At 48.4% G+C, this 221,004-nt stretch overlaps 8 protein-coding genes, 2 long non-coding RNA genes, 1 other non-coding gene and 1 pseudogene across 26 annotated transcripts; 7 read left to right on the forward strand and 5 right to left on the reverse strand.

Annotated features, from left to right (window-relative positions):
- Positions 1-3,635: 3,635 nt before the first annotated feature.
- Positions 3,636-14,597, reverse strand: PRRT4 (proline rich transmembrane protein 4). 2 transcript variants are annotated; one of them, XM_027573110.2, is made up of 6 exons: positions 14,292-14,597; positions 12,297-13,021; positions 12,106-12,210; positions 11,639-11,758; positions 8,072-8,203; positions 3,636-5,996 (listed from the first exon to the last, which is right to left on the reverse strand). In XM_027573110.2, the coding sequence occupies exons 2-6, from the start codon at positions 12,946-12,948 to the stop codon at positions 4,171-4,173; spliced, it is 2,835 nt and encodes a 944-aa protein (XP_027428911.2). In that variant the 5' UTR covers positions 12,949-13,021; positions 14,292-14,597; the 3' UTR covers positions 3,636-4,170. The 2 variants fall into 2 exon arrangements, with proteins under 2 accessions (XP_027428911.2, XP_027428912.2); XM_027573111.2 differs by lacking the exon at positions 8,072-8,203.
- A 15,535-nt stretch (positions 14,598-30,132) lies between these two features.
- On the reverse strand, positions 30,133-46,335 carry IMPDH1 (inosine monophosphate dehydrogenase 1). Of its 3 annotated transcripts, none has more exons than XM_027574684.2 (15): positions 46,087-46,335; positions 42,204-42,302; positions 40,014-40,062; positions 37,470-37,571; positions 37,276-37,350; positions 36,810-37,016; positions 36,589-36,676; positions 35,565-35,764; positions 34,853-34,943; positions 34,495-34,590; positions 33,034-33,177; positions 32,782-32,926; positions 32,342-32,485; positions 32,129-32,212; positions 30,133-30,888 (listed from the first exon to the last, which is right to left on the reverse strand). In XM_027574684.2, the coding sequence occupies exons 1-15, from the start codon at positions 46,260-46,262 to the stop codon at positions 30,867-30,869; spliced, it is 1,722 nt and encodes a 573-aa protein (XP_027430485.1). In that variant the 5' UTR covers positions 46,263-46,335; the 3' UTR covers positions 30,133-30,866. The 3 variants fall into 3 exon arrangements, with proteins under 3 accessions (XP_027430485.1, XP_027430484.1, XP_027430483.1); XM_027574683.2 differs by having other exon boundaries at positions 42,204-42,305; XM_027574682.1 differs by lacking the exon at positions 46,087-46,335 and having other exon boundaries at positions 35,589-35,764; positions 42,204-42,305.
- Positions 46,336-86,120: 39,785 nt separating this feature from the next.
- HILPDA (hypoxia inducible lipid droplet associated) lies at positions 86,121-87,855 on the forward strand. Its single transcript, XM_035723422.1, is given in 3 exon segments — positions 86,121-86,454; positions 86,935-87,152; positions 87,155-87,855. Coding segments are annotated over 3 exon segments (324 nt in total). The 5' UTR covers positions 86,121-86,386; the 3' UTR covers positions 87,193-87,855.
- Positions 87,856-94,154: 6,299 nt separating this feature from the next.
- On the reverse strand, positions 94,155-96,094 carry LOC113911496. Its single transcript, XR_003516492.1, has 3 exons — positions 96,019-96,094; positions 94,752-94,887; positions 94,155-94,210 (listed from the first exon to the last, which is right to left on the reverse strand). It is a non-coding gene; the product is annotated as an uncharacterized LOC113911496 (long non-coding RNA).
- Positions 96,095-96,970: 876 nt separating this feature from the next.
- Positions 96,971-106,996, forward strand: FAM71F2 (family with sequence similarity 71 member F2). 2 transcript variants are annotated; one of them, XM_027574168.2, is made up of 5 exons: positions 96,971-97,246; positions 100,528-100,712; positions 101,685-101,934; positions 104,127-104,245; positions 106,609-106,996. In XM_027574168.2, the coding sequence occupies exons 1-5, from the start codon at positions 97,094-97,096 to the stop codon at positions 106,802-106,804; spliced, it is 903 nt and encodes a 300-aa protein (XP_027429969.2). In that variant the 5' UTR covers positions 96,971-97,093; the 3' UTR covers positions 106,805-106,996. The 2 variants fall into 2 exon arrangements, with proteins under 2 accessions (XP_027429969.2, XP_027429970.2); XM_027574169.2 differs by having other exon boundaries at positions 104,157-104,245.
- Positions 106,997-108,864: 1,868 nt separating this feature from the next.
- On the forward strand, positions 108,865-114,540 carry LOC113911641. Of its 2 annotated transcripts, none has more exons than XR_003516562.1 (5): positions 108,865-109,084; positions 109,831-110,164; positions 112,298-112,382; positions 113,058-113,236; positions 113,760-114,540. It is a non-coding gene; the product is annotated as an uncharacterized LOC113911641 (long non-coding RNA). The 2 variants fall into 2 exon arrangements; XR_004819487.1 differs by having other exon boundaries at positions 113,058-113,166.
- A 7,731-nt stretch (positions 114,541-122,271) lies between these two features.
- Positions 122,272-135,046, forward strand: FAM71F1 (family with sequence similarity 71 member F1). Of its 5 annotated transcripts, none has more exons than XM_027574245.1 (7): positions 122,272-122,556; positions 124,179-124,363; positions 125,490-125,742; positions 127,907-128,028; positions 130,420-130,463; positions 133,434-133,603; positions 134,381-135,046. In XM_027574245.1, the coding sequence occupies exons 1-6, from the start codon at positions 122,308-122,310 to the stop codon at positions 133,601-133,603; spliced, it is 1,023 nt and encodes a 340-aa protein (XP_027430046.1). In that variant the 5' UTR covers positions 122,272-122,307; the 3' UTR covers positions 134,381-135,046. The 5 variants fall into 5 exon arrangements, with proteins under 5 accessions (XP_027430046.1, XP_027430047.1, XP_027430049.1 ...); XM_027574246.1 differs by having other exon boundaries at positions 130,426-130,463; XM_027574248.1 differs by lacking the exon at positions 134,381-135,046 and having other exon boundaries at positions 133,436-133,584.
- A 6,157-nt stretch (positions 135,047-141,203) lies between these two features.
- Positions 141,204-172,082, forward strand: CALU (calumenin). 2 transcript variants are annotated; one of them, XM_027573491.1, is made up of 7 exons: positions 141,204-141,305; positions 150,641-150,872; positions 155,757-155,950; positions 159,982-160,148; positions 161,220-161,280; positions 168,241-168,440; positions 169,678-172,082. In XM_027573491.1, the coding sequence occupies exons 2-7, from the start codon at positions 150,652-150,654 to the stop codon at positions 169,780-169,782; spliced, it is 948 nt and encodes a 315-aa protein (XP_027429292.1). In that variant the 5' UTR covers positions 141,204-141,305; positions 150,641-150,651; the 3' UTR covers positions 169,783-172,082. The 2 variants fall into 2 exon arrangements, with proteins under 2 accessions (XP_027429292.1, XP_027429293.1); XM_027573492.1 differs by lacking the exon at positions 155,757-155,950 and adding an exon at positions 156,024-156,217 and having other exon boundaries at positions 169,678-169,977.
- On the reverse strand, positions 165,603-167,723 carry LOC113911208 (annotated as a pseudogene).
- Positions 172,083-173,489: 1,407 nt separating the features above from the next.
- Positions 173,490-176,790, reverse strand: OPN1SW (opsin 1, short wave sensitive). The gene is made up of 5 exons (XM_027573935.1): positions 176,439-176,790; positions 175,989-176,157; positions 175,286-175,451; positions 174,625-174,864; positions 173,490-173,495 (listed from the first exon to the last, which is right to left on the reverse strand). Exons 1-5 carry the CDS (start codon positions 176,788-176,790, stop codon positions 173,490-173,492), a joined length of 933 nt encoding a protein of 310 aa, XP_027429736.1.
- A 6,324-nt stretch (positions 176,791-183,114) lies between these two features.
- TRNAP-AGG lies at positions 183,115-183,186 on the forward strand. The gene has a single exon. It is a non-coding gene; the product is annotated as a tRNA-Pro (tRNA).
- Positions 183,187-189,628: 6,442 nt separating this feature from the next.
- Positions 189,629-216,693, forward strand: CCDC136 (coiled-coil domain containing 136). 6 transcript variants are annotated; one of them, XM_027573931.1, is made up of 19 exons: positions 189,629-189,772; positions 190,572-190,679; positions 192,245-192,493; positions 192,569-192,643; positions 196,496-196,819; positions 199,799-199,910; positions 200,715-200,883; positions 201,160-201,300; positions 201,637-201,795; positions 202,074-202,244; positions 202,663-202,848; positions 204,494-204,688; positions 205,188-205,415; positions 206,860-207,357; positions 207,687-207,914; positions 208,983-209,264; positions 209,953-210,255; positions 212,139-212,245; positions 216,359-216,492. In XM_027573931.1, exons 1-18 carry the CDS (start codon positions 189,715-189,717, stop codon positions 212,238-212,240), a joined length of 3,588 nt encoding a protein of 1,195 aa, XP_027429732.1. In that variant the 5' UTR covers positions 189,629-189,714; the 3' UTR covers positions 212,241-212,245; positions 216,359-216,492. The 6 variants fall into 6 exon arrangements, with proteins under 6 accessions (XP_027429732.1, XP_027429735.1, XP_027429731.1 ...); XM_027573930.1 differs by lacking the exon at positions 212,139-212,245 and having other exon boundaries at positions 189,630-189,772; positions 216,359-216,693; XM_027573932.1 differs by lacking the exons at positions 205,188-205,415; positions 212,139-212,245 and having other exon boundaries at positions 189,630-189,772; positions 216,359-216,693.
- Positions 216,694-221,004: the final 4,311 nt, after the last annotated feature.

A 221,004-nucleotide genomic window follows, 5' to 3' on the forward strand; every position in this document is an offset into this window, starting at 1 on the left:
TCCGGGAACCTGGAAAGCAGAGACTATTTGCCATTCCACTGGGTTCAGGAACTGACCTGTGCGCAAGACTGCAGCACCCTGCAGGGGTTCCAGCTGAGAAAAGTTCCCAATGCACTTTTTAAATAATAACTTCTCAATGGTATAACCTGAAAATTCAAGGAGTACAAAAGGTACAGTGAAAAGTAAGTTTCCGTTTCTCTTCAAACCCCATTTGCTTTCAATACATTTTGGACAGATGGGATGACTGGTTGATAGTAATGGGGGGGAAAGGGAGAACACTTAACATCAGATTTATGAAGCCCAGCTCCACGTAAATAATGTATGCTCAAAAGAAAATGCCAGTTATTTTTACACACATAACTCAGGAGAGGAAGTACTGAAATACAAAACAGATTTTTGAGGCTATGGCCTTAATCCTATCCAGGATAAACAGAGACAAGTAGACAAAGGAAATGGGATGGGTCATTTGAATAAAGTCGGTTTGGGATTCCACATTCCTCCCTCCTTTTTTCTCCTCTCCTGCCCCCTCGCCACTTTAGAAATCAGAATTCTATCCCCAAAGACTTAACTGCAAGCTTCGGGGCCCTAGCTATAGGGAGGGCTTCCCAGTGCTGGTTGCAGTGTACACAGGGAAAAGAACCCTAAGAAGGCTGTTCCAACAACCCTTTGGGATGTCCCTCCAATGCTGTTTAAAATACTTCGCCCTCGAGCGCCTGGGTGGTTCAGTTGTTAAGCATCTGTCTTCGGCTCAGGTCATGATCCCAGGGTCCTGGGATCAAGTCCCCCATCGGGCTCTCTGCTCCGCGGGAAGCCTGCTTCTCCCTCTCCCACTCCCCCTGCTTGTGTTCCTGCTCTCACTATGTCTCTCTCTGTCAAATAAATAAATAAAATCTTTAAAAAAAATAAATAAAAATGAAATACTTCGCCCTCAGACCTTCCTTAAAGGACAAAACAAAACTGTGTGCCTGTGCCCATCAGAGGGCAGCAGCCACCCACACTGCGGAGTTCTGTGCCCCTAGGGGAGAACAATGCTGCTGACCCTTTCTACACTTCCGGAGTTTCAGACCTGCCCACCTCCCCCCCATCTCAGTCTCCCAGCCTCAACCTCAGCCCCGCCGGTCCTATCCATTCACATCAGGGAGACCACGTGGTGCTTCAGTCAGGAATATTTGCTCATCCATCTACCCAGGACACACGCAGCGTTCTTTATTAAATAGCAGGAGTTGTGGTGCCCCGCACCACATCAGCAACGTGGCTTCCAGGGGAAATAAACTGTTGGCTTCTCCCTCATCCATCACTGTGCCGGAGCCTGGGAAGGAAGAAAGAGAGGCCTGGGCTGTGCTCTCTCTCCCAGCCAGCCTCTCCCAGGTCCCATCCCTCTGGCTCCACTCCCCCTTGCAAGCCAGACCTTATTATACCACTCACTTCTTGTGCTGAGTCCTTCTCACAGCTGTAGTTAGTGCTATTGTAATTATTTATAGGATTCATTTTGTTTTTTAAGATTTTATTTTTAAGTAATCTCTACACCCAACGTGGGTCTCCAACTTACAACCTCAAGATCAAGAGTTGCATGCTCTACGGACTGAGCCAGCTAGGTGCCCTACGTGATTAGTTCTTTAATGTCTGCGTTCCCCCCAAAGACCTTCAACTTCATAAGTTCAGGGCTGGTGTCCACCTCGTTCAACTCTCTCTCCTCATCACCTAGCATATTGTAAGCATTCAATAAAATGTTTTAAAGAGATTGAATGAAGGAAGGAAGGAATGAGTTTGTCTCTCAGTCCCTGCAGTACTAAGAACTGGACCTGAAGGGTGTATGCATTAGGATCCACCTGGGCTCCTCTGGGAAACCTGCTTTGGGTAAGGGCCGAGGCATGGGACAAAAGGGAAAGGTTGTCTCACCAAAGTCTTGGCCTTTTCATAAAGTCAAAGGGCTGAGGTAATTCTTGCTAAGGAAAACCAAAGAAGTGTTGGAGCTGGTGAACACTGAGCTGTATTCCTCCTTCCCGTCCCCATCTCATCAGCCCCATTCACAGCTTCCAGACAGAAAAGGAGTTTGTGTATGTGTGTGCGTGTGAGGGACAGACAGACAGACAGACCGACAGACTGACTTGGGATATGCAGGGTTTGGACGGCTCTGTTGGAGCCTGTGTGCATGATGAACCTTGGTGGGGAGAGTGAAAGAGCCGGCTGGCAAGCATCAGGGCGGGGAAGAGGTGGCCAAGAGAAGTTGGGCGTGAGCAGAGGCAGATGGAAGGCTTGGTGGGGAAGAAAAAGAGCCATTTTTCCGAGCAGCCAGCAAGCACCCCTTCTATGATACAAAGCAGCTCCAATACTGGGTCCGCTACAGCCGCCACAACACCAGTGAGAAATGCCTATAATTAGGAGGCTGGCAGTTCCCTGGGCCTCAGCCCAGAGTGACGATGCAGCAAGAATTTCTGAGCCAAGTGGAGCCAGGTGATGGAGGAGACAGAGTCAAAAACCACTCTAGTTCCATTCCTCAGTGGTGCCTGTCTCATTGAGTTCCCTGCTATGACCCTCACTCGCCCCAAACATCACTGACTCTTCCTCCTTCTGAGGTCCAAGACCCTGGGCACTCCTCTCAGGCAAGACAGATCTTCCCGTGCAAGGAGAGCAGTGCTTTAATTCTTCCACTCGTGCATGGACCTGGTCTGGTGAGGACCCACCCCTCCTGGCCTCCCTGCCTGCTTTCCTCTTGACTCCCTGGCCTCCTCCCTTCTCCAATCCCCATGAGTTGATGGCCGACTTGGAAGAAAAGCCACTCCTATTTTCCTGTTTTTCCACTTCAAGCCTGGTATGTTGTGCCCCTGTCAGTTTCCCTGTGATGTAAAAGACATCTGCCAAAGCACTGCCAGATTTTGATTTTCAAACCTAATCCATGACGCTGTTTTAGTGCCACTCTGAACTTACTGCATTTTAGCCAAATGACAAATGCACACCCCAGAGCTCAGAGCCAAATGCTCCGGACAAGGGAGAGGTTCCAGGGTGCCTGGTGGCCTGGGTCTCTGCACTGTGAGTTTTGCTTTGGTGGGTAGGATGGGGCCAGGGTTTGGGGGGAAGATAGGCTTTCTCCAGGGAGGGTCTGCACCTGTGGGAGATGAGCGCAGGGAAAGAGGGGTTGTAAGGCCAACCTTGAAGAGGCCCTGTTGGTAGGTGGAGCAGTTGTATCCTCTGTGAATGCCTCTGGGAACACGGCAGGGAGTTTGCTGGGGATCCCAGCTCCAAGCGATCAAGCCCTTGACATGTGTATCAACATTTCCACGAAGGTCTTTACCACAGACTAGTCCCTAGCCAGCTGTCCACCACAGCCTGTGGCCGGGCTCCTAAGAATGCAGACGTTTCCACCAATGACTGCAGAGGTCCTGCCTCACTTCTCACTGCCAGTTTCATCTCTGACAAGGCACTTCCCAGAGAGTCAAAGGGTTTTCACGGGGTCACTCCCAGGGCCCTCACTCATCCCAGCCGTAGGACAAGGCTTCTTGCATGAAGGTGTGAAGGTCACCGGGGTGTGGGATGAAAGCCACCCCACCCAAACACTGCTTGTCTTCCAGTTCTGATAGAACCGCTGCTACTGTTGACTCATCTAAACTTTTCCAAGAAGGTCAGACCTTTCTCTGAAAATATTTTATTGATAAATTAACTCTGAAAGCGCTGACTTCCCACCCAACTGCTGTGGAGTCTCCTCAATGGGCCATGGACCCTTCTCTGGGTAAGGATCGTGTGGAGGACAGGGAGTCTCACTCACACAGGAATGGGATTCCTGGGCATGGCACAGGTGGGTGTGGGGACTGAAGCCAGTCTCCAGGTCCTCTGAGGACAGCCCCTCTCACTCAGCACCAGAGTAGGGAGTGGTGGTCGGGAGTGGAGCACCTTGGAGCTTTATTGCTGGTGAATGCCAAGGAAAGTGGGACCCCTGCCAGCCTAGAATTGCAGCTGAGGGAATCCGCGCCCAGGGCTCCAGAGGAGGTGGCACTAACCCCAATCAACAGAGCCTGGCTGCTGACCCACCCACCCAGGGACTCCTGGGTGGGGAAGGAAGCTGGGAGAGGTATCTGAGCCAGGCAGGACTGGGGAAGGGTTACAGTGTGCAGGTCTCGGGCAGAGCGGGCGCCAGGAGGGGGCATAGGCTGGGGCAGCCAGGGGGCCACCTCTTCACAGGTCTATAGTGTCGCTCCCCACACTCAGCTCGTCGATCTGTCGACAGGCGTCCAGGAATTGCTCCTGCAACAAAGCCTCCGCGGCCTGCAGCTCAGGAGTAGGCTCTGGGGAGTCGCGGGAGGGTGGGGACAGGGCCTGGTAGGAGCCTGAGCCCGGGAGGCTAGGGCTGCATCCTGAGGGCCGCGGGGGACTGAGGACGCAGACCAGCGGACAGCGTGGGGGCCTGTCAGGGCTGGAGCATAGCAGCATGGACGAGCTGTCCCGCGAAAGTCCGCACAGCGAACCGGAAGAGGCACTGCTGCCCGCCGGCCAGGCCCCGGGAGAGGGGAGCTCCTGGGGCACAGGGGAGCCAGAGGCCTTCTCAGACCTCCCATTGGGCCCAACCCCCGTCCTCGCCACCAAGGAGGTGGTGCGGTAGAGGCCAAGCCCAGGCAGGGCTTCCCCGAAGGAGGGGCCCTGGAAGAGGCCGGGCGTGAGCAGGGCCTCGCTGCAGAGGGCCTCCTCAATGCTGCGCCGCAGGTTGATTGGGGAGGGCGGGCGGAAGTCCACGGTGTAATCGCTGCAGGGAGAGGAGGCCGGAGAAGGGGCCGGGTTGGCCGCCGCGCCTTCGAAGCCCCGGCAGCCGCCTCCCTGGAGTAGGAGGTCGGGGCCTGGCCCTGCCAGGGCGCACAGCTGCAGCAGCTCCGCGTCGCCACGCGCGATGGCGCCACCCAGGGGCTCCTTGTCTGGGGGACCGGTGACCCAGCCCCCGGGCAGCAGTGGGGCCGCGTGGCCCGGGGACAAGCGGAAGAGCTTGGCCCAGCAGCGCGGCGGCACACGGGGGCTGCTGAGCGCGGGGTAGAGGCCCAGCAGCGCCAACGGGAGCGCGACGCCCACCTCGCCCAAGCGCAGGCCTAGCTGGAAGGCCCACCAGGGCCAGGGTCCCTCCAGGCCAGGCTGGCCGCCATAGCCCAAGGCGTGCAGCACCTCGTAGCCCTGCAGGGCTCCGCTCAGCAGCCCGAAGGTGCCCGCCACCGGGGCTGTGCGGGCCGCGCGCCGCCAAGATTCGCGCGGGGCGAAGGGGCTGCGCGCCTGCGGGAGAGGGGTGGCGCCCTTGAAACCAGACCCTCCCAGGGGCGCTCCGGGCCGCCGCCGCCGCCCCCCCCAGCAGGAGAGCGCCAGCAGGAGCCCGGAAAGGAGGGCGGCGAGGAAGGCGTGCAGCCCGCGGGAGGCGAGCCGCAGGGGCCGCAGTGAGCGGTGGGCGGCGCTCCCGACGGCAGCCGCGGCCGCCAGCCCCAGCCCCAGCAGCAGCAGCGCGGCCAGCCCGGCGGGACACCGCGGCGGGCGCGGCCGGGCCAGCAGCAGGCAGGCCAGGCCCAGGCCGGCGGCCAGGCAGGGCAGCGGCAGGTCCTGCAGCAGCAGCCAGGCGAGCGGGGGCAGCCGATCGCGGTGCCCATAGGCGTCGTAGAAGAGCGGGAAGGCCCGCGTGGTCCCGGCCGACAGCAGGAGCAGGTCCAGCAGCGCCAGGCAGGGGGCGCCGGGCGGGCAGCGCCAGGGCAAGAGGGCTAGGGCCAGCAGCGCCAGCAGGGCCACCAGGCCAAAGAGCGTGCCTACCCCGTATACGTGGGCCTCCCAGGCCAGCCCCCAGCGAGCTCTGGCCTCTGCCCAGTTGGCTTCCAGGGTCAGGAAGAAGAGGGGCAGCGGAGCCACAGGAGGCTGCCCTTCGGGTTCGGGCAATTCTCCCATACTGCAGGACCCTGACCCACACTCTGGCTCCACCGAAGGCTTCCCAAGGCTGGCAGGAGAGGAGTCATCTGGGCCGGAGGTGGGGGTAGTAGGGTCTGTGGGCAAAGAACATTTGTCTGAGGCAACTCACCGGGTCTCTCAGCCCCTTGCCTTCCCCTCCCCATCAAACTCAACAGTAGTTTCAGCTCTAATCCTTCTCCGCATCCCTAACCACCCCCCCTTAGCTCTCCGCGACTTGTTCATTTCCCTTCATCACTGTGCGATTCTACTGAAAAGGGTTTTCCTTTTTATATATATTTTATTTGTTTGTTTGTTTGTTTTGAGAGCGAGCACAAGCTGGGGGAGGGGTAGAGGAAGAGGGAGGAGCAGAATCCCTGCTGAGCAGGGGGCCCGATGCGGGACTCGATCCCAGGACCCTGCGACCATGACCTGAGCTGAAGGCAGACGCTTAACCTACTGAGACACCCAGGTGCCCTGAAAAGAGTTTTTCTTAAGAAGCCACAGAATTTTACAACTGGAAGGAACTGGAGAAGGCCCCTCTAGGTCAATCCTCCCACCAGAAAGAAAGCTTCATAAGAACAAAGATTTTTGTTGGCTCTGCTCACAGCTGAATCTCCATGCCCAAAATGGTGCCTGGCTCAGAGTTGGCACTGAGCAGATATTTGTTGAATAAATGAATCCTCTTATTTGTCCAATGAAGACACCCAGGCTCTACAGAGTGGCAAAGTGACTTGTCCAAGGTCACAAACTGGCAGAGCTGCCACTAGGATCCAGATCTGAGCACTGGTCTGAGCCCCTTCTCACAATTCCAGAGGTTTTTCATAATACTAGTTTGCTTATCTCTTATTCTGCACCCCTGACTCCCAACTCCCACCTTGGTGCTAGGAGAAGTTTCCTCTGCCCTTTTTCATCTGTTTCCCCCTTCCCCCATCTCTTCAGGTAAAGCCCCTACACACACATATGCATATATGCAGCGGGGGCGGGGGGGGGGGGGGGGCGAGGGGAGGTAAGACACTCCGGTTCCCAGCATCTGAGGAGAATACAATCTTTCCTATTCCCTGGCCTTCCTGTCTGCCACACCCCCAACCCTTAGCTTACCCATAGCCATGGTCCCCATCCTGACTCAGTCACAAAGCATTCGTCTAAGGCTCTTAATGTACATGCCCTTTGAGTTCTCACTCCCCTTTATAGAAGGTGACATTGAAATGGACTCCCCTGGGTCTCGACGCTACCCTTGAACCCCCAGGAAGGAACCACGGGGGAGAGCAGAGTGGGATAAATGCCATCTTAGTGAGTGAGCCCCTCAGGTGCTCTAGGATTTGCTAACTTAGGCCCCTGGCCCCATTCCGTGCTCCAATAACTTCCCCACATCCCTTGGGGAAAGGGAAGTCAAAGGGCACCTGGGGTGGGCTCAGTCGGTCAGTTGGGTGTCTGACTCTTGGTTTCGGCTTGGGTCATGCCCTTGGAGTCATGGGATTGAGCTCTGCACTCCGCAGAGAGTCTGCTGAGATTCTCTCTCCCTCTGCCTCTCCCCTGAGCAGGCTTGCTCCCTCTCTCTCTCAAATAAATAAATACATCTTTAAGCGGGGGAGGGGGGGTGTCAAATGAAAGAGGATGAGGAGTAAGATCCCTAATTTACTTTCCTGGAGCAAGAGAAGAGGGAAGTTAGAAGTTAGAAAGTTAGAAGTTAGAAAGAGATCCAAGGATTCTTCCCATGGCCAGGCAGCAAAGGAAGATGCTTCAGGCTGAACCTCTCCCTACTCCACCTAGCAAGCTCCGCAGAACAGCAGCTGCAAACAAGTATGGAGGGAGAAAGATGGTGGTGAAGGATGGAGACACCCTGGTGAGGATGGGGAGGTGAATAGGAGGCAGATGTAGAAAGAATGAGGAAGGGTCTCCTGACAGCCAGACTCCTGCCCCAACTGCCTGGCCATGCTCCCGCCTGGTCTCCGCTGTACATTACAGGAAGACCCCAGGGGCACCCCCACCCCCAGGGCCATGCCAGTTCCTGCTGGGAACAGGCAAAACAGCAATCCTCAGAACAAGGAAAAGGAGTGGGGGTGGGGGGCAGAAAGCAGCTCTGGAGAGAGAGGAGGGGAAGACAGAATCAGACAACTGGGGAGGGCAGAGAGGGAAGCAGCCAAAAAATTAAGTATACACAGCTCTCCACCTACGGCAAATGGCAACATGTGCCCTGGCTCCCGTTCCACCTTGTTCCTCAAGTCTGAACCAGGAAGAGTACCTACTGCAAAAGGCTGGTTTGAGGATAAATGGACGATGTGTTCAAAGCTCTTCAGAGTACCTGGTGCATAATAAGCATTCAAAATATGATTGTTGTTGGTATCATCATTATCAGCTAATGTTTATCACCGATCAGTCATCAGTTTGTGTTCATGCGAATGTAACTATTTCTGGCCTCAAACTAGTTCCTGATTTAACCAACAAAAGACTGTTGTCTGTCGGGGCACCTGGGTGGCTCAGGCTCAGGTCATGATCCTGGGGTTCTGGGATGGAGCCCCGCGTTGGGCTCTCTGCTAAGCCGGGAGCCTGCTTCTCCCTCGGCCTGCCGCTCCCCCTGCTTGTGCTTGCTCTCTCCCCTCGCCCCAATCAGATAAATAAATGAAATCTTTAAAAAAAATAGAAAATAAACAAAATCTTAGAAAAAAGACTGTTGTCTCTCAGCACATCCTAAACTTGCTTAGAAAGGCAACACATTGTTTCACTTTGTGAACCCTATTTAAAGAACACCATTTGGGGAGCCTGGGTGGCTCAGATGGTTGAGCGTCTGCCTTCGGCTCAGGTCATGATCCCAGGGTCCTGGGATCGAGTCCCGCGTCGGGCTCCCTGCTCCTTGGGAGCCTGCTTCTCCCTCTGCCTCTCTCTCTCTCTCTTTCTCTCTGTCTCTCATGAATAAATAAATAAAATCTTTAAAAAAAAAATAAAGAACACCATTTGGCTGGACTGACCACCCCTGAACACCTAATAAAGACACAGCCATGAGTTAAATGAGGTTCATTCAGCTGGGATGGCTTGTTGATGGGGGTGGGTATCAGTCTGATGTTAGCAGCATCCAATACTTGTACCCACCCCCTCTATCAACCTCATTCCTTTGTCCCCACAGATGCTCTTGCCCAACCCACTTCAGCAAAGTGGATGAGTTTGCTTGGCTTTTCCTCAGCTTGGGCGGGCTCTGCAGAAAGGCAATGGGACCGAGCCCAGGAGCGCCACGGCCTGAGCCAGACTGCCACCCCTCACGGCCTCCTCTTTGTTCACTGAGCAGACAAGCACAGCTCAGAGGTCTGCTCTACCTCGCCTTCTTCCAGCTCCACTTCTTACCCAAGGGGCACAAGAAACCCCATCTCTCACTTCTGTCCCCAAACACTATGGCAACTAGAGCAAATTTTTAACATTACTAAGAAGCCAGGAAAAAAAATTAAAACCAGAACATAGACAAAGTACAGGCCCAGCTCAGGTCTCAGAGGAGGTAGTTCTGAAGTAGGAGCATTGCTTTCTGGGGGCAGGTGGGCATGCCCTGTGTACCCAGGGCTGGGCCATGCTGTGGGTGCAGATAGGCAGAGAAGACCCAGCTTCTGCCTTGGAAGAATCCACTTGACCTCATCCCCTGTCTCCCCACTGGAGGCTTCCCCAGAAGGAGCCCTCAGTCTCTCCCAGAAGATAGTAAGTTCCTCTCCTGAGCAGCCCTCTCTTAAAAGGTGGTCCCACTCTGGCCCTGTGGCCCCTCTTGACCTCAGGGGCAAGAAAGGAGATTGGATGCCAATGTGAGTAATTGGTGAGGTCACAGCTGGCTGGGGAGGAGTCGGGGAGCTGGGCCTGCTAGATTTATGGAAAAGTCAGGCCTGATTATCTACCAGCTGCCCAGATCAAAGGGCTGGGAAATCACTCTCCCAGTAGAAGTTGTAGCCCATTCAGCTGCCTGGCTCCATTCCTCTCCCCCACCCCCACCTCTAGGATCATGGAAGATTGATCCTCTTTGTAAGGGTAACTGACATTCGAAATATTTAACAACTGTAAATGGCACAGATGGCAGCCAATCAGAACAGACGTCAGCCAGGGTGGTCAGGGAGTGGAGGGGAGGGCTCAGGGGGCTAAGGCCAGTGGGTACTTATCAACAGGGTTGAAAGTCTTTCAGTATGTTAATGACCTGCACAACTTCTCCCCATGTGTACTGGCTGAATCCTAGCTCTGCCCAGGGTGAAGGGAGTCTAATGCAAGAGAAGAGAAGCCCTAGAATCAAAGCTTAACCACACCTAGGTTAGAAAGATCCTAGAGGAGACACACAGAGACTCCCTTTGTCCCCTAACCTCCAGACAGTACTCCCTACACATGCTGCTGGCTGGAGCAAGGTCCCTGACCTTCTGGCCAAGAGGCCTCCAGCCCTCCTGGGTCTATCTGAGAGAAAGAGCCAGGAAGAGGCTGAGTTCCTGCAGCCATAAGTGAGGACGGGGGAGGGGGTGGGGCAGCGAGCTGGGCTTCCTCTGACACTGTCCAGACTCATTAAACCTGCCTGGCCAGCACTGTCACCAAGGCTGACAGACTGCCAGCCAGCATCCTTCCCTGGGGGCCACAGAGCCTGCCTCCCACCCCACAGCAGATCCTGCCACCGCTACACACTGGGCTGAATGGGGAGGGGTCAGCTGCCTCCCCAGGAGAGCGGCAACTGCTCGGGAGTGAGCTAGAGTCAAGTTCTGTGTTAAGTCTGGAACTGGAAGAAGCTGGGGGACCACTGCTGAGCTGGTTCCTACTTTGAAGTGGCCAAGACGATTTGCAGCAATAGTATAAAGGCTTTGCAGAACAAAGCCGGGCCTAGAGGTCCCTCTCCATGGCTCCCTGGGCCTCACCTACCAGAGCCTCTCCCTGAGTGTGCACTCCGCCCTGTGGGTTGTGTTGCCCATCACATCTTGAGGCCAACGGTGCGTGGTGTTAGGTAGGGTCTGGAAGTGAACTTGGGATGCAGTAGGGAAAGAACCAAGGTTAACAGCTACTCTTTAATAAACTTCTACTTCATGCATTATCTGGAAGCTTCAGGAGCTTGCATTATCTGGAAGCTTCAGAATAACAAGAGAGATATTATTATTAAATCCTAGATATATGAGAAAATTCAGGCTCAGGGAGGTTAAATAACTTGCCCAAGTTCACCCAGTCAGTTAGTAAGTGAACTGGGATTCCAAACCAAGCCTCAAGATTCCAGAGGCCCTGCTCTTTCCTCTGCACCACCAGCTTATCCATGTGTATATTCTGAAAGGCTTCCTTGAATAAGGGTGGCATCTGTCTGCTCAAAGTCTTCTCTTCAATGTCTTTCCAATGAGGGGCCCAGCTCTGCTCATAACTGACAACATGTCATATCAGATCAGACGGCAAAGGAGAGAGCCCCAAGGTTGGGGTGTGGGGTGGAGAGGCAGGCCGGGCAGACTGGCGTGAAAGGTGGAGTTGGTACCGAGGCTGTGGGAACCATGAAGGAGTTCCTGTATCCGTCTGCCTCTGATACATCTGTCTGGGATTACAGAACTCCCGGAGGACCATTACTTAACTCTGTGTGGGACTGCCCCCAGCAACACTTGTTCTCAGACCGTTAATATATATCTCCATGGTGATGATGAAGAGAATGGTGATTATGATTATGATGACAATGAAATAAAAGAGTCCCAGAATGCAGATGAGTGGCTAGCATGTAGTAAGTGCTAAATAAATGTCATGTTCAAGTGAACTGGACACTTACCTACTGATGCTGTTGCCATCGTGGCAGAGTTTAGGGAAGTGGCTGGGTCCAACGGGCCTGAGCTTGGGAGCTTTCTTTCCAGGGGGGATGGCGGCGGGGACAGAGTGGTGCCAAAGAACCCTGGAAAGGGAGCACATGGGGTTCAAGGGCCAACCTACCAGCCAGCCTTGGCCTCTGGGGCTTTGGAGAAAATCCCGTCCTTCCCTCAGAGCTTATGCTAAGGGAGCCAGTGTACCCCGACCAGAAATCGTAACCACACGTATGCTGGGAGCTAAGCTACCAGGACCAAACTAGACTCGGATGGCTAAGAGGGCATTTCCCCATGGGAGCAGTGTCCCGTGTCCCATGCCCTGGGAGAAGCAACACAGAGTCAAAAGAGAAAGGGGGGTGCTGATTAGGCCCACAGCACAGTGCTAGGCACGTAGAAGTGTTCCCTAAGTGTCTGTTGCAGTGAAATCAACACTCACCTGGAGAATCTGAAACTCTAGAGGCAGAGCTTGGGGATGGAGTTGGGCCTAGAGGGCTTGGGCCTGAGAAGTTCCGCAGTGGGGACAGAGTAGTGCCGAAGAAGCCTGCAAAAGAAGCCCAGGCTGAAGCTTCCTCCCACCTGCCAGGCTGCCCAAGCAGGGGCTCTCCTCCAGATGAGGTGGGTACTCACCAAAGGGTCCCAGGCGCCCCGCAATCTCTGCCAGACTGGCCCGCAGACTGGGCAGCAGGGGCAGCGTTCGATGCTCAAGCGTGGGGGCCGCGCCTGCTCTCAGTGCCATGTCAAACTTCAGCTCCAGCTCACTCTGGCGGAGCCTGGGCGCACTGGACGGAGGTGCCATGGCTGTCAGAGCAGTGTCCCAGGTCACAGTGCCCGTCCTGGGCTGATAGGGAGCAGTGGGCCAGTCAGTGGGCCCAGAGAGTGGGGATGTGGACTCTGGAGACAGGGAGGAGGCCGAGGGAGTAGAGCTGCCTTCAGCAGAGCCCCACTCTGGCGGGGAGGTCCCAAGGGAGCCCACCAGCAGTTCCCAAAGGGGATCAGTCCTCAGCCCACTGGCCACCTCTTCCTCGGGCTCCTGGCTCGGCCCAGGAGAGAGCGGCTGGGTCTCCGTGACAGAGATCCCCCAGGCGGCAGCCGGTCCCCGAAGGTGGAATTTGAAGTTCAGTCCCAGGTTGAGAGACAGCATAGAGGCCTCACTCTGAGGTGGTGGGGTCAAAGTGGTGAGAGGGACACCTGTGACGGAGGAGGCAGGCTGGGGGCCCACTGGTGCAGCAAGCAGGACCCAGCAGAACAGCCCCAGGCCCAGGCAGCCATGCCCTGCCATGGCCCCACCTGGCCTCCGGTGGCCTCAGTGGGCAGGAGGCTCAGTTCTTCAGCACCTTTTGAGCTTGAAGGTCCTGGAGAAAGGAGAGGTGCTATGAGCCCTGGCTGCCTGGGATCGGATGCCCCCTGAGAGAGGCTGCTGATCACCGAGAAGCAGGTGGTGGGGGCAGGATGCAAAGGGCTCTGCCCGGGAAGAGTTGCTAGCTCCTTCCTCCATTCAGGCTCCAGAACAGATCTCTCTCCTGCGGTTCCACCTTCTCTTCCAGCTAAAGCCCCTCTCCCTAAACCCCTGCCTCCCCTACCTGCTCAATCTGGGGACCGGGGTCTGAAGGCAACCAGCTGCCCCCATCCTCTCCCGATGGCTGAGGGGGTGGACTTGGATTCCCAGACTCAGATCTCTTCCCTCTCTCTTCTCTCTCTCCTCACCGTCCACTCTCAGATATTTATTGAGGCCTACTATGTGCCAAGCACCCTTCTGCTGACACAACTGTGAGCAAGCAAACCCTCACAGAGGAGTCTCAACCCGCTCCCACCCCCACCTCGGGCTCCAACCTAAGGTGTTGGCACTCTCTCTCGCTCAGACCCCAGGGAACACAAGGCCCTGGGAGGGGCAAAGCACAGGGCTGAGCTCTCTGGCCCAGGAGAAGGCAGCAAGGCTCCGGCCAGAGAAGCAGGGTGCCCTGGTCTGGCAGAAGCTGTCCCTTCAGCCTTTCCCCTCTTTCCCAGGGCTTGGCCCTGCTCCCTTCCCCTTAACCCTAGAAGTATTTGGGGGAGGGGCAGCTTGGCCATCTCCGCCTTCCTGGGGAAGGTGGCCAGGCAGGCAGGCCGGGCAAGGGGCTGCTGCGGTGGAGTCCTACCTCCGCCCCCCCCCAACACCCACTCCATGCATACACATCTGGGGGGGAAGGGGAGGGTAAGCCAGGGACACACGTGCACCTGGCACCCTTACATCACACACACAGCCACACCTAGCACCCGTGACACACTCACCCACTCACCCTTCACACACCCTGCACACACACGTGTACACACACACACACACACGATTCTGCCGAGCCCCACCTCTTACACGGGTTCAGACCCAAGCTCTGTGAGCTCCCAGCCTCCTCTCTCTCTCTCTCTCTCTCACACACACACACACACACGCACGCACGCCCCTCACAGACACGCACAGTATATACAGTCACACAGAGAGGCACACACACCCCTACACCACATTCACACACTCCGTACAGACACATCACACACCTTCGTCCCCCTACACACCCACCCACCCCTCGAAGGCTCGCTCGCTCTCTCGCTCTCGCTCTCGCTCTCCCTCTCCCCCTGCCCGGACCCGCCGACCTGCTCCTCCGGCTCCCTCCCGCAGGCGGGTCTCCTCTGCCAAGTCCCCCGAGAACCGGAGGTCGCGGCGGCCCAGGCGCCCAGCTGGACAACGCTCAGCCGAGGCTCGCCGGTTCTCTCGGTCGCGCCCGACGCCCCGTCGGCACGTCCCGGCGCCCGCGGCTACGCCGCCACGCCGCCCCCCGCCTGGCCCGCAGCGCTGTCCCCCCGCGGCTGGCCCGGTCCGGCTCGCCACCCCGCACTCCCTCCCCGCTGCGCCGCCTCCTGGCTGTGAGCCTCGCTCCCCACCAGAGCCGCCCGCGCCGGGCTCCGCGGCAGCCGCGCTCTGACCGCCCGCCCTCCCTCCCCGCCTGCCTCCCTCGCGCCCGCCCCTCCCTCCCTCTCCCCTGCCCCTCCCCCCCCGCGGCCCGCCCCCCACCCGGGCAGGCAGGCGGGCGCGCACCGCAGCGCCCCGCGCCGCCGCTTCTGTGCCCGTCGCCCCGACGCGCGCTCATTCACCCCGCGCTGCCAATCGGCCGCGGGTGCGGGCGTCTCGCTAGCAGCCCGGCGACGGCAGCCGCGCACTCCCCTGGCGGCCGGTCACACACACCCACACGCCCTCCTTCCCGGGTAAACACAGCCGTGGGCCGGAGCCCCGCGCGCGCACACGCCTGCACACGCGCGCGCGCGCGCGGCCACGGCAGCTTGCCCCGGGACGGCACCCCAGGCAAGAAGAACCACGGTGAGTAGAAGTGGAATATCTCATTAGTCCTCACCGCAAACCTCTGGGTGTCCCCATTTCACAGGTAGGTAAAGTAAGGCTCAGAAAAGTCCCGAATTTGCCCAAGATTACACAGCTTGGCAGGAACTTGTATCCAGTCTATCTGCTAACCTCTCCAGAACCTGGTGGCTTTCAACAGCTGTAGGCTACACGGGAGTGCCTGCAACACTTCACAGGTGAACTGCAGAATGCCCATCAGTGTGTAACTTTTATTTATTTATTTATTTATTTTATTTATTTATTTTTTGGCTAAAACTGATCTCTCAAAAATACTCAGAGTTTCAGAAATGTCTTCCAGGAAGAATGAATGGTGAGCCTAACCTGCATGTGAGAGGAGGATTATTACCTGTTTCCAGTAACAGAGGAGAGAACAGTGGAATCAAAGAGTGTGCAGCTTCAGGAATATAAGAGAGACCAGGCCAAGTCTAACCCAGGGTTAAAGATGACAAAGGAACAGGGTGGTCACTGTGGATACTTTATGGACCCTGTTAGGCTGTCCCAGTGACTGACTTAAGTAGTTCAGCTCGTTTGTGTTATCTTGAGTCTCTAAATCCCTTCAAGTGTTCCTCCAAAAATGCTAGTATTTAAAAGTATCAGGAGAACATAAAACAGGAGGCTCCCTGCACCACATAAAGCTGTCCCTCAAAATCCAGACATCCTGCTGTATGCCAAGCTTCACGCTAGATGCTTTAGGAATATCCTCACTTAGTCCTCATCACAAGCCACAGAGAGGAAAATTATTGTCACTATGTTATGGCCTTGGATGTGCCTCTGACCCCCATTCCATCTCCCCCTCTTGCTGCGCTGTAAGGTTGGGGCTGGGTGCTGTTGAAAGAGTTACTGAGGGCAGGTTGTCTCCGTCACAGAGAGCTCACAAAGGGAGCTCACAGAGACGTAGAAAGCTCACATAGAGAGATGCCCTGGGTAGGTGCTCAGTAAATATCAGATAAGTGAATAACAACAACAACAAAAAAGATTAATTCTGGGCTCCATATGGGCAATGGGATGTGTTTCAGAAAGGCATCTAGGACTCACCTTTTTTTTTTTTTTTATCACAGAATTCCTTCAACTGATGTAAGATAAAATCAGGGAACCACCTGAACCTCTCTCCAGGGAATGTCAACGATGAACTCTGGTATTTATTCTGGGTCCCTAAACAAAACGTTGCAAAGGGCATTCCCTGGATGCACCCTCTGGGATCACTGTAAGATCCTTCTTCTAGTAGGGAACTCCCCCAGATCCTTTAGGGGCTGCCTGAAGGCTGCATACTGGGATCCAGCCTCTGGTTTTCTCTCATATACTTAATAAAGATTATCCTGCTAGAGACATTTCCCTTGAATCCTCCTCACAGAAAGGCTCATTTCCTGCTAATCGTGTTCACTTAAAGACTTCTAAATGGAAAGACAGAAATAAACATACCCCACTACATTAAAACAGCAATCTTCCATGACCAAGTAGAGTTTTTCCCAGGAATTATATTTTTAAAAATATATTGAAAAGGGAAGTTAGGGTTCTGGGTTAAGATGGTGATTAAATGCATATATCTAATTTCACTCCCTCCCAAAACCCCACTAAAACTTCAGTAAAGAGATTTTTAAATCAAGAGATAAACCCTCAAGGATGGAGAGAACAGGAAAACAGACAACAGCCACAGAATTTTTGAAGCAGGATGGCAGACAGCCATGCGGTTACTGACTTATCAGCCCTGAGGAAAAAGACATCTCAGCTGGCAGTGGGGAAAGTGGAGAGCCAATTTGATTTACATTGCAATGTTCTCAGAAGACACAGGAACTGGAAAGCCAAGGTCCCTCTGGAACTGTGGAAGAGGTTGCTAAAATAAAGGCCAGGATGAAAAGCAGTTAGATCCCTAGATTTCTTCCCTAACTCCAAGCCAATGGGCTACAAGTCCCTCGCCCATCCCAGCCAGAGTCTGGAAGATTTTCCCCTGAGGAAGGTAAGATAGAAGGTATCTGGATTGGAGAGGCTCCAAACGCAGTTGTGAACAGAGATACCATACTGAAAATACTGGAAACAGGGGGATTAAGTGACCATGTCACATGGGACGCTGAATGCAGAGGCCCCTAGCCTTCTCTTACTATTGGGCTCCCAAAGAGCTGGGAGTAGGACCTTTGCCCTTTAGGCCGGAAACTGGAAGACTCTACTCTGGGGTATTTCACTAGCCCAAGAAGAAAGACCTAAAGATACTGACATACAGGTTTCCCTCAAAACAACCCAGCTAGATCACCCTACAGTGGCGAATCCAACCTGTGAGTTGACTCAGGGTTTTTGACTAGCCATCTCAGCCTCCACAACCTTAATCATGGCCAGAAGTTACCAGACATCCAGGAAATTTTCTTTTCTTTCTTTTTTTTTTTTTTTAAAGATTTTATTTGCTTATTTGTCAGAGAGAGAGAAAGAGAGCACAAGCAGGCAGAGGGGCAGAGGGAGAGGAAGAAACAGACTCCCCGCTGAGCAAGGAGCCTGACTCAGGACTCTGGGATCATGACCTGAGCTAAAGGCAGATGCTTAACTGACTGAGCCACCCAGGTGTCCCCATCCAGGAAATTTTCCAACGCAAAGAGAGACAAAACAAGCATCATGGAAAGTAACTTGCTGGAAACAGGTTATACAGAGAAAGCGGGAAGTATCAAAAAGCCCATTGTTAATATTAGAGAGAGAAGACGAGCTAGTGCATCCATGAAACAAGAACAAGATGCTATACAAAGGAACAACCAGAACATAGCAACAGCGAGAATGATGTCTTGACAAATAAAATCATGGCAGCAGAAACAAAACATCAGTAGAAAGATGGGAAGATTAAGCTGATTAAGCCCCCCTAGGAAGTAAAGCAAGCGTACCAAGAAAATATAGAAGACAAAAGATAAAAAAAGTTCGAGGACAGCTGCAGGAGTGTGACACCAAATTAACAGAAGCTCCAGTAAGGGGGAGAAAAAAAAACAGAAACAAACAAACAAATAAAAAAACAAAGGAAAATGGAAGGGATGAAATCCTCACTGAACTAATTTGAGGAAATTTTCCAGAACAGAAGGACATGAGTTGCCAGTTCATTAAAGATGTGTCCACCAAGACCCAGCACTGTGGATGAAAATAAACTCACACCAACGCAAATTAAAGAGGAGTTTCTAGAAACTTCCAAAACAAAGTAACATACAAAAGATTAGAAACCAGAAAGGCTTTGAATTTCTCAACAGCAATGATAGAAGTTCAAAGCAATGCTTTCAAAATGCTGAAGAAGGGGCACCTGGGTGGCTCAGTCGTTAAGCGTCTGCCTTCGGCTCAAGTCATGATCCCAGGGTCCTGGGATCGAGCCCCGCATGGAGCCCCGCATGGAGCCCCGCATGGAGCCCCGCATGGAGCCCCGCATGGAGCCCCGCATGGAGCCCCGCATGGAGTCCCGCATCGGGCTCCCTGCTCAGCGGGAAGCCTGCTTCTCCCTCTTCCACTCCCCCTGCTTGTGTTCCCTCTCTCGCTGTCAAATAAATGAATAAAATTAAAACAAATAAGTAAATAAATACAAACAAAATGCTGGAGAAAATTTACTTTCAACCTAGAATTTATATCCGTCCAAGCTATCAGTCAGGAAAAAGACAAGATACATGCATTTTCAGATGTATACAATTTGAAAATGTTAACCTCTCATGCACAGTTTCTGGAAAAGCTGCTAGAGAGAGTGTTCTAGCAAAACACAGGAGATCCTCCACAGGAGAGAGGCAAAGGAGTTCCCTTGGGAGACAGTGAAGGGGGATCTCAGGAGCTCAGCTGTGCACCCCATGTAGAGGGAATGCCAGTTCAGGTTGGAGCCATGTGATGAGCTCAGGAGACACACTGAGCAGCTGTCATCACCATGATCTTTGATGCTGGTGTGCCATCTTTGGAACCTCAGGTCAGAATTGTCTAGGTGAGCCTGCCCCAGTTCTTATGCGACTTGCCTTGCCTTGGCCGTGCACAATGAAGCTACTGTTCTCCCCTCCATGGCCCTCCGCTCGCTCAGGAAGTATTCCACTTTGCCTTGCTCCTGAGAGGAGACAGGAGGGAGCTCAGAAGCAGAGAGCACAGAGCTCCGAGGGCTGGTGGACACTCCAGCCTCACTGCAGTGAGCTCTGGGTTTCCCAGGACTCCCCTGTGACCTTGCCCACGGACATTTCCAGAAACATTTCTTGTAAATTCCCAGGGTAGCCAAAGCCACACCAAGAACCAGGGGGTCTGCTCAGCATCCATTCTCCAGGAAGCCTCTGCCCAGTACAAGACCATCCTTTCCTTTCCCAGTTAGATGATTCTTGCTCCTCAGCCTCATTTAGGAATCCACACAAATGTGGTGAAACCATACATAAAAGCTCTGTGGGGCAGTTCTCCCCCAGGAGGGTCAGAGCATCCTCCCAGCGTCCAGAAGGCCAGTGCCTGTGGGTGACTGCCCGCTCTCTGCAAGAGAGATGAAGAAAAATAGAAGGGAACGGGGAGGCAGAACAGTGAGGGGAAGGAGGCCTGGGAGTGGAGATGGGGACCAGGGAGCCCTAGCTTGCCCTGATCCCCATCCTTCTTACCTCCGGCAGCTAGCTCCTAGGGTGGGGGAGCTGGGGCAGGCTGGTAGAGGGTCCCTCCAGTGAGTCCCTGCGTTTCATCTCTTTGTGTCTTTAGCTCTTGGGGATTAGGGTGGATAGGGCAGGGGTCAGGAAGGTCTGCTGCACACATTATTTTGTAATTAAAAAAAAAAAAAAACCACCAAGGCTTTAATCTTTTGAGACAGAGACAGCTATTCCCAAGTGTCTGCTTGGTGGGTCTCTATCTCCCTGTTTCTGCAGCCCTTAGACTTAACTCAACCTTATTTTTTTCCAGCGTATCAGATTCCTCATTTGTAAAATGGGGATAATAGTCCTTCCTTCCTAGACTCACTGAGACCACTAAATCAGTTAGTATATATGACGTGCTTTGAACACAGAAATACGATAGAAGCGTTTACTCCCATGTTACTATGGTGTTATGGTTCCAGGAGTGATGAATAAAGCCGCTGCAGGGAATGGAGGACATGGAGAAGTTTGGGGGCAGTGGACAGAAGAGATTAGTGGGGGCTGGGGCAACAGGAGTGTGGTGCAGACAAGTGGGAGATGAGAGTGGCTGGCGGCGGCGGGGGGGGGGGGGGGGGGGGGGGGGGGGCGGAATTCCTACCAGGGGGCTGGGCTACAAGATCCCTGTTAGCCAGCAGGTAGAGGTAAAGAGGTTGTGGCTGGTTGGAGCTGTGAGGCCATCTGCAAGGTTGATCTGTTTAAGTTTTATAGGGCAGAGTAGGCCCCAGGGAAAAGTGTCCCGGTTCTCACAACCCTGTGAAAAACACACGCCCTGCTTAGGAGCCAGTGGTCCCCTACTCTGGACCACCCAGGCACAAAATGGGGGGGGTGGTGAGGGGACAGGTCCCTGGCTGGGGGCTGTGTGGCAAGCCCCTCCTCCCACACAAATGCGTTGGAGCGGACTCCGCTGGGCTTTGGTTCTTGACAGCCTGAAGGCTTCCCACAAGTGCCCCGGAGAACTCAGCTGTTTCCCCCAGCAAGGGAGTGGAGACCCCTAACCCTGAGCCGCTTCTGCCCATCACCCTCCCCGTCCCTCACAGGCTTGGAGGACAGAGGGGGGCAGCCGAGGGGCCTGCAGGGCTGATGGAGGACAACAGAGCTGCTACGTTGGCACCCCTGTGAAGCCTGGTCAGGGTGTCAGTGGAGGGGGCACCCCCCCTTCTGCCAGAGGAGAAGCCAGCAGCCCCAGCACCGGTCCCGTTCCCCTAGCTCTCCTTGGCGGGCTTCCCTCATCCCTGCCGCTGCCGCCGAAGGCTGAGGAGGAACCTTAGAGCAATCTTTGCTCCCCATGTCAGCCCTCCTCCCTGTTTCCCGAGACTCGATGCCTTGGTTATGTAAATGGCGGGATCGCCAAATGGCAAAGTTGATGCTGGGGACACTCAAATCTACCTCACCTCCCAGAGGGCCTGGGCTGGGCTGCAGGGAGAGAAGAGAAGGGCTTGGGCCCTTTCGCCTTCCCTCACCCGCCCCTCCTATCCTCTCTGCTGGGCAGTGAGTAGGAAGTTCGCTATTGGGGTGCAGGCCGTGGGTACACCGGCTGGTGTTCTGTATGTTTCTGCACTCTGTGCCCTGCTCCCACCACAGGCTTAGCCCCTGATCAGCTGCCTGGAGGAGGGAAACTGGAGGAACTCCTGGGTAAAAACCTTTCCAGGAGGAAGGGCGCCGATGAAGAGGGCAAGCCAGAAATTCCATTGCTTCCAGCTATTGGAGCAGATTGCTTAAAACACACTTCTCGTTCTACACGGTGAAAAATCGAACTCTAGCCCCAGTTTTGAAATCCTAACAATGTGTCTGAAGCAGTCTTCCTTGGGAACCAGGAGACCTGTGTTCTAGTCCTGTGTTGGGCAGAGCTGTGAAGAATGTTCCGCTCCCTTCTCTCAGGGCTGGGCCACTGCTGATAGGAGGGTGAAGTCATGTCTGCAAGGGCAATGACAGGAAAAGCTTGGAGGACAGGGCCACTGGGAGATTGAGGGCAGGCAGGCAGGGGCTTGGAAGGTGATAAGGGAACCCAGAGGGAAGGAAAGCCTGCTTCATCCTGGCCTCCTGGGGAAGACTGGGCTCCTCCCTGAAGGACCAGACTCTGCCAAGAGCAGGAAAGTGTCCTCACAGCCTGTGTGTGTGTGTGTAGGGGCCCCAGGCGCAGGGGTGGGGTGGAGGAGTGGGGTCGGTAACATGGGAGGGAGGGCAGGGAGGGGGACAATGATATATTATAAGAACTCAAGAATAGGGAATCATTGAATGGATGCAGAGGAGAAGAGGGTGAAGGTGGATCCTTAGAACCATATTGTTCAGTGTGCTCCACCAAGCCCCTCATCCCAGCACCTCCTCACGGCTTCCCTTGGACCCGGCCCCTGGTGCTGAGTGAGCCCTGGCATCAGGCTGGCTCAGAGAAGGAAGCGCAGGAAAGGGAGTTGGGAGCAGACCCTCAAGCAGGCTTTCTTGATCCTTGGAGATTGAGCCCTTTCTGAGAATCTGGTGGAAATTTTGCTCCCTCTGCCCAGAAAAATGGACAGACACACAACCTTGCACACACAGGAGCGGGGTCATAGATCCTCCAGAGCCCATCCCCGAACCCCAGTCCACAAATCTGATCTCTCCCTCCATCTCAACATTGCCCAGGTACCTTTTCCTCTGTGTCCCACACCAGGACCCCTGAGGGCTAAGACACAACCCCTGCCCCGGGGGAGCTTGCAGGCCAGATCAGGATGCTCATTTGCAGTCTGTGGAGGCAACCTTGGGATGGAGGCAAGCCCGCAGGCTCTGGAGCTGGCCTGGCTCTTGATCTGTACAGTGGGGATCCTTGCCCACCTCAGAGGAATGTGTGAGATAATACTGATGGTGTTTAGCATGGAGTAGAGTGAGGCTCATGGTAAATGTGCTGTAAATACCCCCTCAGTTATGGAGGCAGTAAGCATCCTAGCTGGGTCCTGGAAAGTTGAATAATGGCCCTCCGAACATGTCCACATCCTAATCTCCAGAATCTGAATACGTTACCTTACACGGCAAAGGGGACTTTGCAGGTGTGACTATGTCAAGGGTTTGAGGTGGGGAGATGATCCCCGTGGGCCCAATGTCATCATAAGAGTCCTCATAAGAAGGATACAGGAGGGGCGGAGTCAGAGCAGACATGAACATGGAAGCGGAGGTCAGAAGGACAAGGGGACTGGAAGACGCTGAACTGCCGGCTTTGAAGATGGAGGAAGTTGCCACCAGCCAAAGAATTCAGGCGGCCTCTAGAAACTGGACAAGACAAAGGATTGTCCTCTCCAGCCTCCAGAAGGAGCATAGACTGGAGGATCTATTTTGGATTTCCAGCCTCCAGAAATGTAAGTTAACAAATGTGTGTTGTTTTAAGCAGCTAAGTTTGCGGTGATTTGTTACAGCAGCATCAGTAAACTCATACATGACGCCTTGCCAGGAGAGGCCGGAGCCCACAGGGGCAAAGCTTTGATGCAGGAAGGAGTTTGGAGGGGAGGTTTTGCAGCTGGGCAGGGCAAGGAGTGGGCCTGTGATGAGAGAGGAGGGCGGGGCATGGAGTGCTCAGCCCGTGACCTCACCCTTGGCCAGCCACAGCTGCCCTGGCATCCGGACGCCTGTCAGCCCGGGCTTACATGCCTCACTGGGCCAGAAAGGGATCCCTGTGTAGCCAGGCCCCAGGCAAGGGTGGGGGTGTGGCAAAGAAGGCTGGTGCCAGGGGAGGGAGCCCAATCAGCCCTGGGGCTGTAGAGGCCACATGAGTGGAGGGAGGAGGCCAGCAGGGGCTGGAGAGGTGCTCTGTCACCCAGGGCCCCACGAGTTCAGTCCTGTTCTACTTCTCTCCCGAGGGGGCAGGAGAATTTGTTTCCTCTCTTCTTTTTTCTTCTTCGCCCCTGGGCTCTCCTGGGCTCCCCTGGGAGAGAGGGAGGGGTAGGGAGTTTGGGGTTTAGGGAGCAAATGGTTGGGTCACAATTGGCTCAGTGGTGGAGTAGCTGGGCAGCCTTGGGCAAATCACTTTGCCTCTCTGAGCCTGCCTTCTCCGCCGGAAATGATGATAGTAAGTCTCCAGTACATGGGGCCGTATTAAATGCCCTAATGCATGAAACACAGCGCCCAGCATAACACCAACTCTATCTTTGCGTCCTCTGCTTGCTGCACTCAGCGGTGTGCGTTAGGTGATGAGTCTGTGTTCTACGATTTCATTCATTCTATTCAACAGGTATTTCAGAGCAACGCTGTGTTCCATGAGGAAGGCGTTACGAAGGAAAACAGACCACATACATATAAACAGAGAGTATGTCTGCGATGTGTTATGGAAAACAAAACAGGAAAAGGAAGCGCTAGGGATGGAGGCAGGGGAGTGGTTTGCGGTTTTGTGCACGGGGTCAAGGAAGGTCTGTCTAACCAGATGCCGCAGCAGCCGACACCTGAAGGCAGTGAAGGAGTGGGTTGCATGGCTATCTGGGGGACCCAGAGGGAACAGGCCTGGTGGGGGAATTTGAGGACAGCAAGGAGGCCGGCGTGGCTAGAACACAACTGGCAAGGGGAAACAGATGGAAGACAAGGTCTGCCATAGCGGGGCTAGATGGTGAAGGGCCCTGTAGGCCACGGTAAAGACTGGATTTTACTTTTACCCTGGGGAAGCCGCTGGAGGGCTCTGAGCAGAGGCATGAAAAGAACCACCCTGGCTGTGATGTTGAGAAGACTCTGTAGGGAGGCAACCCTGGGGGCTCGGATAGCCCGAGCTCCTTGCAGGAACCGATGCAAACGATGACGGTAGCCCAGACCGCCTTTGCTGGGGGAGAGACTGGAAGAAGTGTCTAGACGGAGGACGTATTATGGAAGCTCGCCCACAGGATTTGCTGATGGATTTAACACGAATGTGAGAGAAAGAGGAGTGCAAGGTGGCTCCGTGATTTTTTGTTTTTGTTTTTTATCTCAGCAACCAGAAGAATGGAATTGCTATTTTTTGAGATGGGGTAGATTTAAGGAGGACCAGGTCTGGGACGATGGTGGGGACGGGTGATGGTTAATTTTATGTGCCAACTTGACTGGGCCACGGGGTGCCCGGAGAGTTAGCCAAACGTTATTCTGGGTGTGTCTGTGAGGGTGTTTCTGGGTGAGATTAACATTTGAATCTGTAGACTGAGTAAAGCAGATTTCCCTCCCTGGTGTGAGTGGGCCTCATCCAATCTATTGGAGGTCTGAATAGAACAGAAAGGCTGAGTAAGAGAGAATTTGCTCTCTCTGCCTGTCTTCGAGCTGGAACATTGGTCTTCTCCCGCTTTTGGACGTAGACTCCAGCTGGATTGTTCTCCTGGTTCTCAGGTATCAGTACACATTTATGGTTATGTTCAGGGTGAGAGCCTATTTAATATCCTGACGGACATGTGGAGCAAGCAGGTGAATGAGATCACAACGGAGTGAGAGTAGATCAGATCTTTGAACTGAATCGGAATCCTCCAAATCTATCCCTTGACCCAGTTGAAGCCGGCCTTCTCCACACAACTGCTGAAATGGAATCCATTCCTACACAGTCCTGGGCTCTCCAGCTTCGTCCTTCTTGGGCCGCTCGCCTGGCCTTGGTTTCCCTAGAAAGTTCACACCAGCTCCAGAATTCCTAAATCCCCTCCTCTCCACCTCTGTGCACGGTCAGGGGAACCGTGAGCGGAGGGGTGCCCCACGCAGGCCGGGCAAAGGTAGCCGTGCTGCAAAGGGCAGATTCATCTTCGGCTCTCTTCACCCGTGCCTAATGCTCCCAGTCCCCCAATGGGCTTCAGCCCCAGCCGCCTCCCGCCAGCTTCCCTTAGGGACTTGGACACCATGCCCACCAGGAGGTAGGGTGGAATGGAAGGGAGGAGGTCTGGGCAGGCCCTGCTTCCTAACTGAGCTCACCTCTTACCATCTGGTGACTTGGGAAGTCACTGTCTCTCCGGGCCTCGTTTTCCCCGTCTGTAATAAAGGAGTATGTGCTACTACAGCCTCATGGGATGGCTGAGGATAAGATGCACCTACCACAGTGACATAATAAATGGCTGCGGAAAGCAGGTCTTTTAGTCTCCTCTCCCCACCCCCAGCCAGCTTCTCTCCTTTCTGAGAGATTACTTTACTCCGTGCTCCCCCTGTCCTTCAGAAACCAAATTTTACTGTGGAGATGGGCAACCAGGGAATGGTTGCCAAGGGCAGGGCTTTCAGAAAGGCTGCCTGTTGCCTAGGAAACTGCCCCACTCCAGGGTCCCCGGGGTCTCACAGGTCGCTGGGTCCTGGCGCCACCTGCTGGATGCAGTGCCACATTGCTCCTAAAGCACCCAGACCCGGGATTCCTGCTTCCCCAAGCATGGAATGCGCTCGGCCCCTGCTCTTCTCCCCCCACCATCTCCACCATAAAAAGTCCTTTCCTCCTTTGTGTCCCTAGATATCTCCAGATACAAGAGCCATGGAAAGGAGCTAGAGGCTAGAGGCACCGTGGACCCCATGGGAGGGGTAGAAGCAACATCCTTCCCCACATAGAAGAACCGAGGGCAGAAGAGCAGGATTCCTGGTGGTGTCGGGTCCAAACAAAGTTCCTCCCCTTAATTTCCTGAAGCTCAGGACACGTTTCGTTCCCCACTAGCCCGTTCCACAGGGAAGGAGCAGTAGGGAGGAAGAAATGAGGGTTGGGGGTGGGAGAGTGACATGCTGGGTCATGATAAGGACCTCACACCACAGCCACCTTGGGCTCCCCTCTTCCTTCGCAGCTGCTCCACCCCTGGTGAGCCTAGTCCTGACCTCTCTTCTCTTGGCTTTTCCTGAGAACCTTCCCACCCACCTTGACAGCTTGTCACAGGAACCTCTGATTGCTTCAGATCATCCTGCTTCAGACCAACCCCAGGGGGCAGAAGAGAGAGAAGCAGAAAACCACGCTGAGAAACCAGGTCTCCCGAGTTGGTCTGCTACCTGAGGCAGCCCCTACCTGCCCTTGGCCACTCTGAGATGACCCTGCCCTGAAAAGTGAAGGGTCAAGTGGACCTGATGTGCAGGGTCAAGTGGACCTGATGTGCAGGGTCAAGTGGACCTGATGTGCAGGGTCAAAAGACAGGAAGCTGTTGAGATGCTTGGAGTGGAGGTGGGGGTGGGGTGCTCTTGTTTCCCTAATGAGGGTCACAAGTAGAGAAACTAAGGCACCCAGAGAGGGAAAAGCTGGTCTCTACCTGTCCCAGGCTAATACTGCACCCTCTCACCCACCTGCCTCCTCCCCGACTAGCTGGGCTGCGGAGTGCGGCTCACTTGGCAGCCAGACCCGGAGCTCTCGGCCCAGAGACTGCTGTTGCCAGTGGCCTTCAGAGCGGGTAGAGCAGGAGGTTGGGACCAAGGTCTCTTGGGTGCCTGACCCTGCCTATCTCCCCCCTGGAACTGAGCTGGAAGGAAGGTAAAGGAGGCTGTGAAGGTGACTCCCACACCCTGCAGGTGAAGGGCCCTGTCCTGGGGCCAACAGGTATGGGGAGCAGGGTTTTGGAGCTGGGGCCTGGTAGGTGCTGCCAGAGGCTGCGTGCTCTGACCCTGGCCCTACCTCTCAGCAGATGCCCTGCTCAGCTGGAGGTGGAGGGCAGCTGGGGGTGTGGTGAGGTGGACAGAATTGCCCCCCCAACCCCCTAACGAGGAGGGGCCCGTGTATAAAGTGGGCGGGGAGGCATGGACCCAGAGAAGTTGGGGTCAGAGTCTGGCTCTTATAAGCCAGGAGGAATCCTGAAGGAAAAGTGCAGTGTGAGGGTGGAGGGAGGAGCTACCTCTCCCCTCTCTCCCCATGGCTGGCCCCTCTTCCTCTCTAGACCCCACTCCCGGATGAGGAGATGGGCTGGAGGGGGAATTGAGGGTAGCGGAGTTGTACACAGCTGGGGTGCTGACCCCTCTCCGGGCTGGCTGCCCACCCACTTCCTGATTGGCACTAGAAGCACAGAAGCTGAAAGAGCCCTCAGAGGGCTAGTCTGGCCCCTCCCGAGCTACCGGGTCAAGCCATCTTGAGAGCCCCTGCTCTCAGCCTGCAGATGTGGGGCGGGGGGCACCAGAGTCAGGGGCCACCCACCACTCCTCCATCCGTGGGCCAGCCACGGCCCCACTGCTACCCCCCAGCTCTCCGGCTCCTTCCCCTGTACTGCAAGCCGTACCTCTGGGGTCCCCTGGGCCCCCACAGCTACTTCTACCCCTGCCCCGGCTAGCACAAGTACCTGCAGCTCCACCTGGCCCGTGGCTTCGTGGCTTCGAGGTGCTGGCCGTGGGGAGTGTGCCAAGCCACTTCCCGTGCCTGCACCGGAGCCCGGGGCCGGCCACCACGGTGCCGGTATCGCTGTGGGGGGACTGCGCCAGTGGCGGCTCCCACTGGTGGCGCCTGCCCTCTCCCTGCGCGGCAGCTAAGACCTGGCGCAGATGCTGCCCGGACCTGGGATGGTGCCTGCGAGGCCACGTCTTCCACAGCCTGGTGGCGGGCAGCCTGCACTGCACGGAGCTAGGTGAGGGTGCTAGGGTGAGGGCGAGGGGGCGCCTGGGCCACACGAACCAGGCTGGACACATTCTGCTGACTATGGGGTCTGTGATCTGCCTCTGTCCCAAATGTGGCTCTGGACTACCTCTAGTGTCCATCTGATGTGGCCTTCCTCCCTAGAGCAACTGTCCCTTTGTCCTACCTGGGCCTCCCCTACTGGGGCTGAATTGTACAACCTAGAGTGAGTGTATCGTCGGGGCCAGCCTGGCACGCGTTCATCTCCAGCCTCCGCTCCTTTGCAGAAGGGGAGGGCAAAGAGGATGCGCTAAGACCAGCGCGTTAGTTATGGGCGTCAAGTGCCCATAACCTTCCCCATGTTCTCTCATGTAATCCCCACAATGAGGCCAGGAGGTAGGTGCTGCGTCATCTGAACTCTTAAGGCACATGCTTTGGCGACTCTCAGAAATCATGGAACTTCATTCACAGATTTCCTCTTAAACAGTGATTCTCAAGCTTGGGTATGTGTCAGAATCCCCTGAGGCTGAGTGGTAACTCAAGAGGCCCAGATCCTATCCTACCTCAGTGAGCCTGGGCTTCTGGGTTTGTTTTTAGCTGTCCAGGGGGTCTGGATACGCACCAAAATTTAAGGACCATTGTGCTTGAATTTCCTCTAGAAGCGCCAAACTCAGGCTAACATACCTCAAGTAATGGGGAGGTCATTTTTACAAGGTAACCCATTCTCCTGGTCAGCTCTAATTGACCGGTTGGGTCTAGCTCAGAAGGAAAATTCTCCCTTTGAACCATTCACACCCTTGATGCCGAGTGACTCTATAGTTCTCTAAAAACCCTTAGATCTTTTCCATCTCTCAATTGCTAGTCAAGCCGATCCTTGCACGGTTTTGGTAAACCAACGTGCAGGACAAAGTATGAAACATGGCCTCATTTTGGTCCATCCTTTCTCAGCATTTACCATCCCTTGGTATCCATGTATCCTTCTCCCACTTTGCTGGGTCACCTTGGACTCTTAGGTGCTCACTGAGGCCACAGACTCCAGGGTGCCAGGCTTCCGGGGACTCTCACTGACCCAGGCACTTTGCAGCACCCCTGGAGCAATCACTGAACCAGCTCTGAAGCTACCCAACAGTCCTGCCCTCCAGCTCTTCCCTTCTCACCCCTGAAGATGCCACTGTGAAAGGCTGGCCCCAGACCAAGGGGCTCTTTCCAGAAGAGTCTGGGAGCGGGCAGGTACCAGCAGGCTCACTCAGAGTAGCCTGAGGCAGCCCCTCCCTGACAGTCAGGGGAACGTTTCCAGCTATTCATGACCCACAAACTAGGGTTTTGCTTCTATACCCTCTGCTCATTCCTGCCCCTGGAGCATTCAGGCCATCTTCTTCGCTTCCGCTCCTGAGTGGTGTCTGTACCTGGGTGGCACGCCTGCGTGCCCAATGCCCAACAGCCACAGAGGCAGAGGAAGGCAAGGTAAATGCCCCAGGACACCCGCCCCCAAGGCTATTCAGCAGCCCATGTGTCAGTGCCGTCCCCACCAGGAGGGGTTTGAGGCTGGGACATGGGGCTTGAGCTGCAGATGCACCGTGGGAGCTGAGCACCCCCTCTCCCTGGTACCCCCACACAGGTCTCCGCTGATGAGGCTGCAGGTCAGGGCCACAGCCATGCTCTACTCCCGCCTGTGTCCAGGCTGCACCGTTTGGTGTCACGAGGCTGCAGTGGGGACTTGCGGGCAGCTACTAGTGAGGCTCCCGACGCTCGTCTTCTACAGCCTCGGAGGCCCCTCTGCCACACCGTCTGCCAGCATGGGCTACTGGCCACGGGCAGCAGGAGCATATGCCGGTGGGGGCACAGGCCTGGGAGACCCCTCCCCCCGCCATATGGCCCACTCGTGCCAGTACCCCGCTAGAGTCCTACAATGCCCTCCTCACCTTCCTGGGGAGGCTGGGCCTGGTGCCCCACCCCCACCCCCAGCCCAGCTCTGATAGGGGCTCGGGGCTCCAGCTCACCACCAGGATAGGGGCCAACTGCCCAGTGGACACGGGGCAGAGACAGGATGGCAGAGGTATTGAGACCTCTTGATTTATTCAGATTATTTAATATACAATGACGCAACTGTGACCCCAAAGTGTGCAAAGTTAAAGCCTTCGACTGCAGCTGAGAGGAGAGGGCAGGAATGGTACACCTGGGGACGATGGTGAGTCAGGAATGATGGGCAGCCTCCTCCCCAGGGCCAGGGACGGGGGGAGTGGCCTGAGGAGCCGGGCCTGGGTAGCCTAGGGCCAGGGGAAGGGGGCAGAGACCTCCCTCTGGCCTAGGTCAGGAGCCCAGAAGTGCCACACGGCTGAGGGGGCAGCAGCCCAGGAAGGGGCCAGAGGCAGGGCCAGGAGAGCACCATTTCCGGGGTGGGGGTTGGGGAAGGAGGTGCCCTACGGAAGCCAGGAGGGGCCACCCGCCCCAGGGGTGGGCGCCAGGCCGGAGCAGGCTGCAGCGAGAGAGACCTGAGGCAGGCACGGGGCCTGAGAGCCCAGGCTGGCTAGGCTCAGAGGGACTGAAGGAGGGGGAGCCCGGGGGGACCCCCAGGGCAGCCGAGCCCTAGGAGCAGTCCTGACTCTGCAGGGGATGGCCAAGGTGTGCCGCAGACCCTCGGGGGCTCCCCTCCTCTCTCCCTGGAAAGGAGCTGGGGAATCCGTAGTGCAAATCTATGGACCACTCAGTTATGGAGGGAGGCGGTGCTCAAAGGGGCACCCTGGGGCGCACCCCCTCCACTGCCCCGGCTTCCACCACCATCCTCAGTACAGCCGCTTCTCGTAACTGTGGGGACAAGGCAAAGGGAAGCCAAGAGTGGGTGTCTGGACCCTGCTCCTTTCCCAGATCCCCTTGCCATTAGGCCTTGGGCTGCCAGGGCACCCCCACATGGGGGGCCGGGGGGGGGCGGGAAAGAGCAGGCCCTGTGCCTCTGTGTTCCCCAGGCCAAGGCTCCTGAAAGAACCATGCCAGGTCCAGAGACAGCCATGCTCCTTCTGGCCACAGCCACAGCTGAGTAGACTGTCCTCAATGCTGGGGATGGAGACTCAGCTAAAGAAGACAGTCCGTCCTCCTAGAGCAAGCTCAGACCAAGCTGCACCTCTGCCGCCCCGCCTCCACCCCACCCCTGCACACACAGTGGCCTAGGCCCCTTGTGGTCGTTGGGTCCAGTCCAAGACAGGGCAACCTCAGGCCTGTGGTCAGGGACATGTGTCTGCACCCCAGCGGGGGCTGTTTCCGCTGGCGGAGGGGCCCCGGTTGGCTGCCCCCAGCTCGGTGCCGGTCCTAGGGTCCGTGTGCCCTGATTACCCCCCAGTGCCGCCCCCGACCCGAGGGCCCCCGCCCCCAGCCCAGGTCCCACCCAGACTGCCCCTGCTCTACTCTACGCTTGGCCCGGGCAGCGCGGTTACTTACACGGCAGAAAGGTATAGCTATGGGAGGGTGGGGCAGAAAGAGACACAGGTTAGACGCCCGCCGACGCCCGGGGGCGGGCCCTCTCGACCGGGGCGGGGACGCATGCCTCTGCAACCACTAGCTGCCGACTAGCACTGCCCCCGCCCACGGCCGCCCCAGCGCCGGCCCTGGCGTCTGCCTCTCTGCCCTTCTCCCCGCCAGGGGGCTCGTGCCCCCGGCCTCCGCCTGCCTGCCTGATGCTGCCACCAGCACGAGCCCAGCGCCACCAGCCCCTGCCACCAGCCACCAAGCTTCTGAGCAAGCAAGGGACTGGGAGCCCAGGAGGGGCCAGCGGCCACATCTCCCATGCCCTGCTCGGGGAGATGCCCGAGGGGAGGGGAGGGGAGGGGCCTGCCTGCACGGGGCGGGGGCGGGGGGGGGCTGGGCTAAAGGACAGGGGTCAAGGGTGGGCTAGGCCCTGTAGGACAGGCTGATGGGGTCATCCTGCAGCAGCATCCATCCCTGGAGCAGATGGTCCACGGGTTCCCTGAAACCTCAGCTTGGCCTCTGAACCACGGCCCCACCTGCCCGACCCGGTGCCAGCCAGCTGGGGCGAGGAGGCCACCACACTTACGAGTGCAGGCCATGGACACCACCCTCGATCTGAGCCGACATGGTCCGCTTCTCAAACTTGAGCTCTCCTGAGTACATCATGGACCTGCAGGCAGGTAGGTGGAGCGCATCAGGGACACCAAGGACAGAGAAAGGAAGACAGGAAGCAGGCAGGAGCCAGGAGCCTCCCAGGCCCCTTCCCCCCGCCCCCCCTCCGCCCAGTCACAGCACTCACCGCAGGACAGACAAGCTACGGGCACCGATATCCTGGCAGCCATGTTGGATACCTGCTATGAGGTAGGGCACGAACTTCTGAATGGAGCCTTTGTCCTGGATGGAGCCCGAGACGCCCTGTGCGATCTTCACCTTATCCCCCTCACTGCATGGAGGGCAAAGAGACTGAGCCAAGCGGCCCACGGCTCAGGGGAGCCCACCCCACCTCCTGAGGGTACCAGCAGAGGGGATACCACCCAGCAGGCCCCCCAAAGCAGCCACTCCCTGGGTTCTGGGTCAGATGGCCCAGGTACAATCCCAGGTCCACTACTTGCACCCTGTGCCTCGGGTTCCAGAACAGTAATATGGAGATTGGGCACCACACGGGGAAGTCACGGGCAGCGTGGACGCTGGAGGGCTGCGGGCTCATCTGCATGGGGCTGGGGTTCCGAAGCAGGGCACCTGAAGTATCGTTTCTGGCTGCCGCTGCACTTCTCCATTGCATCCAAGGAGCCCATGCCCCGGTACTTCTTGAGCCTCACCCCATCCGAGAAGAAGTACTCGCCGGGAGCCTCCGTGGTGGCGGCGAGCAGGGAGCCCATCATCACTGTAGCGGTTGAGGGGTCAGTGCCTCTAGCCCCACAGACCTCCTACTGCCCTTGCCCAGCTCCCAGCCCCCCACCAGCCTGCCCAGTCCCCAGCAGACCCCCTCACCTGTCGAGGCTCCCAGGGCCAAGGCCTTGACCACGTGCCCCACGGTCTGGATGCCACCATCAGCGACGACTGGCACCCCAAAGCGCCGGGCGTACTCGGCCACCTTGTACACGGCGGTGCCCTGGGGCCGACCACACGCCATCACTGTGGGAGGGCACACCAGTCAGAGGTGCCAACGGCAACACAAGAACCAGGTAGAGGCCCCTTTCTCCATGCGCCCCCACCTCCGCTTGGGAGAAGGGACAAGGCTGGACGGTATTGCTGAGGCACAAGGTAGGTGGCAGCAAAGGACACTAGGGGCGACAGCACTCCAGGGACCCGGGCCACTCCACCCAGAACAGCACCATGCAGGATTCTGACGGCCTTCAGAGTATAGCGCCCCCACCCCCAGACCGGTGGGCTTGGGGCTGGGGGGGGTCCCCAAGCTCAACGTCTCTCAACCTCTCTCATTTGCAAAGCCTGTTCCCAGGGTGAGGTACTCACAGCCTCCTTTGGGATACTGGTGTGCATTCCTCTGAGTTTAACTGTCCAAGGTCTTTAAAGTATGAGGTTTTAAGTGGGAAGTCTAAGGAACTAGCACTTAGCTCGGGACGGAGGTGAAGCTGGGTAAAGTAGAGAAGAGGCCCTCTCGGGAAGTACCTGCGGTTGGTTTTGTCCCTATTGCATCCCAAGAGTTAGAACGGGGCCTGACGCACAATAGGCGCTCGATTAATATTTGTCGAGTCGCCGAGTGAAGGCCCACATTTACCATGGTGGTCAGCTAAGGCGAAGGCTTAGCAGAGGCTCTGAAGACCAAAAGGAGGAGACGTTTCGGGCAGACAAGACCAAACGGGTCACTCGGTGTTGTGGAGAAATGACCCTCACCCAAGGGGCCAGATACATCCCCTCAGGCCAGGCCAGGACCCACAAGTCAGACACCAGCCTCCAGGGAGCACCCTTCAAGCACACGGGGACACACATCAGGGTCTCACACTCCCCACTTCATGGTCAGGAGCGCGCCCCGTAAACGGGCTTTGTGACCGAGTGGACCCCCTCCCCCACTATCGCCGCACAGTGGTAAGGCTGTATGTCCTTACACATTCGGGGACATGCTATCTCCACGTCTTAAGTATCTGCCTTGTCACAAAGCTTATCCCAACCCTGAGTGGGCTTCCAAGGAGCCCCTCAGAGAAGTAGTCACACCAGCCTTGGGCTTCCAGATCAGGCCTTCTTGACCAGAATCCGAGAAGCAGGCTGGCACACTCCCAAAACTCCCAGTAACCTTATCTTACACCAGCCTCCCCCAAGTCACTGGGCCAGATAGACAGAGTCTGAGCCCAGGTCCCCCCCTGAGCCCCCCATCCTGGGAAGGGGCCTGGCACGGCACGCACTCGGCATGCATCTGTGGGACAAGAGTGGGGCCCCAGAGCCTGGGGAGGGCCAGCAGGACATTCCTGTTGGCATCGCTCTCCTGACACCTACCTTCCTGGGTGATACAGATGGAGCCACAGCCCATGCCCACACGCAGCCCGTCCACACCAGCATCAATCAGATTCTTCGCCTGAGCTGCTGTCACCACTGGGGGGTGGGGTGGGGTGGGGAGGAGGGTTTGGAGGAGCGGGGAAAGAGGAACGGTGTGAGTATGGGATACCCTTGCCTTACCCTGGGGCTGCCTGGAACCCCAGTCTGGCCCCCCCAACCCCCAGGGACCAAGCCCGTTCATTCAGCCCTCTGCCCCCATGCAGGGGCAATGCCATCACCTAGGGATGCTGAAGGACAGAGGAAAAGTTACGCAGTGAGAGAGCAAGGGCGGGGGGCTGACGGGGGACCCTGCACTCACCATTCCCCCCAATCACCTGGAGGTGGGGGTATTTCTGCTTAATGTAGTGCACCATGGCGATCTGATACACGGAGTTCCCTTGGGAGGAGTCCTGTGAGAAGGGGGACAGGAAAGCTCAAGCTTCGATGGCTAACAGTCCTCACGGGGGGAGGGGAATCATAGCGGACAAACTCCTGAAACTGTATGAAAAATGTTGAGAGAGCTCTTTTTTTTCCCCCCTGGGAAAACACTTGACAGCTCTCAGCAGACTGAGTCTTGAAGGTTGAGCACCACTAGTTTATGGTCTCAGAGCAGACAAAGCCCCGTCATACCCACTGTATGGACCGGTCCTCACCGCAAGGAGGTGTTGCCTGGGGCCATAGCCTGTTCCCACCAACTCACTACCAGATGAAATTACTGAATTTTGTCCACCCTGGTTTCTTCATCTGACAGGTGGGTGTGGTATTGAACCTCAGGGAGCTGTGGTGAGGATCAAATGAGTTCATCCACATAAAGGTCTTAGTGCAGGACCTGGCAAGCAGGGGGTTCTCAAAGAATGTGAGCTCTAAGTATTAGGGTGCGGAGGGCCCTCCAAGGGGCCCCCAGTTTGCTCTGAGCTGTCAGAGTACCAGTGACCCTCCTAATTCCGATTTCAGGCTGCATTAGAGGCAAACCCCGGTCTCGGTAAGTTTCGGCTCTCCTGAAGCACTGTGCCCGGGGGCAGTGCCCATACCAGCACTATGACATCGGCGCCTGCCTGGGTGAGCAGGTCCAGGCGGTATTTGTCATCCTCACGGCTGCCCACAGCCGCCCCACACAGCAGCTGCTTGTGGGAATCCTTGGAGGCCAGAGGATAATCCCTGTTCTTCTTCAGGTCAGTGCGGGCAATGATGGCCACCAGCTCATCACAATCGTTGACAATGGGCAGCTTCCCTGATGAGGAGTGCAGAGGTTAGGTGAAGGAGCAGGCGTCTTGGGGCTGGAGTGGGAGTCGGGGATGGTAAGGAAGGAACAGACCAGGCCAGAGATTCTACTGAAGTACCCAGACCAGCCACTAGGTGACAGCACCCACCCAGGAAATGCTCCTAGGGATCTGGCCCCCTTCCCAAGGAACAGGAAGCAAAGAAAACTCCTAGCCAAGTGGGTTCCGGAGCCCTTCCTGCCCTGCGGCCCAACCAGGCTGGGTGGGTGGCCCCCGAGCACTGGCAGCCTTTCACCTGCTAGGCCACAGGCCACAGTGGTTGAAAACTCCTAGCCAAGGCACAAATGTAAGGCTGTCTTGCAGAGAGGAACACATACCCTCTCCAATACCATCCCCAGAAAACAATCCAGTATGAGCCAGGAAGGCATTGTCCAGTGTCTCCCATAGGGACCTAATGAATATTGTGTCAGCAGCCCCAATGTCAAATAAACTTAACTGCAGGATTTCTCAGGGCCTTTAATAAGCTGACATACAATCTTTTAAAGGGATATGGGAGATAGAAAGCAGCACCTTTCAGACTTTTTTTGTGATGAGCATTTCACAGGACGAGCTTTATGCGGAGACACAGTGTGAAGATGCTGAATAAGGGACAGGTTTTCCTAAGCCAGGAAAAGGATCTCAGGATTCATGCTCCAACCCGGGATTCTTCAAACCTTCCCTAAGGCCCAGCCAGTCTGGTTGTTGGGACCATCTACAATGCTCCGAAGGAACAGCGGGCCTGGGGTACTGGGAGCCAGACTGGGGGGCATTGAGCTTTCTGCCCACTCCCAGGTACCTTTCTTGCTGCGCTGCAGGATCTCATTTGCCTCTTTCAACGTTACGCCCGCTGGAGCCACCACCAGCTCATTCCGCAGAGTCATCACCTGTGGAGTCAGGAACATTTGCCTGCAGGTTGGCAGGTGAGAGAGAAGGGAGCCAGGCCTCCCTCTGGTCCCTGGTCACAGGCACCAGCCTGAGGCCCCAGGATGTGTGGTCCTCCCTCTGCCCTGCACATACCTCGCTAAGGAGGGTGGTGTGGTCCTTCTCGGCAAGAAAGTCAATGTCTCGGGAGGTTACGATGCCCACCAGCTTGCTGCCCATGGTGCCTGTCTCCGTGATGGGGATGCCGGAAAAGCCATGCCGAATCTTGGCCTCCAACACATCGCCCACGGTATGCGAGGGGCTTAGCACCACGGGGTCTGTGATGAAGCCCTGTTCAAATTTCTGTGGGTGGAGACGGGGAAGGAAAAGACTGGAAGAAGGCCGGAGATGGTGTGCAGTCAGCCATGCCACAGAGGAGGCAGGGCTCTCAATGGGGAGAGGGGCCGGTGGGCAAATGAGGGCTGGGCCCTGTGTCCCCAGTGTGGAGAATGGCGGACAAGACCCCACAGGAGTCAGCCAGGGGATGCACCAGCCTGCAGGGATGGCAAAGGAGGGGGCGGCCAGGTCGCATCTTGTTTCTGGGGACAGGCCTGGTACTTGCCTTGACCTTCCGCACCTCATTGGCCTGGAACTCCGGGGTGCAGTTGTGGTGAATGAAACCAATACCGCCCATCAGCTGGGGTGGAAGGGAAACAGGATCAGTGCCAGGGGCCAACCCTCTTGCTCTGCGAACCCCACTTCTGAATCCAGCCCCCCACTTTCAGCCCCCCACCCTCACCCCAGTGCCTGACTCACAGCCATGGCAATGGCCATGTCGGCTTCCGTCACAGTGTCCATTGGGGAGGAGATCAGCGGCGTCTTCAGGGTGATCTTCCGCGTCAGGGCTGAAGTCAGGTCCTGAGAAGAGAGGCATGGTGTATGTGAAGAGTTTTACCGTTCACTCAACAAACATTTACTGAGCTCCTATGGGTTCCCGGCACCAGGACAGGCCTGCAGATACAGCAGTGGACAAGGCAGGTAAGGGCCCTGGAGGTTACACTCTACTTGGAAAGAAAGATGACAAACACAAAAAACGTGTAAGAGATTATTTCAGTCAGGATAAAGGCTCCAAAGAAAGACAACAAATCCAAGCAACCACAGGAAGAAGGACATGGTGGTCAGGGAAAGCCTCTCTCTTGGGGCGTGACAAGTGAGAACCAATCAAGTCAGTCTGAGGGACTGTTGCTGCAGGCAGAGGGAGCTGTGTGTGTGAACCTGGCCTCTGTTCCCAGTCTTCCTGAGGTGTATTTAAGACAGAAAAAGGCTAGCACAGTGGAAGAGGGGGGGCAGGCAGAGGCTAAGGGGCAAGAGGCACGCAGGGGGGTGGGTGGGCAGTGAGGATGTGTAGCCTTGAAGGCCACGGAGAGGAACTTGGATTCGATGCTAGGAGGAGAAGCCACTGGAGGGTCTCAGGCAGAGGACAGACATGCTCTGCTTTATGTTTTATAGACTTTTTTTTTTTAAGATTTTATTTATTTGACAGAGAGAGAGACAGCGAGAGAGGGAACACAAGCAGGGGGAGTGGGAGAGGGAGAAGCAGGCTTCCCGCCGAGCAGGGAGCCCGATGCAGGGCTCGATCCCAGGACCCTGGGATCATGACCTGAGCCGAAGGCAGACGCTTAACGACTGAGCCACCCAGGCGCCTCTGCTTTATGTTTTAAAGAGGTCGCTCAGGCTCTGATGTAGAGAATGGACTCTACGTGACAAGGCCTGAGGCAGGGACGCCACCAAGGAGGCTGCTGGACAGGGCCAGGCAGGAGAGGCTGTGACTAGGAGGAGAAGGCACAGGAAGGAGTCTATCAGACCTCCAGGAAAGTAGGGAACCAAGGGTCTGCCACTCAGGGGAGAGGTCAGGGCTGCACATACACATTGGGGAGGAATCTGCCTCTGAGATTCAGGCCAACAGCTTGTGGATCCTAGCCTCCAAAGCACTCACAGACTTTGGTATAGAATTTTTGGAGATTCGTAGGCCCCTGAAGTCCATCTCACAGACCCTGGTTCAGAACCATGGCCCTGCAGTCTAGAGAACTCCACCTTCTCCTCTCCCATCATACCACAGGAGAGGAGCCACACAGCCTTCCTGACCTAGGCCACAGGACAGGGAGACCCTTGATAGCCGGGAGAGCACTTTTCCATCCCCTTCTTCCTCACACCCTGCCCAGGGTCTAGCACAAAGCCAGAGGGCCTGGTAAACTTTGTTAAGCTGAACAGCTGAACCAAGACATCCTGCTTGCCATCATAAGGTACAGATCCAGAATAGCCCAAATTTTCCCCTAAAAATCTGTCCTCATCAGCACTGCCTACACAGGCTGGACGGGAGTCTCCCCGATACAAGAGTGATCCAGGCACACTGGGGCCTTTGGTCTTTCTTGAGGTTCAGACCTGAATAAACATCAGTAACAGCAACAAAGGAAACTATTTCTTTAATGTGCATGAATTCATCATAAAATAATCTAACTTGGGGCGCCTGGGTGGCTCAGTGGGTTAAGCGGCTGCCTTCGGCTCAGGTCATGATCCCAGGGTCCTGGGATCGAGTCCCGCATCGGGCTCCCTGCTCAGCGGGGAGCCTGCTTCTCCCTCTCCCTCTGCCTGCCGCTCCCCCTGCTTGTGCTCTTCTCTCGCCGTCTCTCTGACAAATAAGTAAAATCTTAAAGAGAAAAAAAAAGAAGAATCTAACTTTTCCATGAAATGACTTATACTCGTCAGCACTTACCCCTTGGCTTCTATGCGCTTGTCTTATCTTAATTGTGTAAAGAACATTGTTCATTCACTTGGCTCATTGCTGAGCCCCTCCAATAAAGCGAGGCACCGTGTTTCCTTGTATTTGTCCAAAATCTAATTCTTTCAAATCCTCTTGCCAATTCCTGTGCATTACGGATCCACAAGCAAGTGTGTCCACCTCATCCAAAGTCTCCAGAATTGCACTGGCTCCTGTCATCTCCTTGTTCAGCATTTCAGACAAAATCTAACCCTTCCCGTCTGTGGTAAGAGGGCTGCCATCCCCATGCCCATCCCCATGCCCATCCCCTCCCAGGGCCTTTTTGAACCTCGCTGCAGGCTCTGTCGGTGACAGCCCTCCCATCCTGTGCCAGGCCCACTGCTCAGCATACCCCCGAATCCCCACAGCTGCCTTTGCCCCATTAGACATGACCCACTGCACTGTGCCAGTTTCTCTGGCAGCAATAAAGGCTACATGCCCAAGAAAAGTCTCTCCCACACCCTGCCCTTGAGCAAGAAGCCAGCCTCTTCTACCACATACCTGGTCCCTCTCCCCCCCAGGTCAGCAGAAGAGGTACTCACCACCTCATCAGCTATGAAGTCTATGAATCCTGGGAGAATCAGGAAGTCGCTGTGAAGACAGAAAAGTGAGTGTTACTGGGTGGGGAGGGGTTCCCAAAAGGGGCAGGGCCTGCCATGCCTAGGGGAGGCAGCATGGGGGTGGGAAGAGGGGCAGAGACTGGAGCCCTCTGATCCTGGCTGTTCCCTGGTCAGGGCTGAAGCACCCCCTCAAGCCCCCCACTAGCATCTTGCTGACTCCAGCCCAGAGACCTAGAGCCAAAGCCAGCGGAAGGTCTGTGGACCTGGGGCGCCACCAAGGCGGTTGGCCCCAAATGTCCATTGCCTTCAGGGCTCAGAGTTATGGAGGGACATAGAAGTTCCTGTAATGACACACAGAGCCATACAGTGCCTGCCCTTGAACACTTCTCCATCTTGATAGGGGGAGACAGTCAGCAAACACGGAATGAACCCAAAAACCATTTAGTAGTGCAGCATGGCATGAACACCACAAAGCACAGGACAAGCTGCACAGCCCAGGGCCGGGGCTGCTGAGTCACACGGGGTTCAGAACAGCATGGAGGGACCCCAGGGGGCTGAGCATGGGGCATGTTCAGACAGAGCAGGCACTCCACTCCAGCTGGACTGGGACAACCCACAGACATGGCCTGGGATGGGAAAGGGGAGGAAGGGGGCTTCACAGCTCTTAGGACCAGGACACCAGGGCCCTGGTCAAAGCGTGGCACCTCCCAACACTGGGGGCTGCCCACACTAGGGTGGGCCACGGTCACAGCAATCTCCAGAAGTCGAGTGTAGGCCTGCAGGGGTATGGCAGAGTAGAGTGCCATAGCCCGGGGGCCCCATGGGCTCGATCTGCCTGAAGTCACAGGGCCTTGACAGACACACCCAAAAGCAAATGCTCCATACTTCAGGAACACTCCCAACCGGACTAAGCAAAGCAGCAGGCACCCCAGTGCAGGAAGGAAAAGCTCCAGGGTGGATCGGAGGGGTGGGGTCTTTAACCTGCCCCAGACCTAGAGAAACTCCTAGGAATTTCCCTAGTGGGTTTTCCTAGAAGACGCCAGTGAACAATATATCAAAGAGATACTTTCTCCCCCTTCATCAAAGACCCCCAAACAAATAAAGAACCCTAACTGCCTCGGCCCCCTTGGCAGCCCTCTGTACAGTGAAGAGGCCTGTGTAGCTCACCAAGAGGCAGGAGGAGAAACGCTAGAGTCTGGGCCCCTGGACATTCTCCCAGCATTATCCACATCCCTCACCTGGCCCACACACCCCAGCTACGGCCAGGCAAGCGTGCCACTCAGGAATGACTGGGAATCCTGGTGGCTAGGGAAACTGCCTGCCAAGGAGGAATGCTTACAGGCGAGGGCAGGGACTGGCAGGAGACAGGGCAGGGGTGCTTCTGATTTACCAGCATCCCCACTCCTCCCAGTCCCAGGTTTTGATGCTCTTTCCTGGCATGGACACAGTCCTGCAGCCAGGAGGTGAGCTAGTGCCAGGCCTGCAGCCCGCAGGACAACTGGCCCAGGGCCCGTGGAAAAGCAAACTAAGCCAGAGGCAAACAGAGAGGTCTCATCCTCCTCCAAAATCCCATGTGGGGTGGGCTTGGGGTGGCAGTCACAGAACACCCATGCCCAGGGGAGCACTAGTGCTAACCTGCAGGCAGGCAGGGCACAAGTGGAAGGAAGGCTGGACAGGTCGGTGGGAAAAAGGAGCCATCCTGACTGCCCAGCTGGGCCTCTCCTGGAGGCAACACCCAAGCAGCTGCCTTAGCTGGGCTCCAGGGTCCCTTCTGCCCTCATGTGAACTGGGAGCGAGAGGGTGTTCTGGACCAAGGTCTGGAAAAAGTCTCTCCGTAACTCCCACATCTTCAGTTCCCACACGCCCCAAGGCCCCTCCATGGGGCCAAGATGCCCACGAGAGGAGGAAGGGGGCAGGCCGAACCCGGATCCGACCACAAACGGGGCATGGCACCGAGGGCCCGCGATGTCGCTGTGCCACGTCCGTCTGTTCTCAGCGCGGGCCTCCTTCCTTCCTTCGCCCAACCCCCCACCCCCACCCCAAGTCACTCGAATCGGGGCCGGAGAACGCGGGCGTCCGAGGGGGGAACGGTGCACGTGCAGGGCCGGGGCCGGGGGATCGCGGCGCGCGGGTGGGTGCACTGAGGTGGGGCCGAGGCCCCCGGGCGCTTACTTGTAGGTGAGGCCGTCGGCGTTGGCGAAGAGCTGCTGCGCGGTGAGCCCATCCTCGGGCACGTAGCCGGTGCCGCCGCTGATCAGGTAGTCCGCCATGCTGCTGGGAGACACCGCGACCCGACATAAACACCCGCGCGGGCCGCCCCGCTGCTGTGGCTGCTGTCGCCGCGGCTGTGCTGACGCCGCGCGGCGGCCACGCTGCCGCCGCGGGCCAGGCGGGCCGGGGGCGGGGGCTGCGGCAGCGGCGAGGCGGGCCCGGGGCACCGCCCTCTCCTCCCGCCCGCCCCCCCCCCCCCCCGGGAGGCTACCGCCTCCGCCCCGCGCCGCACAAAGGCCCCGCGGAGCCGGGCCCCGCCGCCGCCTGCAGTGGCACAGCGGCCCCGTGTACCAGGCGGGGGAGGGAGTGTGGATCCAGTGGGGGGAGGGGACTGAACCAGGCCGGGACACGCCCCCTCCACCCGTTGTCATCCCGCCTCCTAGCCCCCCGCCCCCCCCCCCCGCTCCCCGCAGCTCGCCCCCAGGTTCACTTCCAACCTGGGTGGCCCCAGTCTGGGCTCCCCCAGCCATCCGGGCCCCGTCTCCCCTTGCCCTATTCCACACCCCGGGGATACCTCTAACACGGTTTGCCTTTACCCAAGACCAAGGGCCAGACTCTGACGGGGACTTGGAGCCCTGAGGAACTGGTGTGGGCTCACAGCTCCCCAACATACTGGAGTTTGTGGTTTGTACCCGCCCAGCGGCGAGGCTCCCATCTCCCCCGGCATCGTGCCTAGGGGGCAGGCACTCTCAACAATGACATTCCCTGACCTTTGGGAGGCCCTGAAGCCCTCTGCAGTTTACAAGGCATTTTTCAGAAGTGATCACATTTACTCTTCAGTCCATTAGCTGCCAACTATTAGGTAGGCCCACTTTACAGATGCAAAACCTTCAGTTCAGAAAGCGAGGGAGGATGGTACTGCCTTGGCTTCCTGAGCCAGTGCTTCGGTCCCACATCCTTGTCCCCAGCTCAGAAAGCGATGTATAATCATGGGGGTTTTAACCCCAGAGAGGAAAGGTTTGTGGACCCAGATTTCTACATGGGGGCACTAAGATTTGGTAGCAAATTGATTCACATGAGGAGAGGCGGGGTGGCAGGGGACAGACCCTTCCCTCTGTGTGACCAGAACTGCTAATGCTACTCTCTGACCAAAAGCTAGAGAGCGGATCCCCCCACCCCCAAACTCCTCCCTTCTCCTCCTGTGGTCCCCACAACTCACTTCTTGGTAAGGGGGGAGAAGGGCAGGGCAAGGGCACAGTCTTCCTGGTAAGGTGGCTGGCTGGCTGGCTGTGGTGCTCCGTCCTCCCCCCACCCCCCACCCCCCCAGCCCTGGGAGGCTGCATTTGTTTACCTCTCAGCAGTTTGGTAGCAGCCAGGCCCAGGGGAGGCTCCCTGGGATGCCCAGCCTCCCCCAGTGACACCCCAGGACCCTGCCAGGAAAATACAGACTGTTCCATCTGTGTGCAGAGGGGAGGGGGACCTTCCCACAGAGCTAGGGTGATGAGGCCCGTAAAGAGTGCTGGAGGAGACTCCGACGTCCAGTGCCCTCTTTCCTCTGACTGTGAGAGATGGGAACATCACAGACCGCCATATGGGGGAGTGAGGGTATCCCGAGGGGCACAGCACTGGGACCTCTCACTGGCCGCCTGGAGGCAGAGCCATGAGACCATCCAGAGAATGGAGCCTGGTCACCCAGAGCTGCTCTGGGGGCACCTTCGTAGCAGCAGGATGAGACGGGAATGGCACTGCAGGCAAAGAACACAGGCTGCTCCTGTGGTCCCTCCAGATCTCCAAGGGACCTGCCCCGGGGCACTATCCCCTACAGAATGGGTCAGAAACGGGTAGGGTACTATTCAGGGTTCCACCAGAGCTGCGGCACAGGACAGCAGCTGGATTCTGCCATCTCAAATGAAATTAATGTGACATCTGCCCCAGCCTAGAACTTGGACCCAGGGGAGGAGGCTGCCAGGCTGAGTTATGGGGAGGGTCACTTTCCCAGGGATGACAGAACTTATGGCCCTACGCCCCTCCTCCCGCTGCCCCGCGCCACCTCCAGCTCTGACCTGTCAGGGCTCCTCATTACTCTAAGCTTCTGGGCTCAGCCCTGGGGTAGGCTGTCCTTTTCCAGAGACTGTTAATCCATCCCCGCGGCTCTCCTCCTCCCTCTTCCTGATCTTCCCCCAGCTGCTTCCTCCATGGGGAGGAGACACCGAGGCAACCAGTGAGCCTCCTCAGCATGAGGAAGGGCTGCTGGTCCCCTGAGGCTCCCCGCCTAGCAGCTGTGAAGGCCATAGGGCAGAGGTGCAGGCCTAAGCACCTTCTTCAAAGTAGTGGGGGAATAGTGCCCAGGCGGGCAGCCAGACGTCTCTGTCTGGTCTGGGGCCATTTGAAGGGACAAGATTTCAAAACACTTCTGAGGGGAGGGTGGGGACGGGGAGAAGAGGTAACAAAAACATTGGCATTGTTGAGCTGGAACAAGGAACACGGCTTGCTTGCCCAAGTTCAAGCCAGAGAACAATAACACTAGCCTCAAACCCAGGACCCAGGATTTCTCATGCAACTCTGTCTTCCCACAGCTCGAAGCCAGTGATAGCTGATGGAGGTCTAGCCAGCAGGCTTGGAGTCTCATTACGCCACCTGGCTGGGGCTCAGGTTTGACACAGGTTCTTCGAAGACTGGGGTGGGGATGGCTCCTTTGTGCAGAAGTACAATCTGGAGAAGGAATAGCTCCTTCGTGGCCCCAGCCTGAGCTCTGAAATGATACTTGTGCAATACCTGTGTAACCAAGGCACTGCCTCCATCAAGCCCCCAAGGACCCCAGCCTGCTCCCTCACCTCATCTGTCCTCTCCCTATTGCCCTGGACCCTGGGCCCCAGGAGCTAGATTTCTAGGTCGGGAGGAAGGACAGGGCTTTCCCAACCTGAGTAATTCTAGAAAGGCAGCCTGCCAGGGCGGGGGGGGGGGGGGGGGCAGGCTTCACCCAGCAGCCCCTTAAGCCTTTAAAAGTTCTTACATAAGCCACCAGCCCCTGTGCAGAGCTGCAGGGCTAATTCCCCCAGACCACCCCCCCAAACCCAGCTTCCAGGTCACCTCCCCAAGCTGCTGAGCACCAACAGATGGAGCAGAGAAAGAAGCCCAAAGCCTCTGGACCGGAAGGACAGCGGGATTGCATTTCAAGCTGTGATACAATCCAGAGATTAGCCACTGTCTCCTTTTCAGCCAGTACCCCTGGGGCCCAGCTCAACACCCCCACTCTTCCTCCAGTGACTCTCACAGACCCCAGCAGGCTAAGGGCAGGAGGGCGTCCTGAATCTTAGGAGAAACCCTGAGGTGACCTCCACTGGCAGCCTCATCGGACCTCAGTGAATGGTGAGGCGGGGGCAGCGTCCTCACCCGGCTCTGAGGAAGCATCCATCTGGACACCTACACCTGCCAGTAAGACTCTGGAGATAGTTCTAGGCGGAAACAGCTAAAGGAGGAGTAAACAAAGTTGGACAGGGACTCCAACAGGCACTGTTTCCACCCCAGCAGTTGGAGCCACTTGGACAGGTATCGTCGGGTGTGTAACCGAAGTCTGATACAGGGCTAAGATTTTAGGAAGCGTTTTTCTGACCCGCTCCCATATGCGGCGCAGCACCTAACCCTTTGCACAGCGCCTGCTTGCATCCCCCAACCAAAGCCAGGTGCGTGGCGTCTGCGCCCTGTTTCAGGAAGTTAGGGGCTGAGGCGGTTAGAGGGCAAGGGTGCCGGGCCCTGCCCTTCCCCACCCCCGCAGCGCCGCCGGGTTCCCGGAGCCGCCGCGCCCGCCCCGGATGCGCCCCGCGCGCTCTGCCCTGGGCGTCACCTCTCGGGCTCATAGCCCGCCTGCAGCAGACGGGCGCTGTACCGCTGCGCCGCCGTCTCGTGTCCGGGGTGTTGCCGGGCTCCGGGCTCCGGAACAGCGGCGGCTCCGCCTCCCCTCAGCGGCGGCGGTGGCGGGAGCGGCCCCGACCCCGCTAGTGGAGCTAGCGGCCCCTCCATGCGGAGGCCGCTGCTCAGGGCGGGCGGGAGCCTCTCCGCCTGGAGGCTCCCCGGGCCCCGGCAGGGGAGTGAGCGCAGCCCAATCGGGGGCCGGGGAAGGGGCGGGGCCTGAGGGGGCGGGGCATCTAGGGGGAGGGAGGCTCGGCCCAGGCAGTGCGCTCCGCCCAGCCCGGGAAGCGGGTGTTCGGACTCAGCCCTGTGTCTCCCGCCCCGGGTCAGTGAGGGGATAGCAGGAGGATGGAGGCGGAACTGCAGAGGAACCCCCCGCCCCATCCCCCTCCCCTCCGTCTAGACCTTCCAGTTTCTCCTGGCTCCTTCTGAGGAAAACCAGAAGAGGGAGGGAGCCGAGCGTCTCCGAACACCGATGGAATGGTCCTTTGGAGCGCCTCCTACGGGCCAGCCGCAGGCCTACCTCAACCAGGACAAGATAGGCCCGGGAGAAAATCCATCTCCCTTTGCCTACTGCCCCCGTTTTACCTATTCAATAGACTCCCTTAGACTGTAGGAAAATCGGTCTCCTCAGCTTTTAACTGCCACCTGAGGAAGGAACAGATAAGGCTGCAGGCTCCTTAAGGAAAAGGGCCTTGTCTGCCCTCTTTTGGGGTACCCCATAACCAGGTAGTGGGGCTGAGCACACAGGCACTCAAACTTGTTCATTTACTGGCTAGAAGGCATAACTTTTCCGCTTTCACCACTGTTATTATTCTTGTCAACAATGATCGAGCGATTGCCTCTCAAAGATGGCAAAGAAAAGAGTCCTTGCCTTCAGGCAATTTCTTTGAGGAGACCGAGTAGATAGGAAATAAACACTTGACAATTCTTATACTGTATAGTTTTTAAAAATCTGACAATCCGAGGGAGCAAATGGTAAACACTGAATGACTAGGGGAGTTAAGATGTGTTTCAAGAAGGCAGAGTTATAGATCAGACTCTTCAGCAACCATTTCACAAAGGAAATTGAATGTATGCAGTGGTAGGATCTTGCATTTTATCCTGTCTGCTATCTTTTCCTATACATGTACACACCCACTCCCCAGATTTAGGATTAAAACACAGTGTCTCTGACTCTTGGCTACACATGAAATCTTGTTACCATGAATGCCATTATAGACAATATTTTTGCTATTGACTGAATGTTTGTGTCCCCTCAAAAATCATATATTGAAACCTAATCCTCATTGTGATGGTATCCAGAGGTGGGACCTTTGGGAGGTGATTAGGTCATGGGATTAGTGCCCTTATAAAAGAGACCCCAATGAGCGCCCCAACCCCTCCTGCCACAAAAGGACACAGCATCTCTGAACCAGGACAAAAAGTTCTCACCAGACATCAGATCTGCCAGTGCCTTGATCTTGGACTTCTCGGCCTCCAGACTGTGAGAAATAAACTGTTGTTGTTGTTGTTGTTTTAAAGATTTTATTTATTTATTTGTCAGAGAGAGAGAGCACAAGCAGGGGGAGAGACAGGCAGGGGGAGAAGCAGGCTTCCCGCTGAGCAAGGAGCCTGATGCGAAGCGATATGATACAATACGGAGACTCCATCCCAGGTCCCTGGGATCATGACCTGAGCTGAAGGCAGATGTCTAACCAGACATCCCTAAACTGTTGTTTAAGCCACCCAGTCTATGGTATTTTTGTTATAGCAGCCCAAAGGGACTAAAACAATTTTGTATAACAAGATTATTTCCATGGCCCTGCAGATCTCTCAGAGAGACAAGGGTAGACTGATCTAAACTGTATGCAATGATACAGTCGTTTTTCTGGTCCCTAATCATGAACTAATCATACTTTTCACAGAAAGAGCCAACACACATTTATGACTGTAGAAAGGAGCAGTAATATATCAAAGAGGACTAGAACTGGCTATTCGTGAGCCTAAGTCCAGATATGGACTTCTTACTTCTTATATAATCACTCAAGTCATAAACTCCCTCTGAGCCTCAATTTCCTCATCTTTCAAATGGGGTTAATAGTATCTATCTTTTGACATTGATTTGCTATTAGTGAGAAAACACATATAAAGTTCCAGGCTTGCGGTAGGTTCTTTTTCTTTTTTAAGATTTTATTTATTTATTTGAGAGAGAGCGTGCACGCGTGTGGGCACGTGGGCGCATGAGCAGGGGGAAGGGCAGAGGCAGAGGGAGAGAGGGAAAGGGAGAAGCAGACTCCCCACTGAGCAGGGAGCCCAGTGTGAGCTTTGATCCCAGGACCCTGAGATCATGACCTGAGTGAGCCATAGTCCGACTCAACCAACTGAGCTACTCAGGCGCCCTTGTGGTGGGTTCTTAATAAACAGAAGCAATGGTTATTGTAAAGTAAGCAAAGCTGTAGCTCAGTTCCACACTTCTGACTCACAGCTAAGTGCAACATATTACAATTTCTATTGCATGAAACTTCAACAAATGTTTATTGGGCACTTCCCGTGTGCCAATTACATGGTCATCATCTCTGCAGTTGTGGCCCTTACAGGACACTGGGGCAGACAGACAGACAGACAGGCAGGGAGAGTACAGTGTGAGAGGGGCTCTGACGGGCAGGAGACCCTTCTCCACAGCCAGACTCCTGGGCAGCACACAGAACATAGCAAGTTGTTTGGAGGACGAGTCAGGTTCCATTTCAAAGGCCACTGGAAGCAGGCAGTATGATAAATAAATGACACATGTATGCAGAAGTAGTGGCCCTGAGCAGTGATTGAGACCTGGCGCTGGCTACAGAGTGGTTCTGTCTTTTCTCCAGAGCTTGCTGGAGAATCTTACAAATGAGATTTGCTGGCAAACTATTCATTAAAACAATCACATTTTGATGGGATAACCCGAGGGCCTCAGCATTTCATGTGAAGGGATTTTACCTGCAGTGATGTCTAGGCCAGTGGTTCTCACTGGGATGTTTGGCAATGTATTGGGACATTTTTGATAGTTATGACAAAGGGAGAAGAGGTTGTATTACTGTCATCTAGTGGGTAGAGGCCAGAGTGCCATTAAGCGTCCTCAAGTGCACAGGACAGCCCTTCACAACAAAGAGTTAGTCCCAAGGTCAATAGGGCCGATGTTGAGAAACGCTGGTCTAGAGGAACTATTTGAAGAAGCCGTAGCTAAAGCAAAACTACATAATCTTCCTAAGCCAGCAGGATGATGGACTGTTTCAGTTTATACATGAAAGAGCTCCGTATCCTCGACGGATCTGTTTCCTCGTCTGAGAAATGAGAGTATTGGATCAGATCTTGTGGAAAGCCCTTTCCAGCTTGAAACAAAGTATATGAGTCAAACACACATATAGGATTAGGACACAATCAACAGGGAGCCACAAGATTGAGGGGTGGTGGTCAGTCCAGGTGCTCGTCAGTCTGTACTCCCTCATCTCCCAGACTTCCTAAAGTTAGGTGCATAGTCCATTCGTAAAAAATGTATGGAGTATTGCTATCAACAAAAAAAAAAGTGTGGGGTGCTACTATGGGCAAGGCGTCGTGCTTAGGTGTCAGAGGGGTACACAGAGTAATTAGATACAGCTCTCGCCCTTGAATTAGGGAAGACCAACATTGAATATATATGCATCAGACACTAGGATAGGCCTATACATTTTCTCAGCAATCCTGCTTCCAATTATTTATGTCTATTTCTCAGGCAAGGAAACTGAGGCTCGGGAAGGTGAAGCAGTTTGTCCACAGGCAGAAAGTGATGATTGGTGGAGCCCCGTAAGACCCAGAGCTTGTTTCCTCCAACACTGGAGCGTTTATATATTGTCCTAGTAACTTTCCTCTGCTCTCCTCTCCCACAGAACTGGACACCATCAGCAGAGAAGCTAATACTAGGTAGGGCTCCTTGCGGTGAACTTCAAAGGATGGTTCCGATTCTTTTGTGATTCAGATTTTGACCTGAGGAAGTTTTACTTGAAATAAGCAGAGTTTAGGGCGCTTGGGCGGCTCAGTCGGTTAAGCGGTTAAGCGGTTAAGCGTCTGCCTTCGGCTCAGGTCATGATCCCAGGGTCCTGGGCTTGAGCCCCGCAGCAGGCTCGGCGGGGAGCCTTCTTCTCCCTCTGCTCCTCCTCCTGCTCATGCTCTCTCTCAAAAATAAAACAAAATAAAATCTTAAAAAAAAAAAGAAGTAGAGTTTAGCTTGGAAATATTTTTGTTATGGGTCCCACTTGTAAAATTTTTGTAGTAGATATCACGAAGTTCCTTGCTAACAGTTGTTCCTCAAGATCTGATTGCGGGAAGAGAGGGGACTAACTTTTTAGGGGCAAACATGAATGTCTCTACCCCATAAAAGTGTACTTAGGCCTAAAGGAAACTGTGATAATTACTTTTACTTACACTTCTTGCATTTGAAACAACATGTTTGATTTGTTCAACAGATAACTATGGACCACATGACAGGTAACAGTGCGTCAGGCACACTAGGGCATACAAAGGAAGCTAGCTGGGAAAAATGAAATATTAAAAGCTAAATAACAATATAAGGTAGGGCGCCTGGGTGGCTCAGTTGGTGAAGCGACTGCCTTCGGCTCAGGTCATGATCCTGGAGTCCCGGGATCGAGTCCCGCATCGGGCTCCCTGCTCGGCGGGGAGTCTGCTTCTCCCTCTGACCCTCCCCCCATCTCATGTGCTTTCTCTCTCTTTCATTCTCTCTCTCTCAAATAAATAAATAAAATCTTAAAAAAAAACAATATAAGGTAATGGTTCTCAACTGGGGGGTGATTTCGCCCCCCAGGGTTCATTTGGCGATGTCTGGAGGCATTTTTGGTTGTCACATCTGGAGGGGTGTGGCTGGTGATGCTGCTGAATGTCCTAAAATGAACAGGGTAATCCTCCCAACAAATAATTATCCAGCGCAAAACGTCCACAGCGCTGAGGTTGAGAATCCCCGATATAAGGCAATTACATGCTCGTTGGCAATGCCAACTACGAGTGTTATAGAAGATGAAAGCTAGAGACCCAACACTATCAGCTGGAGTAATCAGAGAGGATTTCGCTGAGGGAAAAGGACAAGCCTGGGTTTTTAAAGAAGTTATGATTTAGGAAAAGAGGGTCACTGGAGGGGACATCCCAAGGAGGGAACAAGGCATGGGCAAAATTGCTGAGGCAGAGTGAGCTCGGAGGCTGCCGGGACAGTGAGCAGGCCAGCCTGGAGGGAGCATTTTCTCTACTCCACACTCTGAGGATTGGGTCAGGCAGGTGGTGGGAAGTCCGCGCAACACAGGAGGAAAGTAAAGCACAGGAAGCTTAAGAGAGGCTCCTGTGATGTCCCCTGAGCTGGGGGGAGGAGCCAGTCCTCCTGTCCCTGGGCCCTGGGCTTTGCCCCCCGTAGTGTAGCTCACCTGAGCCAGGGCCCCACCTGGTACTGATGTGTCTTCTACCAGGAGCCAAATGGAATTTTGGGGGACATCACCCAAACCAAAGCTTCCTTCTGTCCTGAATCCCGCTGGTCTTCTGGAACATCACTGCCTCTTTATTTGAAAGGACACCCTATAGAAACCTAAACACACACACTCACACATTTATCAGATCAGAGAAGGAGGCTGGTGGAAATAGAATCACGGTCTACAGAGCACAAAACACCCAATTAATTACTAGTCAGTCCACAGACTAACCGAGGGAAGAGAAGCCAGCTGATCGATAGAAAAGGAGCAGCTTCTGGCCGTCTGTGGCGTGGTCCCCAGGCCACCGTGAAGGAGCCAGGAGGCATGGGGCAGTGGGAGGAGGAGGAGGCTGCTAGGCTCTCAGGGTGGTCAGAGCAGGTGAACCTGGGCGGGGGGGGGGGGGGGGGGGGGGGGAGTCTCACCTGGTAGAGGGAGAGGCAGAACCAGGAGTTTCCCACTTGGGCCATCAGAGGAGACATAGGGCAAAGGTGCCATGAGGGCAGAAGCTGTCCTTACTGGCCGGTGCCTCTCTCTTCTCCAGTTTCCAGTTAGGGGAGAAGGGACTGGAGGCAAAACATGGAGGAGCAGGGTCAGAACAGGGTGGAGAGGTGCTTTAGGTTGGAGGACAGGAGGGGGAGCCTGGGATTTGGGGAAAGGTCCCAAGTGGATTGCCAGGGCTGCCCACAGGCTCGTCAGGGGCAAGGAGTCATTCACCTGTGCCCCAGGCACTGAGGACCTGAGCTAGGTCAGGTGAGAAGGAGCAGCTCAGGCAGATCGGCATTTGGAGGTGCTGCAGGAGGTGGAGCCCCAAACCTGGGTCTCACTCTCCCCCTGCCAGCCAGCCAGCCTTATCCAAGCAATGGGAGTTGATGGGAGGAAGCAGGACCCAGGGGCCAGCCTCATAACTCTCCTCCCTCAGCCTTCCTTGTCCCAGCCCTGGCCTCCAGGGCTTACGTGCTGCGCACATCACCCAGATAGTGCATGCTTTTGCCTCTCCAGTGAGGATGAGGCTGGCGTCAGGCAGGGTTGGTGCAGGGGTGAGGGTGGAGAGGGGTGGTGGCTGGAAGTCACCAGTCCAGGAAAGATCGAGGCCAAGACCACAGCAACCCCTTGGGCCCCTCAACGTCCTCCACCCTGATGCCCACTGGGACGCCCTTCCCTTCGACCTCAAGGTCACAGGTGGCACAAGAGCCTGTCTTTGAGGACAGTCTGCCCACCCTCTCTCCTTTTTATTTCCAAGCATTTCTCAGCCTAGCTTCACAAGAAAAATGTAAGCAATGTGCAAAGCACACTTTTCTCTTGCCTGGGAGGCCCTGACATTATCACAGCCACAACAAACCCCGGCCTTCACCCCAGCCCACTCCTGCCTCTGGCCCAAGGCTGGAAAGCAGGGGGATGCCAGGCGATGGTGGTGCCAATGTGGGCCCAGGGTGCCAGGGCTGGCCCCCACCCTGGTCACCGCACTGGCCAGCCCGGGGAGTGGCTACTGTGGGTGCTTTCATTTCCCGGGGTGCCGGGAAAGCAGGAAGGGGAAGGTGTCCCCATCCAGGTCAGAAGGGCAATTGAGCCCTAAGTTCTGAAAGAGCCCTCCCCTCCTCCCTGTCTGCCTCAACCCCTGCTTCCTCCTGCCTCCTGCCAGGGCACAGTGGGCAGGCAGGGGGGAGGGCAGGGGGGAGAGTGGTAAATGGGGGCCTCTGCCTTGGGGGCGAAGGTCTGGCTATTAGCGGGAAAGAAGGACAGTCCCAGGAGGGGTGGTCCCGGGCCCACCTCATCCCCTCAAATCTCCCTCCCCATCACAACCATTGCCTCCCCCGTGTCTGATCTGTCCAAGGGCACATCTGGGAGTGCTACCTCTCCACCCTGCTCCCAGGCCTTGAGACCCTGTGGGTTCCCACGCTGTATTCCCCCCTGCTGCATCATTCACTCCCCTGCAACACTCAGAGGGGATGTAGGAGAGGAATGACCGGTTCTCCTAGTTCCACCCCCTCCCGCAATGACTCCAGCTTAGACCACAGCTCAGTCCTCAGGGTGGATGTGAGGGCTGCCCAGGGTTTCCTGCTGGAGACTTGGACCTCTTGGCGGATCCCCAGGGCCCCGTGCTGGCCTCCAGCCCCACCTGGTTACCTCCAGGCGGGCCCTGTATCCACAGCACCGCCTTCTCCTCCCTTGGGTGCATCAGCCCAGAGGCCCTGGGGAGGGCGACGGCACTAAATTACCAGAAAGGGCCATCACAGGGGTTAGACTGGGGAGGCAGCACCTCTACTCCCTTGAAGGCACAGAGGTGGGCCCGATGACCCCAGGCCAGGGTCGGATCTCACTGGAATACGATGCCCCCTTTTCTCTCCTTGTCACCCTTCATTATAGGTCCTACACAGTCTCCACTCTCCCCCACCAGAGCTGTGGAACCCTTGCCAAAATCCTACCCACACTCCAGACAGGCCTAGGAATGTGTGTGTGTGCATGAGAGACAGACAGACAGGGAGACGGAGATACAGAGAGAGACACACAAAGGCAGAGACACAGAGAGAGAGAGAGAGAGAAAAGAGAGGCCGCCCTAGGGTTCCTTCTGTCTATACACACTGAAGAAAGGAAAAGGGGCATCTTACCTGCCTGTAGTCCCTGAAATGCTGGTAGACGCTGCCCTGTTTAACTTCTAGCCGTAGAAACCAAGAACCCTCTTGAGACTGAGAGCAGATTTAGGAAGCAGCTTGGAAAGCTGACATCAACACCAACCTGCACCAGAGTGGGTTTCTGTGGCCCCTGGGAACCTGAGGCTCCCGGGGGAGGGGCTCCAGAGTGGGGCATCCCTGAGCAGCCCACTGAGTGCCCCGGTAGCTCTACCACCGTCTCCCTGAGCGCTGGCTTTGGGGGGGGGCAGGTGCAGGCCTGGCACCCGGCCCCGACCTTGGGGCCGTGTGCTCCTAACAGTGTGAGTAGGTGGGAGCTTCTGCAGCCCCTCTGGACCAGGGCCCCAGTGCCCACGTCTGTGTTGGCTCCTGGTCAAGCATGAAGCCTCTGCTTCCTGCTGGTTCATCGCTCCTTCTTCTGAAGCTTGACTGTCATTGCCATGGAATACACGAGATGCTAGGTGAGGTCATAAATGAGCTAAGTTCCTTGAAGGTGCTTTGAGAAATGTCGAGAACCATACGGACACAAATTCTTGTTCTCAAGGGTTTCCTCAAACAGTGCTGTAGAGCTCTTCGCCAGATGGGACGGGGGGGGCGGGCAGTCTGAGAGTTCATCCAATCGAGCTCTTTTCATTTCGCAAATGGGAAAGATGAGGCTCAGTGAAGTGAACTGGTTTACCCAGAGCCACACAGAGTGGTTACGCAAGAACGGGAATCCTGGAAGGCAGTGGTCATGAGCATCCAGGGGGAACACTGCTGTGTTCTTTGCAGACGTGAAACCCATTTCACACAACAACTTGTCAACCAGGAATATTAATTTTATAGATGAGGAACCTGGCTGAGAAAAGTTTTGCAAAATTCACTTTTCCAAATTGAGATACAATTTGCAGAGCATAAAACTCCACCATTTAAAAATGTACAATTCCAAAAAAAAAAAAAATACAATTCAATGTTTTTTAGTGTATCCACAAGGTTCTACACCTATCAGCAGTTTCTAATTCTAGAACATTTTTCTCACCCCAGGAGAAAGCCCCCACTCATTTGCAGTCACTGCCCATTCTTCCCTCACCCCAGCCCCTGGCAACAACCAAATCACTTTCTGTCTCTATAAATTTGCCTATTCTAAACTTTTCATATAAATAGAATCAGACAATACGTGGCCTTTTATGTCTAGCTTTCCACTCACTTTAAAAATGTTCATTTACATAAGGTAAAATTCACTGTTTTTGATATGCCGTTCTGAGTTCCGGCCATGATTAGAGTCATGGAACCTCCGACACAATCGAGATAGGGAACAATTCCCCCTTGTAGCCAACTGTCCTCCTCCCCACCGCCACCCCTGGTCCCCTGCAGCCCCTAATCTGTTTTCTGTCCCTATCATTCTGCCCTTTCCAGAATATCCTGTAGATGGACTCACACAGTATGTAGCTCTCCGAGTCTGGCTTCGTACACGTAGCATGATGCGTTTGAGATCCACCCGCATTCTTGCCCATGGCCCATGTCAGTACTTCCTTCGTTTCCATTGCTCAGTAGCATTCCATCATGTGGCCAGGTCACGGGCTGTTCACCCACTCACAACCGAACCACATTTGGCAGCTATGAGTAAAGCCTCGATAAAGATTCAGGCACAGGCTTTTGTGTAAACATAGGGCTTCATTTCTCTTGGGTACACAGGAATGGGATCGATGGGACATAAAGTGTGTATGTGATCTTATAAGAAACTGTTAAATCCCTATCCAAAGTACCCATCCCATTTTGCATCCTCGGTCCTAATTGCTTGGCATCCTTGCCAGCATCTGGTAAGGTCAGGGGTGTTGTTTGTTTTTTTGCCCTTTTAATATATATGTAAGAAAAGCGTTTTTAAATTTGCTTCAAATCACACATATAGTGAGCGGCAGAGCTGATATTTCACAGTAATCTACATGTGACCAAACTCCATCCCCTTTCTTCTACACACACTGCTCCCTAAACAATTCATTTACCCCACCTTGACCCGGAGTGCAGCGTTGGGGAGCTGGCGCCCACCCTCTACCAGCCAGAGCAATTCGGGTTATGTTGCAGTAAGAACAGCAACAACAAAACCCAACTTCCAGGGACTTCAAATAACAAGGCTTTCTTTCTCACTTATTCTGCACGTCCACTGGGTCAGAGGGGGCCTCTCCTGCACGTTCTGCTCACTCCAGACTCGGGCTGACCGCGCAGCCTCTCCCTTGCCACTTACTCTCGCAGCAGGGAGGAGAGCAATGAAGGGCTTACAGAGGCATTTAAGTACTAGAGCCCGGAAGCGATACTATCACTGCACTTCCATCTCCTTGACCCTAACCAGTTTATGGCCACAGCTGTCCGCGGGGACGGGGACCAGGCAGTGCGATCCTACCACGGGCCAGAAAGCAGAGAGGGGGAAAAATTTGGCGAATGGCTTTAATGTCTACCGTATATTTTAGAGACAATTGTTGATTATTTAGAAGGTGCAGGATAACACTAAGTGAAAGGGGTTCTTATAAGACGTTGCATTATTCTATTTTTTTAAAGATTTTATTTGTTTGCCAGAGAGAGACACAGCGAGAGAGGGAACACAAGCAGGGGGAGTGGGAGAGGGAGAAGCAGGCTTCCCGTGGAGCAGGGGAGCGGGGAGCCCAATGCGGGGCTCGATGCGGGGCTCGACGCAGGGCTCGACGCCAGGACCCTGGGATCATGAGCTGAGCCAAAGGCAGACACTTAACGGCTGAGCCACCCGGGCGCCCCGACATTGCATTATTCTAAAGAGTAGTCCCCTCCAGGATTTTCAACACCTTCTTCACAGTTGCCTCAGAAAGCCTTGGCTGGGTGCAGAGGCCCCATGACTACAGAGACAGGCCCCCTAGCTGCCCTTCGTCCCGGATTCAGGAAGAGCCTGCATGGCTTACGAACATAGTTCCCATTAAGGTCCAACAATGGCCTGAAAACTCAACCCTTCTGCCCCTTACTTCGTTCCTCAGATTCATATTGCTATTCTAGCCATGCCCTAATTTCCTTTGATTCGTGACTGTGGGCAAGGCCCTTTCTTCTGTGTGTGTATGTGTGGGGGTGTGCCAGGCACCCTCTGAGCCTCAAGGTCTTAAAGCTATAAGGCGGCTCCTGCTGGATAGACCAGGGAGATGTAGGGAAAGACACCTCCTCCAGACAGTCCTGCCTGAGACCTTGGACTCGATGTGGGAGAGTCTCCAAGCCAGAGCCTCATGGACTAGAACAGCTGGGTAGTGTAGTGAATTGCCGTGAGCTTGGCCGACAGAAGGCCTCCCTCAATTTCCCCCATATCAGCTGTGGGATTGTGGGCAGAAACTCTCTGAGTTGTTTCTTCATCTGGGAAATGAGGATGATCATAACCTCTGTTATGCTATGAGGAGTAGCAGTTTGCAAAGGCAGTGCCTGGCACATAGTAGTTGCTTAATAAATAGTAGCTATTATTATCATGACGCTTAGGGTTAAATGGAAGCCCTGTGCATCTTCATACAAATCTGCAGAGAGTGAGTTCTGGGGTTTGATTTTCCCTTGACCTCGGGCTTCAGAGTGAAAGGATGAAGGTATTATTGTTCATTGGTTAAAACTAGTCCTTTGTCTCCTAAAGAAATAACTCTTTCCTTGTTATTGTTTCCATCATATGGGCACACCTCCTCAGCATGGCTGAAATATATGCCTAGTACAAAAAGGGTGCAATTATCGAAAGTCCAAATGGCGATTAAAGAGAAATCTAGAGAAACTTTTTGCTAAGATCTACGGCCAAAGAGCCTTAAGCAAGGAACAATTAGCTTTCATTTCTTTTGGTTTTTACATTTTGTTCTCGTTTTAATTCTTGAGTTTGTAATTACTTTACATATTATTGTACAATGGATAATACAGATAAATAACATCTAGAAGTTTAAACTTTTTAAACTTTTATTCACTTAAACTTTTTCAAAACAAATTGGTTTGGATGGTTAGTCTCAAACCTGTGTCTGGGGTTGGGACAAGGGTGCCCCCTTCTGGTATCTTCCAGTACTGCAGGGCCTCCAAAAACAGGCTAGGCTATTGGCCTTCCACAGCTGAGAAGGGGCCCTGGTGAACCCCACCATCTGTTTGCATCTTCTCAGCTGTGGGTCTGTGGGCGCACACGCCGGCGGAGAGCAGTGGCCCTCAAGTGTTCTGGGGTTTTGTTACTCGTTGGGATCACATCTTCTAGTCCCCAATAGTGTCTTCCCTCTGTAGAGTGCCATACAGTTAAAGAGCAGTTTCAAACACGTTACCTCATGATAACTCTGTGATTTAAGGCTGAACACGGTTATTATCCTCATTTTACATGGAAGAATAGAGGTCAAGAGACAGCAAGTGATTTGCCCAAGACCACACAGCCCCTAAATGGAAAAAAAGTTCTAAAACCCAGGCCTTCAAATATCTAGGTTTGTGTTCTCTCTGCCTGATTATAATAACAATATCACTTTTGTTTTTTAAATAGCCTATTCCCTATGTGCTAAGTCAGTGAATCTCAGCCCTGGCCGCACATTAAAATCTCTTGGGGGTACTTTAAAAAAGTAACTACTATGCCTGAGCCCCCCTCCCACCCCCACTCAATCACATCAGAATCTGTGGTAGGGTTCCAGGCATCCCCAATTTTTATTAACTTGCCCATGTAATTCAAATGTAGAGCGTCAAGGGCTTTACACACACCTCATGCAAACCTCATCACAAACCCATCCGGCTAGGTGTTATTAGTATCAACGTTGCTGGTGAAGAAAACAAGGCACAGAAAAATAAATTACCCGACTGATCCTGAATAGTCTCTAATACAATTCACAGACTGTGTGCCCAGGAGCTCCAAGTTAGCACAGGGAGGTTCCACAGGATATTTGAAAAAAAAAATGTTTTTAGGATTTTTTATTTATTTATTTGACACAGAGACCACAAGAGAGGGAACACAAGCAGGGGGAGTGGGAGAGGGAGAAGCAGACTTCCCGCGGAAAAGGGAGCCCGATGCGGGGCTCGACCCCAGGACCCTGGGATCATGACCTGAGCCGGAGGCAGACGCTTAATGACTGAGCCACCCAGGCGCCCCAGGATATTTGAAAATTTTCAGGAACAGGGGCGCCTGGGTGGCTCAATCGGTTGGGCGTCTGCCTTCGGCTCAGGTTTTGGTCCCTGGTCGGCGGGGAGTCTGCTTCTCCCCCTCCCTCTGCCCCTCCCCCCCTCGTGCTGTCCCCCCCCTAAAATGAATAAATAAAATTTTTTAAAAAGAAGAAGATTTTCAGGACCGGTTAATACTCGACACCTGTCAACATCCCATGTGAACTACTAGCTCAAGGCAGTTCACTGTTTCTACAGTAGGTGGCACTACATTCCTTTCAGTGACCTATTTTGGCAAAGCTGAACATTTCTACCTGAAGTCTATGCAACAGGAATTGAGTGTAGTCGTGTTCAATCTGATTCCAAAGTTAGAGAAGTAATGCAACATCCAAAAGTCACAGTATCCCATTAGTAACTGTGGTAATCTAAGAATTAATTAAGATATTTTTTCTTGGGGGATGCCTGGGTGGCTCGGTCAGTTAAGTAAGGGTCTGCCTTCAGCTCAGGTCCTGAGATCGAGTTCCGCATCGGGCTCCTTCCTCAACGGGGAGCCTGCTTCTCCCTCTGCCTGCCAGTCCCCCCGCTTGTGTTCTCTCTCTTTAGAAATAAATAAATACAATCTTTAAAAAATAAAATATTTTTCTTTTAACTTATGTGTATTTTTTTTCAAATGTCTATGTTGTTAGGATATAAATATTTACAAGTTGTTTGGACCCGACTACTTATTAAAGGGAAATTTAGGGATTTCCCTTATAAAGGGGAGGGGGAAGGCACTGATGCATTGAGGTCTCCAAGGTCACACAGTAAAAGTGCAGAGGTAGGATTTGAATCTGGTCAGTCTGACCCCAGGGCCTTGAAGGCTTAACCTTTCTTCTTAACCGGACTCAATCAGTGCTTTATTTCTATGCCCTGTCCTAGATGCCAAACCATTGAGTTAGGAGTCAACCTGGAAATGATAGAGCAGACATAAACTGAACATTACTATCAAGACCACAAATTGTTTCTGTGTCCTTTGGCACACTACAAAACATCCATGAGTCTCAGTTTCCTCATCTGTAAAATGGGGATAGAAAATCGACACTACAGAGATACAGGATTAAACAAGGTAAAAATCGTAAAGTATCTGGCACAGAACAGATACTCAACAAGTGTTTGTTCTTTCCTTTTCTTCCTTCCTCACTTCCATGACTGAACTGAAGGCACAGGGACACATCACGTCCAGAGGTACGAAGCATAGGTGCACCCACACCTGCACAGGCACACACAATCTAACCATCTGTCTATGGCCAATCCTCAACCTCAGGCACATTATTTATATAACATACACACCTGTAATCACAGCATCTTGGCTGATTAAATCAGCACCAAAAAACCTGACCGAACAATGAAGCAGTTAGAGTTCTTGAACGGACTCTCCTTTCCCCGCATTACCTTCACGGATAGCACTGCCATGTAGAGACCCTCCACCAGCCCTACAGTATTGTTCAGACTCAAGAGACCCACCCCGCCTCCCTTTCCAATTGCCCATCCCATCACTGTACCTAGTGCCACTGGACCAAAGAGATGCTCAGGACCTACAAGTGTCCTCTACTTCATCTCAACACCACAAAACCCCTCCCACCTTTGGTTTTTAGCAGCAGCCACGGCAGAATGGATGACCACCTCTCCCAGGTGTGATTTGCAGGAGGAGACCCTACACCTGAGCTTTCAACTTTAGATATTGTTTCTTTGGGCTTGAAGTCTTTTACAAAATAGATCTCTCTCTCCGCCAAAGGTAAACTTAATGTCTCACCTGGCAGGTGGCTCCATTTCAGGTCAGCTTCTAGAGAGGAAGTGGATGAAGAAACAGTGTACTTCGTGCATTCATCTCCTAAATATCCAGTGAACATCTACTGTGTGCTAGGCACAGGGGCATGAACATGAGTAAGATGCCATCACCAGCCCCGGGGCTTATGGTCTAATGAGGAACAGGGAATTTCAAATCCCATGTGATTTTTGCTAACACAGGAAGGCATCCTAAGCATATGGGAGCATAGAAGAGGGACACGGAATCCAGACTTGGAGCGTTGGCAAAGACTTCCCGAAAGAAGCGCTCTAGCCTGGCACTGAAAGGATGAGAACAAGTGAGGCAAGGGGAGGTGGGGGCCCTCCAGGGAGAGAAAACAGGACGCCACAGGTAGGGGCCGGGGATGGGAACTAGGGGCACCTCACAATGCCACAAAGGATTGGGCCGTGGTTATGACCACTTTTGAATCTTTTTGAGTCTAAAACTTTGCCAAAATTTTTTTTAAAGATTTTATTTATTTATTTGAGAGAGAGAGAGAATGAGAGATAGAGAGCACGAGAAGGAAGAGGGTCAGAGGGAGAAGCAGACTCCCCACTGAGCGGGGAGCCCGATGCGGGACTCGATCCTGGGACTCCAGGATCATGACCTGAGCCGAAGGCAGTCGCCCAACCAACTGAGCCACCCAGGCGCCCCAAAATTTTTCATTTAACAACTATTTACTGAGCTCCTGCCATGTGGAAGGACTCTTTGCTGATGTGGGGTCTGTGTGTGTGAGGGGACCCGCACACCACTACGGTGTGAGCCCCACATTCATCTTTCCTCTCTTGCCACACCCGGACACTCACTACCTTCTTAAGACTCTCGGGATCCCGGGCTAGTGTCCTACCGAGATGGCAGGCCTGACTGGAGGCTTGGTTCTCGTTCATCCTAGCTATGGTCATGCCTTGGATCCTAGCAGCCCTAAGGAGAAAGTTCCAGAGTTAGGCAGGGCTAATGTTAACCCTTCAGTCTCCAGGAGCCGTGGGTCAGAAGTGAGGTGACGTAGCAAGGTGGTATGTAGCAAGAGAGGGAACACAAGCAGGGGGAGTGGGAGAGGGAGAAGCTTGTTCCCTCTCTTGCTACGTACCACCTTGCCCCCATCCTGAGTCTGAGGGGCCTCAGACTCATTGCTCCATCAGAAGCTTCAGCATAGGGAAAAGTGGCAAAGATAATATTTACTTTTTAGCTGAGAGCTGAACACCAGAATTCTGGCCAGAGCTGGGGAGATGATTTGGCTTATTCTACCTAAGCCATTGAAGCTCCCAGGTTGTGCAAGACAGGAGGCTGGGGTGGGTGGTGGTGCTAGGTGAGCCAATTTCAACATGCTTGCTATCTAATGTCCACAGAGTGCCTTCTGGGCATGACATCGCAGGCCAGTCCTGATGCCCGCGCCATCCCCACCCTGGGACTCTGAGTTACCCAATACCTAAAACACCAACCTCAGCACTTTTGTAAAACACCAACTTCACCATCTTAAAAAAAAAAAATTAATAGAAGCAAAATCAGGTAGGATAGAAAATTGCCCCTAAGGAGACACTGCTTTTGAGAAGCTACAGGCTTGGCTGCTTAGCACTTGGCCCGCTTGTGACTAGGGCAAGATCTTTTGGGAAAGACTCAGTCACTCTGACCCTCCCTGCCTAGCCCAGGTTTGCTGACCGCATGGGTTCATGTGGAGGCTTAGCTGAACAGGGACCTTTCACCTCCTTCCTGCCCACTGGCTTCCCTGTCGCGGCTAGGTCCCTACAAAGTGCAGGCAGACACCTGTCACACAAACACGGACTCCTCGGGTTGGGGGAAGGGGGCTAGACCCTGCCACCCTGCGGGGCGGGGGGTACAATTCTGGCCCAGGCTTTAAGAGCTCCCTAGGGCTTCTCCACACAGGACAATCTGGGACAAGCACGGGCGGACCGCCCTCCCCTCAAGAAGCGGTGGCATCCGAGGCGACTGGGAGTCCTTGGTATCCCAAAGCACCTCCAAACCCGCCTGCCGGACTTGCCGGGAGAGCAGGCATTCTGGCTCCTGGGGTCGGCCGCCTCTCCCTGCCTCGAGGTGTGAGTCTGTTCGAGGGGAAAGGTGAGCCCAGGCTCCTTCCGGTTAAGGGCGGCCCAGGACAGTTTCCGGCTGAGTCAGCCTCGCGGGGGAGCACCGCTCCCGCCAGCTCCGGGCTGGGAGGCCGCAGGGACGTGCGGGTTCCCTTGCTCGGGCTCTGGGCAGTCCCCGCGGCAGTGCTGCGGCAGAGACTGACGACGGCCGGATGCGCGGCCACCGGCGAGAGCGAGCGCCAACGGGGAGGGGAGCCGGGAGCGCTGGGCTGCGGAGGGGGCGTGGGAAGGCACGCCTTGACTGCAGCAAGTCGGGGGCCCTCTCTGAGATTTCCCTTCCCTCCGGGGACAAACTTAGTATCATCCAGGCCCTTGCATCAAAGAGTGGCAGGTTCCCCGGTAAAGAAACCCCTGCGCCTGGGAGGAAGGCATTGTCTCCCCGTGGCCCCTGCCACTCTCAGGAAACACGGCGAAGGGATATGGACACAGGAGGCATCAGTGAGCGGCAGTGTGAGGAATAGTTAAGAACGTGGATTCCTAACTTGGGTTTGAGTCCCGATCTTGCCATTTTTAAGCTGGGTTACCCTAGATGAGGGTTGTTTCGCAGAAGACAGCTTCCTCATACGCAAAATGTATAATAATTACTATTGCACCTGTTTCTTAGGATTGCTGTGAAGATCGCTTAGCTCCCTGCCTGGCACACAGTTCCAACTCAGTAGGTGATTGTAAAATGTGCCTGAAAGGCACACTTACTGTACCCCAAAGGGTTGGGATTTCACACAAAAAGGAAAATACATTGGGGCAGAGGGGTTTTGAATCACCACCCAAATCGGAATAGAAGACAGCATGCTTCTATTAACCAACCATTTCAGTTTCCGTTCTGGATAAAGCAGTCCTAATGAAAGGCAAGCTGAATACAAAGAGTGCCTCCTAAAACTTAAAACATGACTTAATGGATTGTCCCATTTGTACCTGCCCCCCCCCACACACACAAGGTTTCAGCCCAGCCCCCCAGAGCCACAGGCTAGGAGGCAACATGGATGTCTCCCTCTTGGCTTCATATAATTGAAATCTATTGGTTTTTATTTTTTCAGTCATGGAGTATAGATTCTTCCCTTCCCCTTTGCCCTTGTTGCCCTTGTCCAAAGTAGAGTCAATTTCTGGAGGCACCAAAAATCTCAGCTGAGTCTGAAAAGGTGAATGAAGTTTCCCCAGATAAAGAAAGAACAGGTCAGGGTGCCTGGGTGGCTCAGTCGGTTAAGCGACTGCCTTTGGCTCAGGTCATGATCCTGGAGTCCCGGGATCGAGTCCGGCATCGGGCTCCCCGCTCAGCAGGGAGTCTGCTTCTCCCTCCAACCCTCCCCCCTCTCATGTGCTCTCTCTCTCTCTCTCATTCTCGCTCTCTCAAATAAATAAAAATCTTTAAAAAAAAAAAAGAACAGGTCATTTATTTTTTATTTTTTTAAAAATTTAAATTCAATTAATTAACATATAGTGTATTATTAGTTCAGAAGTAGAGTTCAATGATTCATCAGTCTTTCCTAACACCCAGTGCTCATAACATCATGTGCCCTTCTTAATGTCCATCACCCATTTACCCCTCTCCCCTCCAGCAACCCTGTTTGTTTCCTATGATTAAGAGTCTCTTATGGTTTGTCTCCCTCTCCGATTTCATCTTGTTTTATTTTTCCCTCCCTTTCCCTATGCTTCCCTGTTTTGTTTCTTAAATTCCACATATGAATGAAATCATATAATTGTCTTTCTCTGAATGAGTTATTTCACTTAGCATAATACCCTCTAGTTCTACCCACGTGGTTGCAAATGGCAAGATTTCTTTTTTTTTTTGATGGCTGAGTAATATTCCATCGTGTGTGCGTGTGTGTGTGTGTGTGTGTGTGTACCACATCTTCTTTATCCATTCATCTGTTGGTGGACATCTGGGCTCTTTCCACAGTTTGGCTATTGTGGACATTGCTGCTATAAACATCAGGGTGCAGGTGCCCCTTCGGATCCCTACATTTGTATCTTTGGGGTAAATAAGAACATGTCATTTCAAGTGTTGAGAAGAGCACAGGCAAGGCCCAGAGGCTTCACAAGACGTGTTTATGGAACAGTATGCAGCTCTGTGCAGAAGAACCCGGGTCCCAGCTGAGGCACTATGGCCTGATGGCTTAGCACATGAACTCCTGGGCTGCACTGCCTGGGTTGGAATTCCAACTCCATCTTTCATTAGCAAGTTACTTAATTTCTCTCTCTCTTGTAACAACACCCAGCTTCTGAGGTGGTTAGGAGGATTAAACAAATTGATACATGGAGAGAACTCAGAATAACAATGGTATGTAACAAGTGCTCCATGCATGTTAGGTGATACTTCAGAATTCATACGTAAGTTTTGGAGTGGCCCATTTTTTTTTTCCATCATTCAGCCCCAAGGACACCCTGTACTTTGATTAATTGGAAATGACTGTCTGTTCAAACCACCCCAATGTGCTTTGTTTCTCTGTATCAGTGTTTTAACAAACTCATTCTCCAACACTGGCCTGGGGACTCTTTGGATTAATAGGGAAATTTACTGCAGAAAATCAAGGAGTTGTCTTGTGACACAATGACTCAGTTATACATTCAACATTAGCCAGCAAGTATTTATTGGGCACTTACTGTATGCCAGGTACTCTGCTTCCCATGTCTTCCTCCAGAGCCCCACATAGGAGAGTTAGGTGGATGGGGATTGATTTAAGGGTCTCAGAAATACCAGCCTTTGTCTCTAATGGCGCCCTCCTGACTACTCGAAAGATTTAGCACTGATTTCACTTTTAAAAATTTATTTATTTATTTATTTGACAGAAAGAGAGAGTACAGGCAGAGGGAGAGGGAAAAGCAGGCTCCCCACTGAGTGGGGAGCCCGATGTGGGGTTCCATGTGGGGCTCCATCCCAGAACCCGGAGATCATGACCTGAGCCAAAGGCAGACGCTTAACTGACGGAGCCACCCTGACTTCACTTTCTCAAACCCTTCTTAAGGGTGATGCTTTTTGTTGGGTCAATGTTCTACATTACCTGGTGAGGTCATACATCTAACATCTAACAGCAATAAAAATTCTATTGTCTGATTAACTCATCCTCTGGAGCACATGGATAAACTCTTCAGTGGGGCTGCAAACACTAGAAATCACGTGTTTATTTGTGTGTGGGGGGGGGGATTTCCCCTGGGAGTTTTATTTCAGGCCGTATAAGAACTCGGTAATAGGACACTCTTCCAAATACAAAACACCAAAAACATAAACATTCTTTTAAATGCATAGCAGAGCTTGAAGAAAAAAAGAAAGGGAACTCTACAGAGGCAGAAGGCAAATATACAAAACTAAGAACAGAGAATCTGGAAACCAGAATTTGTAAGTGACCTTGAAGCTGGGGCTGTCCTGTGGATGTTGACTAATCTCAATAGTCAAACCTGGCTAAGAGTTGGGGCCCTCAGGGCTGTGCTCTCAAGGAAGGTGGGCCAAGAGAAATCAGGCCATTAGCAAAGGGAGGGATCAGAGATATGTATCCTTCTCTGTGTACATTCCAGACTTGAAAAAAATTTTCCCACGGGAATTTGCAATCACATGCTTTAGGTGAATATGAGAATAAAATGTATACTATGTTTGGTCTTGATGAAGTTTTGGGATATAGGTGAGGTTCAGTGGGGTGGAGTCCGGAGCCGACGACCAAGAAAGAATTCTTGAGGCGACTTTGGTGCAAAATGGTAGTTTATTATAGCACAGGGACAGGACCTGGGGGCAGAAAGAGCTGCACCAGGGTTGTGAGGGGTGGCTGATTATATACTATGGGGCTGGGGGAGGTAAGGAAAAGGGAGGTTTCAAAAGTATTTTTATATGTTAAAGAAGACTTACAGGATACTGGAGGCCTTGCCATATTCAAGTTAAGGTTGTTTACCCCTCTAGTAAGGCATTAACATTAAGATAGTTGGGAACTTCCTGGAAGAATGTCACACATGTCCCACCCAGGAGTGGCAGGTGGGGGGAGGTTGCAGGGTGTCAGCTTATGCTTTGTCTCCAGCCAGCCTTCTGTTCCCAGACTGATGTCTGGGAAAATACAAGAGGGAACATTAACAAAAATTTGGAAAGATTGGTGGTTCTTTTTTTTTTCCCCCAAAGATTTTATTTATTTGAGAGAGAGAGTGTGCATGCTTGAGCATGCCCTAGTGGGAGAGAATCTTCAAGCAGACTCCCGGGGAAGTGAGGGGCCTCTTATGGGGCTCAGTCCCACGACCCATGAGATCATGACCTTAGCTGAAACCAAGAGTCAGACACTTAACCTCATAACGTGAGCCCTAACCAAGAGTTGCACACTTAACTGACTGAGTCACCCCGGTGACTCATGATTGGCAGTTCTTTTTTTTTTTTTTTTAAGATTTTACCTTTTTATTTGTCAGAGGAGAACAAGTGGAGGGAGTGGCCAGCAGAGGGAGAAACAGGCTCCTTCTTGAGCAGGGAGCCCGAAGTGGTACTCCATCCCAGGACCCTGGGATCATGACCTGAGCCAAAGGCAGACACTGAACGTAATGAGCCACCCAGGCATCCCCATGATTAGTGTTTCTTTCTTTCTTTCCTTTTTTTTTTTTTAAAGATTCCATTTATCTATTTGTTCAGAGAGAGAGAGAGAGAGCACACAAGCAGGGGGAGTGAGAAATAGGCTCCCCACTGAGCAAGGAGCCCGATGTGGGTGGGACTCAATCCGAGGACCCTGGGATCATGACCCGAGCCAAAGGCAGCCGCTTAACCCACTGAGCCCCCCAGGAGTCCCAAATGGTGTTTCTTTAAAAAAGCTTTGCACAAAGTTTCTTGGGAGGAGCTACCCCTCACCCCAGGTTCCATAGGATTCCCTCAAAAAAAGTTTGGACAAGTAAAGCTCAAATACAAACAAAACAAAACAGAGAAAGAAGCCTCTGTGAGCAAATATCATCATATACAATAAACAGCTCGTAAGACCTTTTCCATCTTCTGATAATGGAATTATTAGGTATAGCGTAAAAAATAAGAATGTTTTAAATGTTTGGAGGAAAACAAGAAGAAACTGAAAACCTGAGAAAAGGACCATATGCTATCAAAAAAGATAAAGGAGGTTTGAAAACCAAGTCAAATTGAGGGGCGTCAAGAGATGAAAGCCTTAATAATCAACATTCAAAACTACGCAAGCAAGTTAAACCGCAGATTAGATAGAATGGAAGGCAAAATTCGTGAACTAAAAAAAAAAAAAAAAAATCTAAGAAATTACACAGAAGGCAGCAGAGATGGACAGGAAAATGAAAAACGTGAAGGAGAAGTTAAGAGAGATGGTGACCAGAATGACTAATGCCAGGACTAACTGGCATTCTATGAGGAGAAAATAGAGGGGCGCCTGGGTGGCTCAGTTGGTTAAGCGACTGCCTTCGGCTCAGGTCATGATCCTGGAGTCCCGGGATCGAGTCCCGCATCGGGCTCCCTGCTCGGCGGGGAGTCTGCTTCTCCCTCTGACCCTCTTCCCTCTCGTGCTTTCTATCTCTCATTCTCTCTCTCTCAAATAAATAAATAAAAAATCTAAAAAAAAAAAAGGAGAAAATAGACTAAAGAGAGGAAATATTCTTAGAGATGGTGGCTGAGAATTGTCCAGAAGCAACGAATGACAGGAGTCCTCATCTTCTATCATTAATGTAAGCTGGATGACAAAGGAATAGTATTTTAAATGTCTAAGAACAAATAACTAGCAAACTACAATTTATACTTAGCCAGACTAGCATTTAAAAGTCAGAGCACCCGGGCTCCCGGGTGGCTCAGTTGTTAAGCGACTGCCTTCGGCTCAGGTCGTGATCCTGGAGTCCCAGGATTGAGGCCCACATTGGGCTCCCTGCTCAGCAGGGAGTCTGCTTCTCCCTCTGACCCTCTCCCCTCTCATGCTCTCTCTCTATCTCATTTTCTCTCTCAAATAAATAAATAATCTTAAAAAAAACTTAAAAAATAAAAAAATAAAAAAATAAAATAAAAGTCAGAGCACCCCCCCAATAAATTTTAAAAAATAAAAATAAAAGTGAGAGTACCCATGGAATGAGAGAAAATATTTCCAAACCATGTATCTGATAAGGGACTTGTATCCAAAACATGTAAGAACTCTTACCACTTAATAACAAAAAGACAATCCAATTTAGAGATGAGTAAAGGGATGGAAAGACATTTCTCTGAAGAAGAGATACAAATAGCCAATATACATATGAAAAGATGTTCAACATCATTAGTCATTAGGACTTGAGACTTTTTTTTTTTAAACTATGGAGGTACAATTCACATACAGTAAAATCCACCCATTTAGAGTGTACAGTTGCTAGATTATATGGTAACTTCATATGTAATTCCTTGAGGAACCAGCTACTTTCTTCCAAAGCAGCAACATCAGTGACATCCCCAGCCCCAGTTTCTGAGGGTTCCAGTTTCTCCACATCCTTGTCAATACTTGTTGCCCTCTTTTTTTGTGTTTTTGTTTTTTTTTTGTTTTGTTATTGCCTCTGTGTCTGAAGGTCTATGGGGAGTGGCATTAAATCTTGCTTTTATTTTATATGTATTGTAGGGTCTGTGATCTCTATGTGGGGTTTACAGAGGTGGCAAACAAAAGACTCTTCTCTCTGTTCACGCTTCAGAATTAGGAAATCAGCCTTACCGACGCCTAAAAGCTCCCCAGGGTTCGTTACTAGAGAAGTGTCTCTGAACGTGTGGAGTACTCAGTATTTAAAAAATCCTGATATAACCCATACCCTCCCTCTCATTAGGGTTCCTAGGTGAACTGAAATGTCAAGTGATTTAATTTTGGCTAGAATTATTTAAGCTGCTGAAGCATAGAGAATGCACAGCCTTCAGGTTGTATCACCACCTTAGAGCACAAACCTTAGAGCATACGGTAGATGTTGAAGTGAATGAATACATTATTATTAATTCTCACTTGTTTTTTTCTTTTTAAAGATTTTATTTATTTATTTGACAGAGACACAGCGAGAGAGGGAACACAAGCAGGGGGAGTGGGAGAGGGAGAAGCGGGCTCCCCGCGGAGCAGGGAGCCCGATGCGGGACTCGATCCCAGGACCCCGGGATCATGGCCTGAGCCGAAGGCAGACGCTTAACGACTGAGCCACCCAGGGGCCCCAGTTCTCACTTGTTAATCAGCACCTCTAACTAGCCAATTGGGGGATCAACAAAATTGAACCGTGGATTTACGGATGAGGCTAGTTTAAAGAGTCCTTAGTGTCAGAAGAGTGGGAACCCCTGCCTTTGGGGAATCCACATGTGTGGCCTGTCCCCAGAGTTACTCCTTGGGTAAAACTGATGGGGAAGCTCCTCTTCTAAGGCTGTTGCCTTCCCCGGGACCTCTGCTCTCACTGTGCCCCTGATCCGGCCCCAGGTATTCTCAACCCCTAGACGCCTAGTGTCCCCTGGCACCATCCGTCCCCTCCCTCCCCACTCCCCACCACCTCCGATGCTTTGTTCCCCTCCCCTCCCCTCCCCTCCCCATGATCTAACATGGCTTTCTGGTGTCCTAAAACGAGTTAATCTGACATTCCTGCAAGTGTGTAAATGATGTCCATCTGTGTTAGAATCTTTTTCTTTTTTTCTTTTTTTTAAATTTTTTTATTGTTATGTTAATCACCATATATTACATCATTAGTTTTTGGTGCAGTGTTCCACGATTCATTGTTTGTGCATAACACCCAGTGCTCCGCGCAGAACGTGCCCTCCTCAATACCCATCACCAGGCTAACCCATCCCCCCACCCTCCTCCCCTCTAGAACCCTCAGTTTGTTTTTCAGAGTCCATCATCTCTCATGGTTCGTCTCCCCCTCTGACATACTCCCCTTTTCTTCCTCTCCTGTTATCTTCTTCTTTTTCTTTTTTCTTAAAATATGTTGCTAGAATCTTTTTCATCCCCTATCGACACCCCACTCCACCCCATCTATATGATGTTCCTAGGGCAGGCTTTCCACTGAGCAGGGCTTGATCCCAGGACGCTGGGATCGTGACCTGAGCCGAAGGCAGATGCTTAACTTATTAATTTATTAGGTGTCCCTAATAAATGGAAGTTAATTAATAAGTTGTTTATAGGTCAATTTCATGTGAGTTTTAGTCGCAGTGAGTTATTATATTAACCATATGTTATACATTTTAAATTAATTTTTACCCTTTTATTACTTATGTGAGCTATATATAAATTTAAGTGATAAGGCCCAGAGCCTTATCAACCAAAAGTATGACTATACTATCAAGCTTCTAGACCTGGAAGTTGAATAATTGGAGGGTAAGAGGGAGGAAGGGTCCTAAAGGCGAGTAGTTCAGCCTCCAAGATGCCTTGCCCAGTGCTTATTCTTAGTGATGCTTAATAAATAGTTGTTGAATAAATGAGTATAAAAAAGAGGAAAATAGTCATCAACAAAATTAAAAGCAAATAGGGAAATATTTTTTATACAATAATACAGTAAGAAAGGGCTTTACTTCTTAATATAGCAAGAACTTGGAAAATTGATAAGAAAAACAAGAAATCTTTTTTTAAAGTTTTATTTATTTAACTAATCTCTACACCCAATGTGGGGCTTGAACTCACAACCCTGAAATCAAGAGTTGCATGCTGTTCTGACTGAGTCACCCAGGCACCCCAATAAGAAATCTTTAATAGAAGAATGACAGCACCAAATCCATGCCTCTTCTGGAACTTAGCATATGAATTTTAAAAGAGAGCATGGGGACACATGAGGATAAGTGGACCGCAGGTGTGTGAGAAAGGAGACTTAATCAGAAAATGCAAGGAGCCTAGCAGCAGAGCTGGGTTTGACCTTTTTCAGACAAGCAAGAGGGCAGAAGAGGGACTGCTATGTGTTCTGACATGATGATTAGAGGTCCCAGGTTGGGAAAAGCAGCCAAAAGAATCAGAGGTATATATATTGATGAGCTTCCTGCTTTGGGAGCAGGAATATGACTTTCCTGAGAGGAATATATATTCTCAGGAATATATATTCCTGAGAAGGGGTTAGAAGGTGAGCCCATCCTTCCAGGAGGAAATCCACCTCCAGTGGTGGACAGCAGCCTGGGGGGAGAAGACAACATCCTCCCCGAAGCTAGGACCAGCCCTGTTTTGCCCTGATAAGTCAGGGGAGCCCAGCCTCAGGAGTAAGGTTTGTTGAAATCTGGGCTCTGACGAGAGCAGCAACTTCTCATTCTTGTGTGGAAAATGTCCTTTCCTTGGTCAATCAGGCAATGCAACTTGGGAGCTTGGCAATGCAAGGTTGGTTACTGGGCTTGGTTCCAGGCCATTGTCTCCAGATTGTGGAATGATTCTGACTTCGTGCCCTTCTCACCAGGGGCCTCATAAATGATGTCTCGTCCTCGGGGGATAATTTCACAATGCATTCCCTCCGTGGGAAGGGGCTGCTCAGGTGTGCTGGCCTCTGGTTACTTCCTCCTTTCCTGGCTTGGCAGAAGTAAGGGAACTGCAGGTAGCCCATGTCCACTATTTACTGGGTGATTCACTAATCCAACCAAAGAATTTGAATTTCCTGTAGTGACAAGCCCTGCACACAGTTTCAGGTACACAAAACAACAACAGTCACATGCCTCTTGACTAAGTAACCTGTACCAGGAGGCTTTGAAAGGCACGCACCCAGGTACTCTGGGGTAGCAGGAGTCACGTTGACAATGAGAACATCAACAGGCTGAGAGCCACTGATAGTGTGAAGGCTCCCGAGTGTGTACACCCCTGGCCTGATGCACACACGCAGAGCCCCCTGGACTCTTCATGTCCTATTACACACCAAGCTCAATCTTCTGGGCGCCCCCCATTTTGCATGAGTCCCTAAGCTGACATTTTCTTTTCTGTGAAAGGAGATTCTCTACATCCCTTTCTTTTTCTTTTTCCTTGACTTCTCCCTGTTTTGCAGAGACAGAAGAGTCAGGGGACAACTATGAATTTATTCCAGAAGTCGGAGGATAAGAGGCTGACCGGACACCATAACAGCACTGAGTTAATCCGCCAAAAGGAACGTTAGAGCGTTACGCAGCTCAGTCTGTTTGTTTGTTTTTTTAAAGATTTTATTTACTTATTAGACAGAAAGAGAGAGAGAGAGGGAACACAAGCAGGGGAAGTGGGAGAGGGAGAAGCAGGCTTCCCGCGGAGCAGGGAGCCTGACGTGGGGCTCGATCCCAGGACCCCGGGATCACGACCTGAGCCGAAGGCAGATGCTGTATAACTGAGTCACCCAGGTGCCCAGTCTGCTTATTTTAATGGAGAGAACCCTGAGGCTGGAGAGAGGAAGAGATTTGCCCATTGCTGTGGGCTGGGCAGTGGCCCAGCCTGGGTTTGATGATGTGGGTAGGACAGGCAGAGAGGGTAAGAGTTTAGTTTACCTAAAGTATTTAGTGAGCTCAGGAGGCTCACTGATCTTTACTGCCTGTGTGTGATAAGAGACTGATTGATCAATAGATAACCACTGAGCATCTGGTTTGTACAAGGCACAGATTAAAAAGATAATATATTTTGGGGGGTACCTGGGTGGCTCAGTCGATTAAGCATCCAACTCTTGATATTGGCTCAGGTCTTGATCTCAGGGTCATGAGGTCAAGCCCCACCTTGAGCTCCACACTGGGCATAGAGACTACTTAAAAAAAAAAAAAGAGGGGTGCCTGGGTGGCTCAGTCGGTTAAGTATCTGCCTTTGGTTCAGGTCATGATCTCAGGGTCCTGAGATTGAGCCCCACATCGGGCTCCCTGCTCAACCAGGAGTCTGCTTCTCTCTCCCTCCGTGATCTCGGTCGTTGTCACTCTCTTGCAAATAAATAAATAAAAATCTTTTTAAAAAAGATAATATATTTTTATTTTTAATTTTTTTTAAGATTTTATTTATTTATTTGACAGAGAGAGACAGCGAGAGCAGGAACACAAGCAGGGGGAGTGGGAGAGGGAGAAGCAGGCTTCCCACTGAGCAGGGAGTCCGATGTGGGACTCGATCCCAGGACCCTGGGATCATGACCTGAGCCGAAGGCAGACGCTTAACGACTGAGCCACCCAGCGCCCGATATATTTTTATTTTTATTTATTTTTTCTTTTTTAAAGATTTTATTTTATTTGACAGAGAGAGCACAAGCAGAGGGAGAGAGAGGGAGAAGCAGGCTCCCTGCTGAGCAAGGAGCCCGATGTGGGACTCAATCCCAGGACCCTGGGATCATGACCCAGGCCGAAGGCAGCCGCTTAACCGACTGAGCCACTCAGGCGTCCCAAGATAATATATTTTTAAATCTTAAAAGAACCCTTCCTCTCAAAGTGATTACAATGTAACAGTGGAAATAAATGAATAAGTAAAATGTTCGTAATACTTTTTTTTCATTTGTAATAATTTTTAAGAACAGTACAGGAGGTTCTCTAGACAGAACATGCTTATCAGTTGAGAGGCAAAACATTGAATGCTATGACATCAGGAAATGATACTTCAATTTACAAAAGAACCATAGTTGGGGGACTAGGGAGGTTGCCAGGGCCAAATGAGAGAGTTGGGAGCCTGACAAACTGAGTGGATTTAGCTGCCTTTCAGGACCCATCAGGCTTGGGGCGGAGGGTTGGGAGGCTCTGGAGGTTGGAGTTGGGTGCAGGGAAGGACTCAGGACAGCCTGGGCCATCACCGCTATGGGGAAGGGACAGGAGAATTCTGACCAGACTGTCATTCCCAACAGCAGCTTCTGCCCTTCTTGGCTGGGATAAGAGGCAGCAGGGCGGTCCCCTTGCCCTCCACTAGTGGACTCGGAACAGAGCCATGCAGTTAGTCGGCTGGCAGCAGAAATGTCTGGGCATCTGTGTCTGGGGGAAAGGTGTCAGCCTGACAGGAAGAGAGAGAATGTGCCCGTGTGTACACATATATGTAACGTAGGGCATGTGTGTGTGTAGCCACACACAGAAGAGGGGGGAAGTAGGTGTTGCAATTATGAATGAAAATAGCACAGAAGTCAGGAGAACCCCATTGCCTTCCAGGCCCTCCACCTCAACTTCCATCTCCCTGATATGACAGCAAGACACCCGCCCCCTCTTGGAGCTCCTGCGGCCACTTGCCAAGCAGCAGGAAGCTCACTCTGCTCTGTGCCTGGCTGGGTCACACCTGACCTGTGCTCCCCTCTCTCGGTCCACTGTGATCGCCAAGACAAAAGGACAGGAAGAAAGACTTCCTCTGGGTCTTAATATTTAATAATTTTATGATTCCATGAAGGAAAGAGGGAACAAAATGTCCACACGTGGATTTATCCTAATTGTTGGATGGACATAACTTAGTGGACAGCTCGGAAAGAGAAAACTTTTTGAAATCTATGTTTTTGTTTTTGTTTTTTGAAGTGGTACTCAGCTTTTATTTTTTTATTTTTTATTTTATTTTATTGTTATGTTAGTCACCATACATCATTAGTTCTTGGTGTAGTGTTCCACGATTCATTGTTTGCATATAACACCCAGTGCTCCATGCAGTACGTGCCCTCCTTAATACCCATCACCGGGCTAACCCATCCCCCCACCCCCCTCCCCGAAATCTATGCTTTGAGTTAGTTTCCCTTTTGATTATTTTTACCTACAGAAATCGATGACTAGATAGTCCGCAGCCTTTGTTAAGATGAGGAAACAGGATCTCTTCACCCTAAATTTTCCTAGGCTTTTTTTTTTCAAACCACAGAAAATTTATTGAATAATAAACTTGTGGCAAACAATCCAGCTGTATTTTTTTTTTGCATTCATTCATTTTCCATTTGGCAATTTCCATCACATTAGCAGAGTAACCAGTAAGTTGTTTTCCATTTCTAAGTGGTTTTTCCCATCACTGTCTACATCACTTGAGTCTTACAGGTGCAGAGGCCAAGTTTAGAGATTTCCTAAAATTCACCTGTCAGACTGAGAATGATACTTGGCTGCTTGTTCCCCCATCTGAGCCTAATTCTCTAGTAGACACACCTCTTTAATGGGCATAACTGAGGAAAAGGAAAATGGCAACAGTTCTACAGCTCATAATATAACCAGTCTAAAGATTTCCCTACTCACAGGCCCCTTCACTTACAGTGAGTTAAGCCTCAATGTTAACTAATACTACGCTCCGATACTCTGAAACTGGGCGCACTGCGTACCACACAGCATCACAACCGTGATGGCAGCAGGGTGGCTTCAAAACAGGAGGCAATTGCCACCCTTACTTATTTCTGGTCTTTCCATCCTCACACCAGATCATCACTTGTTCCTACCATCCCTGTGAGGCTGTCTTGTCTGACTGCAAACGTTTAAAACACCAAAAACAAGATTACATTATGGGTGATTACGTACAGGTATATCAGAATACATATTTATGCAGACAAGCACTGGAAGGGAACACAGAATACTAAAGACAATTGATGTGCTAAGACTGTGGTTAATTTTTCTTTCTTCTTTTTTTAACTGTTACATTTGTGCAACAAACATAAAAGAAGGGAAAATCTTATCAGAACAACAGGCAAGGAAGTGGAAAACTAGGTAAGTCTTCCTGAAGAACAAAACATGAATTTCAAATACAACAGCCCTCCTATTGGACTTACGGCTCAGATGACTCAACACAGTTTGAAGCAGTAACTCTCATGAGCTCAAAATACTTTTAGCCCTTTTATTCTACCCTCCTCTTTCCCAAAAAGCACGCTACTGAAGCTGTTCTTTGGCAGATCTTTCCTGAACAAACACTGATGAAAGAAATGACAAAGTCCTGAAATACATTAATATGTTTTCTTTCATTTACTCTCTACTCTGTGGAGGACACAGGAGAATCCACTAAAGACCCACAATAATCCTCTGTCACAGAGTTGTTGCATTTAAACTGCTCTGCCTACTGAAAATGAGTGCAAACTCATTCAGTCTCTAGGAATCAGTAACAAAAAATAATGTTCTTAGAGAACAGAATTCTTAAATAGGGACTATAAATTTAGGTTTTATTACACAGGGAAGTAGATGGATTACAACTCATAAATTTGGAACCTAGCTTCCTTTTACCTTTAGGAAACAAGATATTGATCAGGTTAGGCAGCAATGATGATAAACAGAAATCACTTCATCTTCAGGAGTCATAAATGTTGCTACACGCCTAGGCTTTTTTTTTTTAAGGTTTTATTTATTTATTTGTCAGAGAGCAAGCAAGAGCACAAGCAGGGGGAATGGCAGGCAGAGGGAGAAGCAGGCCCCCCGCTGAGCAGGGAGCCCAATGCAGGGCTCAATCCCAGGACCCTGGGATCATGACCCGAGCTGAAGGCAGACGCCTAACCAACTGAGCCACCCAGGTGCCCCAGGACACTTTTTTTTTTTGTTAAGATTTTATTTATTTATTTGTCAGAGAGAGAGAGAGAGAGAGCGAGAGAGCACAAGCAGGGGGAGTGGCAGGCAGAGGGAGAGGGAGAAGCAGGCTTCCCGCTGAGCAAGGAGCCGGACTCGGGACTCGATCCCAGGACCCTGGGATCATGACCTGAGCCTAAGGCAGACACTTAATGACTGAGCCACCCAGGCGTCCCTCCTAAGCTTTTTCATTCACATGCTTTTTCAAAATTCATTGAATTTTTCTTCTTACCATATCTGTTTAGAGTGAGAGATTGGACACTACAGGAAACTATAAAACTGATTCATAATCTACCACTCACCCACTTTAAGAACTTCCACAGGCCCTAGACATGCCTTACATGTGCTGGATGCCTCCAGCCCATTAAAACACACCCATATGCCACATTTAAAGTTATTGAGTTGAGTTGAAATTGTCTAGTTGACATAATGTCATGTTTTGGGGACCTTTGATTAAGTGCTTATTCATTTTAATTTTGCCTCTTAAAAAATCTTGAAGCAATGTGTTTTCTTTTCCATATCTCACACATGTTTGAGAGTCCTTGAAAAGTCTATAGGCCCCTGGCACTGAGCCTTTTGTGACGAATGAATTAAAAGGGCCTGCCCAGCGAAAACTAATGTCAGTGTTAATATTTCAGAGTATATCCTATCGGTCTATCTATTTGTATCATGGTTAATGTATATGGGCCATAGAGTTTTGAATACCATGTTTTCTAACACTGCATTGTTCATCCAGGATTTCCCAAATGCGGCTTGGGGACAGAGGTCCATTGTGCCTTTGGTACTCACTCCTGCCCATGCTGCAGTTTCTTACTGAAGGTTCTGGAACCACATGCCTCTGAGGTAGAAACGCTTAGAGACAACTCATTTCCCCCAGCCCTGTGTTTCACAGAAAAGAAAAAACTGAGGCCTGAAAAAGCAACTTGTCCCAGGTCACTAGGTAGTCAGCACCAGAACCACACTCAGAATTGAGGCCCCTGGCCCAGGTAGGGGGTAAAGAAGCCTCCGTTTGCATTGGATGCCCTTTGTCCATCTTTTGGAACTGGCTCTACCTTCCATGGGCACCTTCCTCTGGTGCCCTGCACTGCCCTAGTCTTCCCATTCACTCCCACCCCCACAGCTGCCAATGCTCTTGACCCAATTTCCCCATCCTAACCTCCCTGGCGGTTTTCCCCTTGTTGCATATCCGCTGTTGTCACAATGTTGCACAAGCAATTAATTTCCAAAATGTCAGTTTACATTTTTAAAGTTTTTCTCTAATTATAAAAGTAACACAGGCCCTTTGCAAGAAAATTTTGGGGAAAAAAAATCTCATAACCATATCACCCAGAAATAATCATTGTTAAGATGTTGCACAATTAAAAATAAATAAAACCAAGCATGGAGGAGCTGTTCGTTTTCTTAAAAAAATAATTATTCATTCAATAAGTATTTGTTGAGCACCAGTACTACATACCAGGCAATGCCCTGGGTTTAGGTACACAGTGATTGACAAAATAGTCCAAATCCTTGTCCTCAAGGAGCTACCTTCTAGTGAGGGAAGACAGAGGATTAACAAATAAATATAGAAGAGGTTTGGTGATATTGAGTCCTATGAAGAAAACATGAAGCAGAGTAAGGGAGAAGGACAGAATGGGGGTCTGTTTTATATAGGACGATTAGGAAGACCTCCCTGAGAAATGACATTTGATCAGGGTCCAGAAGGAAGTGAGAGAGTGAGCCATTCATTCATGCATCCATTTATTCCATAAATATTTACTGAACATGTTTCAGACGCTGAGGATGGAGTAGAAAATAAAAGGGATATTGCACTCTGGGCCACTGGTCCTCGCACCTGCTCTGCTCCACCCAATGACTTGAAGACTGAATTGTTCAAGCGGGAACAGAAAGAGCTTCCCTGAATATTTTCATAAAGACTTAAAGTGTCTAAAATTAATCAATATCGCCCTTGCTCCCCAATAAGACTTGTTCCACTTTTCTCCGCTCACTGTTCCCAACTTAAATGTTTACCTTTTTTTTTTCTTAGTTTATCTGGTTATTTTTACTTGGCCAAAGTAATCACTATTATTAAAAAGAGTTTTGTTTTTAACTTTTAAAACTTTTTATTTTGAAATGACTTTGGACTCAAAGTGGCAGGGCAGTAGAAACAATTCCCACGTACTTCCCTGGGGTTAGGATCTTGGGTTTTCATGTTGTGATGCTCAAGCCAGGGCGTTTGCACTGATACAGCTCTGTTCACGAACCCACCATCTCCTTCAGGTTCCATCCATGTTCGGGTGCTGTCTCTTCCGGCAGAGGACCGCTCCGATCTCCCACACTGCACTCTGTTGCCGTCGTGTGTCCTACTCTGCTCTAGTCTGGAAAGATAGTTTTCAGGACTCATAATTTGTTTTCTCACCATTTCTTCTTGAATCTCACTATTTTCTTGTGGGTTCAGCTTTCTTTTTACACGCTTGAAAAGTTTCCTTACTAAGGGTCTACAGTGGTTAATTCTGTTTTTGTTTGTCAGCTGAAGATGACAAATGTTCTCCACATTTGCCTTCCTTTTTAAAGAATCACAGCTTCATTAAGATCTCGTCCACATGCCAAAATTCACCATTTTGGGTGGCTCAGTCGTTAAGCGTCTGCCTTCGGCTCGGTCATGATCCCAGGGTCCTGGGATAGAGCCCCGCATCGGGCTTCCTGCTCCACAGGGAGCCCGCTTCTCCCTCAGCCTGCCGCTCCCCCTGCCTGTGCTCTCTCTCTCTGATAAATAAATAAAAATCTTAAAAAAAAATAAAGTGTACAGTTCAGTGGTGTAGAGTATATTTACAGAGTTGTGCAACCAGCACCACTGTGTAATTTTAGAACATTTTCATCATCCCAGGAAGAAACCCTGTACCCATTAGCTGTCACCCTTCATTCTCTTCTCCCTCCAGGCCCTGGCAACCACTAACCTACTTTCTGTCTCTATAGACTGGCCTATTCTGAACATGTCATTGAAATGGAATCATATAATATGTGTCCTTTTGTGTCTGACTTCTTTCACTTAACATAATGTGTTCAAGGTTCACCCATATTATAGCATGTATTGGTACTTAAATTTTATGGTTGAATAATATTCCATTGTACCACGTTTTGTTTACCTGTTCATCAGTTGATGTACATTTGGGTTGTTTCCACTTTTCTGGTCATTATATATAGTACTGCTGTGAATATTTGTAATAAGTTTTTTGTGTGAACATACGTCTTCAGTTCTCTCTATATACTTCAGAGTAGAATTATTGGATAATATGGTAACTCTGTTTAACTTTTTGAGGAACTGTCGAACTGTTTTCCACAACAGCCGACCATTTTACATTCCCAACAGCACATCCTCACCAACACTTATTTTCTTTTCTTTTTTTTTTAATTTTTTATTTATTTTTTAAACCTTTTTTTTAAAGATTTTATTTATTTATTTATTTGAGAGAGAGAATGAGATAGAGAGTATGAGAGGGGGGAGGGTCAGAGGGAGAAGCAGACTCCCCACTGAGCAGGGAGCCCGGTGTGGGACTCAATCCCGGGACTCCAGGATCATGACCTGAGCCGAAGGCAGTCGCCCAACCAACTGAGCCACCCAGGCACCCTACTTTATTTTCTTTTAAATTAAATTCTCTCTCTATATATATATCCATCCTAGGGGGTAGGAGGTGGTATCTAATTTTTTTAAAGTTTTATTTATTGATTTGAGAAAGAGAGAAATAGAGAGGGAGAGAGGGAGAATCTCAAGCAGACTCCCCGCTGAGCAGGGAGCCGGATGTGGGGCTCAATCTCAAAGACCTGAGATCATGACCTGAGCCAAATCAAGAGTAGGAATGCTTAACCAATTGAGTCATCCAGGCGCCCTGTTGGTATCTCATTTTGCACATCCTATCTTGGGAGTCTGTTTTTAACACAAACTGTAGCATATTATACACACACTATACACTTGGCTTTCCCACTTAATATATTATGGAGATCATGTCAGCATGTACAAAACTGCTTATTCTTTGGGCTGGCGTTATGGTAACCCACTGCAGGAATGTGCAGTAGTGGTACTGGTCATTTACTTAACCAGTCCCTACTGATAGGCTGCTCTGTTTCTTCCCAATCTTTTGTATTACAAACAGTGCTGTAACTGCCTCTATATACTCTGTTCTCCACATGCAGGAATTTGTCTGTAATGATCATTTCTCGAAGTGAAATTCTAGGTTAAAGGGTATATACATTCTTTTGTTTTTGTTTTTGTTTTAAGATTTTATTTATTTATTTGATAGAAAGAGAGAGACAAGGAGAGCACAGAGGGAGAGTGAGAGGAAGCAGCAGACTCCCCACTGAGCAGAGAGCCTGACATGGGGCTCCATCCCAGGACCCTGGGATCATGACCTGAGCCGAAGGAAGACACTTAACCGACTGAGCCACCCAGGCGCCCCCATTTTTTATTGTTGTTTTTTTTAAGATTTTTATTTATTTATTGAGAGAGATAGTGATAGCGAGAGAGCATGAGAGGGGGAGAGTCAGAGCGAGAAGCAGACTTCCCGCTGAGCAGGGAGCCCGATGTGGGACTCGATCCCGGGACTCCAGGATCATGACCTGAGCCAAAGGCAGTCGCTTAAACAACTGAGCCACCCAGGCGCCCCCATTCTTTTGTTTTTATAGCTATAACTGAATTGATTCCATAGAGAGTGTACCAATTTATACTCACCAGCATTCCAAAGACATGTCCTTTAAATGGACCCAGAATCATAAGATCAAATTTGTGAGGATATTTTCTTAGTGTGGTACTCCCGTGTGGGCTGACTGTAGAAGCACTTTTTTTGAGGGCCTTGGGATAAGGATATGGTTCATAAAGAGCTTTCCTTGATTAGCAGTTCCCCAGGAGGAGGTAGACCCTGAAGAGGGTTTGTCTTGGGGTCCTAGCTACCCTTCGGTGGAACAATGGGGATTCACTGAAGATGCTGGCTAAGATAATCATCTGTTCATATAGTTCTCCAATCAATAAATATTTATTGAAAGCCGACTATGTGGTGCTAGGTGCTAGAATGAAATGAAGACAAAATCAGACTAGATACTCCTTTCGCTGATGTTTTCAGGCTTTTGAGGGGGAAGCAGACATTAACATAACTAAGTGTAAGGTCACTAACAGTGAGGGAAATGTATATCATGTATATCATGTCATTGCAGCCTGTAGCAAGGGTCTGAGGCTCAGCAAAGGGTTCCCAGAGGAAACATGTTTTTGTTTTGTACCGTATTTTTTTTAAGATTTTATTTATTTCAGAGAGAGAGGGAGAGTATGTGTGAGAGAGAGAGCACACCTGAGCCACGCAGGCAGCCCAAAGAAGCGTGTTTGAATTGAGATATGAAGGATGAGTAAAAGACTAGCTGAAGGGAAAAAGCATGGTTAACAAATAAAGTAGGGGGCGCCTGGGTGGCTCAGTTGGTCAAGCGACTGCCTTCGGCTCAGGTCATGATCCTGGAGTCCCCGGATCGAGTCCCACATCGGGCTCCCTGCTCAGCGGGGAGTCTGCTTCTCCCTCTGACCCTCTTCCCTCTCGTGCTCTCTATCTCTCATTCTCTCTCTCTCAAATAAATAAATAAAATCTTTTGAAAAAATAAAAAATAAATAAATAAAAATAAATAAAGTAGGGAGGGACTAATACCTACTGCACACGGTTGCTAAGGGAATTCAGTTATACAATATTATGTAAGGCATTTAGCAAAATGCTTGGCACGTGTCAGTTACTTGGTGAATGCTGACTTTGCTTCCAGTTTTCCATTCACTCACGGTGAATATGCTAAAATTCCAGATCCCCAAGCAGATCATTGTCACCCTAGCTACGCTCTTCACTCTTCGTATTTCTCTCTCTCTACTTCTAGGCTCCCAAGCACTGCAGTCCATTCACAGTAGTCTGCCTTAGGAGCTAATTAGATTAGTAACCACCACTTATTTTGCCCTTAGTCTATACTAAGTACTTTGCATTCATTATTTAATCTTCATCACAGTCTTAGTAGGTTAGAACTTTTATTACTCCCATTTTAAATGGAAGAACTGAGGCAAGCAGAGCCCAAGGACAATAGCAAGCAAATCGCTGAGCAGGACTCACGCTCAGGTCTGACTAATTTCTAACCACTACTCCTACAGTGCCTTGGGTTCGTAGTTATCTTTTGCAGGTCTTATTTATCCAACTAGATGACAACCTGATTTAGGATAAGAATTTGCCCCTGGGGGGGGGGGGGCTGGCCGCTTCAGTTGGTAGAGCATGTGACTCTTTAGAGCCCCACATTGGGCTTAGCGATTACTTAAAAAAAAAAAAAAAAATCTGCCTCTAAACGGTTTAGTAAGACAATAGCCATTCCTTGTCAAGCATCCCCTATTTATTTACTTGTATATTATTTTCCCTGTTTTACAGATTAGGAAACTAAAGCTCAAATAGATTAACTTGGCCAAGGTGGTGGAAATGGGACAAGAATCCTGATTTAGATATGCCCAGTACCTACCCAAAGATGACAGCCAATAATCTTTGTACCTGATAGATGGGAAGTATAGGGCTATACTCACCCAAACCCTGGTTAACGTCAGCTGGCACGACATTTAGGCAATGACAGTGACTATGGGAGAGAGGGAATTGGTGGTGAGGTGCCCATCTCTTCCTTCTGGCTGTGTGAACATAATTTAGAGCTCACAATAAACGGAGCCCCAAGGGTTATTGCGGAATTCCTGGGTTCACTCGCCAAACATAGGCTATGAACAAAGCCCCCTTTTGGGAATTTTGTAGTCAATGACACAGATAATGTTAACACTCGTGTAATGTTTTCTATGTGCCAGGCACCATTCTTTGTGCTTTACAAGAATGAATTCATTTAATTTCCAGTTAAGGGCTGTTAGTATTCCATATAACATCTGAGGAAACTGAAGTACAGGAAGGTTAAAGGATTTGCCTAAAGCCCCTAACTAGCAAGTAGTGACCTTTGGGACATCTGGCAGATTCAGAGCTCTAGCATCTCCTGACAACAGTCCAAGAGTCACTGAGTCCAGCACAAAAACAGACAAAACGCTAATGTAAGGAAAGACCAAAAATTCCTGCGGAGTAAGTAGGCAAGTTAGTTTTTAAGTGCCTGCCTGCCGGCACGTCTCCATCCCCAATTTCTCCTTTCCCCACCCACTCCTACTGGAAAAGTAGACCGCGAGCCTGGAAAATAGGGGAAAGGTCGCCGTCGTGATTTGGCTCCTCCCATCCTGCTCGTTGCGTCCTTTTTCCGCAAAAGCGCAGAGCCTGTGCAAGCTCCCCGGTTCTTGCCCATCCGGCCCCGGTACTTGAGCGTGACACATGGAACCGCCAACCCTACAGCTCTGTGGACCTGTCTAGACTCAGCGGCCCCGGGGCTTTGGTCCACTACCCTCCTCCTCCCCAGGAGGAAAGCATGAAACCGCGGACAACCTTCCGGCGTGGAGGTTCCTTCCCAGCGTCTCCCCCGGACTCTGTTTTCTGAGATCCGCCATTGGCTGCTTTCACAGCGGACCGTCTACATTTCTCCGGTTTCACCGGGAAGGTTTGCGTAGTAAGGCTTCCCAGCTCCCAGATCTGGGTATGAAGCTGGCTCCTCACCTCCTAGCTCTTTTGTTCGATCTGAAAGTATCTAAAAATCATCTAGTGGCCGCGTTTTAGGTGAGAAAACAGGCCCAGTGAGTACAAAGTCACTTGTCCGTGTGCAGTCAGGCACAGACGCCAGGGCCAGCTGGGTATTTCACCTTTTCTTACACATGACAAACTTTCGTAGAAAGCAGAACTTAGTACGATGTAACAAGGCCTCGCCATTCCAGTGACATCGAAGGCAAATTAAACCTCAGACTTGGAATGGGAGGGTGGGGGGCGGCGCCTGGAATCTTGGTACTCCTAGAAAGTGAAAGTCAACTCTTCAGTCGCTGGAATTTAAATACTGGGGGTGGGGATCTGATGCCTTCTGGCAATCTGTGCTTTGTTGGAAGGTCTGGTGAAGAAGCCCTCTCTGCGGTCCCGCCTTCCTCTGACCTGAGGGCTTTTGGATTTGGACACTTCAGGTGTGTCTCCAATCCACTTGGTATGGGGGTAAATGTGCTGATTTCCCTCCAGTTTCCTGCAGCAGAAAAAGGCAGTCTACGTTAACACATACGCTAGTCCTACTGCCGACCTCAGTGACTCAGAGGCCCAAGGTGTGTACTTTCTGGAAACGGGTCAGACTGGCAGCACAGCGCAGGGGCCAGACCTCAGACCGCCCAGGCGGGGCCGCGGACGTGCGTCAGGCCTGGTGCGTGCGGCCCGAGTGCGCGTGCGCGGCTCCGGGGCGGGGCCGGGGCTATAAGTGGGCGGCGTGGGCCGCGGCGTTCTGCTCCTCTTTCACGAGGGCTCCGCCGTTACGCGCGGAGAATCGTCTGGGCTGCGGTTTAGCACTAATCGGGAGCTGACTCTTCGGACTCCTGCACTACCCTCTCTGACAGCGAGCGGACCAGTCCTGGCCCTTCCTCCTGGAGGTGAGCGGCCCTGTGGGCTTCTCCGGCTTTCCGCCCCCATTGCCCAGGCTGCGTTGCCCCGCGGGCCGCCTCGGGTCCCCGAGCTCGGGCCGCGCCTCCCGGACTCCTGCTCCTCGCTCCGTCTCCACCTGGGTCAGCCGCTCCAGCCCTGTTTTCAGGGTTGACCCTGTGTTCCATGTGGCCCTCCCCATGCTCCCTAATGTTGGGTTGGGCGTCTCAGTCCTGCCTTCCCAGAACACCCTTTCTATCACAGCACTTGGCATGTTGTGTGTGTGCTAACTGCCTAATTTCTTGGCTAGATCGAAAGCCCCATGAGGGCAGGGTTCATATCTACCGGACCCCGTATGGCCCTCGTACCTTCCTGGGTGCCTAAGACATCGTAGGTATTGCGGGTGTATTTGTTAAATAAGTGACCTTGATAGATTTGACTATCTTGGAATTATTTTGGCTTTATCAAAGAGTTTACGATTAACTGGAACCTGACCGAGATGTGAGGAGAACTTCTAGGCAGGTTGCTTTCTTACGGGCATGTGCCTACCTTCGCCCCTCAAAAACAGAAAGACTCCGTCCAGGAAGGTTTTTGGTCCTAGGACTGTGGCACGGGGATTGTGCATTGCACCTGGCAGAAGTAAAAGGTTTTACTTTAGAAGAAGTAAAAGTTTTAAGGAGTGCTCTTGAATTAGTCCAAGAAGCAAGACTAGCTCTGCAGCCATAGAGTTCACGGTGTAAATATGCTTCTACTGGTCCCAGTCTCCCTGACTGGCTGAGCCTCACCCTTAGTTCCATGGGAAGATAGAAGTCAGGAGTAGATGCATGCATATCCCACAAGGCTGTAGATTAATCTCCTTTCTTTCCTCAGGATCCAGAGGCCTTCAAGAAGTGAAGACAGCTCTACTGCTCTACAGAGGAGTGGGGTCATTTCAGCCATGAAGCCTGTGTTGAACCTCTATCTCTTAGGTGTGGTGCTGACCCTGCTCTCCATCTTCGTTAGACTAATGGAGTCCCTGGGAGGCATACTGGAGAGCCCACTGCCTGGGAGCTCCTGGACCACCAGAGGTCAACCAGCCAGCACAGAGCCCCCGAGGGCATTCCAGACCATCCATCCAGAGGGGTGTGATAAGACCTCTCTCCACCAGCTATAATCTTGGAACACTGGCCTAAACACATCCAGGCAGTTGTCCAGTTGCTGGGCATAAAAGCTCAGAACATCAGTGTTACCAGAACTGTTACCCAGGCTGCTGAAGGGCCTCTCCCATCTGGATGTTCCTTGCCCTGGAAAGAGAGCCTGTCTAATACACAGGTGTGAGTGGGTTGCCTGTGACTGCAATGGAATGATGTCACTGCTCTCCCCAGGGTCAGCCGTACACTCGGGTGTCCTTGGCAATATGGCTCTGATGCCTCTTAGATAGGGACTTGTGCTTCATATTCAGCTGTTGGGAGATGGTGTCGTTTTCATCTCTGCTTCGTCAGCATCTGCCAGGAGTTCCTTGGGGCTTGGGTGTCTTATGGTCAGTTTATGTGGTGGTCAGCTTCTCTCCCATGAGAGCTTGTCTGTGTGTGGACAATAGTTGAAGTGTGGTGTATGGGTTGGCTGTAGGGAGGGGGATGATGGTCAAGTGTCCACCTCTTATTGTTTCACATGGTAAAGTACTTTCTCCAACACAGCATGTATGAATGTATATTGATCTGAAGGGGGGCAGTGGGATGACAAAGCCTGCTCAAGAATGGCATGGCCACCATGTGGCTTAAATGAATTTTTCTAATAAAAATTGAATATATATTTCTAGTATGTGTCATATTGACCTCTGCCCCTGAAATTAGTGGTAGGGAAGGGTCTTAATCCTAGATTTGGGGTTTGGCATCTTAAAAAACTCAGGAGCAGAAAAGTACTTAAAACACTTTGTTGTTTAAAACATCATGTAAGGGGCGCCTGGGTGGCTCAGTTGGTTAAGCGACTGCCTTCAGCTCAGGTCATGATCCTGGAGTCCCGGCATCGAGTCCCACATCGGGCTCCCTGCTAAGCAGGGAGTCTGCTTCTCCCTCTGACCCTACCCCCTCTCGTGTGCTCTCTCTCTCGCTCGCTCTCTCAAATAAATAAAATCTTTAAAAAAAAAATAAAACATCGTGTAGGGGCACCTCGGTGGCTCAGTCTTAACTGACTGAATCTTGATATCAGGGTCGTGAGTTCAAGGCCCTCATTGGGCTCCACACTGGGCATACAACCTACTTTAAAAAAAAAATAAAAATAAAACAATGTAAATAAATCTGAATTTGGAGGCAAGGGCGGTTGGGTCTGCCCTGAATCCACCAGTTTTCTGAGCCTAGGCCAAGAATATTCTAGTGTCCTCTCTTGACTCTCCCATCTCAAAAGAAAAATGATTTTCTTCTAGCACCCACACCTTCAATGTCGGGGGGAAAGAGGACTATCAGTGCAGTAGCCTTTGTTTTTTTCCTCTGTATTGCTCTTTTTTTTTTTTTTAAGATTTTATTTATTTATTAGAGAGAATGAGAGAGAGAGAGAGAGAGCACGAGAGGGAGGAGGGTCAGAGGGAGAAGCAGACTCCCTGCTGAGCAGGGAGCCTGATGCAGGACTTGATCCCGGGACTCCAGGATCATGACCTGAGCCGAAGGCAGTCGCTTAACCAACTGAGCCACCCAGGCACCCCTCCTCTGTATTGCTCTTATCCATCAGAATGAGTGCTCAGTTTTGATTGTTCTCCAGGTCAGCTGGTAAAATGTCCCACTTGACAGTTGTTTCTGCTCGCTCACAGATCTTTGTAGCTTGGCTTTTACACAGAAATGGAGGGTTTGGGCTTTTTTTTTTTCCTTGCCCGTATCCACTACTACTCCATCCCCTACTGCATGTTCAGGTGCATTCACTCCTCTGCCCATGGTAATGTATCCGTTCACACACTCTTGGTGTGTGTCATTTTATGTATGGGGAACTTGATTTACTTTTGCCAAAGGGTACGAACGGTATGGTGCCTCTACGAAGCCACTTTTGCTTCCTGAGTTGTTGTTCTTGAGCCTAAGTGCCACTACTCTAGAAGCCGATGGTTTGAGCATCACTTCTGTTTATTGCACTATGATGGTCACTAGTACTGTTTAGCAAGTATTTCCAGCTTCCCACCTTCTGGGCATGTACAGTCTGGCTCCCCCATCCTCTGTGGATGGCGGGGATTATGTGGCTCATCTCAGCACAGTACAATGAAAGATATAGTTGGCTTTTTATTTCTGATTTTCAGGCACTTCGTGCCAGTAGCTATCCTAGAACATACTACTTAAATTCGATATGTTTTCTGACACCTTTGTGGTTGGACAAGGCCATGAATTAGTTCTATTAGTTCTGGCCAAAGAGTTGTGAGTAGAAGTAACTTGTGTCAATTCTAGATTGGAACACCTAGATTCTAGATTGGAGCACTGGGTCAAAAACCTCCAAACCTTTAACCTTCTTTTTCCCTCCACTACAGTGACCGGCAATGCTCCAAATGGAACTCTAACCATTAATGTAGGTCTTGGAGTGAGGATGCCATGGAGTGGAACCCTTGACTGATCCCTGATGAACATGTAGTGTAAATACGAAAGAAACCTCTGTTGTGTTAAGCTCCTGCAGCATCGCTTGGCCTATTCTGACTGATACATTGCCTTCAGCACCTACCAGCTACTGCACATTGACTTAAGATTTCATTACTACCTACCTCAGATAACATGCATTAGACTGTGTTGGGGGGGAACATGTAAACAAACCAATAATGTTTCATGGTTCTGTGATAGAAACGTGTATAGGACATGGGTACATAAAGTTATCTGCTGGCAGGAGGCAGATGGTAAAAGGAAAGCTTCCTAGAGGATCTGAATTTTAAGAAATGAACAGGTAACCACGTTTGGAAAGAGTTCCCTATTAGAGGGAACCTTGAGCAAGGATGTGGAAAGGAGCCCAAGTACAGCATGTTTAGAAAGCTGCAAGTACAAACCTTAAATCCCGGTTACTAGCTTGAGGCCTTAGCTCTAGCGCCATCTAGTGGAGTCTAAGGAAGAAGGAAACACTATGTGCGGTTGTAATGCTTTCCAGATTTGAAGGGCCCTGCCTTTGAAGCTTATGACAGATACCAGATTATTAAGGCCTGGAAGATTTGATCTAGTCTTAACACCGTCCAATAAAAATATAATGCGAGCCACATATGTAATTTAAATCTTTTCTAATGGTTACATTAAAAAGAAACAGGAAAAGATATTTTAAACACCTTTAACTCAATATACTAAAAATATTTCTACATGTAATCAACCTAAGAAGTTATTTATGAGATATGTAGATATTTTACATTTTTTGGTACTAAGTATTTATTTGTATTGGCATTTTACACTTAGAACATATCTCATTTGGATTAGCCGCATTTCAGGTGCTCAGTAGCCCTGTGGCTAGTGGCTACTGTATTGGACAGCATAGATCTTTTCATTTTACTACAGAGGAAACAGAAGGAAACTCAGTAACTTAGACAATATCATTTTCTAGATCTCACTAACTATACGTTTCTCAATTTTTACAAATTTAACTGTTCTTTTAAATTTTAAGTTTAAAAAAATTAAAAAATTAAATAAAAAAATAAAGTAAATTTAACTTCAGAAGTAGGTTGTTTAATTTCCAAATCCCTTGATACTTTCCAAATATTTTCCTTTCATTGATTTCATTGCTCCTAATTTCATTGATTATGGTCAGGGGACATACCCTGTATAATTTTAATTAGTGGAAATTTATTGAGACTTTTTTTTAAGATTTTATTTATTTATTTGAGAGAGAGAATGAGAGATAGAGAGCACGAGAGGGAAGAGGGTCAGAGGGAGAAGCAGACTCCCTGCTGAGCAGGGAGCCCGATGTGGGACTTGATCCTGGGACTCCAGGATCACGACCTGAGCCGAAGGCAGTCGCTTAACAAACTGAGCCACCCAGGCGCCCTTATTGAGACTTGTTTTAATGGCTCAGCACATGGTATATCTTAGTGAATGTTCAATGTGCAGTTGAAGAGAATGTGGATTCTGTGGGTTCTGAGTGTTCTGTGTTTTACAGAAAAGTGTACAAAATATTTTTTATAGAAAGTATGCAAAATACAAAAAAAAATTTTTTTTAAAGATTATTTATTTATTTGAGAGAGAGAGAATGAGAGATAGAGAGCACGAGAGGGAAGAGGGTCAGAGGGAGAAGCAGACTCCCCGCTGAGCGGGGAGCCCGATGCGGGACTCGATCCCGGGACTCCAGGATCATGACCTGAGCCGAAGGCAGTCGCTTAACCAACTGAGCCACCCAGGCGCCCCGTTTACAAAAAAATTTTTTACAAAAACTACATAGAGTGGGGCACATGGGTGGCTCAGTTGCTTGAGCATCTGACTCTTGATTTTGGCTCAGGTCATGATCTCTGGATCATGAGATCGAGCCCTGCATTGGGCTCTGTGCTGAGCAAGGAGCCTGCTTAAGATTCTCTCTCCCTCTGCTCCTCTCCCCACAGCTTGCGTGCACGCTCTTTCTCAAAAAAGAAAAAAAATTACATACATTTAGTTCGTAGTTATTAAGTCTTCTGTATCCTTACTAATTTCCTATTTACTTGTTCTATGAATTTCTGAGAGAGAAAGGATAAGATATCCAACTCTATCTATTTTTCCTTTTAGTTTCATCAGTTTTTATTTCATGTTTTTTGAAACTCTGTTATTGAAGATAACATATACATTTAGGATTGTTATGTCTTCTTAAATTGACCTCCTTTTAAAAATGTCCCTCTTTGCGGGAGACAAATCATAAGAGACGCTTAATCATAGGAAACAAACAGGGTTGCTGGAGGGGAGGAGGTGGGGTAATGGGGTAACTGGGTGACGGGCATTAAGGAGGGCACATGATGTAATGAGCACTGGGTGTTAAATACAACTGATGAATCACTGAATGCTACCTCTGAAACTAATAATACACTATATGTTAATTAATTGAATTTAAAGAGTGTCCCTCTTTGGGATGCTTGGGTGGCTCAGTCAGTTCAGTGTCCAATTCTTGATTTCAGTTCTGGTCGCGATCTTAGGGTCTTGGGATCGAGCCCCACATAGGTCCCTGAGCTCAGTGTGGAATCTGCTTAAGGTTTTCTCTCTCCCAGGGAGCCGGGGTGGCTCAGTCAGTTGGGCATCTGCTTTCAGCTCAGATCATGATCCTGGGGTCCTGGGGTAGAGCCCCAAATCGGGCTCTCTGCTCAGTGGGGAGCCTGCTTCTCCCTCTCCCTCTGCCTGCTGCTCTGCCTACTTGTGCTCGCTCTCTTTCTCTCTGTCAAATAAATCTTAAAAAAAAAAAAGATTTTCTCTCTCCCTCTGCTCCTCCCCGCACTTGGATGCACACACTCTCTTTCTCTCTCAAAATAAATAATAAATAGTAATAAATAGTCTTTAGAAAAAAAGTACTTCTTCATCACTTGTATTATTCCTTGCCATGAAGTCTTCTTTGTATGATATTAATATAGCCACTCTAGCTGACTTATCATTGGTGGCTGCAAAGTTTATCTTACTCTGTCTTTTTAACTTATGAGTCTCTATATATTGTGGATTTCTTGTAGATAGCATATAGTTGTGCCTTGCTTTTTATACATATTGGCAACATCTCATTTTTAATTGGACTGTTTAGGCCATTTATATTTAGTGTAATTATAAGGTTGGGTTTAAATCTTCTCTATCTTGTTATTTTCTGTTTCCCATCTGTTCGCTGTTCCATTTTTCTTCTTACCTTCTTTGGATTAATTGTGAAGTTTTCAGTGTTCTATTTCATCTTCACTATTGCTTTATTAGCTATACATCTCTGTTTAAAAAAAATTTTTTTTAAGATTTTATTTATTTGACAGAGTTAGCGAGAGCAGGAACACAAGCAGGGGGAGTGGGAGAGGGAGAAGCAGGCCTCCTGCCAAGCAGGCAGACGCTTAAAGACTGAACCACCCAGGCGCCCCCTCTGTTTAATTTTTTTAATGGTTCCTCTACTCTAGGATTTACAATAGACATCTTTTAACTTACTACAGTCTAACTTCGAATAGTATTTTACCACCTCGTGTATAATGTAAGAGCCTTGCAATACTACACCTTATTTTCCCCTCTCATCCTCTGTGCCATTCTTGTCATATATTTTACTTATACATATGTTCTAAACCTAATGTTACCTATTACACTGTTACAATTTTTAAATAGTCAATTGTTAAAGAACTTTAAAAATTATATGTATACATATTTAACATTTTTACTTACGTATTTACAATTTCTAGTAGTTACTTACTGTTTGTGTAGATGTAGGTTTATAGTTTTTACTATTATTTGGAAATCTTCCAGCCCTTATTTCTTCAAATATATATCTTTAACTCAGTATTGGACATACATACTCACAGTATGTCCAATACAACCGTGACCACATGTTCACAACTTTGGACAGACCACTTTTAGAGCTAATAATGATCCTTCCAAAAGTTTATCTTGTACATAGTTACTTCTCAGCAAATATCTGTAGAGCCATATGTAGGCAATTTCTTTCACACTTTTTATTTTAAAATTTATTTAAAAGAAATACAGTTCATGGTAAATAATTTAAACAGTACAAAAAGTATACTGTGAGAAATAAGTCCTTTTTCACCACCATTACCAATGCCCTACCCCTCCTAGGGCAACCACATTTTTATCCTTCCAGAAATTTTCTGGGAGTGTTCAAGCATATATGAGTATATATTCTTCTTTAATATACTTTTTATCCAAGTGATAGCAATTTATATATACTGTTCTTCATCTTTTTCTAACTTTATAGGTCTCAGTAATCATTCCATATCAGTATATATAAAGTTGCCTTATTCCTTTAATGGCTGCAGAACATTACATCGTATGGAAGTTTCATAGATTAACTGGTGCTCTACTGATGGACATTAACCTTTTACAAGGGAAGGAGAAAAAATGTCAAGAACAGAGTACTGGGACTCCTGGGTGGCTCAGTAAAGTGCCTGCCTTTGGCTCAGGTCATGACCTGGGGTCCTGGGATCGAGTCCCGCATCTGGCTTCTTGCTTGGTGGGGGGCCTGCTTCTCCCTCTGCCTGCCGCCGCCTCTGCTTGTGCGCTCTCTCTCTCTGACAAATAAAAATCTTAAAAAAAAAAAAAAAGTACCGTGATAAAGGAAAAATAATGACCTTGAAGATTGTTTGAATATTTGAATTTCCAGTATTATAGATTTTGTATCAATAAAAATAAAAGTTTTCTAATGATCAAGACTTAAGAAGAAATTAGCCAAGGGGTGCCTGGGTGGCTCAGTTGGTTAAGCGACTGCCTTCGGCTCAGGTCGTGATCCTGGAGTCCCGGGATCGAGTGCTGCATCCGGCTCCCTGCTCGGCGGGGAGTCTGCTTCTCCCTCTGACCTTCCCCCATCTTGTGCTCTCTCTCACTCTCTCTTCTCAAATAAATAAATAAATAAAATATTAAAAAATATATTTAAAAAAGTAGAAGAAGAAATTAGCCACTAAGTTGTAAACTTCTGCCTCTGATGTAACAGCTTTAGAAAAAACACCAGTGAGAGGCAGGCCTCCCACCTCATGTTAAGAGAAGCACCAGGAAATTTAACCCCAGTCACGGGAGGATTGCACTAGTGTGTGTCTTGAGAGTTTAAAAGACATGGGGGAACTGACTTACCTTCTTGGCTTGCTTCTTGTATAAACACCAAAGTGAAAGAGCCTGGTAGCTGTCCAGCCAGAGAGGGATAACTATTATCTCACTGCTCCTCCACTTCACGCACCCTGAAGAAATCTTTGAGTGGATGTTTCTTGTCCTGGTACCAAAAACAGAAGATTGCAAGGGGAGGGAAGGGGTTGGTGCCACTACAATGCTATACTAGTAGATGTTTGACACCAGCTCTCTGAGGGGGAATGTATATAATATATAATAAATCATACATGATACACATGTTGTATATAATTACTATATATAGTATATATATTAGAATTCAATATTATTACTATAATTAGTAATTAAAAATTTTCTATATTATTGAATTATATGTAATATAGACACACAGACATATACATATATGTACATATATGTGTTATATATGTTTTCTCTAAAATTTTACTGACATTGGGGCGCGTGGGTGGCTTAGTCTCTTGGGCGTCTGAGTCTTGATTTCAGCTCAGGTTGCGCTCTCAGGGCCGTGGGATCAAGTCCCACGTCAGGCCCTGTGCTTAGCACGGAGTATGCTTGTCCCTCTCCCATGCTCCTCACCCCACTTGCTCGCTCTATCTCTAAAATAAATAAAATCTTAAAAAAAAATTGACCGACATAATGTATAGCACACAATTCACAACTAACAATAAAATACACAGTACTCTTGTCCATTTCATATGGCCAGTTGATTCTCACAAATCTTTCACTGATTTTTGTCAAACTCCTGTATTCCTCGCCAACCTACGCAACTGACAAAGTGTAGTTCTGACATGAATGTTGGCTGATTTTCCCACTTACATTAATAAGAAGAAAGAGAACTAAGCAAGTTATATGTTGGAACTTTACATGTTCAGCAGGGACTTTAGCAACTTCTTTGCTAAATCAGATAACTTTCAATATACTGGGAGACACCTCAGATATTTTTGTGCCTACCATACAACAGCTACAGACACACTTTTTTTTTTTTAAAGATTTTATTTATTTATTTGACAGAGAGATACAGAGCACAAGCAGGGGGAGCGGCAGGCAGAGGGAGAAGCAGGCTCGCTGCTGAGCAGGGAGCCCGATGTGGGACTCGATCCTGGGATCATGACCTGAGCCAAAGGCAGCCGCTTAATCAATTGAGCCACCCAGGCGTCCCTACAGACACACTTTTAAGTTTACTGCATCATTAACATTTTCTCTATAGCTTTAGACAGCCAACAAAACAATAAATCAAGGCGTGATGAGTAGCATTTACCGGCTCCATGATGTAAATAACTCTCAACACGGCTGGTTTGAAGGCAGTGACCGACAGGAAGTTCCTGAACACATGCTGAGAAGAGATAGACAGTCGCAGTGCTCCATTATATAGTATTTCTACCATGTAGGGACAATAGATGTAAATAACCTCTAGAGAGTAGTAATTAAGAAGATGAGTTTGGACCATTACCTTTGCTTTTGTATAATTTATTTAAGTTTAAATAAGTTATATACGTTTATATAATTTTATATAATTAAATTTTTAATAATGGCTGTGTTTATATAATTAAATTTTTATATAGTTTATATAATTAAATTTTTAATAATGGCTGTGTTTAACAACTGCCCTGTAAAATTCCTGAACATTTTACAGTTTTCACAATCTCTTTTGCGCTGGCTCTGGCATACCACTAGGCCACACATCCTCATTTGCCCACTGTTTCCAAATAAATAAGCCTCTTGGCTTTGTTAACAGCCTGGTTTAAAAAAAAAAAAATTCTCATTTATCCCATGAAATGGGGTAGGAAAGATTGGGGTGAATTGCTTGCCTCTGTCCTGAGCTCCTCTGGCCAGGTGAGGGCCTGACTTTAGGCGATCAGTTCGCTCAGAGAAAGTTTTTGTGAGGGGCTTCCCCGTGGGGGGAGAGGATTGAAGGCTATGGGCTTCCTGAGAGCCTGCCTTGCTGTTCTGGCCAGCTCACTGCTCTCTTGGCATAACCATGGGGCAGTCATTTTCCTCATGGCTACAGAGAGATTGAGGGAAAATGGACTAAGACTACATTATTGCTAGTGTGTAGTGCATAGGAAAGGGGAGAAAAAAAGCCCTGCTCACCCCCAATCCTTCCTTGACTTTTCTATTTTTCCTTTCCTGTTGTTAACCATCACATTCCTTGATGTCATGCCTGCCATTGTGAGCCGACAGGCCCTCCCTGGCCTGGTGGACAGCCTGTAAGTCTGCAGGGGAGGTGGGGATGTGGAGGTGGGGGGAGTAGTGGTCACACCAACACCTCGGAATTGGGCTGGGTCTGCGTGGAGCCCCAGAGATGGTCCCCAGCCCGTTTGTCCCAAGAACCGATGAGTAAAATTAGGGGCCTCCCACCAGAGGTCAGGGAACCAGGCCCTGGAGTGGAACTTGGGGTGGAAGATGGCCTTCTTTGTCAACTGATTCATTCTCCAGAATTCAACTTGTTCTCCGACTCGGTGGTGTTTGAAAGCAATTTTATCCAGGTACCAGCATGGCAGCTCAGAGCCCGCTCCCTTTCCCTTTCCAAAACTTGCTCCCGAGGGTTGATCCAAAAATGCTGTGGCCTCTGAAAGCTCTGGGAGGAGAAGGAAGCTGCTATGGCTAGAGACAACCAGACGGTCTGGATCCCAAGTTCAGCTCCGTTTGTGCCTAAGGCCTCGTGGGGTTCCCCACAGGGCATACGCTTTCAGGAAACAGAATTACACACTGCAAAAGGGCACATCAGAGCTCAGTCTCCATGCAGTGTCCATAGGCACCCTCCCAGGGCCACTAGGGCGGGGATGGTGGATTAGAGGGAATGAAGGTTGCTGTCAGAATCCCTGCTCTGACGTCCAAACTCTTCTCTCTGGGATGCTTTAGGAGTAGCCTTGTTTGAGAGCCAAGTCCCTAAAATCGCCTTGCCCAGATTCTACATCCCCTAAAGGGTGTGGTACGGCCAATGGGAGTGAGCATTTTTGGCCTGGGAAGCATGGGAGCATTGAGAGTATGGGGCGGTCATTTTAACATAGCTTGGGATATGTGGCTAGCTCAGTCGGTGGAGCATGAGACTCTTGGTCTTGGGGTCGTGAGTTCAAGCCCCACATTGGGGGTAGATTTTACTTAAAAAATAAAAAAATGACATCTTATTGAGGGTCTGCCCGCCTCCCTCTAGAGGTCTAGCTGGACCTCCCGTGCTCCTCTGCAGATGTGGCAGAACCAGCTCCTCAGTCGGCAAGCTGTGTGCTGCGTGCGAGGCAGGAGATGTAGAGAGATCCAATAGTGTCCCTGCCAAGGAGCTTATGACTTTGTCAATCTAAAGGGTGTCTTATAAAATATAAAGGGTGTCTCTAAGAAAGCTCTGTCAGATGGTTTGGACCAGCTGATCCCTAAAGCATGAGCAGAGAGAGGGGGTGCCAGTGTTTAGGGGGTTCAGAACACTCTTGGGACTTAGGCAGTTGAAGAAGGCTCCCCAGAAGAGGGAGATTAAGTCATTCTTTGAGGTATCGCTGAGACTTTGGTAAGTGAAGAGCAGGGGGAAGACATTCCAGGCCAAGGGACTTCAAGTCCCAGGGCGAAGGCAGGAGGCTGAAGTGCACAGGGAGGGTCTGCAGTCAGGAATCCCTGTGATGGAGTCACAAAGCAGCGAGGACTTACAGGAGAGAGTGGAGACGATCTGAGCTTGATTTGGAGATGCCTTCACACAACAGTGAGCTACTCCCTGACAAAGTCCCTCAGATTTCAGCCAGTCAGTTCATGGCTCCGGACGCTCCCTGGTTTCTGCGCCGCCCCAGGGGTCTGCGGAGTGGGGCCATCAGCCGGCCACCTGGGGGCGTGCTCCTTCCTAACACAGTCTTGGTGGAGAAGGAGCAGTGACGTGGGAAATCCAGATTCCAAATTCCAGTCATTTCTATTGGGGTGTGATGTTTTGGCAGGAGGTTTATTCTCTGAATATGTTCTCTTTGACCTGAAATTAAAAGATTCTCTGGGTGGACACGTAGTGATTCAGGCAGCAGGAAACTCAGACCGTACCAGAGAGGGGGAAAGCCTGCCTGCCGAAGCTGCCCCATGGGGGAGTTAAACGTTTACTTGAGGGGCACCTGGGTGGTGCCGTCGGTTGAGCATCCAATTCTCGGTTTCTGCTCTGGCCGTGATCTCAGGGTCACGAGCCCAACCCTGGGCTCTGGGCTCAGCACAGAGTCTGCTGGAGATTCTCTCTCCCTCTCCCTCTGCCCCTCCCACTCATGCTCCCTCTCTCTCAAATAGATAAATCTTTTAAAAAGTTTACTTGAAAGGATCCAACCCACACAGTTAGGTGATTCCCTTTCTCCCCACTCCTCAGAATCTCTGCCATCACCTCTAAGAAACATCACCCACAAACGTTTATTTATCACTTACTCAATGTATGCAGCCCCCTGTGTTTTATGATACATAAGAATCTCATTCTACAACATGGGCTCCAAGAAATGTTTTTTTTTTTTTCCCTTCAAAATAAAAACTCACTTTTCTAGGAGCACCTTCTAGTCAGCTTGGTGAGAACTTAAATTTCAGTCCTTCCTGGGGCTTTCCCCTTGTCCCCAGTTCCACCATGGCTGTGAAATGGTTCTGACGGTCCTACAAAGTCTAGAACATTGGGAGAAGTCCCTCTGGTCTTGGGAACATAGGGGTCCCCCCTCATATGTCCTTACCCTGGTCCCTGTGGTTCCTTGGAGGCTTCTCTGCCTGCCCTGGACAGTGAGGTGGGGGTGTCTTAGCTGAAACTAGTACCAAGCATCCAGTCTCCCTGTCCTGCCCCAGCCTCAGATGTTGCAAGAGAACAGGTTCTTATTTCACTTAAGATCCAGCAACAAGCTGGGCCCTCCCTCACCTTGCAGAAAGCTCTCCAAACCTCCCTCACTTTGGGCTGCTTGGGTCTTCCCCATTCAACAGCTCTTTCCTCCCTCTCTTCCTCTTGTGGATCTTTCTTTACATAATCTCCCTTCCAGATCATTGGAAGCCTTGCTGGCTTCTTCTACCCGAGGATGGAGGAATAAAATTTTAATGCCTTTCAGCTCTTTCTTACCAATGCATCTTTTTATTTATTTATTTATTTATTTATTTATTTATTAAAGATTTTATTTATTTGACAGAGAGAGACATAGCAAGAGAAGGAACACAAGCAGGAGGAGTGGGAGAGGGAGAAGCAGGCTTCCCGCTGAACAGGGAGCCTGATGCGGGGTTCGATCCCAGGACCTGGGGATCATGACCTGAGCCGAAGGCAGATGCTTAACGACTGAGCCACCCAGGCGCCCCTAATGCATCTTTTTAAAGTTAGATAATGCAGGGGCACCCGGTTGGCTCAGTTGGTTAAGCATCCAACTCTTGATCTGGGCTCAAGTCATGATCTCAGGGTCATGAGATGGAGCCCCACATAGGGCTCCCCACTCTGCGCAGGAGTCTGCTTGTCCATCTTCCTCCCCCTGCCCCTCCCCCACTGTCTCTGTCCCCATCTCAAATAAAATAAATAAGTGAGTAAATAAATAAATAAATAAAATCTTTAAAGCTAGATAATGCAGAGGACACAAAGAAGAGCAACACAGTTTCCTGTTACCAGTGAGCTGGTCTATTTGGGGAGACCCACAGGAAGGATGGATCCTGGTCATGGCCCAGCCCAGTGTGCCACACACCTTTGAGAAGCACGGGTGCTCCAAGCATGCCACCAAGTTGAAGTGCTGCTTCCTAGCCCCTCTTTTCTTGCACCCTTGTCTTCCGCTTCTCTCTGACCCATGTACCTGGGGCTGATTTCTAGGTCACTAAGCCCGGAAGCTGGATGGATGTCTATGAAGGGTCTACCACTGTGATCCTCGGGGTGACCTCCTCGGTGCCCTCCTTGCCACTCCCCAACGTCCTCCTGATGGCCAACGTCACCGGGCCCCAGGATCAGTTTTCCTCCTGGACCACACCTAACTGTGCTCCGGTGGTCACTCTCAGCAGGTAAAGAAAGGCCGGGGCGGGAGGGGCCAGAAGGGGCCAGAAGACCACATTCTTTTGCAGCTGGATTTTAGATAAAAGAAAGGACAGTGCGTTCATGTATAAACTATGTAGCATTCACTCATTAATTTAACAAGCATTTCTTTAGTGTCTGGGTGTACCAAGCACTGTGCTTGGTGCTGTGGGTATAGAGCGCCCGTCCCTGTCTCAGCCTGGTCTTGAAGGATCTTGGTTTCCATTTATTTATTTATTTGTTTGCTTATTTACTTATTTATTTTGATTTATTTACATTGACTTATTGATTTATTTAATATTTATTTATATTGATTTATTTATACATATTCTTTACTTATATTTTATTTATATATTTACATTGTCTTCATTTATATTTATAGACATATAAATTTATTTACATTTATAGACTTAGGGGTTCCCCCCCCAAAAAGGTGAGGAGTATGAAAGTCAGATGGGATTATGGAGTGTTAAGATTAAAAAAACTAATAATAATACCAGATGTATAGGACATCCATCCTTCTTAACTCTGTCAACACAGTTAACTAGGATATAGGGAGAAGATCTGGAGATGGAGTCAGAACACCTCAGTTCCAGGTCCTACTTATGCAGATCTAAACTTGGGCAAATCAGTTAGCTGTTCTGACCCTCAGTTTCAACAACTGTAAAATGGAATTAATATCTTTCATCAAAGGGTTGTTGTGAGGATTGAATGAGATGTTACACATCGATTATCTGCCATTATTATTGATGTGGGCAGGTTCTTTAGTGACAAAGGCTCTGAAAGTCAGAGAAGAGTCGGTCTTAGCAATTGTTCCCACTCCAGGGCCACGAGCGTCCTCCTGGGGCACCCCCCAGGCAGCGGTGGGAGCCTAGTGAGGTTGGGCCAAGCACTAGGTGGGCACAGCATGGTTGATTGAACCGGTGAGCTCCTCACTATGGGAATTTCCTGATTGTGTCTAGGATTCTTCCCCTGAAGTTTGTGGAGCTACAAATCTGTGACCGGCTCCAACGCATCCTGCGGGTTAGGACAGTGACTGAAAAGATCTACTACCTGAGGCTCCACGAAAAACACCCAGAAGCTGTGTTTCAGTTCTGGATCCGCTTGGTGAAAATTCTGCAGAAAGGTCTGTCCATCACCACCAAAGACCCAAGAATCCAATTCACTCACTGCCTGGTGCCCAAAATGTCCAACAGCTCTACTAGAACAACAGTAAGTGGGGCCTCCCACCAAGACCTGCTGGGGTGAGGGGGGATGGGGAGCACAGCACCTCAGAACACTGCTGGACAATAAAGTCTAGCATTGTAGGGGCAGACTTCATTTTCGAGGACCAACAACACACACACACCAAACTGAGGTCTACAAACATAAAAAGCAAATTCATTTACTTTTCCTAAAAAAGAGCTATAAAGTGCTTGGCTCACTTAAAAATTGCTTTCTGTTGTTTTTATCACCCCAGTATATAAAAGAATAATGTTCACTGAAGAAAATTAGAAAATTACAGAAAAATCGCTCCCACTTCTCTTCAACCCCAAGCAATCACTTGGAACATTCTGGCATATTTCCTTCCAGTCTTCTGTTTTATTTATTTTCTTTGTTTGATCTTTATTAGGTTTTGGCATTAAAGTTATGCCGTCTTCTTCATATCAACTGAAGAATTTTGCATGTGCTTTCACACTGTTGAGTATTTTAAAACTTTGAAAACATTTATTCTGTAAAGGTTAGAGGCTAGATTAAACTTGCTAGGAGTCCATCTAATCCAGGTATTTATTTATTTATTTATTATTTTTTCTTTCTCCAAGCTTTTATTTAAATTCCAGTTAGTTAGCATAGAGTGTAATACTAGTTTCAGGTGTAGAATTTATGATTCATCATATACCTACAACACCGGGTGCTCATCACAAGTGTTCCCCTTAATCCCCACATCATCTTTTAACTCATCCCCGCCCCCCCCACCTCCCCTCCAGCAGCCCTCAGTTTGTTCTCTATAGTTAAGAGTCTGTTTCCTGGTTTTCCTTTCTTTCTTTTCCCCCATGTTCATTCGTTTTCTTAACAGTTCCATTTAAAATTAATTTTTAAATATATATTTGAGGATATTAAATATATAATATGTTTCTGAATGTTGCTGTTTTTTCAACTTAGATTATATCAGAGGCATTTTCCCATTTCTTTTTAAAGTTCTTTACACACATCATTTTGATAATTCCATGCTGTTCAGTAGTTGTATGAATGCATTAAAATTCACATCGCCATTCTCCTATTATCAGCCATTTAGAGTTGTTTCTAACTTTTCATTACTGTAAGCGATTCTAAAACAAGCATTTATGTGTACGGTCCACATTTCTGATTGTTTTCTCAGGATAGATTATTAGAAGCAGGATTCAAAGGGTATGAACATTTTTAAGGCTCTTTATACATATGGCCAGATTATTTCCAGGAAGCTCATGCTAAACTATACTCTCTCCAATGAGTGTCTGTGTCACTGTATCCTTATCACAACTGAGAAGTACACATTTTAATAAATGGCCTAATATGATAGGTAAAAAAAGTAGCAGCTCTTTGATTTTCAGTGAGTTTGAACATTGTTTTATATATATATATTTCTTTTTGCATTGTCTATTGTGTTCTTTGGCTGCTTTTCTATTGGCAGCTTTGTGTTTTTCTAAATTGATTTGTAAAATAAAGCTTTCTATACATCAAGAATTTTAACCCCTTAATCACAAGTTTCTGCAAGGATTTGCTTTTCCCTTTCAGTTTATTTGAGCCTCCTGCCCACCCCCATGCCTTTTGACACACAGAAGGCTTGTCCCGGACCTGCTTAGGGTAGACGCACAGAAAAAGCTTGATCGGCTGGATTGCCTAACACCTTCAGGTTTCAGAATCTATTTTAAGATTTTATTTGACAGAGAGAGACACAGCGAGAGAGGGAACCCAAGCAGGGGGAGCGGGAGAGGGAGAAGCAGGCTTCCCGCGGAGCAGGGAGCCCGATGCGGGGCTTGATCCCAGGACCCTGGGACCATGCCCTGAGCCGAAGGTAGCCGCTTAACCAACTGAGCCACCCAGGCGCCCCAAGGTTTCAGAATCTAAACACTTTCCTCCTCTCGTTTTAGTTGCAGGCTTTAGGTACGCTCTCACTAACTTCCAAAGTCAGCCTGACAGCTCTGCTGGCCGGGTTTCTAAATGTCCCCGAGCAGTAGCCATAGCAGCCCATCAGAGAGGGGAGGAGGCGGTCCTGCCAGGGGCCCAACGTGGTCTGATGACCCTGGAGCTTAATGCTTAAGGAACAGGTGCCCGGGTGTAGGCTGGAAGATTCCAAGTGAGTTCCTTCAAAGTTCTGGCCCAAAGGGGCCACAAACTCTCAAGAGTGCAGACCTGGTCCTCTGACTATAAACTTCTCCACCCAGCCTGAAAGCAGCCTCTCATCATCCACACAGCCCAGCGAAAACTTCATGCTGTTGGCGGCCGAGCAGACCAGTGACAGTTTCTCAAATATCTCAGGAAGACCCCAGCTCACAGCAGACAGGTGGGTCCTCCAGGCAAGCACCTGCAACATCCTTTCCTGCGGCACTGAGCCGTGGGTGGGGTCAGTGACACCCTCCGCCAAACTAGCTCAGTTCCATCTTTTTATTCTAGACAATTATGCGTACAGCTTCTCCCCTCGGTTTTATGATAAGCCTGTCCTTGAAAACAGGGTCTGTGGCTGATTGGTCTGAATATTTCCTAGGCAAACTGCAGTGCTTTCATAGACAGTGCTCAATAAAAGGAATGAAGGATGAGTAAATTAATTCAAAGAAGGGTAAGCTAATAAAGCAGGCTCAGGGAGTTAGATATTGACTATCTCCAGTCCCAGCTCACCAGGGTCCCCTGGGTGAAACAATTCTGAATTCTCTTTACCTCACTTATCTGTTCTGTAAAATGGACAGAATAGACAGTAACCCAAAGCGGAAATGGCTCCAACACCATTTGCTAAGTAATTGTATGGGACTCTGTGCAATAAGTGATGGAAAACAAAAGCAAATCATGCAACCGATACGTTGAACAAGTACAAATTGAAGGATATCATCAAAATGTAAATTTATTTTTGTCTTCCCTTTATATTTTTTTCGGTGGGAGAAGCTTTCTTCTTGCCCTGAGGTAAAAGCTGGTTCTCTGACAGGCCCCATAAGCATATGGGCTTCCCCTTAAAATATGAAAGATCCTTTCGTCCCTTTAAATTGCAAAAGCAGCATCAATTCTGAAATTAAAATGTCTGGTGCCTGATAATTATCAAAACTCTGAACTGTTCACAGTTTCCCTCAACCTGGCCTCGTGTTCAGACGGTCCTCCGTAGTGGGGACTGGGCTGTCACTCCTCTTGTTCTGTTTCCTAATTTTAAAGCTCACTTCTTTTTCTCTTATGAGCTTTCTTGGGTTCTTTGGAGTCCCATACCTGACACCCCCCACCCCCACCCCTCACTGCAACTCTGGTGATGCTCCGACGTCTTCCTTTCTTTCTTTCTTTTTTTTTTTTTTAAGATTTTATTTATTTGAGAGAGAGAGAATGAGAGAGAGAGAAAGCACATAAGGGGGGGGAGGGTCAGAGGGAGAAGGAGGCTCCCTGCCGAGCAGGGATCCTGATGCGGGACTCGATCCAGGGACTCCAGGATCATGACCTGGGCCGAAGGCAGTCGCTTAACCAACTGAGCCACCCAGGCACCCCCGACGTCTTCCCTTCATCTGGCCACCACCCCCCTCAGGCTCTGGCTCTGAGGGCATCCACGCCACCCAGGCACTAGCTGTGATTGCCCTTTAAGGGAGTCCTCTTGGGCAGGGCTTATTTTAAAGCTAAAAACAGGAGAGAGCAAAACAGCCCCCCCCCATCATAAAAAGTACTAGGCCATAAACACTTCACAAAAACGACACAAGAGGGAGCTCTAGAGCCCAAACCAGAAAGCTACCTTGACCTACCCTCATTCCGGAAAGTTCAGGAAAAACCGTTTCACATTAAAAAGAACCGTCCGAAAAGGATAGTAATCAAACCCCCACGCAAAATTATATAAGGAAAAAAGGAGTATATGAAGCATGGTAAAAGCTTACAACAGAAACACACTAAAAAGACATGCCTTGCAAAAGCAAATGAAAACTACAACCCAGCATTTCAAAATGAGCTGAAAGAAATTAAGAAAGTGATAGAATATATGAAAGAACAACACAACTCAGAATTTAAAAGATTTATAAATGTGGTGATAAAATTGAGGAAAGAATCAGACATTTTTAAAGAAATGATTACTTCCAAAACGAAGCCTAAACCAGAGAGAATACAAGAACAAAGAAAGCAGATAATGCCTTCAGAGAAATGAAAGGATAAAGGGAGAGCTTAAAGAAAGAAAATAAGCGTGTGTCTAACTTAGAATAAAAATTTTAAGAAATTTAGCTACACTCTGTGTTTTTCTAAACACACTAAGTGGCTGTGACTTTTTGTTAAGTTATTACTGTTTTGGAGAACTGTCTTAAGGTTTTCTTTAGCTTTCTGCTGCTGCCCAGCAGGTTATAGTGGGCCTCAGGCCAATCCCAGTGGGCTCAGATCTTGCCTTTGAGTCTTACTTAACACATGAGGTTCTCAACACATAAAAGCGACACTTAAGGTTTGGAGGGGAGTCTGTTCCAGTCCAGCAGAGGAGGCCTTAGCTTGAGCCTCCCTCCTGCTTGGCTTTCTCTGCTCCAGTCACTCTTGATACAACCCACCACATACACATGTTGTCACTGGCCATCATTACCACGTTCCCATCTATGCTGAAGGCACCTGTACTGGAAAAGACATAATTTAAAAAGAGTTTTTAAATTCTTAACAATGCTTTCTTTTTCTTTTATTGCTTGCAATGACCCCCAAATTCCTGGGCTCCAACAGTAACAGCAACATTGCCATCAAAATAGACAATTTGGACAGCTACAAGATACCCTCCCCAGTGGCATCTCCAGTCAACTTGAATATGCCCATGACAGCCGCCTTGAGCCACAGCCTCTGGGAACAAGAGAATCCAGATGAGTACTTCCTGCAAGCTCCTGTTGCCAGTTCCCTAGGAGAGAACCTTTTGGGACCCTGACACCTAGCCCAAACAGAGTGATCTTCCCTAGCTTCATTCCGTGAACTTGCCACAACCTCCTATAATGCTGTTTTCCCACTGTGGGCCAAAGACCATGGGAGAGGTATGATGGTGTTTATAACAAAGTGCTTCTGTACTTCCACCAATAAACCTCCAAGTGAGTTCCTAATTGTTATAGGTTGTGCTCTGTGGGGCTTCCAGCTGGAGATGGACTAATTAGGAGCAGGAGCTCACCCCTTAGGGAAGTAAGTGGGGTAAATGTTCTGTCTACTCCTTTGAAACCCCAAAGCAGCCAAGAAAGCCCAGAAATCCAGTCCAGAGGAAACAGCCAGGGCAGAAACCCAAGGTCCTCTTTCAGAGGGGTGGGGGGAACCAGAGGCAGGACTGCTACCAGCCCAAAGGGAAAGAAATCTTGAGAACGATGCTGACCAACTGGGAGACAACTTTGTGTGGCCCCACTTACCTCAAGCAGGAAATTGAGTCTTTACCACCCCAATCCCATGTTCGTGTAAAGCTGTGAAGGCTCGCCCTGGGCCATGCAAACCTTGGTTGCTAATAAAGACATGGCTTCTGGTAAGGATGACGATGACCACCTGTCACTGGAAGGCCTACTTGACTTGACTCTTCCCACCCTGGATGTAATGAAAGCAACCTGGAAGACACAGTAACTCTGTGTGCATATGAGGGGGGGAGCGGGAGCATGGGCCAGCCTCTGGACCAATTACTTGGAAAATACTACCACAATATGCAGGAACTATTTATTAGGTTCCTGCTAAGTGTCAGACACTGCGCAGGATGCTGGGTAAATTCGAGAGAGGGAGAGAGACAGGTAACCTGCCTTGAGGGAGGATGTGGGAGAGATCCTGAGCCCTATTCTGGAGACACAAGAAAGCCATGAAGGTTGACATGGTGTTTGAACCACGGGTCTAAAAATCAAGACTGGAAGCCCTTCTTTCCTAGAGTTCACATGAGAGGAAATAGAGTGACAGAGGGAGGAAGAACATGGCCGTCCTCCCCTTGTGCACACTCAGGTGGGCTGAGCGCTAAATCCTGGCCCAACCGGGTCAGAAATGACATGAGCTGAGAGGATGCTTGATGTTTGTGGGTTTCTTCTTGTCTCCAATGAAAATTAAAACAAAACACATTTCCTTCCAGCCTGTTACAGTCAAGCTGAGTATTGCTGGTGCTGATGAGGGACATCGAGTAGCAGAACTTAGAGACTGATGTGCAGGGTGACCTTCCTTGCTTCCCAATTTATGCCTGTGGTCCTAGGATCATTATCAATATGTACCCACGCCATTCTCAAAGTGTCCCTGCACGAATGGCCAACCACTCGACTGATAGGCGTGTTTACAAACACTTAGGGGATCGCCCACCCTCACTTCTATTGCCTTGGTTTACGACTCCATCCGCTCTCACCTAGATTACCGTAATAACCCCAGCTGGCCTCCCAAGCTCTCATCGTTATAACAATAGCAGCTAACTTCATTAGCAACTTACCATGTGCCAAACCCTATGCTGAGTCCTTACAAAGATCGCTTAATCCATGCAACTCACTGGGAGGAGATCCTCTTGCTAGCACATTTATGTGAACGTGAGCCACACAGAGGTTCACCTAGCCCAGAATGATCTTCCCTAGCAGCAGGGCCGGGACCTGAACCCAGTCTAACTCCAAAGTCCGATGGCTCTCTGATTTCGTTCCAATCCATCTCCCTTCTGCACTGCTAAAGAGCAATCTTTCTGAAATACAAATCTGACTATACAGCTTCACCCTTGATAAAAACCAAACTCTTTGATAGGAAATGACCAGGCCTATTTCTCCAGCCACTCCACTTTCCAGAGGCTGCTGCCCTCGCACCTCATGTACCCACCACACCAAACGCCCCATGCGCTTCTGCTTCCGTACTGCAAGGGTGTGGCACGTCCTTCACTCGACTGACGTCTCCTTCCTTGCGCGTCTACCTGTTGCTCTCGCGATACTTGTCCTTCCCGCGGGAGCTCTGTGCTGCTGTTTACCTTGCGTGTGCTTGTTTCGAACCTTTCTCACACCGTTACAGTTGTTTACGTGGCCATTACCTTGGTGGGAGTAGGAGCTCTCGAAGAACAGATACTACTTTGTATTAGAGTTCTTTACCCAAACAAGGAGCTGACTCTATAATTTAAACCAAAGGGAATTTATTGGAAGGGTAGGAGTTAGCTCACAGACTCAACGGACAGCTGAAGAGTGGAGGCCGAGCCAGAGCTGAATGTGTGGACGTCAGAAGAGCTTCGTGGGTTCAGGTAAGGGTGGCTAATCAAACATCTCATCCTATGCTGTAGCAGGCTGGGAGGTTCCTCAAGGGAAATGGAGGGGTGCCACAAAAGAACGGCTAGGAGAACGGATGTCTGGTGGCTGATAATAACAAATGTCCACCACAATGTGACTCTTTGCTCTCTGTTCAGAGAGGCGCTCTGTCACGGGCCTCAGGCATCTCCATACATCTTGCTAAGTAAGCCAGATTTCAAGGCCCAAGTGGGTAGTTTTGCTCACTTGCATGTTTCGGGAGAGGGATGAAGAGTTTAGACAGATTGCCTTATACTTTGTGTGTTCCTTTGAAACAGTTTTTTACTCAACAGTGTCTGAAGGATTCCATTCTGATGGGCAGACTATACAGTAGCATTTGGGGTCCCCTGTCGGTGTTAACTCAGAGGCGGTAGCCCATGGTCCCTGAAAGTTTCTGTATTTCCCTTTTAGGAGGGCATAGTATCCCTGTGAAAGGCCTAAGGTCTCTCCGGGGATGCCTAGGAGGAACGCTTATGGCAGGCGGTTTAAGGTGCTTGTAATAGGGTCCCTGGTTAGGGATCCCAGCCTTCCCTTCATTCAAGGAGCTGGGGTGTGAGCACCGGGTGAGGATTGAGGAGTGTGGGCGGCCCTGCTTCTCTAACTGTATCCATTAGAGCCGGCTTTCATTTGATGATACAAATGACCTGAGTCATTGTCTCTCCATTTTATTCCTAGAGACCCTAACTCAGTTCTGATCTTTTAGTTGTCAACAGCCAACTCTCACTAGTTCAAGCATAAAAGGAACAGCTCAAAGGATATCCAGTAGCAGGAAAGGCGAGAGAGAAATGGCTTGAAGTCTTACACAGCCCGGACAAGAAGCAACAGCCCAGCCAGGCAGCAGGACCGCTCCAGCAAAGACCCCGTGCCCCACTGTTGCACGCACACTTAAGCTCCCACCAGTGGCCCTGACCTGGAGTCTGTCGTCCCGGCCTTCTAAAACCAGATGCTTCTACTGCTACCTGCCCTGCCTGGAGAAACATCTCTACGCAGCACTAGCTTCCTTACGTTGCTCACACCCAAGTCAAGGTCTCATGCAGGTGAGTCCGCTTGGCAGAATTCAGCTTACAGGATGCACGTGAGCTGAAAGGGAGGCTGAGAAAGTAAGGTCTGGCTTCTTGAGGAGGTGAAACTCACGATGTGTAAATCCCCAAAAAGAAGTACAGGCAGCCAGAAGGCATGAAAAATGTCCCCAAATACCCTTGATTAATTAACTACGGACACAGAATCTTGAAAGCTCAAACCATTCTCAGCTCTGATTATCATGCGTAACTATGCTTCTGGTCCTTGAGTGCCCCGAGAATTCTCTTTTTTTCCAGAGATTACAGAGCACATTCACTGGCTTAAAGAGAGCCTCTTAAACATTCTAGTGCTTTCTCAAAACCTTGGCGAGATGTGCAAGTATTCAGGACCTTCTAAAGGGGCAGTGTCAGGCAAGGGCAACAGTAGGTACTTGATGGATCCAAGTCAACTTTCTTGTCTCCCAAAGGCTTTGAATTCCTTTTTCTACATCGCTTCAAGGAATTTCTGGCCACTCATTGTTCTCTAATGTGAACCAGGTTGAATCCAGCTTTGCTGCAGCCAACACAGCAAACTGTAAGAAATATACAGCACTATGAGAAATAGCACAATTATGATGTAATCTCTGGTGAGAGCATCCACATCAGTAAAACCAGCCCTCTCTAAAAGTATGCTCTCCCTTCTTGGTGGAGTGCCTTAAAAGTTATTCTTACCAGTATTCGCAGACTTTACAGACAGAAATTGCCCAATTCCTTCAATATGTTTTCCTGGGCTAATACTTTCCCTATGCAGATTCCCATACTTAACCTACTCACACCTGCTGGGGCATCGTGGCAGTGAATTCCGGTTACTGGCCTAGTAACACGGAGGGGAATGTTCAGCACCCTCCTGCAAGGAGGGAAAGGCTTCCTCTCCCATGGGATGGGCAGTGGGGAGTGTTCAGAAGGACCCGAGGGGTTGGTCTTTAGGGTCTTCTCTGCTATCCCTGTTGAAGTTGATGGAATCTCTCCTGTTACATTGTGCCTCTTTTACACAAGAGACTGGATGGAAGCTGTGACCTCGACAGCCTTCGTAATTCAATAACCGAGACCCAAATCTCAATGTTTTAATTTTTGTTTTGGGTTTTTTTTAAGATTTTATTTATTTATTTGACAGAGAGAGAGCACAAGCAGGGGGAGCTGCAGGCAGAGGGAGAGGGAGAGGCAGGCTCCCCGCTGAGCAGGGAGCCCGATGCGGGCTCGATCCCAGGACCCTGCGATCGTGACCTGAGCCGGAGGCAGACGCTTAATGACTGAGCCACCCAGGTGCCCCTGACTTTTGTTCTTTTTAAGTTATTCAGTGTCATCAGAAGCACCCATTTTTTTAATTAAGATTTTATTTATTTTTAAGAGAGAGAGAGAGAGAGCATGATTGTTGGGGGGGGGGCAGAGAGAGAAGCCAACTCTCCGCTGAGCAGGGAGTCCGGGATGCAGGACTCAATTCCAGGACCCCGGGATCATGACCTGAGCAGAACCGACTGAGCCACCCAGGTGCCCCGAAGCCCCCATTGTGCTCCAGTGTCCTGGAATTCATTCCCTTTATATTGTCAAAGGCAGCAAGCACCTAGTTGCAGCAGATACCCTCTGTCATCAAATGGTCCTAATTACCACCGGCTGGTCATTTAATGAGCCGTGGACCACTGACAGTCAAGTTCTCACCCCAGTATATGGATGGAATCTTGCTGCATTTGATGCCATCTTGTTGCGGTAATAAACTCCTTGGAAACCTATAACCTGCAATCCCCTCTCTGGTACCAATCTGTATGTTGGAGTTCTTCAGGTGCAAGCAACAGGGATGACACTGAGGCATAAAGAGCTTGGGTTGTGTGTCCTTCTGTCCGCTTGAGAACGGCTTGCAGAATCAGAGAGGCCATTGAAGAAATGGGGAAGGCTGGAAGGGGCAGACCCAGAGCGGCGCCCAGGGCTTGGATTTAATCTACACTCTGTTTGGGACGCTCGCTGGCATGAATAAATGCCTGCCATATTCTCTGTCCTTGTGTTTATCCATTTTACACTCAATGTCCCTGGAATCCTAGCTTGGGCCTTGGGCCTCCGTGTGCCGGTCATCTTCCCTTCTCCCTCCAAATCCACTCCTCCTCTCTCCCTGTTCCCCAGGACCCAGAACTCATCTGGTTCCTGCCTCTTCTCCAAGCTGATCCGTCTAGGCTACGTCGGAGGGCCCATTGCCTCTGGAGTCCAGGTGGGTTTGGCCAGTGGGAAGTCCAGGTAGGAGATCAGAAGGAGAGAGGAGAATGGGGTGAAGACAGTGACTCCTTCCCCTGTGGTCACAGATGGTGTGATGTAGGAAAGATGTTAGGGTTTGGAGCTGACGGTCAAGAAAGAATTCTTGAGACAATTTTGGTGCAAAAGGGTGGTGGTATTAAAGCCTAGGGACAGGACCCATGGGCAGAAAGAGCTGCACTGGGGTCCCGAGGAGCGGCCCATTATATACTCTCGGGTTGGGAGGGGTTCAGGGTAGCCTGAGTCTCTGAGGAATTTGGAAGCAAGATTTCCAGGACCTTGAGGAGGCTAGCTCTTGTTGGGAAAAGGTCATTCATTACCATCTAATAAAACCTTAGTCATGAGACCCTTCAGATGTATATCAGTGGGCCATATGCTTGGGGGATGATGGCCAACATGTATCTTGGAAGGTAGAGATAAAGGAAGTTTCCAAAGGAACTTTTACATGTTAAAATAGAGTCACAGGATCTTGATGGTCGGGCTAAGATTGACTTTTGCCCTTAGCAAAGTACTTACATGGAAGCGGCTGAGTCCCTAGAGGAATGTCACTCTGCCTGTTTCAAGGACTTGTCGGTGGGCTATATAGGTAGTAAGGAAATTTAATTTTTCTTTTGCCTTTGTTTCCCACATCAAGGTGGGCTGTGTCCCTGAACAGAAAGAAACTGCTTGGTTCCTGGGGCCTCTTCTACTCAACGCTTCCCTAGTTCCAGAACCGCTCCCTCTGCTGACTCTTCAGGTCCCTTGTAAGGACTTAGCTGAATTCTCTACACTGGGCAGGAATATCATCCCCCTTACTCCTGAAGTTCCCTCTTGGTACGTTTCCGTCCACGGACCCTCACCCTGTTCGGAGCCATGACCAGGCGCCCTGGCTACATGCCCCGCACTGGGCTTTCTTCCAGTCTGTTGCTTCTCTTCTGGCTCCTGCCTGTCCCCCAAGCCTGGTTCCCTTGATTTCCGTGTTTGGTAAAGACCTGCCAATGGTTCTCCAATGAATTCCCTGTGGCTTAGGTTGACCTGTCAGTTTCTGTGCCTACAACCATGAAGTCTAACTGATGTGGTGCTGTTCCCAGAAAAGTGGATGCTGGGTAGGCAAATACACCAGCCATCCGTACCTTAGCCATTTGTGTATCCTCCAGTGCCTGCTGCCTGCTAGACACCTAAGTAAAGGGTGTTAAATAAACCCATTTCTGCCACAGCCAGCTCTGGAGCCCCACAGTGTCCTTCCCAACCCCCCACACCTCCCAGCACCGAAGAAACTATGGCCTTTGCTGAATGGACTCACCATTAAAACTGATGTCTCAGAAACTCTTTTCTTTCTTTTTTTTTTTTTTTTCAGAAACTATTTCTTAGGTGAAAATCACACCACATAAGGGATTAGTAAAGCTTTTAATAGCCAATAAACACACAATTTAAAAGAGAAAAGAAACAAAACATTGTGATCCAGAGTCAATTAGAGCCCACCAGGATAGAATATCTGCGAAGAAAGCAATTGCCAAAGCAATAAGAATGCATCTTAAAGTTTCAGAAATGGAACTCAGAGAAAACGTCCTCAAGGAATAATACCAAGACAGACCCACTTGAAATGTGCGATGGACTGAGATGAAAGCCTCACAAATGCCCTTATAAATCTTAAGAAAACTAACAAACGGCTGGTCAGTTAAGACTCTAGTGTTATTGGGCGCCTGGGTGGCTCGGTTGGTTGAGCGTCTGTCTGCCTTCGGCTCAGGTCATGATCCCGGACTGAACCCCACATGGGCTCCCTGCTCGGCGGGGCATCTGCTTCTCCCTCTGCCCTTCACCCCTCACGTGCGCGCGCTGTCCCTGCCTCTCAAATATATAAATTCTCAAAGGAAAAAAAAAGACTCTAGTGTTATTGATGAGACAGCAGGTAAAGGAAGCAGAGATCCTGGGAACACGGGAAATGCAGAAATGAGTGGTCCTGATCTGCATCCTGAGGGTACCAAGGGATTCCCTGAAGAACTCTCAGAACCAAGGGCCTTTGATTTAGAAAACACAACAAAACACAGAGGTCTTATCTTCAGCAAGAATCCCCCTGACTCCATGGAGCGCCTGGGTGGCTCAGTCGTTAAGCGTCTGCCTTCCGCTCAGGTCATGATCCCGGGGTCCTGGGATCGAGCCCCGCATCGGGCTCCCTGCTCAGCGGGGAGCCTGCTTCTCTCTCTCCCACACCCCCTGCTTGTGTTCCTGCTCTCGCTCGCTCGCTCTCTCTGTCAAATAAATAAAATCTTAAAAAAAAAAAAATCCCCCTGACTCCTGAGATTTCCTCAGTAATTTTCCATTCGGAGGACCCACCCCGCCCTGCCCCTGGGCTATACATTCCCACTTGCCCCCAGCTGCATTGGGAGTTGAGCCCCAGGCCTCTCCCCGCTGCAAAATTCCATCACAATGGTCCCTCTGCCGCTTGTGATAGCCTCCGCCTGCGCCACCCGAGACAATAAAGTCTTCCTTACCCTGTATAAAAATCAAACCAAAACAGAAAACAACCGGGAAGCCTACAATGGTTCAATATTGAGAAATCCACAAGACTATGGTTTCAAAACAGGGAAACAACAACTGGGAGTGGTAAAGCTTCATAAAACAAGCATTTAAAAATTAACGTTTAGAATTCTTAAGGCTAACTAAGGCCACTTACAGAAGCTATAACTTGAAACAGCCCAAAATAATCAATCTAGAGATGTTTTGAGAGGGGGCTGTTCTGGGTTTTGCTCTGTCTCTGACTCCTGCCTGATTTAGGATAAATTAATTTCCCCACCGGGGATGTGGATAATGTTTCCTTTTTAATTAACACTAAAAATTCTAATTATCCCCAAACAAAACACTGGTTTTGACTGTTAATAGTTGCAATAGGGAACATACCACGGGTCCACGACATGCAAAGAAATAGCCACAGATGGTTTATTCTAAAATGGTTTTACAGCCCCCTGAAGTCTCAGTTAGGCACTTTGCCTTGCAAAAGAAGGAAAGGAATTTCTGTCACAACCATTCCCTCCCTTCACTGCCATTCAAGGGACATACCTAGATGCAAGAAGAATGTGACAGCTAGTGGTATGAAATTATCACACACACGCCCTCAGAACGTTCCATCTGTAAATGCTTTGCATTTTTAAAAGTGTCTCCTCATCAGCAATCTAGTGTGATTCTCATAATTATATGAGATGGCTGCTATTATGAACTATACTTCACAGAGGAGAAAAGTAAAATCCAGAACAGCTTGGCAGGAGCTTCAGGCAGCTCGTGATTCTCAAAGTCCAGAGGGCAGGAGGACAATAGCCTCTGGGCCTCTCCTCACAGGCGTCCGTCCCCATCGTGCCCGTGCCGGTCAGCGTCCTCATGGAGACCTTTGGTTGCAGGCTCAGCGCAGCCTAGTTGCTAAGCCAAGGTGCCCGCCAGTCCCAAGACCTCGCTTGCTTTCGTACGTCTGTGTAGCAGAGCGGATAACTGCCACCAGGTGGCGCCCCACTGCGGCTGGGACTCCTGCGCTGGGGATTGGATCCGCAGCGCCCAGCCCCGTGGCTGGGCAGGCTAATCTCAAGCATTTCATTAACTTCACTGTAATACTCTTCCATCCCGATTGACTATTTGGGACCCCACTTACCAATTTATAGTGGAGTTTTACTGTTTTCGAATAGCCAATTCAATACACCTTTACAGGTCTTTTTTTTTTTTTGTAATTTTTTTGTAACTACTGCATTCTGGGTACAAGTTTCTGATTATATTTCATTTCAACCTCTAATAGAGTCATGCACCAGCATTTATATATTGGAACATACATGATTTTACTATAGTTTTTTTCTTTTATATTATATCTAACTAGCCTAGCATATCGTCTTTAAAAGAATATATATAGGTAAGTTTTAATTGCTGAATTTTATTTCAGAATGGTAAAGGGGGAGTTACAATGTATTGGTCATGAAAAGGGGATTTGGGTGTGACAAGGTTGAGAAGCACTATATTGGAGCATTGACCTTTTCCTCAACATTGCCCTCCTGACTTTGATGATACTTTGACCGCAACATTTAGCCTGCTTCACTCTCTCCACTTTTTTTTTTTTACTTCCACCTCACCCTGAGGATGCTCCTCGAAGCTGCTTTGCTCTGCTGGTCCCACACCTTCTTATCTCTCAGGGGAGCAAGTCCCTGACAGCATCACTTGCGCCCCAGTACCGTCCCAGCCGTGCCATCACCCCCTCCTGAGGCTCTCTCCCGCCCCCTCCCCAGCCCCACAGCCACATCCTGCCTATTCGACCTCCACCCCAACTCACTTCTCATCTCCAGTTTCTTCTGGACTGTCTGTCCAGTGAGGAGGACCTGGGCTATGCTCTCTCCTGGCAGTGTTTAAAATGTCTTGTTCTCTAGTTGGGGGTATATCGTGTTCTCATGGGGTAATCTGTGTCAGTTGAGCCTGAAGATCTGAAAAACAGAGAGCCCAGCTGAGCTTTTCTGCTTCTGCTTAGGTAGTGCTGTGATCAACAGGGGCTTCTCCTCTTGCAGATTTTTCTCTTGCTTTCCCTGAGCTGATTACTCACTCCCTCAGGCTGCCTCCCTCCAATTCGGGGGGACAGAAAGGGGTAGGTGTGTGTAATTTGTGAGAACACACACAATTTTATTAACTAGCTTTCCTTCTCCGTTATCAGAGCATACCCAGATTTTCTGTTCTATTTTTTGGCCACGACTTAACCTCTTGTTAGGTGGCTACTAGTTAGATTTGGGGCATTAAAAAAACTATTAATGTATTTACTGGATGTCAGAGGGAGTAATTCTGTGACCTGGCTTCTTTGCAGCGACTGCTGATTGTATACTGATAGCCTTCATCCTTAATTAATAAATAACAGAACCCCCCGATTCTAGGTGGGGTCGTGGCCGTCCAGCTAAAAGCTACATTTCCCAGCTTCCCTTGCACCTGGGTGTGGCCATGTGACTGAATTCCAGCCAATGGGATGTGAGCAAAAGTGATTATGCCATTTCTAGGTCATGCCCTTAAAAGGAATGAGTGTGCCCTCCTCTCCCCCCTTCCCCTTCTCACTGGCCAGTATGCAAATGTGATGGCAGGAGCTGCGGCAGCCACCTTTAACCCAGAGACAGATAGTGCCATATTGACAATGGCAGAGATACCCCACCAGCTCAGGACTGCCTATCTTTGGACTACTGTGTAAGAGCAAATCAAAATTCTATTTTAAGTCACTATATTTTGAGGTCTTTTGACTACCTACACTATAAGTAATTCATATAAGCCTCATGCCATTACCTTTACCCAGGAGCCTGAAGTTATTTGCACTTATTTGTGTTTTCTTATTTCAAATCGTATGTTCTGTGTCTTCCTTTTATAAAAAATTAAACTGTTAGCTAGTAGTCTAATTTTTTTCCCAAGAACCAGCTTATGGATTTATTTATCCCAGTGTGCTTAGTATTTTAAGATTATTTTGGCTTCCTTTACACTTGAATGGATGTCGTTCAATGTAAATCCCATTTGTGGAATTATTGGGTCATATCCTTTCTCCTCAACATTCTTTCACATCATTCCATTGTCTCATGCCCATCTAAAGTTGCTGAAGTCTGAAAAAAGTCTCATTTTATTCCTTTGGTAGATTGTCTGCTTCTCCTACCTGGATATTTGTAGTAGGATGCTTTTGTTGTGCCTAAGATTGAGGAACTTCACAAGAGCTATCCTGGTCTCAATGGTTTCTTTACTCAGTTTACCTGGAATAGAGTAAATCTGTTTGTGTGCCAGATTGGGTCTTCAGAAATGGCTTTTTCTTTTATGTGTTTAACTACCTTTTCAATTCCATTTGTTCCCTCTTCATCAGGAACTCTAGCTGTATGTTGGGTCAACATAAATGTCTCCCATAGCTCTCATTTTCTATCCATTCTCTTTGTCTCTTGCCCTTCTTTATTGTACTTTGTGTGATAGTCTCTGGCCTGCTAACCATGTCACTGACTCGGTTTGCTGTCATGTCACCTTGTGGCTTCTAATGTGACTGTCAGATACTGAGTGGGTTTTTCTTCTTTTTTTTTCCCCTTACCTCATCAGGTCCCCTTTTCATCTTATTTTGGTATCTCTGATTTTGTTTGTTTGCTTGCTTGTTTCATGAGAACTACAAGGTCCCCTGAGAGTACAGAGAGGATTCTTGTCAAGGACTTTATTCTATTTCCTGGAATCATTTTTCTTCAGATATATATTCTTTCCATGTATTTTCCTATGGACATTCTTTGGGAGAGAAGGGTAATATCTTACATAGATCCCATGGTAGCTCTTTACTAAGAAATAGTGACTATTTTAATAAAAAAAAATATACCTGAATCCATCAGCCCTTTATTTTTTTTTTTAAGATTTTATTTATTCGTCAGAGAGAGTGAGAGAGAGAGCACAAGCAGGGGGAGTGGCAAGCAGAGGGAGAAGCAGGCTCCCCACCAAGCAAGGAGCCTGATGTGGGACTTGATTCCAGGACCCTGGGATCATGACCTGAGTCGAAGGCAGATGCTTAACCAAATGATCCACCCAGGTGTCCCTCCATCAGCTCTTTAGATATAAATTCTATTTCACAGGAAAAACAGTAGCTAGACAAGCAAACTAAACACCACAAGGAAGTAACCAGACAGATCCGGAAGGTGAGATATTCTGTAGGACAACTACCTCAATTGCTTCCACTAGTAAGTGTCCTAAAAAAGGACTGTACTAGATTAAAATAAACTTAAAGGGGATGTGTAGTCCTGGATTGAATACCAACTTGGATAAATCAGTTGTAAGAATAATTGGAGTTAACTGGAGAAATTTTAATATGGCCTAGAAATTAGGTAAGATGAGACAAGAGAAAAGTATACCAAAGTACAAAGGTAGAAAGTGTTGGCTAAATAATACAGGTTATAAAAAAGTTAAAAACAATTTTTAGACCATAATCTCTGTCTCTCTCTCATTCACTCTCTCTCACACACACATACACACACACACGGTTGTTGCAGTGATGTTCTCTGGGAGGTAAGAATATGCTGTTTGTTTTTTAATCTTGTCTCTATTTTCTGATGTTCTACAAGCACATGTACTGCTTATGTAATAGTTTTTTTTTTAATAGTGACACAGATTTAAATGGGACAGATTTGCCATGAAGATAATAAAGCTTATGCTTTAGGGCCCTTTGTTCACATGGAAACTTCCAAGGCCCTAGGAGGGCTTCTGGCAGTTTTGTATCATATTTTTGTGGGCATTTTTTATTTGTTATGTTTTAGAAATGTTTTACTGTAGTAAAATAGACAATAAATATACCATTTCAGGCAGACAGTTCAGTGGAATGATGTACATTCGTACTGTTGTGCACCCATCACCACCCCCCACCTCCAGAACTTTGTCATCTTCCTGAACTAAAACTCCCTATTGCCCCATCCATCCAGTATTTTTATTTTTAAGTGTCTCCAAAATTGTGTAAGCTTTAAGTGCCACAGCACCCTGGTCCAGCCCCAACTGACAATCAGATATCCTGGTTACTCCTGAGCAAGTTTTGAAAGGATATTTGACAAACAATGAATCATGGAACACTACATCAAAAACTAATGATGTAATGTATGGTGATTAACATAACAATAAAAAATTATTAAAAAAAATAAAATTACCTTTCAAAAATGTTAAAAAAAAAAAGGATATTTGACACTAGTAGGTGATTTTAGCCTCAAACCAAAGTGCTACCAACATTGTCAAAGAGACAAGATCACTATGGTGGGGAGAGAGAGGGGGGCAGAGGGGCAAGAGAAGCAGACTCCCCACTGGGCAGGGAGCCCCATGTGGGGCTTCAACCCAGGATCCTGGGATCATGACCTGAGCCGAAGGTAGATGCTTAACTTACTGAGCCACCCAGGAGCCTTGTATCAGCAAGTTTTAAGCCTGACTCAATATAACAGAAAACCCAAATTTATTTCTCTGATACATAAAGGAAGTCTGGAGGCACACACAGTCCAGGCAGGACTAGTATGGCAGTTTTATGATCATCAAGGAACTGCAGCCCTTTTATCTTGCCATGCTACTGTCAGTAGCATGCCACTTCATGGCCCAAAGGGGCTGCTCAAGCTCCAACTGTCAAGTCTCTATTCCAGCCAGAAGGGAAAAAATAAGGAGTGAAAAAAGTATGCCCCTTCCTACAATGTTTCCTCACCACAGATGCACGGTGGGCTTACATCTCTGTGGCCACAACATAGTCACATGGCCTTACCTAGCTGTAAGGGAGGCCAGGAAATGTAATTTTTATTTCAGAAACTTGTGCCCAACTAAAGATCAGACATTCCATCATTAATAAAGAAATGGAGAGAATGGATATTGAGAAAGGCAGCTAAGCATCTGTCAAATAGTTTTTTTTAAAAAGATTCAGTGTGCTAGTTTTTGAGGTTTGATGGGGGCAAGTAGGAAAAGACATTTGATTATTGCTTAGGATTTTGTTTAGAGCCAAAAAGCTCATTTCCTCACAATTAATTTTCTAGACTGGGAGCTAAAGCCTCTTTCAATCCCACAGAAGTGGGCTAAACAGGCTTGTATAGAAAACAGGAAACGTCAACTTCCCCACTGAAGGGGACTTTTGGACGTCTCAGTGGCCAAATACATTCAAACCACATATCTAAGACCAAAGAGCTTGACTGTGGCGGGCAAGCTTTAACCTATGCCAGCATGTTAGCTGCCATCACATTTGGACTGTGTGTTGCTTCCAGAGAATTGGAAATCTCAGGACGCGGTCTTTTGACCCCCTCCTTAGAGACTATCCATGGAGGACATTTGTCCCATGTGATAAACAAAAGAGAACAAGGAACAAGAATGCCCCAGTTGCTTTACCAACCACGGAGCGGTTTCCGGCGCTTGAACCGGGCAAACTAGAAGCGGCCAGGTGAGGGGCGGATGGAATCAGATCAGTAGGGCCTCGTGATCTTTCAGCTGCCCCTCTGACTTGCTAATGAAATAGAAAAATAAATCTTCATGCTTGTACATCTCATACACTGGTTGTCCAATTGCTTTTCTGAATTGATCACCTTTGATTTTGATAGATAATACATCGTTTAGTAAATTCCGGGATTTTGTCCAAATCAGAATACAATTTCTCCCCAAAGTGGCCTTGAACAGCGGTCAGCCTGCTTCCTTCTTTGCCCTTGACCTAGCCACTGCAGGATTTGGGCTCTTGCTTCTTCTGACTCCAGGATGAGCATGCTGTCACTCTCCGAGAGGGGGAACGTCTTGTTGATCTAGCAGAACTGCCCTGTCGCAGTTCTAGTCTTCTCAGCTGGGCACCCTCACAGAGCCAGCCTCTGGGTAAAAAACTAATTACTTGGACTCCTTCTTCAGTTTGACCTCCTAAGGGAAATAGGCCCGCAGAAGTAACCACCCAGGCGTAGCAGAGCATGGAGCAGGGCCCAGCAATTCCTTCCAAAACGGAAAAGGCTCCTGCGGATAAACAAGGATATGTGTGTTCCCGCCTCGTGCACAGCTCGGAAAGGCTGGGTTTTAAATAGACAACAGCACTTAAAACTGCTTGGGGTAGGTTGCATTAAGAGTAAGGGAGGGTTGAAAGGCCGGGAAGAAAATAGCCTCCCAGCAGCCTACCTTCCTTGCTTCCTGCCTGGCTCAACCCCTTTCCCAGCAAGCTCTGGGGGCCCTATGTCCCCGGGTTCCGGACAGGGGCTGGGGAATATCAGGGCCGAAACAAGCCCCCTGGAGGCAAAGGGAGGCTCCTCTGCATTTCCCTTTCCTGCGGGCCTGCCCTGGTTTTTTTCATGATGTCATCCATTCATCATTGTGAGCTGATTGGCGGTCCCAGGCCTTGGCTAGCTGCCCAGGGCCAGGAGGGAAGAGAGAGATACCAGGGCAAACTTGCAGCAGGCCCCTGAGCATGTGCGGAAATGTTGTCATCAGTTCCACAGAGAAAGACTCGGTGGAAATCAAAGAAGACAGTAAAAGTCACAAGATCTTTTCCAACCTTCCCTTCCCTGAATGCCTGGGAAGAAGTCAGGGGCCTCTTGCCTGTGGATGGGGAGCCAAACCCTGGAGTGGGCCTGGGTGTGGAGGAGGGACTGCTCTGCCAGATTCTTCATTCTCCAGAATTCAACCTATTTCCTGACTCAGTGGTGTTTGAAAGCAACTTTGTCCAGGTACTCTTGGGTCGCTCAGAATGGCACTCCTTGATTCTTCTCAACCTGTTCCCAAGATGTGACCGGGAGAGTCTGTCCCAGGGACTGGAGTGGAGTGAGAACTGGGGCAAGGAGAAGTCAGTGGGCCTGGAATGCATCTGACCCTGACCTTGCAGAGCCCCAGACAGGGCTTCTTCTGCAGACACTTGTCCTCGTGGGGACAGAGGACAGGAGTTCTCTGCTCTGAGTAGAGGACTTGGTGTCCGAATCCCTCCACGTGCTTCCTTCTCCAGGCTGTCAGTCCAAAGAGGTGAACAAAGAGGCAGTGAAATGAGCTGCCCTTGGAGGGTTTGTAACAGAAATGCCGATTGGTGAAAGAACAGGAGCTGGGCCCCCGAGAGGGACCAGGGCTCAGAGTCTCTGCTTTCTTGAGGTGTCGCTGTGCAAGTGCCCTGCGTGCCCCGAATCCCAGTTTCCTCTGTTATAAAAGGGGTTGGACCAACCTGGTTGTTCCATGCAAACACAGGAAGCAAAGGCCCAAGTACAACGGGCACTCGGGGCATTTTTTTAAAAAAGACATTTATTTATTTGAGAGAGAGAGTGCATGTGAGTGCACTGCGCAGAGGGAGGGCAGAGGGAGAGGGAGAGAGCAGGAATCTCAAGCAGACTCTCCGCTGAGCACAGATCCCACGACGGGGGATTTGGGGGCCCATCCCAGGACCCCAAGATCTAGACCTCAGCCGAAATGCAGAGTCAGCCACTTAACCGACTGCGCCACGCTGGGGCCCCTCTGTGCATTTTTGTTTCCTTGCCTGCCCTTCCTTTCCTCAGGCCAGGTGGAACCCAGAATAAACAGCTTGGGAGCTGCAAAGGACCTCACAGTTCAGGGAAAGTGCAGGAGATAATAGGGCCCCTCAAAGAATGGCCTAAGGACAAATTTTTCAAAGAAAAGCCAGGAAACAGTGTGGGGAAGAGTCACAGAAATATGACACAGGTCTGGGAACTCCTGGGCTATGGTTCTTGTGGGTGACTGTTGATAGGAGGTAGTGTAAATACTCTCTTACAGTTGCTTAACCAACATAGGTTTAAAGATTTTATTTATTTATTTATTTATTTATTTATTTATTTATTTATTTGACAGAGAGAGACAGTGAGAGCAGGAACACAAGCAGAGGGAATGGAAGAGGGAAGCAGGCTTCCCGCGGAGCAAAGAGCCCGATGCGGGGCTCACTGAGGGGCTCAATGAGGGGCTCGATGCAGGGCTCGATCCCAGGACCCTGGGATCATGACCTAAGCTGAAGGCAGACGCTTAACGACTGAGCCACCCAGGCGCCCCACCAATATAGGTTTAAACAGTGGTTCTCAACAAGCATTGATTTTGCTCGCTACTGCCAGGGGGCATTTGGCAACCTCTGGAGATATTTTTGATGGTCCCAACTTGGGCGGGGGGGAGGGATTGCTACTAGCGTCTAGTGGCCTAGAGACGGAGGCTGCTACTAAGCATCCTGCAGACCCCCCTTCCCCCAAACAAAGAATTAGCCAGCCCCCAATATGAATAGGGCTAAGGTTGAGAGACCCCTCAGCTAGAATACACTGCTGCTTCTGCCAAATGCTCAGGCTGTGCCCATGGGGCTGCTTTGCAGGTCAGAAAGGGCAGGGACTGGATAGACATCTACAAGGCCTCCAACACCATGGCCCTTGGGGTAACCTCCTCCGTGCCCTGCCTGCCCCTTCCCAATATCCTCCTCATGGCTAATGTCAAATGGCACCAGGGACAGAGCCAGACATGGAACAGACCATCTATGGCCCCAAACATCAAGCTGAAGAGGTAAGCAATACAGATGGGAACAGAGGACGAGTAGGGTGAGGGGTGGACCCAAAGTAGAGGCTGCTTTGTGACTCAACTCAAAGTAGGGAGAAACAGAGAAGTCACTGGCAGTGACATTATTATTGTAGACAACAGTAGCCCGAGACAGAGGGTGCACTGGAAGCATTAGGCCAAGCTTGGGGGAGGGGGGCAAAGGGAAGTGTTACGCGGTCAGCAATGAGAAGCCAGTCAACATGACTTCTTTCCTTCCTGTTGCTCTCACCCCCACTGAATCCATAGCAAATCTCCCTGCCTCGGGCTGAGGGGCAAGGAAGCAGTGAGGTCCAGCCAGCGGAGCACTGATTGGGAGACACAGACTCTAGTCTTTGGTATCCAAATGACTCAAATAAGTTTTGAGTCTCAAGCTATTTGCCTCATCTCAGTTTTCCTGCTGGTAAAATGAGCGGAACCAATTCTCACTTAGAACTGTAACATACAGGGACCTCAGACTCCTCTGGGATGAAACAGCCCTTTCTGATGTTTGAATAGCTTCAAGTAATCTGTAGGATATCTCAAGAATCTCTAGAGATTCCCAGAAGTCCAGGCAAACCCTTCATTTCTCCATGTCAGCTGCTTTATGTCCACCTCACCTTTATGTTCTGGGTGTACCTATAGAAAGTACAGCCCAGTTCCTTGAACTCTAGCCCCTTTGGGAAAAGTAGTGAAAGCATTGGGGTCAATGAACAGACAAGCTGGACAATGCCACTCTGTGGCAGAGAAGGGCAGTTCCCTTTATATGATCAAGAAGGAAACTGAAAACCCCTATGACCGCAGCCTCCTTATTCCAGGGCTCTCTCTCTCAAGCAGGATCCCAGGGAACCCCAGCATGAGAATCATGGCAGATTTCAGGGCAACACCCCAGACCTACCGAGTCTGAGTTGTAGGGGATAGCGTCAGGTGTCTGCATTTTAAACAAGCGCCCCAGGGAAATCTGGTCTCCCCAAAGTTGGAGCACCACGGTGCTAAACATTCTCTCTCCTACTCCCAAAAACCTCAGTCCTGTAGGAGACACTTCTCATTTTAATGAAGTCAGGGTTGGATCAGAAGCCATAGGGTTGCCATGGTGTCTCTTCCCTTGTGGCTTCAGGATCCTCCCATTGAAGTTTGTGGAGTTCCAGGTCTGTGACCGGCTTCAACGCATCCTGCGTTTGAGGACAGTCACTGAGAAGATCTACTACCTAAGGCTCCACCCTGACCATCCTAGGACTGTCTTCCACTTCTGGATCCGACTGGTTCAAATTCTGCATAAGGGCCTGTCCATCACCACCAAGGACCCTAGGATTCTTGTCACTCACTGTCTGGTACCCAAGAACAGCTGCAGCCCCTCGGGAGACTCTAACGTAAGTGGGCACCATTGCCACCTCCAGCAAAGGCCAGAGCTGAACTGTGGAGTTTAGGTGAGCTGGTATGTGAGCACCCTGTGAAGGTGATCCCTGCCTTAGGCCTTTGCTCATCAGCTTTATTGAGGTATAATTTACAACCATAAAACCCAGCCCTGTCAAGTGTACAGCTCAAGATTCTCCGTAACTCTGTAGAGTTGGGCAACCATTATTGCCATCCAGTTTTAGAAAACTTCCATCGCCCTAAAAATTCCCTTGTGCCCAGTTGCAGTCATTCAAATGTCCCTATTTCCTGCCTTAGGCATCCTTTGACCTGTGTTCAGTCTCTATAAATTCATATTTCTTAGACATTTCATATAAATGAAATCCTACAACATAAAGTCTTTATGCCTGGCTTCTTTCCCTTAGCATGATGTTTTTCAGTCTCATCTATATTGTAGCATGAGGCCAACTCTGTGGCAGAGTCACAGACTATCCGTATTCCTTTTCATTGCTGAATAGCATTCCATCATATAGATATACCACATTTTGTTGGTCCATCCACCAGTTGGACATTTGGATTGTCTCCAGTTTTTGACTATCCTGAATAATGCTGATATGAACATTTGTGTACAAGTTTTTGCATAGCTGTATGTTTCATTTGTCTTGGGTAGATTCCAAGGAATGTAATAGCTGGGTCATAGAATAAGTTTCGATTTAACTTTGATTTTTAAAAAAAATTTTTTTAAAGGTTTTATTTATTTATTTGACAGAGAGAGAGCACACAAGCAGGGGGAGCGGCAGGCAGAGGGAGTGGGAGAAGCAGGCTCTCTGCCGAGCAGGGAGCCCAACACGGGGCTCGATCCCAGGACCCCGGGATCATGACCTGAGCCGAAGGCAGGTGCTTAACCAACTGAACCACCCAGGCGCCCCTAGATTTAACTTTTAAAGAAACTGACAAACTATCTTCCAAAGTGGCTGTACCATTTTACCTTCCCATCAGCAATGCATGAGGGTTTCAGTTTCTCCATATCCTCACCAACCTTGTGTTTCTGCAATAAAAATTCCACCTGGTCATGGTATATATAATCCTTTCTATATGTTCCTGGATTCAGTTTGTTGGTATTTTGTTAAAGATTTTTGCATCTATGTTCATTAGCAATATTGGTCTGTAGTTTTCTTCAGAAATCTTTGTGACACCCTGGCTTTGGTCTTGGAGTAGTACTAGCCTCATTGACTGATTTGGGAAGTGTTCTTTCCTCCTCTGTTTTCTGAGTTTTTGAAGAATTGGTATGACCATTAAATATTTGATAGAATTCACCTGGGCATTTTTGCCCGAGGTCTTAAGGTGTGACATCAGACCAATCTGAGCTGCAACGTAAACTGCATGGAGGCAACAGGTTCCCCATCTTCTGAGCTGTTATATCCCTAGTGCCTGGTACATAGCTGACATTCAATACAGAATGAATGAATGAATGAATGAATGAATGACTATGAGCAGCATGCACGGCTGGAGTACCTATGGGGGTATCACAGGCAACAGGAAAGAAAGCAATTCTACCCAAGTGTGAAAAGCAGCTCAACAAAGGATTTTTCTTAGAGAGATTAATTTTTTCTAAGATATTATTTACTTATTTGAGAGAGAGAGAGAGCTCCAGCATAAGGGGCAGAGGGAGAGGGAGCCGACTCCCCACGGAGGAGGGAGCCCGAAATGGGGCTTGATCCCAGGATCCCGGGATCATGACCTGAGCTGAAGGTAGGCGCTTAACCGACTGAGCCACCCAGGTGCCCAGAGAAATTATTTTTTTAAGCATCTATTAAATTCCTACAGCAGATATTTGATCCCCCTACCCTGAAATATAAAACCAAGTAGCAGAAGCTTTATTAAAGTTTATAGGAATAGGCTATTCAGGAACGTATGAAGGTACATTAATATGAGTAGATTATCTACTAAATTGTGTCTAAAGTTTTCAATGACAGTATTATCTTTAAGGCGCTAAAGGATATTTATAACAATACAGGTGGTATAATCAGAGATGGCCTCAGAATGGCCTCTCCGAGCAGCTGACCCATCAGCCCAGAGGAACAGCTCGAGTTCCAACACTTTCAGGTCTGGACCGTGATTAGGAAAATGCAGAGACCCTAAGGCCTTAACCACCTGGCTTTGCTTTTTCCCTCCATCTAGTCGGTAGAGAAGAAACCCCAAGCCTCCCAGCCCAGCGAGAGCCTCATGCAGCTGATGGCCAAGGGGGAGAGTGAGGCGCTCTCTCAGATTTTTGCCGACCTGCACCAGCACAATGAGTTCAGGTACATGCCTTAAATCAGGCCAGCCTGACGCCCCTGCTGCAGCCCAGATGGCCTGGGCTGTAAGATCTAGAAACCAAGTCACTTGGAAAAGGAGCAGAAGGAGGAGCAGGAAATGCTTGCTACCACTCAGGATCCAGGTTTTATCCTCGACTCAGAGTAATCTTTCACCAGTTCTCTTTGCCTTAGTCTCCCCCACAAAGCAAGCATGGTGGGCTTGACTCCAGAGGAATGATGTACAAAATAAGAAGTAACTCTTCAATAATAAGGATAAGATAGTAGCACAGGTGGGAAAGGAAAACCTAATTTCTAATCCTGTTCCTAGTTCTTACGGAGAAATAACTAAAACATTGTCTACTCATTGAGTTCATTTACCCATTCACCTGGCCTCTGCTTGGACTTCAGGGAGCTTCTGCGGTTGCTTTCTAAATGTATAATCCATTCTGGAAAGCTCCATTGTACAGGCCTCTCTTCTCCATGCCTGAGGAAATGTCCTTGTATGTGCAGGTGCCTTAGGGTTGACAAGGCATTGAGAGCACCTAGACCGCAGGGCACCATGACCAGAGCACAAAGGTAATGTGGGAATCGGGGTCCTGGCAATCTTGATTTGTGGTTTAAAAGGAAAGGGAGGACAGAAATAAGTTAGTAAATGTCACCAGAAGAGAAAAACCAGGTGTTAGAAAGAAGAAGGTTTTTGTCACAATAGGGACCAGCAATGCAGAGACAGAACCAAAAAAACGGAAGAAGAAGAAGAAAAAAAGAAAGAAAGGCTTTTCCCCAGTGTTGGTAGTAAGTCAGCAGAGTTGGAGGGGGCAAGCCCGCACAGCCCTGGGCCCAAGTCACTGCCTGACTGTGAGCCTTCAGGCACATTGCTTTAGTTTTCTGGCCCTAAGTGTTCAGATCTGCAAAATGGAAATGATGGTAGTGCCAACCTCATCCAGATCTTGTAAGATTAGATGAGCTCATACACACCAGTACTTGGCATGCTTCTCAGCAGATTTAGGAAGGCAGACGTAAGGAAATCCTCAATAAATATCAACTCGTATTATTAACTCCAGGGTGGGCTGGAAATAGAAAAGTATTCACTGCAAGAAAAAGACTTGTTAGTTGCCCATGGCCTAAGAATTTACACGGGAGGTTGTCACTTTGTATACATATCAGAGACTTAACTACAGAGTATAGTTAAGTAATTTCTGGGTAAGATGTCAATATTACTGGGCTGGAGACCCCTGGACTCTAATAGAGCAAGATATACTGAAGCAACTTGTTGACCATCTCAAAATCTGAAATCACGGATTTTTCTTTTTTTATTACTGTTTGAAGGCTAGCTTCTGTTTATATTCATGGCCACCATTCAGTCACCTGGCCACCCCCAGCTCCAAGGGAGCTGGGAAATGCACTCATCATTGTGCACAGCCATGTGCCTCACACAAAATTAGATGCTCTGCCCCCAAGGAAGGAGAGAAGAAGGAGACTGGGGGCCTGTTGGCAATCTCTGGCACAGGCAAGCTTTTAATATTTCTGGAAGGTCAGAGGAGACTAAGACCAGAAGAATAGGCTCTAACCAGGTGAAGGGTGAAGAAAGCTGTAGAGGTTGAGGGATCAAATGAGGCTTCATCCTGAGGAAGAGACTTGGTGAGTTTAGAAAAAGGGAGGGAAGGCCAGTGGGGAAATGGTGGTGGTGGAAGGATGGAAGTAGAAGTGGGCAGGGCCGAGCCAGGGCCTGGGAAGCCTTGGGCATGAATTATTAAGACCTTAGTGAAGTGGGAGCCTTAGTTGATTTGAAGGGAGGGAGCCTAGGTGTGAAGAGGCCAGCCGGTAAGCTGGGGCAACCTAATCTGGGCTGTCATGTCCCAGATGGATCGGAGGGCTGTGAGAAATAGGGGAAAATGAATTTTTGCTTCACTGTTCTCTCAGTAATTGCTTTGGACAGACATTGGGTTTCTTCTCTTTAATTTCCCCGAACGAAGCCCTGAGTGATGGTTTCTCTCCTCATTCAGGCAGGTTCTAGTCTCGTTGCAATTATATCAGTTTTTGCACATTGGCAACAACAAGCAACTTACAGCAAATAAAATAAAAGGCTGAGACAAAGGACCAAACAGATGGAGTCGCACCCACTCTTCCTCAGCAAAAGCAGCAGCATGGGCTCAGCTCCCCACCCCGCTCCCTGCCCCCCGCCCCCTCCCCCCTTCCCCTTCCCTGGTTTTTTTCTGGTACTTTATTATGCAGCACACCCACCCAGTGTCGCCACAGCTGGCCTTTTTCATATTTATATCTGCCTCTAAAGCTTTTGCATGAAGAAAAATATAACTGGAAATAAGATTTGAAATGAGAATTTCATGCTCTGTTCTCTTCCTTTTGACCTTCATTTCCTTGATCCTGAAATGGCTGGAGTTCCAGGAGCAGCAAAAAGACACAGACCAAAAGGGACAGCTCAGGTAATGGAGGGCACAGGGCACCCATGTCTCGGAGAACTTTCTGCTCCACAGATGTAGGAATAAGTCCCCCCACCAGCTCCCCATCCCAGCTTTCCTGGATCTCTGTTGTCCTTCCTTATCTTAGTTTGAGTTCCTCTAGGCTCTTTGGCCACCAAACTCAATTTGGCAGCAAGTCTTACCGATTTCTTTCTTTGAAATGTTTCTTATATTCTTCCCTTCAGTTCTACTCCTGCAGATTCTACGCTAACCACCTTATCATCGCATGCCTGGCCTGTACAGTAATCTTCTCTAGTTTATTCATTCATTTACTCTTTCCAAAACATGCGGTGGGCACTTGGTAAGTGCCCAACACTGTTGAAGGCTTTGGAGTCACAATGAAGAAGGACACAGTACCCCTGTGAAAGGGTTTCTAATTTGGGGGAGTCAGATGGGTAGATTCTGAAATCCCAAAAGCTCTCTTTCTAGGCAACATTCAGAACTCATGCCTGGGGTACCTCAGGAGCGTAGAGACAGGGGTCCCTCACTCCCCCCAGAAGGCTGTTTGGGAAGGCCCGGGGTCTGAGCTGAGGCATAGACGATGAGTGCAGGCGGGGCTGACTGAAGCAGAGAAGGCAAGGCATTCTAAAAAGAGGCAGAGTCTGGGTGAAAAGAGCAAGACACATTTTGGAAAGAGCAACCGGTTCCTTACTTATTGCCAGGTTCTACTTTACCCCAGATCCACTCATTTTGGCACGCATGACCCTGCAGAAACTTCCCTCTCTTCCCCATCTCACCCGAACACTTTCTCCCCCTCAGACAGACGCCCCGTGCCTTATCTTCTCCAGCCCAAATCTGCTCTAGTCTAGTATTCGCTATCCTTCCCTGTGCCTTATTCATTCCATCTGCTCCCTTCCCCCTGATGCCCCACCCTCAATCCTACCTATCCTTGGTCTCACTTCTCTGACCTTATTCCCTACTTGTTTCCTAGGCTTAAGTCTTATTTCTTCAACCAATACTCATTCTTTTCATGCCTCTGAATTATCTGCAGTGGCAAGCACAGGGCTAGGAACCCAATGGGAGTTCAGGAAATATCTGTGCGCCACACCACTAATAAATTATTCCTCCAAATTGGTTCAGGAGGCAACCAGAATATCGTGTTATATTTAGGAATTTAGAGGAATGTGTAGATCCCAGAGAAGCTCTCGACTTTCATCCAAACCAGGGATTCCAACCCAAACGTCTGCAGGTGGTATGAATGGGTAGAGAGTCTAGGTGTCATGGAACAAAGGGTTGACTTTTCTCTCAACTCCATTGTAAGTTAAACACCAGCTAGGCTGACACTTGGTTTCAGCACTGAGGAGGCAGTGGGAGGTGGTGGAGATGGTGGCAATGAGAAAGTGAAGGTTTCCATGAAGCCTTCAATTGTTTTGTTTTGTTTTTAAAGATTTTATTTATTTATTTATTTGAGAGAGAGAATGAGATAGAGAGAGAGAGCATGAGAGGGGGGAGGGTCCAAGGGAGAAGCAGACACCCTGCTGAGCAGGGAGCCCGATGTGGGACTCGATCCCAGGACTCCAGGATCATGACCTGAGCCGAAGGCAGTCGCTTAACCAACTGAGCCACCCAGGCGCCCTGAAGCCTTCAATTGTGACTATGCTGGAACGCAGGCCTGTATTGCCAGATACTCTGATTTCTCAACAAAAGCTGCAAATCTGGATTTTTATGTGACCTACCCCCTGCCCCATAAACACTAAAACACAGTCTAGGCTGACACTTAGCGGGCAAACAAAACATATCTGCAGGCCAAATTCAGCCTGGAGGCTGCCAGGTCATTCAGCCCCTGTTCTAAATGGTGAGTAGAGCTGACGCTGGCCCACGTTTTCCCAAGCCTGAGAATGTGTTCTCATGTCATGTGACTGATAATACAATGATGATGCGTTAGTGTTTTCACACATACATTCAATCACATACACACTCAAAACATACCCCATGAGATTATGGTTGAAGAAGACAGACAGAGAGAATAAGTCACATTTACTTCTAGGACTTGAGAGAACAGCCGGAATTTCAGAGTCACAAGGTATGTGGTGTCCTGACAACTACCACGCCCAAGCTGTCTTGAGGCTGATTTCAGTGAATTGTCCTAGGATGTTCTCAGGACCCTTCACTCTCCTTGTACCTGAAGGAACCCCTTTTTCCTCTTTGGTCCAGATAGTGTACCCGTTGAGTTTGGAAGGACAGTTATACCCCAGCCTCTGGGAACTTCTGGTTGAAAAGAAAGAGCTACATTGGGAAAAACCAGGGTCCCAAGGCTTACCTGTGTGGCTGAACCTTTCAACTCCCCCATCAGTGGGTAGTGTGGCCCTACTGCAGTGCTTCCCAAACTATAATGTGCAAGCAGTCCCCCGGGGATCTTGTTAAAATGCAGATTTTGAGTCAGTAGGTCTGGATGGACCCAAGATTGTGCATTTCTAACACGCTCCCAGGTGATGCCAAAGCTGTTGGGCTGCAAGCCACCCTTTGAGTAGCTGAAGCCAAGTGGACTAAGAACAGGCTCTGGCTTAAGACCATCTGGGTTCACGGCCATTGCCAGTTCAGCTAGCTGAATCTCTTCGGGAAATTCATTCAGTGATCCTCTCCAAGCCATGTTAGTTCCCTCCTTTTACTGGCACTGCCTTGTTCAAAGGATATAATAGTTAAAACATGGGCTCTATTGCCTAACTGCCTGGCTTTGAATTCTGGCTCTGACTCCTCATTATGTGACCACAGGTAAGTGACTTAACCTCGCTGGGCCTCAGAATCCTAGTAAAATGGGGACCACAGCAGCGCTGACCTCTCGGGCTCCTTGTGAGAATTAAAAGAGCATTAAGGCGTGTGATTGTTTGGAACCGTGCCTGGCTCATAGAAAGCACCCCACAAGTGTTGGCCATAACCTGTGAGACTGCTCTGTGAATTAAAGTTACAAACGAATGCATTCCCTTTCTGACGTAGAGAAAGATACTCACAGTGAAGACGGCATCCCTTGCACCCGCGACCTCAGTTGGAGAGATTCGCTCACTTATGGAGAGTGGGAAAGAGAGAACCCCTCTGGGCCACAGCCCCTTTCACTCCTCAGCACCCTGGCAGCCTCCACGGGGCCACAGCTGGCCCCACTCATATAGGTACTGTGATGGGAATAATCTGATCACCTTCATGGGACAGCCCTGGAGTTCCATCTCAGGCCTGGGTTCAGGTCCTAGGGGCCTGGGGGTAATTCCAGGAGGCTGTGAGTGGGAATGGGGGGTGCCAGCCAAAGCCACCTCGATTCTCTTTGTTCCTGCTCTGTTCTTCTCTACCTCCAACTGGGTTGGGTGAAACCCTAAATGTGGCAGCTCCAGAGCCCCTAGAGGCTCCTAGGACCTCTTGCCAGGGGCCCTGAAGGGATAGAGACCCGGACAACACTGTTGTGCCTAGACCTGCTTCCTCCCTGCTGTGTGGGAGGGACTGCCTCCTCAGCCCTCTGGACTCTTCCTTTGAGGGAGTGGGAAGCTGGCTCTCCCTTTTCCTTTCTAGAGCTCTTGGGGAGCCCCAATCTTATGCCGCAGAGAGTGAGAAGGAACTAGGCCAGAAAGGGTCTGGTGGGGATGATACTTCTCTGGAGCCCAGCCCTTATCTTTCCATGTGCCACAGGCTCATCCACCCATCCATATATTCATTTAGCAAATACGCATTAAGTACTTCCTATGTGCCTCTGCCTGACCAGAAAGAGATCCCTAAAGAAGGTAGGAGTGGTTTGTGTTTTCTCAAGTCAAATAATATTAATAAACCACTAACTCTGATAAGATACCTATTATTAATAGTTGACAATTAAAAAATTACCTTAAGTATCTATGTGTCCACAGAAGAGCTTTTCAGGCAAGCTGTATCTTATTGGACATTCTTCTCTCCTATGTTAACAGGAAATTCTATTTAAACTACCTTTTCGCACTGGGGAGAATCTATGCAGCCCTCGCCAACGCCACTCTGCAGCATGCAGCTTTCTGAGGGACTCTGTCTGGATGTAGGGGAGAAGAAAGCTACAACTAAGGAAAAACTAGACTCATCTCATGCTGATAGCATAGCCTTTCCTTGGAGAACCACCTGGGAGCATGGCTCCGGGTAAGAGCATTATTCCAGCATCATGCCAGTACGTAACTCCGGATCCGTGCCACTACCCATCACACCTTGCCTCCGTTAACCACCACCAGGGCAGGCACAAGAAGATGTGCTCTCAGAAGGGCCACGGACAAGAGATGGAGAGAAGGAAGGAAAGGGAAGCAGGACCGGAGGAGAGGGGGACGAGAACAAAATGGCGGTGAAGAGCAGGTGGAGGGAGAAAGTCAGAGAAGAAGGGGGATCTTACAGAGAGGTGGTAAGAAAACAGAAGGGACCTGAATGAGAAGCTGAAAAGGACAAGAGAAGAAATACACCACTGAGAGATGCCTCACGAAGCTTCTATTTATCTAATTTAAAACTTGAAAGTAAGGCCATATACCCAAACAAATGTGTTTTCTTCTCTGTGCCAATTATTCTGGATAACTATGAGGGGCTAAAAACTAATTCCAGCCAAGGGCCTCTCCTGAAGTTTCATTTCTCCCCCCAGTTTGTTGTTGTTGTTGTTAGTTCCTCTTTTGATTCAAGCTTTGTGCCTTCTTCCTTAGCACGTTCCCTAACTTGGACTTGCTAGCCTGGCCCTGGTATTTCAAATGAAGGTTTGGGTTTGAGGCTGCAGAAAGGTTCCTGCAGGAGGCAGTGTTAGGACAAGGTGTGTGAGGGAGGGGGACTTTCTCAGTGGTCCAACTTCTTCAGTTGGCTGCTGTCTCAGTCCTATGGACACTGGCTCAATTTCCTTTGCGTATGACACGCCCTTTAAATGTTGTCATACCTTGTTAGTGCTTGTGAAACCAGCGATTCCACAGAAAGGAGGTATAACCTCAAAACATAGGTAAGTCAGAGGCTCCAGGCTCAAAGTAAAAGTAAAATCAGAGGTTTGCAAATTATAGATCAAGGGAGTCACCAAGGAATGTCTGTCACATGGCCTGTGGACCGGCCACTTTGTTTAAAATGCACAATATTTCACATTTAGTAAAAAATAGACTATGAGCATTTCAACCAACTTTCCAATTGGAAAGCTTTTTTAGAGGTCTTGCTCTAATTTAAGATATCCTATGAGGGTCTTTTCTTTCACTGGAGTAATTGAAAGGGTTGGAGGGCTAAAAAGTAAGCTCCTGGATCACCATCACTCTTTCCAAGGATGAGTTTTGTTGGTGATTTCAATATCCACCTAGGTGACCCCTCCCATACCCTGGTCGCTGTTCCTTGAGCTGCTGCAGCCCAGTAATCCTGCCCACTACCCTCATCAGCCACTAACTCCTGCGATTTTATCCTAGAGTTTGTCGTTAATAACTGTACCCCACCCCATTACTTCCACTCTCCAGCTCTACCACCGCCTGTCTTTCCCTGAGTCCGGTAATCCTTCCACCCGCTAATCCCACAATCTGTTGCTCCTTCTGGGTTTTCACTGTCCCTCACTCTCCTCACATCCTCATTTCCTTCCCCTCAGCCTAGATTCCATGATCAATCATTACTATTACCATTCCCTTGCATGCACCCTCAACACCTTTGTGTCTCTTCCACTTGATTCTATTTACTTGGCTAAGTCCAGCTCTCCACCAACTCCATGCCTGCATCATGCTGCTAAACTTGTCTGGAGAAAACCATGTGATATACTAATCAGTGTTACCTCAAAGTCATAATCTCAAGTCTCAGGAGGGTCCTCAGTGTTGCCTGGAGATCACACTATGCTTCCCTCATCTGTTCTCTCTGCTGAATGGCTACTTCACACCTTCTCTCGCCTCAAACCCCCATTGCCTCCTGATGACCCAGCTTCCTTTTCCTCTGAGAACATCATAGCAATTGAAAGAGAACTCCAAGATCTCTCCACCATGTCCACCACTTACCTGGAACCAGACCCATAGATCTAGTTTCTCTCCTTGTTACTATGGAAGGACTGTCTCAGTTCTAAGCAATGTCCAACTCTTCCCCTTTTGTACTAGGTCCCATCCCATCTCTTCTACTCAAGGACATTGCTCCAGCGATTCTCCCTTTTTCCTATATCAATTTTATCCTCAGTCCTAGATCCTTCCCATCAGCAACAAACTGATATTTTTCCTAAACATATTGTTATTACTTCCATTTAAAAATAGAAGAAAACAAAACAAAACCTCCCTTGGCCCTGCTACCCCACTGCTCCAGTTTTCTCCACCCTTTTGAAGAAAACTCCTTGAAAGGGTTTCCAATGTCTTGCTTCCTATTCTCTCCTGAACCCCTCTGGCGGGTTTTGGCGCCCACTACCCCACCAAACCTGATCCCCATGTTGCTAAAGCCAATGGCTAATCAGTCCTCCTCTCTCTGTTACCAGCGTGGGACATAAGTAACTACTCCTTTGTCCTTGAAATGCTTTCTTCACTTGGTTTCTAGAACACTATGCTATCCTGGCTTTCCTCCTTCACTGACTTTTCTTCTCAGTTTCCTTTGCTGATTCATTCTCATCAATACCCTCTACCATCTCCAAATCAAAACTCATGGCTGCATATCACACATAAACCAATTACTCCCAAATTTATATCTCTAGTCCAGAACACTGTGAACTCTACAGACACCTATCCAACTGCCTACTTGACATTTCTATTTGAATATCTAATAGGCATCTCAACATGTCCAAAACCAACCTTTCAATATTATCCCTCAAGACTTGCCCCTCCCAAGGTCTTCTGTATCCTAGTCAATGGCAGCCCCATTTTTCTACTTTCTCAAAACTTTAGAGTCATCCTTGACTCCTTTCTTTCTCTCCACCCCATCTCCAACCCATCAGGAAATCCTTTTAAACTACTTTCAAAATATATGCAGGATCCAACACATCTCACTATTTCCACTGCTACCGCCCTGGACCAAGCCATCATCATCATTGTCATCACTTGGATTGTTGCAAAACCTCCTAAAGGGGTGGCTTTTTTCTAATCTCACCCTCTTCAGTCACATGTAACCCTTTAAAAACCTTAGATCATGTCACTTTTCCACTCAAAACCCTCCAATGTCTTCCCATCTGTATTAGTTAAGGTAATGCTAGCTCTGAAAGAGATAAATCCCAATATATCAGTGGCATAAAATAACCAGTAGAAATTCATTTCCCACTCAGAAAAAGTCCAAAAAAGGTGTTCCTGTTCAGTGAGAGTTTTTTTTAACAAGCACCTGGGCTCCTTCCATCTTGTGATAATGCCATCTGCACTACATGGCTTCTAGGGTTGCCAGAGATAGAGAGAGAGCTTGGAGAATGGCCCATGACAGGTTGGTAAGGCAAGGGAAGTGGTAGACATCATTTCTGCTACTTTTCCTTTGGCCAGAGCTCAGTTACCCGTCCATACTGTAGTGTAGCTGTGTCCATAGAGGAAAGAGGAAACAGTCTGGTAAATAGCCAGTCTCTTCCATGCCTTCTCAGGCATAATAAAAGGGAAAGTCCTTACAATAGCCTAAAGGCCCTACATGGTGTCCCTCTGCTCCTCGCCCGCCTCTCTGGTCCCTCCTCTCTGACCTCATTTTCTCTACTCTCCTCAATTACCACAGTCTAGCCACACTGGTTCCCTGCTGCTTCTCGAACACTCCAAGCATGCTTCAGGTCAGGGCCTGCCTTCTTACTGTTCCCTTTTCCTAGAATGTTCTTCACCTCCTTCAGATGTTCACTTACATGTCATCCTCTTTATGAGCCTTCCTTGGCCACTCTTTCTAAGATTGCAACACCACTCTGGCTAGTCCCAGCACTCTCTTCTCTGCCTTGTTTTATTCCTTGGTATCTATCATTACTTCCCATTCTCTATGTTTTGCTTTTTTATCTGGATTATTGGCTTCATACCAGAATATAAGCACCATGAGAGAGTTTGGTCCATTTTGTTTATTGCTGTATCCCCAGTGCCTAGAATGGCATCTGGCACATGGGAAACAGTACATTTATTTGTGGAGTAAGTGTTAAGTAGCACCAAATGGGCAGACTAGGGAATGCTTGAAGAACATCAGCCTTCAGATGTTGACATCATGCTTGCCATAAACAGTACTTCAGTACTTTTCTGAGAGACAGAATCCAGGACTCACGGGCTTTTAGGGGCAGCTAAGGTGACATTTCTTATGTGAGTCACCCTTCAAGTCCTCTTCCTCCTCCACCTCCTTTCTAACTCAGGGCTCCCTTGAGGCTTCATGTGCTTTTCCTTCCTCAGCTCATTTGTTCTCATGGCTCCCTCAACTGCCTCCTGGCCAATGATCCTTCTAATTATCTCCTCCAGCCTATTGATCCTTTTTATTTTTATTTTTTTTAAGATTTATTTGAAAGAGAGAGAGAGAGAAAGAATGCACGAGTGTTCTTTGGAGTGGCAGAGGGAGAGGGAGAAGTAGACTCCCCGCTGAGCAAGAAGCCCCATGCTGGGCTCGATCCCAGGACCCTGAGATCATGACCTGAGCCGAAGGCAGACACTTAACCGACTGAGCCACCCAGGCGCCTCTATTGAATCTTCTTAGATATTCTGCCATCATCTTAGACTTTCCATGTCTTGAACTCATTTCCCTTTTCTTACACCCATTTAGTTCATTCTCCCAGCTTCCTATGATTAAAATTTTAAATTTTTGAGTGCTCCTTCATTTCTTTCATCTAAGCAGTCACTAAGTCCAGGACTTGTTATTTCCACTTTAAAAATTTCTCTTGTGTATGAGAGGTTTTTTTTTCCATTTTCCTTGCTCTACCTAGGCCAAGCCCTTATGCACAGGGAATCTCAGGGTTGGAGGGCCCCATCTCTGGCAGAGTCCCGCTACCTTATCCGGCTTCCTCTAGGACACTTTCGAGATGGGTGGCTCTCCCACTGGACTGCAGTTCCTTGAGGGCGGGGACCTGTCCTATTCCTTGTGGGTTTACCAGCACCTGGCACAGTGCTTGACTTCAAGGAGGCATTTCTCCTGATGCAGCCTATTCTATAGTTAATCCCTATTAGGAGATGTTCCTCCTAGAAAGAACCACTTTCCACTTTCAATCTCATTCTACCTCCCACATAGGCACGAGTTTAGAAACCTTCAGAAGAAGACCCACAATTCCCACTGCCTTCAGCTCAGGCTCCTCAGATTAAGACTTTGTATTACTTAGAGAAACTTACATATGTGCTTTCTCTTCATGCCCCCTCCCTTTTTACCTCCCTCATCCCCTACCTGGCCTAAGAATTTATCTCCCCCTCTCTGTCCCCCACTTGCTCTTGTTTCTCTTACTGCTGTTGCTGAATAGTTGCATTCAGGAATTCCTTAGTCCAGTCTGAGTCACACCTTCTTAGGGGGAAGACCACTCTGGTTAGCACCAAGGGTCACTGTCATTCCTAAAGCATTGGTTGCCAATCTTTCACCTTGGCAATTAAAAGTATGTTAACTTGCTTTGTATTTAAAGTTTTCATCAGCATACTACTTGTTTCAATTGGATGTTAAAGTATGAGGCTTTATGTGCTAAGAACATAGTAGGTTTATGTTCCACTGGTGTTGCTAACATAGTAGTCCTCATTCAATGTTTGTTTGAATTTCATGACATGAAATTGAATGAGTAAGTGAAAAATTTCCTGTATTCCTCTTAACTCAGGGACATGCAATGGGCTCACCCATTCAGTTCACTTAACATTATTGAGCATTTACTCTGAACTGGATAGAAAGGTCAGAGCTGTAGATAAAAAGATGAATAAGGCAGGGGCGCTTGGGTGGCTCAGTCAAGCATCTGCCTCCAGCTCAGGTCATGATCCCAGAGTCCTGGAATCGAGCCCAGCATCAGTGCACTGCTCAGCAGTGAGTCTGTTTCTTCCTCTCCCTCTGCCCCTCTGCCTGCTTGTGCTCGCTCTCTCAAATAAATAAAATCTTTTTAAAAAAATGAATATGGCAGATCTTTACGCTGGAGCTTAGCCTAGAGTTGGACATGTGGATAAAAAGCTTTTTATAGCAAAATTTGGCAAAGTGTATTGAAGATACAAAGTGTTAGGAAGGCAAATAAAAGAGGAATTATACCTACTGGGGTCAGGAAAGACTTCAAAAGCTAACCGACACTGAACCGGGACTTCTATTGGCATTCATAACGCACTTAGTCCAGGCAGAGGAGATCACATGATGAAGACAGATCAAAGAGATGTGAAAGGGCAAACTGTTAGGATACACCGAGATGGTGGTGGCCCAGAGCACAAGTTATGTGGGAGGGACTGGTGGGAGATAAAGCTGAAAGTTACACTGGAGCCAACGAGTGAAGAGCCTCCCGTAGGCTACATCAGGGCGGTAGCGCTGAAGGGAAAGAAGTTAGGATTGTTCAATATAGTTGTCGACTGATACAGTCGAATTAATTCGGTCCTGTGTGCTTGTGGGCATGAAGATAACTGGAAGGGTAATCCAAAAAGCCGTGTGGAGGCCGAGTCACGCGCTGTGAACTGGGACCAGGCGGCCAGACAGTCGCGCCCACACGCCACCCGGGGTAGGGGGCTGGGGCCCGCCATCCCCACAGCTCCAGGGACGAGGGTTGGGCGGGAATCCGGTCCACGCACTCGGCGCGCTCGCGGGGACGTGGCGCTTTCCAGCCAATCCCGGTTACGCGACTGTAGGGCCAATGGATGTCGGGGAATGCTGCACGTCAGCGGCGGGTTCGTTGATGATTGGTCAGGAGGCCGCCGGCGAGGCGGATGGGGGCGGGGCGCGGAGCTGCTTCCGGTTGGGCGGTGCTTACGCGCGTGAGCTGAGCCGGTGGGTGAGCGGCGGCCGCGGGAACCGGAGCTGTGGGCGCTACGAGGAAAGGTAGGTACTGCGGTCCCCAGTTCTTCTGCAGCCTCGTCCTTTTCCGCTTTTTGTCGTCGGCCCTCGCTCCCGACGCGGCATGGGTCCCCTTCGTTCGGGGCCCCTGTTTCTGCTAGCGTGGGGGGAACGGGCCCTAAGCCTGCTCGCGACCCCGGGGCCCTCGGCGCGCGGTCTGAGTTGAAGGCCGCCGCTCGCCCTCCCGCGCGCGCTGGGAAGGGGCCTGAGTCTCGGAGAACTCCGGCTCCCGGTTTTGCGTTCTGGGGGGTACTGTTTTGTGCCTGGCTTGCCACGTCCTCGGTCCCTGGGCCCCGTCTCTCACCGAGTCCCTCCTGTTTGCCTACTGAAGGTCGAAGGGCAGTGGGGTAGTGTTATTGTAACAGTTCTCTGCCACCTCCCACTAACCGGCCTACCTGTGTCCTCCAGCCCAGCCCCAAGGCCACATCCCGAGAGTAGGGTGCGTCTGCCAAGAAAGTCGTGTTCGCTGACTTTGAGGGTGTAGAAACGGGGCGGGGGGAGGGGGTCGGGGAGAATGCGGGAAGACACTATGTGATTTAAAAAAAAAAAAAAAAAACCTTTGTGTAATTTTAAAGAAAAGCCGACTGCTTCGAGCTTCCATGTTTGGCTGCATACTTCTGTCAGCGACGGGAAATAGTTTTTAAAGTTTTCTTAGGGAATTGTATTTTACCTTTTTTGTTGCTTTTAGTTATAGATCTTAGTTCTGATTTTTGGCATGCTGTGTTGAGAAGTAAAGTTAATTTCCAACAGCTGCCCTGATTAAGAGCATAGTTAGGTGGTAGGTAGTTTTGAAAGCAGCTTGTGCACTACGGCAAAAGTTTCCTGGGTCTCCTGCTAAAATTGTAGGGCCCTTGATCTCAATTCCTGATTGTTTAAATTCTCAGAGTAATGTCTCTGAGAATTGAATTGCATTCAACTTCCTGGCGGCATGTACCATAAGGTCAACGTTAACGAATTGGGAATAAGGTTGCTTCTAATGTGGTTTTGTAGTTGAAGTAGAGAACGTGTAGTCTCCCGATTATTTTTTGCCCTAGAGTGGGAGACACAAGACAAATGCATGTCTGACCTCATTCTGTGAATTTAGTTAGCCAAGTAACGATGGCCATCACTGAAGAATTTAAATATTATAGTACAAATTTACAGTACAAACCTGTAAATTGTATTTGTGGGGTAGAAGATGAGTTGCCTAGGTCTAATCTGAGTTTTACAATGATTCAGGGGTCTCCAGTAGGATTTTTTTTTTTTTGAGAATTGCAATTAGGAGGACCACGAACTGATAAAGATGAATTGGGTATGCCTGAGTGGATGGTACTTGGTTACAGCTTTGAAATCAACTCCTACCGCTAACTCTCAATGTAATTGTTGGCTTCCGTTCATCCAGTGATGTGTCACAAGATACATATTGGTGGCATTTTCTATACATTGCACCAGTACAGGAGATTGGTAATTGATACTAACACAAATTTTCTATAACATGGGTGTGCCAGGGGTGTTGGAAGGACAGAGGTGTAGCCAGGGATAGCCACTGGAGATGTTAGGCCATAACATCCTAGATCCTTTGTGAACTCTTGAATATGGGTGTTGTTGATGTTGTAATTTATATATTAGAGTTAAAACAGCTGAAATAACACTTGCCTGTTGCTGCCTGATGGCCAGATCTGGTGAGGGGAATTGGGGGTTGGGGAGCAGGCAGGAACTGCATTGCTGCCAAGTACTGTCCAACTAATCCAGTAAAATGTATTGGTATATAAAAAGTGTAAGACATTGTATTGGGGACTGTAGAAAGATACTAATTTATATTAGCTGAGAGTCCTGCCTTATTTAAAAATGTATCTATAGGGGAGCTAAGGAGACAACTTAAAGTAGCCTATGATCCTTATTGTGAAGTGGTACAAACAAGTTTTATAAAGTTAAGAGGAATGGGTACGGATTACTTCCAGATGGAGTAATCATAGTAGATAGGTCTTTTCATCTAGGACTTTAAAATTATTTATAGACATTTGGCACCGAAGGGAAATTGAGCTAAAATAACTACCAAATTCTCAAGGACTTTATGTGTGTTAAACATGCACTGCAAAATTGCAACTAGAAAACAGAGTTCCTGTCCCTACATTTTGCAAAGCATTCCTATGGCAATTAATTATGTGTTAAAGTTTCATCAGCCCCAAAGGAAACTTTTTTCTTCCAGAATTTTTAGAACTTTTTTCTTATTTTTTCACTCCGTAGCCAGAAAAATTTAAAGTTTGTACTGAGCTGCTTTGGTTATAGAACTAAGGAAGCTTGAGTAATAGTTTGTCATTCTCAAAGCTCTTCTTTGGACAAATTTTGCAGTTTTTCTGTTCTCAGCTGTCATATAAATGTGTGTGCTCTCAGTACCACACATAATTGAATTAGAATGTGTTAATGATCTAATGTAAATTTGCTTTGTCACTAGAGAAACATTGAATAAATGGTTTGTTATTATCATAACTTTTATCAGATCATGTCAGGATGACATTATTCCTTGAATGTTACAATCCGTTGTGGTACTTGCACTAAAGTTGTAAGTGAAGAATGTCAGATAACCAGATAGCTTTAATTTCTAGATTTTATAACCTGGGCCTTAGTATACTTGAGCTGCTGTCAGGCTGTTCCCCCAACCCACAACTGAAGTAGACACTTAGGCAGTGAGATCCTGTTTTCGCTGCATTATAGAGGATTGTCTTTTTTTGCTGATTATCCAGCTCAGAGAACTGGAATTTTACCACCACACCCATTTCTCCCACTTGTTAACTTTGAGCAATGGATCTTGGGTCAACCAAAATACCTGTGGGATCACTCAGTGCTAATGTTCTTGAGAAGTTGTATTTAATACAGACATCTGAATTTCCCTGGAACAATTTAAGTGTTCTGTGACCAATGACTGGGAAGGAAGGGAGGGAAATGGCAAGAATTTAGAGCTTTCAAGGAAATTTTTGAATGGATAAAATAAACTGATTCTTAAGGCTAATCTTTGTTATTGAAAGAAATTTAAGCTTATGCTATTAATTTTCTCCTTATAAATTAACTGGAGCAGTTCATGAAAATAACTTTTGCAGAAGACCATTATTGGTGATATACTTTGAAGGATGATAGTTACTTGATATCTTTCCTGTTCTGTTTAGTTTGTGTCTCTAACATGGCATTTTCCAGGAGAAATATAGTACGTGTCACATGAATACATTTTCATCTGAAATTTTAAAACAGATTAAATTAATTTTAATAATTTAATCCAGTGCATACAAAATGCCATTTTTTTCTATGTAAAGTGTAACACTTATATGACATCTTAATTTACACCAGCCACAGTTCAAGTGCTTATTAGCAGCTGCATGTGATTCATAGCTATAGTCCTGAACAGTACAGGTCTAGTTTTTTTTTTTTTTTTTTAAGATTTTATTTTATTTGAGAGACAGAGCACATGCAGGAGCCAGGGGAGGGGCAGAGGGAGAGGGAAAAGCAGATTTCCCCGTGAGCAGGGAGCCCGACATGGGGCTTAATCCCAGGACCCTGGGATCATGACCTGAGCCGAAGGCAGACACTTAACCGACTGAACCACCCAGGGTGCCCCAGATTTTTTTTCTTTTCTTTCTTTCTTTCTTTATTTATTTTTTTTTTTTAAGAAAAAATATTAGATGTTACCCTTGGTGAAGGTGGGACAGAATTATAGGAAGAAGAACTTACAGGTCATTTGAGAAATAGGAGATGGGGAGATGCTTTTTCCACAACCGTTGATTTACCTTCTAGATCACATGATAAAAGTTCATACAACTAAGTCCTCCATTTATGTTTTCCTGATATCCTGTTATCCATTGATGTGTAGCTGTGATGAAGAGGGAAGGAGAAAGAGAAAGGCCATTATTTGGTTTCAGTTTGGTTGAAAAGATAAAGATGCTTCAGAAATAACTGTACTAATGTAGTTCTTCAAATACATTGTGTGAAAGGTTGTTTTGTACTGTTCTCACATCTTTCCATATAAAATATCCTTTGTCTTGGGGATCCTTTGTTTCTACTTGAACATTTTTATGTCCTGTATGGATTTAGGTAAATCTAGTATAATCTTTTTTTAGTGTCTATATTCATAGCACAAGAGGCCTTTGTGAAAGTTTCTAATAGCCAGGATTTGGTATATTATATGTGGGTACAAAGTGTATTTTTTTTAAAGTTATTTAAAGTGCAGGGTTTTTTATTGTCCACTGCAGAGAGGTGAAGGTAGGACCATTGGCTTTGTCCAACACGTGGTCCTTGTGACCTTTTTAAGAAGTAGTTTCATCAGTGGTAGATAGAAAGTTAGATTTCAGGGTGGCAGTAGGTGGTGAGGAGCAGAGATAGCAGTATAGACACTCCTATGGGTGAAGGAAGGGGAAGGGCAACCTTGAATGAATAGCGAGGTCTGGGAAAGACTGATTTTGGATTGTGGAGACCTGAGAAGTATTGATTGTTTAGAGGCGTGGGATTGGAAGTTAATTGAAAGAGAAGGAAAAGGGATGGATAGATGATAAAGCAGAAGCTCTTGACTTACTCTGGAATCCTCTTATCCTTGTTATCAAGATGTTAAGCCTCAAACTTAAATGTAGCTTTGCCTCTAAATCACAGTGAATCACTGTTAACATTTCTATATGTTACGTGTATCAAAACCTTGTACAGTATCTTTTCCAGGCCTGGTAATGAGCTTAGGCATTTATTCATATTGTAACATCTGAGGTTTGCAAGTGTTGTTAAGGAATTATGCAAGAATTGTTGGGGTAGGGCGCCTGGGTGGCTCAGTTGGTTAAGCAACTGCCCTCGGCTCAGGTCGTGATCCTGTGGAGTCCCTGGATCAAGTCCCGCATCGGGCTCCCTGCTCAGTAGGGGGTCTGCTTCACCCTCTGACCCTCCCCCCTCTCATGTGCTCTCTCTCTCTCTCTCTCAAATAAATAAATAAAATCTTAAAAAAAAAAAAGAATTGTTGGGGTATTTTATTCTGAGGATGTAATTAATCATTATAAAATTTTCCTAAATGTGAAGTTCCCTTATTAATAGGCATAAGGAAAATCATCTGTTGCAGTGACTTGATTTTACTTGATTTTGTAAACCTTTAACATTATAGATACTGTTTGGATATATCACAAAATATCCACAACAGAAATTTGTTCCTTTTCTCTGCAGAGTTTTATTGGTCTAAAGAAGTGTTTGTAGTTTGAGAGGGAAGTTTTATTTTGCCCTAAAATAAAGGCATACTCATTTTGGCATTTAAGAGAGCCATTAAATCTCTTAATTTTCTCTTGTTCCACTGATTTGGTTGATCAGTTGAATTATTGAAGGACAAGCTAAAGTGTTACTCTAGAGCAGGATGTTTTACTTTAAAAAGAGTTTGTCTTAATAGATGTGTTTTTTCTTCAGTCTCCTTTTTCAGTCTGGAGAAATGGCTTGAAAATGTTTTCTTTGCAACTAGTATTGAAAAGAGTTTTTATAATATTTAAAAAGTAATATACACAGGTAATACACATGAGTGTGTATGCATTTACAAAATATAGACAGCAGAGTACAATATTAAAGTTCATACCAGCCTCACCACCCCACCCTATCTCTTCTCCCTTGAGTCTGGGGGTTACCACTGTTTACGGATAGATGTTATCCTTCCACGCCATTTTTGTTCATATGTGTTCTATAGTATACAAATACAAACAACCTGGGAGGTTATTTGGTTTCGCTTTTTACATAAATGAAATCTTAACATTGTTTTGCAAGTTGCTTTTTTGTTGTTCACTTAACATGTCATGGCGAATTCCCCACTTCAGTGCGGATCGATCCACCTCATTCTTTTTAACCTTTGTGTAGTCTCCCATAATAGAGATTTCATGTGTATTTACTAGTTCTCTGGTTTTGTTTGTTTTCCATTCCTTTTTTATCACTATAAACTGTCATTATGGAATATCTTTGTGCAAGTGTCTTTGTATACAAATTTGGGCATTTCAATGGGATAGCATGAAACAATACTGATAAACTTTCAGAAGCATAGCTGAGTTCTGATGTTGGGTAGGAACCGCTACCAAAGAAAAGTCCTACCTTCTTCCTGGTTCTCTAGTGGTTTCTTGGTCTTGCTTTCACATTGCTTCTTATGGGTTTTCATCAGTCTCACCAACCATCCAGTAAGAGTACAATTTTTTTGGAGAATGAGCATTCCAGGAGTGACTGCCTCCAATCATCTCCTTAGAGGCATTTCTGTGTGACTTATTGGTGCTGTCCTCTTTACTGTAGAATACTTTCTACTCTCTGTTGATGACTCCTCTGCCATTTCAGGATCTTCTCACCCTTCCCTACTGTGCTGCTTTCCCAGGCATTGAATACAGTGTCCTTGTGTGCTGTTAATAAAACTGAAAGTTATTCATGGAGGCCTCAGGTTGTGCTTTTGTATAATCATCTCTCTAGGTTCTGTTGGGATTAAACATATTTCTCTGTTTGCTTTCCTTCTACTTTTAAGGAATCTTTTTTTTTTTTTAAAGATTTTATTTATTTATTGGACAGAGACAGCGAGAGCAGGAACACAAGCAGGGGGAGTGGGAGAGGGAGAAGCAGGCTTCCCGCTGAGCAGGGAGCCCGATGTGGGACTCGATCCCAGGACCCTGGGATCATGACCTGGGCCGAAGGCAGACGCTTAACGACTGAGCCACCCAGGCGCCCTACTTTTAAGGAATCTTTATGTAACATGCTCACCATTAGCTGTTGTAAGCATTTTTAGTTTACTGAATCCAAAGGACTCTCTAAATCCAAGGTAATGCAATGTAACTTCCTTTACTATTTGGGGGTTACAAGAAAAACAGATACATTGAAATATGTCTAATCTGTTGGCATATTTAATTTCTTTTTCCCCTGGAACAATTCATTCTAGCTCCCAAAACTTTCAGGCAGGATCGGATATATGCAGTTTCTTCATATTAAGTATATTTTCAGGTCAGTTTTGTTTTTTTTTTTTAAGATTTTATTTATTTATTTATTTATCTATCTATCTATCTGTCAGAGAGAACGCAAGCAGGAGGAGCCGCAGGCAGAGGGAGAAGCAGGCTTTCCGCTGAGCAAGGAGCCTGATGCGGGGCTTGATCCCAGCACCCTGGGATCACGATCTGAGCCGAAGGCAGACTGAGCCAGCCAGGCACCCCTAAGATAAATAATTCTTAATCAGGAAGAAACAAGATAGATAGGGGTGTTTGTATGATTGCAGCTTTATTTTTTTTTTAAGATTTGAGGGAGAGAGTGTGCATGTGCGCACAAGCAGGGAGGGGGCAGAGAGAGGGGGACAAACAAGACTCCATGTTGAGCAGGGAGCCTGATGTGGGACTTGATCCTGGAACCCTGGGATCGTGACCTGGGCTGAAGGCTGTTGCTTAACGGACTGAGCCACCCAAGCATCTCTCAGGTCAAATTTCTTAAGATATTACTATGGCTGTTTAAGAGGTTAGTTAAAATAGTGGTTCACAGCCTGGCTGCCTTTTAAAAATATTAAGTTAGGGGTGGGATTTAGTGATCATATTTTCTTAAAAGTCTTTGGGTGATTCTAGGGTACAGTCTAGATTGAGAACCACTAAGTTAAAAGTTATGCTGAAAGAATTTTTATGTTTTTAAAAATATTTACATATAAATTGTGAGCCCTTGGACTAGATGGTTCCACTAGTGACATCCTGGGGAAGGTGAAGTCTGGCTAGCTTAATCTGCAAATTAGGGTAAGGTAATGCATTTACCTTTCATGTGATACAGTGGTCCTCTGTACTGAGCCTTTTATTAGTTTCCTAGGGCTGCTGTAACAAATTAACCGCAAACTGGGTGGCTTAAAAGGTCAGATATGTATTCTCTCATAGTTCTAGAGGCTAGAAGTTAGAAATCAAGGTGTTGCCAGAGCTATGCTCTGAAGGCTCTAGGGGAGGATCCTTTCTTCCCTCTTCCTAGCCTCTGGGGTTGCCTGGAATCCTTCGCATTCCTTGACTTGCAGATGCATCATTCCAATCTCTGCCTCTTCATAACTTGGCATTCTCTTCTCTGTGTGACTGTCTAAATTTCCCTCCTTTTATATCAGTCATTGGATTAGAGCCCACCCTCTAATCCAGAATGACCTCATTTTAACTTAATTACATCTGCAAAGATCCTGTTTCCAAATAAGGTCACATTCATGGGTACTGGGGTTAGGACTTCAGCATATATATCTTTTCGGGGGACACAGTTTAACCCACAATCAAGCCTCATGCCTAATAACCACCTGCCTGTCCGGTAAGGGAGCCATTGGTTACAAGTGGAAATGAGTTAAGAGATTTTGTGAATTTACAAAAACTGACTCTCCCTGCAGTGGGGAAAGGCATTAGAATCCATATTCTACTGGTGAAAGATTAGTTAAAATACGAAAATTGGGAAAATCTTTCCTCTTGATTTTTAATTTTATAGTTTTTTCTCTAAGACCGTAACCTCTCTAGACAATACTGTGGGGAATCTGTAGAGTATGCTAAACAAGTTACCATCCTGCAGCTTCTCTGCAATTTTTTGGTCAACATTTTTTGATAAAGTGTTCCAGCCTTGTGCTTGTTCATTAGAGTCAGCTGTGACTGCCGGGGTTCTGAAAGTATGGAGTAGGACCCAGGGATCTGTACTTTGAACAGTACTCTAAGCATCATTATGCCTGGGCAAGTTTGGGAAACCCAGGATAAGCGATTCTAAAGCAGTTGTTCTCCATTACCGTACTATCTGAATGGTTTGATCTTTAAAGGTGGTTTGAGGTTGAGCATGAATATGGGAGACAACTTGTTGCTGTGTATAGGACAACTAATCTCCAGTATTTCATGGTTCCTCATCTAATGATCACCAGAATCACCTGAGAAACGTTTCAGACTTCAGAGATTCTAATTCAGTAGGGGAAATTCTTTTAAAGCTGCTTTGGTGATCCTAATAACCAGCCAGTTTTAAAAACCAGACCCCTGATACAGTACAAAAGTAAAGTTATTTGGAGTCAGTCTAAATTTAAATGTTGGTCTTTTTGCTTTTAAGTCTTAAGAACTTGGGCAAGAGGGTTAATGTTCTACTTTTGTGTTTTTAAAAGGGAGTCTACTTAAACAGGGTGGATATTTTAACTGATTCCATGTCAGCTTCCAATCAGATGAAGGAAACCAGTGAAAATTTCTCACCATAAAATTGGAAAGTCTGATATTCTACCATTCTTGGTTTATGGATTAAGTAATAATATTTGGGATAGTATCAGATTAATAACTGGATATGAGCTTTTAATTTCTTAATTAGAGTGCACTGCTTCCTGAATTAACTAACCTTTGTTTTTCTTTAAGATCTAATTATCATGGACCTGCGACAGTTTCTTATGTGCCTGTCCCTGTGCACGGCCTTTGCCTTGAGCAAGCCCACAGAAAAGAAAGACCGTGTACACCATGAACCTCAGCTCAGCGACAAAGTTCACAATGATGCTCAGAGTTTTGATTATGACCATGATGCCTTCTTGGGTGCTGAAGAAGCAAAGACCTTTGATCAGCTGACACCAGAAGAGAGCAAGGAAAGGCTTGGGTAAGGTGCCAGCTCTCGGGGCTAAAGTAATGACATTTCTTTGTAAATCAACTCATTCTTTTTTTCTCTTCTGGCTTGGCCACCCAGTAAAACTGTTTTGAACTACATTCTTCTGAAAGCTAACCACAGAATTCCTACCGCTAAAATTTAATTGCTTGCTTTCATACATTTCTCCACTGAGTAACAGTTTTACCTCATTCTACAAAGCAAAGTCATTTTTGCGTAAAAGTACCAAATGCTACAGGACCCGGATTGAACTGTATCTTATTTCCAGAGGAACATTACATAGGGGGCGTCTCATCCCTGATGCTTTTAATTTTTAAAAACGATCTGTGACGTATTCATTGTTTCCCAAGCCAAGCCTTTGAGTGGATGATAAACTGCAAATGAGACCCCTGGGCTAATTTCTATACAGTTTGTGATTTCTGAGAATGTCCTTCACCCTCTTTGTTTTCATTCTCACATATTTGCTTAATAAAAAACAAAAGCAAACCAATCGTAATAAGTAATGTTCTTAATGTCAGAGTGTGAGTTGTTGGGTTTTTTTGTTTTGTTTTTAAGATTTTATTTATTTATTTGACAGATAGCAAGAACAGGAATACAAGCAGGGGGAGTGGGAGAGGGAGAAGCAGGCTTCCTGCCAAGTAGGGAACCCAGTGCGGGGCTCGATCCTAGGACCCTGGGATCATGACCTGAGCTGAAGGCAGACGCTTAATGACTGAGCCACCCAGGTGCCCCTGTGAGTTGCTGTTTTAATAACAGCTGGGCCATAGTTGGGTTCTGTGGCTCTCAGCAGGCATCTTTTACCTAGTGAGTTGATTTGGTGGAATCCCAGTTGATTATTTCTGAGGAGCTAAGATTTTTTTGGGGGGGGGCCTCATCCAAAGCCTTGCTTTTTGAGGAGATGTGGATTAATTTAGTGAACATTTTCTCCTTAATGAGAACCATTGGTGTAACTTTCTGAAATATATTTAAGAGATTTGTTTGGAAAGTTGTACCACATAAGAATTTCCAAAAGTATTTTGTCATCATGGATAGTACTATGAGTAGAAGACATTACAGAGGGACGCCTGGGTGGCTTAGTCGGTTAAGCATCTGCCTTCGCCTCAGATTGTGATCCCAGGGTCCTAGGATCGAGTCCCACATTGGGCTCCCTGCTCAGCGGGGAGCCTGTTTCTCCCTCTGCCTGCCATTCCCCCTGCTGGTGCGCTCTCTCTTTCTCTCTCTGACAAATAAATATATAAAATGTTAAAAAAAAAAAAAACATAACAGTTTGTTTTGGGTGATACTTCAGAGTAAATTTATTTTATCCTTTCATTGGATTATCTGCTAACTAAAGGGTAAAATATTTTATTCTTAAACACCGACAGAAACACTCAAAAGATTTTGCTATGTAGAATGAGAAACTGTCTTCAAACATTTGAAAATAGAAAAAACAAATACATTAAAGAGTCAATCTTCTATTAGGTTGCTTTTCTAACTTTAAGAGACCACGCTCACTTTTAATTTTAATCTAACTGTGCTAACATTTGGGCTAAAAATAGGGATGCATGAGGGTGTTTTGGTCTTCATGTCTTACCTATTAATAATGTCCGACCCACATTTGGGTCTGCACATGGCTCTTCACAGAATTATTCTTAAATAATGAAGGGCCTTCAGCCTTGGTGTCAATCAGTATGTTCTGGCTCTATGCAGGTAGTGGAATAGCTCTGCTAGCAGTTTTCAGTAGAGAGAATGTTCCTTTTTGTCATTAGTAAATAGCAAAAGGTCAACACATGAGCAGACTATATTTGATTGGAATAAGATGGTTAAAATAATGCTTTTCATAGAATGTATGAATGAATACTATTTGCTTCTAAATTTTGGAGATAATGAGAAATAAGGTGATGTACTATGGAAGCAAGGATTCCAGATGAACTTTCTTCTTTTTTGTTTTTAAAGTGATTCATTGTGGCATTTCTAAACATTGTTTTGATAGGTGACTGCACACCAGAGGTTGGGGACAACAGATTCCCCACCCCACCCCTTCTGCCTATATAGAAGACAAGTGATTAGGAGAGATCATTGTTTACACTTATAGTTGCAAAAATTCACTATTATTTTAAAATCTTCAGTAATATCTAAGAACATTTAATATAGTTTTCCCTTTTTCTTAAGAATGTTGACAAATAGAACATTTTTTCTTATGTGTGTATTCTCCCCCTGCCACCCAAAGAAGTCTTAAGTGTACTTAATTTTCATTTATGTGTCCTTCAGATGAGGTTTATTTGTTTTGAGGTGGTGGTCCTTAATATTAAAAGTTTTCACCCTTGGTATATTTGCCTTAGAAATGAACTAGAGCAGTTCATCATCTTTTCTTTAGATCACAGGCTAACCCCTTTGAGAGTCTAAGGAAAGCAAAGGACTCTACCTCAGAAAAGTACACATATGAATATGTATAAAATTTTGCATGCTAAAAATTTCAGGAATATTATGAATCCTCCTGGAGCCTACTTAGGTTCATTTAGAAAAACAACAACAACAAACACAAAGGATTTGCATTTTGACTCTTGAAATGTAGAGGCATGTGTTACCTCTTAGGAGAAATAACATAAGGTCCACGAAGTACATTGTGTCTATCCTGAAATAAATGCTTATTTGGTGGCATCATAACTACATCTGTAGGGTTCTTCAGGGTCACAGGAAAACAACACCATTAGCTTCATAAATTTGCACAGGCTTTAAAAGATGAGAGTTTAGAGCTTAGTGCCTAAAATAGGACATACCCACTTCCAGTGTACTTTCACAGCTGCCTGCAGGCTGGATGGCCAGCAAGATAAGAATGGCTTTTATATTTTTAAATGGTTATTAAAATATAGAGATATGTGACAAACCATATGTGGCCGACAAAATAAGAAATATTTGCTATCTATCCCTTTTCAGAAAAAGTTTGCCAACCTCTGTGTTAAAGCATTTGAGATATTTCTGTTGGAATAAGAGTGGCATTCAGCCAACTTCATTAACAAAAGCCCATCTTGAGCAGTCATATGCCTCTTTATCTGAATGATCCTTCTCTTCAGGCTATTTATAATATTTTAAAATTTTCATTTGAGACTGGGAGGCATTCTGATACCTTAACCCTTTTTTTCTTAACGGTACAATGGCAGTATTGGTAGTCAATACCATTTGGATATAAACTGGGTTCCATTATAGATAATGCAGAAGTTTTTAATACTGGTAGAACTTAATGTTTTAATATTTTTTTAAACTCTCCAGGGTTAAAATTGCAAAATAAAAAATTTCTTATGCCCAGGTAGATAGAGGAGGGTATTTAAGATACAGCTTCTTATTGCTTTACCTTTTCTATTAACATTTTTTTTTTTTAAAGATTTTATTTGACAGAGAGAGACAGCAGTGAGAGAGGGAACACGAGCAGGGGGAGTGGGAGAGGGAGAAGGAGACTTCCCGCCAAGCAGGGAGCCCTATGCGGGGCTCTATCCCAGAACCCTGGGATCATGCATGACCTGAGCCAAAGGCAGACGCTTAACGACTGAGCCCCCCAGGCGCCCCTCTATTAACATTTTAGAGCAAAAGCTAGATTATACATTCCCTGAAGGAAAATGCTTGTTAAATTACAGAGTTTGAGTACTAGACAGTTAAGGCTAACAGCATACTGAATATCAAGATGAATCTCTTTTCATAGTGTCACTAGTATTCTGATTTTAATCATTTTCCAATGTTGTATTCATAAAATGATGCATAGTGGGAAAAGACATTTGCTACCAGGTGACAGCCTTTTTCAGTCCTGCAAATAATAGGGCATAGGAGTATGCCAAGATTTCAAATCTCTTGGATGTTTTGATTTGAAGTTCCCCTTCCAAACTGGGCCACTGACTTGGGTGACTTTATATAGGTTGTCTGCGCCTCTATAAATGAGTGGTTGCATCTTCACAGGTTTTCATGTCATGCACATATTTCGAAATTCTTAAGTTAAACTTGGAATGGCAAACCTGGAAGAAAAGCTCATGAAGAGTGAAGTATATTGATTCTTTAGCTTTGTAGTTTTATCATCTGTATCCTCATCCTCTCAGCTTATTAACATTCTCCTAAGCTCACATATGTCGGGGCAGACATTCTTACCACGTCATTTCCTCAGAGTTCTCTGTTTTTGTGGTTATATGTGAAAGTCCAACATAATGTATAATTAGCTGCTAGCTATTTTTTAGAGTAAGCATGCATCTGTCCTTCTGTCTTTGTGTAACTTTGTGGATTTTTTTTTTCCCCTCTGTTTGGGGGGGTGTGTGTGTGTGTGTGTGTGTGTGTGTGTGTGTGTGTTGGTTTTTTGGTTTCTGTTTTTTAAATCTTGAGGTATAAGTGATCCCAGAACTATCTTTGTATCTTTATATTTTTAACAAAAGTGTTTTTTTTTTTAAAGCAACTGAATTTTTAAGTCTGGTTTAAATTTTTGAATTTTTTAGAAAACCATATCAGTGATTGTGATTATTTACCGAGAAATTGAGATTCTCCTAAAAGCAATAAAGAAAAACATAAAGATTGCGTGTTTTTTGATACAAAGATTGGAGAATCCAGATAGGGATGGGTATTCACTCTTGAATTCTGGCACTGGCTGTAACCTACCCCTAAAGGGATGAGACTGGGTTTGCTTTTGCATGTAATTGCACCAGCCACGGACTGTGCTTACCTTATCTAGATGGCTCATTTCAGACCAGTAACAGGCCATTTATGAGAAATATTTTCAGTTGCTTGTCTGGAAGGTTTTTTGGAGACTTTTTTATGTCCATGCTTTAGCCCTGGGCAACACCTCTAGTTACAGCACACACCTGGCTAAGTGTAGAGCCTTGTGTCCCTTTAACCTCTTGCTGGATTTCTCTGCATTTTCTACAGAAAGATTGTAAGTAAAATAGATGGCGACAAGGACGGGTTTGTCACTGTGGATGAGCTCAAAGACTGGATTAAATTTGCACAAAAGCGCTGGATTTACGAGGATGTAGAGCGACAGTGGAAGGGGCATGACCTCAATGAGGACGGCCTCGTTTCCTGGGAGGAGTATAAAAATGCCACCTACGGCTACGTCTTAGGTAGGTCCCTACTGTCTGGGGGAAAACGCCTTATGGAGCTGGCACCTTGAAACGTAACTGTTTTGTCTTGTAGAATGATTGTAGATAAAATAGACGTGGATAAAGATGGGTTTGTGACGGAGGGGGAGCTGAAATCCTGGATTAAGCACGCCCAGAAGAAATACATATATGACAATGTTGAAAACCAATGGCACGAGTTTGATATGAATCAAGACGGCTTAATCTCCTGGGATGAGTACAGAAACGTGACTTATGGCACTTACCTGGGTAAGGGGCAAGATGTCAGCCTGATAGAGACTATGGTCTTGAGTCAAAGAAACAAATGGGTCACACAGTGAAGGAAAGGAAGAAATTGTGCTCATTTTAAATAGTCCAGTGCTGAACTGATTTCCCTTTATTTTATTAACTTTAAATGTGTATATTAAGTATTTAATTTTGGCTTTCTAAGGTCTGGCATCTTCTACATCTTTAGCATTTCAGATATTTTACCAATTTTTCTTTCTGTGATCCCTCAGAGACCATTATTTGGGGTAGATCTCATCTAAAAGGCTGCATTGTTTCAATAATGCGAAGCAAGAGACTTCGAGATGTCTCTTGACATGGTCACATTAAAGTATTGGACCTGATGGGTGTTTTGTGCAACTGATGAATCACTAAATCCTACCCCTGAAAGTAATAATACACTATAAATTGAATTTAAATAAAAACATTTTTTTTAAAGTCTTGGACCTGAAATTCAAACCAAATTAAGATTCCTTTATCTGGTGAGAATAGGAAGATTACTGTCTTTCCTTAATAAAATAAATATCAAATATAGTAGCTTTCCTTGATAAAATTTAACTGTTTTATTTTAGTATGTCTGCCTACCGAAGTTTAGAAATGAAAATTTCCCATTTGTTTTCTCTGGCACATGAGTTTATCAGCCTGCTATGCAAATGCTTCAAGGCAAATAAATGTGACTTTGATTGCTTTCTGTTGATTTGGTAGCTTGTGTGGCTTGGGCCACCTGTTAGTAATTTTCTTTTCCTTATTACACTTGCCTGTTGCTGAATGCTAGGTGGCAATCTTACAGAGTTGATGACTTAGGGTGTTTTTGTTAGTGAGATTCCTCTACTTGGTTACAATTTGAGATAAGAATGTATAAATGTTACTTCTTGCATTTTTATCCTGGAAATTAGGCAAATTTCTCAGTTAAAGCAGGCATTCTCCACCACTGATTAACAAGCAGTGAGTGTATAATGGTCTGTTTCCCCCACTGGATAGCCAGCTGTCTGTGTTAATTACAGGACTGCATGCATTTCTAGTGAAGAGACTTTTATTTCTGTGTTGGGCTTGTTCTCATTCCTAAGACTAAAGTGGCAGTCTCTCTTCATGCTTGACACTTAGCCAAGAACCAAACATATCCTTCACCCAATTAAGAACATGTGTATTAAAAAGTCAGTGCAGATGGAGAGGCACCCTGTGCTTCTTGCTTTCTGGCTGAAAGCCAGCACCCTCCTGATTTATTTGGACTTATAAAAATAGAGTGAAGGGTAGGCTATTGGTGATCTAAACAAAATGGTGTGTTAATAAATCTCCCGTTCAGACTTAGGCACTCACTTGCTATCCAGAATGAATCTTAAACTCCTTGTGTGATTATGTGCATAAAAATCTGTTGAGAGCTCTTTTGCTCTCACAGGTCAAATGATTCAATGTAATGGGTATTTCTACTGAGACTGCATAAGCTGAAGCACTTGCTAGGGAAGCAATATCTTTATAAGGCATCTTTCCCTCAAGGCATGTGGGTGGATAGTGCTGGGGTAATGAGGTGGCTTACAGAAGTGCTGAGGGGATTTTTGTGAGAGTATGTTCTTGATTCAGTTTTTTAGTTCAGGCATAAATAATCTTAGCTTTTAATTAAAATCTGTCTTAATGAATCTGTTTTCCACAAAAGGAGGGTTAACGCTGTCTCTGCCACAAGTAAAATAAGAAATACTAAGATCTATTCCGGCTATATCAAAACTAGATCAAGAGTGTACCTAAAATGATGCAGGCTGGATAGCACAGTAAACTGGTACTTAAGGTCGATCTGGCACTCCAAGCAGTGACAGCAAATACATGAGTTTAGTTATTAAAAATAAAGTTTTTTGTCTTCCTTTTTCATCCTTATGTATGTGCATGTTATCAGGCTACGTGATTGCAATCACCATGTTTTACCCTAAAGCAGTGAGGAGAGGTCTTTGTTAAGAATCTAGTCTTAATATATAAGTTGTCTTCTATTGTCTTTTTTTTTTTAAGATTTTATTTATTTGACAGAGACAGCCATTGAGAGAGGGAGCGCAAGCAGGGCGAGTGGGAGCTGAGCAGGGAGCCCAATGTTGGGCTCGAACCCAGGACCCTGGGATCATGACCTGAGCCGAAGGCAGATGCTTAACAACTGAGCCACCCAGGCGCCCCTTCTGTTATCTTTATTTTTGTTGTGTAGTTAGGACTTAAACTTTGTTTAGAAGAGATGACTTAGTATCTTAAAAACGAGGTGTATTTTCCTTAAATTCTCCATCTTTGACCTGTTACGGTTTTGAGTATCACATAATACTCACGATTCAATAAGCCGTCTTACTGAATTTTGACACATAACAAAGAATGAAGCTTCAAACTGCCCAACTCTCAAAATGGAGCAGTAGTTTGTTTTCCAAACTGTAAGGCTTAAAGTATGGAAGGATTGAACTCTAGATCAGAAATCAGCAGTGTGATGTTACTGTTAAAGGGGCCCTGTGGGTCTTTTTATAAAACTAGTGCCGTATCTTTTTTTATCTGATCGATGTGTTGTAGGAAAGATTGTTTCTTAGCTTTAATGTGTCTTTTACATTCATAATATCTTCACATGTTACCTTCTGGTCCACACAGCAGATTGAAAGGGGTTGTTTATTGTTTCGTTTTTCCTACAGATATCTCCTTCACATTTTTTTCAACTTAAACTGAATTTTATTCTTCTAGATTGTTATGTAGAGACTAAATACTGCTTATGTAGTTCAGCATCCTAACAGATGGATAGGTCCAACTTCAATTTGGTTGTAATCTACTGTTTAATTTTTGTAACAGCTTTATTGAGGTATAATTGACAAATAGTACACTGCACATATTTAAAATGCACAATTGATGAGTTTTGCCATAGGTATATACCAGTGAACCCATCACTACAATCAAGACAAATGAATATATCCATCACCCCAAAAAGTTTCCTCATGTCCCTTTATAATCCTGCTCACCTTCCCCATCCTCTATCTCTGGGCAACCCCTGACCTATTTTCTCTAACTCTGGATTAGTTTTGCGTTCTAGAATCTTACATAAATGGGGGGAGGGGGTGGCAAACAGTACTTGTGACTCATGGTAGATCTCTGAGTTGGCTGAAAAAACTAAAGTGTGTTCTTTCAGAGGGTAATATTCTGTTGCTCGAATCAGAGTGGCCTTAATATGAGATAGGAGGCCTTTGATATCTAGCTTCTCAATGGGAGCCTAATAATAAAAATAGCAATAGCTAACATTTATTGAGAGCCAACTCTATGCCAGGCACTGTTCTAAGCACTTGGATTTATTCGCTCATTCACACCTCCTGACAGCCCTGTGCAGCTGGCACCACTATTATCTTCATTATTCGGATGCGTAGATTGAAGCACAATTAAGTTACTTGCACACAATCACACAGTTAGGAGGTGGTAGAGTTTAGGATTCAAACCCAAATTGTATGACTTTAGACTACTGCTGTCTCTCAGATATAACCAGAAAGCTTGAACCTTCTAGTAGCCTTAACACCAAAAACAGCGAAGCATCACGTAATAGGTTACATAGCTAAGGAGCCAGGGTTCCATTGGAGTGGCAAACATTTACATTGCACCTGACTTTGATTACCAAAATGTTTTCACACTGTTACAATTTTACCTGTTATTTCTTCATTGCTTGGTTTATCTTTCTTGGAAATTGATTCCTCAACCCACCCATTTTCATGTTTTGTGGCAGTCTTAAGATTGGAGTTAAACATTTTGTTTTCTAGATGATCCAGACCCTGATGATGGATTTAACTATAAACAAATGATGGTTAGAGATGAGCGGAGGTTTAAAATGGCAGACAAGGATGGAGACCTCATTGCCACAAAGGAGGAATTCACAGCTTTCCTGCACCCTGAGGAGTATGACTACATGAAAGATATAGTAGTACAGGTTGGTGGAGAGCAGTGGTTCTCAGTGGAAACTCAGTTTCTCTTTTTGTGCTTATACTATTTTTCCTCTTTATTCTTTACTCTGTATCTGGAAGAATGGCTTGCTTTTATTATGAAGTAAGCTCTAAGCCCCAGCATCAGGCTTGAACTCATGACCCCAAGATCAAGAGTTGGATGCTATACCGACTGAGCCCAGCTAGGTACCCCAGGAAAATCCTGTTTTTAAAAATGTCCCATTGGGCGCCTCGGTGGCTCAGTCGTTAAGCGTCTGCCTTCGGCTCATGTCATGATCCCAGAGTCCTGGGATCGAGCCCCGTATCGGGCTCCCTGCTCCGCGGAAAGCCTGCTTCTCCCTCTCCCACTCCCCCTGCTTGTGTTCCCTCTCTCGTTGTGTCTCTCTCTGTCGAATTAATAAAATCTTTAAAAAAAATAAATAAAAATGTCCTGTAACCAGTGATCAGACACTAATAACAGTAATACTGGAGAATTCTCACAGAAGGCAGTTACCAATAAAACATAAACTATGGACTTTATAGTTTTGTAAACATAAAATATAGATTATAGCTACAGACGTATTAGTCACATTTCCTGTTAGAATGACTTCAGCATAACTAGGGCTGTTCCACATCATTGTGGGCTTGGTGGGATAGGTCGTTTTTTAAACAGTGTACCAGTGTTCCTCCAAGAAGATTCATAGTTCTTTTGGGTTGAAGCATAAAAAACAAGTAATGTTTTACCATTTTTTACCTAGAAAAACAGCAATTTCCTATGGTTTAACCATACTCACACATATACATATATGTGTGGTGGGGGGGTAAGATTTTATTTATCTATTTGTCAGAGAGAGAGCACACAAGTGGGGGGAGCGGCAGGGAGAAGGAGAAGCAGGCTCCTTGCTGAGCAAGAAGCCCGATGTGGCGCTCGATCCCAGGACCCTGGGGTCACAACCTGAGCCCAAGGCAGACACCCAACTGATGAGCCACACAGGCATCCCTGTGTGTGTGTTTTAATGAATGATAAATTATTACCTCAATTTCAACCAGATACTAACTTTGTCTCCTCTTCTGTCTAGGAAACAATGGAGGATATAGATAAGAATGCTGATGGTTTCATAGACCTTGAAGAGTATATTGGTAAGTCTGTTTCTACTGTTGTTCCTAGGAGAAGCTGAGAAGCTATGGAAGTGTGTTTGCCCACAGAAATAATTTACCTCATGGGTCAACTCGTAGCACATCATTAAGGCCAGACCAGCATGAGGAATAGTGGGTCCTGATAAAGTATCTATAGCAGCACTGTCCAATCAAAATGTAAATGTGAGCCACATATGTATTTTTACTTTTCTAAAAGCCACATCAAAAAAAAAAGTTTCTTTAAAACATGATTCTTTTTTTTTTTTCTTTTTTAAAGATTTTATTTATTAGAGAGTGAGAATACAAGCAGGGGAAACAACAGGCAGAGGCAGAGGGAGAAGCAGGCTTCCCGCTGAGCAGGGAGCCCGATATGGGGCTCAATCCCAGGACCCTGGGATCATGACCTGAGCTGAAGGCAGACGCTCAACCGACTGAGCCACCCAGGCACCCCAAAACATGATTATTTTCAATAATGTATTTTACTTAGCCTAATATTCTAAAATACTATACTTTCAACATGTTATCCATATAAATTAAGGATTTTTTTTCATACTGTCTTCAAAAGCATATTTTACACTTACAGTACATCTCAGTTCAGACCAGCCACATTTCAAGTTCTTGATAGCTCCATGTGGCCAGTGGCTACCATATTGGATAGCAGTGATACAGTACATCCCAGATGCCTATGGAATTGACAGTAAAGAGTTGCAGGGAGCCTGGGCTGGCATTAGGAAACCCAAGAGGAGAAGATAGGGAATAGAATAAAAGAGATCAGTGGGTGAATAAGCGACCACGAGTTGCTGATTTCTCTTAGAGCCTTTCTTTGCTCCTTTCCATGGTTTTCTGTTTGTGTTTTCTGTCTGGGTCCTCTATCTCCTTTTTTTTCCACCTGTCCCTTGAATTAAACAAGTTATTTCTTTTCTCAGATTTTATCTCATTATACTTGCTATTTATATCTAGGGTTATTCCAGTTGAATTACTCTCTGAATATTTACCATTCTGTTCTTCAAAGACTCATTGATGTATTTTCAGTTTTTTAGAGAAAGAGGGATGAGCAGTAGAAGATAGATTTTTTTTTTTAACCAAAATGATTATTTTTAATGGAGTTCAGCACGGTGGAAATAAATGTCTGGGTGCATTTACTGAGCCTGTTTCAAAGTTTACTATTTTTACCTTTAAATATTTAGTATTTTATCCTTTCATTCTTTTGCCATTTTATCTCCATTGCTAAAACTGATGAACTTATTTGAACCTCCAGAGGAGAGCAATTAAGTTTTATAACTGTTAAGTACCATCATTTATGAAGCACTGAGGTCAAATAAGGAGATATTTCTTTCTACATCCCTATCATATAGATCCAAGGGCAGAGGGATTGTATTTTGAAACTGTTAAAACTATCAAGTCTGTGTACGTATGTTTGTTGCTTTCTTTTACAAATCATCAACTAATGTAAATGCTTTTACACTGGGGATGCTGGGCTTTGTAAACCTGAAAGTCTCCCAAACAGTACCTTCCAGTTTCTGGGGATGTACCCTGTTGAGGAAAGAGATCATAAACAAATGGTCATTGTTTCTTACATTTAGCATTAATAAGAAGTCCCCGGAGTTATACTGTTAAATATTTTTATTCTTTAAATTTGTTATAGGGGCTCCTGGGTGGCTCAGTTGGTTAGGTGTCTACCTTCAGCTTGGGTGTTGATCCCAGAGTCCCCTGTGTCGGGCTTTCTGCTCAGTGGGGAGCCTGCTTCTCCCTCTCCCTCTGTCTGCAGCTCCCCCTGCTTGTGCACTTTCTGTCTCTCTCTGTCAAATAAATAAATACAATCTTAAAAAAAAAATAAAATAGTTATAGAACTTTGCAAACGTACACAGAATTAGATAGAATAGCATAATGAACCCCCATGCGCCTGTGCCCAGCCCTAACAGCCATCAGCCCCTGGCCAGTCCTTTTCAATCTTTATCTACTTCCTTTTTTTATTATTATTATTTCGAAGAAAATCCCAATCATCATCTCATTTCATCTGTAAGCATTGGGTTATGTATCTCTAAAAACTTTTAACATCTAAGATTATGTTAAAAGGACTGAATCCTTTTTAAATAGATAATTCAATAGTAGTATTGTTATCTTTACTTACCTAGCTTTAAAATGTACTCATTATGTCATATTTCTGTTAAAAGTAGGTCTTTTAAGGGGTGCCTGTGTGGCTCAATTGTCCAACTCTTGATTTTGGCTCTGGTCATGATCTCAGGGTCATGAGATTGAGCCCCTTGTTGGGCCCTGGGCTCAGCATGGAGTCTGCTTGTCCCGGTCCCTCTGCTCCTCCCCTTGCTCCCTCGCTTGCCTTTTTCTCTCTCTCAAATAAGTAAATAAAATCTTAAAAAAAAATACATACATATATATATATAAAAGTGTGTCTTTTAAGTATACATGTATTCTCTCTCTAATTCAGAATTTCCTGGGCGCCTGGGTGGCTCAGATGGTTAAGCGTCTGCCTTCAGTTCAGGTCAGGATCCTAGAGTCCTGGGATCGGGTCCCGCATCGGGCTCCCTGCTCCTGGGGAGCCTGCTTCTCCCTCTGCCTCTCTCTCTCTCTCTCTGTCTCTCATGAATAAATAAAATCTTTAAAAAAAAAAAAAAAAGAATTTCCTCGTGTGTACTGTGAAAGTTCTTCTTGACCCACAGGAGAGCTAAGGCAGGGCACTGGCCCAGTGGATCATACAAATACTACATTTTCTGAATGTGCTGTAGCATAGAAAAAGAACTGGCAAGTCCTGCTGTCAGGTATTCCTCCTTTGTTTAAAAATAAAAAAAAAAAGGTAGTTCTACTCTTAGCGCTCAAACTCAGGAAAATGACAGTACCAACTGTCAAATGACAGTAATACAGTTTAGTAACGAGTTCATCCTTTATTCAAGGGAAAACAGCCCACGGATTGGGGAGTGCAGTGCCGAACAAGCAGCAGAGGAGCACTTTTCCCAAGGGATTTTGGGCATGAGAAGAAGCAACACAGAAACAGGGCGTGATTGACTAGAAGGTCAGGGATTTCCTGATAGGGCTAGCAGGTCTTGTTTTCTGGGGTCAGGTAAGCTGCTAAAGCTGAGTTGGAGAATTGTGACTGGTGTAAAATTTCCTTGGCAGTGTGGTGTATCCCCTAAGTGCAGGCTAACTTGGGTTCAGATTTGTGGCGTGGGCCGTGCTGCTTGGAGCCACCTCCATTTTGTGGGTTTCAACATATGAATTACCTTTATCACAACTAAATAACTACCTTTGCGTAGAACTGCTAGAAACTATTTAGACGTATATAAGGTATGTTCCCATAGCTTGCATGAAATGCACATATACTTTGATGTAGTAAACTGGGGAGTCTTCAGACTTCTTCACTCACATAATTCTAAAAGAATTTTGACAAACAATATTCTCTTACATTTTAAAGTTGGCATCTACAGTATTTAAGTAGAAATTTATATTTTTTTAAAGATTTTATGTATCAAGAGAGAGCAAGAGCTGGAGGGAGGGGGAGGGGCAGAGGGAGAAGCAGACTCCCCTAAAGCAGGGAGCCCAAGGCAGGACTCCATCCCAGGACCTGAGATCATGACCTGAGCCAAAGGCAGACACTTAACCCAGCCACTCAGATGCCCCTAAGTAGAAGTTTAAACAGTTGTAAAGAATAATCTCTCTTGGTTGTAAATACTGAATTTTAAAGTACTTTAACTCATAAATAAATCTAGTAAAATTTAAATACCATAGCAACTTTTATTTGTTTGTTTTACCATAGCAACTTCTACCTACTAGCATTCATATAAGTAATTTGAACAAACCAACTTTATTATTTATTTATTTATTTGGGGTGGGGCTGGTGGGAGGAGCAAAGGGAGAGGGAGAATCCTAAGCAGACTTCATGCCTAGCACAGAACCTGGCTCTGGGCTCGATCCCACAACCCTGAGATCATGACCCGAGCCGAAATCAAGAGTCAGATGCTTAACTGACTGAGCCACCCAGGTGCTCCTGAACAAACCAACTTTAAAAGATAATTAGGAAATTCACATTTGGACTGAATATTTGATAGTACCAAAAGCTGATTTTGTGAAATGTGATAATGACATTATGACTATATAAGAAAATACCCATCATACCCATCATTTTTAGAGGTACATTCTAAAAAATACTTAGTAATTGGTTGTGCACAGTTTGGGCTTCTAGCACACACTTCTCAGGTTTTCTTGAGAATTTAAAATAGCACCTTTCTTTTTTATAAAGATTTTTTTTTTAAATCTTTATTAACAAAAAAATGTAATCCCCCCCCCCCCCCCCCCCCCCGCAACTGCCCAGCTGCAGTGCAGAGGCTCCTCCTCAGGCCGTTGTCCGACATGTGGAGAGTCTTCTGTCCCGGGCCCACCCCTTGCAGTACATTTCTGTTTATACAGCTTGTACTAAAACCACAGTGAGTGCTTCGAGTTCTGCTTGGGCCACCCTGGAAATACTTAGGTCGGTGTGTTATTTAAAAAGGAAGAAGCAGCAGCTTATATTTTCACCTCCTTGTACCCATCTTCAAATCCCATGTAGGTCCGTGCTGAGCATGACAGGCTTCTCATTGAGCCTCTGTCTTCCTCTCATGGGGACAGAGAGAAACCTTGGTCCTATTCCAAGGTCAGTGAGAGGTTTTGGAACTTAAGTGTAATTCAGGAGGTGACACCCTCGACTTGGTCATCCTTTTCCCTTCACGTTCGCAGTTTCAGGGTTGATGTTCAGTTACACAAGAGGATGGAGTGGAAATGGCATCCTCAGGAGTGATGGGGATAGCTCATATGAAATCACAGGAAGTGCTAGAAACAGCACTTGACTTTATCCCTCCCCACTTGGCGGAGGTCTCAAAGAGCAAAAAACCTCCCACATCATGTGTTGGGGGATCTATTTGGATATTCACTGTCCCAGATCTTTCATTGGCTCACCAGTGAAGAATCTGGGATGTCGATGCAAACCTGCAACAGGGTCAGTATGCACGTCTCTTGCTCCCCAGTCCTCCCTGAGCCTGGCCCCTTTTGCCCTCCAGAGACGCAAACCCAGGGAAGACAATATTTGACCACTCATGATTGTCATCTGAGCTGGCACTACCAGAAAGGTGGGTTCCAGCCTCCCAAGCAGTGCAGGTAGGGGTAGTAAGGGTAGCTGTTATTGCATGGAGAGAGGCCTGGGACAAGCCCTCCTCTTTCAGAGCCGGCAGGGAGGAGTGCTTCTCCAGGTCTCCCAGGTCTGAGGTGAGCTGCTTTCGCTTGGTCTTACAGAGTCTGTTCTGGAACCATATTTTCACTTGGGTCTCAGTGAGCTTGAGGCTCTTGGCCAGGTGAGCCCTTTCAGGGGCTGACAGATACTTCTCGTGGCTGAACTTCCTCTCTAACTCAATGACCTGAGTGTGGGAGAAGGCAGCACGGGAGCGCTTCTGCGGCTGTTTCGAGGTTTGCGGAAGGCTTGATAAGGAGCCTGCACTGTTTTCACTGTCCATCAGATAAGTCTCAAAGTGTCTATCTGGCTCGCTCTCCGCCGGCGCGTCAGCCTCCTGCCCGGTGCCAGGCCGGGCGCTCCACTCGTCCTCGGGCGCCCCAGCGCCACCTCTTCCTCGCTCGGGCTCCAGCTCCTGGTCTCGCCGCGGGTCTGGCTGGCGCGGGGGCTGCAGGCTGCTTGTGTGGCCGCCGCGCCTCTCCACACCGTCCCGCAGAATGTCCTGGATGAGGAAGGAGGTGAGCGGCTTGGACTGGGTGGCCGCCCCCACCTCCCTGGGCCGTGGCTTGGGAGCCCTAAGCATCCTGGTGGCTCGGCTGCAGCCCGGCGGTGTCAGCTCTTCTATAAAGATTTTTATTTATTTATTTGTCAGAGCACAAGCAGGGGGAGCAGCAGAGGAAGAGAGAGAAGCAGGCTTCTCACTGAGCAAGGACCCCGATGTGGGACTCTATCCCAGGACCCTGGGATCATGACCTGAGCTGAAGGCAGATGCTTAACGACTGAGCCACCCAGGCGTCCCTAAAATAGCACCTTTCTAATAGCAATAGTTTTAGCTACTTTGGATCGAAATGGAATGTAGGGAACAGCTGTCTTTTAAAAGTTATTTATCTTTTTGGATGCTAGTCATTGACCTTTATTTCTCCATTTCTTAAGGGCTAAGGATTCTCTTTGCACTCATAATCAGGAATTGGAAACATTCTTTTTGAAAAATTTTTTATTTAAATTCAGTAGTTAACATGTAGTGTATTATTAGTTTCAGGGGTAGAATTTAGTGATTTTATCAGTTGCATGTAACACCCAGTGCTCATTATATCAAGTGCCCTCTTAAATGCCCGTCTCCCAATTATCCCATTCCCCCCACCCACCTCCCCTCCGGCAACCCTCAGTTCCCTATAGTTAAGAGTCTCTTATGGTTTGCCTCCCACTTTGTTTTTATCTTACTTTATTTTTCCTTCCCCTCCCCTATGTTCATCTGTATTGTTTCTTAAATCCCACGTATGAGTGAGATCATATGGTATTTGTCTTTCTCTGACTGACTTTGCCTAGCATAATATACTCTAGTTCCATCCATGTCATTGCAAATGGCAAGAATTTCATTCTTTTTGTTGGCTGAGTAATACTCTGTTGTGTGTATATACACACCCCCTCTTCTCTGTCCATTCCTCTGTTGCATTCCTCTGTTGGTGGACATCTGGTCTCTTTCCACAGTTTGGCTGTTGCGGACATTAAGCAGTTGGAAATTTTTTTTTTTTTTCTGGAAATATTCTTGTTACGGGGTCATTAAGTAAGCCTCAGGAAAATGCCTTGCTTTCCCAAGGCCTCAGACCTAAAATACCCTTGTAACTGCTACTGGGTCCCAGACAGATGAGCTGGAAGGTGGATGAGGAAGAAGGGTTAAGCCAGATTACCATGTGGCGCTCTGGGGAAAGACACAGACCGGCCTTTTGCAGTGTGTCCGTTTGTGCGCGCAGGTGACATGTACAGCCATGACGGGAATGCCGACGAGCCGGAGTGGGTAAAGACGGAGAGGGAGCAGTTCGTGGAGTTTCGGGATAAGAATCGTGATGGGAAGATGGACAAGGAGGAGACCAAGGACTGGATCCTCCCCTCAGACTACGATCACGCGGAGGCGGAAGCCAGGCACCTAGTCTATGAGTCAGACCAGAACAAGGTAGGTCTGGCCAGGCCCAAACAGCCTAGTAGTGATCAAAGTCTGTTTGTGGGCGATTGGCTAAAACGTTCCTGTTGAGGTACCTAGAGCACGTCGGGTCTTCACTGGTCTAAGTCCGCTACAGATCTGAAGTTGACAGTTGAAAACTTAACAGGGCAGTGCTAGCTGTCTGATCTCATTTTAGAAATCCGTTTGCCCAGTGTTCACACCATTGGAGGCATTTGGCTTCAGAAAAGAGCCTCTGTATATCGCCTGTGTCCAGCGTGCGTCATCTGTTATCTTTGGATCCCCAGGAAGTTTTCTCTGCTTTTTTTTTTTCTTACCTCCTTTGTGTTTTTACCTATTACGGGCTCATTTTGCCTGCTCAAAGTTGGTCATTTCCTTCTTAAATACACTCTTTAAAATTAAGTTCTTTTTAGTGGGTTGTAAATCAGCATTTATATAGAGCTTGTTAAAATTTTCCTTGGTCAATTAGCTGAGGCATTTGTTTCATAAAAAGAGTGGTAGTCTCACTAAGCCAGCACCTTTTCAGCAGTTTTAATGCTCTGCTTAGAGTAAGCTGAAACTCAATCTAAACATGGGGGGGGTGTATTCTGAACATTCTCCTATCTAGGCCAGTCTTCTGTTTGAGATGCAGTGTCTTATCATCTGAGCCTTTTTAAGGCACAGTCTGTTTTGAGTTCTTGCTTCAGTCACTTCAGGAGCCAGGTGCTGTGTCCCGAGATACGTGGGAAAAGGAAACTCCCAAGGTCATCCGTTGTGAATCCGGCCTAGATAATTTTTGAGCTGAGGTCTGAGCCTTCATTTGGGGTTGTGTCTGGAATCTGTTGGTGGCTAGGGCATAGCAGGGGTGAAGACTATGGGGATGTTAGCAGATTTCATTGTTCCCTTTAGGCAAAGACTGGATTCACTTTAAAGCATTTTCCCCGGTTCTTCCTGTCTCTTACCTATACATAGGAGATGGCCCACATTTTGCTTGATGCATTAAGTTACTGAGCTGTGTTATTCCCGTCCTTCCACTTTTAACTTTCTTGATAAGAAAAATGTATTAATTGCTATTTTCTTCTCTCTTTGTGTGTATGTTGTGGAGGGTTGGGGGTGAAGGTTGAGTTCACATTTAGTTTAGTGGGAATTAGAATTTTAAATCCTGACTAACCCCTTTTGTTCTGTAGCGGTGTTTCTAAATTTGGAATGGGAAATCGTTTTTGCCTCGATTCACTCTTCTCTCTAATTTCAGGATGGCAAGCTTACCAAGGAGGAGATTGTTGACAAGTACGATTTATTTGTGGGCAGCCAGGCCACAGATTTTGGTGAGGCCTTAGTACGACATGATGAGTTCTGAGCTGCAGACAGAAGAACCCACATTTCTTCAAAAGTAATTTATTTTTACAGCTTCTGGTTTCACATGAAATTGTTTGCGCTACTGAGACTGTTAATACAAACTTTTAAGACCTGAAAAGGCGTAATGAAAACCATCCCGTCCCCATTCCTCCTCCTCTTTGAGGCACTGGAGGGAACTGTGCTTCTGAGGAACAACTCTAATTAGTACACTTGTGTTTGTAGATTTACACTTTGTATTATGTATAACATGGTGTGTTTATTTTTGTATTTGTTCTCTGGTTGGGAGTATGATATGAAGGATCAACATCCTCAACTCACGCTTGTAGGCAAACGTTAGCCCTTCACTCTTTCTCAACCCTTGCCATACGATTTTTTTAATTCTGACTTAACTAATTTTTTAAGCCTGAGATCAATAAGAAATGTTTAGGAGAGAGAAAAGGGAAAAAAATACACCCCACAATTATTTTTAGAGAGACAACACTTAATCTTGCCTGTTGAAAAGTATGTTTCGTAAGTAGTAGGGGCCACATATTCCATTCAGTTGCTCTAAGTCCAGCAATTGATCATGGCATTATCTGGGCAAGGACAGATTCCTGTGCTGTCAGAAAGCTTGGCTCGTCTTGATTTCATTCAGTTTTTTTTCTTCCCAGTAAGACTAGCTGTTTGCTAATTTTGCCAAGCACAGCTGTGGTGGGAAGAGTTAGGGCCAGTGTCTTGAAAATCAATCAAGTAGTGAGTGATCTCTTTACAGAGCTATACATAGAAACAGCTGGAAAACTGAGGGAAAAATACAAGTGTTTTCAGGGCACACACTTTTTTCTGGGTGTGCATCTGTTGAAGTGCTCAAGACTTTCTTGCCTATTGAATCACTGTAAGTGCCCCCCCGTTCAGCTCCTATTTCCCCAGGTGTTCCTAGGAATTAATCTTGCTTTCACTACATAGTTAAAATGTACTCCTTTCCAATTATGTCATTTCATTGAAAGTGCCTTTAACGAGAGAAATGATCACTGAATGAGGGTTCTCTTAAGAAACCCTGAGATGAAATGAAGAGATTATTTGGACCACCTCATATGAAGCTTACAACCTCCCAATGTATTGGGGATTTTTTTTTTTTCTTCCCTTTCTCTTTCAGACAGTGGTTAAATAGCAGTATTAGTTAGGAGCTTGGTTGCAGTGTTCTTATCTTGTGGGCTGGTTTCCAAAAACCACATGCTGCTGAATTTACCAGGGATCCTCATACCTCAGAATGCTAACCACTTACTACCAGGCCTATTTCTGTGTCAGCTGAAGAGCTTGAACTCAGACTCAAAGATGAGAGGGCCTACTGAGAGGACTCTTTGGTTTGAGGACCATTGTTCAACCTTCTTGCCTTTGACCCGTCGCCCCCTCTCCCCGTGGCCCCAAAAAAAGTTTATCATGGATCAGCAGATTGCCAATCCTTGTCAAAGAGAGGGACATTGTAGAAAGAGCTGAAGAAGCTGCCTTCTGTTCCCAACTCACTTTACCCATGTTTTATGTAACACAAACTCTGTCTTTTTTGGTCCTTTTCTTACAGATGGACCTCTTTTGAGAAGAATTATTGTATTCCAAACTTTTTTAGCCCTCAGGTTACTAAGATGATAAATATATGTATATCTAACCTTTATTATTTCATGTATCTTTCTGGATAATACATTCAGGTGGTGCTGGGTGATTATTATAATCTGAACCTAGGTGTATCCTTTGGTCTTCCATGATTATGTTGAGGTGGACTACTTGGCCTGGCAAAAAGCCAGATTATCACGGAACTTGATCCTGGCCTTTGCATTGAGCTCTTGAGAGTGGATACACTCTTTTTAACCCCAGTATAGGGGAATGTAAATTCTCTGCTCTCCAGATTCCCCATTTTTATCATTAAGAAGATCAAAGATAATAACGTCAACCCAGGATTAGAGAGGGCACATCATGAACTGTGTGGCAGGAGAGCCTTGCAGCTCACTAGGTACAGAGAACCCAGGCCTTATGTTAAAGTTACGCACTTAGAAAGCAAACCTTCATATGCTAAAATGGCAACTTCTGGATGCTGGGTGCTCAGCAGCAAGCATACTCTAATAATCTCTAATGATCCCCCTGGATTATCTTTTTGGTTTAAGTCAAGCCTGAGGCTGGTGAACAGTAGCTACACACCCACATTGTGTGTTCTGTGAATGCTAGCTCTCTTGAATTTGGATACTGGTTATTTTTTATAGAGTGTAAACCAAGTTTTATATTTATAATGCAAACAGGTACCTATCTGTTTCTAAATAAAACTGTTTACATTCATTGTGGGGTATGCGTATTCCTTTATTCTCTTAAGAAATGGAACTCTTGCTTATTACAATGATGGGTGCTGTAAAATATCAAGAAACAGAGGTCTCCTAGAAGGTTTACCATACACCCTCCCCATCCCGGAGAAGTTCTGCCTTCTCCCGGATTAGCTATTCCTTTTTTATTTCTGAAATCTTCTGGCATCTTCCTCACTACAGCTGTAACCCCTCTTTGCTTTCCTCGGGCCATGTAACTGGAGAGGAGTCCAGCTGCTCATTACATAATTACCTGATACCAAACACAAGCCATTCCTGAATGCACACAGCATTTATTCTGACTTTTATTTCAAAAAGGCTCTTTTTCAGGGGGTGCAGAGGGGAAGCATAAAGTATAAAGTAAAACAGTTTTTTGAACATTTTGGTATAGTTCATAAATGGTATTAAGATGTGCACAGTCATTTTGAGAACATGAAGGGAATTAACCATTAACTTTACTAAATAATGCAGCTTAAGACAGGTTTAGCCAAATTGGGTGGGGAGCACCTGGAATAATTCATGCTGGCTCAGTAGCTTCTGGACATGGCTGTCCCTGCCAGAACTATAGGATTATTGGCAGTGATGGCATAAAGAAGTTCTTTCAAACTCGTATTTTGGGCCTACTCAAGGTTTTGGTTTTTTCTTTATATCTCTCTGATTTCTTTTTTTTTTTTTTTAAGATTTTATTTATTTGACACACAGAGATAGCACAAGCAGGAGGAGCGGGAGGGAGAGGGAGAAGTAGGGTCTCTGCTGAGCAGCCTGATGCGGGGCTCAATCCCAGGACCCTAGGATCATGACCTGAGCCGAAGGCAGCCGCTTAATCAACTGAGCCACCCAGGCGCCCTATCCGATTTCTAAGGTGTTTTAAGTTTGTTCTAATTCAGAATGTATTATTTCAGAACAGATCCTCAATAGGAAAAAAAAATTACAAAAAGATAATTATTATCCATACACTGAAAAATCCGTCATACTCCTTTATAGTTGCCTCATAAATCAGTTCTCCAAGTGCTATGAATGATGCCACGTAGGAGTAGAAATTGAGGATTGTTGGCATGGCCTTTGGAGTGGTCTAAAGTAGACCTGGTTGGAACAGTAGCTTTGTGGGTGAGAAAAGAATGGTAGGAAAATGGAAAGTGGACTCCCTGATTTGCCATTATACCCTTCCCATCTTTTTCTGCATTTGTTAGTAGTTTGGTTTTTGAGAGAGAAAGAAGAAATTTCCCTAAATGTAAAATCATAGTTGTTGCAAATAAGCCAATATGGCTCCTTAGTTGGGGCCAACTTGACTGGGAGAAACAGTAGTAGAGAATTCTGTTTTCTGGGAGCTGGACATTACAGAATCATCTGTCATGGATTTCCCACACACCATCTCCATGATGCAGGCTCAGAACTGGAAGGAATGGACAGAATTGGAGAGAGCCCCTTGCAGCCCAGTACAGAGGAGGTGACATCAAGAAATGGGGGGAGCAAAGAGATCTCATTCTTTGTATCCCCAAAGCCTTGTGCAATGCCTTATACCCAGGATCTCCTCACGTGTTTTTTCTTTTAAAGATTTTATTTACTAGAGAATGAGCGGGGGCGGGGGGAGCAGAGAGAGAGAAACAGACTCCATGCTGAGCATGAAGCCCTACTCAGGGCTCGATCCCAGGACCCGGAAATCATGACCTGAGCCAAAGGCAGACGCTTAACTGACTGAGCCACCTAGCCAGGCGCCCCTCCTCAGGTGGTTTTGAATACATCTTCCCAATCCTTAGAGCTACTCCTAGGTCTACAATAATAATCCCTACATATTTTGGCTCAGAGACTTGACTGTTGGGAAACCTCAAAGCAGCACCTGCCTCGTCAAAACACTCAAAAGCAATGCCAGAGTAGGCCTGCCCACACACCCCACCATTATGAGAGGGTGCTCCCAATTGGAAAGAATTGCCAATTTTGTTTCCATCCAGAAGTTTTGAATGCATCTGTGGACTGAGGAAACAAAATAGCTATTAATAATTCTCAAAGCAGGGAGTTTGCCCCACAAGACAGGAACTCTCCTAGATTTATCTGAGTTTGGGTTTTTATTAGCTCAGACACAGGATTTGGGATAGGTGGCCACTTGGTACCTTCAGATGATAAACTGTGTTAGAGATGTGTGCATGTGCGATTTCTGTGCTTTTGCATATGCTCCTGCAGACTGCAAGTTGGAAGGGAAAGGATTAAGAACTTGTGAAGTGGAAGGACTAGGAATTTAGGGGAATGACTATTAGTTTTTCAAGAAAACAAAACCCTTTCACTTCTCATCCTGCCCTTTGGAGCGACCTGATTTTTAGGGCTCAAGTTCTGTTTTCTCTGGGCTCTATTATTACCTTGTCTCGATGACCACACCTGTCTCCCTGTGCTTACCAAGGGCTTTCCTTGTTCACCCTTAGAAACCTTTTGAGTAGAGTCCAAGGTGCTCTGAATCAAAAGTTGTTGGTGAGAAAAGAACCAGGTCTTACGAACTGGAGTCTCATAGGAATGTAAATAGAGAGCTTTACCCGCTTATTCATAAAGCAGTAGATGATGGGGTTGTGGACACAAGCACTCTTGGAGAAGAAGGCAGGAATGGTGACAAGCCGTAAGTCCAGCCCGTGGTTCCGGTTGTTGACCATATACATGGCCATTGCAGCGTAGGGCGTGTAACAGAGACAGAAGGAGCCCACCATCACTACCACCATCCGGCTCACCTCCCGCTCGGCCTTCTGGGTTGAAGCAGACTCCTGTTGCTGGGCTGCAACCTGGGCAGAGCACAGAGAAACATTCTTGTCTCCCTGGCCCTCAACTCCCCACCTCTCCGCCCTTTCCTACCAGGGGGGCATCCACTCCAGTTGCCTCTCTTCTGTCCCAGCTTCTGGCCTAGCGCCTCTTGCTCTCCTTCCTTGAGGAAAGTGGGATGGAGAATGGCTCTCTGGTCTGTGACTTTTTGGAAGGGATCATATGAATCTCTTGCCACACGTTTGAGCAGAGAGGACCCCGCCCTACTCTTCTCACCATTTCATCATACGCCCTGCCCCCACTTCCTTCACTGCTTTCAATATCCCCTCTACCTGGCTGTGGACATTTCCAGATGTCTTCTGTTCTAAAGCACTCACCAGCTCTTCCCTCTCTTCTGGAGCCCCCTGACTCCCCTCCTCCCTGACCCTCACAAAAATCACTCACAGCTCTGAGGGCTCCCAGCAGCTGCGAGTAGCAGAAGCAGATGAGGGAGAGAGGCACAATGAAGCAGAAGATGAAGAGGAACCAGGTATAGTACTCGCTGCGGTATTTGGTGCCCACGGTGTACCAGTCGGGGCCACAGGAACACTGCAGGCCCTCAGGGATGGACCTGCAAGGGACCAAGCACTCACCCACCGGACAAGCACTTGCCCACTGCGGGGCTCAGCACAAGAATGAGTGGGGTGGGTGCTGAGATTCCTGGACTGTGCTCTCCCCGTAGAGGATGCTCAAGGACTTCATGCAGGGGCGGTTTCTGACCTTACCAGCTGAGGCTATAGCAATTCCAACTGCAGGGTAAACATTAGCACTTGCCTCCCACAGCCCTTGCCCTCACCTACTCTACCAGCTCTTTAAAAGTGGAAGTCAGGGGTGCCTGGGTGGCGCAGTCAGTTAAGCATCTGACCCTTGGTTTCGGCTGTGGTAGTGATCTCAGGGTGGTGAGATCGAGCCCCGCATCTGGTTCCACGTTCAGGGCGGAGTCTGCTCAAGACTCCTTCTCCCTCTGCCCCTCCCCGACCCCTGTGCTCCCTCTCTCTCTCTCTCTCTCTCAAATAAATAAATAAGTCAAAGACTAAGGTTATACCCAACTCTTTCCACCCACATCAGCTTGAGCTCCTAGCTCAGCACCACTGCCCTACACTCTCACCGGCTCCAGCCAAAGAAGGGTGGGATGGAGACGCCAATACCAATGGTCCAGGTAGCCAGGACCACCATCAGTGCGTGCTTGGAGCTGAAGCGGAAATTGCCGAAGGGCTTACAGATGACCATGTAGCGCTCAAAGGCCAGGAAGGCCAGTGACCAGCCTGTCACCAGACCTGTAGTGAAACAGGGTAATTGGGGTAGACACTCCCACCCAGCCTGGCAGGCAGAATGGAATACAGATGGTGGAGCAAACATGGGGACTGATGGTTGGTGTGGAGTTTGGGACTTGGTCAAACTTCTAGTCCCAGCTACTTTATACCCAATGATAAAGAGCACCAAACTCCTTTTCCCCCGGCTCCTCTTTAGGGGCCCACTCTTAACCCAACAGTCTGGTCCCTGGTTCCAATCCTGGAGCAGTCCTTTGTCTCCCCCCAGTCTCCTTCCCCTTCAGCACCTGCCGTAGAGCCCGGGGAGGCCTCCAAAGCACAAACGTGGCGGCCAAAGATGAAGTATCCCTGACAGCTGGCGATGAAGACGCTGAAGACAGAGATGCAGTAGAGGAAGCCGCCCAGGGACACATTGACCAGAATATAGTTGAGTGGCTGTCGCAACTTCTCATAGCGCAGGGTGGCCACCAGCACCGAGGCATTGAGTGGTGTCCCTGCAAAGAAGACAAAGCCCATGAAGACTGCTTGGAGGTGGAAGGCCCAGACAGGGGCAATGTGGTACTGAGGCCCATCCCATGGCCCCACCAAGGAGATGTTCTTGAACAGATAAAACTGCTCCTCCCCTGACATCTTACTCATGGGATGTCCCCACACTCTCTGATTCCTCTTATAGATTACCGTCCCACCACCACCTCTCCCCTGCCCTCTAAAGCCCCTTTCAGCCTCCCTGAATGATCAGTACTGATCCTAAGCCTCCTAAGGACAAAGTTTTGAGATTAGAGATGTCCAAGCCCCCACCTAAACCTCCTTTGTGGCCCCAAAGCCGATTGTGTGTAAAGCCAATTGTGTGTTCTTGAGAGGATAAAAATATTGGGCTCAAAGAATCAACATGCAGTGCTGGGTGCTGGAATGACTAGGAGTCTGCTCACTGCAGCCTGGGGGTGCTGACCCATATTTAGCAGGGATGTGTCCACCACTGTGTGTGTGTGTGTGTGTGTGTGTGTCCTTTGAATGAAACTATTGAGGGTACGCCTTTCGGTTTGGCTTCCGGCGCCACTACATCCCTATACATTTCTGCGCCCATCTGCTCCTTTGTGGAAGGTGCCCCCTAAGTCTCCCTCTCCAGACATCTTGGGCTCACAGCCAGCCTGGGAAACAGCCTTGGGCCACAGAAGAGTCAGGGAACGGGGAGCACCCTGGGTGGGAGCACCTTAGTGAACGGCCTTCACAGATCAGTACAGGGGCAACTGGACAATGCTTGAAGTCTAAGGCCTCCCTGGCTGCCTCTGTTTCTTCATGTGGAGTCTACCCAGGAGGGTGTATTTTCTGCTCAGATGCCCCGCTCCAAACCTCAGCCAGGCTGAGGTTGGTTTGCTCGCTGGCCCCGCCTTGAGCTCAGCAGTGCCCAAGTCACCAAGTGCCCAAGTCTTGCCCTGTCTGCTCTCAGGTCCTGCCCAGCTCTCACAGCCGGACTCAACACCTGTTCCGCGCAGCCCGCCCCAACGAGTCCACTGCAGTGAGGCCACCCCAGCGAGACCAGCTCTGCCCTAAGCTCCGCCCTGTGAATGTGTCCCCTGCCCCACCTCAGCGGACTGTGAGCACAAGAGATCAAAGCGACGCACTCTGAATACAGGTAAGGGGAAGTGAAAGGGTGGCTCCTGGTGGCCCAGGTGTTTGTATCACATGAATCCCCCCACGGGGGAAAAATATAAACAAAATATGAAAAACGACTCCTGGAAAGCGCTATAAAGTACCCCAAAGCAGGCAGCAACGGAAAGGACCCAATCCTTGAATGAAAGGAACCATCTACATGTAAATGGATTATTTCCTGAGGGCCCTCTGCCCAGGCTAAAGGGCAGGGGACAGCTGGGAAGTCCCAGCCTTTATGCCCTGAAGAGGCAGAGGACAGAGTCTGGGACTCCAGACTGGCTGAAGATGGAAGGTGGGTCTCCTGGAAGGAAGGATGCCCCAGCAGAGGGAGGCTCCCCTCCAATCGGAGGCTGCGGGCCGAGCTCTGCAAGTAGGAGTGTGGCAGGAGCCCAGCAGAAAAGGCCGGAGCTGGAGGTCTGACAGCTGAGCAGAGGCGCGGGCTGCCAAACAGGGTGGCAGAGAAAGAGTTCGAGATTGATTCCACCAAGGTAGAGGAGCGGGGCAAACCCTCCTGGCTTTCCATCTGAAACTCCAGGAGGCCACACCTCAGGATAAAATCTACGGCCCTTGAATCCTGAGCTAGAACGGCTCAAAGCCGACTCGCCAGCCATTTGTGAGAAACTGACGTCTCCACGCACATGCGCGGAACAACGCACGCCCTCCACAGACACTCCCCCGCAGGGGGGACTCTGGCGGAGGCCCAGCTCAGCAGCGTCCAGGAATTGCAAGGCCCCTGGTTCTCCATTAGATTGCTGGGTCAGCTGGTCCTCTGCCCCAGGCAGACTCTTAGGACCAGGGCCAGAGGCCATCTCTCAGGCTGTGTGAAGTGCTACCTCCGGGCAGGGCATGGGGCCCGTTGGCCTGTGCTGAGTGGAACGAGTCAGCCTCTGCTGTCTTCAGGGCTCTGCTGAGGTGCCCAGCTCTGTAAACGGTTCTGACAGGAAGCTTCGGGCTTGGCCTGCCAACCCAGCTGGTGTGGACAAAAGACACCCCGAGGCCCTCCCACTGGTACTACCCAGGCTAGGTGGCTGCACATTTTGGCCTCTTCTAGGTCCGTCCTGAAACCTTTCCAAACAGTCTTTCCCACCTTATTCTCCCCAACATCAGAGGGAGGGGCAGTGGGCGCAAGCTGGAAGCAACCCAGCCCCAGGTAAAATGGGGCAGATGCCCAGCGCCCGGAGGGGGCGGGGTGGCAGACAGCTAGGGCCAGAAAGAGCCTTTCCCAAGTTTAGGGTCTTATTGGTACCCATGGAGGGGACAACAAGTTTTCAGAGTCAGCGAAGCCATGGAGTAGAGAGCAGGAAGATTTTGAGGATGGGGCATGGGGTAAAGGTGGAGGGTAATGCTAGAAAAACTGAAGGCAGTTTGAGTACATTTAACATATACAGTGCCCTTTTCAAATTTAAAGTCACTTCATTAATTTCGGAACATGATGGTATACTAAGGCTTTACAGAAGATTACTTTAGTTAGGTATATTTAGACCAGGCTTTCTCCATCTCCACACTATTGATACATTGGATCAGACAATTCTTTGCTGGGGGAGGGGGCGCGGCTGTCTTGTGCATTGTAGGATGTTTAACAGCGTTCCTGGTCACTACCCACTGGATGCCAACAGCACTGGCACCACCTCAGTCATGATAATCAAAAATGTTTCCAGACACCAATATCCCCTGAGAAGGAAAACCACCCCCCCGCCTCCTCCCGTCCAGTTAAGAACCACTGACTTAGATTTAGATGTATCAATGTCCAGAACAAAATGGAAAAAAAAAAAACAGTCAAGAGGAAATTTGTTTTTCCATTCTGTCTAGAAAAAAAGAAAGTCCTAGAAAAGGAGGATTTTTTTTTTTAAGATTTATGTTTTCATTTGAGGGAGAGAGGGAGTGTGTGCGGGGGTTGGGGGGGTAGAGGGGGAGAGAGGGTAGGCCGAGGAAGAGGGAGAGAGAGAATCCCAAGCAGTCTCCACTCTGAGCACAGAGCCTGACGCAGGGCTAGATCCCACAACCCTGAGATCATGACCCAAGCTAAAACCAAGAATCAGATGCTCAACCCACTGAGCCACTCAGGAGCCCCCAAAAGAGGATACTTTTTGAATAGTCTTAGCATTTTGGTTTGGGTTTTTTTTTTTTTTTTTTCCTATTCTCTCTAGGAGTTTATTCATCTATACTCCCACCTTTTCCAGAAATAGTTTAAGGGAAGTTTGTAAGAATATATGGGACACAACAAGAAGTCATGAATCAAATGTAGGAGCAAAAGAAGAAGAAAGAGAACAACAGCGGGGAGTTCAAAAGTCAAGAATTAAATTGAAATATGACCACACATTCATGCTTTCTAGAAGCTACATGTTTACATAATTCAGTGTCCAGAAAGCAAATGCAAACCCAATGTTCTTGGGATTATGACAGACAAGAATACCTCCCCAGGGACTATACAAAGGCGACCTTGGTGTGATATAATAAACAATGTCCTCAAGAACATTCCCGAGCAGACAGAACAACCAGTTTCATAGGATTGGATATACTCCTGACTATTACCCCTCAATGTGGACTCAACACAAAGCATAATTCAGAACTGGACACAAACCAGAACCATTAGGTTGGGTGCCAAATACCAGCTCCAGGGGGCTGCTCTGATCCAGAGGACATTTAGGCTCTCTGGAGGCTTGAAGTACATTTCCCTTTGCCTTCTCTAATCCTTGCTTCTCTCTGCTTAGATTCCCATAATTTAATTTCTGTTTTTGAGTGGATTATAGGTATGTCCAGGACTGAATATTCAAAAAGTACAAAAGAATGTACAGTGAAAAATCCACTTATTTCCCAACTAGTTCCCCTCTCCCAAGGCAACCAGTGTTGGCTTTTGCTGTGTTGTTGATACATAGGAGGTGACAGTGAACTTGAGATGATGTGTTGTGACAACGTTGTCTGTTAAATACTGACCCATACGGGTTCTTCAGACAAATGATGAGATAAGAGAAAGGTCTACATGCTGACGTGGATATGAGGAGTCGTCAGAGGATTTGCCCGACTGAAAGCCACCCTCTCTTGGGAGGAAAGGGAGGAAGCTCCTAGAGGTAGAGCCAGGATTCTCCCCAGAGAATTCCATCTATGGCTTGTTAAACGCAGAGACAAACAAGTCATTGAGGGCCTAAAGTCCTAGTGCCCCCAGCAAGGCCGCAGTAATTTTAGCCTGGGGGGGGGAAGAAAAGTGTGTGGTAGGTGCCAATGGATTCCCACCAGAGCAGCGCTCCTCTCCCCAGACCCCTGCCATCCTGGAAGCGTTAGGCTGTGTGCGGGGGTGTTTAATGGCTGTCTCAATGGCGAAGAAGGGATTACTGGTATTTAGTGGGCAGGACACTGTTCCCGACAGGCCACACAACGAAGAATGATCCTGCGTCAAATTTGAACAGCACCCCCAGAGAGAAGCACTGGCTGGAATCCAGCCCCCGTCTCATCCCTGAAACATTCTTAGCCCTTAGAAGACTCTCTTGGAGTAACCTCACTTCCTGGCACATCTACCAAGAGGAGCAATTTAGGGAATGTGTGCTGAGGTAATGGAATGACATGTTGAGCGCGCTATTATTTATAAGCCAGTTTAGAGCTGGGTAACAGCTACCCAAAAAAGTCTCTTTGGTTTTAGAATAGATGAGCTGTCGCCTTTCTCCCTGGCCATGATTAGTTAGTGGAAGCAGTTGTCTGGTCCGGCCCTCCTGGATGGAGACCATGAAACTCCCCTGGATACAAACGAATGCTGGCCAACCCTCTCTCTGAAGTGAGGGGCCATTCTACCTGCCTATCCAAGAGAAGACTGGGTTCATGAGGAAGCCTGCTTAAAAGGATGGAAGGCAGGAGGTTTTCTTCAGGCTTATGGTTTCTACTTGGTGCCAAAAGATGAGGATTGACCTGAATGTCTGTTGCCACTAGTGATTTTTTGTGTCCTCCCCTGAGACTTTTCTTTCATGTACTCACTCACTCATTCATTCCCAGACATTTGCTAAGTGATGTCTACAATAACAGTTGTACTGTGAAGATGAGATTAATTTGGTAAAGTGATTACACAGAGCCCAGCGCAGAGAAATGCTTGGGAGTCACTTGTCAGCAGGATTGCCAAGTGTCAGACACGAGGCTGGACCCAAAGACCAACAAGACAGCGCTCTGCCTTCTGCAAGCAAGCAGGGCCCGGTGGTGGTGGGTGGGGAGGAGGGATGGCGGATATGGTACAATGGAAGCCCAAAAGAGAGAGCCTGGCAGGGCCCCACTGGGTTCTCCCACAAGACCCCAGTTTCTGAGCCTCCCCCTCACTCTCACTGGGGAAACTCCCAGCCAGAAGGAACCCACCCAGGCCACACTTAGCCTGTGAGCAGGTTTCTTCCTGCAGCCTCTCTGGGCAGGATGAGGAGGGCAGGCTGGGGTGTGGGAGGGAGTGTGAGTATTTACAGGATGTATTCCCATCTTTAGTTTTCTAGAAAGTCTGGGTAGCAGTGTCTACTGTGTTTAAAACAGGCTTTAGATTTAGATAAATGTGCCTCTTGTACGCTGAATGCAGATCAGTTTCCTTTTCTTACAATGGGGATGACACCTATCTCACAAGGTTGTTATAAGGCTGAATAAGATCTGCAAAGCACAGAACACACTACCCGGCCCATATTAAGCATCAAAGGGCAACTTTCCTAGTGAGTATTTTCCCCCCACCCTCATGTTGCCGTCACAATAACCCCTCTCCTTCGTACAGCATCTTGCAGTTTGCAGACTGCCTTCACAGACATCGTCTTGCCTGATCCTCAAATTACCCTGCAAAGCACACAGGGCAAGTGTTACTTCCCCAACTAACAGATGAAGACACTGAGTAAGTCTGCAAATGTCTTCTAGTCAAGGTGATCTGGGCCAGTCTTCTGCTTCCTCATCTAGGAGGCTGATGATGTGGAGGATTTTTTCTGGTGGTCTGATCATGAGGAAAGAAAGAAGCGTTCTTCATGGGGTGCAGGCTCCCTCAGACCTGGGGCTCCCCTGGAAAGTGGAGGTTGCTGCACCCTGGCTTGTTCTCTGCCTTTTCTCACCAGCACCCGCACAAAGTCCACGTGGTAGCCCCAGGGAAGAACCGGCTGGTCCTGGGGAAGGGGCCCTGCCCGTAGCATCTGCGTGGCTCCACAGTGGGCCAGGGAGGGGCGGAGAGAGCCAAGAGAGAGGCAAAGCCCGCTGGAGTGCAGCCAGCCTGGGCTGGTTGCCAGCCTGGGAAAAGATTCCACCTCTAGGAACCATAAACTGCGCCTGCTGCTGATGTGGCAGGGAAGGCACATCTGGCCAAACATAACCGTCAATGGCTCGTTGGTCTAGGGGTATGATTCTCGCTTAGGGTGCGAGAGGTCCCGGGTTCAAATCCCGGACGAGCCCTTGTTTTCCTGATTTTTTTTTCCTGTACCCCAACATACACTGCCTGCCCCTTGTAGGGTTGAGGCAGAAAGATGGCCTAGTGGTGAGTGAATTAAGGACCCTAAAGACAAGCTGCCGGTCATTCTCCCCATTAGCAATGGCCTGTATATGCCCCATTTGGACTCATTGGAAAAAATAGCAATGACCTGTATATGCCCCATTTGGACTCAGTGGAAAAAAAAAAACCATTTTTTCCACTCAGTCCAAATGGGGCAGAGGGGGACTGGCATCAGGAGCTGGGCTACAGAAGGTTAAAGTCAAAGGGTTGCATTGTGTTAGGCAAAAAGAGCCTCTCGGAGGGCCTCATATGAAGAGTAAATGATCAGGACAATTTGGGGGGGAGGGTCTGAGCCGGAAGTCAAGAAAAGACAAGCTCCTTGTATAAAACCCAACATGTGAAATGCACTGGATTCGAAGTCCAAAAGGTAGGGTTAAAGTTACAATTTTGAGTCTCAGTTTTCCCATTGGTAAAATGGGAACAGTAATGCTTATTTCTTAGAGTTCTTGGGAGGATTAAAGCAGAAATTGTATGTGAAAGCCCTTTGCGAACTATAATTCACCTTAAAAACAGAGGAATTATTTGGAATGATGCTAAAGATAAAGTAAGTCTAGAGAGGAATGTCTGGCAACACAACAGACTAAATTAATGTAGCCATCTCCTCACCCACTGCCCTCTAAAACACACATAGAAAGGTTGCATAAAATAGAATTTAAAAATTAGTATCAGAGTGCCTGCCTGGTTCAGTCGGTAGAGCATGTAACTCTTGATCTTGGGGTTGTGAGTTCAAGCCCCACATTGGGTGTAGAGATTACTTTAAAAATTAAAAAAAAAAAAACATTAAAACAAAATTAATATTTGGATAATGCAAAAATTTATTTAAAAAAAAAGAAATTCCCTGGGGCTCCTGGGTGGCACCGTTGATTAAGCAACCAACTCTTGATAGCTCAGGTCTTGATCTCAGGGTCATGAGTTCAAGCCGTTCATTGGGCTCCGTGCTGGGCGTGGAGCCTATTTGAAAAAAAAAAAAAAAAAAAGGAAGGAAATCCCCAGATGTCAGAATTAAAGAAGGAATACAAAGCCAAAGAAAAGAAAAGCAGGGGACACTCGGTTGAGTGACTGACTCTTTATTTCAGCTCAGGTCATGATCTCACGGTTGTGGGATCAAGCCTGTGGGACTCCGTGCTCAGGGTAGCGTCTGCTCGAGATTCTCTCTCTCCCTCTCCTCTGACCCTCCCTCCACTTATGCTCTCTCTCTCTCTCTCTAAAAATAAATAAATAAAATCTTTTTAAAAAAATAAAAGAAAAGAGAAGAGGAGAGGAAGCTGTCACAGTGGCCCATGGTGGGTTTCAGACACAGATACACAAAGATAAGTACCCAGGGACCTGGAGTTGTGTTTTAGTGCTTCTAGTTATAGGATATGTCACTTCAGCCCACCAGAGATGAGAAGCTGGGCCTAAACACTCTGCACAAAGCTCAGAACATCAAAGACCGACTTTCTCCATGGAAAAAAGATGAAAAACGATGCACACTAATCCAAGGAACCAACGAAAAGGAATAGAAACACAAGTCAACTCAGAAATTAAAGTCTCAAGCCTGAACAAATGCTTGTATTCCATCTGGATTTATGCTATTTACATGATGCTGAATCCTGAAGCAGAGAAATTAAATCTGAACTTGGTTTAGGACACTTGGAATGCCATATAGCCCCACAGAAGCAAGAAAGAGCTCTGTCAGTGAGGCACCTGGGTGGCTGGGTCGGTTAAGTGGCCGACTCTTGATTTCAGCTCAAGTCATGATCTCAGGGTCCTGGGATTGAGCCCTGCGTTGGGCTCCATGCTCAGTGCGGAGCCTGCTTGAGGAGTCTCTCTCTCCCTCTGCTCCTCCCCCTGCTCATGCTCTCTCTCTCTAAAATAAATGAATAAATCTTTTCTTAAAATTAAAAAGAAAAGAAAAGAAAAGAAAGAGCTCTGTTGCAATGTTTCATAACCCAGGGCATATGGGACTCTCACTAAACAAACACCTACTGAAGAAGAGTTTACAATTTCAAACTAGACAAGGAAGCAATCCACCATAAGGAAGAGTCAGCCTGACACAACAACTAGGAGAATCAACATTCCAAGAACTGTGCATAAGAAAACAACATGAAAAACACTATATATTGGGCGCCTGGGTGGCTCAGTTGGTTAAGCGACTGCCTTCGGCTCAGGTCATGATCCTGGAGTCCCGGGATCGAGTCCCGCATCGGGCTCCCTGCTCAGCCGGGAGTCTGCTTCTCCCTCTGACCCTCTTCCCTCTCGTGCTCTCTCTCATTCTCTCTCTCTCTCAAATAAATGGATGAAATCTTTAAAAAAAAAACACTATATATTAAGTATACTTAAAACTATTAAAGACAGTGGGGCGCCTGGGTGACTCAGATGGTTAAGCATCTGCCTTCGGCTCAGGTCATGATCCCAGGGTCCTGGGATCGAGCCCCACATCCCATGCTGAGCAAAGAGCCTGCTTCTCCTTCTCCCTTTGCCTGCTGCTTCCCCTGATTGTACAATCTCTCTCTGTCGAAAATAAATAAAATTAAAAAAAACTATTAAAGACAAGAAAATAAACCATAATGAAAATATTGCACTATAAAAAAAAAAACCCTTACTGAGGGAATAAAATAAAACAGGGAAAGACACACCATTGAAATTAGACTCAATGACCCATTAAGCAGTAGACTAGACCCAGCTGATAAGAGAATTAGTGACTTGGAAGATAGAGCTGGTGAAATCATTCAAAATGTGGAGAGGGGAAAGTGATGAGATATGAAATATGAAAGAATAGTTTAAAGACACTAGTGAAAGCATAAGACAGCATTAGCAACAAAAGATTACAGAAAAAAAAATAGGATATCTTCCAGAGGCCAAGAGAAAACTGTCAACCTAAAATTCTATGCCCATTAAATTTCTATTTAAATTATATGAAATAAAGACATTTGAGAATGTTCACCAAAGACTTTCACTGAAATGCTGCTAAAAGATATACTTCATAAAAAGGGAACAAATAAGAAGCAAGGAGTGAAATGCAGGCAGGAATGGTGAGCAGAGAAATTTAGAAATATGTTAGTGAATCTAAATGAGCACTGAAAGCCACTGTTAGTGCAACATAAATTGGTCCAACTGCTTTGTAGAGCAATTTGGCAATAATCAGTAAAGTTTAAGATGCACATATACTATGACCCAGAAATTCTACTTCTCGGTATCTACCTTAGAGAAGTGCTTACATATATACCCAAGACACATGCGCAGCACTAACCACTAAAGCATTGTTTTCTTTTTATTTATTTATTTATTTATTTAGTTAGTTAGTTAGTTAGTTGTTTATTTGAGAGAGAGAACGCACCGACAAGTGGGGCGAGGGGAGGGGCAGAGGGAGAAGGAGAGAAGCAGACTCCCCACTGAGCACCAAGTGGGAGCCCATACAGGCCAATCTCCAGAAACTCTGAGATCAAGACCTGAGCTGAAATCAAGAGTCAGACGCTTAACCAACTGAGCCACCCAGGCACCTCTAAGACATTGTTTTCTAACACGGAAAACTGGAAACAGCCTAAATGCCTATTAGCAGAAGAATGGATAAGTAAATTGTGGTGTATTCAAATACTGAAATAATATTCAGCAGTTAAAATTCATTAATTGGAGCTAAATGAGACATGGATAAATGTTAAAAAAAATATTGAGAGAAGAAAGTTTGCAGAATTTTTATTTATTTTTAAGTTATCTCTACGCCCAGTGTGGGGTTCAAACTCAGGACCCAGAGATCGAGGGTCATATGCTCTACCAACTGAGACAAACAGGAGCCCCCAGATAGATTTCTTTAAAATACACAAGTCAATATTTTGTTGTTTGTGGATACAAACGTATTAAGTAAAACTGCGAAACCATAAATAGAAGGGCTATCTCTGAATCAAATGTGGCAAAAATGAACTGTTGTTGGATTTCAGTGGTGAGTACATGGATATTTGTTGTTATATTCTGTACTGTGCTTTTCTGCATATTTGAAATATTCACTTTTTCTTTTCTTTTTAATGGGCCTTTAGAAATAAAGGTAAAGGGGGATAGATGGGCTGCATCAGTCCTCAGAGAGGATGATCTGTTGGGATGGGATTAAGGGGAGGCTGAGTCCAGAGTTCAGGGATTACAAGGATTAACTCAGATCATCCCCCTAAGCTGATTACCTGGCTGGCATCCCCACCACTCCTGGCCCTTCAGATATGCATCCCTGGACCACAGTTCACGTCCCCCTATGCCTGCTAAGCCCTTACCTCCTGCCTCCTAACTTCACCTCCACCCTCAACCCAGTACTGATCTGGCCAGGATTTGCCCAAATTTGAGTCCTGAAAATAGACTGGTTCAGGTCTCTCCTGAATGCTCCCCAAATCAAGGGTGAGTGGTGACCTGCACCCCAGGAGCCAAGGAGAGATTACTCCTAATACTCAGGATCAGAACTCCCTGAGGAGAGCCTGGATCACTGGAGGTCACAGTTGACAACTTCCTCTCCTGCCCCTCCCTCCATAACCAAAAAGTCAGCAGTCAAGGTCAACTGTTAACAATGGAACTTGCTGGCTGAGCCAGGACTAGCAGGAGCTGTGGTTGGGCAGAGCAAACAGCCATTGGGCTTCCAACCTTCCAGCATGTCAGTCTCCAGAGCTCTACGCCCCCATCTTGACACCTTGCCACCCCCATGCCAGCCATGTCTGGACAGGCCTGATATCTGCAGCAGACTCTCTGAATGGGGTCTTCGTGGGCTTGTTCAACGGCCTTTCCCCACAACTGGATCACCTTGACCACAGGATCTGAAGTGTAATCCTGTTCTCTGGGGAGCAAATGAAACCTCCTTGATCTGTGCTCCTGATCTCTCAGAGCACCAGGCTCAGGGTTTGAGAGGGAGAAAAAAAAAAAAGGAGGGAGGGGGGAGGGAAAGACTCATAGGGCAACATTATACTTAATAGGCAACATTTAACTCTATGTGAAATCATATATTGAATGATAAGACAGCATTAACTGTGTAGTTGAGAGATTTACCTTTCTCATTTACTGTGTCAGACACTTTGTCAGATGCTGGAGATACAAAAATGACTAAGGTACTTCCCAGTCTTCTGGAAGTTGGGCAGACACAAGAGTAAAAACCTGACCTTGACACCTGAAAGTGACAGGCGCTGCCCTAGAGGGAAGGAGGAAGGGTGGAGCACAGGAGGCTTCTACTGGTCTACGGGTGGGCATCAGGGAAGGCTGCTGGAGGTGACTCCCGACTGAGGGTTGAAGAATAAGTAGGGATGTCCAGGCAAAGAAGGGCCTCTTTCCTGAAGAATATGAAGGGCTTGTGAACCTGGAAGCCTGTGGGGGTGAACACAGACAATGTATGTCCATAACCTGGTGAGTGAATATGCAAGAAAAGGGATTGGTGTGTGTCCCTGGCTCAAGAATCTCCTAACACTTTTCTGGGTGTGTTGGGACTGCCTGGTTCCCAAGTGTACCCACTTCTTTCCTGGCTGAGACCTGGAGAGATGTGAGAACAATTGCCTCCTCAAGATCCGGCACCCGGTGGTAGATGTTCCTTCAATGAATAAGTGAAATAAGCCCTCTGGGTTTCCACATCTCCCTCGTGTGAGAGTGAAAATCAGTAGTGCCCACTCCGAACAGGCTACCGAGGCACGGTGGGCAGTGGTCGTGGCTCGAAGCTCAGAGGGTGTGGGGCCAGGCGGGAAGGCAGAGTGGTGGAGAGAAGCGGTCTTCAGGCAGTGAGGGCTGCGTGGGGCCAAGGAGCGGCCCTCCTGAGAGGGTCTCTGTTTCTGGCTTGGTGGGGGCGCGAGGAAAGCAGAGAGATCAGGGCCCTGCAGTTCACGTATCTCCGCCTTGGCTTTCCTCTTCCTGCCTTCACGCAGTCCTGGGACGCAAGAGGCCACCGCGCAGGAATGGGGCCGGCGGCCGGGGGTCCGCGCTGCCTGCGGAGGTGGGGGACTCGGGCCCTGCTCGGTGGGCGTGTGTCTGCGCGTTTGGAGGAAACAGGACCGGAGGATTCGTCCAGCTTTGTCCCCTTTCTCCCCCATCGCTGCGCGGGACAGGACGCTAACACATGGCCCCGGGGGTCCCCCCGCTCAGCCCACTCTGGGCAGGACCCTTCGCCAGAACCAGCGGATCTTGTGGCCACTCCTGGGGCAACCTCAAGCCCCGAGTGGCTCCCGTCCTCTCCCCCTCTCCCACGCCCGGGTCGTGGGGTGTGTCGGGGTACACGCTCCCTCGGCCTCTCCGCGCGGGCTCGCCGCCCCCGGGTCCGGGAGCCGGGTGGAGGGAGGGCTTCCGGGCGGGGGCGGGGGCGGGGGCGGTGTCAGGTGGCCGGGCCAGGCCCCGCCCCCTCGGCCCGCCCTCCTTCCCCCTGCGCACCCGGCTCCGGGTCCCCGGCCTGGCGGCTGCGGCGTCTCCTCCAAGCGGCGGCGACGGTGGCGGCGCGAGCGGCCATGGAGGCGGGCGCCGGGGCCGGCGCGGGCGCCGCGGGCTGGAGCTGCCCGGGCCCAGGTCAGAGCCGCCCCTCCCTCACCTCTCCGCCGCCACTCCTTCCTCTTCTCCATCTCTCCTCCCTCCAGACCCCCTCGTTCTCCCTCCCTCCCTCCCTCCCTCCCTCCGCCGCTCCCACCTTTACGTCCCGTCTTCTTCCCTCCATCCTGCCCCCCACCCCGGGCCCGGACTCCATCTTTCCGGGCTGGGTCTTCCCCACACCGGTCGCATCCTCCCCTGGCCGTCCCTCGCCCCGAGCCCTCTCCACCCCGTCTGTCCCTCCCTGGGGGCCCCAGACCCTGCGCCCACTCCGGCTCGAAGGCTTTGAGCGCAGGACGAGGGTGGGGTGGACGAGGTCGAGGGAGAGAATGGAGGGGAGGGGAGCGGCTCCGGCCCAGAAACCCTTGCCACACGCCCCCTCCCCCTCGAATCACCCCTTTCCCCTTCCACGCACCTCACCCTTTCAGCCTCATCTTCCCTGGCTCCTGCTCTCGCTTCCATCCTTGCCCGTCTCCTCCCTGTCCCCTCCCGGCTAAAGAGACACACACCCTTTCTGTCTGTGCCGGGAGAGGAGCCTGGAGCTGGGGATGCCGAGGGGGTTGGGCAGCACAGGGCGGGGTCCCCGTAGGCCCAGCTCGAGGGGCGGCTGAAGGAGGAGAGTCGCACCCTGGGCAGAGTGAGCCAAGCACTTCCACCGGGATTAAAAACTCCAGGGCTCCAGAGGGCTGGAAGGCACGTCCCTTTCTCTCTCCCGTGCACCCCAGCCCCAGCCCCCAGCCCCCCTAGCAGCCCACCGTGCCTCCTCTCTCCCTGCTCACAGGACCCACAGTGACCACTTTAGGCTCCTATGAGGCATCTGAGGGTTGTGAAAGGAAGAAAGGCCAACGCTGGGGGTCCCTGGAGCGGCGGGGAATGCAAGCTATGGAGGGTGAGTTTTCCAAAAAACCTTGCTTTCTCTCCCCTCAGCCAATTTCCCTCCCCTCCTCCTTACCCCCCATCTGGTCCCCAGAACTCCCAGCCAGCACAGAGCCCTTCCTCTAGCTCACCTGAGCCCCCTCTACCCTTCACGTCTGAGTTCTACCCCTCCTCAGGGCTCCGGCTTTGAGGGAGGTTCTGGGTGCATCCCTTTGGGGCCCTGATCACCAGCTAACCAGGTTGTGTGTCCCAGGGGGAGCTGCCAGGCAGAGAAAGAGGCCTCGTTGGACAGAGCTTTGAAGCAGCCTTTCAGCAGGGGGTTTGTTCTCACTGCCACCCGACCCAGATCCCAAGCTGTCTCATATTTTTGAAAAGCAGGGAAGTGAGCATTCTCTTTCTGGTGCCACCACCACTAACTTTGAATGTAAGCCTTGTGGCTTTGGTTCTCCAGGGTCTCTTATGGCCTGAAAGAATTGCCTGGGAGGGGGCAGGCGAGGCCAACCTTCCAAAACCCACGTATCCCCAGCGCACCATGTGACCTGGCAGTTGCTGCCAACACCAGGCCCCTGGGAGGATGCCTGTCTGCTTCCCAGGACTTCCTGTGAAGTGTCCCCAGGTCCCAATGCACACTGTGTGGGCAACCCTGCTCCCCTAAGGGGTCCCAGATGAACCTTAGGCTGCTGTTGTGAGACCAGGGATTCAGAATTGTAAAACAAAGCAAATAATCAGTATCCTGACAAAATGTCACTATTTCAAGGAACTGCACTGCAGCAAAGGAGGGGGTACTCACCAACCAGAGGCTGGGGACCAGTACACCCCAGTTTCTTAATGCATTAAAATGGTAGGCTTTCTTTTACACACAAGTACAACCTGGGACTTGAAACCTGAAAACTGCCCTGCGGTCAGCATGGGAGGAGGGGCCTTAAAACACTTGGGGGAGGGGAGAGGCCTCCTGACACTCCGCAGAGAAAAGGAAGGTGGACCTTGCAGAAAATTTCAAAAAGGCTATGTGATAGAATACATTTGAAAGGGCCCCAGTGTTTGTCCGGTAAAACATTTTAGAATCATTTCATTCTGATGTTTTCTTTCTCTAACTGTTGATGAGCAACCCTTTTCATTATGGAACAGCTACTTTCTCCCAAGCCACCTGGATAACTTTTTAACTTTGGACAAACCCCAAACTGTAACTCTTGCCCCATTCAGCCTAAAGACACGCCCAGTGTCTAAGTCCTTTCTTGGGTACTTGTCCCCAACGCAGGGACCACCAGGACTGGAAGAAGCAGGTATCTTTGTGCAAGCTCACATGGCTGACCAGCACCCAGCTGCTCAGTTTGCCCAAAGGCAGTAATAGGAGGCCACCTGGTACAATCCTGGTCCAGAAAGGGCCTGGGAGGGGGATGGGAGACCTTACCCCTGAGGATGCATCATGAGTGCAGGTCCTGCCCAGGGGCTCCTTGGGGGACACCAGGTGGCACTATTATACCATCCCTGCCCTGGGACCATGAGCTTGAGGGCCCTTGAAGGACTCTGGAAAGGAAGTTGACTCTGAGCCCCTGGGGGGATGGGTTTCTCTTCTAGGGGAAGTGTTACTCCCAGCTCTCTATGAGGAGGAAGAGGAAGAGGAGGAAGAAGAGGTGGAAGAAGAGGAAGAGCAAGTGCAGAAAGGTGGCAGCGTGAGCTCCCTGTCTGTCAGCAAGCACCGGGGCCTGAGCCTCACCGAGACAGAGCTGGAAGAGCTGAGGGCTCAGGTGCTCCAGCTGGTGGCAGAGCTGGAGGAGACCCGGGAGCTGGCAGGGCAGCATGAGGATGACTCCCTGGAGCTGCAGGGTGAGTGCCCGGGAGGGGGCCAGAGGGCCTGGGCTCCCTGGATCCCAGGCTCACGCCTGCCCCCCCTCACTGCAGGGCTCCTGGAGGATGAACGGCTGGCCAGTGCCCAGCAGGCAGAGGTGTTCACCAAGCAGATCCAGCAGCTCCAAGGTAATTCCCAACACTGGGACTGGAGGGAAGGTGGCCATCCAAGTACTTTCGTCCTGAGGGTTTGGCTGAAGCATAGCAGACAAATATAAACTAATTCAATACTTCCTCCTCATTTCCCCCTTACTATTCTCACCCTTTTCTCCTTCTCTCTCCATTCTCTTCTTTACCCAATATCTGTTCTTTGCATCCCTCCCTGGCTCTTCTGCCCTCCCCTGCCCTTTCTTGCCCTCCCATTTCACGGCTTCTCTCTCTGGCTGACAGTCTCCCTTTTCTCTCCTCCAGCTTCCTCCCTTCACACCTGTATCTTTTTCCCTTTCTTCTCCAGGTCAGGGGGCAGGTAATCAGGGCTGAATACCTATAACCAGACTGCTTTTCCCTGTCCCTACAAGGGCACCAGGGGAAGAGCAATGAGCCAACGAGAAGTGACCAGAGGGGACTCTGCATCTTTAAGGGAAGCAGATGAGAACACTTCTCTTGCTTCCTAGGACCGCTTCTCTTGCTTCCTAGGACCGAGCTTGTGGCCCCAAATCCCTTTGTGGCCCCAAATCCCTTTCTTCTAATGCCCACATCCCTTTGTCTCTGGAAAGCAGCAAGGCAGGTGTCCCACATTCCACCGCACCACCAAAAAAAGAGGCAGCTTTTGTTACTTCCATGGACTTCCAGAAGGTTTAGGGGAGCTGCCCTAGAAAACAGCAGGGGCTCTCCAGGGAGAACTGAGATCAAACCAAATGGAAAATATAAATGGAGAAAAAAGGAAGGCTGGGAAGCAGGCCTGGAGAGGAAGAAGCAAAGATGCAGGAAGGGGAGGAAAAGAGAAGGGAAGCCTAGGTAGATGCAGGAGAAGTAGACAATGAATGGGAAGAGGGTGAAGGAGAGAAATGGCTGGAGATGTGTTGTATCTGGGAAAACAGTGTGAGCCCTGGTCTCGGATCACCTAGGTTCTTGGGCCCAACTCTGTCACGTAACAAGCTTTAGGATCTTCGGCAAGTCACTTTTATCTTTCTGAGACTCAGTTCCTTATCTGTAAAATGGTGCTAATTTATTTGTTTATCATTCATTTATTGAGTGCCCTATATACTCGGAGGACAAGCTATGAACAAGACAGACCAGATCTCTGCCCTAATGAAGAGTACATTCTAATGGGGAGAGGCAGAAAATAAACAACATAAGTCCAGTTGGCAATAAATGCTATGAAGACAATGTAACAATATGATATAGAGAGATGGGGTGAGATGAGAACTTTTTTTGATGGGGCAGTTAGAAAAGTCCTCTTTGAGAAGATGACATTTGAGCTAAGACTTGAATAATGAGAAAGATCTGAGGCAAGAGCATACCAGGCAGAAGGAATAGCAACTGCAAAAGCTCAGAGGCAGGAATGAGCTTCATGTGTTTGCAGAACAAAAGCCATTGCAGCTGGAGCAGAGTGCACGTGGAGGCCCCTGGTAAGAGTGAGTTTTTTTTTTTTTTTTGAGATTTTATTTATTTATTTGACAGAGAGAGACACAGCGAAAGAGGGAACACAAGCAGAGGGAGTGAGAGAGGGAGAAGCAGGCTTACCGCGGAGCAGGGAGCCCAATGTGGGGCTCGATCCCAGGAAGCTGGGATCTGAGCTGAAGGCAGATGCTTAACAACTGAGCTACTCAGGCCCCCGAGAGAGTTCTGAGGGGCAGGCTGAGGCCAGATTACAAAGGGCCTTATAGGCCAGCTGGGAGGTTTGGTTTTTATTCTTAGTAAAAAGAAATGGGAGGGTCTTATAGTTGAAGGTGGAGCCCTCAGAACTTCTGATGAATTGGGTAGGGTGGAGGGTGGGGGAGGGGTGCGAATAGGAGAGACATGGAAGATAACTTTGCCTTGAGAAACTGGTTGGACAGTGCTGTCATTTATTGGGATGGGGAAGACTTGGCAAAGAACAAGTTTGAGGGCTAAGGGAACCATTGGAGACATGTTTTTACATGTTGAGTTTGAAATGACTAATGACATCTAAATAAATTAGTATGTTATAAGGGGGCAGTTGGATGTATGAATCTAGAACAAGGGGAGAAATCAAGGCTGGAGATACATAAATGTGGGAGTCGTTAGCATATAGATGGCATGTGAATCCCTGAGAGATCACCATGAAATCACAGGGAGAGACAGGAAGAAGAGGAAAAGGCTCAGTCCCAGGGATACTCCAGTATTTAAAGGTCCAGTAGAAGAGATATGAACAAAAGAGACTGAGGTAGGAGGAACAGCAGAAGCCTTTCATGCCCTGGCCGCCAAGAGCAGAAAGTGTTTCAAAGAGATTCAAAAGTTGCTAAATCAAATAAGATGGCCATTGGATTTGGCAAGATGGGGCTCTAAGATATTTCGGTGAAGACAGAAGCCTGATTAGACTGGGATTAAAGAGGAAAGGGGAGGTGAAATAGAGAAGGTGAGTACAGATAATTGCAGTAGTCATGTTTTGAAGAGAAGCAGAGAAATAAGGGGAAAGGGAATGAAGTCAAGGGAGAGTTGGGGGGGCGGGTTTGAGATAGGACTCACTATACTAGATCACGTTTGTATGATGAAGGAAACAATCCAGTAGAGCAGAAAAAGACCTTTGCTTGGAGAAGAGACATACTCCCTTACAAGGAGGAGGGAAGTCAGTAGAGAGGCAGGTAGGCAACTACGTGGGAAAACAAGTTCTGGAGTGACTCCTTAACCTACTAGGGTTGTTTCTACTGAGCATGAGCTCTCAAGCAAGCTAGGGACTGCGGTCCGGTGAAGGCGCCCAAGCCCCACCCCGCGAGAGGAACTAGAGACGGTCTTTGCGCACGCGCGTTGCCCGTTTCCGCCAAGAGGGGGCGCGCGCGACCTCAGAGGTAGCTGGTGTTGAGAGGCCGTTCCAGCCGCCACAGCCCCGCGGGGGGCCGGGACCGGCCGGCGGCGGGGGGGGGGGGGTTGGCCCCCAGGGAGACCGCTTGCAGGGGGGCCGACGAGATGGAGGCCATAACCAGTGAGTAAGAACCTACTCCTCTGTCCCACGGCTCAACTGCCGGGCCCTGCGCTTCTCCCCGACCGACCCACACCCTTTGTCAGCCGGCGTTAGGTCTTCGGAATCCGGGTCCAGTCCTCCCAACTCCCGGCCAGGGTCCGCCCCGCCCAGTTTTCGGATAAGCCCCTCCCCCTCGGGGCCTGCAAGCCCCTCCCCCTCGGGGCCTGCAAGCCCCGCTTCTCCATCCTGGGCGTGCCCTGCCCCTTTGTGCTCCAAATCATAAGCTTGCTTGGCTGAGGAAGACCTTCCTCCATTCTCCAGCGGATCTGAGAAAGCCATACTTTTAGGGCCAGACCTTAGAGGGGAACCTAAGGGAAATTTGAACCTTGACATCAAGGACATAACCATGTTTGGTTACCATGTGATGAGCCTACATTTGAATTTCAGCAGTGAACTCTAAATACACATTAGGGGCCAGTACCTACCTGTGAGGCTCTGTAATTCTAAGCTTCCAGACTGAATAGATGAGAATAGTGTGTGTGAATTTTTTTAGCCGGGGAATTTTTGGAAAAACTCAGTGCATCAGTAAAATACTGTAAATTAGTTTTGGTCTTCAACGTAGAAGCACTTAATACTTTTTGTTTGCAGTAGCTGAAGGTGTTGATTTGGTGCCAGAATCTACTTTTCTACTGCACCTTACTACATGGAGTCACTCCCTTCCCTTCTTAGGTACTCCTTTTATTCCATAGCTGATGAAGCTATACTTCACTGATGGGGTAGAGACTAGATTGCCAGTAGTTTCCAGATAAGAAATAAGTCTGCCTTTAACTTTCTGCCTCTAGAACATAGTAGATGAGTTCACTTATCCTCTTGACCATCCCAACCTCTGGGCTTTGCAGGTGAGCTGCGGTCTCTACGAGAGGAGATGTCCCTGTTAGAGCGAGAGAAAGAAAGTGAACTTAAGGAAATAGAACAGGAGTTGCACTTGGCCCAGACTGAGATCCAGAATCTGCGGCAAGCAGCAGAGGATTCCGCAACTGAACATGAGAGTGACATAGCATCCCTGCAGGAGGATCTCTGCCGGATGCAGAATGAACTCGATGACATGGAGCGCATCCGGGGAGAGTATGAAATGGAGATCACTTCCCTCCGTGCAGAAATGGAAATGAAGAGCTCTGATCCATCCAATAGTTTAAATCCTTCAGATTACTCTGAGATGCAAGGTATGAGAGGGCAAGCCTTTTTCCTGGTCTGTCAGTAAAGCCAAGCAGAGGGAGTTAGTATCCAAAAAGATGGTGGAAGGTGGTCTTAGATCATGAATTGGGAACCTCCAGAAAAAACCTCCAGGTTGAGTTCAAGACTCTAAGGGAGAAAAACTTATACAGATGTCACATAACCGGTCAGTGGTGGTATAAGAAATAGCACTGTGGAGATGTACCCTGAGAATTCTTCCTCAGAGAGCCATTGATTTGTTGATTTGACTATGGGAAAGCCCTTCCTAAGAAAGTCTCCAGTGCCGGGATGGGAGGATAAGGGGCTGGTCACCTTGGGAAGCTACCTGCTGCTCTGGCATGGCAGTTTGCCTGGCCTGCATTATGGGGGGGCCTCCAGTCCTGTTCCCAGGTCCGAGGATGCTAATGCTTAGGCTGCTTGAGTCCTCTCCAACGTAGAAGCTTTAGGGGGCAACAAATCAGAGCACAAGACAGCTGGAGAGGAAGAGAGGTTATTTCCAGGAATACATGAGGTACTAAAAAGCTTAGAGCTCCGCTTTCAGACAATGAGTCTCCCAGCTAGTTGCTAGGATTCATGACATCAGAGAGTATGCCTTTATTTTGAGGCTAGATTTATGATCTGGGTATAGTGGGAGGCCCTGTATTAGGCCAGGCCAAGCAGAGGCAATCAACAAGGAATCAAAGAACTGCAAGTTTTCCCAGCTGTAACAAGCTTCTCAGAAGAGCCTCTGGACTGGTTGGTGTCAGGAGAGTGAGGCCAGCACAGTGGGAAAGCTTGGGTCGAAGTTAAACCTGAGTTCAGAATCTCAGTTCTGCTAATTAGTGGGATGAACTTGGCCTGGTTATTATCTCTCTGAACCTTAGTTTCTGTATCTGTAAAAATTGGTTAATAAAACTTTACAGCCAAGGGTGCCCGGCTGGTTCAGTCGTTGGGCGTCTGCCTTCCGCTCAGGTCATGATCCCAGGGTCCTGGGATCGAGCCCCGCATCGGGCTCCCTGCTCCGCGGGAAGCCTGCTTCTCCCTCTCCCACTCCCCCTGCTTGTGTTCCCTCTCTCACTGTCTCTCTCTCTCTGTCAAATAAATAAAATCTTAAAAAACAAAAACAAAAACAAAACTTTACAGCCAGAGGGGATCCTGGAACAGAAAAGGACCTTAGGGAAAATGGAGAGAAATCTGAATAAAATGTTCAGTTTAGTTAACAGTAATTTATGAATGTTGATTCCTGAGTTGTGACAAATGTACCCATGGTAAGATGTTAACAATAGGGGAAACTAGGTGAAAGCTCTCCCGGGAATTTTGCACCATCTTTGCAACTTTTCTGTGAATCTAAAACTATTGTAAAATTAAAAGTTTATTTAAAAAAAAAAAAGAGAAAGAAAACCTTACAAGGCTATTTTTGGGATTAAATGAAATGCCTAGTATGTTGAAATACTCACAGACTAACTGAATGTGAGGCTGAAACCATCAAGTCTAATGCTTAGCACATGGTTGGCTTGTTTTTTTTTTTTTAAAGATTTTATTTATTTATTTGAGAGAGAGAGAATGAGAGATAGGGAGCAGGAGAGGGAAGAGGGTCAGAGGGAGAAGCAGACTCCCCGCTGAGCAGGGAGCCCGATGTGGGACTCGATCCCGGGACTCCAGGATCATGACCTGAGCCGAAGGCAGTCGCTTAACCGACTGAGCCACCCAGGCGCCCTCATGGTTGGCTTGTATTAAAGATTAGTTTCTTTCCTTCCTTCCATGATAATCTGCAGTATTCCAAGGACTTTTGATTGGAATAAAGAAGGAACATTAGACGTGAATTTCAGGGTGTTGAATCTTACAGCAGATAAGATAGGCCTTGTGTTCTAATTGGAGTAAATTAACATTCTTTAAATATCAGAATTGGTATTCTAGGAGAAATAATTCTTTTTTTTTTTCTTTTAAAGATTTTATTTATTTGAGAGAGAGAGTGCAAGCAGAGGGAGGGGCAGAGGGAGAGGGAGAAGCAGACTCCCTGCTGAGCAAGGAGCCCGATGCGGGACTTGATCCCAGGACGCCGGGATCATGACCTGAGCCAAAGGCAGGCACTTAACTGACTGAGCCACAGGCACCCCTAAGAGAAATAATTCTTAATCAGGAAGAAACAAGTTAGATAGGGGTGTTTATATGATTGCAGCTTTATTTTTTTAGAAAAAAGTTTATTTATTTATTAGAGAGAGAACAAGCAAAGGGAGGGGCAGAGGGAGAGGGACAAGCAGACTCCATGCTGAGCAGGGAGCCCGATTCGGGACTTGATCCCAGGAGCCCGGGATCATGACCTGAGCCAAAGGCAGATGCTTAACTGACTGAACCACCCAGGCGCCCATGATCGCAGCTTTAAAACGTATTGGTACCTGGTACTTAGGAACATGTGCTGGGGCATTTCAGTTGGTACCTTGTACTTAGGAACATGTGCTGGGTCAAAAAAGAATTCTTGACCACATGCTGGCCAGTGTATTTGGTGTGGTGATGAAGTAAGTAAAAGGACGTTTAGGATGCCGGAGTTGTCTCTGAAAGGCCAGGACTAGCGGTGTGACATCTGGCAGTTCACATCCCTCAGCTCTTGTACTTAAAGAGTAATAGGAAGGTAATCATAAACAGTTCAATGGAAACTTGAAATACAATAACCCAGAAACTCAATTAAAACCTTCATGAGCTCCTAAAATCTCAAGACTCTGCCTTGGTTGGGTTTTTGAAGATGGGCACACAGGGCAGAGCTTCTGGGCAGATGACAAGAAGGGCAGCTACCTGAAAGAGGACGAAGACACGTAGCAGTGTGGAATTTGGGGGGCCTTGTCTTCTAAGCCGCGGCATGTGGTGTCTCTTCTGTCTTTAGAAAAAAAGAAGCTATTCGGCCTTCTGCTATCTGATTTCTAGGCAGGAAAATTAGGGCTGATTACCAGTGCTTCTCCCCTTGGATCTCACATGTCTCCATTTGCCCTCTGCAGAAGAGTTGCAGCAACTGCGGGAACGCTGCCGCTTCCTGAACGAGGAGTACCAGGCCCTGCGGGAGAGTAACAGCAGCCTCACAGGGCAGCTTGCGGATCTGGAGAGTGAGAGGTACAGCTAGCAGGCTAGGGGGCTCTGCGGGGCTCTGCTTTGGGCTTTTCTCTTGAGTAGAATCAGTGAAGGCAGATGCAGGCTAATGAATGTCCCTCTGCTCTTAGACAGCTGGTCCTTCAAAGAGTATGGATGCCGCCTAGATGCAGGCATGGAGATCCAGTGTCTCAGGACTGGATTCTAAAAATTTAGTTTTCGAGGCGCCTGGGTGGCTCAGTCGGTTAAGCGACTGCCTTCGGCTCAGGTCATGATCCCAGGGTCCTGGGATCGAGCCCCGCATCGGGCTCCCTGCTCCGTGGGGAGCCTGCTTCTCCCTCGCCCACTCCCTGTGCTTGTGTTCCTGCTGTCGCTATCTCTCTCTCTGTCAAATAAATAAATAAAATCTTAAAAAAATAAATAAATAAATAAAATAAAAAAATAAAAATTTAGTTTTCTTCCATTCTAGGGACTGGGGTCTGGTTCGCTCTGCCCTAGAGTTGATCAGAAGTGATTCCTTTGTTGTCTACACAGAATGGATTCAGTCTAATGGTGTAGGGCCTCCAGATTAGAGCTGGCTTGACATAAGGCCCAGCCTTGAGCCCAACTAGAGTAGCACGCTTCCGGTCTCCCAGAGCCAAACATGCCTTGATTGAGGTGCTGGGACTTTTTCTTCACCTTCTCAGCATGTTTATTTAGGAGATAAACTACAATAGAAGGCTCTTTACCATCTTGGCCTAAAATAAAGACATCAGGACCAAGCACACTTAGCAGGTGATGCCAGGCAGAGCACCTACCCAAACATGGCTCTGGGGTTCTGGATCACAGGACACGAAGAGCAACAGAAAAGTGGCTGGAGTCCCAAATGCTGAAGGATATGATGTCATCAGAGTCTCAGACTTCAGAAATGGATTTTCTAGAACCTGATCCTGAAACCCAGTTGTTGCGACAACAGCTTCTAGGGGCTGAAGAGCAGATGCATGACATGCAGAACAAGGTAGGGGAAGGCAGGCACCTTCGTTGTCTATCTTTTACCCTCTCCTGGCCCGTGGTAGAAACATCTCCTTAGACACAGGGCCGACAAAGAGGGCATGCACTATGGCAGGAGGTAGTACTCTGGGGTCTCACTTGCTTGCCTGGTGTAAATATTCCAATAAAAGGAATGTCATCTTCTTTCCAAGCCTATCCCCACCCCCCGCCCCCACCAAGCCTATTCTCGAAGTGCGTGTGGCACCTATCTTCAATCGGCCTTTCTGTTCCATCTCTTGCACAGTGTAAGGAGTTGTGTTGTGAGTTGCAAGAACTACAGCATCATCGTCAGACCAGTGAGGAGGAGCAGAGGCGGCTGCAGAGGGAGCTCAAGTGTGCACAGAATGAGGTGCTTCGGTTTCAGACTTCCCACAATGTCACCCAGGTAAACACTGCCAGGGGAAGGGCATTTGGGGAGGGCAGACGGGCCTCCATGGAGTTGCTGCATCGGGGAAGGATGAACGCAGAGCAAGGTTGTGCTCTGCTGACTCTTGCCCTGCGACCAAGGGTACAGTCTACTGGAGACCAGTTGGAGAAGTCACGTAGCATTGCATTCTAGAGATGGTAGTCATTACTGAGTGTCTGCCTCAGAGAAGAAACCCAACCGTAGACCTGTGGGAGCTCCTCAAGATGTCTACGTCTGGAAAGGACCCAAACTGGTCTGTAGAGGGGTCTGCTGTTTCTTGAGAGTAACCGTTCTACCCACATCCTCCCACCACAGAACGAGGAGCTGAAGACCAGACTCTGTGCCCTGCAGCAAAAGTATGATGCTAGCCAGGATGAGCAGAATGAGCTCTTGAAGGTGCAACTACAACTTCAGTCTGAGCTCCGGCAGCTCAAAGTCTTGAAATCCACAGTCGTAGAAAGCCCAAATGAGAAGGTAACAACAAAAGGAGGTGAGGGGCAACTGAGGTGCTAAGAGGTTTTGGGGAAGGTGGCCTGGAGCGGAGTTAAACTAAGGGCGGCTGCCAGCCATGCAGCACCTCTGGTAGGGGCCTCCGGCCACCCCCGGGCACCGTGCCGGACGAGACGACAGCCGGTCAGTGAGGGGCAGGGAGAAGGCAGGCCTTAGACTGTCCGTGCCCAAGAGTGACTCAGGCAGAAGAGCGAGCGGGTTGATGCCCCCAGAGGTACTGCCCACAGCCCCCTCCACCGCAGGAGTTACTGTGCCGGCTACAGAAGCTGCAGCTCCAGTACCAGCACATCACGTGCGAGAAGGATAAGCTGCTGGAAGTGCAGCAACAGCTATGCGGGGACCTGCGGTACCATGAGGCGGAGGTGCAGCGCCTCAAGGACATCGTGGCCTCCTTCCAGGAGAGCAGTGAGAAGGTAAAAGAAGCTCCAGGTGAGGGAGATGTAGCCAGATGGAATCTTCTGTGAGAGCAATAGTACCAAGGAGGAGGGAGCATCGTAGGAGTTTTTTGGTACAGTCCTTGGTGTGGGGTATAAAGAGGTGCCTAGTAGAAAGGTGATCTCAGAGAGTCATGACACTCTCAGCTTCCTTTGATTTTTAATAAAAAAATCAGCCTATAAAAAGGTAGCTCTCTTTCTTCCCCACCTACCCAAAAAGGAAGCCCCAGAAGGTCCCTGTGTAGAGCCTTTTTAGGGTCCATCTCAGGTCACCCCCAGTGGGATGAAATTGGGACTGGAAAGGACTGAGTAGGATCCCTTAGTCCCTGTCTGAGAGGAGAGAGTGCAGCTGCAGGGGCTTCTGGGATGATGGCGGGGCCTGCCTCCCCTACCCCAGAACGCAGAGATGCACGCCCAGCTTCAGGAGATGAAGCGGCTGTACCAGACCAGCAAGGAAGAGCTGGAGCGGCGGAAGTACATGTATGATCAGCTCGAGCAGGACCTCCTGCTTTGCCAGCAGGAGCTGAAGGAGCTCAAGACCACCAAGCCCATCCCAGAGGAAAAGGGGAAGTGTGCTAATAAGGTAATTGTACTTAAGAGAGGTGAGATCTCCTGGGTGCTTCCTCTGGAGAGAGGAGTTGTAAGGGCAAAAGGTGAAGTCATCCAACTGAGGGGCTTGATGAGCTTCCTTTACGGTCACAGCTGAGTGTGCGAATCAGGAAACAGAAGCAGAGTCCCACGCTGTTAACTTTTAAACAGTTTGCCTTGATCTTGACTTTGAGCCCAAGCCACAGCCTAGTAGGATCAGTACAGCTGGATCCTGTCTGAACATCAGAGGGTTTTGCACTTGATCCATGTGTGTAGACATTTATACTTTGTTATTAGAACTGTAGTGATACCTTGTCATTTGTGGAGAAGAACATACACAAAAGTCCACATATACAGCTTTTCTCATTAGACCTAAAAAGAAAAGGTCCAGTTTTCTCAGGCAGATTGCAGATGCTCTTGTCAGATGACGTGGTCTTGTGCCTAGAGTGCTGATTGGCTATTAGAAGGACCTAGGTTCTTCCAGGGTTTACTCTGTGACTTCAGAAGAGTGACATTCTCTAAGCTCGAGTTTTACCCTCTTTAAATTGAACAGAATATTATTCTTTTCTCACTTGCTTGTAGTAATAAATCCTAGTAGTGATAAGTAAGGCCTTCCTTATTCATTTTCTTTTTTTCCATAGTGTGTAAAAAGTCATTATCAGTTACCCTGTGTTGAGCACTTTCAGCTCCTGATCACTGATAGGAAATGGAAGGTGTTGAAACATGGTGGAGAAAAGGCACGGGATTCTCAAAAGATGGTGGAGCCAGTCACCTTCTGCCCAAATCCTCAGTGACTCCTACCACAGCCAGCAGCAGGCTGTGTCCCTGGGAAAAGGCCTTCTGAAGACCCAGAATGGGGAGGTTATTTGGACCACTCCCAATAGTCCACCTGCCTTTCTACACCCAGGCTCACATTTCCTTCTTCTGTTCCTGCTCAGTTTAGAGGCCAGAGTGTCCATGACTTGCTCATCCGCTCCTCTCCTAGTAGAAGAGACTGTGGGGAGGGAGAAGCATGCTGACACAGAGCCAGCTTTTCCTCTTGTCCTAAAAACAGCATGGAGATGAGTTTGATATTAGAAGGTTTGGGTTCTTGGAATCATGGGATAATTTAGTCTTCTCAACCCAAATTCAGCAATAGCCCATATTTTTCTAGAGATTTAAAAAGATGGTTATGAAAACAAAAATGGGGGCAAATCGGGTGACGTTTTTATTGGTAAGGAGTATAATTAGGTATAAAACCAACTGGGGATGATGACAGTAACAGGAACTAGAACTCCCAGCAGGGCCTGAGAACGGTGTGTACCACAGGGAATGGCCAAAGGAAAGAAAGGTGGGGTCATGAGAAGGGAGGGGTGTTGCTAACACTCCCCTCACAGGGCTCTCAGAAGGGACCAGTAGATGAAATGTGCAGCATAGCCAAACAGTCCTTAGCGGCCTGCCAGGGTTTCCCATTCGGTGTCTAAACCTGTATGGGTGCAGTGTGGCTTGGGATGGTCAGTCCAAGGGGGCTGTAGAGGGTGGGAGCCCCTGCTGAACCACAAAGGGCAGGAGAGCACAGAAGGGCTCTGCCAGCTGGACGGTGCAGAGCAGCGCCTCACAGAGTAACCGCCCCTCCGCACCCCCTCCTCCCCCGTCCACAGTGTGACACACTGCTGTCCAGACTGACAGAGTTGCAGGAAAAGTACAAGGCCAGCCAGAAGGAGATGGGGCAGCTGCAGATGGAGCAGTGCGAGCTCCTGGAGGATCAGAGGAGGATGCAGGAGGAGCAGGGGCAGCTGCAAGAAGAGCTGCACAGACTCACGTTCCCGCTACCCAAAGCTGGTCTCCTCCCTAAGGTAACCCCAGCCAGGGAACGGCTGCTAACTAGGGAGAAGCTGCTTTGAGAAGTTTCCGAGGTATGACTATACTTGGGAAAAAGAACAGGGGGGGGATCGAACCTTTTCTTTTCTGCATCAGCCCCTCCTTACTTTGTCACCGATCTCTTCAAACCAAAAAGTTCAATATAGCTGATTAGGGTTTTTAAATTTTAAAACACATAGTATACTCTGGAATCTGTCCAGCATCTTCTCTAGATTTTTAGTCCCTCTGGAGAAAATATACTCTGAGAGAACTTTGTAAACTACAAAATACCTGCAAACTTATGAGATCATGGCTACTTACCTAGTGGGTCTCCATAGAAAGACCATTCCCCCGCCACACCGACCCTGTCCCAGATGGCTGTTCAGAGCCAACCCAGAGACTCCTAGGGGAAGGGTCCCCAGCAGGAAGGAGGCATGGGTCTTCCCACATAGCTACCACAGTTCCTGCCCGCTTCCTTCCCACTCCACCTCGCAGAGTCAGGAGCTACTTACAAAGTTACAAGACCTGTGTGAACTACAGCTGCTCTACCAAGGTATGCAGGATGAGCAGAAAAAACTGGTACAGAATCAAGAAAGTGTGCTCAAAGAACAGTCAGATCTGCATGAAGAGCTGCATCTTTTCAAAATGTCTCGTTTCCGGGACGTGTTGGAGAATCCCAGTGATTCCAAATCACCTAAGTCCTCCAAGTGTGGTCACAACAAGGTAACAGAACAAGAGGCAGGGAGACAGTTCTGGGGACAACAGCATGGTAGGGAAGAGGGCTCCATGGAAGGGTCAGAGTTAGGAAGGCCTGTCTGGCCAAGAGTAAGGATGAGACTAAGGCCCCCTTCTTCAGCCATGACCACCCACGGGCTCGTGAAAATGTGGCTTTAGCTATGGGCTGAGGATCTCAACCAGATACGTGCCCTGTTGAAGTGCTGTGAACACCGAGGACGGATCAGGGTGACCCCGGAATCTAATCACCTGATAATTTGATGCAGCCCCTTCAATATCATTTTTCCAGATTTGTAATAGCAACTTAGGGTTTGTCTGGATTCCTTGGGACTGACTCTGAGCATGTCATCCTTTTCTCATCAGCTGGTTGATAATTAAGCAGTACACTTTCAGTGATCAAAATCTATAACCTTTCGGTGTTCTACCTGAGACAAATCTGGGGCCATTCATTTCCAAGGGAAGAATTCCTAGCATGTGGCATTAATGGTACTGGCCACACTGTCTTCATTGGAACTTTGGTGGCAATAACAGCCAGGTCAAGAGGGTTAGACTAGAGAATCCATGCATCGCAAGCACCAGGAAGGGGTTATGCCTCTGAGGTCACACTGGTGGAGATTTCCTGATAAGTCTATTTGGGGTTGGGGAATGCATTTGGTCTGAGGTCTCAGGGTGGGCAAGGAAGAGCAGGTAGACAGTTTCAATTTAAGGCTAGCCCTATTCATTCAAATATTAGCCTGGATAGGGAGAACCAGGGAATTGCAGAAATCCAGACTGAGATTTGGTCAGATTCCAGAGGCATCAGATTTCAGCCTGGATTACACAGAGGCCAGGAACCAGGTAGAACTCTTTCCTTAACCGATCAGATCTCATCCTGGGCATTAGCAGCCAAGAAGCCAGGCCCAGAGGGCCTGGGAAACATGCCTAGAGGCCAGATTCAGAGTTGGGACAGGAGGTACAGGGACTTGTAGTGAGACCTTAATTCCAGGTCCACATCTTCTGAGGGAGGCATTCTTGTAGGCTCACATTAAGGGCCAGGGCTGATTTTAGAGTTGGGGGCGGGGGAGGGGACTGAGCGCCAAGGTCAGGGTAATGGGTATGTCCTGACCGAGAAGACGGTAGGGTAGGGAGCCAGAGTGTTCTCGATTATCACTCAGCTCTGCTGCAAGGAGAGAGGGATGTGCCAGAGTTTAGAAACCAGCCGAAATGGGAGCCTGGAAACCGCAGAATATCTGCCCTGGGTAGATTTTCCCCAACGAGCAAGTAACTGACATGCCAGTAGCTGCAGGCGGTTAAAGACCTAGGCTGTGGTGAGACTGGAGTGTAGGTGTGCAGGTCTCTGAAGTGTGCGCGCAGACATCTGCCCCGGGGGGTGCAGCGAGAAGGACGGCGGTGTCTAGAGTAATGGTAGTGTCTCCCCACCCACTCTCGGCAGTCCAAGTTGATCACCGCCCAGATGCAGGCTCTGCAGGTGCTCTACGAGGGCACGCAGACCGAGCAGGAGCTACTGCAGCAGGAGCAGGGCAGGCTCCTCGAGGAGCGGAAGAGGCTGCGGGCTGACCTGCAGCTCTGCCTGGAAGAAATGCAGCTGCTCCAGGTCCGGTCCCCTTCCAGCAGAATGAGCTTGGAGAAGAACTATGGCAGCATGGCCACTGGCAGCGAGAACTACCGCCGGAGTTACAGGAGCAGCCTCGATGACGGCGAGAGCTATCACAAGAGTTATGGTAGCACCCAGGCCAGCACCGAGAGCTTTCTCAAGAGCTATGACAGCAGCAGCAGTGCCCAGGAGAGAAGCGAGAGGAGCTACTGTGCCGGCAGCAGCGGCAGCAGCATCTATAAGAAGAGCTACGGCAGCAGCTCCAGCTCTGACACCTGTTACAAGAGTTACGGCAGCAGCACTAACGACGGACCTGCCGAGCCTGAAGACCTAGAGGTACAAGAGCCAGAGGAGAGGTCGGACAGGGAGGAAAGCCTCTTGTCTTACTAAGAGATAAGTCAGGGAAGGGTGCAAGAAGTGAGGTGGGCGGCAGAGTCAGAGCTGAGCTGGGTCACTGGAAATGAATGAGGCGCTCCGCCTGTCTAGTATGGAGATGCTCCCATCACAGTGATGGTGCTTTATGAGAAGAAACACAGAATTAGCCCCAGCGCAGCTCCAGAACCTTGCCGCCGTTGTTCTATACCCAGGATGGGGCCTAGCAAAGAGAGTGGGGTGGAGGGCAGGTCCTTCTCCGGGTGCGGTCATTACTCCTCCGCCCTCCGCAGCACTGTGAGGACGTGGTCGCCAAGGTGGTGATCAAGCTGCAGGGGGTGCAGGCTATGTACCAGCTCAGCCAGGAGGAACATGACTGGCTGCAAGACCGAATGAAAAAGCTGTTGGACAGGCAGAAAGAGCTGAAGGAAGAGCTGGTCGCCTGTGAAAAGGAATTCAAGGAGTGCATGGAAAGCCTTGAGAAGCCTGCTGCCTCCCCAAACGACAAGGACAAGAACGAGGTAACTGCTCTCTGGGCGGCAAGGTTTCTTCTAGGAGTCCCTAGAGCCAGAACAGGTCATAGGTCCCAGCCATTTCGGAGAGGCTGAGGAAGGAGGTCCGGGAGCTCACTGCTTGCTCTGCATAGTTGCCCCCTTCCTGGTCAGAGGAACAGAGCAGGGGCTGAACCCCAGGAAGCTGGGCACTCGGCCACAGCACTAGTGGACGGTCCTCAGGTGCTCACTGTGCTGAGATGTACTCATCATCAAGACTCTGAATAATTTTTCTTTTTTTCCTTTTACCACTTCCCTCTTTTGCTGTGTCCCAGAGCACTTCTATAGAGTTGTATTTTTTCACCTTTCGTTATTTTTGGTGTACTTGTCTCTTCAACTAGATTGTAAGTACCTCGAGGGCAGAGCCTTGCGTCCTTTCGGATCCCTTATAATGCCAAGAAGGGTGCTCTGCATCCATGAGGGATGGGACAGAAGGCATTCTTCCTGCCCAAGAGTAGTCCACAGTCCAGCGGGACTCACTGTGAATGCGTGGGAGAGTTCAGACAACAGTCAGCCCGGGGACCTTGATTGCTTAGTATTGTTACCTACCAGGGAGACTGTGATGCCAGAAGTCAGGGAAGACAAAACCAGAAATTAGGGAGCAGGGTTGGAATTTGCCTCTGTTTCCAGGGTGAGGTTTGCAGGAGCCCAGGCACACTTTCAGGAGTGGACCACATGGTTCCTTAGGTAGTTGTGCCTCTTAGAGAAATAGCTTGGGCGAAGTAGGAGTTTCCATCAAAAAGACGTCCATAATAAAGCCCTGAGCTTCAGAAGGGGCAGCTCTATAGTTATTCCCCAGACGGGTCCCAGTAAAAACATAATTTAAATCATCCTTTTTTGATCCCATTAGGTGTAAATCATCAGGTACCTCATTTAGAAGCTATTTCTGAAACTGCTTTAGAGGCTCGTATCCTGCAGTTTAACGTTTCCTCTCTTGTCTACTCCCCCATGGGCCTTAGCAGGGCAAACTCTGAGGCAGTGACCCCTAGGCCGGGCTGTGGGTGACTGGCCGTTCAAACCCCCTGCCCCCCCCTGCAGATCAAAGAGCTGCAGGCCAAGCTGCGGGAGCTGCAGCTGCAGTACCAGGCGAGCATGGATGAGCAGGGGCGGCTTCTGGCCGTGCAGGAGCAGCTGGAGGGCCAGCTGCAGTGCTGCCAGGAAGAGCTCCGCCAGCTCAAGGAGAAGAAGTCCTCTGTTCCCAGAGAGACCAAAGGGAAAAGTGACAATGAGAATAGGAACAAAAATGCCAACGGGGTTAAAAACAAAAAGGTGACCAAACCAAGCCTGGACGGTTCTGAGGGCTGCTATGAGAACGAAAAGGTGAGTAATAACCTTAGTAGCCTGATAAGCAGAAAGGCAGAGGAGATCTTGGGAAGAAAAATCACCACCACCACCATTCCGGCCAGGTGAGGTATTTGTAGAGAAGCTTCTGGTCTCTCTGGTGTATTAGTTCCCTCTTGGTAGCAATTCCGTACTCCCTTTTCCTCTGGAGGTAAGGGGAGTGGAACACAGACCACTTATACCTGGGGACACAGCCCCAAAGGACCATAGCCCCTAGGATGGACGAGGGCTCCAATTAGCTCAGCCCAATCTCCTAGGGCCCCTTTTCTTCCTGGCTTATGTGCCCAAGAGAGGGACCAAATGGATGAAAAGAAAGAATTTATTCGAAGCGGTGGCGGACTCCTACGTGAGAAGGAGGAGGGGAAAATAGGAGTCGTAGCCGCCCTGCAGGGGTCGGAGGTGGCAGCTGAGGGGCAGAGCCCAAGATTCTAGCTCTGGTAGCTGTCCGAGATGGCCAACGGCCGGATGGCCGTGTGGGTCCAGAGAGGCTGCGTGTGACTGCCCTCCACACGACGCTCAGGGAGAGCCTCGGTGCCCAAGCGTGGTGCTGCCTGCGCACCGTGCCAGGCTGGGAAGCAGAGTGCGCTTGAGGGAGTCCGGCTTCATTGTGAAGGTAGGCCTCTTTGCGGTAACCGGAGCCCCCGTCCTGCCCTGCCTCCGCCCACAGAGTCTGGAGGTGGTGCTGTACTACAAGGCCAGCCACACGGATTTAGGTGGTCTAATACAAGAGGAAGTGGAGGAGGAAGAGGAGGAAATCAAAAAGGACTGGAAGCAGGACTCCTGCAATGAACTGGTTTCTGTGCCATCAGAGCCTGCAGAGATTAAGTCTGCAGAAGCTGAGCAGGGGTGTTACGAAGAGTCCCAAGAGCAGGAGGGCAAGGAAGACGACGACAAAGATGAGAGCGCCAAGGACACTTGCCCTGAAGCTTCAGAGGGAAGCAACCCCCTCAAGCTTTCTGAGAGCAAAAAGGTAACCGCAGTCGAAGGCTGGACCGAGTGGGAAGTGGGCTCTGGGGCTCAGGTGCCCTGGTGTGGCGGGGTGACCCAGCCTGAGGATGGACTTCTGCAGGAGTGTATAGGCCAGCCAGCCCTGAGGCCTAGCGTTCGGGGAGAGTGGAGATGGAGCCGGTAGTGGTGGAAGTGGGCTCTCCGCGGGAAATGGCGGGCTGGAACCACTTTGCTGTGGACCTACCTGTGTCTCAAAGATCACCTTTTCTGGGAACCAGGGTGGGGCCGTTGCAGTCCTGCCTGTTTCACCTCTGTGGCAGCCCTTGCTCCTTACATCAGGAGGTCTTCCCCCTTCACCTAGCACTGCACTGAGGACGTGGATGGTGTGAGGCCTGCTTCAGGCTATTTGCCAGCCTGTGTTAGTCTCTCAGTCCTGCCTCCTCGAGGTGCCCTGTTAGGTTGACCTTTGTTGTTGCTGTTAGGGGTGTTCGGGGGGCAGGTGTGGCTTTCGGGTTCTGCGTGTTACAGGGCATGAGGGGAGGGGCTGGGGGTGGTCAGAAGTAATAGAATATTTTAGTCCGCACACAGCAGGGGCGTGGGCCAGTCTGGGGAGAGCAACCAGAGTCCTAACCCTTTAGTTGCTAGATCTTGAGAGGTTGGGATGGGAGTATCCTGGGTAACGTACCAACCATACAAAAGTATTTCTGTATTTTAACTAACTGGTACATCTGCACAGGTATGTACCAGCTGAATTCCTGCGCTAGTTGAGGTTAACTGGGGGCTCTGATTTCCTGAAGAGTGAGTACTTCCTGAATAAGTCCTCGGTTTATGGTACAGGCTCTTTCTGTCTTTCTAAACACCAGGGAAGAAAATAAGTCTCTTGTGGTGGGATGTCCCAGTCAGCTCTAAGGCTCTCTGGACTTTTCCGGCAGCTCGGTCTGCAGCAGTGGCTAGGGATCTAGCATGCAGTTCTCTGTTAACCTTGTGGCAGAGGACCGTTACTTAGGATGTAAAAAAGTAGGAGCCACCGCAGCCTTTTCCCCAGTGCTCTGTTTCTTCGAATTCATCATACTCCACCGCATGCTCGTTCAGAGCCTCCTCGATTTCCTTGCCTTGGGTGCCAACATCTCTAAACGCCAGACCGGATCCTTGTACTTCGAAGTTGAGCGCGTTCCTTGTGTCTACATACAGAGGTGTCCCTTTGCCTCCGCAGGTCCTGCATATTTTGCAGGCAGCTCTAACGGTGTATGTTACTGCCTGCGAATTCACTTTCTCTCTCTGGAAGATTGTTGCAAAGAACTAGCACTTCTCCACTGTTAGCCTGTTGTAGTGCATTTTGTCTCACAACAACGGCATTAGACTCTAGGGGATCGTAGGGGCCAGGGCCCAGAATACTTGAGATTCAGTGGATAGCAGCCAGAACAAGTGGGCTAACGGCGGGGGCGGGGGGGCAGGGGGCGGGTGGCCTGGCAGGAGACTGAGTGACCCAGGAGAAGTATACATCCTCATCCGGAGAGCCCGGCTTTACTCTCGGAGCTTCCCTTTTCCAGAGTTACTGACCTGTACGAACAGTCTAGGGCAGATCACCCCTGCTTGACAAGACGTGAGAGGGAAATGGCCAGCCAGCAAACTGGCCCCCCGACCTGATTTGGACCTAAGCAGCTGCTTAACCCACTCAGGTTTGCATCCTCCACAGGCTGCCAGTGGGAAGATCCAGGCCCGGGCGCAGAGGAGAGATACGGCTGCCCTCACTGCCTGTTGTTTAACCTCTTGATCTCTTTCTCTTTTCCCTTTGTTTTCTCATCTTCATTATCCATTGGATTCATGTGTTTCTGTCTTTTTATACCGCCCACCCCCCATCTCCTGGCCTCTCCCTGTGCTTCCTGCTCATTTGGTATGTTGCAGCCATCCCCTGCCCCGGAGCCCCCCATCTTCTCCTTGCCTCTCGTAGCCCTGGTGGTCATATCGGCTTTGCTCTGGTGCTGGTGGGCCGAGACGTCGTCCTAACACAGGTACTGGTACCGAGTCCTCTCCTTCGGAGGGGTAGAGGGAGGGTGCAGGTGGCCCTGGCCTCTCCTCTTTGCCCTTGCTCTCACTTGCTTGCTTCTTGCTTTTAGCCATTTGACAACAGGATACTCAGGGGCTGAGTTTTAGCCCTGGCTTCTCCATGGGCTACTGCAAAGCCCATAGCACCTCTGAGTACGTCTTCCTAACACATAGTGAGTTGGAATGCATACTGTTGACACGGTTTGAGTTTCTGTCCTCTGGCTGGGAAAACTTGGGATGATCCCAGCACTGTTGCTACTTTGAAAAACGCCTGACCACTTCTGATGAGCTGATGCCTGTCTGCAAGGCTGACCTGAGCGCTCTTTGCTCTCACTACTGTCACCACCCAGGATGGCAAAATAAGGCATCACTGCGCCTCCCCTGTTGGGTGAGAGAGGAATTCTGGAGTGTTGTGACCAACACGCAACCCCAACCCTAACCCCCTGCCCAGGGGCATTTGTATGAGGGCAGGCTCAATTTGTCCTCCAGACTTGGCGAAAATGGAACAGAAACCCCTACCATGTTGTGTTCTTTCAACGGAGAAATTCTCTGGTTTGGGACTTCTGGTCTTCAGAAAACTCAGAACCAGAATGGCAGGAAATATTTTATAGTTCTATATTTATCCCTTTTGGGGTCCAGAGTCTGTTGTAATTGCCTTCCCAAGCCAGGCTTTTTGGACATAATGTGGTACTGGTGAAAAGAACGAGATGCAAGTATTCTCAGGGTGCCAAGGCTGACATCTTCTGGGCACCTTCCACTTGGCCTCGGCCCATGTAATCTGGTCTGTCAACAGGATACCAAATTTAGGAGGCAGAATGTGGTCTTAGGTCCCGGGGTAGAGCCCTAGGGTTCCACCTGTCTTTGGAACCCATAAACTATTCCCTCCTGGCCTGTTCTGGCTCCTTTCTCCTGCTCCCCAGCCCCCCACCACTTCCCACCCTCCCTTCTCACCCCTGCAAATGGAGTGCAGCTGGCTTAATGCACAGGTTGGGGCGGTGGCAGCTGAAGCGTACGTTGGTAGTACTCACCAGCATCCTTTTCTCCTTCCTTTTCCCCTCACTTTTTTCCCTCTTCATCCTTTCTCCTCTTTAAGGTGTTCCACTTACTCCCCACAAACAGTCTAGCTTCTTTAGTGACAGGGTCCCTATCCCTGTCCTGTCCACATCCAGATTTCTCAGCCCCTAGGGGAGGAGACCCAAAGCATTTGGCCATAGCCTTTCTGCACCTCACCAGGCCCACGCAGAGTGAGAGGAAGGAGCTCCTGGGTCAGGGTGCTCTTGGAGGGTCTGGCTGTGCCCCCCTCTGCAGCTCCCAGTCCAGGAGCTGAGGCAGCGTAGCTCTGTAGAAAGCGTGGCTGACAGGTGAGAACCTGTCCCGGTCTGTGTCTGCCTCTTACCGCTTAGTCCCAGTGGGCAAAATGCATAACGGGAACATTAGTTTCTTCAGATGACAGTGAAGAATGGTAAAACCTCTGCCTTTCTCATGTGAGGATCACAGGAGTTCATGTTTATGAAAGTGCTTCATAAATAATGAAACACCCCATAAATAATTTAAAAAGCGTATACTTACAGTATACATACTATGTGCCTCGCACTGTTGTAATCACCTCATTTGACAACAGGATACTCAGGGGCTGAGTTTTAGCCCTGGCTTCTCCATGGGCTACTGCAAAGCCCATAGCACCTCTGAGTACGTCTTCCTAACACATAGTGAGTTGGAATGCATACTGTTGACACGGTTTGAAACTCATTTAATCTTTGCAACAACCCAATGAGGTGGCTTTTATTATGATTTTATATGTAATAAAACTAAGGCACGGAGAGGTCAAGTAATATCGCCAGTGAATTGTGAATGGATTTCTAAGGACTAATATTAGCAACAGCTAAAATTCCAACCTTGCTTCCCCCTTACCATCTCTCCTCATTTCGAGCAGTTTTCCATGGTTGCTTCCATGTAATTAGGAAGACTCCATACTTCTCTTCACACAGCCTCCAGTGGCATTAGCTCTCTTGACAACTCATGTCACGTTAACTCTCCGCATGTGTTGTTTATAAAGCTCCTTTGCGTATTGCGTACGCTAAGTATCCTCTCCCCATTTTCTACCTGCAGTTGATTTTTTGGATCTGAGGCAGAATTTTTTATTCATTCCTATTAGGTATAGTCCATTGATGTAACCTGTGGAGTTTGTTTTTTCTTTTGTTTAGTCTTGACCTTGTGGTTTCAGATTATCCATTACCCTGCCAGCTCCACATCCTCCTCAAGGGCGACCGGCCTACTTTCGTATGTTCATGTGCATTATTTTTTTTTAAAAGTCTTATTTAAGTGATCTCTTCCCCCTACATAGGGCTTGAACTCACGACCCCGAGATCAAGAGTCGCATACTCTTCCAGCTGAGCCAGCTAGGCGCCCTGCTCGTGCACATTAAGGATGAGGGCCGAGCCTCTGGAGTGTTGTCTCTCCAGGCTCTCTTTTATCCAGCTCATTGGTCACATAACAAATGGTCACACAGCAACCTGTGCTGGTACCATACTCTTTATTTCCTCTTGTTCTTTCCAAGGAGATCATGGAAAATCTGTCAGATGTCTTGATAAAATCCAAAAACATCTCTTTGATCTGTCAACTTAGTAACCTAGTCTGAAAGGAAAGCCTGACGTGACTTACCCCTTTGGGACCAGCCCTCAGCCAGTCTGGAACTCAGCCAGTCTGGAACTTGCCTCTGACTGGTATAAAGGGTATCAGTTCACATTTATGGGTCTAGCTCTATCCTCCTTTTTTTTTTTCTTAATTTAATTTAATTTATTTAAGGGGGGCGGCAGAGAGAGAATCCCAAGCAGGCTCCACACCCAGCGCAGAGCTCAATGCCGGGCTGGATCTCACCACCCTGAGGTCGTGACCTGAGCCGAAATCCAGAGTCAGATGCTTAACCAACTGAACCACACAGGCACCCCGCTCTGTCCTTCTTTAAGAACACCAGACTGACGTTTTTAAGCAGTGTACATTAGGGTATAAGCATCTAAGCATGTAGATACTTTTTCTAGCTTCCTTTCCAGTTATTTTCTTATATAAATTACTCTGTATATCCACCTCCAGTATTGTTTCGCTTTCCATTTCATTTGTGCTGCTCTTTTTAGTAACTATTTCTACAAATGTAGGAGATCTTCTTTGCTCTTTATAGCTGGCTTAAAGTCCTCTTTTTAGTTCCGTTATTCTCTGAGCAAATGCATTCTTAGCATCAATACTGTACTCTGCTCTTACCTAAAATCATTCTTCTGTTATTACGCCATAGCTTATGACTCAACCCAAATTCTGTCTTTCAAGTAATACAGTAAAAAAAATAATAACAATAGGAACTATTTCCCTAAGTATGTATTGTCCACGATTTTGTGTTCCCTAAAGGATGCTTCTTTGTTATCCCACGAATCAGCAGGATTTGCTGTGGTCGGCAGAGTCTGGAAGACTCAGCACACTGGCACATGCCAGGAAGACCATCAACACACTGGTTCCCCGGGGGTGTTTTAAGGCATTTGTCTCCAGGGCCTGTGACCGGCTTCCTTGGGTTTCCTCGAACCAACATCATTGTCCAAAAAAGGTTTGGGCTGCCCACAAACCTCACATTTGCCTGCACTCTGTGGTGTGCTTTCTTTACTTCCCCTTCAGTCTTATCCTTTTGACTGAGTTTGTGGCTCCTGTGTAAAGCCAGTGAGGCACTGCTGCTTTTCCCAAAGGCCCCAGTTTACCCTCTTTTTCTTGCCGTGGCACCTGATCCTTTCTCATTGCAACCATCCGGATACTCTTTGGTCTCCCTCCTGAGCTGGCTTCTACACCCAGGAACTGGTATTCTCCTCATTCCGTGGGGCATGAATACACGCAGTCACCTCGGGCGATACACCTAGCGTTGTTCCAGATACCTAGCACTGCCAGAACTAAGACCACACTGTCTCCAGCAGTTACCCAGGAGGTGCGAGAGACCAGACCGTGAGGTTCCTGATGTCTCTCCAGTGCCAGTAGACAGGGGAGCCTCTGGCTTAGGGAAGGGTTCGGAAGGCCGGGCACTCACCATTTGTCTTTGGTCCCCACAGAACATGTTTGGGATGTGGAAGCCTATGGTGTTCTTGGCTATTGCGGCTGTGGCTCTGTATGTGTTACCCAACATGCGACCGCAGGAGTCAGAGTTCTGCCTCATGGAGTGATGGCAGACCTGGGCCAGCCGAGGGGGCAGATCCCCAGTGGCCACTACCCCCAGCTTTGGGCAGGACACACTGTGCCAGAGCCCCCACCCCACCTGTGTGTCCCATGTGTCCCCATCTCCTTAGCCTCGTCACCCAGGCTGGAAAGGTTATGGGGCGCTGCTGGCTGCCATCTCCTGCCTTGTATAAGAACCTGGGTTCCGTGTGATTAAATAGCAGCCTAATTACCTGAGACTTTGTGGCTTTTTATTTCTTATAAATACCTCACAACACAACCAGAGCAGAGTGGTTCCCCTTTAACCAGGTACCTCACATAAGGATCTGGTTCCTAAATATGATTTCTTACCCTGCAGATGACCTCAGAGATGAGGGGGGCTCCTTGTGCTGCCAGCCGGATCGCAGACGCGCTGGTCTGCACCCAGAAACCCTGTCTCCAGGAGCTCATCTGAGCACAGGGCAATGGAATGAGCTGGGTACTCTCTGTGAGGGGGGTCAAATGACTTGCCCTGGGGCCTGTGCCCACACCCATCTGCGGTGAGAAGAGTGCCCTGAGAAGATCTGCGCATGAGCCTTCGTGACTTAGGCCCTGTGCACCCCATGGGATTTGCTCTCAGAGAGGACTTACTAATCGTGTAGGGTCCTGCAGTGAATAGGTGGCACACTCAGGAACTTTAACTTGAACAGTGTTTAGTGAAGGGACTCTGTGCACGGGCAGAGTTAAAAGAACGAGCAAGGAATAGTGAAGTCCCAGGGCACCAGCAACAGTGCCTCCCATCCTCGGCCCGAAGGAGATTGGGGAGGAAGCGAGGGCTAGAGGCCTGGGAGGGGACCCCAGACCCACGGTGGGGGGGAGGGGCAGGGGGGACAGGTACAGCCCTTGTCAGAACCTGACACCCTCTCGTTCCACCTGCCAGTTTCCTGTTGCCCCCTCTCATTGGCTAATCCCAGCTGGGAGCCAGAGAGCAGAGATGCCCAAGTGACATAAAGTCAGTCGGCTGGAATTGAGAGCAGGGCAAAGGATGGAGAGTGGATCCAAGTGGCGACAAGCAGAATGATGAGAACTTACGAGTGTCCTTGTTTACCTTCACTTCTGTGGAACCCCTCATGATTGGTGGCACCATATGAATGTTTCCATAGGAGAGCCCCCGAGTGTATTCATAAGCCACAGTGGGTAAAACAGTGTCGTGACTGCTGGTTTCCTGGAGCCCTTCTCTCTGCCTCTTTTCTACCTGATGCCAAGGGAGTTTGTTCCATTTGCCCAAATAATCCAAAGCCACACATACCTATAGAATGAGGCACTGTGTTGGGCCCTGCTAAGCATGAAATGAATTCATTTCTTGCCTGGCCTTTTCCTAGGGGGCCTGGGGCCAGTGCTAAAATCGTGACCAGTCCCTATAAACAGGGCTGCACCTAGGCAGATTGAGGGCAGTGCTACCCGTTCCTTTGGCCTCCCTTTAAATGACTCCGCTTTGAAGATCGTACTGGTTTAGGGTGGCCTAGCCCCTTGCTACTCTGTTGTCCACAGACTAGCAGCATCAGCACTGTTAGCTTGTTAGAAAGGCAGACTCTCAGGCCCCACGTCAGACCTACTGACACAAAATCTGCATTTTAACAAGATCCCCAGTTGATTAGTATGCACAGTAAAATTAGAGAACTGCACTCAGTTACGTTAGGTGGTGTGTTCTCAGTTGTAAGCTAAATTGGAGAAATGCCTTCACAACCCACCCAGTACCACTGGCCCCTTGCTGTTGAGTGTAGTGAGACCCTGTTTTTGTTTTTTGTGGTTTTTTTCTCTCCACTTTACTCCAGCCACCAGTTGGCTGGAGAACATGTGTGGTGGAAAGGACTGGAAGATTACCCACCAGTGAGGATCACTGATTTAACTTGGAATTAGAAGCCAAGATGGAGGTCATGGTCTGGTAGGCAATCAGCCTCCAGCTGAGACTTTATCTGTTCCTTCCCAGGCCTGAGCCTAGAGCCTGAGCAACGGCGGGAAAGTGGTCCTGCCTTTCCCCAGCCTTTTTGCTTAGAATACAGAACTCTTCCCTTTAGGACACTTGCCCCTGTTGGCTCATTTTAGAAAGCCATCCTTCCTCTTCATCACTGGGGGCTTTGTGCCTCCTGGTCTTGTTGATACACTGCTGCCAGAGTAAAGAGGTCTCTCTTCACATGTTATTTCCTTTCATCTTCACACACACACACACACACACACACACACACACACACACAACCACATATGAGGGTACTATTAACTCCATTTTATGGATGAGAAAACCAAAGCCCAAGAGCATTATACTACCTGCCCAAGGTTGCAAGAGTGAGAAGTGAAGAGGCTGGAATTCAGCCTCTGGCTCTTTCCAGCCTACTGTTGAGTCCCTGGCACCTAAATCAGGGCCACAGTCAGTATCACTGATTGATCAAAGTGCCAACTATGAGCCTGGCCAAACTGCTATCATCCCAGGTGACTATGGAAATGTCCCTGGCTCCAGAAAAACAAGATTTTCAAACATGGCCCATTAGACCTGGTCACTTCGATTCTGCTCAGCCCAAGTTAAATCTGGCCAATGTCAGTGGCTGGTAAGCAGTGCCCCTTGACGGGAAAGGCAGGGCCAGGTGAACTGCCAGGCAACCTGGTCTCCTGAGACAGGTCAGTGGGTGGTGAGTCAGGGGGCTATAAAAGGCCTGTGGCCCCAGCCAGCGCTGCCCCAAATACTCAGCTGATGAAACCCCCTGTAAATCCTCTCTGTGCCCCTGCCTGACTCAGGGAGGAGCACACCAGCCCTCCTCAGGGAGGGGGCCCCACTTGGCAGGCCCCAGGACCAGCATTGTGCACGGTCTGTTCCAGCTTTCATGGCTGGGCCCAGGCTCATGGGCTATATTGAGGGCTGAGTCACCAGCCTGTGCCTGGATCAGGCTGACTGTGACTGGCTGGCTGGGGCCTGAGTCAGGCCCCGATTTATCCTGGAGAGCAACAGGTTCGGGTTTCTGTGGGAGGGGGTGAGAAGGATGCCGGGAACCATCCTTGGCACTGGGCACCCTTGTCTGCCAAACCATTCACTTACTCCCCTGGAGCCGCACACAGACCTCTCTTGCAGAGAAGGAAGGAGAATGGGGGGAGAGAGGAGAGAGTGGGGAGAGAGGGTGGAGAGAGAGGGAAGAGAGAAGAGGGGAGGGAGAGAGGGGGGAGGCTATACTTGGGAGTTCTTTCTTCACTCACTGGCTTCCCTCTGAAATCCCCCCCTCCTTAAGAGACGCCCTTAACTTACCGGGGGACCTCAGGTAATGCCCACAAAACAGGACTGTGAGCCACTGGAGTCTGTAAAGAGGCTGTCAGCTCCAAGCAAACCCACCCTACCCCTCTCTCTCCTCCGCAGGAGAAATTATCTCAGATCTGTACCTCAGTTTCTTCATCAGAGCCTCAAAGACAACCTCGCTGAACCCTGAGCTGGGCACCTCAGACTGGGTATCAAATGTCTACCTTTTTACACACACACACACGCACGCACGCACACACACACACATGCACACACACTTCACTGTGAGACCCAGCTATGTGTCATGTGTCTCCAGCTGGACATCTCTCCACAGGAGAGTTCAGCCTCTCAAGTAGACGGTCAGCACTGATGCCGGATGGTTGGTTTTGGACATGGGACAAAGGTGGCATGGGGGGAATGAGCGTTCTGGAGATGGGGGGTGCCAGTAGGAGAGTGGAATTCCTGAGCACCTCGTCACAGGCAGCCGACAGAACATGAGCCGCAGGGCCCAAGCTATTTATACCTCGCCTGTCACTATCAGGGCCCCCAGAGCTCCCCCCTCCCAAGCCACACACAGCAGGTCCCTTTTCTGTTTCTGGTGTCTTCTCTGCTCCTCCCCCTCCCTACCTAATGAGAAGGGAAAGAAATCATTCATGGACGACTTTTACCATAAGCACTGCCCCCCACAAAACCCCTGAACTTCTTTCTGAGCTGTAACAGGGATTGCCTTCATTCTGCCCTTGAAGAAACAGCCCTCAAAGATACCCACTGTCCTCTTTCTTTTCATGATGCCTGGGGGTAGAAGAGGAGTAAGATAGAATGATTCACGGAGAAGGTCCCAGAACCTTCCCAAATTCCAATCACCACACAGCTTGAGTTGGGGACTGTCTGGCCCAAACTTATTGGGTCAAGAAGGATGGGGCAGCTGAGGAAGTTTGGCCTAAAAGGGGTACCAGGAGATATGGAACACATGTATGCTACAGAACTGCGGACTATATATTCTCTATATAAGTACATTCTGTAGCTCTTTCACCTCACTCCAAGCAGCTCCTCTGAGTGCCTCAGTTTCCTTGCTGTCACCGTACCCTAGACCTCCAGCTACCCTTGACTTACCCTGGGCCCAGTCCTGCCTAGGCTTTCTGGCTGGCTCTCTCGGGCTCTCCCTGCCCACCAGCCCTGTCACGTTTCCCCTTGGCTGTTCTGGGCTGGGCTCTCCCTGTTTCTGTCTGGCTAACCCGTCCTTTTGCTGGAAAGATCTGCCTTGTGGCCCAAATGGGCACATTG

This window comes from Zalophus californianus, chromosome 12 (assembly GCF_009762305.2).
Source record: "Zalophus californianus isolate mZalCal1 chromosome 12, mZalCal1.pri.v2, whole genome shotgun sequence".
NCBI lineage: Eukaryota > Metazoa > Chordata > Mammalia > Carnivora > Otariidae > Zalophus > Zalophus californianus.

Excerpts from the sequence above, each read along its gene's own strand:
- OPN1SW (XM_027573935.1), bottom strand. The coding sequence starts at position 176,790 with ATGAGTAAGATGTCAGGGGAGGAGCAGTTTTATCTGTTCAAGAACATC. Across the intron at positions 176,158-176,438 it reads CTCCCCGGGCTCTACGGCAG|GTCTGGTGACAGGCTGGTCA; the intron begins GTGCTGAAGGGG and ends GTTTCACTACAG. Across the intron at positions 175,452-175,988 it reads CCCTTCTTTGGCTGGAGCCG|GTCCATCCCTGAGGGCCTGC; the intron begins GTGAGAGTGTAG and ends GGTCCCTTGCAG.
- FAM71F1 (XM_027574245.1), top strand. The coding sequence starts at position 122,308 with ATGTTGTCATCAGTTCCACAGAGAAAGACTCGGTGGAAATCAAAGAAG. Across the intron at positions 125,743-127,906 it reads GCCCCTCGGGAGACTCTAAC|TCGGTAGAGAAGAAACCCCA; the intron begins GTAAGTGGGCAC and ends CCCTCCATCTAG. Across the intron at positions 128,029-130,419 it reads CACCAGCACAATGAGTTCAG|TTCCAGGAGCAGCAAAAAGA; the intron begins GTACATGCCTTA and ends AAATGGCTGGAG.
- CCDC136 (XM_027573930.1), top strand. The coding sequence starts at position 189,715 with ATGGAGGCGGGCGCCGGGGCCGGCGCGGGCGCCGCGGGCTGGAGCTGC. Across the intron at positions 199,911-200,714 it reads GCGGATCTGGAGAGTGAGAG|GACACGAAGAGCAACAGAAA; the intron begins GTACAGCTAGCA and ends TCTGGATCACAG. Across the intron at positions 202,849-204,493 it reads AGGGGAAGTGTGCTAATAAG|TGTGACACACTGCTGTCCAG; the intron begins GTAATTGTACTT and ends CCCCGTCCACAG.
- FAM71F2 (XM_027574168.2), top strand. The coding sequence starts at position 97,094 with ATGAGTAAAATTAGGGGCCTCCCACCAGAGGTCAGGGAACCAGGCCCT. Across the intron at positions 100,713-101,684 it reads CCGGTGGTCACTCTCAGCAG|GATTCTTCCCCTGAAGTTTG; the intron begins GTAAAGAAAGGC and ends GATTGTGTCTAG. Across the intron at positions 101,935-104,126 it reads ACAGCTCTACTAGAACAACA|CCTGAAAGCAGCCTCTCATC; the intron begins GTAAGTGGGGCC and ends TTCTCCACCCAG.
- CALU (XM_027573491.1), top strand. The coding sequence starts at position 150,652 with ATGGACCTGCGACAGTTTCTTATGTGCCTGTCCCTGTGCACGGCCTTT. Across the intron at positions 150,873-155,756 it reads GAGAGCAAGGAAAGGCTTGG|AAAGATTGTAAGTAAAATAG; the intron begins GTAAGGTGCCAG and ends CATTTTCTACAG. Across the intron at positions 168,441-169,677 it reads ATGAGTCAGACCAGAACAAG|GATGGCAAGCTTACCAAGGA; the intron begins GTAGGTCTGGCC and ends CTCTAATTTCAG.
- PRRT4 (XM_027573110.2), bottom strand. The coding sequence starts at position 12,948 with ATGGCAGGGCATGGCTGCCTGGGCCTGGGGCTGTTCTGCTGGGTCCTG. Across the intron at positions 12,211-12,296 it reads GGGGCGCCTGGGACCCTTTG|GCTTCTTCGGCACTACTCTG; the intron begins GTGAGTACCCAC and ends CTTCTTTTGCAG. Across the intron at positions 11,759-12,105 it reads TAGAGTTTCAGATTCTCCAG|GGTTCTTTGGCACCACTCTG; the intron begins GTGAGTGTTGAT and ends CTCCCTTTCCAG.
- IMPDH1 (XM_027574683.2), bottom strand. The coding sequence starts at position 46,262 with ATGGAGGGGCCGCTAGCTCCACTAGCGGGGTCGGGGCCGCTCCCGCCA. Across the intron at positions 36,677-36,809 it reads ACACCACCCTCCTTAGCGAG|GTGATGACTCTGCGGAATGA; the intron begins GTATGTGCAGGG and ends CTGACTCCACAG. Across the intron at positions 35,765-36,588 it reads CCTGCAGCGCAGCAAGAAAG|GGAAGCTGCCCATTGTCAAC; the intron begins GTACCTGGGAGT and ends ACTCCTCATCAG.